At 43.7% G+C, this 288358-nt stretch overlaps 6 protein-coding genes and 2 pseudogenes across 23 annotated transcripts; 4 read left to right on the top strand and 4 right to left on the bottom strand.

Moving 5' to 3' along the window:
• Window positions 1–1088: 1088 nt before the first annotated feature.
• On the bottom strand, window positions 1089–31504 carry GCSAML (germinal center associated signaling and motility like). Its single transcript, XM_081135794.1, has 4 exons — window positions 31003–31504; window positions 13872–13921; window positions 2836–2864; window positions 1089–1910 (listed from the first exon to the last, which is right to left on the bottom strand). Exons 1-4 carry the CDS (start codon window positions 31029–31031, stop codon window positions 1668–1670), a joined length of 351 nt encoding a protein of 116 aa, XP_080991920.1. The 5' UTR covers window positions 31032–31504; the 3' UTR covers window positions 1089–1667.
• A 15588-nt stretch (window positions 31505–47092) lies between these two features.
• On the top strand, window positions 47093–105737 carry RUFY1 (RUN and FYVE domain containing 1). 2 transcript variants are annotated; one of them, XM_081137116.1, is made up of 18 exons: window positions 47093–47399; window positions 57122–57295; window positions 58572–58689; window positions 61014–61115; window positions 62404–62527; window positions 67399–67460; window positions 70112–70177; window positions 72255–72324; window positions 75193–75294; window positions 76008–76124; window positions 77121–77288; window positions 84451–84548; window positions 86700–86819; window positions 87484–87613; window positions 90027–90121; window positions 92677–92725; window positions 93513–93590; window positions 105624–105737. In XM_081137116.1, the coding sequence occupies exons 1-18, from the start codon at window positions 47120–47122 to the stop codon at window positions 105645–105647; spliced, it is 1977 nt and encodes a 658-aa protein (XP_080993242.1). In that variant the 5' UTR covers window positions 47093–47119; the 3' UTR covers window positions 105648–105737. The 2 variants fall into 2 exon arrangements, with proteins under 2 accessions (XP_080993242.1, XP_080993241.1); XM_081137115.1 differs by lacking the exon at window positions 105624–105737 and adding an exon at window positions 94763–95312.
• On the bottom strand, window positions 98681–107909 carry HNRNPH1 (heterogeneous nuclear ribonucleoprotein H1). 12 transcript variants are annotated; one of them, XM_081137117.1, is made up of 14 exons: window positions 107825–107909; window positions 107199–107327; window positions 105581–105736; window positions 105227–105370; window positions 103625–103763; window positions 102505–102683; window positions 102354–102425; window positions 102164–102297; window positions 101885–102020; window positions 101464–101523; window positions 101282–101371; window positions 100522–100614; window positions 100015–100064; window positions 98681–99423 (listed from the first exon to the last, which is right to left on the bottom strand). In XM_081137117.1, exons 2-13 carry the CDS (start codon window positions 107293–107295, stop codon window positions 100015–100017), a joined length of 1350 nt encoding a protein of 449 aa, XP_080993243.1. In that variant the 5' UTR covers window positions 107296–107327; window positions 107825–107909; the 3' UTR covers window positions 98681–99423. The 12 variants fall into 12 exon arrangements, with proteins under 12 accessions (XP_080993243.1, XP_080993250.1, XP_080993248.1 ...); XM_081137124.1 differs by having other exon boundaries at window positions 101312–101371; XM_081137122.1 differs by having other exon boundaries at window positions 102520–102683.
• Window positions 107910–150649: 42740 nt separating this feature from the next.
• On the bottom strand, window positions 150650–152615 carry CBY3 (chibby family member 3; the record flags this gene model as incomplete). Its single annotated transcript, XM_081134020.1, has 2 exons — window positions 150650–151358; window positions 152566–152615. The coding sequence occupies 2 exons, from the start codon at window positions 152613–152615 to the stop codon at window positions 150650–150652; spliced, it is 759 nt and encodes a 252-aa protein (XP_080990146.1).
• CANX (calnexin) lies at window positions 150748–209386 on the top strand. Of its 4 annotated transcripts, none has more exons than XM_081136868.1 (15): window positions 150748–150826; window positions 190851–191027; window positions 191304–191377; window positions 192086–192144; window positions 192609–192750; window positions 193211–193292; window positions 194127–194319; window positions 196432–196621; window positions 199444–199557; window positions 200903–201059; window positions 202526–202741; window positions 203392–203511; window positions 204613–204736; window positions 204914–204993; window positions 207062–209386. In XM_081136868.1, the coding sequence occupies exons 2-15, from the start codon at window positions 190854–190856 to the stop codon at window positions 207113–207115; spliced, it is 1779 nt and encodes a 592-aa protein (XP_080992994.1). In that variant the 5' UTR covers window positions 150748–150826; window positions 190851–190853; the 3' UTR covers window positions 207116–209386. The 4 variants fall into 4 exon arrangements, with proteins under 4 accessions (XP_080992994.1, XP_080992993.1, XP_080992995.1 ...); XM_081136867.1 differs by lacking the exon at window positions 150748–150826 and adding an exon at window positions 175362–175536; XM_081136869.1 differs by lacking the exon at window positions 150748–150826 and adding an exon at window positions 175364–175536 and having other exon boundaries at window positions 190911–191027.
• On the top strand, window positions 169839–171222 carry LOC308556999 (large ribosomal subunit protein uL30-like; annotated as a pseudogene). The gene is made up of 2 exons (XR_014000616.1): window positions 169839–169915; window positions 170548–171222. The product of XR_014000616.1 is annotated as a large ribosomal subunit protein uL30-like (transcript).
• Window positions 199864–200317, bottom strand: LOC308557000 (large ribosomal subunit protein P1 pseudogene; annotated as a pseudogene). The gene has a single exon. The product of its transcript is annotated as a large ribosomal subunit protein P1 pseudogene (transcript).
• A 2074-nt stretch (window positions 209387–211460) lies between the features above and the next one.
• MAML1 (mastermind like transcriptional coactivator 1) lies at window positions 211461–255507 on the top strand. Its single transcript, XM_081136242.1, has 5 exons — window positions 211461–212016; window positions 243799–245211; window positions 247833–248069; window positions 249785–249881; window positions 252012–255507. The coding sequence occupies exons 1-5, from the start codon at window positions 211702–211704 to the stop codon at window positions 252989–252991; spliced, it is 3042 nt and encodes a 1013-aa protein (XP_080992368.1). The 5' UTR covers window positions 211461–211701; the 3' UTR covers window positions 252992–255507.
• Window positions 255508–288358: the final 32851 nt, after the last annotated feature.

Below are 288358 nucleotides of genomic sequence, written 5' to 3'. Positions count from 1 at the left end.
AACATTTTGTTGTATGTAATAATACTTGAGTAAAATTGATTAAAATATACATAATTTTAAAATTCCAAATATATACATACATTAAAAAGTTAACCTTTAGAAAACAGTTTACAGGTTAAAAAGCAGTTTTACAATCATTTTATTGCTTTTTAAAACCACATAAGATATTTAATTTGAAAAATCCTTTTTCACTGAAAAACTGAGTCTCAGAAAGATTAGTTGGTCTATCTATGCTTTTGTGGTTAACAATGAGGTCGCATCTGTGCCTTTGGATTTCAATATTTCTTCTATTAAACAATACTATTCATTAATCTACTGCTGCTCCTTCTCCTACAATTCCAGATTGTTATACAATATATTAAAAATAAGGCATACAGAAAGTAAATAATTTTGTCATTTCCTAAATTTAGCTGATTTCTACAAGACTGGAATATTCTGACAGGGTGACTTATCCAGAATTATAAGATTTCTAATATGTTCCCCTTTGTGAAATCACCACAAAGGAGCCCAAGAACTAGTCAGGAGAGTCAAAACGTGTATAAAACAAATGAGTAGCCAGTGTCCATCTATTGATTGATGCATGTCGGTGACCAAAGTATCATTACACAGAAAAATGAATCACTGGTGTTTTGTCAATTAAAGCCTTTGTGCCCTTACGAGGAAGTTGGCATCTCATTTAAAAATTCCTTGGGGCCTGGCCGGTGTGGCTCAGTGGTTGAGCATCGACCTATGACCTAGGAGATAGGGGTTCGATTCCCAGCAGGGGGTGTGCAGGAGGCAGCCGATCAATGACTCTCTCATCACTGATGTTTCTCTCTCTCTCTTCCTCTCTCTGAAATCAAAAAAGATATATTTTTTAAAAAATTTCTTTAGGAATGAAAATAAAAATGGATGGATTATTTATCAGTTTGCCTAAAATTTAAAATCAGAGCCTATTGACTCTTCTTTAGTAGAGGCAGCTAATCACAGGGCGATCACCTAGTATGTTGTGAACAGAGCTACAGGCACAAGTTCGCTTTTGTGTTTTGCTAATATTTGAACGAAGTCATTCTATTTACTATTAGAAAGAAAGACAACGGGTAACTAAGCCTGATGCATTTCTTCTTTAATAATTAATGGCATACTCAGCTTCTTCTCTCAGAAAATCCAATATTAATAACTATTGATTCTTGAAATATTATCACAAGCAAAATTTCCAATACATGAAAAAGACAAAATTGAAGTAAATACCAGATTAGTAATGGGTCTCATCACTGGTCTTATATTTTAAAAGTTTATTGAGTAGTTTATACTTCAAAAATAAAATACATAATTAGGAATGAAAATATTGGCATTTGAAATTTGGAAAGTGCGGGTGGAACTGAATGTTTTAGGTCATATATTTGTGGATGCTTATTGCCTAGGAAGGTTTCCCCACCACGTCCATGCCTTCAAACCTTATAAACAAAGAGATGTAGGATACTTTATATCATGATGTCAATGTATATGGCTTCGCACAAACCACAGCAATACCATGCTTAAGAGTTTCCCAAGGCAATATAGTAAAAGGACATCATTTCTAAACTCTGGCCAGAAATGAATGTTTTCTGAGCTGCCGAGAGAGACTGCCCCAGAGGGCAGTGCTCTGCGCCGTCTTTGTTTCTGAAAGGTGAGGGGGAATGAGGTGTCTAGTGGGGAAGCACAAGTTCATAATCATGGTCAGGGGCGCAGGGAGAAGGCCTGGGGGTGCCAGTCGTCCTGAGGAGGGCATATTCTGTTTCTGACCCTTCTTTCAACGATTTCACTCTCTTTGTGACAGAGTTAATGTTCTCATAACCACTGTCATTGGAGCTCAAGGAGGGCCTATGATAGGAGCTGGGACTAATGACCGTGTAGCAAACGTCTTCGGGGCCACTGCCACTGTCATTTTCCTGCCAAGCACAAAGAAGAAAGACATCAAAGATCCAGAATCACCTGCCAAATTTTAACTCAGTCCCCCACCCCTCCTCTTTTCTTCTCTGACGCTGATCTTACACTGCAGGAGTCCAAAGCCCTTTCTTCAGGCCCTGATGCCTTAGAGACCTCGTTTTAGCAACGTGTATTATGCTCTAAGCTACCACGCGCTCTGCTCTCATTTCACCTCATATAATAAAAGAGAAAAGAAATACACTGCTATCCCTCTGAATATCTACAGAAAAGCAGTTGTACACTTTAGGTCACACATGTCGAGATAGAATATATGCAACAGTTGACACTCACTAGGTAACTAATCAAATTACATAACTATAAATATTTATAAAATAAAATACAATTAATAAAATCTAGAGTTTAAATACATTTTCAATTGCATAGACCATGAAAGAAAAATTTTTAAATTAAGATACTACCTAATAATTAAGTTAATAAAATGCTTGTGATGTAGTATTAAAAGGAATAAACTTCTGTATGTGTTTGTTGATATCCACCATGCTGGTAAATATAAATGTTAATTCATGGACATAAGGATTGGAAATAAAGGTGGAAAGTTAAAAAGAACTGATGTTTTATGGTGGTCAGATTATGCATGTGTATTTATTTGATTTAATTTATTTTTGTTATAAATTTTTTGAAAATTAAAATAACACTTTAGTAGAATTAGAATAACAAGAAGAACTTTCCAATCATCTAAATCAAAGCATTTTTTAAAATTTTTATTTATTTTTGTTTCTACATTAAAATGACCAAGAATATCACTTAAAATGTGAAAGACATTGATCGATGCATTTAGAAATGGCAAGGAAAGGAAGGCCTACAGTTATGCTTATATAAAGTCATCTGGATTTTGACACTTATCGACACATGCAATGTTTTTATTACCTGATTAGAAGTGGATAAAGCTTCATTACCTGGAGAATAAAAATAAAAGGAAACCAATTTGAGAATTTCGGACCATCCCAGCTTGGGGGGGGTGAGGTTGAAAGGGCAGAATGCAGCGATAAGACTGCACGAGGCCCGCTGGCCTTGGGCCTTCTCATTCGAGAGCGTGTCAAGGCTGCAGGACAGGATCGTGGAAGAACCTATGTTCTGAGGCAGCACCAACGCTACGTTTCTGTGTAAATGGTACACAAGCTGCCGAAGGACAGCGGACTTTGGAAATTGGGTAACACAATCTTGTCCACAAACATGCTATGAAAACAGAGTATGGCAAGTATGAAGGCAGAATGATTATAGCTGTACATTTAAGATAGAGCTTCTATAAAAGTGTGACAGGAAAAATCACATTTTTAAAGATGAATAGTCATTATAGAGATAGGTACTGAAATAACAAGAGTAAGTTCTTCAGATTAAATGCAAGTATACAGACTGAGGCTAATTACATGTATGGATACTGAAGCAATTTACACGCTAATCTGATATCCACTACTAATATTTTTCATAAACAAGCTGGAATTCAGGAGGGCACAGAATACTAAATATGGCAAAATTCTCAATTTATAAGAGGAACATTGACTGATTCCAAAATCCACAAGCTAATAAGCTTGATAGTGATTCTTAGCAAAATCTTAGAATATATTAAACAAATTAAACAGATTATGTAAGACATCAGTATGTTAATAATTTCTAATAACCCATTCTTCACAAATAAAAAGTCATTCAATGCAGTGCTTTCAAATATAAAATGCTATATATATCCATAAAATCACATATCTTCACAAATGCAATAATTTAAACAAATATGTTTTAATTTTAATATTGTTTTATAATCATAAATTTAGGAAATTATGTAGCCTAGAAATATAATTCAGTTGTAGCATTAGGGACAGCAATTTGGAAAATCAAGTGTCAGTGTGATGGGCATCGGGAACCCAAAGGCCAGTGGTCCCACTGTTGGTGCTGAAGATGTCAAAAGGTTTAGAAACAAACATAGTTAGTCTCAGATTAAAAACATGGAACATGCCATTATGAAGCTAAAGGTCAGTTGCATTAACCTTCGCTGTAGACTTCTTACTTGAAATTAGGGTATTGATTGGGGAAAAAAGAAATGACCCTTAGAATCAGAATAAGAACAACTGAGAGAAGTTCTGATGACTGCAATTAAGCTGCATGCCAACCTCCAACAGGTATCTCTTGTCAGATGAAGTGACCCCTCTGGTCTTGGATAATGAGGTTCTTCCTTCCTTAACTGAAAAGGGGAGACTCCCTTTCCTCCCTCCCTCCCTCCCTCCCTCCCTCCCTCCCTCCCTCCCTCCCTCCCTCCCTCCCTCCCTCCCTCCCTCCCTCCCTTCCTTCCTTCCTTCCTTTTTCCTTTTCTTTCTTTTCTTTTTTTTCTTCTTTCTTTCTCTTTCTTTCTTTCTTTCTTTCTTTCTTTCTTTCTTTCTTTCTTTCTTTCTTTCTTTCTTTCTTTCTTTCTTTCTTTCTAAAATATATTTTTATTGATTTCAGAGAGAGAAAGGGAGAGGGAGAAAGAGACAGAAACATCAATGATGAGAAAAAGTCACTGATCGGCTGCCTCCTGCATACCCCCTGCTGGGGATCGAGCCCGCAACCCGGGCATGTGCCCTGACCCAGAATAGAACTGCAACTTCCTGGTCATAGGTCGATGGTCAGCCTCTGAGCCACTCCGGCTGGGCAAGACTCAGTTTCTTTGTCTTTTCCAGCTTCTAGAGTTTGCACTCATTCTGTGGGTCATGACCTTTCTATGACAGCAATGTAAGACCAGCAATGGCAGTTCAGATTCTTCTCCCACCACCCAGTACAGCACAGTCTCTTCTGCTTCTGTCTTCCACCTTGTAAGGACTTTTGCGCTTACCCTGTGCTCACCTGGATAATCCAGGATACTCTACCCACCTTAATATCCTTAATGTAATCATATCTGCAATGTCCCCTTTGTCATATTTTAAAAAAGCAGATTCAAACTTGCACATCTTTGGGGGCTTTTATTCTGCCTAACACAGATATATTTTTTGTTATTTAAAAAACATGAAAATATCTAAAGACTTAAGAGTATAAGAATATTAAAGTGGATATATTAATGTAACCTTATCTTTCTGACAATATCCCATAAAATGGCAAAGAAAACCTTCCTTTCCTCAAGTCCATAAGATAATCCATTAGTGAGCACCATGTTGTTTTCTGAAATGCTAATTTAACTTGCTGTTTGTCTTTTGATAAATCTGGTAGCGCCTATTATGATTTGTAAGGCCTTAGTACACTACAATGTGTTCTCTGTAATTCAATTCAATAATTGTGATTGACTTCAACAGTTGGTATTAGGAATTGTTAAAAGCAACACACTCCCCAAAGAATGAGAACCTGGTTTTAGTTATATCACCTGGTTTGGTTTAGAGGCAGAAAGAATGCCATCAGTGTTAAAATATGGACACAAGTGGTCCACAACATGCATGGCAAAAGGTTTATTAAAGTTTACCTGTGGTCACCCTAATGGAAGAGGTCAGCCTAAATGGCTGCTCAAACAGACCGTTACAGAAAGAATGAGGAATGCAGACACTGACCTGTGACCCAGTTGCTTCCAGAGGACATAAACAGAGCACATGATACAATCATTCCTTTAAATTTGTGATTCAATAAATAAGGCATAGTTTAGGTTTTTTTTCATCCTTCCCCAAGGGCAACCTCCCATTGCTTTTCAGAGAGTGGAAGAGAGAGAGAGAGTGAGAGAGAGAAACACCAATGTGAGAGAGACATATTGATTGGTCACCTCCTACACGTGCCTGGACCAGCACTGGGGACCGAGCACGTGCCCCTGGCTGGAACTGAACCCAGGACCCTTTAGTTCTCGAGCCAACGCTCTAACCACAGCCAAACTGGCTAGGGCAATAAGGCATAGTTATAATAAGTAGACATTGATTTTTTAAATGTTATTTTCACAACTGGAACCTAAAATTGTAGTATTTTTGAATTTTAGGACTATTTTCCATATGAAGAAACCAAAATTTAAAGACTGTAAGTAACTTGCCTCAAAGTTGATACATATGACAAAGAACTTTGATAAAATCCTCAGAGCAGAAATAACAGACACTGAGGTTTTCAAGGTGGCAGTGGAGTAGGTGGATCTTGCTCTTATCTCCTCCCAGAACCAAACTGGAAATACAGCTAAGTGGGGAACAATCACCCTGAATTACTAACTGAAGACTATCTGAAGAGGGGACTTTTAACCAAGGACTTGCAGAAGAAGCCACCTCAAGCCTGGTAGGAAGGGTGGAGATGTGAAAGGGGCTGGCCCTGCTCCCACTGGCAGTAGCCAAAGTTATTGAGGGATATCTCAGCAGCAAGAGATTCCCCTGAGATGCATTAAGGTTAAACACCAAGCCAGGCTACCCAGCCCAGAATGCCAGAACTGGGAACAGGCACCCACATAGCATCCGGCTGTGAAAGGTGGTGGAGTTTCTGTATGCTAAGGAGAGGCTCAGCCCACTGGAGACAAAGGCACCCTCTTAAAGGGACAACTCACAAAATTTTGTTTGCAGCCACTCAATCTGGGCCCTGGCGGACAGAGGGCAGGGCAGACATGATTCACCTGAGGAGCGTCTGGGGTTTATGGCTTTGGGGAGAGATGTGAGGGAACAGAAGCTAGGATCCCTGTACTGAGTCATCCTCCAATACCACAAGGCCATCTTTCTTGGGCAGAGCAATCCTCTCTGAACAGTATCAGCCTGGAGAAAAGCAATTAACCCACCTTCTGGAATCCTGCTCACCCCACCATGCAAATCTTATCCTCTGCTGAGAAGTCAGTGGCATAGGCTGGGGCATAGAAGTCTGGGGAAACTCAGGATGTGTTAGAAACTGGCTGTAGGACTAGAACATTCCCGCCAGTTTCCCATGAACCTGACTGGTGCTTCCCCCTCATGGGAGATCCAATAGAAACACCCTCCCAACTTTTGGCAGACCCAAACTTTGGGCTCCAGAGGCCTCACCCACCTGACTACTAGGGGCCCTGCCCTGCCAAGGTCAGAGAAAAATCTGGGACAGACTCAGACATGTGTCTCTGGGGCAAGGGATCACACCACCATCTTCCCTGAAGTCTGAATAGCACCTCCTTCTCATGGGGAGATCCAATAGCCCCATCCTCCTGATTCGACCAGAGGATATTTCAGTGACTGAGACTTTTTAGTGACTAAACTTAACAGCCAGAGGCAGGTGGAGGCAGGTGAAGGCAGATTTTGGGGTGCCTTGGGATATTTGCTGATCTGCCCCTAGGCCCTGTGCTAGTGAAAGCTGGCCTTGGAGCTCAGCTTGGTCCCTCCCATGCACAGCCAAGCCCAGCAGAGGCAGCCACAAACTGTGGACTGCTTGTAGCTTCAAACAGGTTAATGAAGGCCAGGCATGGACAGCGTCTGACATTGGCTTACAAGAGAGTCCTTCTGAAGAGGCCGAGAACCAGCACACCAAGTGGCCAGCTTCGGACAACATCAGAGCAGGATCCAACAAGCTTCAAAAACACCACATCCAAAAGGACAATACAGCCGGCACTACACTCCGCTGAAGCAAACTCAACTTTTTCTTTTTTATTCTTTCCCTTATTTTTCTTTTCTTTTCCTTTATATATATATTTTTTTTCCTTTTCTTAGCTCGATTTTATCTTTTCTTATTCTTTAAAACTTTTTTCTTTTCTTATTCTTTATATTTTCTTCTTTCATATTCCTTTTCTTTTCTTATTTGTTTCTGTTTTCATATTCTTTTTGTTTTGTTTTGTTTCTTTTTGTTTTGTAAGCAACTGTACAGCAGCTTGCATGACATGGTTGAGGTTGAGCCTCGCAGTCAACCAGCCTGTGAGTCGATTCCACCTATGAATGGGCCAACAATAATCAAGACTCAATCACAACAGAAGGGCCCACATAACACATAAAAAGGGCATTCCTAGAGAACTCAGCTCGGAAGGTCAGGAGACTACAACAGTGGGTCTCACAGAATACCTACTGCATAAGGTCACCCCACGAAAGCTGGGAGGCACAGCAATTCTATCTGATACATAAAAACAAACACTAAGTTATAGCCAAAATGGGGAGACAAAGAAACAAGCTGCAAATGAAGGAATGGGAGGAATCTCCAGAAAAAGAGCTAAATAAAATGGAGTTAAGCAATTTATCAGATATAGAAATCAAAGTAATGGTTATAAGGGTGCTCAAGAAACTTAGAACTAGAGAAGCATAAAAAAAATACATAGAAACCATGAAAAAGAACCAGTCAAAAATAAAGAATACCATTTCTGACATCGAGAATACAATGGGAGGAATGAAAAGTAGGTTGCATCAATAGGTTGAATCAGTGATTTGGAAGATAAGAGAAAAAACCCAATCAGAGCAGCACAAAGAAAAAAGAATTAAAAAGAATGAGAATAGTTTAAGGGAACTTTGGGACAACATGGCACATAACAACAATTACATCATAGGGGTACCAGAAGGAGGAGAGAGAGAGCAAGGGATCAAGAACCTATTTGAAGAAATAATTACTGAAAACTCCCCTAACCTGATGAAGGAAAAAGACATACAAGTCCAGGAAGTGCAGAGAGTCCCTAACAAGATGAACCCAAAGAGGCCCTCACCAAGACACATCATAATTAAAATGGCAAAGGTTAAGGACAAAGAGAAAATCTTAAAAGCAGCAAGAGAAAAGCAATTAGTTACCTACAAGGGAGCTCTCATAAGACTGTCAGTGGATTTCTCAACAGAAACATTTCAGTCCGGAAGGGAGTGGCAAGAAATATTCAAAGTGATGAAAATCAAGCATCTACAACCAAGATTACCCAGCAAGGCTATAATTTAAAATTGAAGGAGAAATAAAGGGCTTTCCAGACAAGGAAAAGCTAAAAGAGTTTGTTACCATGAAACCAGTATTACAAGAAATGTTAATGGGCTTGCTAGAAGGAGGAGGAGGGGGAGGAGCAAAAAGAAATGAAGTTCAAAGAATAAAACAGCAATAAATACATACCTATCAATTATCACTTCAAATGTAAATGGCTTGAATGCTCCAATCAAAAGACACAGGGTAGCTGAATGGATATGAAAGCAAGACCCATCTATATGCTGTCTACAAGAGACCCACCTCAGAAAGAAAGATACACACAGACTAAAAGTAAAGGAATGGAAAAAGATATTTCTTCCAAATAAAAAAAAGCTGGGGTTGCAATACTTATATCTTACAAAATAGACTTTAAAATAAAGCCTATAGTAAGAGACAAAGAAGGACACTACATAATGATAAATGCAGCAATCCAACAAAAGAATATATCTCTGGAAAATACTTATGCTCCCAACATAGGAGCACCTAAATATATAAAGCAAATTTTGATGGACAAAAAGGGAGAGATTGACAGTAACAAGTCACAGTAGGAGATTTTAATACCCCATTGATATCAATGGATAGATCTTTGAGACAGAAAATCAACAAGGAAACAGTGGCCTTAAAGACACATGAGATCAGATATATTTAATTGATATCTTCAGAGTGTTTCACCCCAAAGCAGCAGAATATACATTCTTTCCAAGTGCACATGAATTATTTTCTAAAATAGACCACATGTTAGGACACAAAACAAGTCTCAATAAATCTAAAAGGATTGAAATCATATCAGGCATCTTCTCTGACCATAATGGTATGAAATTAGAATTCAACCACCAGAAGAAAACTGAAAAAACACACAAAGTCATGGAGGCTAAATAACATGTTCCTAAACAATAAATGAGTTAACAATGAGATTGAGGAAGAAATAAAAACTTACCTTGAAAGAAATGAAAATGAGAACACAACAATGCAAAATCTATGAGACACAGTGAAAGCAGTCCTAAGAGGGAAATTCATAGCATTATAGGCTACCTCAGGAAACAGAAAAAACTTCAAGTAAACAATCTAACTTTACATTTAAAGGAAAAAATGACAAACAAAGCCCAAAGTGAGTAGAAGGAAGAAAATTATAAAGATCACAGCAGAAATAAACAAAATAGAGCCTAAAAACACAATACAAAAAAATCAATTAAAAAAGAACTGATTATTTGAAAAGATAAACAAGATCGACAAACCTTTAACCAGACACATCAAGAAAAAAAGAGAGAGGACCCAAATAAATAAAATCAGAAATGGAAGAGGAGAAGTAACAACTGACATCACAGAAATACAAAGGACTGTAAGAAAACATTACAAACAACTATATGCCAAAGAATTGGACAATCTCAACAAAATGGATAAATTCTTAGAAAAATACAATTTTCTAAAACTGAATCAGGAAGAATCAGAGAATCTGAATAGACAGATTACAACTAGTGTAATTGAAGCAGTAATAAAAAAAAACTCCCAGCACATAAAAGTTCTGGACCAGATGGCTGCACAGGTGAATTTTACCAAACATTCAAAGAAGAACTAACACCAATCCTTCTCAAACTATTTCAAAAAATTTAAGAGGAGGGAAAACTCCAAAGCTCATTTTACAAGACCAGCATTATCCTAATTCCAAAACCAGATAAAGACACTACCAAAAAAGAAAATTATAGTCCAGTATCCCTGATGAACATAAATGCTAAACTCCTCAGCAAAATATTAGCAAACTGGATCCAGCAATACATTAAAAATATCATTAGAGGGGATTAATGGGGGGGGGGGACATCTGCAATACTTTCAACAATAAAGATAAATAAATTTTAAAAAGATCATAGACCATAATCAAGTAGGATTTATTCCAGGGATGCAAGGTTGGTACAATATTCACAAATCAATAACTGTGCTACACCACATAAACAAAATGAAGAATAAAAACCACTTGATCATATAAGTAGATGCAGAAAAAGCATATGATAAAATCCAGCACCTATTTATGATAAGAACTCTCAGGAAAGTGGAAATAGATGGAACAAACCTCAACATAATAAAGGCCATTTATGACAAATCCACAACCAACATCATACTCAATGGTCAAAAACTAAAAGTGTTTCCCTTAAGATCAGGAACAAGAGGGGGATGCCTGCTTTCACTACTTATTCAACATAGTACTGGATTTCCCAGAAACAGCAATTAGACAAGAAGAGGAAATAAAAGGCATCCAAATTGGGGAAAAAAGAAGTAAAACTGTCATTATTCGCAGATGACATGATATTGCACACAGAAAACCCTAAAGACTCCACTGAAAAGCTGCTAGGACTAATAAATGAATTTGACAAAGTAGCAGGATACAAAATTAGCACCCAGAAATTGGTGGCATTCTCTACACCAACAATGATCTATCAGAAAGAGAAACTAAGAAAGCAATACAGGTCAAGGTGGTGGCATAGGTAAACATAGTACTCGCCTCCTCCCACAGCCGCATCAACATTACAGCTAAATTATAGAACAACCATCATTCAGAACCACCTGAAATTTGGCTAAACAGGAGTCCTACAACTAAAGAATTAAAGAAGAAGCCCCATTGAGACTGGAAGGAGGGGCAGAGGGGCTGAATGGGTTGGTCCAACACCCATGAGTGGCATTTTATTTAATGTCTTGGCTATGGAGGTCTCCCTTGAGGAGCAAGGGGTCCCAGCCCCACACCAGACCCCTCATCCCAGGGTTCCAGTGCCAGGAAAAGAAGTCCTGATAACTTCAGGATGTAAAAACCAGCAGGGCCTTGGCTGGTTTGGCTCAGTGGTTAGAGCGTCGGCCTGAGGACTGAAGGGTCCCAGGTTCAGTTCCGAACAAGGGCATGTACCCCAGTTGCGGGCTTAATCCCTGGCCCTGGTTGGGGTGGGTGCAGGAGGCAACCAATCCATGTGTCTCTCTCACATCGATGTCTGTCTCTCTGTCTCTCTCTCTCTCCCTTCCACTCTCTTGGAAAGCAATGAAAAAAATATTAATAATAAAATAATAATTTAAAAAGGTATGAAAGCAACTTAAGTGTCCACTGATCAACAATCGGATAAAGAAGTGGTGCATATATATGCAGTGGAATATTACTCAACCATAAAAAAGAAAACCTTACCATTTGTGACAACATGGATGGACTTACAGGGTATCGTACTAAGTGAAATAAGTCAGACATAGAAAAATACCGTATGGTTTCACTTATATGTGTGGCATCTAAAAAACAAAATAAATGAAATAAAACAGAAACAATCTCATAAATCCAGAGAACAATTTGATGTTTGCCAGGTGGGAGGCGTCTCAGGGGGCTGGGTAAAAAAGGTGAAGGGATTAAGAAGTACAAATTGCCTGTTACAAAAACAGTCAAGGGAATGCAAAGTACAGCATGGGGAATATAGTCAATAGTATTGTAATAACTATGTATGGTGCCAGGTGGTACTATACTTATGGGGGCGATCACTTTGTAGGGAATATAAATATCTAATCATTACATTGTACACCTGAAAACTAATATGGTATTATATGTCAACTGTAATTTAAATTTTTTAAAATTATAATAAGATTCATATAAGCATATGATGACCAATTTTAAGCTTAGGACTTCGAAATTTGATGAGAAAAATGTGTTACAAAGCTGACAAAATTAAACAGGAAATGTGAATACTCTATAGCTGCAAAAGCATTTGCACACATATGTAAAAAATTCTTTACAACATCACCTCAACCCCCATAGCTTCACCAGAAAACTCCACCAAGTATTAGTAGAAATAAGATCAACCATACACAAACTCTTCAAGAGAGTAATGAAAGTCCCAAGGCTGGGTCACTGAGGAGCGCTGGCATTTTAGGTGTGCCCAAGAAAGGGTCCTGTTAGATGGTGGAGAAGTGGCTGTGACCCAGGATGCAAACAGCAGAGTGTGGCGTCAGAAGGAGGAAGGAGCGATTTCAGGAGGGGGATGCTGAGCGGTATTTGCGAGCGCTGGAGATACAGCGATTGAGATTAAGACTGAACATTGTCTGTAGTGGTTGCCTTTGGGGAGAGGCATTCAACAACTTTTTAACATGACCCATGGATAGAAATATATTTCATACCATGGTTTAGTACAAACATATACAATCAAATAACTGTTTCATCGGGAAGGACAAGAGCCTTATGATTTCACTCATATGTGGGATATAAAACAAAAAAAGCAACAAACAATCAACTGACAGACACAGACGAAATAATGGTGCTCATCAGCACAGAGGGGGATGAAGCTGGTAAAGGGGGTCAAATGTATGGTGACGAAGGGACACTAGGTTTTGGGTGGTGAGCACACAGTGTAGTATACAGATGAATTATAGAACTGCAAACTTGAAACATATAATGTTATTAACCAAGTTACCTCAACAAATTTAATTACGAGAATTGTTTCACATGACAATTTTAGGTGCCATGCACTATGATGCTTTTTAAGTATGTTATTCTGTTATGGTCATGATGATATTGGAAAAAATACATTTATTTCTTGCCCATCAGGTACACCCAGTGGAGCTGAGAGGCTGGGAAATGCAAATTTCCAAATTACATGGCTAGGCAATTCTTTGAAGAAGTCTGACTGTCAGGTGAGACGACGGTTGAAGCAAAGCAATGAGAAAAGTGAGTTTCCTTCAGCTGTCCCTGTCCCAAAGGACTAAACATTGTTATTTATAGTTGCCCACTTTAAAGTAATCACCTGACCTAGATACTAAGTCAAACAGAGTAAATGCATGAGCAAAAAAGATACACTTAACACTGGCTAATATTAAAAATAGCTCTATTTAAAAATAACAATATAGAAATTAAAATCAGTAGAATTTTAATTAATTGTTTCCTATAGAAGAGTACAAAGTGTTGCTTGAAAGAAATTATACATAGATACTGTTATAACACAAAGAATAATAAATTCAGTTTTGTGAGACAAAAAATGAAGCACTAAGACATCTGTATGAAGACTCCAATCCTGATGGAGTATCAAAATCTCAGCTAATTTGGATATTTAAGTTTATAACTTCCCTCGTCTAACAAATATTGTGAAGCAATGACTTACTTTTCTGACTTTGACCTTGATTTTCTTTCTCTAATGTAGTCATTTCCTTCCTGCAAGGAAAAGAGATAACATGAGACACTCCAGTTTCCTGAAGCTGAAATTGCACTTGAAAGAAATGTTTCATTGCTCTTAACCTAAAGTCATCACTAGATTGACAATTTAAAAGTTAAATAAAATTAAAAGCCTGCTTACCCTGTGGTGTTTTTAAAAAAATATATGTTTTTATTGATTTTTTTAGAGAGAGAGAGAGAGAGAGGAAGGCAGAGGGAGAGAGAGAGAAAAACATCAATGAGAGAGAAACATGCTTGGCTGCCTCCTGCACGCCCCCTACTGGGGGTGGGGCCGAAACACGGGCCTGTGCCTGGACCGGGAATTGAACCTCTTGGCGTTTGGGACGGTGCTCAACCAACTGAGCCGCACCAGAGGGACACGCTTACCCTGTTTTTTTCCCCATTCTGAAAAAAACCATGAAATATAGCTGATGACACTGTATTGTATAATATAAATTGGCTGAGAGTAGAACTTAAATGCTCTCGACAAAACAAACAAAAAACCAAAAAAGGTAAATATGTGAGGTAATGAACGTGTTATTTAACTCAGTGGAGGGGATCTTTCCCAGGGTATACACATATCAAATCACAATGTACACTTTAAATATCTTTTTCCTTTCTTTTTTTTTTTTTTGGTAGTGTAACCATTTGTAGTTCTATGATCTGTCACAGTGCTTTATATATATTTTTTTTATTAAAAAATGTTTATGTTGACATTATAGCAGGTGTCCCCCCTTTGCACCCCTTTGCCCACCTCCACCCACACCGCCTGCCCCTCCCTTGGCCTTCACCACACTGTCGTCCGTGTCCCTGGGGTCATGCGTGTATGTTCTTTAGCTGATCCCGTCACCACCCCCTCCCCTCGGGCACCGGCCGCTCTGTTCCATGTGTCCATGTGTCTGGGCCATTTTGTTCATCAGTTTATTTTGTTCATTGGATTCCACATATTTGGAACAATTCAAGGAGACTACAGAAAGTCAGTTTATTTCTCTGCTGCTCTTCGTCGCGGATTATATATCTTTAAAGGTAACTGAGGAGGTCCTAGAGATTCTCAGGCAAATTCACAGGGGCGGGTACTAATCAGTGTGGCCTGGTGGTGGCAGAAATAGAGATTTTTCTCTACAGACATGACTCCCCACCACAGCAAAGAGGGGCCAGAGGGGGTGGGGTTGCCAACACCACCTTTTGTTCCTCTCTCCCAGGCTCCTAAATTTGGTGGTAACATGGAGGTGACAAAGGACACCGCCTTAATGACCTGCTGTGCCCAGGGCAGGGGGAAGAGCATGTCTGGTGAGGAAGCCATTTGAGACAACACCAAAATCCAGATAAAATCCTGCATCCTAGCGTTTTCTCCTCTGCACTCTCTCCAAACAAGTGCACCGAAGCTCACACACGCCATCTCATCTCCCAAATGACCTGCTTCCACTTAAAGTCCTCAGGACAAAGCTGCAAACGTGAGCTGGAGAGCAGAAGTAACTTTGTGAAGGGCGAAGAAGCAGTGGTTCTCTGTCAATTAGTTCCTAAGACTGCCTGGAAGTGGGCCAGCACGAGCCAGGCAGGCAAGGAAAGAAATGGTCAACCCGTCAGAGGGATTAAAACAGCAGTAAGACCATCAAACATTTAAATCCGTTCTTCTAAACGCAAAGCAACAGCGTGTTCGAAATGAAAATTAAGAGGTAGAAACCGAGGAGGAGGAGTGGTTAGAGAAGGAATTTGATGGAAAAGAGGCCTAATATACACAGAATTGTCTTTCCTGCGGAAGAGATGCAAAAAATGAAATAAAGCGTCCAATGATATAATAAGGAAAACTCCTGAAATAAAGTCTTGTGTCCGAAAAATTGATTTTACAGAAAAAAAATCACATGAAGCAATGAGAGACATAGTAGCTTCTGAACTTCGAGAATAAATAATGAACCCTAGAACATCCACTGGGAAAACATATATGAAAAACCAAGTCATCAAAAAGGTGAGCTTGGCCCTGGTCAGTTTAGCTCAGTGGTTAGAGCGTCAGCCCGCAGGCTGAAAGGTCCCGGGTTCGATTCTGCCAAGGACACGTACCTTGGTTGCAGGCTCGATCCCCGGCCCAGGATGAGGTGCATGCGGGAGGCAACCAGTCAATCTCTCTCTCTCTCACATCGATGTATCTCTCTCTCCCTCCCCCCTTCCACTCTTTCTGAAAAGCAATGGAAAAAATATCCTCGAGTGAGAATTAAAAAAAAAAAAGGTGAGCTTAAGGTGGCCCAGCCTCCAAGTCGTGAGAAAACAGAAACGATCCCATAGCTGTAATCCCCTCCAAGCAAAGAAAACGTATTGTCAGACACCTTAGTACTCACAGGATGTAAAAACTATTAGTTCTTTAGGGGGGGAAAGATGAACGCAGAGCCACACTTGAACTTTCTAAAACGCAAAGTCCCTTTACAGAGGAGGTGGTGAAGGGTGAAGCCAGCCGGCTGGGCCAGAGGTCCCGGCCCCGAGGGTCCGGCTGTGAAATCCAATCCTGCCTAAGTCTAGGCTGAGTCTCCCCACCTACTGCTCACTGCCTGCTCTGACTTAAATGCGGTGGGACAGTTCCCGGGCCCGCGCCTCGCCGTAACCTCCTGGCGGTGAAAATCTCTCTGATATGCTTTAAGTTTTATTTTAATTGACCTACGTGATAGACAAAATTTTGTCCGCCCCCCCCCCAAAAAAAACCACATATCATATGCCAAAGTCCTAATCCCCAGGGCCTTAAAATGAGACCGTCTTCGGAGACAGGGTCTTTACAGAGGTAATGAAGTTGAAGTGCGGTCGCTGGGGTGGCCCTAATCCAGTTCCAGCAGTGTCCTTACAGGAGAGGCGGTTTGGAGGCGGACAGGCACAGGGGGAGGCGACGTGGAGACTGGGAGAGGACAGGCGTCTGCGAGCCAGAGACGACGCCTCGGAAGGAACCCAGGGCGCCCGCACTTGATCTTGGACTCAGGGCCCCCAGGGCTGTGAGGAAAGGAACTGACGTTGTTCAAGCCCCCGGTTTGCGGTGCTTCGCTACGGCAGCCTGAGCGCGGTAACGCAGCTCCACACTAAGTGTTAGTCCTACTGTGCCCTCAGGCCCTTGTCTCCCCACGGGGCCGCCCCGCGCCCCAGCAGGTGAAGACTTACTAGCTCCCCCCTCTCAGGTGGGAGCCCCCCAGCTGCCCTGAAGTGTTTCGCACCAACGGGAACCGGTTAGGATCCGTGTAAAGCAAAGAAAAAGGAAAGGTTGATATTAACTCAAACAAAAGAGTGGTAATTTCTCGCAGCCAATAACAGAAAGTAAGAGAACTAGCATGCAGAATATCTGAAAGACATAACTGACCACTTCCTTAATACATAAATTTCAAAATTATGAACCTTAAGCAAAAAAGTATACAGTAAGTTTCAAAACCTATGGGGCGCGATGAACGCAAGGCTTAGCTCATATTTACCGAGGGCTGGTTCCAGCCGGCATTGTGCTGATGAATAGACATGGACTTTTCCAGATGTTGTTTCACAACCGCAATCTTAAGTTATAGGATTAAAAATTTTTAAGTAACTTGTCTCAAAGTTGATGCATAATATACGATAAAGAACTGTGATAGCCCGGCCGGCGTGGCTCAGTGGTTGAGCTTCAACCTGGGATCCAGGTGATCAGGGTTCGATTCCCGGTCAGGGCACATGCCCGGGTTGCGGGGTCGATCAGTGACTCTCTCATCATTGATGTTTCTGTCTCCCTCTCTCCCTCTCCTTTCTTTTCTCTAAAATCAATAAAGATATATTAAAAAAAACACACAACTGTGATAAAATCCACAAAAAAGAAATAACAGATATTGCTAATAAGGCAATAAAATTATAACTTACTACTAAAAATATAAAACAATGCTTGAAATTAAAAACTCAGATCCAAGAAGAAATAAAAAACAAAGTAATAAAATATTGGGTAATAATAGCATTTCCTTTAACAAAATGTGGGGTACAGAAAAAGGAAAGGTGGTAGTCTTACACTCCCCCATTACCAAACAAGAAAAACTGAAAACATAAAAATTAAGTTTGAATTCAAGACAATTAAAATAGCAACAATTTCAAAAACGAAGGTAAGCAAAAATAAGAATCCATTAAGGATAAAAGCAACAATGTGTGACATCCTGGAAAACAGCAGGACGGAAACCAGCTCAGTGGACTAAGGTGGTGTTGGTGAGGGGAGAGGTAATGAAAATATTCTACCTCTAGACTGAGGTGGTGGATACATGACTATGTTTTTCTAAACTTACCAAAGGATTTACCTAAAAGGGGTGAATTTTACCGTATTATCCTTCTGTAAACCTAAACTTTACACCTTAGGCACACGCAATTCTGCATTTAGTTATTGTCTGTTTGCAGTAAAGACTTGCTTGTATTTGAAAAGGCTGACACTTCAGTTCCTTAGGGGGAAGGATGAGGGAGCTGGTGCGGATCTCACTTTAGGTGAGAGGAAGGGGAGCCTCGGTCAAGCTACTAGATCTATACAGACCTGACCGGTGGCAGCCTGAGGGAGAGCCCTGGTTCAGTGACATTACCAGGTATTTTATCTCCTCGCCAGCTACAAGCTGTAGCCCAGGCACAGCCACTCCGCCCTCTATCTTTCCCTTTGCACAGAGACAGTGTAGGTGAAACACTTAGGAAAAGGCCCATTCCCACAAACATCACATCACATCATCACATCACATCACCAACTAACGCCTGGCCTTCCCCTTGACCCCCATCTCTTCTCACTCTGTAAAAGAAGAAAGGACCATCTCAGGAGCAGAAACCCAGACCTTGAGATGAGATGAAGAAAGAGGCTGAGTGCCAAGATACGAAAGCCCGTGGTCAACCACAAGGCAGGGTGTTCCTGTCCATCTAAGCTGAGCAAGATATCAGTGTCCAGATATCTGTTGTTTTTCCACTCTGCCCCCCCCCCCCCTTTTTTCCATTGAGTGTCTTGTAAAGATTGGTCAACAGATAGGCACTAACAAGTCAGGTAGTAAGTAGTTAGTGCCTTGCAAAGCCTACGATCTATAGAGGGAGATAGACAAAGGAAAAAGTAAGGAAGCAAATACAGGGTTACAAGTGGAGGGAAAGGAATGGCAAGTTCAAGGAGAGGGCAGGGCAGGAAATCCAGGGGGTGTGGAAGGGAAGCGCCTCCAGGGGGCGGTCGGGGAGGTCTTTCAGAGGAGAGTGTGAGGCCGGCGTCTCCAGGAAGAGATGCCACCCAGCACACGTACAGAAAATGAGAACTGTGTGCGCTCAGAGAGCACCATGTTCCCAGGCCCCAAAGTGAGGCTGGTTTAGTGGCCTGAAGGCCGTGGAATGAGAGCAAAATGCCTGGGCGATTGCGTGTGAGCGCGGAGGGTAGGGAAAGGGACTGGAGGGGACACGGGGCTTGGTCCTTATAGGACTGAGTTCCCTGGTAAAGAGTTTGGACTTTATTCTGGATGCAGTACATCATAGGGTCTTAGGGAAAGGCGTGATTACACTTACATTTTCCAAATGTTGTCCTGGCTAAGCATAAAGGACAGTTTGGAAGTGTGGCCATTGCAAATAGCCAACCAAAGACCAACTTCCTTTATTTCAGCTGTGCATCTGTATATTTGCTTTATATAACCATTAAGAGACAAAGCATGGGCACTAATCCCCCATCTCTCTTAGTCAGACAGAGTCATCGTCTAACCTCTGCCAAATCTTAGAGGAAATCACCAAAGAACTCTATCACTATGGCTCTAGGAGGCCAAGATGTTCACTCTCACGGGACAGAAATTGTGGAGGTAGATTCCAGAGACGTCACTCTACTGTGCTTTTCTACTGTTTCCTTTCCATGTCTTGGTTTACCTTCCTGAGCTTCTTTGGTTGCCTCTTCGGCAACTAAATGGAAATGCATAGGGAAAAGACATTGTTACCTCTCTCCAAATGCTTTTGCCACCTTCCGTAGTTTTCCCTAGCACTAAAAAAATGCCTGCCAGTTTTTCCAAGCTTATCTCTCCTTCAGATTTGACAGGCAATCACAGATATAAAATGTAATTCAGAAATTATCCACAGACGCCAGACTTACAGTGGAACGAAATGCCTATAGTCTGAGCTTTGATTTTCCCAGTCTTGTATTTAACTATCAGAAAAGCCCCAGACCTGACATTTGTCATGGTCAGGCACACACATTTCCTGAGTCTCCAGAAGAGGTGGAAGGGCCAAGAGAGTAGAAAGGGCCTAACAACCGAACAGCGGGAAAGCGTGGCTTCTCCAGCAAGCCCAGGCGGGGTCAGCAGCTCACCCGCACCCAGCCTGTGCAGCACTAGGGCTATGAGCCTTGGCTCTCAGAGCCCGAGCAGGCTCCTCAGACCCGCTGTTTGCCATCCGTGTAAATACAGGGCGCTGTGACCCTCACCTGCACTTAGGGAAGCCTGTGTTGTGCATAGTACCCTTGGTGTTGTCCCATCAGTTATGACCACCCTGGGAGAATCCAGCCAGCCCTAAACGCTGGGTGGCGGCCGAGCCCTGAGTGCTCCCACACTTACACCGCAGTGAGCTTCCTGCACCACCTGGTCGGTCCCAGCATTTCCCTAAGCGCCCCTTTCCTCTCACTATCCCACCCTCCCTCGCTTCTGTGGAAGGGAGCATGGAAAATATCACAGGCTATGAGCCCCACGCCTGCTTACTGCCAATATTCAGAGAAGGAATTTCCTCAGTGTTGATGTTAAAAAGCAAACATGCCCCGGCCAGTTTGGCTCAGTAGGTAGAGCATCGACCTGCTGACTAAAGGGTCCCGGGTTTGATTCTGGCCAAGGGCTTGTACCTTGGTTGCCAGCTCTGGCCCTGGAAGAGGCTCATGCAGTAGGCAACCAATAGGTATTTCTCTTTCTCTCTTCCCCCCCTTTCACTATCTATGAAAAAGCAATGGAAAAAATATCCTCAGGTGAGGATTTTAAAAAAAAAGTACAGAAACATTGTTAGATATTAAAATGGGGGGGTCACTAAGCGAATAATAGAATTCATTAAATAGAAAGTAAATCAAATTTTCAGAGTAAGGGGTCCTTTTCTTTTATAGGATGAGATCGGATGTAAATATTTCTGGATAATATGCACAAGCACTCAGATTTGAATGTAATAATTACTTAAGAGTGTAGATAGTACATCTGGCAAGTTTTAATTTCACTGTCTCCTATCTTCTTATAGTTTTCTGTTTCTCTAGAGTCCAATGATTCATTGATTTACCATTCTAAAGAAGACTTGTATTTTAAAGTTAAAAACAGGAGCATAAAACCCTAACATTAGTCAGAATCTAATTGGAATTTCATGTCCTTAATCTTAACGACCATACATGAATACTAATCGCTTCTTGGCCTTTTGGCTAACAGCAAGTATATAAGTGAACACTAAATTCTTCCATACATGAAGTAAAAGTTTGGTAGTTTTTTAAATTGGAGGAATTCAGATAATGTTAGGCCATAGGTAATATACAAAGATTTGTTGACTGAATTAATAAATCAACCAATACTCTATCATTTAAAAGCCTAGGGATTAAATTAAGCATAAAAATGTATCTTGGCCAAAGTATTGAGATCCTGGGTGATTTTTTCCATACTTTTGGGGGTTTTCTTTCTTTTTTTTAACTTTCTAAATGTTTGACATTAGCTTAAGACAATATAACTCCAAAAAAGAAATCTAAATAAATATTCAAAATATCTACAATGTGCACACTATTTCTTCATAAGCAATAAAGTTTAAAATAATAATGAAATAATAACTAAAAATACACACGTCTAGACATTAGGTAAATATAATAAGTAATCTTAATTTTAAAGAGTAAGTTACAAAGTAACTTTCTGAAAACACAAAATAATAGTAAAAGCTATACAAGACTATCTGAAAAATATAAAGAAGAATGTGAAGAATATGAGTTGCTAAAATGCATTCATAAGAAAACACTAATAAAGTAAGTAGTTATCTCAAAAAGCTGGGAACAGAAAGAGAAAACAAGAGAAGTTATGGGCCGTGCTAAATGTAATACAGAACCAAATATTAGAAAATAATGATATTAGTAAGATGGGCAAAAGTCTGGTGAAATCAATTAAGTAAAAAGAGAAGGGACCGCCCTGGCCAGGTGACTCAGTTGGCTGGAGTGTCACCCAGTCACCAAAAGGTTGCTGGTTTGATCCCTGATCAGGGCACATATGGGAGGCAGCTGCTCAATGTTTCTCTCTCTCTCTCTCTCTCTCTCCCTTCCTCTCTCTCTCTCAAATCAATAAAAACATATCCTTGGGTGAGAATGAGAGAGAGAAAAAAAAGGCTAGACAAAAAAATCATTAAAAAAAGAGAGAAGGGGCCAAAACTAACACATAAACAAATTTCAGAATAAGTACTACAGAAATAAAACAAATATTACGAACAATTTTATAGAATAAACATAATGACTTTAAATGGATACATTTTTTAAAAATGCAAAAAGTGGTCCTTGAATACCTTTCATACCCCAAGAATTTTAGCCTACATAGTTCCATGTACATGTTACCAAACTCCATGTGACAAATGTAACTTCTCTTAACAACATGTTCCAGAAATAGAAAAATAAAGAACGATGCCAAACCCATTTAATGAGATTAGAATATTCTTCATTCCAAAGTTAAATAAAGAGGAGAAAAATAGGCCCAGTTCACTCATGAAAATGAAGCAGTTGTCAATAAAATGTGGGTTAGCTAAACCTAAAATTTGCAATAAAAATAACACACATGGCAATTAAGCAGGTTTTATCCCAGAAATTCCAGGATAGGTCATCAACCCAAGATCTATTAATATAATTTACCATATTAGAAGTCTAAAGGAAAGTTAAAAGGATATCGCAACAATTTGCAAAAATTGCATTTGGTAATACCTAACTCCATTAACAATAAAAAAAGTCATACAACTGATTTTAAGATAAGCCAATGTACCAAAAACATGTCGCAAACTTAATGAAAACAATTTAGAAAAAAAAAAAAATCTAAGGTCAGTTATAAGACAAGAACACCAAGAACACTGATATTGTATACATAATAATGTTATGTATACATAACAAGATAAAGGTACAAGTTGTAAGAAATAAAAAAGAAAAGAAAATATTTAATATATAAATATACATTATATCAATAAAAAATACATGAAGATATATATTAACTTGTACAAAGCCCAGCCAAATTAACAAACCATTAAAAGAAGTGAGAATATCAGCAAATCTGGTAGATGGAGAATAATCTTACAGAACTCGGTAGCATTTCAACAGGAGCAGGCTAGAAAATAATGTACTTCATAAATTTACTGTTGTGAATGGTATCTAACAAAGGATGCAAGAAGCAAAAATTACAACTGTACTAAAATCTATTAAAATACCCGAATAAATGCATTATAAATAATTGTTTTGATTGGAAGAGTGCATTCGCATAAATGTAGCATTTTGCCCTCAAATTAGTCTATATAGTCAGTGTATCCCAAATAAAAGTCAAGCTGGCTCTTCTGACAAAATCAACAAGTTCAGTTATAAATAAGTAAGGAAAGATCAAGTCCTCACAGAGACCAATCAATCCTGAAACAAAGAGCAAAGATGACATTGCCGACCACTGTTAACAATGTCCGTGCCATGTCCATTCCACCTCCCTCAGACTCTTTTACTGCTAATATTCAGGCTGCAAATTACGTGCTGCCAAAGTGACAAAAGGCCTGTGTGGCTCTTCCTCCACAAGCAGACTCAGGGGCAGAACGGTTTTCCCACATCAGTGCGCTAGTGTCCACTCCGCATCCTCTCAGACAGCACTGGAGGGGATTCTTGAAGGTGACATCACTCCAGAAGCCTCCTGGGCAGCAGCAGCTCCTGCTCAGTTCCAGAGGCGGAGGGTAACTTTACAAGAGGCCTGGCCTCAAGCCCACAACCTCAGCCACTCCAATGATTTTCCAAACACCCAAGTATTTATATTGAAACCCATCTGACTGGAGCAAAAGATCTCCATGGTTTATATTCCCCGTGAAAAGCCTCTATGGCGTCATTACAAATGATGCCAAGTCATATAACAAAGTCATAACAACAAAAATAGTACGCCACTAGTAAAGGAATGCAAGAAATAGGCCAATATAAGGAAACCGAGCGCAGAGAAACAGGTCCACCTTTGAGTAGAAACTTGATATTTAATGAAGAAGGAACCATAACTCCCCTGGCCGGCGTGGCTCAGCGGTTGAGCACCGACCTAGGATCCAGGAGATCAAGGTTCGATTCCCGGTCAGGGCACATGCCCGGGTTTCGGGCTCGATCCCCAGTGGGGGGCCTGCAGGAGGCAGCCGATCCATGACTCTCTCATCATTGATGTTTCTCTCTCTCTCTCTCTCCCTCTCTTTCTTCCCTCTGAAATCAATAAAAATACATATTTCAAAAAAAGGAACCACAACTCAGTGGAAAAAGAATGGATCTTAGAATAGACGAAGTTGCAAAATCTGGCTCACTATTTGGAGAGGAGAAAAAAAGCAAAGCCCCTACTTTATACCATGTACTAATAAGGATTAAAGAGCTAAGTTAGAAAGTCAGCTGAAGGAAATTCAGAAAAATGAGTTTGTCACATAAGAGTGGGGAAAACTTCATGAAGACAAAGAAGAATAAACCAGCAATTCCGCTCCTAGGAAATTACCTAAAAGAAAAGAAAACATTGATTCGAGACTATTTACAGTAGCTTTGCTCATGAGAGCCTCAAACTGGAAGCAATTCAAATGCCATCATTAAAAAAATGCACATGTAATTTGCACATAAACAGACTCAGCAATAGAAAGGAATGAGCTATATTGGCGCCCACGGCACTGTAGCGGAATCTCCCCACGTAAATGTTGAGTAAAGCAAGACAAGCGCAAAACAGCACCTGTTGGGCCCATTTATAAAAGAAAACATAGGAATAGAAATCAGAACATTGTTTGGAGGTGATTGAGAAGAGGCATGAGGGAACTTTCTGAGGCGATGGAAAAGTTACGCATCACAATTGGGGTGCTGCTTATGTGGGTGTACATTTGTAAAACTCTACAAGTGTTACATAGTGAAGTGAGCACACTGAACAAGTGTGCTCATTTCACTGTGTGCAAAATTTACTTTATTGTAGAAATACGTTAAAGGAAATGTAATTACTTTTTAAAAACAAAAGAGCACTAGCCATAAAGCAAAAACATGACAAATTTGAATGCATCAACATTTAGGTATTCCAGTCAATAAAAAAATGAAGCACGTAGATGCCTGGTAAGGTCATCTTTGAAAGGCTGGGCCATATGGAGATCATAAGATACCCAACATTCTTGTTCCCCTATTTTTAGTTGATTAGGACCCGTTTGTGTGGTGTGTGCCTATCTGCACGCACACTGCAGATGGATAGGCAGGCAGATTAGCTGAGAGAGGACTTCGTGCACGATAGATGTAATGTGTGTGCCGGGTGCGGTTTCCAGAAGAAAAACGCGCTCCCTGCTGGCCATTTAATGTTGAACCCAGTGGGGGAGCAACAGGCAGAAGGCTGCAGTGCACCCCCGGCTGCCCTCGGAGACACCGCCGGCTCCGTACCTCCTGTGGTCCAGGCCCTGGGCACAGCATGGACTCCCCACCCCACGGCAAGGAGTCCTGCAGGAGGCCCCTCTGAAGTCGGCAGCGAAGGGACACAGGATTTGGAGTCTCTAGGCTCATGTCTAGTGACTTAAACCGTCTCTTCCACCTGTGAGACTGACATCCTTGTGTCCTAAATTTCAAAACGTGTAAAAATGAAGAGAGCAATGCCTCCTTAATATTCCCTTTCCCATCAGTGCCGTAGGACTAGTGACTGAGAGCAAACTCTGAAGAGTCCTTGGTACAAGTCTTGTGCCTCCTTCGTTAGATGAATGACCCCCACGGAGACACAGGGTAACAGTTAGGTCAGGAGAGAGTGAAACATGTTATTATAAAGAAAGGTGACTCATGGGTCGGGCGGAGTCTGTTGGTTATCATGTTTGTTTCCTCCATCCGGTAGATCTGATGATCTGGCAGCTGCAGGAGGAAGCGGGGGTTCCCAGGACCACCTCCTGTGACCCACCCCCGCCCTCCCAGCTCCTGCGCCCCCTTCATCTCCAGGTTAGAGCACACCCCGAGATTCTCCAGGGATGAAGAGGGCCCCGAGACAGGCCGGGAGTAAACTTAACTACATTTGGGGAAATCCTTTGAGGCTTCTCTCAACACATCTGTGATCTAAACGACTGACAAACCCCAAAATGAATCCTTGGAAGCGCACTTACTTTCAAGGAACCTCTTTTTTTTCCATTTTGATTGTTCCTGCGAGTTTCAGCTCTTCACCATCTCTTGCTTGTTGTATGTTAACTTTCTTAACTTTGTCCGTTTTTCTCTGTCATTCCATGACAGCATCTTTACACACTGAGGACAGACATTTCCCCCTAAAATATAAGCCATATCACATCTCCCTCCAACTCCCAAATGTCCACATACCCCTGTGGGCCTTTGCAGACTCTCCAGCATCAAACACCAACTGCATTTTCTGCTTCTCCTGTTGGACTTACCCTTGAACAGTACGCTCCCATTATCGACAACTTCATTGCCATCCCTGAGCCAGCATATACTTCAAACTCAGATATTTTCCCGTGTCCCTTCGCCTTGGAAAGGCTGCCCTCCTCCTTAGGCCTGCCCGCCACGCGTCACAGTGCAAAGAGCCGCTCCTCACACGCGTCCTTCCCTCCGCCGCTCCACACCAGGACTCCCTGCATTTCTTCCTCTGGTTTCTACAGCACGTTGTTTGTGCATCTACCCAGAACACGTTAACCTCTGCCCCATCCGCAAAAGACGCTGTCAGGGTGCAGTGGGAACAACATAGACCTGACATCAGAAATTAGACCCGAGGAATCACTTCATAATGTCTGCATGTATTCAGTCATCACCTTGTACACTGAGGTTTCGTGGCTTAATAGCAAAAGTGACCTTGGCACGTTTATGTCCTCTCAGCTATATAATTTCAAATTTTTTAAATGCTATAGCACGGTGATTAATTACAGTGTTTCTTAAAGGGGCTTCTCAATTTTTAACTTTAGCATCCACTGGAGTTTCTCCTCTATGGTTAATGTTTTTCTTGAGGCCAAAATGCTGTTTTATATAAGTTTTCCAAAAATATTGATTAACCTTAAAGAGGGGGAAACATTTTTATCAGAGCACATATTTGAACTCAACTCTTTGAGCACAATTGTGTCATCTGCACTCCCTCTCCCAAGAAGACATACAAATGCCTAATAGCCATATGAAAAGATGCTCAGCATCACTAACCATCAAGGAAATGCCAATCAAAACCACAAGACAGCATCTCGCACCTTGTAGGGTGGCTAATATAAAAAAGACAAATAATAACCAGTGTGGGCAAGGGTGTGGAGAAACTGGAAAGTTTGTTCATAGGAATGCAAATGGTGCAGGCCCTGTGAAAAAACCTATGAAGTATCCTTAAGAAATTAAAAATAAAACTACCGTATGATCCAGCAACCCCACTTCCTGGTATTTATCCAAAGAAATCATTATCGGGATCTCAAAGATTGTTCAGCAATAACCAAAATATGGAAACAATCCATATGTTCATTGACAATAAATAAAGAAAATGTGGTATAGATACATAAATTATAATGCAGCCTTAAAAAGGAAGGAAATTCTGACACGTGCTACAACATGGATGAACCTTGACGTTACTGTGCTAAGTGAAGTAAGCCAGCCACAGGTGGGTGATTACTGTGTGATCTCACATGATAAATTGAAAGTAGGCAAATTCACAGAAGCAGAGAGTGGAGTGGTGGCTGTCAGGGTTGGAGAAAGAGGAAAATGGGAAGTTGTTGCTCAATAGATATAAAATTTCAGTTATGCTACATGAATAGGCTGGGGGGATCTGCCACACAACTTAGTATCTATAGTTAAGAGTATAATATTGTACACTTTATTTTATTTTTTTTTAATATATCTTTATTGATTTCAGAGAGAGGAAAGGAGGTGGAGAGGGAGAGAGATAGAAACATCAATGATGAGAGAGTCATTGATCGGCTGCAGCCCGCAACCCGGGCATGTGCCCTGACAGGGAATCGAACCCTAATCGCCTGGATCCTAGGTCGATGCTCAACCGCTGAGCCATGCCCGGCCGGGCAACTTTAAAATATGTTAAGAGGATAGATCTCATGTTAAGTGTTTTATGTTAGCAAAACCCACAAAAGAACATGAGAAAACTTTTGGAGGTGAAGGGTATATTTAGTGTCTTGGTTACAGTGATGGGATCATGAGAGTTTGCTTATGTTTAAACTCAAAATAATGTATACATTAAATATGTGCAATTTTGGCATACCAAATATGCCTCAAAAACACTTCAAAAACAATTAGGACAACCAGCTGTGGGTGTGGAGTGGTCATGTAGTGACCCAGTTCATGTCATCAACCTCATGTTTGCCTCACCCTCACCATCCCGCAACACACCTGCCCAGATCCTCCTCGGACCGGCACCTAAGGTCTCTCCGTCTGAAGCGGATCCCACAGATCTTTGCCTAACCTGTTCATTCTCAGTGACCCAGGTCTCTCCTCAGAGGGTCAGGCCTCCATGACATCACACCCCTCCCTCAGCTGCATTTCATTCGTAGTACTTATTTCTATCCAAATTGCCTGATTTATGTAAGTGCCCGTTGCCCCTTGCCCCTGCCAGAACACACTCCATGAGGCGGATTTCTTCTGTCTCCTTTTCAATTGTGTCGGAAGTGCTTTGAATGAGATGCCTCATGAGCTACATAGTTCTGGAGGAATTCACAGAAACGCAACGCACTGTAACTCAAGAACCTGAAAACATGATCAGCTTTTAGAGCCTTGAACTAGTCAGACAGTAGCCATCACTGATTAATCATCTTTGTTCCTGCATTGTGTCCTCTTATCTTCACATCCAAACCTAGGATGTGGCAACATTCTTACCCCACTTCGGACATGAAGACACTGTGTCAGGAAGAACAAGGAACTTGTTCAGGATTGCAGGAAAAGCAGGACCGAGCTTCACCCAGCTTCCTGCCTTCCTGGGTGGGCTATGCATCAGAAACCACGCATTTCCCCTTCTCTGCTTGTATGATCTCCGAGTGACGCTGCTAACCTGCCTTCCCAAGTTCACTAATGCACGAAGTGCTCTAAACAGAAATCACCCATATTTTACTTACTGGGCGTAAAACACCTCTCATCACCAATTAATCCATGTATCCAACTCTGAGACCCATTTTAATACTTAATATTGCATTTTCCAAGCTCATACAGCACTTACGGAAAAGTAACCAGATAACCCTGTGAACTTCCTGGGCCTGTGCTGAGCAGAAAGTACACCTGAGATAATCATCACTCATCATTATCAGTACAAGTTAATCACTTTGCTTAGCCTTGTCAGTGCCTGAATGCTGTTGGATCGGCTACCTTGAGGTCTGTGGGAGTGAAGGACTAAGAAAAGGCCAGGACTGGGGAGGCCTCATTCATAGAAGCAACTGTGAGACCTCCTGAGGCAAAGTCCTCCTCTTCTCACATCTGCCTGGATTTCAAAGCAGAACTGAAATCCAGCAAACAGGCTTCTCCAGAAAGTGAGGCACAGGACCCTAAGCAGGTTTTGAAGAAACTGCTTCTCGACCAGGCTTCCGGAATGAATTAAGTTTGAGAACCAAGGTTCCACTGTACAGCCAAAAAAAAATGAAAACAGGATCTCAAAGAGAGATCTGCACCCCTGTGTTCGTTACAGCATTAGTCACAATAGTGAAGACGTAGAAACAACCGAAGCGTCCGTCAACAGATGAATAGATAGAGATGTGACTCATCTCTATCTCATCTAGATCTATGTAATGAAATATTACTCAGCCAAGAGAAAGAAGGAAATCCTGCCACTTGTGACAACATGAGTGGACCTTGAGGAAATTAGGCAAAGTGAGATAAGTCAGAGAGAGACAAATACTGTTTGATCTCATCTATATTTGGAATTTAAAGCAGGTGAACTTGTAGAAACAGAGAGAGAATGGTGGTTAACTGGAGCTGGGCATGGGGAAAATGGGGAGATGTTGTTAAAAGTATAAAGCTGCAACTAAAAGATAAGTCCCAGAGATCTCATGTACAACGAAGCGATTATAGAAAACAGTGCTGCATCGTAAACTTCAAAGTTGCTAAGAGACTAGATCTTAATTGTTTCCACCAAACCAAAAAAATTATAGTTATGTGATGTGTTACAGGTCTTTGCTAACGCTATGGTGGTAATCATATTACAATATATAAATGTATCAAATTGACATACTCTATACCTTAAACTTATAAAGTGCTGTAATATGTCAGTTTAAAAAATAGTCTTGTTAAATGACATAACAAGACTGTCTGGAAGGATCAGGGAAAGTGGGTAGGGAGTGTGAAGATAACAGAGATTGAGAAAGATGTAAAAAGAATAGCAGATTGAGAAAGATGTAAAAAGAATAGTGCAGGTTACCTTTATCTGTTCTAAAACGTCCAAAGCATTTGCAAAGGACAGAGGTAAAAGGCGCCAATCAAAGGCACTACTTAAGCCAAAGCAATTGAGTGCATTACTTTGCATCCATAATTTCAGCAACCTGACTGGCTGTTCTAATGCCACCCCCTTAAAGCCGGGGCATGGGAAGATTATCGCTATAGCCAAATGAGGACACAGAAATGCAGAGAGATTCAAGTGACCGTAGTCTAGGGGTGCTACATAGCATACAGGACGCACAGTTCAATTTGAACTTCAGATAAACAATGATTTTTTTTAGTATAAGTATGACCCATGCAATAATGCTCTAAATATTGCCTGTGGCATGCTTATACAAAAAAAATGTTTATTTATCTGAAATTCAAATCTGCTATGGCACCTCGTATTTTTATTTTCTAAATCTGGCAACCTACCGTGGTTCCAAAGCAAGGCAAGAGAAGGAGCTGTGTGTTCGCAGAGGATGCTGTCTTCAGGTTCGGCTTCTTAAGCACAAGTGCCCCCACCCCCTTCCGAGTGTGTGGGCCCAGCCGCCTCCCTGCTCTCTTTCCCCCAAGGGGTGCAGTGCCCGGCGTCAGGACTCACCTGAGTTCTCTCAGGAGACAGTTTCCCATCCTCTCAACCAGACTCGGCTCCTCAGCTGCTGAGTTTCATTCCACTTTGGTTCGTTTTGACCAAAGCAACAAAGGGCACCACATGGGGCAGGATGTGACATCTGACCACTGGCCTGTGCTCCCACCAACCACCAGCTGCCAGGGGATGGGCATGTTAGAGAAGGAAGGAACCTGTTGGAGGAGGAAGGAGCCGTTGTGAAGGGGAGGGCGGGAGAAAGGCCAGCTTTTTCCATTGTGTGTGTGAACATCAGGCAGAAGCACGTGAGAAAAGATCTAACACGCTAGAGTCGCTTGGCTTTCGAGGAAATCCCAGGACTGCAGGATCATACAGGTCAGGGAATTTCCTATTCCTGAGAAATCTGCTGTCAAGGCTCCCAATATTCTCTTCTCTTCCAAACACCCAAGAAGAAAGCCTCTTGTAAGAAAAAGAAAATCTCTGTTCCTCCAGCCATAAAAGTCAAATTCTATGTAATGTCTTTCCTCAGAGGTAGGACACTTCAGAAGGCTAGACTGCAAAGAAAGAGACGAATATGGCAATGGGAGGGTCTTGCTGCTGTCCGAGGTAGGCCACAGAGCAATTATTCTTCCTGTTTTTCCAAGGTTAAGGTCGCAAGGGGAAGGACAGGGCTGGCAGGCCCATCGGCCCCATCTGGTCCCCACTTCCTCCCCTGCGCCCATCAGGGCGGCAGAGCGCAAGCTGGCGGTGGCGATAAGGCCGGTGAGGAGCCGCCTGCTCACTCGGCCCCTTCTCCTGGGGAAGTCAAGCACCCTGTTCATTACCTTATCTTGCGCCCAGCTTCGTGCAGAACAGGTGCCTGGTTTTCTTCCGTTTTCATCCTAAATTTATTCATAAATATCCATATGGGCCCATGATGTATTTTCCTTAAGACAAAAGCCAAACAAATGAAACTTATTTCCTAGCTTTGAAAAGGCCTAGAAGCAGTGACTAACCCTGTAGCAATAAGCACCAGGACTATGGTCTCTAAGTACAAATTTCCCCAACGAGGAACCAGGGTTCCTTTAACAAAATAAGGCAGGAGTAGCGATACGTATATTGACTGGTGTGCTCAGGGCCGCACCTGGAAGCCCATCTGGACTTGTCTAAGCCCCGCTCTTCTGGCAGTGCTCTTCCCAGTATGTTTGGACATTAGTTCTTTGCATTTATATCAGTTGCTAAAAACTACCAGTCGACTAAATATTTAGACTCACTATCATGAGAACCATCAGAGGAGGCAGCCACTATAGCAACAGGCACCCCAGTATCAGGACAGGCAACTGGAACCCCACTATCGCAACAGGCACCCAAGTATCACAACAGGGGTCTCAACATCATGATGGGGACCCCAATATCACTATAAGCATCCCAGTATCACAACATGCACCCCAACATCATGATGGGCTGGCGCTATTGTGGTGGTGCCCCAGTATCATGACAGGGACCCCTTATCGTGACAGGAACCTCACTATCATGACATGCACCCCGGTATCACAACAGGGACCTCAACATCATGACAGGGACCCTCATATCATGATGCCCCACATTATAATAGGAACCCCCATATTGTGACAAGGACCCCATATTGCAACAGGGACTTCTTATTTTGACAGACACCCTAACATCACAACAGGGACCCCAACATTGTGACAGGGAATCCCTATCATGATAGGCACTCCACTAGCAAAACAGGGAGCCACTATCCTAGCAGGAGGCCCCCATATCATAACAGAGACTGCTATCAGGACAGAGGACCCTGCTATTATGACAGGGACCCCAATATCATGACAGGCACCACTCTATCATGACAGGCACCCATTATTGAGAGAGGCACCTATTATTGGGAGAGGCATTTACTATCACAAGAGGCAACTATTATACTATTATTGTGAGAGGCGGCTACAGGGCCCAACTTCGTCCAACAAGCCATCTACACGGCCATTTCTGTTATAGGTAATAATAATAATAAGGAGGGAAATATAATATGGAAAGAGCTGTTTTTTCTTCGTTCTTTTTGTTGGTTTTGTTCATTGGATTCCACATGTGAGTGGAGTCATGGGGTGCTTGTCTCTCTCCGGCTTATTTCACTGGCATGGTGCCCTCCAGGTCCATCCATGGTGCTGTGGGGAGGGATTTCCTTCCTTTTTATAGCCAAGTGGTGTTCCATTGTGTAAATGTGCCTAATTGGGGTTTAACCCAACATTTATTTATTTGTTATATTTATGTATAGCAAAAAGTTTGTAAGAAAACGCAGAAGGGGCAAGAAGGTTTCCAACGGGTGGGGTAATTTCTCCCTCCCTGGCAAAAGCTGCATGGCTGGGAAAGTTCTGCCTGAGAAAGATGGTTTCTGCCTTATGGGGGAAAGACTCAGCACATGGATCCCGAAGGTGTCCCCTCTGCTGTCTCCCCAAGGAGCTCACGCAACTCTAGTCCACTCTGCCCTCCCAATTCTGGAGCCCAAGGAGCATGGCTGCAAGTTAAATTTAGTGTGTTGGCCCTTGAAGGGGGTTCCCGCATATCTAGTCATCTGTCCCTGCCAGACAGAACGTCCTGTGCCAGATGCTATGTGGGCAGCTTTCTCAGCTCTGGTGCTCTGGGCTGGGGAGCCCGGTTTGAGGTTTAGAAACTCAGACTTCTCTGGGGTACCACCCCCCACCCCCAGCTGAGATATCAATCTGGACCTTCAGCTGCGGCCTGTGGGAGCCTGGCCAGCCCTCTTGGGCCTCCTGACTTGCTACTGTTGTAGGTGGTGAGAATGGCACCAAGTGTTAGACTGATGGGGTCACACTGGACCTGGGCTCAGCAACCTTGGTACTTGAGTTCTGGCTAAGAAAGAATTCAGAGCCAAGACCCAAACTATAAGAGAACATTTATTTATAAGATCACAGAGGTAGAAATAATTCGTAGAGGAAATGGGCTGTGGAAATTAGTTATAAGAGGCAGAGGCCCTTGGAGCTTGGGAGTGAGGAAGGTAATGGTAATGGGCCTTGGCTGGGGAGAGGGAGAGGGGGAGGGGAAGGCGAAAGGAAAGGGAAAGGCAGGGAGGGAGGCTTCCTGGGAGGGAGAGCGAACTGGGTCCTCCGTCCTAAGGGTTTTAAGGGTGGAGATTTTGGGGGAGGTCCCAGGGGAAGATCTTCATAGAATATTTAGCAGTTTTCCAGGTGTGTCCTTTCGGGGTCTAGGTCTCCACTGATTAACTAGTGGGTGAAAACTTTCCAAATTTGGTGTAAGACATAAATCTACTGATTCAAGAACCTCAGTGAACCCCAAGTAGAATAAACCCAAAGAAATCCACGCCCAGAAACATCATAATCAAATTGCTTAAAGTCAAAGATTAAAAAAAACTTTTTAAACAGCCACAAAAAAGACTCATTACGTAAAGGGAAACAATGATGTAAATGACTGGAATTTCTCACAGCAGAATTATCTGCCAAAATGAAACAAGTGTCCATCAAAAGGGTAAATGGATAAACAAATTTTGGTGTATCCAGACAACAGAAACTGCTCAGCAATAACAAGGAACTATTGACACACCCGGCAACACAGATGGACCTCAGATAATTATGCTGACTGAAAAGAGACAAACATGAAAGAAAATACGATCTATAGTGACAGGTAACAGGTCAGATATTGCCTGGGGATGGAAGGAGGTGCAGGAGGCACTGGAGGGAAGCATTGTAATGAGGCATGGGGGAACTTTGGGGGATGCTGGATGTGTTCACTATCTTGATCACGGCGATAGTTTCACAGGGACTTGCATATGTGAAAACTTATGTTGTACAATTTAAATATGGGCAATTTATTATATGTCAATTATATCTCAATAGAGCTGTGCTTTTAAAAAGTAACGCTTGATATGGGCCACACATGGGTGAATCTCCAAAATAACATGCTGAGTGAAAGAAGGCAGACACAAAGGAGTACACGCTTTATGATTCCATTTACATAACATTCTAGAACAGAAAAGAATGAATCTATGCAAAGAAGGAGAGGAGGAGGGGAGGAAGAAAGAGGGAGGAGAGGGGGAGGAGAGGAGGGGGAGGGGAGGGGGAGGGGAAGGGGAGGGGAAGAGGGGGGAGGGGAGGAGACGAGGGGAGGGGGAGGGGAGGGGAGAGGGGAGGGGCAGAGGGGAGGAGGAGAGGGGAGGGGGAGAGGGGAGGGGAGAGGGGAGGGGGAGAGGGGAGGAGGAGATGGGGAGGGGAGAATGGTGGCCTGCCCCTGCTGTGTGAAGACAAGGATTGACAGGCAGGGGCATGAACTAAAAACAATGTTCTTGATAAGGGTTTGAATTACATGAGTATATTCATTTGTGAAAATCTAGATAATGGAAATTGTAGGTTGGTGCAATCCACTGTATGCTAAAGTGTTTAGGATGAAATGTCCTCATGTCAACAACTTACTTTAAAATACACTTTTTTAGTCCGGCTGGGCATAGCTTAATGGTTGAGCATCGACCTAGGATCCAGGTGATTGGGGTTCGATTCCCGGTCAGGGGTGTGCAAGAGGCAGCCGATCAATGACTCTCATCATTGATGTTTCTCTCTCTCTCTCTCCTTCTCCCTTCCTCTCTTTGAAATCAATAAAGATATATTTTTTAAAATACACTTTTTAAAAAAAGATAAATTGATGGATGAATGGAAGAAAACCTGGGTAAATGGATCAGCATGTGGTAAAGCAATACAACAAAATGTGAATTCTAGAATCCCATTGGATATAGGTGGTTTGTTCTATAATTATTTCTTCTATATGTTTGAAGTTTTTCATAATAAGATGTTGGGGGAAACAAAAAACTATTTGTGTGTCTCAGTCCACATATATATAAGTAAATGCAAAAGAAACCATTTCCATGGACACCCCAAAAGGTTTTAGCAGTGATTTGCCGCTGGGGAAGGGAAGGATTTGAGGGACAAAAGGTGGAACTTTTGCTTCCCCATGTGTTCACTTTTTTATGGAAGTCTGTGCATGGAACCGAGTGTAATTCCTTCAAGAATAAATTCACCACGTGCGCCTCCCACACATTTACAGTGCAGACATCATTCTTGCCCAGAAGAGCAAATTGAGGGCCAGAGGGATGCGACCGTGCATCCGAGGCCGCCCAGAGGCAATGGGAGACCAGGAACAAAACCCAGTCCCGTGCTCCTGCGGGTAAAGAGGCCTTGGCAGAAAGGCCTCGGTGGGTTCATCTCATGGCCCCTGGCCCAGCTCCTTCATGGTCACTCGAGTGAGCGTTTCTAATACCAGCATGCCTTCACTATATTCACGAAGCAGGAGGTGCTCGGCCAGGCTCCCCGCCCCACCCCTTCCCGGACCATTCCACCTGGATGCCCACCCGAGCACGCCCTCCGCTTGCTGTCCGCCGCACACCCGCTGTCCAGGACAGAAAGCCAGCGTGGCCTCCACTCATCTTCCCCTGGCCCTCACCCCTCACCACCTCCTCTGACTCTCCTGCTGCAACAGCTCTGGCACTAGTCCCATTTTAGTAGCCTCCCTGTTTCTGCCTCAGTGCAGGCCTCCCACCTAGGTGGCCATGACTGGTTTCCCAAGCGGCCCACCTCTCTTTGACCTCATATGCCCTTGAGCCATGCCACCTACCACCACATTTTCATTTCTAGAGCACATTTATGAACATGTCACTTCCCTACTCACAAGCACCCTTGCTCCTGCTGCTTACAGGATGAAGTCCAGACTCCTTAGAGTCTCACTTGGCGCCTCTAAGGCCTGCACTCGGACTACTTTTGTAGACTCACTGTTACCCATTCAACCACCCTAAGCCCGTGGCCTATTCTACACAAGGTGCAGATGTCACAACCATCTCAGGCTCTGTGCTTTGCTCTGGGTGCTCCCCCCTCCCCGACCCCCCCAGCTCCCAGCACAGGCGAGAAGCTGCTCACCTTCCCAGGCTCAGGCCACGTGATTCTCTACAAACACTGTTCAGCACCTCCGACCACCACACTGGAGGAGGACCACTGACTCCTTTTTGCATTATGAGGTGCTGTGCTCTGCCACCCCTTTCAGCCTAGCCCCCCCGTGAATTCCTCGCTTGCATCTGCCTCACCAAGGTGGAAGCCATCAGGCGTGATCCCCTCCAATCTGGTTCTTCTCCTGGGCACACGGTGGGGTTGCACTTCCCACCCCCTTGCCCCTTGAAGTCAGGCAGGACCACGTGTTCACTCCAGCCAGTGAAATGTGAGCACAAGTACAAGGTCACTCTTCTGCAGCAGCCCTTAGGCGCAGGTCACTTTTCTCTCTGTTCCCTCCCCATGAGGTGATCAAGGAAGCTCCAGAGGCTAGGGCTCAGCAGGCAGGGTCTCTGAACGGGAAGAATGGGGCCAAATCTGCCAACCAAGGTGGCTGTGGAGCCGCTAAAGCACGGGGTAGTCTGTTCTGAGCGCTGGGGATCCCGCAGTGAACAAGGGAGAGGCAGCTCTATTCCGGTGAGGGGAGGCAGACAGTGCCAAATAAAGCTCCAGCAGGCAGAGACAAGCCCCGCGCCACTTCACCCAGCCAGAGAGGGGCTGAAGCCCAGGACGGCGCGTACTTTCGAGGGGTTAAGGAAGGTCTCTCTGAAGAGCTGAGTTGCGCTGGAATGAGAGGGTGATGACCAAAGCCGGTCAGGCTAAAACTGGGGGGTCGGGGCGTGGGCGATCGCTCCAAGTAGAGGGGGAAACATGCAATGAATAAGCTTGGAGTGTTTCAGGAACAGGAAGAAACCGCGTGGGGCCTAACAAATCCACGTATAATGATATGAAGTGGGGTCAGAAAGACTGGCGGTGGTCGGGCCCCATAGGGCCTCAAGGTCTGTGATGGCCACATGGATGTGAAATGAACACGCGTGGACTGAAGGGTGGATGGGGCCATGGGTGCATGGAAGCTGTCAAATCCTGGGCGGCCAGAAACCCAAATCCGTTTTAGACCATTAGGTGGAGCCAGACATCTGCTCCATAGCTGTGGCTTCCTTTGGGCGTCAGTTTTAAAGCATATGTGATACTCCTCGCTGGGAAGTAGACAAGCCGTCCACTCTCTTTGGAGGAGAGCAGAGCTTCTCCACTAGCACAGCTACTGGACCACTGGCTCTGCGGAGACACTGATGCCCTTGTCCAGGGGTGAGCAAGCAAAGTCTGGTGAAGCCAGGCTCCGAAGCATTGCCTCTGCAGTAAGCGGCCTCCGTCTATCTACAGTGCTGTCTCATACATCAAACACTGCCGTGTTCTAGGTTGGTCCTGATGTAAAAAGGCTTAGGAGGAACAGTTTTAGAGAATGAGATTCTCTGGTTCTGATAAAGAAGAGACCAAAAAGCCTCAGAATACCAGGTCAGGAAATGACCTAGATGAGCCACCTAGCCTGGAAAGAAAATAGCCATCCTGGACTCTCCATTTTAAAAATAATTTGCTTATGGAATTAAATTATATCACTCATGCCTTCAAAACACACTTAAAGAGCGCCTAGTCTGAGTCTGCTCTGACATACAGAAGTGGGTGTTATTGGGAGGAGGCCCTTTTTCTTAAGGAGCTCCCACTCTAGAGAGGAGACAGGCAGGCAAGCCAACTGTTACGCAGCAGGATGCCCGTCGTGGTCAACCAGCACACAAAATGAAGTTCAGCTTCCCTGGGCACACCATTTAGGAATACTTGCAAGGAAGAGGTTTACTATGGCTTCAACAGAGTTATTTATCTAGGCCATTTCCTCGGGCTGGTCACAGTATGGTAGCAAAGTGGCTGTCCTAGCTCCAGGCGTCATGTCTACATTCACAGTAGGAAGGCAAAAGAACATGAATCATTAGCTATACTTTTTCATTTATCAGAAAAACAAAAAGACTTTCTAGAAACCCCAACACTCTCTAGTTGCAACTTATTAATCAGAACTAGGCCACATGACAGTCCCGGGTGCCAGGGAGGTTGTCAACATCAGTATCTCACGTTGGGCTGACCCTATTAACAAAATCAGGATTCAATTAGCAAAACAGAACAGGGAATTGATACTGGACATACAATTATCAGTGTGCCTCATATAGTAATAATCAAAGAAATGCAAATTAAAATGAGAGATCTTTGTCACTCAGCAAATTGGGCAAATTTTAAAAGGTGGACAACATCTACTGTTGAGAAGATGGAGAAAAGTGAACATTTCACAGACTGCTGGAAGAAGTGTACAATTCTCATTTGGCAATATACTGAAAGTTAACATTTTTTTCAATGTTAATATTTTGACCCAACAATTCCACTCCTAGATAGTTAAGTGCACAAAGATACAGTGTTGTTTAGGTATTTAAAATTAGGAAACTATCTATACATCCAACAATGGGAAATTAGTAAAATAAATGATGATGCCTCCATATGATCTTCAATCATTTTTTTAAATTAGAAATTTATGCAAATGCAAGATAAGATTAAAACATGAGGCTTACGTAAAACATAGTTGTAACAGTCTATCTTTAGGTGATAATAACTTAACCTTAATCGGATACAAAAACTGTACACCTTTTTGTCCCCACCACATTTTATGTTTTTGATGCCACAATTTATATCTTTTTATATTGTGTATCCATTAACAAATTATTGTACCTATAGTTATTTTTAGTACTTTATACTAAAGTTAAAATGATTTATACCCCACCATTACAAGAGCAGAGTATTCAGAATTTGACTATATAGTTACCTTTACCAGTGAGAGATACTTTCATACGTTTTCATGTTACTAATTAATGTTCTTTCATTTCAACTTCAAGAACCTTCTTTAGCATCTCTTGTAAGGCAGGCCTAGATCAAAAGTATCTTATTAAAAGTATGTTCCAATGTGAAACATACTAAAGCTGATAACTTTACCATGGTTATGGAAGAGAATGTTTCAATTCTCAAGAAATATAGCTTGAAAAATGTAAGGATAAAGGGTCATATTTTACTGCCAAAGGCCCAGGGGGAAATGCACATATGTAAACACAGATATAGAGAGAGCACAATTAAATGACAAAGCAAATAGAGGAAATGTTACCTACAGGGGGACCCAGGTTAAGGCTATACAATTTACTTTGTGTCATCTTTATTCTTGCTTTGTGTGTGTGAAATTAAAATTATTTCTAAATAAAAAGTTTATTAAAGTATTAGTAAATTTTCTTTGAAATACATAAAAACATAAGATGGATTAATGGATGGGCACAGCGTTGAATACATAGATAAGACATGCTAAATGCTACACTCTATATTTGAAATTTTTCATAATAAAATGTTGTGGGGTAGGGGGTAGTGTCAGGAACCAGCCTGAAAAAACTAACAAACCTGAGTTCCAGTGGGAATGAAAGAGACAGTTATGGGATCAGGAGGACTGCCCTCCAATGAGGTGCAGCCCCGAATGGCTTCAGCGCCTTTATTATATAGCAAGTGGCAAACAATAGACAATGAAGGGAGCGTGTTACAAAGTATTCCTTCAAGGCGGTTTCTGCTGCATAAACACCCTTTCAGAGTAAACACCCTGCCTCCTTCGTAAGCCCAGACCTTGGTAATTTCTTTATTTCGACTCCTCAAGGGAACTTGTGGGGAGGGCCCAGTCCTTGACTCCAGGCCCTCAGGTGACGTGGACCATGTCAGACACGTCACCGGCTCCCAACAGGGGAGCACTAGGCAAATTTATGTGACCTGTTATGAAAAATGTTACCAAATCAGAAAATCCATTGTTAGGAGCCACTGAGGAGGGGGGAGAGGGCTTTAAAGGCCACCTTCTTGGCCCTGCTGTCGCTTGGTATTTTCTCCAAAAGTGTGAGTTGGGTTGAACTCAAGATTCTCTCTGCCGCCATGGCCACTGTGAGGTGCCAAGCAGAAAAGGACAGGTCACCCAGCTGACATAATGAGGGTTCTATTAGCGACACATCATGCAAATTCATTTTGCAAGTTTTCAGGTTAACATTTTTGCACATATATTTTTGAGTTAATATTATTTTCATAAAATAACTCATCAGATTTATCTTATGAAATAAAAGATTTTAAAGGAAATCTTTCCTGAAACCACAAAAGACAAAACAGAATTAAAAATGTTTGTATTTAGGTAAGGAAGGGTTGGGGAGGATGGGCCTGGAGCCTACTTTGAAAACCACACTCTTAGAATGTTTTATTCTTAGAAAAACATTTTCATCTAAACTTTGTATTTTCCTTTGAGTCACCTGGCTTCCTAAACACTTGTTGGGTTCTGAAGGAGTTAATACTTTCTCAGTGTTTCACTTTCTCTCCCTAAGTTGTATGTACTTTAAAATAAAACCCTTTTTTTAAATGACTAATCTGATTTCTCAAGATGAAGTGCCCAGGTGAGGACCCTCCCAACTGCAGCTAGCATGGGGGTGTATTACTTTAGGGCGATGTCACTCCGGGGAGCTGAATTGTCAGTGCTTGTTTTTTGACACCAGCAAGTGTTCATGGACACTTTGCTCCATTTGTACTGGTTGAACTTCCTGTGGTTTTCTACATCACCCCTTCTCTGGCTATACCACCCCCTTCTTAATGTATTGTCTCTTCTACTGAGCGGGTTATTATTAAAGGCGTGGAAAACACACCCCAGTCTTCTTGCAGTGGTTGCACCCTAGTGGCCAGTTGTACCTTTTTGCTTTTCTAATCCTCACCAGAGGATATTTTTTCCCACTGGTTTCCAGAGAGAGTGGATATGAGGAGGAGGGGAGAGAAACATTGCTGTGAGAGAAACACATCGATTGGTAGCCTCCCGCATGTGCCCCGACCAGGGCCGGGATGGAGCCCGCAAGCAGGGTATTTGCCCTTGGTGGGGATGGAGCCTGGGACCCTTCAGTCCTGGGCCAGCGTTCTAACCACTGTACCACACCGGCCAGGGCGCTCTATCTTTTTATTAGGACACCTGTCAAAGTTGTTTCTGCTCCTTCAGACTCCTTGAGTTTCCACGGTATTTATATTAATTTGTTCAACTAATACAACCAAGTGCCTGCTCATTTATTCAGTTATTTATTCAACAAACATGAATTGAGTGCCTACAGTAGGCTGGTCCTTGAGAGTGAAGAGATCTATTAAATAAAATCCTTGTTCTCAAGGAGCTCACGGTCTAGTGGTGAAGTCAAAAGGTCCCAAGTCTGTGACATTTATGGGATACAAAGTCTCTAAAAATAATAGTAAAAACAATTATTAATATTTAATAGTAAAAACAATTATTAATATTTTTCAATGTGCAATGTATCTTTTTATTGTCACCTGACGATATGTTTATTGATTTTAGAGAAAGAGAGAAAAAACACACACATTGATAGGACAGAGAAACATTGATGAGTTGCCTCCTGTTCATGCTCTGACCGGGAATCAAACCCAAAACCTAGGTGTGTGCTCTGACTGGGAATCGAACCCGAAACCCTGCACCGCAAAGGATACAACGCTGATGATCCAATAGGAATTTCAGAACAATGGTTGAAAAAAAATAATGAATTTACAAGTTGCATTTAAAGTAAAGAGTAAATAAACTTAGACAGGCTCAAAGCATAGAGTGAGTGCTAACACCTAAAAGAGCTTGTTTCTCCCTATGAGACATCCTACGAAAGTGCGCAGAAGGACGAACAGCGTGGTGGGTGAGACGATTACATCTCCACTGGTGGCCAATTAGCTCGAGTACTAGCTACACCCAGAGCGATACAATGAAAGTGGAAATACAGCTACGGGGAAAAATGGTATGATCTGTCTATCAAAGGACCGAAGAGGCCTTGAGAAAAAAGATGAAGCCGCGCAGGCTGGTGTGGCGCCGTTGGGTGGAGTGTCGTCCTGTACTCAAAGGCTGCAGGTTCAACTCCCCGTCTCGGCACATACCCAGGTTGCGGGTTTGATCCCTGGTCGGGGTGCTTAGCTCCCCACTCAGGGGATGTGTAAAACCGATCGATGTTTCTCTCTCTCTCTCTCCCTTTCCTCTCTCTCTAAAATCAATAAAAATATATCCTCAGGTTAGGATTTTAAAAAAATTTTTAAGAAATAAGATGAAGCCTAAATAGTCTGAATCTTCTTTCTGACTCTAACATACATCATATGTGACATGAATGATGCTATATCTTAATATCACGTTTTTTTTCAGAAAAATTGTGCAAAGTACCATTTATTCATTCTTTATTCATTCTAAATAAAATAAATTTATTTTCTTAATTTTTGTTTTCATTTTTCCAAAAAAATCTCAATCAAATCATTTGTGGGGATTTTTCTTTCTTTATGAAACATTGACTCCTGTTGTATATGGATTCACTTCTTAATGTATTTTCGCTTTTTCTTACGAAAATGCGGGCATTCAGAAAAGTCGAGGGAGTATGTCATAACTCTCTGATACTTGTTACCTAGATTTCAAAGCTGTCAAGCTCTGGCCACATTTGCATCACCTCTTTTCTTTTGCTGAAGTTTTTAAAGTAAATCATAGACATTGTGACATGTTAGCACTAGATACTTGAATGCAGCTCTAAAAAATAAAGGCCTTTTCCTACACGCCCACACTCCATTATCAGATGTAACAAAATAAATAATAATCCCATAATATCGAATATCCAGTCCATATTCAAATTTCCCCAAAAGGCAAAAGCCAGTCTTTCCCAGCAGGTAATTCTGGTCTCATTGGGGTTGCCTCTTCAGCAAGGTCAGGGGATGCTGCCCCTCTGGAACAGGGGCTGCTTCACTCCTTCCTTTCTCCCCTATGTTCCCTGTAATCTCAAAGTTAGAGCTACATTGGTCACATAGAGCTATTTTAATTTAATTTAATTAAACATTCCACTTATCAGTCTCATTGGCCACACTGCAGCAAGTGCTCCGTGGCCACCTGTGGCTGGTGGCCCCATACAGTCCAGCACAAACCTAGAACACTCCATCACCTCAGACAATGCTCATAGCCAACAGCTTGTGCTACATTTTGCACTGTTCGGGAAAATGATTTAACTTTAATTGGCTGTTCCTGGCACCAGGATACCAGCTATATCCAGATAGTAAAGATCTCCTAGATTACAAAATGCCAACCAAAATGTATACTTTGTACATGTGAAATAAAATTAGTAAAGCCCCAGGCCCTCTCAGCTGATGAGCCAACCCATGGAACCAATAAGGCCAGGAGGATCCATCTCTTTGGGAATTCTTTGGGCTCAGGCAAATCAACAAACCACCCCAGGGTGCTGCGTAACTCCATTTCTAGTCCACAAATAGGACATAGTGAACAATCTGTACCTGCAGCACACAGACAAGACAAAGCCTCCCGCAAAGGGAGAGCAAGCAATGGGAGATTTATAAGCAGGAAGGTAAAAGGATCGGCCTGAGCCTTAGGAAGTCTAAGGGCTGAGGTGTCAAGAATAAAACAGAGGAAGTAATGCCCAAGACACAGGGAGACATCCAGGAGTGTGACTGCAAAGCCCAGGTGAGAATCCCTGTGGGCAGTGGCACTGGGATTAGAAGGGCAGGGTCAGATTTTACTGACAGGATCTAAATGTGGTGAGAATGCACCAAAAGATTAGAAAGAAAAACGAGTAGCAATGGGCTGAGGGTGGAATCACACTCAGGAGAACGCAGCAGACAGATGAAACCCAAGGCCTAAGAAACAGGGCCCAAGAAGTGGGGAGAAAAGAGCTAGGGACAAACCACGCAGAGGGCAATGGTATTAAAAAAAGTGGGGAGTGGGGGTAGGGAAGGAGGATTGGGCCACATGTTTTGGGGGAGGGACCTTTATTATAGAACATTTCGAACATATGGAAAATTATAGAAAATAACAAGTACGTTAGGGTGTCTTCTAAATTTTACTGTTTTGACCTAAAGTAATCACACGTATCCTCTTCATCAAAACCCCTTTTACCAAGTTTTCTCTAGAGTTGATCTCAAGTAAAGTAAAAATTAAAAGCATTTAGAATTGCCATGTTTGTTGCTAGGAGAATTAAGAACATTACCAGCACACTCAATTGCCTACCCTATTAGGAATACATATTTTATAATGTCCCATTTACAATTCTGAAATAAAATTCATAGATAATAAACCTAACAATTAAAATTTCAAAAATTAATGTCCTAACTGTAACATAAGAGAAGTCTATAATATGTATTTAAATATGTAAATGAGGTACAACTACCACTAAAAGAAATACTGTAACCAGACATTTGCACCTTTATATAAAATCCCCAAGATTGTGACATCACAGGCATTGTCTTAACACGTCAAATATCAAAAGCAACAGTGTGGGTGATGTGATGTGATGCTCTGAAATGGTTAATAACTCTTAGTTCCTGAACAAATCAATTTAGCTGCATTCTGGGAAAATTTAGGGTTACATTTATGGTAGTCATTATACTGTTCACCAATATTCAAAATTCTCCTTTTCTCCCAGGCACTAGTAGGATCTGACTTTCTAACTCCCTTGAAGTTAGAGTGGCATGTGACTTGCTTTGGCCAATGAAACGTGTGTAAGTAAAGCCTGTCACTTCAGGGCTGGGCATTTCATGTTGATGCAAAACTCTGCTCCAAGTGATAGAACCTCCAAAAGCCAGGTACTCCAGTTAAGTGTGATGTGAAACAAACTTCTCTTATGTTAAGCCACTAAGATTTGGGGTTGTTACTACAGCACAGCCTGATACAATATTAAAACTGCTCCCCCTCAAAAAAGCTTATGTTTTTATGCAAAATGGAATTAGTCTCCAGGCTCTGATCATCATAAACAAGCTTTTTGCTTACGTGACTGTCCAGGGGCCCTGGAGTCCTGAAGGATCCTGGACAACTGTTTGTCATTCCAGACTACTTAACACCTCTGTCTATCCCGCTCCACTGTGACAACTCAAACGCTATCCCTACCAACTCTGCACTCACTCCCCACCCCACTGAAAACTGGCCTTCAGGAACCAGCCAGATCATGAAAACTAGTGAAAGGGGCTAGACCGAGATGCCTGGAGAACCTGGGCTTCTAAAGGGGCAGCCACTCCAGCAGTGCACTGCCATCAGGAAATATACTTGGAGTTGCCAAATCTTCCCATGTTTCAAGAGAAGTCCAAAATTCAGAGTTTTGGGGGTGGGGAAGGGAGGTGGAAGAGGGTATAGGGGAGATAAATGGTGATGGAGAAAAAAATAATTAAACGTAAAAAAGAAAAAAAATCAATTAAAAAAAGTCCAGATTTTTCCTCAAGATTTTTTATTCCTAAATATCTGCAACAACTTAAAAATTTCGAATTTAAGGCCCTGGCCGGATAACTCTGTTGGTTAGCGCCTCGTTCCAACACGCCAAGGTTGTGGGATCCATCCCGGGTCAGGACACATACAAGAATCAACCAGTGAACGCATAAATAGGCGGAAAACAAATCAATGTTTCTCTCGCTCTTAAAAAATAAATAAAAAATGTTAAATTTAAAATTTCAGCGCTGGGAGTCACACCAAAGTTCTGGTTTGATGAGGCCCACGTGCAGCACTTTGGGAACAAAATGTGAAATGCTAGTGAAATCTGGGTTCCTGCTTTGTCAAATGTTCTTCTCCAAGGGCGAAAATAGACTGTCACCCTGAGCGCTCGCCCACGCCTTACAGGTGGGGAACAGTCACCGCACTCGCTAAGGTCTGCCCTGTGCTCCTCACTGCAAAACCTGATTTAATAACGAGGTCGGTTCTGTTATTGTCCCACTTAACTAATCAATAGCGGAATGGGAACCTTTTGCTTTTCAATCACCGCCGTGCGTTCTTTCCTGCCAAGCTGCTCTATTTAATTTTTTAAAAAATCCTGTCCCATTTTCCTTTCCCGCCCTTTTTAGGACTTGTCCTGAACACTGCTGCAGAAAAAGGGTGAAGTAGTAAAAGTAAAATACGAACTGAAAAATTAAAAAGAGGAACTACTGGGACAAAGAAAACGGAGGTCACGGGGGCTGCGCTCCAGGCCAGCGCGCGCCCCGGTCGGGGGAGGAGGCCCAGGGTCGCCTCCCGCAACAGGCCCCCTGCGCCGCCCGGGCTGGGACCGGGCCTCCCGCAACCTGCCTGAAGCGGAAGCCAGGGAAGGAGAGCGGCGAGCGGCGAGCGGGGACGGAGACGGGCCCGCGGGACGGTGAGACGGCGACGGCGCGAGAGCCAACGCCCGCCCGCGGGAGTCGCACCCGCCGGGGCCACGTGACCGGCCAAGATGGCCGCCAGCAGCGCAGCCTGCGGCTCGGCGGAGCGGGGGCCGGGGCCGGACCCGGAGCCGGGAGAGGAGTTCGAGGTCGTGGACCGGAGCCAGCTGCCTGGCCCAGGGGACCTGCAGAGCGCGGCGAGGCGGCGGGCGGCGGCGGAGGGCTGGTCCGCGCCCATCCTGACCCTGGCGCGCAAGGCCACTGGCAACCTGTCCGCGAGCTTCGGGAGCGCGCTGCGCGCGGCCGAGGGGCTGGGCGGCTCCGACGGCGCGGAAGGCGGGGCGCGCGCAGGTAGGTCGGGCGGGGGCGCTCCCGGGGCCCCGGTGGCCCGTCGCGGGCTGCGGGAGCCCGGCGGGCAGGGCCGTGAGAGAGGAGGTGTCAAAAGCCGACGCGTTCCCCCGGCGGACTGGCCCTATTTTCCCTGCGCCGCGAGGTCGCGCCCAGCTGAGCGCGTGGGCTGGGGGCGGAGGGGTGCTGTCGAGCGCCACTGGCGTCCCCTGGATAACATCCTGGTTCTCCTTGGGGAACTTAAGGGAAATGTACAAGTTTGAGCTTAGGTTATCTCTATGAATTTTAAAAGAACTTAAGACGTGAATTCAGGACTGTTCTCCGCCGTAAATCTCAAAATGCCAGCGGGGCGCGCACCTGCAGGTGCGACGGCGCCTCTACAGCCCCTGGGGCCTCCCCGCCCGCGGGAGGCGTGGGCGGGCCGGGGCCGGAGCGGCTCCTCCAGCGCGCGGCGTGTGTGACGGACCCAGCGCCACACGGCCCAGCCTGAAAATGGGGATTTTTTTTTTTTTTTTTTTTAATTCACCCGATGAGCTCTTACAGCCCTTGTTGTCTGGGAAGAGCTGGAGCACACTGTGAAAAGAATGTAAATATTAATCGTGTGACTTGCTAGCCCCTGCGGCTAGCGGCTGCCTGTTGCATAGCGCGGTGAGAGCATTTCCTAATTCATAGAAAGTGCTGTGGGAGCGCTGACTGAAGACTGGAGTGCTCCCTAAGAAGTGTTAGTGCGCCCCGGAGGTTTCTTGATTCTGGCCCATCCACCGGTAAATGTGATGTAGAAGTCAGCACCGACGCCAGAATAGTGAATTGTGAACGTTTCGGTGGTTAAGAAAGCTTGAGTCAAGGTTGAAGTCTGACTTTAGGTTCTGGCAATGAAAAGTAGTCCTAGAAGGTCATGAGAAAGGCTGTTCAACCCAGATTTCTGGTTCCCACAAGCTTGCCGCCTTTGTACACGTCACTGGGGGTGTTTGATACCCCCACCCAGTGGCAGTCAGTCCTGAGAGTCAAGGCCTGGGGTCTGCTGGAGGCCTCTTAGATAGTTCATGGCACGTAGTAAGCAAATAAAATGTGTCAGTGCCTAGTACACAAATGCATACAGGATGGGGGAAGAATAGGTTTACAGCTGTTTATATGGAAAATAATACAGTAATTAATAAAAATACAAGAATAAACAGTTTCCTGTACTCACATCTGTAAGCCTACTTTTGCCCCACACTGTATTTGAAAAATACTTGTTTTCCATTTATGGTAGTGCTATGAGTAATAGCCAACACTTATATAGTGCTTCCTAAGTGGCAGATATTAGTCTTAGATCTCTAATACATTAATTCATTTATCCTCACATGGGTTACTACATAATAGGACTGGCTTCATGGTATATAATCAATGCTGGCTTTGGTTAGTGCGGTCACCCAGGACCAGGCACTAGGAAGTGCCCAACGCTTGAAATTCTTAGTAATTATATCTCTGAATTTGTGTTTTGTAAGTGAAGTCCAGTGGAACAAAGGAGTGTGTGGGGAAGTGGGGGCCTTGGAGCTGGGCTCATGTGTGGTTCCTCCTTCCACTGCCTTGGGACAGGTTCTCAGCCTGCCTGGCCCACTAAGGACTACCCTGGGGCTTCTCTCCATCCCTCCCTGACCCTACTGCATGACCACTGCTGGCCCAGAGGGGTTGGGGGTTCACACCTTCTGAATCTCAGGGCAGGGCAATCAGGCTGGCAGCACCACAGTGCAGTAGGCAGGCAGCTAGGCAGAGGCCTCACACCCACCCCAACCAGATACAACTATCCCTGCCAGAAGTTGTAATGCCTTAGGACCTATGAAGGGGAGATTGTCTTCCTCGCCTCTGCCCATGTAGCCAGCCCCATGTAATAGGTGTCATTATTATCTCCTTTTTATAGAGAGAAACTGAATTAAAGAGAAGTGACTTGATCCAGTTACTTAGTCATGGAAGAAGCAGTACTGGAACCAAGACATCTGCCTCTTGAGACCATGCTCTTAGTCACAACACCTTGATACCTCGAAACCTCTAATTTTATAAGTAAAATGCAGTAATGTATACATATGGATTTTTTAATTACACAACTTATGAAAAAAAATATATTTTAAATATATCTTTATTGATCTCAGAGAGAGGAAAGGAGAGGGAGAGAGAGAGATAGAAACATCAATGATGAGAGAGTCATTGATCGGCTAGCCCGCAACCCAGGCATGTGCCCTCACTGGGAATCAAACCCTGATCGCCTGGATCCTAGGTCGATGCTCAACCGCTGAGCCACGCCCAGCTGGGCTATAGAAAATATTAAGTAAATAACTGCCACTCAGGTCTGGTAAAAATTGTGAACATAGGTTACCAAGGGCTGAAATGTAGAGAACACCTGAGATGAGCTATGTAGCTAGCCCCGAAGGTGACCTAGATTTGAAGCTCTCCAGTGGACAAGAATGGGATTAGGGAAAGGAAGTGGACCCATTGACCCTGGGCATCACACTCGGCAGAGGCCTTAGAAAAGCAGGTCCAGAGAAGACAGTATGCCACCCCCCGCTTCAGCCAGGGCACTCTCATTCCTCTCTTTCCCATGATCTGCTTCCACAAGCAGTAAGGACACAGCTTTTCCAAAGGAAGTAGTGAAGGAACAGAGATCCAACGTGAGCAGTACTCTTGCCAGATAAAATTTTTTTGTAATAGAGGTTAAAGGGAAATGATGTAGAATGTTGTGGAATGCTCTGAATATTTGTAATATAGTGCCATCCCACGTGGGGTCTGGAAGCACAGCATGCCATAGTGATCATAACATTTCCATAGTTGTCTTGGTGTTTTTTAAATGTTTTTCTTTGTTGTTGAAAGAACTAACAGATGTCCCCTTTTTTCCCACCCTGTACTCCCCCTCCAGGCCTTCACCACACTATTGTCTGTGTCCATGGGTTATACATATATGCATATAAGTTCTTAAGTTAATCTCTACCCATCCACCCACCTCTCCTTCCCTCTGAAATTCGTCATTCTGTTCCATGCTTCTGTGTCTCTGGACCTATTTTGTTTGTCAGTTTACCTTGTTCATTAGATTCCACATATGAGTAAGATCATGTGATACTTGTCTTTCTCTGAGTGGCTTATTTCTCTTAGCATAATACTCTCCAGGTCCCACTGTGCTGTCTCAAAGGGTAAGGGATCCTTCTTTTTTTACAGCTGCGTGGTATTCCATGACCTAAGTATCCGAGAAGATGCTTGATATGATTTCACATTTCTTGTACGTGTAGAGACTTGTTTTGTGTCCTAACATGTGGCCTATCTTTGAGAATATCCCATATGCACTTGAGAAGAACGTATATTCTGCAGCTTTGGGGTGAAATGTTCTGTAAATATCAATTAAATCCATCTCATCTAGTGTGCCATTTAGAGTCACCGTTTCTGTTGACTTTTTGTCTGGAAGATCTGTCCAGTGAAGTCAGTGGGATGTTAAAGTCCACGACTATGACTGTATTGCTGTTGATCTCTCCCTTAAAGTCCTTAAGGTTATTATTAATAGGTCCTTATTTATTGCCATTTTAATTCTTTATGCCTATGTTTCTCTATTTCTTCTTATTATTACAGCAGTCTCTTTAACATTTCTTGCAATGCTTCTATTTCTGCTTCTAAGTACAGCAGTTCCTTTAACATTTCCTGCAATGCTGGTTTGGTGGTGATAAACTCCTTTAGCCTTTTTTTGTCTGGGAAGCTCTTTATTTCACCATCTGTTTTGAATGGTAGCCTTGCTGGATGGAGTATTCTTGGTTTCAGATCCTTGCTTTGCATTACCTTGAATGCTTCATGCCATTCCCTTCTGGCCTGTAGAGTTTCTGATGAGAAATCAACTGACAGCCTTATGGGAGCTCCTTTGTAGGTAATAGATTGCTTTTCTCTTGCTGCCTTTAAGATTCTCTCTCTGTCTTGAATTTTTGGCATTTTAATTATGCTATGTCTGGGCATGGGCCTCTTTGGATTCTTCTTGCTTAGGACTCTCTGTGCCTCCTGAACTTGTGTGACTTTTTCCTTGACCAGGTTAGGGAAGTTTTCTGCCAGCATTTCTTCAAACAGGTTCTCTAACCCTTGCTTACTTTCTACCTCTTCTGTCACTCCTATGATGCGAATATTGTTGTTTCATGTTGTCCCACAGATCCCTTAAACTGTCCTGTGTTTTTGTTTTGTTTTGGTTTTTGACTTTTAATATATCTTTATTGATTTCAGAAAGAGGAAGGGAGAGGGAGAGAGAGATAGAAACATCAGTGATGAGAGAGTCATTGATTGGCTGCCTCCCGCACGCCCCCCACCAGGGATGGAACCCGCAACCCGGGCATGTGCCTTGAGTGGGAATCGAACTGTGATCTCCTGGATCATAGGTTGAGGCTCAACTGCTGAGCCATGCTGGCCGGCTGTCCTCTGGTTTTTTAATTGTTTTTTCTTTTTTGGTCTCTGATTTTTTTCTACCCTGTCTTCTAATTTGCTGATCTGTTCCTCAGCTTTCTCTATTCTGTTGTTTATTCTTTCCAATGTATTTTTTATTTCTACTGTGTGATTCTTAATTTCCCTTATAGCTTCTATATCTTTTCTCATGCTGTTGAGCATCCTCATGATCAGTATTCTGAACTCTATATCTGATAGATTGCTTATCTCCATTTCATTTAGCTCTTCTTCTAGAGAATTCTCTTGTTCTTTCAATTGGGGCTTGTTTTTTGTTTCCCCATTTTGGCTGCCTGTTTGAGTTTGTTTCTATGTATTAGGTAGATCTGCTAAGACTCCTGGTCTTTTGGATGGTCTCTGGTGTAGGCTAATGTCAGACACTGTGACTGGCCTTGAGAACACTGTTTGAAACTTTCTGCAGTCCACAGCTTGTGGCTCCCTCTGCTGGGGCTGGGTGCATCTGGAAAGGACCGAGAAGGGCACCAAAGTCTGCTTTTCCAAGCCCTGAGTTAAGAAGCAGATCAGGCAAAGACTCAGAGCACCCAGAGATCTGCCTTTGCCTGCAGGCTGATTGTTATTCTCAGTCTCTTAATGAGCCTCAGGCTGCAGAGCACAGCAAGGTGTAAACTCCACAAGGTGGGGCAAGAGGTTTCCAAAAGGGTGGGGCAGTTGCTCCCCCCCAGGCAAAAGCTGCCTGGATAGTAAATGTCTGCCCGAGAAAGATATCCTCTATTGTATGGGGGAATGATGGGTGCCCTCCAAGCTCTATCTTCAGGGCCCGCAACCCTGGATTCTCCACACACTACTCTAGTCCACTCTGCCTTCCCTCTGCCAGAGCCCACGGTGAGTGGCTGCACAGAAAACTTTGTGTGATGGCCCTTTAGGAGGGTGTCTGCATTTCCAGCTGTGGGAATTGTGTGTTTTTAAAATAAAAAATGTGCATGGTTAAACAACAACAACAAAACATACAAAGAAGACTCAGTGTAGAGGAAGTCCTCCATCCCAGAAACAAACCACAGGACGTACACACAAGGTTCCACACCTTGCATTTTGGAGTGATGCCTCCTGCTAAAGGCTGTTTGTGGAATTAACATGCCCAGGACAATGTCCTACACTTGGGCAACTCAGTGAAGAGGGCATTCTTTGATTTTAAAATATATTTACCACTGGGTAGGTGGTAAGTGTGCCTTTCTCTGTTCTCTTCCATGGAAAATTTTATTTATTTTGTGGAGCTGCTTTTTCCAAATGGAAGCATGATAACTTTTTCCACTTCATGTTGCTAAAATCCTTAAGTTAGCCATTGGCATAAGTGAAAATTAGGAAAGTGTAAAAATGGTTTTCTTCCTTGTCAGTATCAGATGACACCATATGTATGATAAAATCTTTCAAGAAACCAACGGGCTACTCAACTGAAACTTAAATCTATCTCTGAGAATCTAGTCACTTCTCTATAATTCAGAAGCCAACCAAAAAAACCCCATACAGCCCACTCCCCCTCCCAATTACTTATTCCCTCTACCAAATGTTACAACAAACTGGCAGCCCTTTGAGCTGTGTGTGGCTGGTAGTTGCATTTTTTTTCTATTGTGAAGGTATAAAGGCATTTTTAAAAAATGGTTTTTAGGCAATTAGCAGGTTTTACATAAAAATTAAGGTCCCCGGTTTCTGAAAACTCTATTGACATCATTCCTCCAGCAAGAGGGTGGCGGGCTTCTTGTTCTCTGAAGCTGAGCCTCTCTGCCACCCCATTTAGGTTACAGGCCCCACCCCTCTAAAAGGGTCATCTCTGGTCAGACCATTTATTTGGCAATTCCACAAGTGTAGAATTTTGTGACATTCTGTGTGTCATGTTGAACTATTATTAATGAAGCTTAGAGATGTGAATAGCTTGGCCATAGTAACAAAGTTGATAAAATTGAGAGACCAGTTTAGAGATCCTCCCAGCTTGAATATTCCCTAATTCTAAATTGAGCTTGAAGGGGAATAGGTGACTTACCAACCAGGGGGGTGGATGAGATGGCTCCAAGGCACTGCCCCATTCCCAGGAACTGTGGTAAGAGACACTGCCACCCCCAGCTCTGAGCACCTAAAACACTAGTCTTCACTTTTTTTGTTCACATGACCCCCTAAAGGAACTTCATCTTTTTTTTGGTTTGTTTAGAGAGAGAGAGGAAGGGGACACACATATAGAGAGAAACATTGATTTGTTGTTCCACTTACTTATGCATTTATCAGTTTTTCTTGTACATGCCCTGACCTGGGATCAAACCTGAAACCTTGGCGTATCAGGTTGGGGCTTGTGTAGAGGCAACCAGTCAATGTGTCTCTCTCACATCGATGTTTCTCCCTCTCTCTTTCTCTCTAACCCCTTCCACTCTCTCTGAAAAGCAATGGAAAAAATATCCTCAGGTGAGGATTTTAAAAAAATTTTTTAAGTTTAAAATACATTTTCTGGCTCATGGTAAATACTGACTTTTTGAAATAAAACTTGCATCACTTTTAAGTGTATCAAGTGGTATGTAAATACCTTAATGGTTTGATAAGCACTACCATTCATTTTAAAAATAAGTTTTTTAATATTTGAAAGTTTTACACTTTTCCTTTCTTTTAGTCCTTGAACTTGAATTTCCATTCCAATTCCATTATGTTTTTATAATTTTTTATTGGTCATCCTATCATATGCCAAAAGTATGTAAATAAAAATTTAATAAACTTTCCTTGTGACTAAACCTCTAAGTGTATAAAAAATTTTTCTTCTGGAATGAATTACCATTAAAATGATTAGTCATGTTAAGTTGATAAAAGGAATTTAAATATACTTTTATAAATAATTATACATAAATTTGTCGTGGAATTGCTTCTCTTAAGATGAGCTAAATTGTATTTTTTTCATTAGCATGTATCTATATGAATATATATGATTTACTGATAAGATGTGATAGGACTCAGCATCAGTTTTCTTCGTTTTTTGTTTTTTTATAGATGTGATCCCTTAGAAACCTAGTACATAGAAATAAGAAATACAAATGGACAGTTTTGCTAGAGCAATGTTGCTCAAGTCTTTGAACTCCTTCTAAGTTATATGCCCCAAATCATATTGATCTACTGTCAGTAAATTTTTGTTTGTTTGTTTGGTGTGTTTTTTTGTTCAAAGTAAATGAAAATTGTCTGACTTGCAAGAAAGGATGCAACTTGGTCGTATTAAAGAAATATCTCAACCTCTGGGAAGTTTCCCAACAAAGGCTTTACCAAGACTTATCAAATGATAATTATGCTTGTAATTCTTTTATGTATTTAGTTACCTTGTTTCACCCAGACCATCAGAATGGTTGGGGACATCTAAATATTGATTATTTCATTACACCTTTGCCAATAGAAGATTTTTTAATTTTTTTTTTTACCAAAAAACCTAGTTTATGTGTACTTCAAAGCCATTTTTATAAACAACTTGGAGCTATAATTTGGTTCATTTAATTTATGGAACACGCCCATCGAGTTAATGGCGCATCGTAGAGTATTGAGACTGGCTGAAAATAATTACACATAATTTGGGGGGTCAATTTTTTAACTTTCTAAATTCAGGACACCCAGCAGAGGACTAGAAGTGACCCCCCCCTCCCACTAGACCAGGTTTCCTTAACTAAGTGCAAGAAAGCAATGAGGGATTGGAAGCTCTTCATGTTGTTCCTGACTTGATTAATCATCAAAGGAGGCTTCACCACCATGTGGTGTGTGGGACTGTGTGGAACTTTCTGCACCCAGGCCGAGGCATCAAGAGGACAGGGAGTGGATTGACAGGCTTCTGTGGGATGGGAGAAGAAAAAGTGCCTGAGAAACAGGAAGGTCTGTTAATTTCCTTAAAACATCTGGGCCTCCTAGCCCTCTGCAAGACTTCCTAGATATGTATTGCGATTGGAAGGCCACTAGTTTATACAGCTGGGCCCACTGTCTTCTGTAAAGTTAAATCTTTACAAATTGCTTCTATGGTTTTAGGGTTACTCCTTCCTCTTGATGAGGTTTTATAATTTTTATTTCCTTTGCCCATCATCCATTTCATTAAAGTTTTCAAATTTGTAAATGTAATAAATAGGATGTTCTCAAAATTTAAAAATAATTAAACCACCCCTGACCCAAACGCTTTACTTTTTTTCTCTCTGCACAACCAAGATGAAATGTTTAGGCGGATTTTCCTTTCCCAGAGCTAGTCTTAGGTTTTGCTGAGAGAACGGAGACTGGTCCCACGCAGGCAGTCTCAAGTTTCAGATTCAGCATAACATCGTTATTTTCAATTTTAACTATGTGTCCATATTAATAAATACTCATAAAAGAAAATCAGGAAACAAAGGATTAACATCCGGAGTATACCGATCAATCCAAGTTAAGATTTAACAAGCCATTCACAGGCTAGGAGAGCGTGAACCTGACGATGATCTCAGTGGTGATCAGCCCGCTGCAAACGGGAACAGCGCGATCCCGGCAAAGGTTGGAAAGGCGGAGGGCCGGTGCAGGACCCGCGCGGTGCGGGGAGAGGGTGGCGGTGCGGAGAGGGCGCACCCCTCCCCCCCCCCCCCGGGCCCTTCCTTCCTGGGGGTGTTTTCAGGCCAGGACTGTTGCTGCGATAAGTTTTCTGGGTTTGAGGGGACACTTGGCGAGCATCCGTCCTAGATATCTAATACTGATTGAACACAAAGTTTTTAAACCTCAATATAAATCGACACAGTTAATGGCGTTGAAATGGAAAGACAGCTGAGTTTTATTCTAACGGTTTTACTTACAAAAGTGTAAAACTCATAACTGTCCCCTAATTGTGGACAAAAGGTAGGCGACAATTTGAGGGTGCGTCCCTGAAGGAACTCGGGACGGCAGCACCGAACCAAAGGGCAGGTTCCACAGTCCCCCCTAGCGAATCGGGCACCACCACCCATGACGTCAGCGCGGCCTGCGGGCGTGGCCTCGCTGGGTTCGTCCAATAGAAATGCCGGGGGGCGGAGCACGCTCTCCAGCGGGGGCGGGGCTTCCTGCAGTTGCGTCCTGCGGCGGGCGGAAAATAGAACGCTGGGTGCGGGCGAGGCCTCTGGAGTCTGACCCAGGCCCGGCGGTCAGCGTGCGCCTGTGACCGCGGGGGATCGGCCGGGTGACTGCAGACCCCTGGTGTCCGCACGTTTGCGCTCCACGCCCACCGCCTGCCTCCCACCTGGCTGCCTCGCCTGTGTTGCCCCACGTCCAGCCGCCTTGCCCCAGAGCACATTGAGCCCACTGACAGAGCTGTCCCTGCTTCTGCCCCACAGCTTCCAAGTGCCAAATGATGGAGGAGCGTGCCAACCTGATGCACATGATGAAACTCAGCATTAAGGTCTTGCTCCAGTCCGCCCTGAGCCTGGGCCGGAGCCTGGATGCGGACCACGCCCCCTTGCAGCAGTTCTTCGTGGTGATGGAGCACTGCCTCAAACACGGGCTGAAAGGTGAGCCTGGGGCGTGCGGGGCTCTCATCGGTGCCGAGCCTTGTTCTGGGTTCTAGGACAACAGCAATGCACAAAATACACAAGGTCCTGCCTGCAAGGTGTGGCATTTTTGAGGCGCTGTCTAATAGAGATAGTCATGCAAGCCACGTGCAATTTTTTATTTTCTAGTGGCCACATTTTAAAAAAAGAAATGAAAAGAAACAAGTGAAATTAGTCTTAATGATATACTTTATTGAGCTGAATATATCTAAAATATTATTTTGATAATCAGTATTAAAAATTCTTATTAATGAGATATTTTGCATTCTTTTTTATACTAAGGCTTAAAAATACGCTGTTTTGCATTTACAGCATGTCTCTATTGCACTAGCTACATTTCAGCTGCTCAATAGCACATGTGGCTAATGACAACCTTGGACAGCACAGTTCTAGTTGAGGCAGACGATAAATACAGAAACAAGCCAACATAATTATCAAATGCTGCAAATTCAAGGAAGCAAAATGGGTCAAATGAGAGAGAATCAAAGGAAAAACCTTTCAACTCGGGTAAAAGGGGAAAGTTTTTCTGGGGAGGTGAAATGTCAGCTGAGACATACCAGCAGAAGGGTCAATCATGCAGAGATTTGGGGAAAGCAAAAATCAAAAACAAAACACAGGTTCAAAGGTCCTGAGTGGGACCATCCTTAGTTTGAGGAAGACATCAGGTAACTGAGGGGTGCTGAGAGGAGGGAGGACGGAAGGGCTGGAACATGTAGGCCTCTATAGGTCAGGTGAAGAATTGGATTTTATTCTAAGAGTATTTAGAAAATTAAGGGTAAAACATGACCTAACTTCCATTTTTAAAAAATGTGGAATACCGATTGTAGGGGTGAGGAGATGATGATATTAAGAGCAAGGAGACTTATTAGAAGATTATCGAAGCAGTTCAGATAAGGGATGGTGGTGATGTCCATTTGAAATCAAGTATTGATTTTGTCATCAGGTAGGTAGGAAGGAGAAAGGGGAAGGATTTCACAAGTGATCATATGAGGTACTTGATTTATTTCATGGGCAGTAAATACTTAGAGAAAGAGCATAGTAGGTACATCAGAGAATCCTTGTTTCCAGAAGAAGGGAGAGCTCATTTGTTACTTGGCCTCTCCCAGTCTCCAAGACTAAATCTGAAGAACTAAGTGGAAGGATTAAATCTGAAATATTTATTTGGCTTTTGGAAACAGACTCCTGAAGACATTTTGCAACCTATTCTTATGACTAACACTTTTGTTTTCCCTTTTAGTTAAGAAGAGTTTTATTGGCCAAAATAAATCTTTCTTTGGTCCTTTGGAGCTGGTGGAGAAACTTTGTCCGGAAGCATCAGATATAGCCACTAGTGTCAGAAATCTGCCCGAATTAAAGTAAGAAGTCATTACCCTGATTTGATGTTTAATAAAACTCCCTCATATTTACCCATTTTTCAATTCCTTGCTGATAAAACCTTTTCTAATTTAAAACATTGTGCATGAGCCACCCTCTGCTTAGACTTTAGTCCCAGCTCTGCTGCCCATTATCCATATGACCTTGAACAAGATTTACCCCTTTCTGAGCCTCAGTTTACTTCTCTTTAAAATGGGGACAGTGATTCCTGCTTGTCACACGAAGTCACGTAGGGTGAAAAGGAATTGTTGTGTGAGGAGCAGTTATAGGAGGAAAAGGAGTCATTGCTACACTTCTGGAAACACTGCTTCAGACATATCTGGGCAATTTTCTGAATAATACAGTCCGGGCCAGATTTTAGATTCCAGAACAAGGGGCATTTGTGAAGAGGCTGGGACTAACAAATCATTTGCCATGTCTGGGTTTACCCTTGGGATCCCTATCATTGGCTCAAAATCAAAAACTGACAGAACACAAACAGGGTGTCATCATGGAATCTCATTTAGACGAGGCCCTAGACACCCTTGGGCTGATACAAAGGAGTCCCCTGGGACTGTCCAGCCTCTGTTTGACTCCCTTCCTGTGGAGCCAGCCTGCTCCAGTTTCAGACAATAATAATGGCCAGCATTTACTAAGGGTGTGCCATGTACCAGGCATTATGCTAAGGACATTTCATTGCCTCATTTAATTCTCCACAAAAGCCTCTAGGAAAGCTGTTGGTATCCCCAGTGACAGGCATGGAAAGTGAAACTCAGAGCTGGCGAGTAACTTGCCCCAGGTCCCTTGACAAGAAGTGAGTGGTAGCCAGGAAGAGAACACAGGTCTGTTGGACTGAAACCCTCTAAACCCCACCAAGCCCTGTTGCTGCAGAGCCCTGTGAAATAAGCAAGTTGCAGGACAGCATGTGTAACATGTTAATTTTTTTAAGGGGAGGAAAAAATAAGAATTTATATTTGTTTTCATGTGCATAAAAATGTTCTGGAAATAAACCTAAACTAAAAACAGTATATTAATGTATGGGGAAGGAGAGCAGGAGAAAAAGTTAAGTATTAAACTGTACATACTGTTCTTTTCCACTTCATATTAGATCTTAGACCACTTTCCCTATCAAATACTCACCCACATCATTTTTGAAATGGGCGCATAGCCTTCGCTGTCTGCTCATTTGTTTAACGCCCCTTTGGGCTTCGTAGTTGTCTTCCAGTGCCCATTCTGGACGACATCCCTCCTATACATCCTAATCATTTCCTTAGGATGTGTCACTAGATGGAGGATTTTTATCACCAGCCATCACCAAGCTGCCTGCTGGGAGAGTTGTGCTGGTTTACGCCCCCACTGAGCAGCCTGTGTCAGTGTCCATTTTCCACATTGTGCCGACATTAAATACCTTTTTCCCTACTTTATTTCCTTTCCTTTTTACTCTAGTTCTTTTTTTTCTCATCATTTATTTGTGAGGTGGTGGTGGTGGTGGTGGAGTTAGCCTCTTGTATTGATGAAGTTAGATGAACCCTGAGGGCCTGGCTCCTGAGGTCACTGGGGTGCACAGCCAGGCTGTGGCCCTAAGAGCGCCCCTGGGTGCAGATTCTGATTACAGCAGTGCCTCTGTATTCTTGGGTGTGTCACAAGTGCACTTACTCTGCTTAGAACAGAATCTTGTTCTCCTTAAACAGTATGAGGTCTATAGTTGGGAGGCTTTTTTCCTCTTCTGATGTTTAAAGCAGGCCTTGTCAAGTTTGCACCTTTGAGGTTGGCTGCACAACACTATGAATGCACTTAACACTACCAACCGATATACTTAAAAAGGTAAAGTTTATGTTACATGTTTTCTACCACAGTTTTTTTTAAATTGCATCTTTGAGTTAATGCCTCAGAAACCATGTGAGACTTCAACACTTTAACAAGTACTAACAATGTTGTGTATTAATCTTGGAAAGAATATTTATCTATTATACAAAGCTAATCTAATATTTCCTGGCTCCTGTGAAATTTTATTAATATAAGCAAAGTTTTATCTGATTGTATTTGTTCCAGAAATCAGATTTTTGTGAGTTAAGATTTTTTCCTCTTGTTGAAATGAAAAACCACACACATGCCCATGATACAAAATTCAAACAGTACCCAGAGGTGTATAGTGAGGTGACTGCCTTCCCTGACAGTGTGCTCCCCCAGCCCTCCAAAGCAGCTATCTTATAATGTTCTCTGCATTCGCAAGTGTGAATGTATGTATGTCTTGGCCTAACTTGTCTTTCTGTTTTGTTTTTTGTTGTTATTTTTGTGCCATAACAGTTCTCTGTTTGAATTCTAGGACAGCTGTGGGAAGAGGCAGAGCTTGGCTTTATCTGGCACTCATGCAAAAGAAACTGGCAGATTATCTGAAAGTGCTGATAGACAATAAACATCTCTTAAGGTATTTAATCACCTATCTTTGCTTGTTTTTTACTTTGAATTAAGTAAGGGTCTATAAGATATAGAGCTTTTATTCAAATTGTATTAATCATAAATATTCTCTGGCTTAGTTTTAAAATAGTTCTATTTCATTTTTTGAGCACTGATATCTGAAAGTTGGTATGAATGACTGAAGATTTATATTTTCATTTTTAAAAGTCATTTTGAAGATAATTCTTCCAAAATACCTAAGATTAGGTAGTTGACAACGTACTCCATTAAATTTCAACAAAATTGTATTTATTAGATTGTATAATCACAGGAAAAAATGACTTTAGAACTAGATGCTTTTTTTACCTGTTTTAGGATTCCATATCCAGTTTGTAAAATTTTATATCTCTTAGCATCAGTAAAGATTGTCTATCTCTGAAATTTATGACTGGTTCATATTTGATACTTATAACTGTAAGCAAAAATAATCATTCTGAAAGGAATTTTCTCTAGAATGTAAGAATTCGTAAGGGAAGAGTCTCAAGTTAATTCTCTTATCTAATTGAGATAAAACTTTTTACAATATGACCTGCCACCCCAGATTTTTCATTATTTTCAAGTCATGGCTTATCATTGAATAAATCTGTACATGATAAATACTGATTTCAAATATGTCATGTCCTCTGTATTTTGAGCACAGTTATACTGAGTAACTTTGAGGTACAGATTTTGTCTAAAAAACTGGTTCTTAAGACAGTAAGTTCTCACATGTGCAGGTGTGCGCGCACACACACACACGCACACACAAACACGGTGGTAAATTGGCAGATGAGTGGTGACCAGAGGCCGTCAGAGAGGGATGAAGGCCCACTGCGTACAGCGCGATGAGGGCCGTAAGGGAATGAGAGCGGCCGCTCTTGCTCCATGGGACACGCGAAGAGGGAGGCTTTTACTCCCGGGTGTGGGAGTTGTTCCGAGCAATGTGGAAGGAGGAGCCTGGGGACAGGAGGGGAGAGTGATGGCCAGGAACGCAGGAGCCAAGAGGAGATGGCAAGGGCTGGGTTCCAGGCTCCAAATGGCAGAGTTCACCGTAGGCCAGGGGCAGGAAGAGCCCTCTCTCGGCCACAGGAAAGGAGGGGAGGCCAGAAAAGAAACAGCAGCACTTGCAGCAAGAGAGGGAAATGAAAGGCAGAAGGAAGTTCACACAAAGGAGCCTCTGGCAGCCAGGCCATGAGCTGAGAGGTGGAAAGGCGGGCTGGGGTGGGGATAAGGGACGGTGACATTCCTGAATGGCTCCCCTGGCCACCAATCTCTTGCAGTGAGTTTTATGAGCCAGAGGCCTTAATGATGGAGGAAGAGGGGATGGTGATCGTCGGCCTGCTGGTGGGACTCAATGTTCTTGATGCCAATCTCTGCCTAAAAGGAGAAGACTTGGATTCTCAGGTAAAGGGGGATTTGGATCCCGATGGAATGACTTCTCTAGGCCAGGGATTTCATGTAGGATGTGTGGACAGTGCTCAGTCTCAGGCAGGGACAAAGGGCTGTGCTGGGGTAGAAAGGGAGGCAGGGCGGGAAGGAGAAAGAGCGAGCTTGGGCAGAGGCACACAGAAGGCACCCGGGCTTGTCAACAGGCAGCAGCTGTCCGTGGCTGGAACACAGGATGCTCCGCGGGAGGTGAAGGTGGAGGCTGGGCTCAGATGTTGGGCCACGGTGCCATGCCAAAGGCTTTACCATTGTCCCTTGAGCTTTGAGATGTTCTCGGAGATTTTTAAGCCGTACAATGAAGTGATCAGGTCGGAGTTTGAGAATGATCTGTCTAGCAACGTCCAGGCCATGAGACAGAAGTGGCCAAGGACAGACACAGCAAAAACTGAGCTGCCAAGTCTCCAAGCCCCAGGAGGCTGGATGGGGAGTGGGGAGATAGTCAGGAGAGATTTGGGAAATCAAGTTAGTAAAACAGGGCACAAAAAGTAGTAAGGTACAGAGGGGCGGGGCAACCCTCTTTGGATGGGAGCAGGTGACCAGGGCTGAGGCCTAAACTCCTGGTGTCTGAGCGGGACAGACACCCTGACCCCTCCCTACCTTGACCCCTCAGGCAAGGAGGGCACCTGTATCTGTGGCTGGGCCACTGCCTGGCTTTCTGCCCACCACATGTTTGGACCTGAAGACTCTAAAGCTTCCCTAAGCCCTCCATGCCCAGGTCAGTTTTGGGTTTTTTTTTTGGTAACCTCTTCTCCCTCTTTTTTTTCCCCCAATCATTTTGTTGTTCTTGTATATTGAAATTTTTTTTTAGATACAGAGGTGTATTTTTGAAAAGAAACTAAATAATCCCATTACTCAGAGACAACTAATTCAAGTGTTACGTTTTGATATATATCCTTCCAGCACATTAATAAGCAGAGGGCGTGTGTGTGTGTGTGTGTGTGTGTGTGTGTGTGTGTGTATTTTAGAGAGAGATGTTTGGAGTTTTTTGTGTTTTTTTAAACCAAAATATGATTATTTAAAGTAGACTATTGTAATTTTTTTAAAGAACATGTCCCACAGAGCCCTTGGTGTCACTGAGGATGTAAGCCATTTAAGTGGCTGCATGGTAGTCCATTTTATGAATGTCCATGTTTATTTATGTACCAGTGCTTATTAACTTAGGTTGTTTCCCTTTTTTAACGAAGTATGCACGTTGTGGTGTCACGATGAGTGTCCTTGGTCTTTTTCAATCTGATAGACAAAACAACTGTTTTTTATTTTTTGTAATGTATTAATTTTAGAGAGAGAGGGGAAGGGAGAGAGAAACATCGATTTGTTGTTCCACATATTTATCCATTCATTGGTTGATTCTTGTGTGTGCGCTGGCTGGGGGTCGAACCCGCAGCCTTGGCCTATGAGGGACGATGCTCTAACCGGCTGAGCTGCCCGGCCAGGTCAAGTATTTCTCATGCTGTGTTTGCCATTGGTGGTTCAGCTTGTGATCACCTGTTTATACCCTTCACCCATTTTTTTGAGTGTTTCATCTCTTTCCACTCCTCTAAGGATATTAACTGTCGACATTTTTTGTTATCTTTTTTTCTGGTTTCTCAGGGTGGATTTTCTCGGTAGAAATTTTTGGGGGACAATAAAACTTAATGGACTTTTCCTTTATACTGTTTAAGATATTGTGCTTAGAAGGTCTTTCCCCATCTAAAAATTATTCTTTAAATCAACTGTGTATTTTTTACACTTAAATAACCTGCCCGTCATTTGTTTTGACATAGTGTGCAGTGTGAGCCTAGACTTCTTTACTAGTGGTAAACCAGCTTTCCGACTGTCATGTATGATACATTGTTTTTCTACTCACTTGAAATTCCACCCTTATCATGTGTGAAATATCTAAAATACATCGAGGTTTGTTTCTGGACTCTCTGTTTAGTCCCTGGATCTCTTTATTCCTATGCCAGGAGCGCAGCCGTTTAATTTCTAGAACCACCTGGTTTGTTTTATACCCTGGTAGTTCACCTCTTGCCCACTTTGTTATACGTCTTTTTCCATTATAGTTCAGGCTGCCCATTCTGCCAGCTCGACTGAACATCATTTTGTTAAATTCCAAAAGAAAGATTGGGAACTTTATTAAATAATAGATGTGATTGAGCCCCTGCTCCGCTCTTTAACTCAGTGCCTCTCACCTGTCACCATAAAGTGTCAGTGTTTGCTGTTGATGTCTGAGGAGTCCTCCGTCTCATGTTTAGAAAGTACTGTTTTATTCTAACTTACTTTGCGTTTTTATGAAAAATGAACGTTAAATGCTGTCAAAGACATTTTTTGGCATATATTGAAATGTCATATTTGTTTTTTATTCATAAGTACAATTGAATTAATTCATAGGTTTCCTGTTGTGATATTATGCCTGCATTCCTAAAGTAAGCATTATTCTTTGAGTTTGCTTCTAGATTTATTGTGTCTCTCGTTATTTGGAATTTTTGTGTTTTCACTTACTAGTGACACTGTTCTGAATTTTCCTTTTCTGTACTGTCTTTGTCACTTTTCAGTGTCAGGATTGTATTAACCTCATAAAATAAGCTGGATAGTATCCTTTTCTTGTTTTCTACCACAGTTTATTAGAGAGGGAATTATTTTTTCTTTGAAGGTTTGTTAGAAATTGCGGTTATGACCATTTCCAATAATGCCTTTATTGGTCCTAGTTCTTTTACCACATTAAGTTTTTCCATAGACTTTGGTTAATGTATTGGTTTCCTAAGTCTTCGGATGATTCTTTAGTCACTTATATTTTTCCAGAAGTCATTTGTCTCATTCGGATTTATTAGTTATGTGAGCATGTTCTCTTACAGCATCTTGAAAACTCACCCTTCTCGTTTGTAATCTTGTGCACTTGCTAAATACTGATCATACTTGGTAGAGGTTAATCTACTTTATTGAACTCGAAGAAGCAGCTATTGTTTGTATTAATTCTGCTTTGGGAGAAGGGCTTTATTTGCTTTCTAATCCATTCATTTCAACTTCGGGTATTAATTCTCATTCTTTCTATTGTTTTTTTCAGTTGAATATATATTTCTTCTCTATTAATTTTATTTCAAAAGAAATGCATGGTTCTTGAAAAAAACACATTAATTAATACAAAAGCATGAAAAGTGAAATTCAAACTGCCCTTCTCCCCTCCCCTCTCAATCCTACTCTTACCCCCACAGTTAATGGTAAAAATTGGGAGAGAGAGGTGTCTTTCTCAAACTCTTTCTACTTTCTTATGCATTTATGTACACATAGGTTTTGTTTCAAATCCATTCTTTTTTGGCTTTCTGTTTCTGTGTAACAAACCAACAGGCACATAAACAGTAAAACCACTGTGTCTCATGGTTGGGGTTGTCTGAGCTCAGCAAGGTGCTCCTTCCTTCAGAGCTCCTGGTGACTGCAGTTGTTTACTGGCTGGGGCAGGAATCATGAACGCTTCGCTCTTGTGTGGCTGGTTTCTAGGCTCAGAAGGCTCCATGAGCTGGGGACTGGAACAGCAGGGCCTTCTTGGCCTCTCTGTCCACATGTGGTCTCTCCACTTGGTGCCCAGCATGGTGGCTTCAGGGTAGTCAGACTTCTTCCATGGCAGCTCAGAATTTCAAAGGTCTATGCCCTAAGAGAAAGCACTAGGAAGAAGCTTGTATTGCCCTCGTTAACCTGGCTGCAGAAGTCGTAGCATCATTTCTGCTGCTTTCTGAAGCACATCATTTTTTTATTTTTTAATCCATGTGTTTTATTGATTCTTAGAGAAATTAGAAGGGAGGGAGAGAGAGAGAGAATGGTCGATCTTCTGCCTTCCACATGCGCTCCAACCAGGGATCAAACCTGCAACCTGGGTATGTGCCCTGACCTAGAATCAAACCCGTCACCTTTTGGTTTACGGGATACTGCTCCAACCAACTGAGCCACCCGGCCAGGGCTTATTTCCACTGCTTTCAAACTCACCAAGACTGGCACTAAGGCAGCCCAGGATCTAGGGTCAGGAATATAGATTAGTGGCAGGTGCTACAGAGAAGTTGCAGAAACCATCCCCCCTAGCTGTGGCTTTGACACAGGTGGATCCCAACAAGGAGTTAATGCTGTACATACTACTCTTTGACTTAAAATTTAATCCTGGAACTTTGTGTTATTACATACCTGTCGGCTGCATTCTTTGGTATGTTGCCTAGGGTTCTGTGATATGGCTGGTAAATTATTTTAAACATTTCTCTATCGATGGACCCAATTTTCTTATATTTCAAATAGGAATTGCTTCATTTACGCTGCAGTGGAGAGTGGCAGACTAGGACTCTCACTCTCTCTCAGGTGCTTTATTTCTGCACAAAGCCCTTGACTCTCAGGTGTGAGGGGTCTTCACCCTCCCTAGATTCCCGCAGAGAGCTTTTCCTGGAATACCAATCGCACGGTTTCACCAATCCGGGGAACGAAGGAGTCAGTGTTAGTGAAGGTCACTACTTTAGCCTAAAGGTCCAGGTCTCCTCCCCTTTTTTTATTACTTTGTACCCAAAGAACTTGGTTGATCTTTTGTCAACAATTTGATTATTGAATAAATACACCAAACTAATCTTAACTAGGTGGTAAACTTTCAGAATATTACTTTAAAGTCCTAGGTTTAGTAAGTTTTTCTTCTAGAAGGTGGTGGTGTGGTTTTTTTTTTCTCAGCTTGTTTAACTGATTGCTCTTTTATAAAGCTGCTTAACCTGTTTGCGGGGAAAAGGCAGGAATGTAAAAACCCAGAATTTTAAAGATTGTAAGGTTTGTGTGGAAAGCAGAGAAGTGATTTTTTAATTTAAACTTGTGTGTTTTCTTTTGATCAGGTCGGAGTGATCGACTTTTCCCTCTACCTTAAGGATATGCAGGATCTTGACGGTGGCAAAGAGTAAGTACTGGATCGTGCGCTGTGGTTCACATTTTTAATGAAAATTCTGGCAAGGAATGCTACATTTGTTTCAGTTTTTTTTGAAATTCTAGTTTTTATTGATCTATTTTCAGAAATATTTTTATTGATTTTTAGAGCGAGCAGAAGGGAGAGGGAAAAGCACCAGTGCTCTGCCCCTTCCACGCCCCCCCGGGCAGTGAGCGCACAGCCTAGGCCTGTGCCTCGAGCTGGCGCCTCTCGGCGCACGGGGCGAAGCCCAACCACCCTGGCCAGGGCTGTTTATCTGATTTTAATTACAGAGGTGATACCTTAACTTTCCCGTTGTTTGAGGAACTGTGCTCTACAGAATACAAGTGAAATTTCTCCGTTCATTCGTCCACTCACCTCCGTCCCACTGCCACTCCCACGGCTCCCTCAGAGGAAGCTGTTCCTGGCTCCTTCCGAGCCTTTTATATTTTCATTATTATTATTATTTTTTTCTCACCGGATGATATTTTTCCATTGATTTTTAAAGAGTTGAAGGAAGGAAGGGAGGGGAAGGGAGAGAGAGAGAGAGAGAGAAACATCGATGTGAGAGAGACACGTCAATTGGTTGCCTCCTGCATGCGCCTGACCAGGGCGGGGACCTAGCCTGCAACTGGGAATCGAACCCAAGACCCTTTGGTGTGAGGGCCGACGCTCTAACCACTGAGAACACCGACTAGGGCCAAGCCTTTTCTTAATGCCCCTCAGATACATCTTTGTTAGTCGTGATTTTTTTGATTTTTTTAAAAAAGGTTTTTTTAATTGGTATTTAGAGAGAGAGGAAGGGAGAGGGAGAGAGAGGGAAATACCGATATGAGAGCGAGACATCTATCGGCTGCCTCCTGCACGCCCCCTACCAGGGATCGAGCCCGTGGCCCAGGCACGCGCCCTGACTGGGAATGGAACCAGCAGCCTTTCAGTCTACAGGACAGTGCCCAACCAACTGAGCCACACTGGCCTGGGCTTTTTTTTTTTTTATTTGAGAGAGAGAGGAAAAGGGAGAGAGAAAAAAACACCAATTTGCTGTTTCACTTATTTATGCATCATTGGTTGATTCTTGTATGCACCCTGAGCAGGGATCAAACCTGCAACCTTGGTGTATCGGGAGGACGCTCTAACCAACGGAGCTACCTGGTCAGGGCCGTTGATCACGCATTTTGCTGTGCAGTTTGTTTGAATGTAAATGGGATGATATTATTGTATATATAAGTTGCCTGTGGACTTGATCTTTGATCCTAGCGTATCTTCCCCATCCTTGTTAACAAAAGCATTCTTTTAACAAAAGTTATTCTGGACAAAAAGAAAAAAAAGCAAACAATATGTAAAGCCTGCTACCATCTATGTTACGATAAAAAAAGAACATGCGCCCCTATTTATATGTTGTACTTCCATGCCCATGGCCTGCTTCCATGGCACGTAGACTTGATAACAGTGCTGCGGAGGGAAGAGGCAGCCGCACTGGAGGCGCTCGGGTCATGCTTGATGGTTTTACTGTGTGTACCTGCTACCTGTTACTCAGTCACCTTTCCAAGGGCCCCCGGCCTCCGTGCCTTGGCAGCACACCTTACCAAGGAAGGGACCGGAGGCGCCCCATTAACGCTTCAGGCACCCTAAGTAAAAGATTCGCCTACTTTAAACTTAAACAAAATATATTCTTTATATTTTAAAAAAATGGAAATAAATGGATTATCCATCAATAAGGGGATAATTGAATGAATTATGGAGCATCCATAATATTCTTTGCTGATATATCATGAAGACCTAAAAAAGAAAAGATTTGAGCTACTGGTAAAGTCGCCTTAGAGGGATTTCCACAAGGTATTATTAAGTGAGAAAAGTATGATACTGAGAAGTATATATATATATATATATATATATATATATATATATATATACCGTTTTTTAAACAAACCCAAAAAGTCCCTAGTCTGTATTTTATATTTTAATTGCATAGTATACACAGATAGATAAATAGATATGATGATTATATGCACATAATATATACTCAGCAGGGTTACCTGGGAGAGTTTAATGTAAAGGGAAGGACAGGTAACAAAGAAAAAAGTGACTGCACTAAAAAACAAATGCAGTACCTGTGGCATGAACCTGTGTAGAATGATCCTATTTATGTACATATGGACATATGAATGTAAAGAAATATAGGGGGCTAACTTTAAAACATTAAAGTCTTTTTTTTTAATGCAGACTCATCAGCTTTGTGTTTTGAAAAGTCTCGTGGTCTCCTTTTCTAAGCCAACCTCCTTTCCTTCAACATAGCAAGGGCACTTCATCTGCCACCTTGGGAGCCACCTGCATGTGGCTATTGGTGTTTCCCCCTTGCGTGACCATGGCTTTCATCTTCCCAAATACCCGGCCAGTTGCAGGGGTGGGAGGGCGTCTGCAGGGAGCCTGCTCTCCAGGCGGCATGTTTCATATCTCCCAAGGCCCCGGCTGCTGTTCCCCCACCAGCCTTGCTCCCTGTTCACTCAGGACCATGTAGACATCAGGCTCTATACCTTGGTTTCCTGGTAGCATTGGTACTCCACACGGTGAGTGGGAGGTTGGGGGACAGTTACAACGTGTTAACCTGTAGTAAAAGGAATTTCTTTTTATGCTCTTTTTAAAAGGCACGAAAGAATTACTGATGTCCTTGATCAAAAAAATTATGTGGAAGAGCTGAACCGGCACTTAAGGTAGGGCTTACCCGTTTTGCCATGTTATGGTTTGTTCCCAGTACCCGATAATTGCTTCATGGGACTTTTTTGAGTGTCCGTGTATTTATAATTAACTTTTTTTCCAACCCAGGAAGAAAGATTATCGTGCCATGCTCACATGTACAGACTGGAGAAGTATGATTTCTTGATAAAGAGCTTTTGGGACTTATTCATTTCTTTGTTTTGTGCAGTTATATATTTTAGGGAGTTAATAAGTAAACCTTGAATCTCCACCCCTCACCCCCCAGCCACTTAGTTGGAAATCGCTGCCATGGGAAGCCTGTTGCTGCCAGGAATCAGCACACATCCCTCTGGCATGTTGGGGCAGGGAAAAAAGGGTTGAAAACCGCTGGGCTAGACCTTTGCGAGCATTCAGTAGCCATAGCCAGCATCTATATGTTGAGTTTTCACGTTAACTGGAAAGCCACTGCTGCTGTAGCTCATGAAACACCAGTCGCTGGAGGTGCTGACGGGAGTGGTGGAGGTTCTCCGACTCCTGTGTCTGGGGGGCGTTCTCTGTGGTCCCCCTGCAGAGGGTGCGCAGTGCCATGAGCAGCTGCTGAGACAGGCGAAGGATCTCGAGGAGTGCTGCTCTGAGCTCTCCTTAAGTGTGATGTTGGCTATTCTTTTGAAGGAGATTCTTGATCAATTCCTAGTTTCCTGAGAGTTTTTATAAGGAGTGGGTGTTGAATTTTATCAAAGGCCTATTAGCATCCAGTAAGGTAATGGTGACTTTTCTCCCTTACTCTGTTGGTATGATCTGTTTTATTAATGGATTTGTTCATACTGAGCCATTCCTGCTCGATCCTAGTTTTAACCATTTAACTGCTCTCTTAACAGGGAGCTCGACCTCACTGTCCTGCGGTTCTCTCCCTAGCTTGTTGGCGGGGTTATGTGGCTTCACAGAATGAGCGGGATGCTCGCCTTGTTTCTGTGCCTGGGAGCGCGGGCACCTCTGGTTCATGAGCGTTGCTTGCTCCCCGAATGTGTGAAGTCACAGCCTGCTGGAGGCAGTACTTTGCCAGCATATCAGTTTTTCCTTAGTTGTTAGTTCATCTAGGTTTACTTCTCTGGAAGATCTGTCTTTTTTGGTAATTTATGTTTTCTAAGAAAATATAAATTTTATTATTTCCTAAGCTATGTAGTTGGTACAGAATTGAGTTGTAGACTCTTAAACCTTTAGTTCCCTTCATATTGTCTGTTTTGTTCCCTTTTTCATTTTGTGTCCTCATATTTTTCTTTTTCTTCCACCTGCTTCTTTCTGGGGTGGGGATGAATCAAACCCTTTTACCGAGGGGACTCAGGGCTGGAAGGACAGGTCTGCTGTGCTCAGCCCAGCCCAGCCGGGTCTCTGAAGCTTCCCTGTTGTTGAGCCTCAGCTCTCTGGCCTTGCCAGGAGTGCACCTGTGTCCACCTCGCAGGCACAAGGCACCAGTTTGGGACAGACTGCCTGTGTCCGGTCATGGTGCCCCTTCATCAGGGTAGGAACTTGAGTGAGTTTTTCAATATAAAGTTATGGTTTTCTTGTCTGTAAAACAGGTTCGTAAAATTCACCTCACAGACTGTGGGGAGGATTGCATGCATTTAAAGTGCTTAGAACACACAGGACCTGGCACATTGGCCAAAGAGAAAGGAACTACTATTCTTTCTGTGGTTATCATTTGTATTGTTTATTAAGTCTTTAGCATTTTACATATTTTTCAGTAGAAAAGTAGTACACATTACTTAAAGAATATTTGGAAAATGGGACAAAGTATCAAAAGATTTATAAATCACCTTTGATCCCACTACTCAAAAGTACCAGCATCTTGTTATGAATATTACTTAAGGTATATGACTGCCGACACATTTTGGTCCCCATTTATTGTGTTGGGGAAAAAACATTGAAACTTTTCAATAAACGTATGTATCTAGAATTGTCATCTGAGTTCATTGGAGACCCTCTGACTCTCCATTTCCTACAGGAGATCTAGGAATCACTATTCTCACTGTTGCAGGTTGGGAAGGCAGTCAGCCTTTGTAAGTTCAAATTTACTTAATATTGTATTTTCTACAGTTGCACAGTTGGGGATCTCCAAACCAAGATAGATGCCTTGGAAAAGACCAATTCAAAGCTTCAAGAAGAGGTTTGTAATTTATCGAAATTCTTAAAATAGGATGGCCCGAGGTTAAGAGAAATGGTGTAGTTGGTGTACCTGACCAGAGCTGCTTGCTGGTAGGACTGAATTGCTGGCCTTGGGTTGAGCTGCATGTGAGACAGGCATTCTCAGATTTCGCATCCTCAGAATGTCTGTGTTCTGCCCTCCCGTGAGCCAGTGCAGCTGATCCTGAGCCAGTTCTAGGGAACTTCTGTTTCATCACCTCACAGTAATCGTCACTGGAAAAGCCCAGCTCCTATGTGAGCGTGCTCTTCTCTCGCTCTCCCCACCTTTCCTATGGCATAGTGCATCTCCCTGCTGCCCAGACGCACAGACTCTATTCCGAGATCCACAGTACCCCACCCACTCCTGTGTTTCGGCCTCAGAAGCATGCAACCAGTCTCCCCACAGTGTGGTCTTTCTCTGCTTTCTCACTAGGAAGAGAGAGAATGAGAGGACAGGAAGAAGGAGGGCCGAGGCCGAGGAGGACAGCTTGCTACCAACTGCCCGGCAGTCTCCTTGGTGAACACATCTTGTCTCCTGTTAGCAGGAGGGGGGTCTCTCAGCCTTTCTGAGGCTTTCCACAGGGAGCAGTCCCTTGCTGCTCCGATGTCCCCACCAAGTCTCATTGAGGAGGAAGAGGGCTGTAAGGGGGAGCCAGAGCATGGACCCCCCCACACACACATGCACACGGTGGAGGCAAGTTACAGTCACAGCGAGTCGCAGAGCTCGCCCTTACGTGGAGGACCCAGGTCAAGGCTCTCTGGAAAGTGACTGCGCCCTCCCCAGGGGCCAGCCTGAAAAGCTTTCAGGAGAGGAGCTCAGTGTGTGAGGACGACAGTCCAGGGCAGCATTCACAGATAGGCGTCCCAGGAGGGGCCTGGCCCCCCACCCGGAGGACTCACCCTCACCTTGGGTGGCTGGGCCCCAGCTTAGGTGGCAGGTGTTTGAGTTCTCACCTCCAAATTGGGTGAGAACCATGAAGATTACACTGGATCAATGTCACCTAAATGCCTAGCACAACAGTTGGCATGCGGAGGGCACTCAGGATGTTGGTGGATATTAGAACAGGCAGGTTCACTCTTTGCTCTCCCAGACAAGGTGGCCTGCTTTGAAGAAAGGTCTCATTTCGCTTTTGAAACTAAGCGACTGGGTTATTTTTTCTTCAAAGACTAACAATTGTATTAGAAAATGTTCTTTAGAAAAAAGTATATCTCTTTTCACCGCGTGTTCTCTATATCTTCAGAGAGTGGAATAGGAATTAGCTCCTGGTTTTTGCCTGTGCCTTCCCTTGTAGCAGCTTGCACCTCCTTTCAAGCCTTCGCGTTTCTTCTCGGGCAGAGCTGTTGTGTTTAGAAACCCCAGTTCTGGATTCCGAGTCTGAGTGAACTTAGACGCTCTTGACTGAGAAGGTGAAGAGCCCAGGGCTTCAAGGCCCCCGCTGGCGACTGATGCAGAGAGCACAGCCGAGTACCAAGGGCAGATGTCTTGCTTCCTCCCCAGCCTCCCCGTCTCTCTCCAGGCCGTGTTCAGAAGTTGGATAAGGAGGGCTTGGCTGGTGTATTTACTCCTGTGCCTTGCCTCTCCGGATACCCTCAGCAGGTCCCCGAATGCCTCTCTAAACTAAGATACGTCGTTCAAGGAGAGGAAGGTGGCTTCCGCAGACACATCTTTAATGGTGTGGTTGTGATTCCTACCCCAGAATGCTGTAATTTCCCTCTTGTGATAAAATATCCTTTTGCTCATTGCCTAGAAAGACTGGAAAGATCAAAGAATCAGAAAAAAACCCATAATCCCTTGTCTAAGGGACAGCTGTTTTTATCATGTGGAATATATATTTCTGAAATATTTTTAACATAGTAGATTATTTTTTATTTTTTAAATACGATTTTATTGATTTTAGAGAGAGAGGAAGGGAGAGGGATAGAGAGAGAGAAATATTGATGAGAGAGAATCATCAATTGGCTGCCTCCTGCACACCCCTTCCTGGGGATCGAGTCCGCAACCCGGGCATGTGTTCTGACCAGGAATCGAACCAGTGACCTCTTCCTTCATGGTTCGACGCTCAGCACTGAGGCATACCAGCTGGGCAGAAGATCTTTTTTAACTAAGGGGTGAGAAAATACCACATAACCTATTTTATTTCCATATTGATTTTATAAGTATGTTCTCAAATTATTAACAGCTTTTGTAAACATTTCAATATTACATATTTCTACTTCATGCTTCCATAGTAATTTATTAAACCATTTCTCTAATATTAGACAGCCAGGCTGTTTTTAATGTCTTGAATCATAAGTCTTTGCCCACGTTATGCTGTCACTTTTTTAAAAGGAGAAAATTTGGGGAGGGCAGAGATGGCTAGAAGCAGGGGCGGGAGAGATTTTATTATATATATTTTTATATCTTTGGAATTTTGTACCATATGAATATATTACCTATTCAAAACAAGGAAATAAAAAATAAAATGTCAGCCATGACCAGTGTTGCTCAGTGGTTAGAGTGTCAGCCCTCGCACCGAAGGGTCAGAGGTTCGATTCCTGGGCAAGGGCACATACCTGGGTTGCAGGTTCCATTCTTGGCCCCAGTCGGGGTGCATGCAGGAGGCAACCCATCAATGTGTCTCTCTCGCATGATGTTTTTCTCTCTTTCTCCCTCTGCCCCCTCCCTCCCTTCCACTCTCTCTAAAAATCAATGGAAGAAATATCATCACATAGGGATTAACAAAAATAAATAAATAAAATATCAAATATGTGAAAATAAATTGTCAATTGTGAAGATGCCAAATGTTAGATTTTAATTTGAACAGTAAGATTCATTTTGATGTTAAGAAATATAAAAATTTTTCTTAATCAGCTTTCAGCTGCAACAGACCGGATTTTTTCACTTCAAGAAGAACAGCAACAGTTAAGAGAACAAAATGAATTAATTCGTGAAAGAAGTGAGAAGCATGTGGAGGTGAGAACTCGACCTCACAGTTGGTTGGCATGTTTCTCACTCGGATGTGTCCATCACAAATCTCAGGCTCTTAGTTTAATTACGACCCAGTCTTCAGAAAGTGCCTCCTGCTGCTGTGCCTCTTTTGTCGCTTTCAAGCCAGTTGGAGCACTTGGGGTTTCCCAGGCACCCTGCGCCCCGCGCCTGGGCCTTTGCACACGGAGGTTCCTGTTCACTCTTCAGCCTCCGCTCCTGAGCTGGGTCCTCTGGGATGCCGTCCCTAGTGCCCCTCGGTGGGCCGGGGCCCCCCTCCCGTGTCCCCACAGCTCTGCTCCTCCCTCCCTTATAGAGTCTGTGGCTGTTTTATAGACTTGATGGTGTGAAGGTAGAGGTCATGTCTGATTCATCTCAGAATGCATCCAGTGCTAAAACCACGCTCAGTGAATACTGGGTGGTGGATCCAATGAGGCCTTTCCCACTGGACGACTGTTGTGTTTTAAAGAAAAGTGAAGTTGTTTTCTGAACCTAAAATTTCCTTTTAAAAATATCTATTGGCTTGTTCTCATCCTCGAGTTCAAAGATATTTCAAAATAGCTTTAACATTTCAACCTATCTGTATACACTTAAGAAATAGAAATTATGCTACATTTTTTAAAATTCTGGTATGTTTTTAAATACTTTGTAGTTGGCTTGCTTCCTATAAAACCTCCTCTCTGTGATCTTGTTGGATACAGATAACAAAACAGGACACAAGAGTTGAGCTGGAGACTTACAAGCAGACTCGGCAGGGCCTGGACGAGATGTACAGCGACGTGTGGAAGCAGCTGAAGGAGGAGAAGAAGGTCCACCTGGTGAGTGCAAGCGGGGGCTTCAGAGCGGGCTCCCCAGCGGCCCCGAGGTGAGCCCCCCAGCACCGCTGCATGCTCCTGCTCACCCCACAGACAGCCCAGAATCGGCCCTTCAAAAAAACAGCAGGTTACGTTTACCGCTCGGCTCTGCATTGTCACATTTTTCCAATTTTGTAAACCTTTTCCAGGGATTGCTGTGAAATCAGATGCATGGTCTCTTTGAAAACACATTTCCCTCAGCCAGAGCCTCTGGTCTGTTTATTTCCACCCCATCTGTGAGTCAGTGGCCGGTGTTTTTTATTTGTTTTTGTGGGTTTTTTGTTGATTGATTTTCGAGCGGGAGAGAGAGAGAGAGAGAGAGAGAGAGAGAGAGACATCAGTTTGTTTTTCCAATTATTTATGCAATGGTTGGTTGATTCTTGTGTGTGCCCTGACCAGGGACTGGACCCACAACCTTGGCTTATGGGGACGACGCTCTCACCTGCTGAGCTAGCTGGTCGGGGTCTGGTGTTTTTATTGAACACAGCCCCTGCACCCGCTTCATTTCTTTGCCTCTTTGTGTGGATGCAGAGAACACGTGTCCTGAGTTAGCCAGGACAGAACCATTTCAAAGTGGTTTCACCTTTGTTGCCATGAACCAGCAACTCATTCCGGAAGTTCTAACATTGCAGCATCAGGTCGCTTTAGTGCCAAAATACAAGACACGTTCTTTCAGACAGTATGTTCTGATCTTGGGGTTTGAAGAACATGGTCGTAAGAGCCCTGGGCTCGTACCGCCACCCACGGCTTGCCCTCGACTTGACGCAGAGCCAGCTTTCATTGTAAAATAAGGAAAGGGCACAAATGTGATCTAGTTACGCTCTAGACACACTTTTTATAAATCTCCCTAACCTATTCTGACTTTCCGTTTACCTTTCACATATTGCCCGGGAAAGCCTCGGTTAAGTTTATTTCTGTATGCTACTTTAGTAACACTGTCCTGGTTACTATCCTTTTAAGGAACTAGAAAAGGAACTGGAGTTACAAATTGGGATGAAAACCGAAATGGAAATTGCAATGAAGTTGTTAGAAAAGGACACCCACGAGAAACAGGACACCCTTGTCGCCCTCCGCCAGCAGCTGGAAGAAGTGAAAGCGATCAATTTGCAAATGTTCCACAAAGTTCAGGTGGGAGCTGGCTTTGTGTCCACATCACAGCCTGGATTTCTGCTGCTATATATATTAGCAAAAATATTGCTACAAGAAAATTCTGAGATTTTACTGCCTATGTTTTCTTTTAGGATTTTTATGGTTTCATGACTTACATTTAAGTATTTACTCCATTTTGAGTTTATTCTTGTGTATGGTGTAAGAAGGTTGTCTAGTTTTATTTTTTTGCACTTATATGTCCAATTTTCCCAACTCCATTTAATTGAATAGACTATATTTACCCCATTGTATGTTCTTGCCTCCTTTGTCAAATATTAATTGACCATAAAGGCGTGGGTTTATTTCTGGGCTCCCTATTCTGATCTTTATGTCTGTTTTTATGCTAGTACCATGCTGTTTTGATTACCATGGCCTTGTAGTATAATTTGATATCAGGTAGAGAGTCTTTTGTGGTTCCATATGAATTTATGGAATAATTGTTCTACTTCTGTGAAATCCGCTATTGGTATCTGATAGGAATTGAGTTGAATCTGTAGATTGCTTTGGGTCATATGGACATTTTAGTGATGTTAATTCTTCCAGTGCTTCCAATGCTTCTACTGATTTATATCTTCTTCAGTTTCTTTCTTCAGTGTCATAATTTTCCAAGTATAGGTTTTTTACATCCTTGGTTAAATTTATTCCTAGTTATTTTCTTTTTTATGCAATTATAAATAGGATTGTTTTCTTAGTTTTCCTCTCTGATAGTTCATTATTGGTGTATAGGAATACTACTGATTTCCGGATATTTATTTTGTATCCTGCTACTTTGCTAAATTCATTTATCAGTTCTAGTAGTTTGTTGGTGGAATCTTTAGGGTTCTCTCTATATAGTATCATGTCATTTGCAAATAATGACAGTTTTACTTCTTCCTTTCCAATTTTTTTGGATGTTTTTATTTCTTCTTCCTGTCTGATCACTGTGGCTGGGACTTCCAGTCCAGTACTATGTTGAATAAGAGTGGTGAAAATGGACATCCCTGTCTTGTTCTTGAACTTAAGGGAAACGCTTTTAGTTTTTGCCTGTTGAGTATGATGTTGGCTGTGGGTTTGTCATATATGGCCTTTATTATGTTGAGGTATGTTCCCTCTATTCTTACTTTGCTGAGACTTTTTATCATAAATGGGTGCTGGATTTTATCAAATGCTTTTTCTGTACCTATTGATATGATCGTGTGATTTTTATCTTTTTTTAATGTCATGTACCACATTTTTTTATTTGGTAATACTGAACCAACCTTGCATCCCAGGAATATTATCCCACTTGATCATGGTGTATGATATTTTTAATGTATTGCTGGATCTAGTTTTTTAATAGTTTGTTGAAGATTTCAGCCTATGTTCATTAGGGATATTGGCCTATAATTTTCTTTCCTGGTAGTATCTTTATCAGGTTTTGTAATTAGTATAATGCTGGCCTCAGAAAATGAGTTTGGGAGTCTTTCCTCCTCTTGAATTTTTTAGAATAGTTTGAGAAGGATAGGTGTTAGCTCTTCTTTGAATGTTTGATAAAATTCTTCTGTAAAGCCATTAGGTCTAGGACTTTTGTTTGTTGGGAGTATTTTGATTACTGCTTTCAATTTCATTAGTTGTAATCAGTCTATTCAGATTTTCTGATTTTTCCTGATTCAGTTTTGGAAAATTGTATGTTTCTAGGAATTTATTCATATCTTCCAGGCATATAGTTGTTCATAGTATTCTCTTACAATCCTTTGTATTTCTGTAGTGTCAGTTGTTACTGCTCCTCTTTCATTTCTGGTTTTATTTATTTGGGTCCTTTCTCATTTATTCTTGATGGGTCTGGTTAAATGTTTGTCAATCTTGTCTAACTTTTCAAAGAACTAGCTCTTGGTTTAATTGATCTTTTGTATTGTATTTTTAGACTCTTTCATTTATTTCTGCTCTGATTCTTTCTTTTGTTCATTTTGGGCTTTGTTTGTTGTTCTTTTTCTAGTTCCTTTAGTTGTATGGTTAGTTTGTTTATTTGAGATTATTCTTGTTTCTTGAGGTAGACCTGTAATGCTATGAATTTCCCTTTTAGGATTTCTTTCGCTTTGTCCCATACGTTTTAGGTTGTTGTGTTCTCATTGTTATTTGGCTCAAAGTATCTTGATTTCTTCCTTGATCTCATTGTTAATGCATCTTTAATATTTCATATAATACTTGTTTGGTGGTGGTGAACTCCTTTAGCTTTTTTTTTTGTCTGAGAAGCTCTTTATCTTTTCTTTGATTCTAAATAATAGCCTTGCTGGGTAGAGTAATCTTGGTTGTAGATCCTTGCTTTTCATTACTTTGTGTGTTTCGTGCCAATCTCTCCTGGCTGAAAAGTTTGTTGTGAAATCAACTGACAGTCTTAGAGGATCCCCCTTGTACATAATTAACTGCTTTTTGCTGCTGCTTTTAAGATTCTCTCTTTGTCTTTAACCTTTGTTATTTTAATTATGATATGTTTTGGTGTCAGCCTTTTTGGGTTCATCTTGTTTCAGACTCTGTGCCTCCTGGATTTGTATGTCTAATTTCTTCACCAGGTTAGGGAAAGCTTCAAATAGGTTTACAATCCTTTGCTCTCTCTCTTCTCCTTCCAGTACCCATATGATGCCAATGTTGGTACACCTAATGTTATGCCAGATGTCCCTTAAACTATCTCCATTATTTTAAGGTTTTTTTCCTGTTCTTACTGGATATTTTCTATTACCTTGTCTTCCGAATCACTGATGTGATCCTCTGCTTCATCTGATCTGCTGTTGATTTCATCTTATGGCTTCTTCATTTCAGGTATTGTATTCTTCATTTATGACTGGTTCTTTTTTATGGCTTTTATTTCTTTGTGTAAGTTCTCACTGAGTTAAGCTATTCTACCCTTAAGTTCATTGAGCATTTTTTAACCAGTGTTTTGAACATTTTATCTGGCAGATTGCTTGCCTCTATTTTATTCTTTTTCTGGACTTCTGTCCTGTTCTTCCATTTGGGACCTGTTTTTGTGTCCTTATTTTGGCTGCCTCCCTGTATTTGTTCCTGTGTATTAGGTAGATATGTTATGTCTCCCAATCTTGGTAGAGTGGCCTTATGTAGTAGGTGTCCTGTGGGGCCCAGTGATGCAGTCTCCTTGGTCACCTGAGCTGAGTGATCCAAGTGTGTCCCTTGTGTGGGTTGTATGTGTCCTCCTGTTGTAGTTGAGTTGTGGGATTTTTTTATCCTCACCTGAGGATATGGGTTGGTTTTTTATTTTAGAGAGAGAGAAAGACAGAGAAACATCGATGTGAGAGAGAAACATCAATCAATTGCCTCTTGTATGCACCCCAACAGGGGATCAAACCTGTAACCTAGGAATTGAACCCACAACCTTGGTGTACAGGATGATGCTCCAACCAACTGAGCCACCTGGCCAGGGTTGTAGTTGTTTTGATTGCTGTTGGCATGTCAGTGGGTAGGATTGACCTTCAGGCCAGCTGACTTTGAGAGCTGGCTGTGACTACAGTGAAGAAGCTCTGGTGTGGGAGCTGACTCCCCAGAGTGGGATTCGGTGCTCTGGTGCCTGCTGAGTCTATTCTTTGGGTGTGTTGTTTGTGGAGCTTATTGTGTGGTGCTCTGGTGTGGTCTGAATCCAGCCATGGTGTGTTGGTTCTGGGGCCTCTTGGGAAAGTCTTCTGTGCAGACCCAGGTCAGCTGCTGCTGGACCCCAGGTCAGGTTAGCTGATAGGAACTACAAAGTCATCTGGAATTGGTAGTTGTTTGTGCTAGGCTCTGAGGCACTTAATGTTGGTTGTGCTCCAAACCAAGGTCAGCTGCTACTAGTGCCCAGGGCCACTTAGCAAGAGGTACAGGGCATGGCAAGGCCATCCACTGCTTGTTTGGGGTTTGTGGACCTTTCAGAAATTTTAAGGAGGTTCACAGCATGGGACCAAGCTGGCCACTTGTGAGGAATAGCCATTGAAATTGGTTCTGGCTGGTGCGCTAGTTGGGTGGGGTGTGATTTCAGGAAGTCACTTAGGTGGGGTGAATGATGTTATCTAGTTTGATGGAGACTCAGATTTGGCAACCTCCTCGGCATGCAGGCTACACTTCTGTCCCTACCAGAGCTGTCCCTCCATTCCTCACCCTGAAGCCAGACAATTCAGTTCCTCCTCATATGTACCTGGCACTTTTTGAGCTCATGTACCTTCCCTGGAGTATACAGTGAGTATCTGTGAGTGATTCTCTGTGAGGGCCAATTGAAGAGGAACACCTGAGATTCCAACTGCCCTCTGTCTTACCCAGACAGAATCCTCGCTGATACTCACAGGCAGATGTTGTGGGAGCTCCTCTTCCCAGCACTGGTGGTCTGGGCTGGGGTGCCTGGTGTGGGACTGGGACCCCTCGCTCCCTCAGGTGGGACCTCTGCAGCTGCGAGATAGCCCTCTCAATTCTTGACCACCACACGTGGGTATGGGACTAGTGCATTCTGGTCTTCTCTCCTCCTACTGGGCTTCACATGGCTTCTTTTTATCATTAGTTATAGGAGTTCTGTTCAGCTAGTCTTCAGAGGTTTCTCAAGGGTGGTTCAATAATTTAGTTGTCGAGTAGATGAATTTTAATTCACATAAGTGGTACAATGCTGTGGATCTCATGCTGTTCCTTACTTCCCTCCCCCCCCAGCCAGCACTGTATTCATCTATGTGTATATCTGGTTTGGGCTTCTAAATGCAGTTGAGTATCCTCACATGTGTAGCCACTGCATCTTCTTGCCACTCCAGCGATGGACAAATGGTTTTCCTCCTACACCACTGACATAAGCAACTCCCTGGCAGCTAGTGTATACATCTCCTCCCGGGGACCTGGGGGAAGCTCTCTGGTAGACCTAAGCTGGAGTGTCCTACTGATCAGACACTTCCTTTGTGTCCTTGGTTTGTATAAACCCAGCCATGGTGCTTTCCAGAAGGGCTACACTAACACAGGCTCCCTCCAGCTGTGTCCTATGATGCCCGTATTGTGAGTGTACAGTTTTTTCACATTCATTTCTCAGTCTGAGTTTGTTTGTTAGTCACTCATGTTTCCTCTTTGTGACTTGCCTGTTCCTTTTCTTCCCCCCCCCCCCCATATTTTCTGTGTTGATTAGCAGTAATTCCATGTATGGCCTAAATATTAGTCTCTTACTGGTTTACATATTGTAAATATCTCCTCCCAATCTGTCATCTAGTATCCTTAAGTCCTGAATTTATTTTTTGAATTTTTTTTTTCAATTTTAGTTTATATTCAATATTATTTTGTATTAGTTTCAGGTGTACAGCATAGTGGTTAAGCAATCATATTTTACAGAGTGTTCCCCCAGTATTTCAAGTACCCACTTGGCACCATACATACTTATTATAATATTATTGACTATATTCCTATGCTGTATTCCCCCACCTTAAGTCCTTATTTTTGATGTAGTTAGATGTACTGACTTTTCACATTCTGGTTTGTAGTTTGAGGGTTTTGTTTAAGAAGCCTTTTCTCAAGCCCAGGTGTCAAAGATATTCCACAGTAGTTCTGTAAATCTTTCACATTTAGGTTTTTAGTGTATCTAGAGTTAACCTTTGTATATGGCCTTATGTAGGAATCCAATTTTATTTTTCTCCTTATAGGAAACCTCTTAAAAGCTAATCCACTCTTTTTTCATTGATATGTGGTACCACCTTTATCATATATCAAGTTCCTATATAGAATAGAACTACTATCTCTGAGGTCTGTATTCTGTTTTATGGTCTATTTATCTGTTTTAATTACTGTATCTTTGTAGTATGTTTTAATGCCTGGTTAGCTGTGTTAGTTTGCTGGGGCTGCTATAACAAAGTACCACAAACTGAGTGGCTTAACAGAAATTTAGCCTCACAGTCCTGGAGGTCAGAAACCTAAGATTAAGGTGTTGACAGGGTTGGTTTCTTCTGAGTCTGTGTAGAAGAATCTGTCCTGTCCTCTCCTCACTTCTGGTGGTTGCTGACAGTCTGTGGAGAACCCACCTGCAGAAGTTTTTGCTGCCATCTCCGCCTTCACTTTCACACAGCCTTCTTCCCATGTGCCTGGCTGTGTCCAGATTCCCCTTTTTGTAAGGAAACCAGCCATGTTGGATTAGGGGCCCACCTTACTCCAGTAAGACCTCATCTTTACTAATTATGTCTGCAATGGCCCGTTTCCCAAGTAAGGTCACATTGTGTGGTGCTGGGGTTAGGACTTAACGTACAGGTTTCGGAGGGACTCAGCCCATTACAGGCAAGCCTGCCCCTTTGCCTCCTTGTTCTCTCTCTTTTTTAAGATTGACTTATCTATTTGTAAATCTTTATTCTTAATGCCAATTTTAGAATAAGGTTATAAATTTCCTTTTACAAATCCAGCTGAATTTTGTAAATGAGGATTACATTGAATTTACAGATTTGAGAAGAAAAATTGACCTCAGTAGTATATGAAGTCATCCATCCAAGAGCATGGGATAACTCTCGATTTATTCAGATTTTCTCTTTTCTCTTTTTGTGTCCTTTTTACTCCAGAAGGGTCTTGCACTTTCTCTGGTGAAGTCCTGGGTTCTGTATAGTTGCTTCTATGACTGGTGCTTTCTTTTGACTGTGTTCTCCACGTAGGTCTTGCTGGTGTGGAGAAGCAGCACTATTGTCCTTGCAGGCTGACTTTGTGCTTGACAGCTTTGCTTACCACCTGGTTCTGATAGTTTGTCTATTGATCCTGTTGGTTTTAGATGTAACTGATCATATCATAAGCAAATAAAGACAGTTTAATCTCTTCACACTCAATTTTTGTGCTCATTTCTTTTTTGTTTCTTATGACATTGGCCACGCCTCCAAGGCTACATTAAACAGTAGTAGAAACAATGAGCAAATTTGTGGTCCTGATCTTAAAAAGAATGCATCTAAAGGTTCTCTATTAGGTGTGATGCTTGCTAGATGCAGGGTGGATGATCTTTGTGAGGAAACAAAAGGCTCATTGCCTGGCCTTTCTTCCTATTGGTCACACTGGGAGCCTTGGCCCAGTTTGCCTTCCAGGGCTCCGGGGAAGAGCAGCAATGAATGAAAAGCTCTTGAGAGTATTATGAAAGTACCAAGTGAACAGTCAAACCCTGCTGAACTGGGGCGAGGGAGAGGCAGAGTCTGACCCCCTGGCCTTGCTTTTGTAGGATACAGAGAGCAGCTTACAGCAAAAGAATGAAGTCATCACATCTTTTGAAGAAAAAATCAATCAAGTTATGTCCAACATGAAACAGATGGAAGAAAGGTAATCACCTCCCCAGCAAGCTAGTCCCTGGAAGGTGCTGGGCATTCTCTGGGCCGGGGACTTACTCAGAGTCTCTCTCAGAAGTACAGATGGGCTGGGATGGCTGTCCTTTGGGTCCATAGTCTTGCCCAACAAGGGGTCACGTATTCTCTCAGTCAGCCTTTGGGCTGCTGAGTCACACACTGTCCTCTCAGGGGATCAGGGCTTTTGGGGAGCTCGTTGTTACTATCACATTTAAACATCAGGTCAGTAATGGATCAGAACAGAGTCTAAAAAGAGATCCACACAAATATGGGCAACTGATTTTTTTACAAAAATGCAAAGGCAGTTCAATAGCAGAAGGTAGTCTTTTCATTAAATGGTGTTGGAACAATTAGACATCAATAAACCAAAAAAAATAACCTCAGTATATACCTCACATCTTTATATAAAAATTAACTCCAAGTGGATCATAAGTCTTGCCTGGCTGGCGTGGCTCAGTGGTCGAGTGTCGACCCATGAACCTGGAGATCGCGGTTCGATCCTCAGTCAGGGCACATGCCTGGGTTGTGGGCTCGATCCCCAGTGCGGGGCGTGCAGGAGGCAGTCGGCCAATGACTTTTTCATCACTGATGTTTCTCTCTCTCCCTCTTCCTTCCTTTCTCTGAAATCAATAAAAACATATTTTAAAAAGTGGATCATAAGTCTAAGTATAAAACTATAAAACTTTTAGAAGAATACTTATAAAGACTTTGTAACCTTGGGTTGTACAAAGATCTTAGACATGACATAAAAGCATGATCCATGAGAGAAAAACTTGATAAACTGTACTTTATCAAAATTTTATAATTTTATTCTGTGAAAGACATGGTTAAGAGAATAAAAAGCAGTTATAGATTGGGAGAAAATTTGTAAATCACATACAGGGTGGGGCAAAAGGAGGTTTACAGTTGTGAGGGCATGAAACAATTTATTCTTAGATTTTACAATTATTGTATTATTTTCCATATCAACAACTCTAAACCTACTTTTGCCCCACCCTGTATCTGTCAAAAGACTTGTATCCAATATATGTAAAGATTTTTCAAAACTCAACAAACAATCCCACTTAAAAATGGACAGAAGACTTGAATAACCAAAGAGGGCGTATGGATGGCAAAGGAGCAGTGAGGGAAGTGCCTGCTAAAACCATGCCGAGGTGGCCTCGGCCGTTTCCTCAGTGGTTAGAGCGTCGGCCCGTGGACTGCAGGGTCCCGGGTTTGATTCTGGCCAAAGGCACGCACCTCGGATGCAGGCTCGGCCCTGGTCAGGGCGCTTGCGGGAGGCGACCAATTGATGTGTCTCTCTCACATCGATGTTTCTCTCTCTCCCTCCCACTCTCTCTGAAAAGCAATGGAAAAAATATATATATATCCTCAGATGACGATTAAAAAAAAATCATGCTGAGATGCCTCACAGCTAAATATTTTATTAATAATGACACCCAGTGTTTGGTGAGGCTATGGAGCTACTGGAATGCTCGTATTTTACTGGTGGGAGTGCAGAATGGTGCAGCCACTTTGGAAAAGTTTCTTACAATAAGGCTGAACATACTCTTAACACATGACCCAAAAGCCCCACTCCTGGCTATTTGCCAAAGAGGAATACAAACTTATGTTCATACAAAAGCCTGTACACAAATGTATAGCAGCTCTATTCATAATTGCTGTAAACCAGAAGCAACCCAGATCTCTGTCATGGGGGGATGGATAAGCAAACTGGCGCTCTACACTGAAACCCTACTCAGCCCGAGCTTGGACTCATCTCCAAGATACTACGCTGAGAGAAAGAAGCCAGCATCAGGAGGTTATATGAATAATACTTCCATTTCTGTGACTGTCAAAAAGACAAAGCCATGGTGTCAGAGTCACCAGGGGTCAGGGATGGGAAGGGGTGTGGCTACAGGGGGCAGCACTAGAGTTTCCTGGGGCAGTGGAACTGTTCTGTTTCCTGGTGGCTGGGTGGTTATATGTATTGACTTGCTAAAACACAGAACTAAACACACAAGTCAGTTTTATTGTATATTAATTAAAAATGGAAGAAAAAACTCAAGCTAGCAAGAATATGAAAAATTCCTACGTCGAATCGGAGCTTTGATCCTTTCCTTACAAGGCTGTGGTTCATTTGGTCCAGGTTACAGCACTCAGAGAGAGCACGGCAGGGCGCCGAGGAGCGGAGCCACCAGCTGCAGCAGGAGCTGGGCTGCAGGACCCGTGGGCTGCAGGAGCAGCTCTCCCAGCTGCACAGCCAGTGGTAGGTGCCCCAGCGGGCGAGCCAGTGGCGGGGGCAGCCGGCTCCCATTGGGGCAGAGAGTGTCTTGTTTTATACCCTGCAAGGCTGGAATTGGGATGAGAGCAGGTGTACTGAGGAAAAGTACAAAGGCCAGTGGTGAGAGATGTCTGTGTACCTCATTTCACAAGTGAAAAAAATGGCCTAATGGGGCTCAGTACGGTCATGGGCCACGCACTGCTGACCCTCTGTAGCCTTCTCCCCAGACCCCCAGCGTCCTCCATCATTAGCTGGCTTTGGATAGAAAAGGCAGAGTCCATGTTGCACCTTCCTCTCTTCCCCCAACTCAGTAGAGGATTCTGCTGTGCGCTCCTGAGCGTGTCAGCTCCTCCCTCTCTCCACTTGTGGGCTGTCAGGTGTGCGCCCTGGGCTGTCAGGTGTGCACCCTGGGCTGTCAGGTGTGCGCCTACACCCTTTTCCCCTGGGGGATCCTGGTCGGTGCTGGGAGGTGCTGGCTGCCCTCGGGGAGAGGGAGCCTTGTTGCTATGCTTTCTTGAAGGGTAGAGGCTCATGAGGCAATTTCGTTTTCTGTGAATTCCATTGCCTGTGTGGTGTCTTGGGTTGGATTGTGAATTTTCCATGAAAATCTCCCACTGAGACTAACTCACATTCATTTTGGGGAAAACAGCTCAAGTCTAGAGAAAGAGTTGAAGTCAGAAAAAGAGCAAAGGCAAGCTCTTCAACGAGAGTTGCAGTGTGAAAAGGATACCTCCTCTCTCCTCCGAGCAGAGCTACAGCAAGTAGAAGGATTAACAAAGGTAAGTTGGACTGTCCTCGGGAGGAATAGAGCTTTTAGCATCTTGAGAAACTCCTGCTGAAGCGGCTGCCACGACCCTCACCACCCCAGGCCCCAGCCCCCTGCGTGCCAGTGGCCCAGGGTCTGGGAGGCACTATCCCTGCACCCTCAGAGCCTCTGCTCTAGGAGGAAGGGGCAGAGCTGATCAAAAGCCGGTGAGCAAACCAGAAACTCAGTGATGAGTGCTGTGGAGAGAATCAAACAGGAAACTGTCCCCACAGTGCTGCGGCGCAGTCTGGGAAAAGAGGGACAGTTAACTGGAGACTTGAAGGACGAGCAAAGGACAGTCAGGCAGAGATTTGGTCAGAGACACTGGGAGTGTGAGGGTGTGTCCTAGTGAAGCGCGGGAAGGCCATGGGGCCGAGGTGCGGTGAGCAGAGGGAGGAGGCGTTGGGAGCTCAGGCCTCCCGTGGAAATGCATTTGGGCTTTATTCTGAGCTTGGTAAGCAGCTGTTAGAGGGCATAATCCATTTCACTTTAGGACCATCACCACCTACTGTGTGGAGAATAGGTACTAAGTCTGCAAGAAAGAAAACAGAGTAACCAGTAAACATCAGCAAATGCGAGTCCACACCTTCCCCCAGAGGTGGGTGGCCACTCTGCCCAGGGCCAGGTATCCTGCCTCCCGAGAACCACCTGGTCCTTGGTCCTTCCCAGGAAGCTGACTGAACCAGGGCCCTAAATCTTCCCTAGACTAGACCTGAGTCTAGTTGTCCCTGGAGTCACCTACCTCTGGAGGCCTCACCTCACCTGAAGGGGTGGCCTGGATCCTGCATTGAAGCTCCAGAGAGCGGGGAAGTGGGGGTGCCAGCGCTGCACTGTCATCTGATTGTGGACGGGACCTCCTGGAAACGCAGGTGGTCTAGTCTTCCCCTACTGTAAAATTCCCATATGTCTCCCCAGAAAACAGGGGGGGCCTGGCAATTCTGGTCAGAGCTGACTGCTGTCTGGGGAACTGGGGTGCATCTCTGGCCTTCATGGCTTCTCTGGGTGGGGCTGGTGGGAAGCTCAGGGCACTGTCCAGCCACAGGTGGCCTTCCCACACCTCCCCTCTGGAGGGTTCTGGGGGCTGAGGCAGCCTTCGGACGTGGATTTTGTTGTGTTTAACATAGTAATGGTACTGCTGCGCAATCCGAAGGAAAGGCCCTTTCGATTTCTGACGGGAAGTGCCTGCAGCCTCTGTGAGAGAGCCACCAGGCCAGGGGCGGGAATCACCAGGCAGGGGAGAGGTTCCTCCTTAGCCACTCAGGCTCGGACCGGGGAGGAGGCAACAGAGGGTAGAAGAGGACTTCTAGAAAGCTCTGCTGTGTCATGGAGCATACCCCTCTACTTCAAAATACTTCGGTGTAAGCTTTGAATTTCACACCCTCCCACACACACTACACACAAAGAAACAAAACAACCTGCCTTATGTCACCGGTAAGCCTGTGTCAACAGGCTCTGGGGCAGAAGGCCCAGGGATGGCTGTGGGGGAATGCCCACCACTCAGGCATAGGCCCCACGGCTGCCCATGTGAGTCCTGGACCCCGTTCCTTTTCTGAGTCCTTGGCCCCCATCAGCAGTGTCCTCCAGGTGCGCTGACCCCAGATTTCACACATGGTCAAGGATGTGCCCGCACGAGCCTCATCCCCCTCGCACGGCTCCCACGCTGGGTTTCGGGGCCTCCGGATGTGGCTGCGTCCAGCCATGAGACCCCAAATCTTAGTGTCCATCGGTCCCATTCATTCGCAGGACACGACCAGCCCCTCCAGAGTTCGTTCAAATGAGCCTTCGCTGCTGTAAGCGTCATACAATTTTGTATAAGGTTCATCTGTGTATTTTTTGAGGTAGTTGTAGATTTTTAAAAATCTTTCCATAGAAGCCCTGCCCAGTGTGGCTCGGTTGGTTGGAGCATCGCCATGTACACTGAAAGGTCTCGGGTTCGACTCCCAGTCAGGACACACACCCAGGCTGCAGGTTCGGTCCCCAGTTGGGGTGTGTCAGGGAGGCAGCCGATCGGTTTCTCTCTCACATCGATGTTTCTCTCTCTCCCTCTCCCTTCCTCTCTCTCTAAAATCAATAAGAACATTTTTAAAAATATTTTAATAGAAACTCTGATAGGCAAAGCCTTATTTGCCCTGTGAGGGCGACTGTTTTGAGGTACCTTCCTGACCCTGTCGCTGTCCCCGCTGCAGAGCTACTCACCTTCATTCGCCCGCTCTGGAGAAGGCAGCTAGAGAGAAGTGACCCATGAAATGACCCTCTCTGAAATGACATTTACCACAAATCTGCCTCTTACTCCTGAAAAACATTCTGACCTGCTTGTCGCTGTGACTACTAAACCTTATAAAAAGGACTTTGAGTTCTGTGTCACGAGTCCGGTTTGTTCATTTCAGGAGCTGCGAGAGCTCCAGAACGAGAAGGCAGAGCTACAGAAGGTTTGCGATGAGCAAGAACAAGCCCTCCAGGAAATGGGACTGCACCTCAGCCAGTAAGAACCTGCTCCCTCCCTCCACACGGCGAGTCCCCACCTCGACTCAGGTCCCAAAGCAGTCAGGGAGGCTTACCTACTACTCGGGTGACCCCCACCCCAGGAAGTCAGGCCTCAGGGGCACAGAACCCTCATGGTCACTCAGTATCTAGGTCCCAAGGGAACCAGAGGGGTGCTGAGAGGGCTGCTTGGCCGGCCTACAGCCAGACCACAGGGAGCACTGGAGCTGAGAAGTCCAGCCTCCGTGCTGCATCCGCCTTTCCCAGGGTGACTCCGCACAGCCGCTGGAGTCCGTCTGTCTCTGCTGGGTGGTGCTGAAGGAGTGCAGGCCCTGGGAGTTGTCTCCCTTTTGACTTGACAGCTCTCCCTGGTGGTCCTGTCCTAGGACAACCTGATGGATCACACTGCAGATGGTGGGACTTGTCCATTTGCGTGATCATTGCATTTCCAAACTGAGTGGACAGCTTTGTCCCCTTAATGTTCCAGGGCTCTTGGTTGCAAATAACAGAAATCCAACTCAAACTGGCTTAAGCAAAAAAAGCCACCAGGAATCAGCCCCTACCTCCCACCTCTGCCATCCTGTCGCTTACCTCACCGGTAGGTCTGACCCCCACTGGGGCAGAATGAGCTCAGCAGGTTCTGTGAGAGGAACCAAAGCTCCTCTTTCTCCAGCACTCCCACAGGGACCCCAGGCTGACTCTCTGCTCCCACCTGAGTCCTCACGCCAGCGTAGTGACAGCCTGGGCTCAGGCCCTGGGCTGAGTACAGTGTGACCAGAGGGGTCCAGAGGTAGGGACCAGCGTAAGAATAAACTATAAACACACTAAAGCAGGGCACAGATCTGCATAATCAGGATTTTTATGTCTAGAAAACTGGAAAGTAGGTAAAGCAGTTCTCTAGGCTGGCCCACAGAAGTGTTAAGAAAAATTAATGTTATGGCCCAGGTGGGAATGTGAGGTGAAGATCCTGTCCCACTCACATCTTTTTAGACCAGCTGAGGGCTACTGATCCACCCCTTCCACCCTGAGGCCTGCCTGTCACCTCTCCCGCTGAGTGCCCTGCACTGCTCTCTTCTGGCTGGTACTTGCCTCATCCCCACGCTGAGGGGGCTCCTGGACAGTGGGCAAGGCTGGGTGCCCGCCCCACGTCTGGAGCACAGGGAGTCTGAGGGTGTCCAGGAGCCTAACAAGCACCAGGCGTGGAGTTGGCCTGCCCCTGGCTCCTTGGGTTTGCAGCGCTCTTCAGAGGGGAGGGAGGGACACCGTGGGCATGGTCAGCTGTGCACGGGGCACCCCCCTTCTCGGGTGGCGAGCACCGTTTTCTCTCCTGTAAGCAGTCAGAGCACATTCCTGTCCTAGGGGCTGCTCCGGGCCTCAGAAACAGATGGGCTCTGATCTGGAAAACAAAGCCCTGCACTCGGCAGCCTCTCACTGCTGCTACCTGACCAGCAGCAAAACGTGCCTCGCAGGCGGGCTGCGCGGTCACCCCTCCTCCCGCAAGCCCGCACCGGGTGGTGAAAGGAAAGCCTGCAGACCCTCCACGTGTTGCACACAGGGCTGCGTGGCTATAGCAGGGACACCTGGGTTCCTCCCAAGCTGCATTTCCCAGGGAACCCCCCGTGTGCTCAGACTGCCATCTTGACCTGGCTTCCCAGGTCTGTGTGTCCTGGCAGCCTCTGGGCGCGTCAGGCTGCTGGCCTATTTCCGTAGGGAAGTTCCCAATGTTTCCTGAAGGCCACAGGGTTTTCCAAAGGCCCTGACGCTCGGTTTCCTGAGCCCTCTCCAGAAGTCGGGCCTGTGTCTGACAGCACTGACAGTTTGACCCTTAGATCAGACAGCTGGGGAGAGTGTGGGGGGGAGTTAGCGGGGGGGGGGGGGTGAGCAAAAAATTTAAAAAAGAGAACTGATGGACATGGAAAACAGTGTGGCGATTACAGGGTGGAGGGGGTGGGTGGAGGTAAAAGGGGATAAATGGTGGTGGGGAAAAAAGTAAAAATAAAGGGTTCAGATCACTCCCCAAATTATAGTGTTTTGTTTCTAGCTGAGTGCTGCCAGTTTAGAGCACGTTCAGGCCTTTTATGTGACATCTAGGAATTCTTACACTAATAGAGCAAGAACAAGGGGCCATGCCCTCTGAGCCTGAGGTCAGCAGGAAGGAGGCCTGGGAGAGCACTGCAGACGCAGCTCCTGCCATGGGGCTGGAGGGGGCCCCCACGCACACCAAGCACATCATGTGCAGGAATGTTTGCCCAGAGAAGCCAGAAACCTGGGCTTCTGTGAGATAATTCTCAATTTTTAAATGATTGTGATTATCTCAAAGTCATTTCAACCCTTGCAGGCTAAGTGGCCTGTTCTGGGGCCAGATTCAGTCCACTCCTTAGCCTCAGACCTTGACATGTTAGCCAGTGGATGAGGTGACTCTGGGATTATAAACAAGTGGAAAACATTTTAGAACTACTCATATTATACTCCTAAATTGTTACTCTCCAAAGCCAGACCCTGTGGGTTTGCTTTGTTTAAGAGCCTTTCTCATGCTATGAATGATCTCTTTTAAAGGTCAAAGCTGAAGATGGAAGACATCAAAGAAGTAAATAAGGCACTGAAGGTACTGAATTATTCATGTTATTAGCGTAAGAACCACTCCTGTGACTGTTGGTCAGCTTGTGCTAACTAATATCCTGCATGCTCCTGGGTTTTCTCCCAAAAGCCAGGTTTTGAGAAATGAAGTTTGAGGTGTGGTCCTTATTTATCTATAGATAAAATGCTGCTCAGAGCCGTGTCACTGCTGAGATGGCAGTGGTCTGATCTCTGTTCCTCTGCCACCAGCGTAGTGTGACAGCAGGCCTAGATAACAGGTGTCCTAATGAAGGAAGAGAAAGGTAGCAGAAGAGGTCCAGGGATTTTTTTAAAATAGAGACCTTTTCCTTCAAGTGAGAGGCCAGAGGTCCCCCTGCCCCTCTTCAGTGCCTATGCCATTCCTGGGGACCACTGAAACCCTGAGCAGAGCAAGTGTCCGTGGCAGGGACCACTGGCAGATTGCTTTTGTCTGGCTACCGGGGTTGGCCCTCCTCCCTCCTGCCAGTTCAGGAGGCACTCTGGAGTGCCTCAGCCAGGATTGGGGTGCAAGCACCAGATCCTGACTCTCAGTCCCCAGCCAGAGGGTGTATATTGAAAGGACCTTAACAGGAGGCTGGAGAACCTGGCTTGAGGCCCAGGGGCAGTGTGCAGAGGCTGGAAAACCAGAGCCACAGGGCAGGCCAGGTCTGAGTGGAGAAAAGGCAGCCCCTGGAAGGGAATGTAGGTAGGCTACTGGGAAGGCACAGCGGATACTGGGCACCAGAACACAGCTCCACATCCATCAGGAGCCAGCCATCAATGTTCTTTTCTCCTAGGGCCACACTTGGCTGAAAGATGATGAAGCTACTCACTGTAAGCAGTGTGAGAAGGAGTTCTCCATCTCCCGGAGAAAGGTATGTGGGCTGGCCACCTCTGTGAGCCCAGGGGCCGGGTTGGTGCCCCGCTTGGGCTCCCCTTCCTCTGGTTCTGGGAAAAGCCCTTGGGACTTGGCCTACCTCACTGTGGTCATGCACTGGTGTTCCGGCCCATCCAGACTGTCCCTTCCTGGGGGTACCCTGACCAGTCATAGGCCTTGTCCCAGCACAGTCCTTTCAATGACTGGCAGATTTGGGAGTTGGGCTGGTTGTGTACAAGACTGGTCTAGGCGAATGTATCATTGAAAATTCTTTGTAAACAACAGGACCAAAATCTGTCAGAAAAAAGATCTGTGGAGAACCTATGAGCAGCAGGTCTTGGGACAGGCATCTAAGTAGCACCAAAAGTTCACAGGCCATCTGGGCAGGGCACCTGGTCCTGGTGAACCTGTTTCTCTGCCTGCCTTCAGGCCCAGCCTTTGGTCCAGGATCAGCAGGACCATGATTGACCAGTTGGGTGGGACAGCTGCAGGGTATAGATGCTCAGGCAGTATTGGGAGCCCTCACTAAATGGGGGCATGCCTGCCACACTGGCACCACCTCCCCACCTGCTGCCCTGTGGATGCAGTCTCATCTGCCCCCATTAGAACCCTCAGTGGCAGAGGAAGCGAGACTCCCACATTCTAGTGAGAACAAGCAGCAGCCTCCTGAGGCTGCCTTTGAGATCACACTTGTTCACAAGGCCTGCTACACGTTGGGCCTCCACAGGCCTGGCTCTTCCTACACCAGCTCAAGGTCCATCTTCTGGCCAGTTGGCAGAAGTGATGTATAGAGCCAGAAGGAGCAGGGGCCACACAGGTCCTGGTCTTGGCATCTGCCCTATTCCCAAGGTTTGTGGCAGCCCTTCTTAAAAAGCAAGACACTCCCCTCCCTCCCCCAAGAGGGACCAGGAAAGTAGCCTTGGGTCAGCACCAGGAACGCAGTAGTCACGGGACCAGTAAAACACATTTTAAAGAAAAAGAACCTTACTCCTGCAAGTGCACACCCCAACACTCCATGGATTTTACAGGAACATAAATGTAGAAACAAAGGTCTGGAGGAACCCCTTCCAAATTGGTACATCTCGGAGGGCGGGCTCTGGTAGTAAGTGAACTCTGAAAGCCGAAAGGGAGCACAGCGTGTCCCGTGACTGCCTCTTTCCTGTCTGCTAGCACCACTGCCGAAACTGTGGCCACATCTTCTGCAACACGTGCTCCAGTAACGAGCTGGCCCTGCCCTCCTACCCCAAGCCGGTGCGAGTGTGCGACAGCTGCCACACCCTGCTCCTGCAGCGCTGCTCCTCCACCGTCTCCTAAGAACAGTGCCAACTGCAGGGGTTCGGGGGCTCTGGAAGCTCGTTTCCCAAGAGAATCTAAGAGCATAAGCTCCTGGGCCGGCCAGGCAGGCCGCTGGCGCTCTGCAATACAGGACGCCTGCTGGAAGCTGTGGGCAGCGGACTCTGGACTGAAACTTCCCTCTCACTTGGCTGCAGCACTGGTTTAGGGTCAAAAGTAACTTCATGGTTTTGCTATTGTCATTTTTCACTTTTCCAAGACTTCACCTGTTTTGCAGCAGTTGCACTAGTGTAGTGAGCAACCAGTTCCTCCCCCCACCGCCCTGTGTGCCTTCTGCTTGAGTCAAGAAGTGGGCCGTGTCAGACCCTGGCGCATCCGTCATTGGCCCTGCAATAAAACCCTTTTCCACTCTAGTGCAGAGAACGGAGGAGCTGTGTCAGCTTGAGTTGGCCTCTGGAGGACACCTCAGAGCAAGCTCCATTTCAGGACAGTAGGCTCTTTGGGGGCTGTTTAGAGTGAAGCCTGCTGGGTTCTGGGGTACAGGTTGTGCTTGGCCCAGATAAGCCAAGGACAAGGTAGGCCATGAAGTCCATCAATGGGCACAGGAAGCGACCTTAAGCCTGTTGCAAAAGCTCATGACAGATGGAGACACCCCTGGGAAAGCGCCGGTGGGGTCTGGATTTCAGCAGTGCTAGGACAGGTGTTGGCTCTGGGCTCTGGAAACCAGCTCAGAGCCTTCCTCCTCGGGGCACATGCTCACCTCCCCCCCAGACAGTAGACAGTGGCCTCAAATGTTAGAAAACGGTTAACTGTCAGGACTAGTCAGTCCACTCGTGGACTGGGCTCCAGCCTTCACCCTCAGTGCACTCACCTGGACTCACCTTACCCTTTGGATTCACCTTTCTTTTTGCCAGGCTGTACCTCACACCAGTCCCTCGGGACTGCTCCCAGCTGGCCAGCCCCTGGCTCTTCCTTCTCAGGAGGGCTCTTCCTGCAGCAGGCTCATCCAGCCTGGCTCAAGGTTCCACAATGTGCTGCTCCCTTAAACACATCTTTGTTATGGGGGACAGGCTCCGCGAGGTTAGGTCCCAGGATCTGTGCAGCCAGCCTCCAAAACCGTGCCTAGCTCCAAAGCCACGTTTCATCTGAGCTGCAGGTTTTCAAAACCTATCAGGGACTAACCCTCCTGAGCTTTTTAAATATTCATGGCCCAACTTTTCCCCAAACATTTACATACTGCCACACACCCCAAACTGGTCTGGCCTTAGATATATGTACCTTGTCCAGTGCACCAAATTTGTACTCCAGCTTGCTGGGGACCCGTAGGCAAGCCGCTTCACGCCTGAGCCTTGGCTCTCATCTGCACACACTAAAGGAAGCAGGGTAACACCTCCCTACTTCTGTGCGGTTCTGAAGGCTCGATAAGAACATGGCATGCCCACCACTGTGCCGCTAGTGCTCTTCCCTTTATCACACCTATTTTTCTCCCCCAACCACATTCCTCCCAACTACCCCCCAAGCAACAAATGTCCAAGCATTATTCACAAAGAACCCTTGTGCCACACAATTACCAATATTTAGCTGCAGAGAATAACTTTACTCAGACATCAGATGTGCCCCTGAAATTTGGTACCCTCTGGCCTGGCAACCTTATCCTGACCTGGGCAGTGACGGCTGTTCTAAGACAGTGCTTCTCAAGCTTAAGTGCACAGGCTGATTACCGGGGGGCCTAAAGGGAGATTTGTGTTAAATGCAGACAATAATTGGAGGTTCTGGTCATTCCTAACAAGGTTCCTAAGAACCAGAAATGTTCTGGGTTCGCTTACTCATTAGCTTTACTCCGTTTCTAGTTCTAGTCCCTTTTCCTTCATGTTTTTCAGTGAAAATGTCCCTTAAGTAAAACAAATTAAGGACTAGGGAAGGAGCCCTTTTTGAGCCTTCTCAACACCTGGTGTCTCCAATCCAGAGACATTTAATAACTCAGCCAAGACCTTAAAGGCAATACTAGGTTTAGATCGTAGCTGAACACCAGTGCTCACACTGAAAATTGTTAATCTCTAAACCTGCTGGACAAGCGACATGGTACATTCCAAGCGCAACACCTGTGTACCCACAGCCCTCCCCACACCGGAGCAGCACCAGTAGCCAGCAGAGCATGCAGCAGGCCTCATGCACACCGCGCAGTGCTGCCCCCTAGCCGTGGAATTGAGTGTACCCACCAAACTAACCTCGCCTAGGAGAGAAAACTCTCGGCACTTGTCACAGCAAGAGGTGCACACTCCAGGCTCCAACAGCACTAATGAGTCTAGGGCAAGCAGCACCTTTCAACTGGTATGCTGCAAGAGTTTTTAAAACATGCAAACCTGACTACTTAGGAGCACTGACCTCTCTTCCCTTAGATTGTCAAAAAATGACAACAGCCAACACAATAGCTGCCTTGTGTGAACGCTGTCTGAACTAGAATATATAGGTCATTGTAACAGAACTGCAGCTTACTGATCATGTCTCAAAATAAGGTTGAATCTAGTTGGTTAATTCTTGGTACCAGAAATTCATATTTATAAGTATCGGCACCTGATTTTTTTAAAGTCACTTTGGAACAAAAATGGTAGGCAATTACTCATTTTAAGTCAATCAAAATTATACCTATTTTGTCAGATTAGCAAAAAAAAAGTTTTTGGTGTGCCGCAGAATTTTAAGTTTGTGTGTGCCATTAGGTGAAAATGGTTGAAAACTGGTCTAGAGGGACGGTTAATGAGTGGCAGTTTCCAAACTGCAGTCTAAGTACCTACTGAAAGGGTTCCTGGAACACTTTTAAACTTCCGGATGCTGGAGTATTTCCTAGCAAATGTCAAATTCGAGTCCTTATCTCCCAAACAGATTTTAATGACTTAAACTAGCCATTTTTACTTCCAGAAATATGTGGTATTCTACCTCAACTTTAAAATAAATTTTGCTCTTAAGTGGTCTTGGATCTTTAGGAATGAGGCAAAAATATAAAGGTTAAAACCTCAATTTGAAAAACACTCCTTCAGTTCTCCTTCCAGGAGCATACTTGCACCTCCCCCCACCCCCAGGCACTTCACCCATTGCCTTCCTCACTCCTGAGCTCCAAGGGCCCGCCCTTCTTTTGCTGCTGTAACTTGTTTCATAAACCCATTTTCTTCTACCACCCACTTTCTTCCACCTCTGTAATTTTCTAACCAAACACTGTTACAGTTTGAAAAAAAAAACAAAACACCTTGAATCTGAAAGCGGCCTATGAGGTAGCTTCTAGAAGACACTTCATACAAAAACTCAGAAGAACCCTGGCCAGGTAGCTTAAAGTTTTGTCCTGATACCCCAAGGTTGCAGGTTCAATCCCTGGTCAGGACACATACAAGAATCAACCAATATGTGCATAGATGTGAAACAAATGGATGTTTTTCTCCCTTCCTCAAAAATCAATAAATATAAAAAGCCATCCAACAGGACAGCTCCTGCCACCCTTTGCCTGTAGCACTTCCTTCTCAGCCATGCCTGAAGGCCTCGGTGGACATGCAGCATGCAGTGAGGACACTTCCCCCTCTGCTTTGTGCAAGTGCTTAGCAAGTCAAAGGCAGGACACAAACATACAGCTGTCCACAATTACCTTCATTTGTACTGGAGGGAAGTCTGAAGACATCTACACAACAGCCTCAAATGTCGAGCCTCTCTGCCACAGCCAGAGACACGGGCCACTGTCACCTACGCCCCAGGCAGGAATAGAGCACCAAGAAACAGTCCACATGACACTGAAGCACAGACAAGACAAAGTGCAGTTTTTAAAAGGTTTATTTGACAAGTTTCACTTAGCGCAATACACCTAAAAGGAAATCACAATACAATGAAAGATTTAAATCAAGGCCTTGGAATTTCATACAAACACCAAGACCAAAATCCTAAAGTATTGGTATTGCGTCTCAAAACTTCCCCATTAACTTAAAAAAAAAGCTTAAACTTACATGCCTTAGAAGTTATTAAATGAAACTAGAAGTAACAAACATGCCAAATGTTTCACTTTTAATTGTAGACACAGCTCCTATATTGTTTTACAAAAAAAGCATGTCCTTCAACATGCTTCCAAAATGTTCAATGTGGTGTAAGAGCAACATTTAACATAATTCAACTGCTTTAACCTAAATATACTTACTGCTTAAGTACATCCTACAAGAGAACTAACTTGAGAAAAGCTAAAAATTGTTTAACAGTTATAGTTTACTCAACTTAGTTGTTACATCCTAGATGAATATTTGTGTTCAAAAATACTGAACCTTAAGTCTTTAATTCAATCCTGATTTCCACTTAGATTAAGCATAAATCACAAGCTGGTATTGCAAAACTGTTAAGTTTTGTTTTTCTCTAAAATAATGATGACCAAGAGTCAGTGATAAGGATCAGTTATATTCCCCATCCACCACTCATACTAGACATGCTAGACATCCCTCCCATTCCGTTCACTCCCACAGATGCACGGCTTCCACTACTGTAGTAGCTGCTGTTCACTGCTCCTTGGCTGCCTGCAAAGAGATCAATTTGACAAGTCAGGAGAAGTATCACATCATCAGTCAAGTAAAATATAGCATTCCAGGAAAAAGTTTAAAAAGTATACGAGTACAAATGGCTGCTGTCCAAGTGGCGAGAAGCATGTTTAGGAAAGGGGACTCCCGACTCCAAACAAGTCTCAATTAACCCCTTTTCTCTGCAGTACCAAAATCTTGCCAGACTCTCGTGCTACCATTTAAGCAGATGCTTCAGAATCAACATGGAAAATTAAGTTTAAAGGAAAACTAGTGTTTTTCAAAAATTGCAAAATTACTTCGTTTCTAAACCTAAACAAGGCATTTTTAAAAAATTTTACCATCAACATTCACAGTGTGTCCACTGAATGGCAGGTATGAATAGGGAGCACAGGGGCAGTCACTTGCTTTTCCTATTCATGGTGGGCAGGAAGTGAGACCAAGCGGGACTAAAGGCAGCTCACTGTGCCCAAAATGGCAGCCTCCATGGAGTTAACTCAGAGCCATTGACTGCTATAGAAATAGTATTAGCACAACATATCAGTATTTGCTATTGGGAATTTAAATTATATTTTTTGAGAAAATATTTACCTAGGCAATGTTTGATTGAAAATCACTGGAGTTTTCCTGTAAAACTTGGTCTGCAAAAGGATTTTGTAGGGTAAGACTATAACACCAAAATCACCATTCTTTAGACCAATTGAAAAAAATAAAACCAATCCTAGGTTAACTGACTAGTAAATACGGTCCTGAACCCAACCACCATTTTACTATTTTAAGTTCTCCCTCCATCTAAAATGGATTTAATAGGCTAACGGAAAGACAGAAAAAGTGAACTATTTATTTAATGTTTTAATATAAGTGGAGGCAGATGTTTTCTGGCTCTACAGTATTCCAAGTTGCACATTCAATTTACAGAAAACACTCCCCGCCCCCAAATGATTGGTTCTGCAAATTAAGCTATTAAAAAGTTATAACAGGATCAAAAGCATATATTTATTTAATAACCCAATTTCACCAAAAAAGGAGCCTGCATATTCCCCCAACTAAAGAAACCTACCTAAAACTTACTGTAAGTATATTAAAAAGCACACTTACCATATCCACTCATGCTGCTCTGGCCACCATAGCCGCCTCCATAACCACCACTCAGCTGCTGGCTGGTTGGGCCACCATAACTGGACTGGTTTGCTGTTAAGTTAAGAGACCGTTAGGACCTTTGTTCCCTATGTAATGTGGTACCTGGTGGTACCGGGCTTGTAATTCTAAATCTATGATTTCAATTCTTCATCTTACATTATTATAAACCTTTGTCTACATTCTATGAACAGACTACCACTCTATCTATCATCTGAGCTAGTCAAACATTTATAAACCAACTGGCCCAAAGTACATACATTGGCAGGACTAAATCCACATGATTCCATAGAGGCATTCTGAGAAAACCTTATGAAACTGTTTAACTGAATTTAGTGGGGTTGTTCCCCATAATTTGATATATTAAGGCTATGTTAATACACAGGTATCACTGAACACCTGTTTATGCCAAACAAATTATGTCCAGAAATTTAAGTTATTTTGATCCTGTGCTTTTTGCTAAGTCATTAATTTTAGATTTATACTTTAGACAATTCAACTAGTTATTTAATGCCCTTCCCCCACCCAAATACTTAAAATTAGTTATCTACTCTAAGTAGTTTTACATAAATCAAGGATTTAAGTCAGACCCAAATTTCAAATCAAAACTTTTTCCTTTGCCTAACTTAATATGCTAAACTCATAAAATATAACTTAACTTACATAATCGACTTATACAGATATAAATGTTTTGGTTTTTAAAAAAACTAACGATATTTACACAAGCCCATGCCTCCCATCATTTGGCTACCATAAGCACCACCGCTTGCTCCTGCTGTAGAATTCAAGAAGAGTTCTACATATCTGTGTTCTGAAATGAGAGAAAAGGCATACAAGGTTAGCTTAAAAAAAAGACACTAAAGTGATATTTACACAAACCCATGCCTCCTAGCATTTGGCTACCGTAAGCACCACCGCTTGCTCCTGCTGTAGAATTCAAGAAGAGTTCTACATATCTGTGTTCTGAAATGAGAAAAAAAAAAGTTTGAAAATGTTTGTTGGTGAAAGAACACTAAATTCTTAAGAACTGAACTTCAAATATTTTGGTAAAGAAAAAAATTCTAGCTGCTTCTCTCAGGTGATTTACTTTAACTACGCAGCTTTCCAAAACTAGCCTTAAGTTTATTAAGGATATACTTCAAGTCAATATTTGAATCATAAATCCGTTTCAGTCACACTAATTTTAAAGACCCACAAAATTTTTTTAACACATCCAAAGAGCATCAGCAAACGAATTTCTCCTACATCCTCACTATTCTATTCCTATTATGTTCCTCACACAACCGCCTGTAAAGACTCCCTACAACACTTAAATCACACTTACGCATATTTGCTTTGTCTTTTGACATAGCTGCCACAGCATCTTCATGTGTTGCAAACTCGACATCTGCTTCACCAGTTACTCTGCCATCAGGACCAATTTCAATATGTACTCTCACAGGGTTGAGCGGTGAAAAAAACTAAATACAAGGTATGTCAGAGAATCCAGTCAACTTTCTAAAGTTACAAAAAATTTATAGCATGCTGTTTCACTTAAGCAGAAGACGCCAGGTTTTTACTGCTATACTGAAATAGCAGGCTTGCGAGTTCCTCTTACACTTACATTATAAATGTCATTCTCAGTAGCTCTGTAAGGTAATCCCCGCATGTGTACACAGTGTCCAGTTGTGCTCTGGAAAGTAGAGCCACCATCCCCGTATCTGTGGTCAGACATTCCTGAAAAACAGTAATTGAGGTCTAGATGGACAAGAGTGTAAGTAGCCTTCGGTTGAGAAATTCAATTCTTACTTTACCTCTTCCAAATCTGTCTGACCCAAAACCATAGCCATCATTATAGCCATTATAATCATCATAGCCTCCATAACCTGCAAGACAAAAAGTACAATCAATCAAATGACAACACACGAAGAACCACCCTCCTCACGCCTGCATATTCTCACATACCTCCACCATACGCACCACGCCTCATCCTTTCAAAGCCGGCTCCCCTGCCAATGCTGTTATACCCTCTGCCAGCCCCAGGTCTGTCATAGGGACCTGGCCGCTGCATGGCCATGAGCTTTCGAGGTGGATCATAATGAGTTCTAACTTCAGCTCGACTGCTCTTAAAGATTTCGATATACCTAAAGCATTGTTCATGAAGGAAGGGAATGGGGAGGGGAGAGAAAACATTAGTTCATGTCGTACAAGTATTTAGTTACACAAGAAAACAATGTAGTCATAGCCATGAAACTGACTAATATTTAAAGCCAGATTTCTTATATTTGCATAGGCAATGACCAGAAATTCACTCAATTGTAAGATTACTTCATGTAAACTTTACAGAAAACTCACTCCTCTAAGGCAGAGAGCCCACCCTTAGGGATGGAGAGGAGTACTGAAAATAAATGTTTTAGGAGGGAAAGGATTCCACTCAACTTTCAACATTTCATGTCTTAAATCCTTTGGCAGTATGTATAGCAAGTGGGCTAAAAAGCTAGCCTCCACCAACAGTCTAGCCCACACTACACACTTCCTTTCGCCAATAAATACCCCAGCCTATGCTTTTAGTAGGAATCAGCATAGGTAAGCGCATGCTTCAATGAAAAATAGTCACAAGCGAAGAGAATAAAACCTTTTGTGACAATTTCTTGAAAGCTATGCTTATTAATACATATGCAGAATATTTATACAGCAAGAAAGTTTGTTGCATTTCAACTTTAAAAACAAGATCAGAAAGTATCACATTTTCTTATGGTAATATTAATTTACTATGTGGGTGTTATTACAGCTAAAGCCAGGTTTGCATTACATTTTTTTAAAGCCATAGTCTCTCAACTCAATTGACTGGGGTTAGGTAGATAGCTTACAAAATTGCAAAGTAGACCAAATTAACTGAGAACAATTTTAAGGCCTAAAATTTAATCTGAATGCATTATGGGACTCTGACATAAAGTTTGAAAACTGTGGCCAAACATCAATTAATTGGGACTAGGAAATATTTACTCCTTCTAAGCAGAGAGAATATGGATTTAACATTTTACCATAAGAAAAGTGACAAATCCAACCAACCATCCATCCCCACCTGTGCCCTATTCTTTCCTTGTGTTTCTTTAGAGCCTTTTCAGCTATTTCCTGTGAAGCAAACTGCACGAAGGCCTCCCCCGTACTCCTCCCCTGGAAGTCCACCGGCAATGTTATCCCATTTGGCACGATTTCCAACCCTTCAACCCAAGGACAAATAACCCCAGTAGGGGGGCAATATTAACATCACAAGCCCAGAAATGATTCTTCTTATAGCTTTAAATAAACCAGAATTTTAACTTTAGGTGAACGGTATGCTTTCAACAAGTACTCTTTAAATATGCATTGCAGTAATATGAAGTTCCATTATTACTAAGTATAACAATTCTTAACACATCCCAGGGCACAGTATTTAAGAAAGAACTTGAACACAGGATGAATTAAGAATTCAACAATTACAAACACTCTTATCTACTCAATGTTGAAAATTACACAAGAATTTAATAAAGTTTCAAACATTAAACACAACAGTTTTACTAAATTCAAGACACACTTTTACCTCATTCGTATAGTTCAATGTTTTAAGTTAGTGGAACTTCAAGTTTAAAAAATTTACACATTTAAACATTTTATATAAAAATTGAAACATTGCTTAAGTATATCATTGACAAACATACAATCTAAACTTTCAACAAACAACTGATCTAGACAGCACAATCATGCACTCTTAATGCTCTAACAGCAGTATGATTCACTTCTGGAAATTCCGTCTATGAAAAATCCTTTCCGTGGATACATTCCCAAGCTTACAAAAAGGGCTTAAAGCACTTTCCTAGAAGATATGAAATTATGTTCATATTTAACGTTGACAGCATTAAATTCTCACGAATTTAGATAAAACAAAAACAGACTTGATTTCAAAAATTCTGGCAAAGTATTAGGACTTGATACATATGTAACAGTCAGGATTTTAATACATACTACCCTAAACCATGGAAGGACTTCTTGTTCTTAGCTCGTTTATGACATCATGAATATCAAATAATAGTATTTTAGATATATAATTGAACAGTCTACTGAACATGCAATTTTATCGGCTCTTCAGCATAAAAACATTCAAGTACCTTAGGACCAGAACAACTTTAAAACACTCTGTATTTTAGATATTAAGACTATACATTCTACCTATTCTTTGACTTTCAGTAAGTTTAGAATTCCCTGGCTAAGCCAGTTTTTCTGCATAGAGAATTAGACTGCTAAGAGACATTTCTGGTCTCAGGACCCAACGTGTCTTACAATATAGACACCTGCCATAAATTACAACCACCTCACTCATACTAATCTAATGTTAAGGGATCTTACCTTTAACTTGATGTACTTTTTCTGCTGAACAGCATTGTGAGGAAAGTAGTTAAAGCTGTTGAGGACAATCCTCAAAGATCTACTCTGAACTACAATACTAAATATAGGCAAAGTTAGCATTTTCGAAGTACTTAATTTCCACCATTAAGATGGGCGTAAATTATATGAAGGTCTCCAGGAAGAAGAAAACATTAATTCATCTGCATATACTCACAACCTGTTTAAATATCTAAGGTCTATTAAATCATGTTGCCAGAAGCTAGCCGAAACTCACTGCTCAGCAACAAACACGACTACATACCTGAGAAGAACTGAACAATTTCTTCCTTGCTACATCCAAAGGGGAGTCCTCTAAGCCGTACAAAGCCATCATTGGCCGTGTCAGGACTATTTGGACCAGTATGCTTCAACACCCAATCCATTTCAACGTTGTTTGACTTGAATACTGAAAGAGGTGCTTAGAATTAGTCAATTTTGGAAAGTTAGAGAACAAAGTTCAGACTTCCTAGGTCTTTAGATAATCTAGGAAGAGCTGCCACAAACTCCCTTAGGTGACCATTTCCATGCGGTCAAATACCTAAAATTCAGAAGGGATAAAATAGATCTCTCCGAGTTTAATGTTTATTTACTGTTACTAGGGCAACATAAATCAAACCTTCAACATATCTGTGTCCCATAGTTTCTCTGTCTTTTTTCAGGGCCAATTTGACTTCATCTTCTGATTCAAGTTCAACAAAAGCCTCGCCACTCGGTCTGCCTTCTCTGGTGTAGATGAAACGAATACCTTGAGCCCCATTTTGAATTTTGCAGTCTGGAAAGAAAACAACCGTTAATACAGAATTTAAAATTTAAAACCACCTCTGGGTGATACAGATGAAATGCCTATTCATTCCCCTACTACAAAGTAGATCACATGCAAAGCCTAAAATGACCAAGATATTACTAACTCCTAGAGTCTCTTCACGGTAATTAAGCAGTTATCCCCTCCAGATCAAACTTTATTCCCTAGATGATATCCTCTCAATGCATCAATAAAACCCAATATTCAAAGAAGTTCCTTAACAAAAATCTCCAAGTTCTCACTACCCAAGTGTCTCCATTAACAGCATTTGTAACTTCTCAGTAAGTTAAGTTTGGACCTTATTTTAATGCATTTTCTGAATATATTTGTTTCATCTTTTGGTCTGGGACCTTGATCGTTTCACCTTTCTAGCAGCAACATTACAATCCAAATTGCAGGGCCAATACTCACCTGAAAGGGGATCAATGTTACAAAGCTAAAATGCTCCAAGTTGAACAGCTGAAGCCAAACCCAGTCTTGCCCACTGCAAGGTGGCTTCCAGTGTACTTGGTTCTTGTTTTACAGGTCGTTTTCCGTTACCAACACTAAATTCAGATAGTCAGTCAATACTACAAGTGTCCTTCCAAAACCTGTAGATTTCTTCCAAATCAAGCTTTATCAGTCTAGTCTTATACTAATGGAAACAATGATATGTTGGCAGGAATTATTCAGGAAACCTACATACTTGGGAAAAAGCTCGTTAGGCGCGTGAACTTGCCTGGGCTTCAGTGTAAAGAACTCCACGAACAAGAACTCAACTACCAAATCCTGGTTAGGAAAACTGTCTAAAATTAGGAAGTGACCGTTTAACTCTAGGAACCAAAATGCCCCCTTTTCAAGGACATGCAAAAATTGTAAAGTTGTTATATTACTATTTACCCAGCCACTAGACAATTTTCTTAAAGTTGAGGGGGAAATCCAATTTGTCCTTTTGAAAACATCCATAGAAAAGCTAGTGCTTGAAGGTAGGTAAAGACAAAAAAATCCCGCCCTGGCCGGTGTGTCTCAAAAGTTAAGAGCGTCGCTCGTGCACCAAGGGGCGAGGGTTCATTCTGGGGCAGGTGTGGGAAGCAATGAATCGATCACATCGATGCTTCTTTCTCTCCCACCCTCCCTCCCACTCTCTCTAAAAAAAAAATAAGTGGAAAAATAGCTTCGGGTGAGGATTAACAACAAAAAAGTGGAAACAAAAAATCCGCCAGAAAGGCAGCAGTCCTCCAAGAGGGCCTGGAAGGCGGGAGGGCGGGGCTTTCGCACTTTCCATTGCGTAACAGTGGACGCCAGGGCGCGAGCAACCCAGCAGGAACGGCTGCCGCCCGCGCCCCGCCAGGGGGCGCCCCTAGCCCGGCCCGGCCGGGCCCTCCCCGGCGGGCCGCCCGCCCGCCCGCACCGCGGCCCTGCCTGCGAACTCCCGCCTCCGCTTCAAACTCACCAGAAAAAAAACGCTGCACCTCGTCCGCCGAGCAAGACCAAGGCAAGCCCCGGACCTTCACCACGAATCCCTCTCCGCTTTCGGTGCCCAACATCATCGTCTCTTAGTGGGTCCTGGCGTCGAAACAGACTGCAAAGGCGGAATGAGGATCAGAGCTGGGAATTGTCCAAATTAAACTGCCCTCCCCCGCGAGGCACCCCGCGAAACCGCGGCGCCTCAGTAAGAACCAAGCCCGTAGTGCGCAAACCCCATCCCCGGTGACTCCAACACCAAACAGCCCCTTGGGCCAGCGGGCGGGCACCCAACGATGCCCTGGGCACTAGTTACCGGAGCACCAAGCCGCAGGGGGCCCGGCCTGGCGCCAGCGTGGAGGCAAGGAAATGGCGGCCGCGCTTCCGCTCCGCCTCCTCCGACATCTCACACAATAGAGTCGGCGCGGCCTGCAGGCCCCAGCAGCCCCGCCACCGCTCGGCGAGCCATTCTTGGCTCCCGGAGGCAGCCCGTACCTTGCGAAGGTTCCCTACCACCCCGCCCCAGGCTCTACGGAGAGCTGGGGGCACGCAATCCTCGCAAAAACGGCAACCTCGGGGCCACTGGGCGGCACACATCGAGCAACAAACACTAACCTGATCGCACGACTTCTGCGTGGCTGAGCGAAATGGCCAGCAGGCGCCTGCGCAACCTAAATAAGGCCCTTTGAACAAGCTCTGCGCAAGCGCAGCCAGGTGGCCGCCCCGCCCCTTGCGTCACAGAGCTCAGACGCCGGCGTACTTTCAGGAGCCGGCCCACCGCCAGCCAGCCAGTTATTCTGCCCGAGCATCTGTGGTTCGCCCCTCCCACCTTCATAAAGCCTTCGGGCTTGTTTTGCGCTTGCGTTTTGTCGCGATTATTGAACACCGAGCTTTGGCGATTTATTATTCAGTTTCCTGCGCATGCGTCTTCCTTCAAACCGTTCTCGCCTTACCCGCCAGAGCGGGGGAGGGGAATGGCGGCAGTCGGTTCCCTATAGGGACCGTGAGGTAGTCTCCGGCCCGTGCTAAGGTGGCCGCCTTCCTATCTCTACCCCCAGCTTACTGATCGCGCTCCTGGCCGACCAGAAGTGAAAGGAACTCCCCGCCCTCCCCACCCTTTTTCTCCCCGGGGCCGCGGGGCGACCACCGGGGCCTCTCCCAGGCCTGCGGGGCTGCGCACTCCCCACGCCCGGGGCCGCCCCGCGGTCCTGGCGGCTGTCCTAGCCAGTGTGCCTCCATCCCCTTACCTGCCGCCGACGGGCCTGGAGCCCCGGCCCGCGCGGGGTGCCCGCGCCTCAGCCCGTGCCCCGCCTTGGTCCTAACGAACTCGCACCCCGCGACCCCCTCGCCCTGCCCTAGGGTGGGCGGGCGCCGGGCGCGCCGCGGGCCGCTCCCACGAGGTGCGGGGTGCCGCGCCACGCGAGCAGGGGCCGAGCCGCACGGGCGCCCCGGGCTCTGTTTCCCCGAGTGGGTCCCCGCTTAATGCTCTCGAGGCTGCGGATGTGGTCACGTCAGTTTGCCCGGTGGACGCCCTGATTTCCGCGGGGCCCAGGGTCGCCCCGTGCGCGCCTGTGGCATGACGGTGTTCATGATCTCCAGCAGCGCCGCGACAAGGGGGATGCCCTCGCCCCCAGGCCTCCCGGGTCTGGCCGGCACCCGCCCACCTCAGGCATGGTAGACACAGCCAGTAAACGACGCCGGCCGCTGCCGCGGGGCTGCCGCAGCCGGGCGGGGGGAAGCGGCGAGGCTTGCGCGCTCCCGCCCAGCGCGTGGTCTGGAGGGCAAATCGTTTGACATGTTTGAGAAAACCGGAGAGGACCTCCACGGAATAAATGGGGGGGGGGCAGTCCAAGAAAGGGTCCCGGCCCTAGCCGGTCTGGCCCAGAGGCGAGAGTGCGGCCCGAGGACTGCCCCCGGCTGGGGCTGGGTGCCCATCAGGGGCACCACCTCGCTCGCAGGCCGACCCCGCCCCACTGGGGCACGTGAGGGAGGCAGCCAGTCGCTGTGTCTCTCAGATCATATCGATGTTTCTCTCTCGCTCTCTCCCCCCCCCCCAAAAAAATCATCGAAAAAAATATCCTCAGGTGAGTGAGGATTAACAACAACAAAAAAGATAGGATCCCCGAGGACCTTCAGAGGCAATCGGCCCTGGGCAAGGACGTTGGCTCCCGCAGGCGAGCCCAGGGGAAGGCCCTGGGCCTGCAAACCGCGCGTCAGGAACACCGAGGGGCACCCAGGGAACCGGCAAGGCGAGCGATGCTGCCTGCCCTCGGCCGCGAACAGACCTAGAGGGAATGAGAGGCATGTTTGCGGAAGTCACCAAGATGCGGGACCCCCAAGTCCCAGCAAGGAGGCCTCTCTGGGTGATTCGAAAGCGAGAACACTTTTCGTTCTTAGGTTCTCTCTCTCCGGGACATCACAAAGACACGTCTGGAGGTGTGTTCTTAATAGGCCACAGCATTTGAGCACTCTGGTCCCAATTAATGAGCTAAGAACACTGGTTTCTGATTAGATGAGGGGAAAACCCTGGTCCCCTTGGTAGTGCATTAGAAACAAAAATCATGTTTCTACCTTTTAATAACATGGCCACACTTGGGGGGGGGGGGGTTCCTAATTTTTTTCTACTGTTTTCTATAATAAAAGTAAATGTATGATCATCAGAAAAATTAGACCTTTTCCTAAGCTTAGATTTCTAGAAGTAAAATGATTTGATGAAAGGATCTGAACCCTGTCCGTGGGTGGTACCGTGTCTTGCCCTGGCTGGGTTGCTCAGTTGGTTAGAGCATCCTCCGGATATGCCAAGGTTTCAGGTTGGATCCCCGGTCCAGTCGAGGCACACACAAGAATCAACCAATCAATACATAAATAAGTGGAACAACAAATTGATGTTCCTTTATCTCTAAAAAAAAAAAAAAAGCTTGTGTTTATTTTCTAACTTCCTAAAATGCAAGGGTATACTTGTGTAATCATTTAAAAAAAGGGATCTGAGTATTTTTAGGGCTTCTAATAAGAAAAGGCTATAGTATTAACAACCTTCTCTGGTGTGTGAGGGTTTCATGTTTTGCTGGAAATAAAAATTCCCTTTCCTCTAATCTGCTAATTTCATACTGAGAGAGGAAATATCTCTAATTTACATTTGTTTGATTACCAGTGAGGTAGAATAAATAAATTGGCTATACAATTATAGCCAATTCCCTCATATAAATTGTCAGTTTGATTTCCTTTTCCAGTGATCTTTTGGTCTTTACTAAGGCTATTTACCCACGGCCATAACTGCCATAAACATTTTTCTGTTTACTTACCTTTTAATTGTTGTCATTGTTATTGATTTTTTTAACAACCAAAGTTTTTAATTTTGTAAAATATGTTTTTATTGATTTCAGAGAAAGGGAGAGAGAGATAGAAACATCAATGATGGGAGAGAGTCATTGATTGGCTGTCACTGGGAATTGAGCTCGTAACCCAAGCATGTGCCCTAACTGGAAATCCAACCATGGCCTCCAGGTTCACGGGTGGACACTCAACCACTAAGCGACACCAGCTAGGCTGAAGTTTTTCTTTTTAATGAAGTCACTTTCCTTTTAGATTATTGGCCTTTATTTTTGAAAACCCTTTCCCACACAGAGATAAAGCACATATTTATTCATTTATCTTTTTCATCGATTCTAAAACACATTTTTTCCCACAGTTTAACCTCTCTAAAATAGAGATGTATCTTGAAGACAAAAGGCAGATCATAGTTTAATAGGGAGCATCTTTTTTCTTACTAGTACCAAAAATAATGGTGTATCTTTTTTTTTTTTTTTTTTAATATATCTTTATTGATTTCAGAGAGGAAAGGAGGGGGAGAAAGATAGTAACATCAATGATGAGAAAGTCATTGATCGGCTGCCTCCTGCACGCCCCCGACTGGGGATCGAGCCTGCAACCCAGGAATCGAACCCCGATTGCCTAGATACTAGGTCGACGCTCAACCGCTGAGCCATGCCTGGCTGGGCAATAATGGTGTATCTTAAAATTGACATCTTCGACTTGGAAACTGGTATATTCTACTTTTTTCTTTATTTTTTGTGATGACACATCACAGCTATTAAAATTGAATTTTCATAGATTTTTAATGTGAAGAAATATTTGTAATATAATGGTATGTGGGAATGTGGGAAAATGGTATGTGGAAAAACAGCAGAATACAAAATTAACAAGTGGTGTATCAAACATAAAACTATGTTACTCTACTATCTGTCTCTAGGAATTTGCCTATTCTAGGTACCTGTTATAAATGGAATTGTACAATATTTGAACTTTTGCATATGGTTCATTTTACTTAACACAATGTGTGTGTTTTTAAAAAAATATATATGTCTTTATTGACTTCAGAGAGAGAAAAGAGAGAGAGAGATAGAAACATCAATGATGAGAGAGAGTCATTGATCGGCTGCCTCCTGCACGCGCCTCATTGGGGATTGAGCCCAAAACCCAGGCAGGTGCCCTGACCTGGAATCAAACCATGATCTCCTGGTTCATAGGTCAGTGCTCAACCACTGAGTCATCCTGGCCAGGCTTAACACAATGCTTTTAAGGTCTATCCATGTTGTAGCATGTATCAGAATTTCATCATTTTATTATTTTTTTTTTAGAATTTCATTATTTTTAAAACTGACTAATATTCTGTTGTTTGCATATACCTCATTTTGTTTATCCATCTATTGATGGACATTTGGGTTGGTTCTACCTTTTTGCTGTTGTGAATAGTGCTGCTATGAACTTTGGTATACAAGCATCTGTTTGACTCCCTGCTTTCCATTCCTTTGGGTATATAGCTAGGAGCGGAATGGCTGGTTCATATGGTAATTTTATACTTAACTTTTTTTTTAATACATCTTTATTGATTTCAGAGAGAGGAAGGGAAAGGGAGAGAGATAAAAACATCAATGATGAGAGAGTTGTCATTGATCAGCTGCCTCCTGCACGCCGACTGGGGATCAAGCCCACAACCCGAGCATGTGGCCTGACCAGAAATCAAACCATGACCTCCTGGGTCCTAGGTCAACGCTCAACTGCTAAGCAGTTGATAAATAAAAACACTGTGGTACCAGCACAGAAGGAGGGCACTGAATGTGACAAAATCTAGAAATAGGTCCAATGTGTATTTGGGAACCCAACATACAATAAGGTGACATTTCATATCAGAATGGGAAGATTTTCAATATATGGTGTTAAAACCAATGACTAGCAATTTGGGGGAAAAATAGCATTAGAGCTTTATCTCATGCCATACATCAAAATAAACTAAATAAAGACATTTTTAAAAAGAAATAACAAAAACAAAATAAACTAAATAGATTAGAAAGATTTACTCTACTTAGTTTAAAATTATGCAAAGCTATAATAAAATGTTATGTATGTATTTATAAGTATTTGAGGTGAGGAAGGCATTTCAAAGCATGAAATCAAAGACATAACCACAAAGGGAAAGACTGGTGCATTTGACTACATAAAAATAAGTTTATTTTTTAAATTTTGAGGCCATGCCCCACCCAACTTTCAGGCCCACCCATGCTGTTTCCAGTGACTTTTTCATATGAATGGCTTGTCTTGGCTCATGCTTCAGATTATCCTAAAATCTCTCAAACAAGCAGCATCTGGCCTCAGCATGCCCCATACCTCAGGACCTGCACTAGAAGCAGCCAGCCTTGATTCACAGCTTGGCCTTGCCTGGACACCTTCAACCACAGCACAAGTAGCTGATAGCCTTGTAGCTCATGCTGGGTGGCCTCAGGCAGAACACAGGCAGCGGATGACCATGGCCTGCTCCTCCAGGGAGACCCCAGAGCCAGCACACCCAGTGGACAGCTTCAGACCATGGCGAAGCATTACCACCCAACCACCTCCACACGCAATACAGTCAAGGGGTGGATTCAGCAGTCACCAGAGTCTAGCTAAAGTAAGTTTTGCTCTGCTGGGTGGGGCTCTGCACAGCTGATTCTTCATGGTGACTGGTCACAGTCAGTCCTTGCAATTGATAGGCCTGGGGGTAAATTCCTCCCATTGATAGGCCAACAACAATCAAGGCTTAACTACAACAGGAGGGTGTACACAGTCTGGGGGTTGGGGGAAGGCTGTGCCGCTGGACCATACAGAACACCTACTACATTAGGCCAATCTACCAAGCCTAGAATATATAGCAAGTCTACCTAATACATAGAAACAAACAGAGGGAGGCTGCCCAAAGGAAGAGACAAAGAAACATTGTCCAAATAAAAAAATAGAACAAAACTTCAGAAAAAGAACTAAACAAAATGGAGACAAGAAATCTACTAGATGCAGAAGTCAAAACATTGGTTATAAGAATGCTCAATGAACTTAGTGAGAACTTCAAAAGCATAAAAAAAGACCATTTAGAAATGAAGGATACACTCACTGAAATGAAAAATAATTTACAGGGAATCAACAGTAAAGTAGATGAAGGCTAAATCAAATCAGCAATTTGGAATATAAGGAAGCAAAAAAACCCAATCAGAACAGGGAAAACAAAACAAAAAAGAATAATAATAAAAGAATAGTGTAAGGAGCCTCTGGGACAACTTCAAGCATACTAACATTCACATCATGGGGGTAAAAGAAGAAGAAGAGAGAGCAACAAATTGAAAACCTATTTGAAAAAATAATGACCAATAACTTCTCTAACTTGGTGAAGGAAATAGACACACAGTCCAGGAAGCACAAGGAGTCCCAAACAAGATGAACCCAAAGAGGCCCACACCAAGACACATCATAATTAAAATGCCAAAGGTTAAAGACAAAGAGAGAATCTTAAAGGCAGCAAGAGAAAAGCAGTTAGTTACCTACAAGGGAGCTCCCATAAGGCTGTCAGCTGATTCTCAATAGAAACTTTGCAGGCATGAGGAATTGGCAAGAAATATTCAAAATGATGAAAAGCAAGGACCTACAACCAAGACTACCCGGCAAAGCTATCATTTAGAATTCAAAGACAGATAAAGAGCTTTCCAGACAAGAAAAAGCTAAAGGAGTTCATCACCACCAATCCAGTATTGTATGAAATGTTAAAGAATCTTCTCTAAGAAGATCAAAAATGACAATAAATGCATATCTATCAACAATTGAGTCTAAAAATCAAAATAAATGAACAAGCAGAACAGAAACAGACTCATAGATACAGAGAACGTTTTGATGGTTGCCAGAAGGGAGGGGGGTTAGGGGGGAATGGACAAAAAAGGTGAAGGGATTAAGTAAAAATTGGTTGTTACAGAATAGTCATGGGGATGTAAAGTACAGCATAGGGAATATAGTCAATAAGATTCTAATAACTATGTATGATGTCAAATGAGTGCAAGATTTATTGGGATGATCACTTAGTGAGTTATGTAATGTCTAATCACTGGGGTATACACCTGAAACTAATATAATAATGTATGTCAACTAATTGAAAAGTAAAATGATTTAAAAATGGAAAAAAATTAATTACAAGAATGTTCATTGAAGCATGGAATAGGGAAATTTTAGAAAACAGAATGTCTAATGTTGTTTTGAATAAATTGTGATACATCTTTATCATGCATCCTCACCTGAGACAATATTACCCCCCAAGGGACAAAAACTAGTTCTTGAGGGAGGGAAGAGGGTATGAATACATCTTAGCTACTACAATGGTCTGTGGCTCCTCAAAAGGCACAGTACATAAAAAGATACACGGTATGTCTATGCTATTAAAATTTTGGGGGGGGTAAGAATTAGGGGGAAATTGTGTAAAAAGACTTCTTTTCGTGGCAATCTTGAAAAACAGTTGAGAAAATCTGATCTGTATAATGAAATACTCTGCAGTTATTAAAAATGGTGACAGAAATATATTTTTCACTGGAAAGACGTTTACAATTCCTTGCGTAAAAAAATGCAATTTATTGCCCTGGCCAGTGTGGCACAGTGGTTAAACCATTGGCCCATGCACCAAAGGGTCACAGGTTCAATTCCTGGTCAAGGACATGTACCTGGGTTGCAGGTTCAATCCCCAGCCCTAGTCCTGGTGCTGCAGGAGGCAACCAATCAATGTGAGAGAGACACATTAATGTCTCTCTCTTTCCCTCTCTCTTCCCCTCCCTCCCTCCCTTCCACTCTCTCTAAAAATCATTTGAAAAAAAAATCCTTAGGTGAGGATTAACAAAAAAATGCAATTTATGAAACAATACAACATAACTCAGTTTTCTGAAATACACGATGTCCCCAAAAATGCATACACATTTTGAATAATTATTAATTCCAATGGGTTAAATCTGAAAAGAAAGAAGCATCAAGTGAGCTATCAGCTGTTGAGTGTGTATATATTTTTGGGGACACCTGTATGTGCACACATGCATATATACATATACATATACATATACATATACATATACATATACATATACATATACATATACATATACATATACATATACATATACATATACATATACATATACATATACATATACATATACATATACATATACATATACATATACATACAGTTGTGAGTATGAAACAGACTTTATTCTTGCATTAGTATTTATTAATTATTGTATTATTTTCCATATGGACAACTGTAAACCTACTTTTACCCTACCCTGTGTGTATGTGTGTGTGTGTACATATATAGATGCATATATATATAAAAGATATAATCAAAATGTTTACAGGGGTTTTATCTTTGTGGTGGGAGCGTGGGTGATTTTTATTTTTTACTTTTTTTGCTTCTCAGTATTTTCAATTGTTTTAGTGCTAAACACTAAACATTAATTGCAGATACAAAGCTTTGCAATTCTGAGTGGTGGGTTGGAGAACGTCATGCTATGAGTTTCCTCTCATCTTCCTGGCACTATGGCAGCAGCATATTTTAAAGCGGGAGGCTGCAAAGATAGCCATGGTGGACCAGTGGTTAGAGTACAGGTTAGGGTCCTAAGTCCACCCCAGCTACCTGCAGCATGGCTCTGCCCTTCCAGCCCTGTGATCATGGTTGTGTTAAATAAGATAGCTCTTCCCACCCCTCATGAGTGCTTGGTAACCATTTAAACAACTCAATGTGAATTCAGATATTGAGCTTTGGAAACAGAACCCACAGCCCTCAGGCCCACAGGCAGAGCATCCTGGCTGAGGAGTAGGCAGGCCCTTCCAAAGAGGATGGTGCCTGCAGCTGACAGTGACTTGGAAAGGGGTCCTAACACACCCCTTTCAGTCCACTTTGGGCATCTGCGCATCTTCTCCTTTTTTAAATTTATTGAGTTTGGGGTTTTTTGAGAGAGAGAAAGAGAGAGACATCAATTTATTGCTCTACTTATTTATGCATTCACTGGTTGCTTCTTGTATGTGCCCCCATTGGGGATCAAACTCACAACCTTGGTGTATGGGGACTAAGCTCTAACCAACTGAGCTCCATGAACTGAGCTACCCAGCTGCATGCATCTTCTTTAGGCAGAGTGTGACAACCACTGGTTTTCAGTCTTCTAGGTATTGGCTCTGGCTTCCCAAAGCTTCAGCCAGGTCCCTCACTGTGACATGAGTTCACTATCATTTAAATTTTTTTTATTATGGTAAAACATACCTAGCATAAAAGTTACCATTTTAACTATTTTTAAGCACTATACAATTCAGTGGTATTAAGTTCATTCACAGTGTTGCGGATAGCACCACTATCCATCTCCAGAAGTTTTTCATCTCCAACTGAAAATCTCTACCAATTAAGCATGAACTCCCCAGCCTCTATTCTACTGTCTGTCTCTAGGAATTGTCCTATTCTGGGTACCTTATATAAGTGAATTTCTACAATATTTGAACTTTTGTGTATGATTTATTTATTTAAAAAATTTTAAATTTATTGATTTAGAGAGAGAGAGAGGAAGGGAGAGAAAAAGAAACACTGATTTGTTGTTCCACTTATTCATGCATTCATTGGTTGATATTTGTATGTGCCCTGACTGGGATCAAACCCACAACCTTGGCATATTGGGCCGGCCAGGTCTGTGTATTTTACTTAACACAATGTTTTATTTTATTTTATTTTTTTAAATATATCTTTATTGATTTCAGAGAGAGGAAGGGAGAGGGAAAGAGGGAGAGAGAAACATCAATGATGAGAGTTGTCGTTGATCAGCTACCTCCTGCCGCCCCCAACTGGGGATGGAGCCCACAACCCGGGTAGGTGCCCTGACTGGGAATCGAACCACAATCTCCTGGATTCTAGGTCAATGCTCAACAGCTGAGCCATGCCCGGCTGGCAACACAATGTTTTCTAGGTCTATTCTTGTTGAATAATGTATCAGAATTTCATTATCGTTAAAGCTGACTAATATTCTGTTGTTTGAGTATACCCCATTTTGTTTATCCACCTATTGATGGACATTTGGGTCGGTTCCACCTTTTAGCTGTTGTGAATAGTGCTGCTGTGAACTTTGGTATACAAGCATCTGTTTGACTCACTGCTTTCAGGTATATAGCTAGGAGCAGAATTGCTAGTTGATATGTTAATCCTGTGTTTAATTTTTTGAAGAACTGCCAACATTTTCCACAGAAACTGTACCACTTTATATTCCCATCAGCAATGCACAAAGCTTCCAACTTCTTGCCCTGGCTGGGTATCTCGGTTTGTTAGAGCCATGTCCTGATATGTCCAGGTTGTAGGTTTGATCCCTGGTCAGGGCATATACAAGAATCAACCAATGATGCATAAATAAGTGGAACAGCAAATTGATGATTCTCTTTCACACTCTCAAATCAATAAGTAAAAATTTTTAAGCTTTCAATTTCTTCACATGCTTTCCAACACTTGCTATTTTCTTTTTTTTTATTTTATTTATTGATTTTAGAGAGAGAGGAAGGGCGAGAGAGAGAAAAAACATTGATTTATTGCTCCACTTATTCATGCATTCACTGGTTGCTTCTTGTATGTGCCCTGACTGGGGACTGAGCCTGCAGCCTTGGCGTATCAGGATGATGCTATAACCAACTGAGCTACCCAGCCAGGGCCTGTTTGTTTGTTTTTAATAGTAGCTGTCTTAATGAGGGTGAAATGGTATTTCATTGTACTTTTGACTTGTATTGCCCTAATCATTAGTGATGTTGACCATTTTTCCATATGTGTATTGGCCATTTATATATATCCTTTGAAGAAATGTCCAGTCAAGTCCTTTGTCCATTTTTCAGTTGGGTTGTATGTTTTTTGTTGTTGAATTATAAGAGTTCTTTATATATTCTGGGCAGTAATCCCTTTTCAGATATATGATTTGCAAATATTTTCTCTCATCCTGTGGGGTTTTGCTTACATTTTTGAATCTTTGTAATTTCATTCTCAGTTTGGAAAGTTCCTTGCCCCACTGCATACTAGCTTCTCACATACACATTCATTTCATGCATTCATTCATCCAGTAAATGTTCCAGTGCATTCTGTTTGCCATGCTCTTGGCTGAGCACCGGAGGCCTGATCACAGGAGAAAAGATCCCTGCCCTGGAGGAGCTTGCAATCAGGTGGAGGAAGTGAACAAAAAAATGAAGAATTATTCAATTTAGTTCTTTTTTTTTTTTTAATATATCTTTATTGATTTCAGAGAGAGGAAAGGAGAGGGAGAGAGAGAGATAGAAACATCAATGATGAGAGAGTCAGTGATTGAGCCCACAACCTGGGCATGTGCCCTGGCCGGGAATCGAACCCCGATCACCTGGATCCTAGGTCGATGCTCAACTCCCGAGCCACGCCCGGCTGGGCTCAATTTAGTTCTTGACTACAGATTTTGGCATGTGCTGTGTCAGATAGGAAGAGGCCCTATTGTAATTTGGGGGTTGGAGAAAATTGCTTAAAAAGTGATATTTAAACTGGGATTTCACAGGTGATAAAGCCTTGTTAGGGTAGAGAGAACCTGGATTTTTTTAAATTGATTGACTTGAGAGAGAGAGAAATTTGTTGTTCCACTTATTTATGCATTCATTGGTCGACTCTTATATGTGCCCTGACTGGGGATCAAACCCACAATCTTGACATATCAGGATGACACTCTAACCGACTGAGCTACCCAGGTAGGGCCCAGAACCTGACTTTGAGGCTGGAAGGCCAAGGGCAGGAATGGAGCCCCCTCGAGGCTGGAAGGGCAGGGAGGGGTTGTTTCCACTTGCAATGGGAAACCACTGAAGGGTCAAGCAGTACAGTGGCATGATTCAATTTATATCCTTCAAAAGTTATTCTACCTGCCGTGCTGAGAACAGTTTGATAAGGAGTCATCTTTCCTCTCCTTATCCTCATTTGACATCACCACATCCTACCTAGTACCCTTAGGTACCACTCTGGCACAGACTCCATGCTCCCTCTGTCACCTGATAAATGCAGGTGATCTCCCTGGCTATATGCTTGTCATTTGCCTGATCATTCTCTCCACAGTCAGAGTGATTTTTTTCCCCTGCTAACAATTTTACTGAGATATAATTTACATACCATACAATTCTTTTTAAGAAAACTTTTAAAAATTGATCTTAGAGAGAGGAATGGGGTGGGGGGGAGAAAGAGAGACATCCATGTGAGAGAGAAACATTGATCAGCTGCCTCCTGCACACGCCCAGACAGGGGATTGAACCCACAACCTGGGCATATGCCCTGACTGGGAATCAAACCTGACACCCTGTCTTGCACGGGAAGACGCTCCAACTGATGCTCCAACTGAGCCACACCTGCCAGGGTACATACAATTATTTTTAATATATTCACAGAGTTGTGCAACTGTTACCAGAGAGCTTCCCAAGTTGAACTGGGCCTCCCCTCCTTGGCTCTTGTCACACTCATGAGAAAGAATTCAGACGAATGAAAAAGCAGTGTTGAAGCAAAGCAAGTGAATTTATTAAGGAAGCAAAGCAAGCAAATTTATTAACAAAGCAAAGCAAACAAATTTGTTAAGAATACACTTGGCATAAAGCACAAGTGGGCAACTCAGCTAGTCTCAGTGCCCCACCTGGTGGGGGTTCAAGGGTTTTATACTTTCCTCCCTATAGGTTTTAAGGTTTCCCTGCCAGATAGATTAGATTTCAAGGTACCCCTTTTACACTGTTGCAGCTTTCCCCAGAATTAATGAGAGCATCTGGTGATTTTATCTTGTCAGGTCCCAAGACTGCTGACTTCTTTGTTCAGTGAGTAAGATAAACCCCTTTTTCCCCCCTTCCCTCCTCCTGCCCTAGCAGCTATCTTTCCTGCCTAACATTCCCCTCTCAAGTGATACCATACAAATGCTTTGGGAGTTTTTGTTATTTGTTCCCCAAATTTCATCTGTCCTTGGGCTTAGCTGGCACAAATGGCATTAATTGGGTCTTTGTTCTCTATTTTCCCAGGCCAGGGTGATTTAAGCTATGTATTCTCTGGTTAGGGGGGAGGGTATAAACCGTTTGCTCTCAAATGTCTTTGGTTGGGGAAGATAAGGTCTTGTGATTCATAAACTGGCTGTAAGCTGCCCAAACTGCTTGGCCTTGTTTAAATTTCTTGTCTCAGTTTCCCCATTCCACTTGCCCAGGGATTTTCCTAGCTTCTTATTATCTTGCCACACAACCATCACCACATTATAAGTTTAGAACATTTTCATCTCCCACGAAAAGCCCCTTACTCATTATTAATTCAGAATGATCTTCCAAAACTGCAAATTAGATCACAGAATTCTGCTAAGTCCTTCCGTGGCTCTTACCACACTTCAAATTAAGTCATGTCTTTATCATAGCCTCCAAGGTCCTGCATGATGTGAATACTATGTACCTCCCCATCTCCTCATTTCTTCTCTACCCACTTCTCTCCTCTCTTGCCACATTGACCTCCTTTCTGCTCTTTTCCACTCCCTAGCCTTTGCAAATGGTGTTTTCTCTGCCTAGAGAGCTTTTCCCCAAATGCCGGTCAGGTCTCTCTCTATCAAATTCCTCTATTTCCTTCACACTGTTATTACACTCTATGATTATCTTGTTTATTTATGGGTTTATACTTTTTTTATTTTTCAATTGTAGTTGACATACAATATTTCAGGTGTACATTATAGTGGTTAGACATATATATACTTTATAAAGTGATCACCCTAATAAGTCTAGTACCTAGATGGCATCATACATAGTTATTACTGTGGATAAAAAAGGCCCACATACCTAACCTGACAAGCTCAGGGGAAGATTGTGTGGTGGCCTTACAAACTCAGAGACCTAAAGTAACCACATAGAATGGTCTGAAATGAAAACTTTTCAACTAACAGTGGTTCATGGCAGGTAGTCATGTCCTAAGACAACATTTTTCCGTAACAAAGATCAATCATCACCTTAACTAAAGCTGTCTGTTGCATTTTTGCATCTAGGATAACATACCTAATAAACATGCCTTTGCAATAACAAAGTAATTTCCCTTTTTCTGGACCTCTCAAAGCAGAGACACTGCACCAGAGCAAAGACCAAAAATCCCCTCATTGTTGTCGTTATCATGTTAATTGTTGACTGTTAACTATTCTGTACCCACCTATATAAAAAAATGTGTCTATCATTTTACTTTTTATCCAGTTCCAGAGGTATTCCCCTTTACTTTCTCCTGCCTCCCTAATCTATCACCAATGGATTTCATGTATTGTCTTTTTTTTTCCTTTTTTAAAAATATATTTTTATTGACGTTTTAGAGAGAGAGGAAGAGAGAGATAGAAACCTCAGTGATAAGAGAGTCATTGATAGGCTGCAGCCCACAATCCAGGCATGTGCCCTGCCCAGGAATCGAACCCCGATCTCCTGGATCCTAGGTTGATGCTCAACTGCTGAGCCACGCCCGGCTGGGCTCATGTATTGTCTTTTGATTGTAATGTATAAAATAAGGTGCAGAACTGCCATTTTCCAGAGCATTTTCTCAATCCCTTGAGATTTTGCTTTCCAACAATTGTCAGTTTGACGTAAATAAACTTATAAAAAATTCTTACAGGTTTGGATGGTTTTTACTTTGACAAATGAATGGGGACAAACAGCAAAGGAGGCTGATCAGGACTGGCCAGAGAAAAGGGCAAAGCCTGGGAAGTGTTACAGTGACACAGGAAACGAAAGGACAGGGTTTCAGGTGAAAGAGTGTGATGAACATGATCAAATTCTGGTGAGAGGACTCAGAGGATGGAGAACCGAGGCCCTGGAATTTGGCAACATGGGGGTCTCTGTTGCCTTTTTAAAAAGTGGAAGGGGTAGAAGTCAGACTAGTGTGGACAAAAAGGGGGCCACATATTAAACCTGACAGGCTCAGGGGAGGCCTGCATGACGGCCTTACAAACTCAGAGACCTAAAATAACCACAAAGGATGGTCTGAAATTAAATTTTTTTAACCTAAAATCAGTTTATGGTGGGTAGTCATGTCCTAGGCCAGTATCTTCCCTGACAACAGTCAATCTTTACCTTAACTGAGCCTGTCTATTGTCTTTTTGCATCTATGATCACATATTCTTGGAATGTCAAAGAAATTGTGTGGTAGGCAGTTAGACAGACATGAGCAAAGCAAGGACGATGGGCCAGGTATAGAAGGTCACAGGGCAAAAAGCCCTGGGTGCCGAGCAAAGGACAACTGTAGGGTGGGACCTCTCCCCCATGGTGACCTTTCCTCCCCTAGCATATTGCTGGTCATTCGGTTTGGACCCACTGACCTTTCCTCCCTAGAGAGAATATTTAGGCCTCTGTTCTATTTCAGCTCCAGGCCCAGATAAGCAGCAAAACCAGACCAACCATCCAACAGCTGACCTCGGGAGCAGCTGCCTTGAATAATGACCCCCTGTCCTGGTGCCGACCAATCAGTCAGTGGAAACCTAGACCCTGAAAGGACACACCTGGAAAACTGCTGAATATTCTATTAAGATCTTGCCCTGGGGCTGGCCAGGCGTGGCTCAGCGCTTGAGCGTTGACCTAGAATCCAGGAGATTGTGGCTTGATTCCTGGTCGGGGCACAGTCAGGGCGCATGCCCGGGTTGCGGGCCTGATCCCCAGTTGGGGGCGTGCAGGAGACAGCCGATCAATGACTCTCTCATTGATGTTTCAGCTCTCTCTCTCTCTCCCTCTCCCTTCTTCTCTCTGAAATCAATAAAGATATATATATATTTAAAAAATCTTCTGGAACTTCCCCTAAAATCTCCACCCTTAAAACCCTTAGGACAGAGGGCCCAGTGCGCTCTCCCTCCTGGGAGTACACCCGCCTTTCCCCTTCCCTTCCCCTGCCCCCCCCCCCCCCCCCCCGCTCCTCCCCCCAGGCCAAGTTACCATTACCTTCCTCACTCCCAAGCTCCAACGGCCTCTGCCTCTATAACTTGTTTCCTCAGCCCATTTCTCATATGAATTATTTCTACCTCTGTGATCTTATAAATAAATGTTCTCTTATAGTTTGGGCCTTGGCTCTGAATTCTTTCCCAGCCAGAACTCGAGTCCCGAGGTTGCTGAGCCCAGGCCTGCCTGACCCCCCTGGTCCAACACCTGGTGCCACTCCCGCTGCCTAGGATAATTCCCTTCTTCTGGGCCCCTCAAGGCACAGGCACTGCCCTGTGAAGGCCACAGATCCTCTCATTGTTATTGAGTTAGTTGTTGACTGTTAACTATCCTGTGCCCACCTATATGAAAGAAGTACGTATCTATCACTTTACTTTTTATTTCATTCCAGAGGTTCCCCCCCAACCTTTTCTTCCTTCCGCCTCCCTAATCTATCACCAGTGGATTTCCATGTAACCCACTGATGTCTCCTTTTTTGATGGTAATGTGTTAAATAAGGGGCAAAACTGCCATTATCTGGAGCATTATCTCAATCCACTGAGATTTTTCTTCCTGGCAATTGTCGGTAGTTTGGCTCAAATGAATTCACAGAAATTTCTTACAGGTTTGAATGTTTCTTACGTTGACACAAGAGAGCAGAGAGGCCTCAGAGAGGGCCAATGCAATACCGCGCACCCTTCTCAGAATGTAAGATAATGAATTTGTTTGGTCTAGCCACTAAATCTGTGGGAGTTTGTTACAGCAGTAACAGTAAACTAACACAGGGTTAAGTCCAAGAAATAAAAATAATAGCTAATTTTCTCATAAATTAAGAAAATTTGGGGGATTATATCCATGGATACTCAAAAAGTCACTCGATAGAATTCTCTATTTCTAATAAAATCATAAATTAAATAGAAATGATGGGGAACTCAAGAAGTTAAATTTTTTTAGCTTTAGTTACAGAGTTAACAGGCTTGCTAAATAATGCACGTAGTAAGCGATTAAGGAGCAGAGATGTATGATGGACCCACCCTGACCCCAGGAGACCCACAAGCAATTTGACCTCTGTGCCCCAGGAGGACTGCAAGCGACCAAGATGGTATCTGAGCCACTGTACTCCGGGGAGAGAACGTTCACTGCCCAGGACCCAGATAAAGAATCACAGCAGATGAAGGGATGCTAGGAAGTCCCCTGACTGCAGCTTTTATCTGATGAACCTTTCCCTGAATTCCAAACCCTTTACCTACTTTTTCCTGAATTCCAAACCCTTTACCTACACTTCTCTTCTCCTTATAAAAAAGGTCGACTTGAGATGTAAGATGGCCTTTAGGGTACATGACCCACCATCTTCTCAGATCACCAGCCATCTGAATAAAGTGCCCAGAAGATTAGATCCTTGCCCTGGCTGGTGTGGCTCAGTAGGTTGAGCATGGTCCCATGCACCAAAATGTCAATGATTTGATTCCCGGTCAGGGCACATACCCAGGCTGTGGGCTGGATCCCCAGGAGGGGGTGTGCAGGAAGCAGCCGATCCATGTTTCTCCTACTCCTTCCTCTCTCTCTAAAATCAATAAAAACATATGTATTTTTTAAAAAAAGATTCAATCCTTGTCTCTACTTATTAGTTCTGGTAGTAACAGGTAGCACGAACGCTGATTTTCCTGGTTTCAGAAACAGAAGGAAAATACTTAAATATGATAAAGACTATTTACCAAAACCCAAAAGAATAAAGCAAACTAAATGGAAACATCAATGTTGTATCCACTAAAATCAGGACCAAGACAGGGATGCCCACTTATGTTTACGATTGTGCTGGAGGGTCTAGCCAGACGGTGCAATTAGAACTGATTTAAATGACTTTAAAGTTCAATTGGAAGGATAAGTGCTGTAGTAGGTCCCAGAATGTTGTGAATAAAAGAACCCTGGCGGAGTGGGACTGGCCAAGAAATAGACAAGAATTCAGAAATACCTGCAGATATATGTGGGAAATTAATATGTGGCTCAGATGGCTTTTTTTTTCTAACAGCAGAAACTTTTTTTTTTAACCCTCACCCAAGGATATTTTTTCCTTTGCTTCTCAGACAGAGTGGGAGAGAGAGAGAGATTGATGTGAGAGAGACACATTGACTGGTTGCCTCCCGCACACCAGGGCCGGGGATCAAGCCTGCAACTGAGGTACATGCCCTTGGCTGGAATTGAACCCCTGACCCTCCAGTCTGAGGGTGGATGCTCTAACCACTGAGCCAAACCTGCCAAGTCTCAGATGGCATTTTTGATGACTGGAAAATGAGATGACTTATTTGATGGATGGTGCTGACATTTTGAGCCATGCTTATAGGGAAAAAAACAAAAGCTGGATTCTAACCCAATGGATCTCAACTAGGGGGAATTTGCCCCCAGCAGGCAATTGGCAGTATCTGGTGACATTTTGGTTGTCACAACAGGGGGATGCTACTGGCATCTAGTTGGTAGAGACCAGGGATGCTGCTAAACATCCTGCAATGCACAGGTCAGCCCCACAACAAAAAATTATCTGGCCCCAAATGTCAATAGTGTGGTGATTGAGAAACCCTGCTCTAAAATAACACAAAGCACTCTCTAATGTGTTAAAGATTTCATAATAAATGGTTTTTTAAAAGACTTTTTTTAAAAAGTTTTTATTGATTTTTAAAGAGAGAGTAAGGGAGAGGGATAGAGAGATGGAAACATCAATGAGAGAGAAACATTGATGGGCTGCCCCCTGCACGGCCGCCTACTGGGGATCCATCTGGAAACCTGGGCATGTGCCCTGACCGGGAATCAAACCCTGACCTCCTGATTCATGGGTCTACGTTCGCTCAACCACTCAACCACGCCAGCTGGGCTCAATATTTATTTTAGAGTTTCGGTATTACTGAGTCAAATGAGTCTGAGAAACGTAAGACTTCCCCAAGACCCAGGGCTAGTATAACAGATAAAGCAAAGCTCATTGTCAAGCCCAAGGGCAGGGCAAAGTCACTGGAAGCGGTGTGGGAGGGAGTAGGTTGAGGGTACCTTCCAGCTGAGCAAAAAGAAACAGTCACAAGTCACAAGGAGGGACAGTCACAAGCTGGGGAGCCAGGCTGGGAGGAGAGGAGGGTGGGTATGCAAGTTCAGATAGTTGGGTCAATGACTATTTCAGGGCCAAACCTCAATGCTGGGTGCTTCCCATCTCTTTCTCACTGGGGCCTCTCAGCAATCCCAAATCTCCAAGAAATAAGCTCAGAGATGTGCACAGAGATCCAGAGAGGGGGCAGAGCAGAACTAGACTCCAGGCCATTCCAAATCCAGTGCCCCTTGCACTACTCCAGCCAGTTAGATGTCCAAGGGCACCTGGCAAAAAGAACACTAGAGGAGCTGCAATCTGGGGGAGAAGCTCTGGGCTCCTGACCGGTGAGGTACCCAAGGGAGAAGAGTCACCCAGAATCTCAAAGCAGCCTCAGGAGCCCATACAAACAAACAAATGCAGTCCCCAGCCCTCCCAACTGAAGGAAGGTGCTGCCCCTGCGGGAGGCGCAATGCGTTCTAGGCTCCGCATAACCAGCAGGGGGCGCTCTGTCCCTGTGCTCCTTTCCCAACCCTGGACTAGGTTTTGAGGGGGCTGGGCCTAGGGAGGTGATTGAGTCCCCTGAGGTCCTTTCCTTGTTTGTGCAGTGAAAGTGGTTGAAAACTTACTGCTGATTCCCACGTGGAATCGAATTGGGGCAGGGTAAGGGCTTTCGCTTTTCGTTTTAAACTGCTCTTTAAATACTAAACATACTGATTGACAAATCTGTAAGCTTGTATTAATTTGATCGAGTGCACTGTTCTGTATGGCCTGGGTTCTCCTGAAAGCAGAGCCTATGGAGAGCTGGTGTAGGAAGTGACCATAAGGAGTGCAAGTGACCAGGAGAGGAGAGAGGCCCCAAACAAGCCCATGTTGCCAAGGTGATCTCCCATGCAGCCCCCCTGGCCACTCTGGGGCACTTTATGAAATGTGTCTCAGAGCCGCCCTCCCGGTGGAATAGGGGGGATTTACCCACTGGCCCCTGACAGCCCCTCCAGCACAGGTCTGAAGGGGGCTTCTGTCCAGTGCACCTGTGCAAAGCCTGCCCAGGATGGCCTCCCAGTGGGGCTGGAAATGAGAAAAGGTCCACTGACCTCAGAACTCCACCCCAGAAAGGGACCTAAAGGAAACAAGGGGAACCTAGGGAACCCACTCGTAATTGAGACAGAGCTCTTCACTTCAGGGCCCTTCATACTAGGATGTGGTTTTGGGAGGGCCTCTGGGAAGTGGGTGAGAGGGAGAAGGCTGCATGGTGTCAAATCTTCATAAACAGCAGGTTGTACCATTTTGCATTTCCCCCATCAACTTATGTGAATGCCGGCTTCCCCACAGCCTTGCCAGCAGACTATAAACCCTTAGATTTGAAATGAGAAATGACATCTTAGTGGACTTTTAGGTTGCATTTCTGTTATTATAAGCAAAATTGAGCATCCCATCTTATGCACAAGGTTTTTCATTGCAATATTAATTGTACTAGCAAATTACAGGAAACACAAAACCACAATGAGATACCCCCTCATACCTGTTAGGATAGCTACTATTAAAAAGAACAAGTGTTTATAAGGATATGGAGAAATTAGAACCCTTAGGCATTGCTGGTGGGAACGTAAAATGATGCGGCCACTATGGAAAACAGTATGGAGCTTCCTAAAAATTTTTAATACCGAATTCCCATATGATCCAGCGATTCTGCTTCTGGGTATATACGCTAAAGAACTGGAAGCAGGGTCTCAAAGAAATATTTGCACAGTCATGTTCATATCAGCACTATATACAACAGCCGAAAGGTGAAAGCAACCCCCGTGCCCACCAGCAGGCGAATGGTTAAACAAAATGTGGGATAGCCATACGATGGAATATTATTCATTCTTAAAAGCAAGGAAATGCTGACACGTGCTACGACATGAATGAAGCTTGAGGACATCACGCTAAGTGAAATAAGCCAGACACAAAAAGACAAATACTGTGTGATTCCATTCACGTAAGGTACTTAGTCAAATTCCTGGAGACAGAAAATAGAGTGGTGGTTACCAGGAGGGGGAGGAGGAGAAACGAGAAGTTGTTGTTTAATGGGCGCGGAATTTCAGTTTTGCAGGATGAGTTCTGGGGATGAATGGTGATGATGGCTGCACCACAGCGCAGACAGGCTTCATGCTATTGAACTGTATGCTTAAGAATGGCTAAGATGGTAAATTTATTTTATGCATATTTCACTATAATTTTTTTTTTTTAAATCTTTATTGATTTCAGAGAGAGGAAGCGAGAGGGAGAGAGAGAGATAGAAACATCAATGATGAGAGTCATTGATCGGCTGCCTCCTGCACGCCTCGGACTGGGGATCGAGCCCGCAACCCGGGCATGTGCCCTGACCGGGAATCGAACCCTGATCTCCTGGATCCTAGGTCGACGCTCAACCGCTGAGCCACGCCCAGCTGGGCATTCACCATAATTTTTTAAAAAGACAAGAAATAATCCAAACATTGAGTAAATAGTGGGATACATTATGTTACACTCACGCAGATTACAATACAGCTATGAAAAAGACTGAGGAGCATCTGTACATTTTCCTGAAATCTGATGAAGTGAAACAGCAAGGGGCTTTCCAGTTTTCACAGCATGCTACAGTATCTGAGAGAGGGAGTAAATACAAATATATATGCTCATATTTTCAAATAGAAACAATGGAAGGATAAATAAAAAATTAATATAGACATTTACCCAGAGCAGCGATTTTCAATCGTTTTTATCTCACGGCACATAAACTAATTACTAAAATTCTGCAGCACACCAAAAAATAGATTGCATTTTTTCGCTGATCTGACAAAAAATAGGTATAATTTTTATTTATTCACACCGGGCAGCTATTGTGTTGGCTGTTGTCATTTTTTATTTGACTATCTAAAGGAAAAGAGGTCAGTGCCCCTAACTAAACGGTCAGGTATTGTATGTTTTAAATATTCTTGGGGCTCAGTGGTTGAAATCGCTGACCTAGAGGGAGAAGATCAGGGTAGAAGGGACAGGACTGCAATTGGACCTCTCCGTATATACTTGCTTTATAATTTTGTCTTACATGTAAATGTGCACACAATCTTTGAAAAATTCAGTCAATATAGGGTTGGATTGATTGCAATCTCCATAAGCATAGCCTGGGGGGGCATGGATGGTGATTGGTGAGGGTGTTGGTGAGAGTGTGGAAAAAAGGAGCCAGAGGTCAAATGCCTTTAATTGAGATTGAGGGGGATTTTTCCCCCAGGGGAGGGGTTTTTCTGTCAAGGGGGGGGCGTGGTGATTGCCCCAGTTGCCAGTATATGGAGAGATGCCACAGGGGCTGGCTACTCCAGGGAAAGAATTTTTTTCTCAGGAGGGAATTTTCACAGCTCTCACACTTGTAAGGAGGGGTGGTGGTGTGTGTGTGGGGGGTGTTAAGCATCTTGCAGGGGGTTTCCTGATGGATCAGTGCTCATTTAATTGTGCTCCTCTGCTCCTTTGCTTGTCTGTGTTATGTTGTTTGTCAGAAGAAAGAGATTTCATAAGGAGAGGAATCCAAACCTCTGGAACAATGGAATGCATTCTTTGATTAATATGCAGAAGTTTCTAAAAGACAAAATAACTTCTTTAAATGAAACTTTGCCCATCTGAGCAGGTGCTTTAAAATTTCTTACTGTTTGTCCTGCCTGAAACCTGACAAGATGTTTCAAATAATTTAATAGCTCTATGATCAGAAATTTGGCAAAATTAGAAGTCTAATAGGATTTTTAAAAAAAGTTTCCTCAGTATCCCTAGCCAGTTTTGCTCAGTGGTTAGAGCGTCGGCCCTTGGACTGAAGGGTCCTGGGTTCGATTCTGGTCAAGGGCATGCTCCGTGGTTGCAGGCTGGGCCCCTGAAGGGGCACGTGCAGGAGGCAACCAAAAAAAAGGTCTCCTCAGGAGCTTCCACGGTCTTCCTACCGATAATCAGAAATACAAACAAAACTCATAACTGTCTGGGAATAAAATAACCAAAGGGGAAAAAGGGAGAAGCTTTTTAAAAACCTAAGTGTCTGAAAAGTTTCCCTTGTCTAAGCAGCCCCCACTCCCAGTCTCCATTTAAAAATAAGTGGGGTTTTCCTTCTTTCACAGAATTTATTTTACACCTATTATACAAAACAGCATTTTAAACACTGACATGTAAACTCCCTAATAAGACAAAGCAAAGACAAAAACATTTATCTTATGAGAAAAAGATACGCCATCACTTACAGTCTTCAAACATTATTGCACTTTAACTTCCATAATTTGACAATGCATTCATGAAGTAATCTGCAGACAACTAGTTTTAATAGTCAAAATTAAAGAACACTTTGAAGCAGACATGACTGTCCTAAATTGTTTATTAGGTAAGAATTTTTTATTGTTATTGTTAATCCTCACGTGAGGATATTTTTTCTATTTCTTTTTAGAGAAAGTGGAAGGGAGAGAGAGAAACATTGATGTGAGAGGGACACATCGATAGGTTGCACACATGGATTGGCTGCCTCCCACATGGAGGGAACCCACAACCTGGACATGTACTCTTGACTGGGAATTGAACCCGAGACTCTTTGGTGCTCAGGCTGGTGCTCTAACCACTAAGCAACCCCGCCAGGGCAAGGCCTTTTAAAAATACAGACTGCTGCTGGTGTGGCTCAGATGTTCGGGCGTCTTCCCATGCACGGAAAGGCTGCCGGTTCAATTCCCAGTCAGCGAGAGTGCAGGGCTTGGTCCCCAGTGGGGGGTGCGCAGGAGGCCACTGATCCATGTCCCATCTCACATCAGTGTTTCTCTCTCCCTTCCTCTCTCTCTAAAAATCAATTTTAAAAAATCTTTAAAGCAAATGCAGACTGCTGTATAAGTTCCCCTGCCAAAATTAATTTGTAAAAGAGCTATGGTTATTCATAAAGCTACTAGAAAATAGTAAGGATGAAATGAAATGACTGTATATGGAAAATAGGACATATGTTTTCAGCAGAAGAAGGCGTGAAGCATGGAGGTGCACTTTTGTTGCGGGAAAGGAAAATAGAATGTTTTTTTTGTTTTTTTTTAATAAGGAGAGATATAAAGGACATGGGTGGTTTGCTTTTGTTTTGGTTTTTGTTTTTGTATAAGAAGAAAAAGGAAAGTAATTTTGTCCTAAAGTAAAATTATTGTATCAAAATAAGACAGGAAAAGATATGACAAAAACTGAAGTTACATGTAAGTTGCAGAAGTTTTGTGGAAGTTGCAGGAGGTTCATGGAGGAGAGGTCTTGAGAAAAGAATTTTATATATGGTCAAAGTAACTAAAGTTGGAATAGATAACTACGACAATTGCATTCGTATGTATGTGAACTAACCAACTCTTCAACCCTGGCCATTTTTAAGTCTTTTATCATTTACAGAGAATTGTTTGATGCTTTGGCAAAACAAAAAAATGTTCCTACAAATATATTTCTGACAACTTTATTTTTCATTTTTTAAAATATGTATCTTTATTGATTTCAGAGAGAGGGCAGCAGAGGGAGAGAGAGAGAGAAACATCAATGATGAGAGAGTCATTGGGGATCGAGCCACAACCCGGGCATGTGCCCTGACCAAGAATCGAACCTCGATCTCCTGGATCCTAGGTCAATGCTCAACCGCTGAGCCACACCCAGCCGGACCTGACAACTTTAAAAACATAACTAGGTAAAGATTTACAGAATTCTAAGGAAAACCCAGAGTCATAAAACTGCTAACAAGAAGATCAAGATCAATAAGAATTAATAACATGGGGCCCTGGTCTGGTAGCTAGAGTGGTTAGAGCATCGTCCTGATACACCAAGGTTGTAGGTTTGATCCCGTCAGGGTACATAAAAGAATCAGCCAATGAATGCATAAATAAGTGGAATAATAAATCGATGTTTCTCGTTCTCTCCCTCCCTCTCTCTCTCTAAAATCAATTTAAAAAAACAATAACATGAGGCTGCCCGGCAGGCCGTGGCTCAGGGGCTGAGCATCAACCTAGGATCCAGGCGATGGAGGTTCGATTCCTGGTCAGGGCACATGCCCAGGTTGCAGGCTCGATCCCCAGCAGGGAGCGTGCAGGAGGCAGCCGATCAATGATTCTCTTATCATTGATGTTTCAATCTCCCTCTCCCTCTCTCCCTTCCTCTCTCTGAAATCAATAAAGATATATTTTAAAAAAAACAAAACAAAACAAAAGACACCTGACCATCATGACTAGAAAATTGCTTAAAAAATAATAACAACATGGGACTAAACAAACTGATAAGATAATTATAATTTTTATAACTCTTTATGTGAAATGTTACTCTTTTTTTCTTTTTTTATTGTTGACAGTATTACAGATGTTCCCCATTCCCCCCCCCTTTTCCTCCCCCCACACCCAGCCTCCACCCACCCCAGGCCTTCCCTACTCTATTGTCTGTGTCCATGGCCTATGTATATATGCATATAAATTCTTTGATTAACCTCTTCCTGTCTTCCCAACCTTCTCACCTCTGAGATCTGCCAGTCTGTTCCCATGTATCCATGCCTCTGGACCTATTTTGTTTGCCAGTTTATTTTGTTCATTAGATTCCACATATAAGTAAGAACATGGGATATTTGTCTTTCTCTGACTGGCTTATTTCGCTTAGCATAATACTCTCCAAGTCCATCCTTGCTGTCCCAAAGGGTAAGGGATCCTTCCCTTTTACAGCTGCGTAGTATTCCATTGTGTAAATGTCCCACAGCTTTTCTATCTACTCATCTACTAATGGGCACTTGGACTGTTTCCAGATCTTAGCTATTGTAAATAATGCTGCTATGAACATAGAGGTGCATATGCTCTAATTGGGCAAAAGGTAGTTCCATTTTAAATATTTTTGAGGACACTCCATACTGTTTTCTATAGTGGCTGAACCAGTGTGCATTCCCACCAGCAGTGCACTAGGGTGCCCTTTTCTCCACATCCTTGCCAACACTTTTTGTTTGTCTATTTATTGATGGTAGCCATTCTGGCAGGTATGAGGTTATATACCTCATTGTAGTTTTAATTTGCATCTCTCTGATGATTAGTGACGTTCAACATTTTTTCATATGTCTATTGGCCATCTGTATGTCCTCTAAGGAGAAGTGTCTATTCAGGTCCTTTGCCAATTTTTTAGTTGGATTGTTTGTCTTACTGGTGTTGAGTTGTATGAATTCTTCATATATATTGTGGAAATTAACCCCTTATCAGATGTATCATTGGCAAATATGTTCTTCCATACAGTGGGTTCCCTTATTGTTTTGTTGATGGTTTCTCTTGCTATGCAGAAGCTTTTTAGTATGATGTAGCCCCATCTGTTTATTTTTTTCTTTGTTTCTCTTGCCGTAGGAGATAAATTGGCAAAAATACTACTGCGCTCAATGTCTGAGATTTTACTGCCTATATTTTCTTTTAGGATTTTTATGGTTTTGTGACTTACATTTAAGTCTTTTATCCATCTTGAATTTATTCTTGTGTATGGTGTAAGTTGGTGATATAGTTTCTTTTTCTTTCTTTTTTTTTTTTGTACCTATGCAATTTTCCCAATACTCTTTATTGAAGAGACTATCTTTACTCTTGCCTCCTTTGTCAAATATTAATTAATTCCAAAATATTCCAAGCTCTTTTTACAAGGTCAACCATATAAAGACACACTACAAAGAAAAAATTATAAGCTGATAAACATAGATGCTAAAATCCTCAACAAAATATTAGCATGGGTCGATTTCCTAGGTCTCTGTTCTGTTCCATTGGTCTGTATGCCTATGCTTGCGCCAGTACCAGGCTGTTTCGATTACACTGGTTTTCTAGTATAGTTTGATATCTGGTATTGTGATCCAGCTTTGTTCTTCTTTCTCAAGATTGCTTAGGCTATTTGGTGTCTTTTTTGGTTCCATATAAGTTTTTGGAATACGTGTTCTAGATCTGTGAAATATGCCATTGCTTGGTTGTTTTTTAAATCCTCACCCGAGGATATTTTTCCATTGCTTTTCAGAGAAAGCAGAAGGGAAAGAGAGAGAGAAACATCGATGTGAGAGAGACACATCAATTGGTTGCCACCTGCACATGCCCAGACCAGAGCTGGGGATGCACCCTGCAACTGAGGTATGTGCTCTTGACCAGAATCGAATCAGGGACCCTTTAGTCTGAAGGCCAATGCTCTAACCACTGAGCAAAACTAGCTAGGGTGCTGTTGGTGTTTTAATAGGGATTACATTGAAATTGTAGATTGCTTTGGGTAGTATGGCCATTTTAATGATGTTAATTCTTCCAATTCATGAACATGGTATGTGCTCCCATTTGTTTGTATCTTCCTGTATTTCTTTTTGCAGTGTCCTAAAGTTTTCCAGGTACAGGTCTTTACTTCCTTGGTTAAGTTTATTCCTAGGTATCTTACATTTTTTTGGTTGCAATGATAAGTGGAATTTTTTTTTCAGTTTCTCTTTCTGAGAGTTCATAATTGGTGTATAAAAATGCTACTGATTTCTGAATGTTAATTTTGTATCCTGCAACTTTGCCAAATTCATTAAATCTAACAGTTTTTTGATGGAGTCTTTAGGGTTTTCTATGTACAATATCATGTCATCTGCAAATAATGACAGTTTTATTTCCCCCTTTCCTATTTGAATGCCTATTATTTTTTCATCTTGTCTGATCACTATGGCCAGGACTTCCAGGACAATGTTGAATAAGAATGGTGAAAGCAGCCTGGCCGGGCGTGGCTCAGTGGTTAAGCATCGACCTAGGATCCAGGTGATCGGGGTTTGATTCCCGGTCAGGGCACATGCCCGGTTTGTGGGCTGCGGCCGATCAATGACTCTCTCATCATTGATGTTTCTATCTCTCTCTCTCCCTCTCCTCTCTCCTCTCTCTGAAATCAATAAAGATATATTTAAAAAAAAAAAGAATGGTGAAAGCAGACATTCTGTCTTGTTCCTGATCTTAAGGGAAACACTTTTAGCTTTAGTGTTGTTGTGTTTTTTATTGATTTCAGAGAGAGGAAGGGAGAGGGAGAGAGAGATAGAAACATCAATGATGAGAGACAGTCATTGATCAACTGCCTCCTGCATGCCCTTACTGGGGATCGAGCCTGAAACCCGGGCATGTGCCCTGACCAGGAATGGAACCGTGACCTTCTGGTTCATGGGTCAATGCTGAACCACTGAGCCACACTGGCCAAACTGCTTTTAGTTTTTGCCCATTGAGTATGATATTGGTTGTAGGTTTTGCATATATAGCCTTTATTATGTTGAGGTATGCTCCCTCTATTTCCATTTTGCTGAGAGGTTGTTGTTGTTTTTAATCATAAATCGGTGCTGGATTTTGTTGAATGTTTTTTCTGCATCTATTGATATGATCATGTGATTTTTATTCATTTTATTTCCATGATGTATCACATTTATTGATTTGTAGATATTGTACCAACCTTGCATCCCGGGAATAAATCCCACTTGGTCCTGGTGGATGATCTTTTAAATGTATTGCTGGATCCAATTTGCTAATATTTTGTTGAGGATTTTAGCATCTATGTTTATCAGCTTATAATTTTTTTCTTTGTAGTGTGTCTTTATATGGTTGACCTTGTAAAAAGAGCTTGGAATATTTTGGAATAGTTTGAGGATAGGTGTTAGTTCTTCTTTGAAAGCTAGGTAAAACTTGCCTGTGAATCCATCCAGTCAAGGACTTTTGTTTGTTGGGAGGTTTTTTAATTAATTGATTGATTGATTAATTAATTAATTAATTATTACTGCTTCCATTTTATTCATTGTTATTGGCATATTCAGGTTTTCTGATTCTTCCTGATGGAGTTTTGGAAGATTGTATGTTTCTAGGAATTTGTCCATTTCACCTAGGTTGTCCAATTTTTTGGCATATAGTTGTTTATAATATTTTCTTACAATCCTTTGTATTTCTTTAATGTCAGTTGTTACTTCTCTTTCATTTCTGATTTTATTTAGGTCCTCTCTCTTTTTGAAATATTACTGTTTTAAATCTCTGTCTTCTAGATATAAGATATTTTTCTACTGAGCTACTATAACCACAGCAATTTGGTAAGTTATACCTTTGTAAGCAAAATCAAACATTCAACTTTTTCTTTCTATCTGATCCCTCCAAAATTCAGGTACTCTTAACTAATCCACATATTACTGAATTTAAGGATGTTGACTCTTAGATTCATGTTTCTCAATTTAAAGAAAGCTCTTGCACCTAACTGGACTGCTAAACCAACTGTGGATCTGAAAATTAAAATGACTAGAAAATGAAGTAGACAACATGTGTTGTGGACAGCTACCCTGAGGTTCTGGGCCAGGCCTGTATTACCTACACCTAGATTTTTCTTTTTTCCTTATTTATTTCCTTACTATATCACAAATTACGTATGAGGCCAAGCACTCACCATAATAGTTATCGTTTCCTTTTATTCCTTCATTTCTGAAGTCGGAGAGAAACAAGATGGCGGTGTAGGTAGCAGCTGCACCCGCCGCCTCCCGCAACTACATCAGAATTACAACTAAAATACAGAACAACCATCACTCAGAGCCTCCTGAAATCCAGGTGAACAGAAGCCCCACAACCAGGGAGCTGAAGGAGCACCGAGAGCGGTAGGAAGGGCGGAGACGCGGGCGGATCGGGGCTGAATCCCGGAGACGCGGCCGCAGGGTAAGCCCGGGAGGGAATCTCGGCGGTGGGGGTTTCCCGAAGGAGTGAGGGGTCCCAGCCCCACAGCAGGCCCCAACCCAGGGTCCCAGGGCCGGGCAGAGAAATCCCACCAACTTCAGGCTGTAAAACCAGCGGGGACTGTCCCTGAGGGTCTCGGAGGCTGCGGGAGCCCCAGATTTTACTCTTAAAGGGCCCGGCACGGACTCACTCGGACGCTCCCTCTGAGCCCAGTGCCGGGCAGCAGCTGCAAAGGACCCGGGACACTCGGGGAGGAACTAACCTGCCTGAGATCCGGGCGAGAGGCGGAGGGTGGCTTCCTCCCAGGCAGAAGGGCTGGCGGAGGCCATGGCTCCTTTGGCGAGTCCTCCTCGCACACAGCCGGCAGGCAGGCGCCATATTTGAGTCGCCAGCACCTGACTCACCTTTGGCCCCGCCCCGTGATTCCCGGAGGCCCCGCCCCTCCCCACCTGCAGCTCATCCAGGCCGTTTCCAGGGGCTTTTCTATGTAAGTGGCCTCTCGAGCCTCATGCTTAGGAATTTTCTAAAATCTCTCAAGCAGCAGCATGCCACATAGGGCTTGATAAGTGGCCCCAGGCCTGGCACTAGCCGCAGCCTGCATTGGCTCATAGCTTGGCCTCTCCTGGACACCTCCAAGCCCAGCACAAGGAGCAGCCAACTACGGTTTGCTGTGTAGCTCATGCTGGGTGGCCCTGGGCAAGGCACTGGCAGAGGCTGACTTTGCACCTCCCGGGAGGCCCAGAGACAGTGCACCTGGTGGTCAGACTCCACCATGCTGGATTACAACCCTACCACAGCCACGAGTGACACACTCAAGGGGCACACTTGGTGAACACCAAAGCTCCACTGAAGTAAATCCTGCTTTATAGGGGTGTCTCCAGCACAGCAGCTCTTTGGCTGTAGTTCCAGCTGATCTTCACAGCTGATTGGCTTGGGCATCAATTCCTCCTAGTGACCCCAACAGCAACCAAGGCTCAACTACAACAGGGCAGTGCACAGAACCCACACAGGGGAGCACCTAGAAGGCCCAGCTCAGGTGACTGGGGAGGCTGAGCCACTGGGCCCTATAGGACACCTACTACACAAAGCCACTCTACAAATTCCAGGAGACATAGCAGCTCTACCTAATACATAGAAACAAACACCTGGAAGCAGCCAAAATGTGGAGGCAAAGAAACATGTCACAAAGGAAAAAATAGAAATCTCTAGAAGAGGAACTAAATGAAATAGATCCAAGCAAGCTAACAGATACAGAGCTCAGAATTATGGTTATAAGGATGCTCAAGTATATTAGTAAGACTATTACGAAAACAAGTGAGGTCATCGATGACCTAATAAAATAGCTATCAGAAATGAAGGCTACACGAACTGAAATGAAGTATAATTTACAGGGAATCAACAGTAGAGTAAAGGACGCTGAGAATCAAGTCAGCAATTTGGAACATGAGGAAACAAAAAGCACCCAACCAGAAGAGCAAAAAGAAAAAAGAATCCAGAAATATGAAGATAGTGTAAGGTGTCTCTGGGACAATTTCAAGCAGCCCAACATTCGTATTATTGGGGTACAAGAGGGGAATAAAGAGCAAGAAATTGAAAACCTATTTCAAAAAATAATTACAGAAAACTTCCCTTATTGGGGAAAGAAATAGACTTACAAGTCCAGGAAGCTCAGAGAGCCCCAAACAAGAGGAACCCAAAGAGGCCCACACCAAGACCCATCATAATGAAAATGCCAAAGGTTAAAGACAAAGAGAGAATCTTAAAAGCAGCAAGAGAAAAGCAGTTAGTTACCTACAAGGGACTGTCAGCTGATTTCTCAACAAAAACCTTGCAAGCCAGAAGGGAGTGGCAAGAAATATTCAAAGTGATGAAAAGCAAGAACCTACAACCAAGATTACTCTACCCAGCAAAGCTATCATTTAGAACTGAAGGTGAGATAAAGACCTTCACAGACAAGGAAAAGCTAAAGGAGTTCATCACCACCAGATCAGTGCTACGTGAAATGCTGAAGGATCTTCTTTAAGAAGAAGCTAATGAGCAAAAGAATCTGACAAACTAAGTGGATCCAGAGACATTGACGCATACAACAGACGATCATATTTCAGAGGGAAGAGGAAAGGAGGATAGAGGGTGGGAGGAGATTGACCAAAGAAGCTGTATGCATATGTGCATAACCCATGGACACGGACAATGATGGGGTGAAGGCCTGGGGAGGGGGTGGGAGTGAGGTGGAGGGGGTCAATTGGGGAGGGAAATGGGACACCTGTAGTGCTTTCAACAATAAAGATAAATTTTAAGAAAATAAGCCAACATCGAACATCATCTTTGAACCTACCTCACAGGTCAAAACATGCAACTGGTCATACACATAGTCAAAGATGTTCAATGCTGGGTGATGTCAGCCCTAGGGAAGGTACCAGATTTGGAAAAACACTTTTTCTTTGGGCAACTATTGCAGTAACCACCACAGTAATAGTCAACAACAAAAAATTTTAATTCCTTTGCATGAGTTATGTTAGACAATAAAATTGCTCTTGATCAAATCCTAACTGAACAAGGTGGGTTTAGTTCTGTTGTTAATACCTCTTGTTGTACTTGGATAAAACACCTCTGGTAAAATAGAGATAAAATGAGATAAAATCTGGGCACAAAGCAAATGATTAAATACAGTGCCTACTGACACCTCATGGCTCTTTAATATCTCAGCTGATTAACCTCAGGTATTAACTCCTAGTTTAGGTCCATTCTTCAAGTTGGACTTAGCATTGTTTGTTATTATAGAAAATTTTGTGGCCCGGCTGGGCATGGCTCAGCAATTGAGCGTCGACCTGGGATCCAGGAGATCGGGGTTCTATTCCTGGTCAGGCCACATGCCCAGGTTGCGGGCTAGGCAGCCGACCAGTGACTCTCTCATCATTGATGTTTCTGTCTCTCTCTCTCCCTCTCCCTTCCTCTCTCTGAAATCAATAAAGATACATTTTTAAAAAAAAGAAAGAAAATTTTGCTGTTATACAATTTTGTTTTGCTGAGCTCAGTGCTATAAAGATATACTTGATAATTGTTGCTCAGTGTTTTGAGATGATCACTAAGGTCTATGAGACTTAAAGTGAGAAACCTCCAGACACTACAGAAGGTGTTTGCCTTTAAAGAAACATGATGGTAAAGCCTTCCTCCGTTTCAGTGCTCTTGTTGCTCAAATGTGACCTAAGGCTCCTAAAGAGAAAGAAAATCATTTTCTCTTCTATGTGGAACATGACACACCGGGAATGAGGCTTCCTGGTGACAAGGGATCAACAACGGCATGACATATGGAAAATGAGCCATCCTACCCTAGCCAGTTTGGCTCAGTGGTTAGAGCACTGGCCCATGGACTCAAGGGTCCCAGGGTTGATTCTGGCCAAGGACACGTACCTTGGTTGCAGGCTTGATCCCTGACTGGGCGTGTGTGGGAGGCAACCAATCAATGTGTCCCTCTCTTATCGATGTTTCTCTCTCCCCCTTCCACTCTCTCTGAAAAGCAATGGAAAAAATACCCTCAGCTGAGGATTAAAAAAAAAAAGAAAGAAATGAGCCATCCTGACAATGGAGGACCAATGATGCTTCTAATAAGTGATCAGTAATTCTTTCCGATAATTGATCTGTGATGCTTTCAAGGAAAGATATTTATCAAAAGGGAAGAGTATTAAGAAATAATAAATGGAGCCACTTTGAAATGAAGCTGAAGCTGCTACCCCACAGGAACTGCCTTGCACATCTTATGCCTCAGATTTGGGGGATGTTAAAACAGAGCAAACAACCTTTGGACTGGGGCTAAGCATCACTGTTCCCCAAAAAACTGGTTGCAAAGGTAATGAGAAAATTATTTTGATGAAAATTTAAAAATTTTTTAGAATAAACATCACTATTATGTTACCTGCACTATCCTTTTACAGATGCAATTGTTCCCTTTCCCTTTCTCATGAATACCTATTGCTTTTGTCTCCTAATCTAAACACTATTTGGGTTTCTGCTTGAACTGGGAATAGCTATGCTTTGATCTCGGATAAATGCTTTCTGTCTCTCACTTTGAGAGGACTTTTTTTTTTTTAATTTTAATTTATTGATTTTTTTTTATTAGAGAGAGAGAAGAGATAAAAGAGGGGGAGAGAGAAATATTTATGTGTTGTTTCATTATTTATGCATTCATTGGTTGATTCTTGTCTGTGCCCCTGACTGGGGATTGAACCCACAACCTTGGCTATCAGGACAACTTTCTAACCAACTCAGCTTCCCAGACAGGGCTGGCCTTTTATTTTTAGATTAACAGAACCCCTCATACATTGCTGGTAGAAATGTAAAATGGTGTGGCTGCTTTGGAAATTAGTCCTATTTCCTCAAAAATGTAAAGTTAGAGTTAGCATACCCAAGAGAAAGGCAAACACATGTTCACACAAAGGCTTGTATATGAACGTTCATAGCAGTTTTATTTATAATAGCCAAAACCTGGGAACAACCCATATTTCTACCAGCAGGTGGTAGATAAACAAATAGTGGTATTTCTATAAAACGGAATATCCTCGGTAATAGAAAGGATGCTGGCCCTAGGTGGTTTGGCTCAGTGGTTAGGGTCCCAGGTTCAATTCCGGCCAAGGGCATGTACCTCGGTTGCAGGTTCGAGTCCTAGCCCTGGTTGGGGCATGTGCGGGAGGCAACCAATCTATGTGTCTCTCTCACATCGATGTGTCTCTCTCTCTCTCTGTCTCCCTTCTACTCTCTCTGAAAAGCCATGGGGAAAAAAAACTCGGGTGATTTACAATTTTTTTTTTAATTTGAGAAAGAGGAAATGAGAGAGAGTGAGATCCCCGACTGGGGATCCGCGCCACCTTTTGGTGTACGGGATGACGCTCCAGCCGAGCCACACAAACCAGGGCGGAAACTAGGTTTTTAAAAAAATACGTGCTGTGTTATTTTGTTTGTAGAAAACTCTGGAAAATGAAAACTCATCTATAATAACAAAAAGCAGATCGGCGGTGCCCTGGAGTAGGGGCCCGGAGGAAGCTCTGGGCAGTGGAGAGTAGGTCCATCATCCTGGTCCTGGTGATGGTGCCAAGGGTATACACAGAACTCATTTAATTACACGCTTTATTGTTACCTTGGCAGTTTTATGACTTTACTCGACAATTAGCGGTTAGTTTTCATCTACATTAACTGTTTGTAGGTTCTTGAAAGTGATGGCAGGTTCTTAAGTGGTTACCTAGCCAAGCACAGAGCTTGTTTGGTGAATCTTCACCCTCATTAGGTTTTCTGGACAACTGCACCTGGATGGGTCGGTACGGGACAGTCATTCCTCTGGCCAGGCAGCTTTGCCGAGCCTGGTGTCAACGCGCACATCTGGAGTTCCCGTCTCCTCCTGGCAGATTTCGGGGTCTCTCTGAGTGCCTGAGGAGCAGGCTGCTGGAAACGCACTCAGTGGACGCGCCTGTGAACGCTGAGGGTGCGTTCTCTGGTCACCACCTCGGTGACGGCAGATGGCCCTTCTTCTGGCCACCCTTCTTTGCGGGAGCTCTTATGCCAGGCCCGAGCTGGAAAGCAATTACACACTTTAAATATGACAGTTAATGGTCCCCAAAAAAGGATGAGATAATAAGTGATACTAACAAATTTTAAAACAATGAATAAGTTTTTGAAGGATATCGTCTATCTAATTGGAAATAAACTTCTATTTTTAGTTTTTAGTAAATTTTTTTCTTCCAGGCAAAGTATTTATCCAATGCTTTTCTGGCATCTATTGAGATTATTATATGGTTTTTCTCATTTAATATGTTTCTATGGTATATTACATTTGTAGATTTTCTAACAATTTTCCTTTGTATTCCTGACACATTGCCATTTTTAATGCACTGTTGGATTTCATTTGCTAATAATTTGTAGGGGTTTTACATTAATCTTTGTATTACTAATTTAATTGCTTCTCTCTCTCTGGTAAAAATGGCCTGCGGTTTTCTTCTTCACGCAGTCCTTGCCTGGCTTTGCTCTCAAGGTTATGCTGGCCATGGACTGAGGCCTCTCCTCTCCCTTTCTGTTCTCTGAAGAGTTCGTTCCTATATGGTTTGAACGATCTGGTCCTTGAAGTTTGGTGTAGCCTGTCTATGAAGCCATCTGGGTTCGTATTTTCTTTCTGGAGAGATTTCTAATTACAAATTAAATCTCTTTAATGGTTACAAGGAAAATTTAGGCTTCATTTTTTTCCCCTCTCCTTTTGAAAAATTTTATGAAAAATATCAACCATAATTGAAATTAGAAAGAAAAGTATAATAAACCCTCATGTACCCATCACCCAGCCTCTACAATCAACAATTTATGACCAAATGTTTTTCATCTGTACTCCTGCCCACCACCCCTATCCACATCCTAGACTATTTGGAAACAAATTCCAGACATCTTATCATTTTATCAGTAAACATTCCAGTAAGTCTCTCTAAAAGATAAGGATTTTAAAAACACAAAACATAACCCTTCTATATTACATCTACACAAATTTAACAATTTTAGAATATTATCAAATATTCAGTCCATTTTCAGCGGTCCCTGATTGCCTTGTGGGTTGTTTTTGTTGTTATATTTTTATTTTTAGTTTCTTTATAATGTCCATACATTGTGACTAGTTGATATGTCTTTTAAGTCTCTTCACTGGCCTGCTTAACGCTTGAGCATCCACGCCCCACACCCCCATCTGCCTTTCACTTCTCAGGCCACACACAGACCCTCCTCAGTGGTCACCTGCACCCCAAGCCATTAACTGGCCTTGCACTTCCTCCCTGTAGAGGTGTGAGACTGCCAGTGTAGCCCCAGGACATGGATCTCAACAGTCTCCCACCCCTGCTGGGGTGCAGGGGCCAAGGCTTCCGCTCTGTGGTTCCAGGGGCAGCTGGTGCCGGTCCCAGCTATCGGCCACTCCTGCTTCTAGGATCCCACTCCAGGCCCCCTACCTCCCTAACAGCACTGTTCCCGGTGACTAAGCAGGCTCTGTGGGCCTTTAGGCCCTGCCCAGTCCCTCTGGTCGCCACAGGCTTGTGCAGTCATCCTGTCCCCTACACGTGTAGATGCCCATGGAACACCATGGCAGGCTTCTGAGTGATTTCATCTCTGTGCCTGATATAGCTGAGAATTGACAGCAGGCAGGGCAGTGGCCGGCCAGCATCCCAGACTTCCTGGGCCAGTGGGTTCCTGGTGGGAGTTGTCCCAGGAACACAGACCCATGTCGGAACTGACAGGTGAAACAGGAGCGAGACTAAGTGAAGCTGTTCAGAGCTCAGCTAGATGGGAGCAGGAAAAGTAGGCAGATGGGGCAAAGCTTCGAGCACTTTGTTCCTGTCTGGACACAGGGCAAGCAGGTGGGTTTCTGGAAATACTGCAGACTAGCTATGATCCGACAGCCAGGTTCCTTACCAAAGACAGGAGAGCACAGCCTCATCCTGGCCAATGCAAGGCCAATGCGATGGTCCTCCCAGACATATGACCATCACCTACGCCTGCTAGGCGGTCACATTTGATCCTGTCCTCTTTTATCCTATAGGGTTCTCTTAAGCAGTTCTGTCCTGGGATTGGCGGCTGTTTTTCCAGATACTGCAGATATTTCTCTCTATTTTTTAATCCTCACCTGAGGATATTTTTTCCATTGCTTTTCAGAGAGTGGAAGGGAGAAAGAGAAAAACATCAATGTGAGAGACACACATTAATTGGTTGCCTCCCGCACCTGCCCAACTAGGGCCAGGAATTGAGCCTGCAACCCAGGTATGTGCCCTTGGCTAGAATCGAGCCAAGGGCCCTTCAGTCTGAGGGCCAATGCTCTAACCACTAAGCAAACCCGCTAAGTCTGTTTTTCCTCTTAATAGCTGTACTGCTTTGTGTGTTCCTCTGGCTAATATTCCATTCCGGAACCCCACCTCTACATGGTCACCACTAACCATTTTTTCATTGTGGTAAAATACACATGGCATAAAATTTACTGTCTTAACCATTTTTAAGTGTACAATTCAGTGGTATTAAATACATTCACACTGTTATGCAATTACCCCCACACCTCTTTTCATCTTGTCAAACTGTTACAGTCCCAGCTGCCATCCATCACCTGTGCTGGCAGGGTGGGTTGAGATGCAGTGTGAGGTGGCTGCAGGTAGGGGTTCTGATCTCATCACTGCTGCCCACTGAGCAGTGATGATTCCAGGTTTTTGATTCTGGGTTTTGCCTCCTGGGTCCCCCAACAATTCATATGTCAAAACCCTATCCTCCACCCTGACTGGGTAGCTCAGTTGGTTAGAGCATCATCCCAATGTGCCAAGGTTGTGGGTTCCATCCCTGGTCAGGGCACACACAAGAATCAACCCATGAATGCATAGATAGGTGGAACAATGACTTGGTGTTTCTCCCTCTCTCTCTCCATTTCTCTCTCAAATCAATAAATAAAATTTTAAAAAACCCTACCCTCAAATGGGATGGTATTAGGAGCTGGGGCCTTTGGGGAGGTGACTATGATTAGATGAGGTCTTGAGGTGGAGTCCTCATGATGGTATCAGAATCCTTATAGGAGTCAGAAGATAACTTGCTTCCCCTCTCCACTGCCGCGGACCAGCCGCTAAGTGGAGTAAGCTGACGACGCTGGAAGTGAAAGAAACAAAGAGAGAGAGACAGCAGGGGCTGGGGGGGCCTCCAAGTCCAGTGATTCTGGAGCAAGGCAGGCAACTTTATTTCTGCCATCAAGCACTTATATACTATTCTACACAATAGCTAGGTTACATAAGTTAGCGAAAAAGGTCAATGATCAAGATTGACCCTTATCTTCCAATAACTGACACACAGGTATGCATGAGAACTTCCTAGGGGGCACACGTTAGGACAGTAAAACAATTACTGATTACAGGTTACAAGTTATTTCCCGCTTCTCCCCTACAGCTGCCTCCCGCTCAAGCCACCACCCCAGGGCAGGCACACAATCACTTGGCATAGGGATGTGGGATTGCAGGCGCCACCATTCTTCGGGGCTATTTGACCGTTTAGCTGGTCTTTCTCACAGCACTCCTAGGCAGGTCTCTTTCAAGAACACCCATTGTGTGCCGTTGCCCCTACTCACAGCAGCCCTGGTCTCCCACACTCCACCACGGAGGACACCATGGGATGTTGGCCATCTGCAAGAGTCCTCACCTGCCTATGCTGGCACCCTGATCTTGGACTTACAGCTCCCAGAACTGTGAGTAACAATTTCTGTTGTTTATATCCATGATATTTTGTTATAGCAGCATAAACAAGGATACCCCAAAAGGTCTGAATTTGGTTAGTTACTGTTAAATTCATTTCTCTGCATGCCAGACCTCAGCATTTCATGCTGCAAACTTAACTTCAGTCAATTTGGAGTTTTCCCTACCTACCTTTCCCTAGGATGTGTCTAAATACTGATCCAGTACTAAGGCATTTAAACAGCAAGACTGTCATCTCTCTGCTGGCCTGTCTCTCATCGTTGTTCCCCAACCCTTTCTCTCTGCCTCCCTGGGTGCCCATTTATTTTGCCCCTAATGAACACTATGGCCTACTGTTGTCATTGTCACGGATCTCTAAGAAACAAGTTTTCCCTAGTTGCCATTCCAGTCTTGCTGCAAAGTATGGTAAGAATGCCTTCCTGGCTTCTGATGGGTAAACACCACCATCCAGAATGGTTAAGTGCTATTCCAGAATCCCACTGTTACTGGAAATGGGACCTGGCCCTTGGAGAGTCTGCCTAGGGCCAGCCAGTAGTGTGTGGATTCTTGTCTTCATGCAGGAACGTTTTCACGAGTCCAGGAGTCTATGAGAAAGCATTTATTAAAGCTGGGGACAGTGAAACAAGAAAGGGTTTAGCACAGAAGCAGCAACAGGAGAGCCCAGGCTAGGCTGCCTTAGCTCTCTGGGAAGTCAGAGAAAAGGGGGCCTTAGGAACAGGTTCAGGGGTAAGTTTGGGACAAGCCACCACTGCCCATTGCTTCCCTGGTTGGAAGTCTTGTTGGGTCCCTTAGTGTTTAGGCCATGCATGCCTGTAGGGGAAGAGGTGGGGGAGGAAGAGGGGAAAGAGAATGGTGGGGGCTGCTCCCCAGAGGGAGCGCGTGTGCTGGGTCCTTTGTTCTGAGGCTTTCTCTCTCTTTTGCAGGTGGGAATCTTATGGAAGATGTCAGGGGAGAGTTTTAGCAGAATTTCCTAGGTGTGTTCCTTCAGGGTCATGGTCTCCACTGATTGGTCAGTGTCAGGGCAGGGGGTCCTTAGTCATTGCAGCTGGTCCTGGTGTTGTCCACCTGGTTTTGTTGCCTTTCTGGGCCTGGAACTTTTTTTTTTTTTTTTAAATATATATATTTTTATTTGAGAGAGGAAGGGAGAGGGAGAGAGAGAAACATCAATGATGAGAATCACTGAACGGCTGCCTCCTGCAGGCCCCCTACTGGGGATTGAGCCTGAAACACCGGCTTGTGCCCTGACTGGGAATGGAACTGGTGGCCTCTTGGTTCATAGGTCGATGCTCAACCATGAGACACACCAGCCAAGCTCTACAGCCTTTTTGATCTCCCTTCTCAAGCCCAAATATATTTTTGCAAATCTTGTTCCCCAAAGGGTTCTGAGCTATAGTCAGTGAAGGCGACAGAGTCCTTTGTTCCTGTTTTTTGCTCTGTCACATCCTTCTCCAGGGCAATGAGCTTGGCCAACCCAGTTAGGGGGTGAAATTCCAGAGCAGAAAGGACAAAGATATCTCAAAATATCCTCCTGCCCCATTTTATTGGGACCCTTTATCGACTTGGATGCCTTTTCCTAAACATGGGGCTCCCTGCCTGCCTGCTGCTGGTGTGGCAAGCACTGGCCAAAACAATAGTCCTAAACTTCAGTCATTCTTGGATCACCTTTTAGATTCCTGCTATTTCCCCATATCACATATAGTTTTGACTTCATGTTTATATGTAAAGCACTTTCCTCCTTTAAAACATTTTCTGTGGTGCCAGGCCAGTGTGGCTCAGCGGTTGAACATTGACCTATGATCCAGAAGATCGTGGATCATGTTTGATTCCCTGTCAGGTCCCATGCCTGGGTTTCAGGGCTTGATCCCCAGCAGGGGGCATGCAGGAGGCAGCCAACCAATAATTCTCTCTCATCATTGATATTTCTCCCTCTCCTTTCCTCTCTCTGAAATCAATAAAAACATATTAAAAAACAAACATTTTCTGTGGTAAAATTCACGTAACATAAAACTCCCTATTTTAAAGTGTATGATTCAGTGTCTTTTAGAACATCTACAATGTTGTGACACCATTATCACTATAGTTCCAAATTTTTTTGTTCAATCCAAAAGGAACTCCTGCACCTGTTAAGCTGTCATTCCCTTCTACTTCCCCCAGCTCTTGGTAACCACCAATCTGCTGTCTCTATGGATTTTCCTATTCTGGATATTTTATATAAACAGAATCATACTATATGTTGTCTTTAGTGTCTGCTTTCTTTCCCTTAACATAATTTCTCCCTTAGTGCCTTCTTTTGTGCTTCATTTTTTTCTAGTGTATCATTTTGATTCCCTTCTCATTTTCTTTTCGGTATATTTTTAAATTTCTTAGTTATTTCACAATTATAAGACATTTAAATACTTTTATATAATCTATATTAATATAAAGAATTATTAAAATACAAGAGCACTATTCAAAGGTGTTTTTAAGCTTAGTCTAATGACGTTTTGTGTTGCTTTACTAATTTAAGAAATAAAGCCATTTTCATACTGTGGAGAATGATGTGCCTTTTAAAAATATATTGGTTTTTAGAGAGGAAGAGAGAGGGACAGAGACAGAAACATGGATGAGACAGAACACATCATTGATTGGCTGCCTCCTGCACGCCCTCTACTGGGGATCCAGCCTGCAGCCTGGGCATGTGCCCACCTGTGTGGCTGTGAACAGTCAGTGGTTGAGAACTGACCTAGGAACCAAGAGGTCACAGTTCCATTCCCTTTTAAGATGAACTTCTGGTGGCTAACTGGATTGAAATTTATGGAGCCTAATGGGCATTGCTAAACAGGGGCCTCTTGTGCTCTCTGCATTTCATGGAACAGCTGCACTGAGCAGTCTGCCTCCTATCCTGCTTTCCTGCCATCTGAGCCCACCTTTATAAAGGAGCTCCTCGGCTGTAAGTCAACCAGTGCGCTGCAACACCAGAGGCCAGCGGAAACACCCCGGCCTCCTCGCCCTGTGTCACAACCATGCTGTTCCTGAAGTAGTGCTGCTTCAGGGCTGAGCTGTTTTCACCGAATACAGTGTCTCCCTTCACTGCACCCTAGACTGGGGACTCCTGTTGGCTGTTCACTTGGCGCCAAAGACCTCTGACCTTCGGTTGACAGTACAGGGTTTAGTAATCCTTAGTCTTCTCCTGAAAGCAGGTTAGGCTGAGGCAGAACACACATCCCTTACAGGTTTCACATGGCCTTAGGGAAACTGGTCAGAGTCCTATCAACTCAAGCTTCCGGTGGAAGCTAAAACGGCCTCTGTTCCAGGGGAAAGGCTGCAGATTGCAAGGACCAGTGTCATCACCTTTGTTGTGCAACCACATCGCTCACAAGCACAACACACTGAACGCTGCCCCTTATATAATAATACCTTATGTGTGTGTGTGTGTCAGGGGAGTAGACTCCCCCATGTCCTGGGAGAGAACTTGATCTAAAATGGCTCTAGAGCGAGATCCAAACCAGACACACATGAAGGAAAGGGGAGGGAAGCCGGCCAGAAGGTGACGGCCACAATTCACCTCAACTTAACTGCTGCCCGATAGAATGAAGGTCTAGGGAGGCCAAGTCTTCTGGTTTTTCTGGAGAACACAGGAAATCTGGATTTTGAGGGTGAAACACTCCAAATTCTTAAATGTTGGCAACTAACACAAAATTTAAAAATACCGTGGGTTGGGCAAACCCTATCTGTGCACAGGACTGTCCCTGGAGAGAGCTTGTATTCCGAGGAGGCGGCTGGCAACGGAGAAGCGACTCGCCGGAACCCAAACAGCCAGTTGGGGGCGGCAGAGCCCAAGGTTTCCAGAAAGCTGCTTCCCGGGGACAGCTTCCTGGTCGCAAAATGCACTTACCCCGGACTCAGGCTGACACCCTCCCGCGCTCGAGGCCCGGCTCCCCCCGCCCCTCACGGCGCCCTGCAGGCCTGAGCGCCCAAGGTTCCCGCACTTTGCCCTGAGTGCCCAGCGCGGAGAGTGTCAGCGAAGGCCGGGCCCGCAAGCCAGGCTCCCACTCCGAGTTCCCAGCGGGCGCCGTCGCCCCCCCTCCCGAGGCCGGCAGCCGGCCGAGTCACCCGTCCGCACAGGGCTCCGGGAGGCCGGCCCTGCGGGGGCTCGGCGCTCGCGGCCCCACAGACGCGCCAGGGCGGCCGGGAACAGGGAGGCGAGGGTGCGCGCGCAGGCTTTATTGCGTCACCGCGGCTCCGGCGCCAGGTCCCCGCCCACGCCCTCGCGCCTGCGCGGCTTCCCCGGCCAGGCGCGCGCTTTGGCCGCGGAGCCCGCCTCGCAGTCCCGCGGCTTCTCCAGCAGGTGCATGCGCGCTGTGGCCTCGGTCAGCATGTCCATGAGCACCTCCTGCTGCAGCTTCAGGTAGTTGTTCTCCTCCAGCAGCACCTGGCTGTTGCCCGGCTCGGGCGCCTTCCAGCCCGAGGTGGGGGGCGGGGGCGGGGGCTGCGGCCGCGCCCGCGCCCGCGCCCACCCGGGCCCCGACCCCGGCCCCGGCCCCGGCGGGCCCTCCGCCGTCCAGCGGCCGCCGCGGAACACGAACGCCTCGTCGCTGAGGCGCGTGCGCGGCGCGCCGTAGCTGAGGCCCAGCTCGGCGTGGCGCGTGCGGTGGTCCAGCAGGTAGAAGGTGGACAAGGAGGAGATGCGGCGCAGCGGCGGGCGCCGCGGCGAGAAGCGTCGCGAGAAGCGGTCAGCCCAGAGCTGCCGCAGCTGCGCCCACATGCCGCTGGCGGGGTCCAAGGCCGCGCGCTCAAAGGCCTCCCGGTCGAGGGCTGGGTGGGCCCCGGCAGGCGTGTGGGTGCCCAGAGTGGAGACTCGAGGACGCTGGTGACCGGGGCTGTGCCCTTGCCTTGGGACCCCCGGGGTTCTGAATGATGAAAGCAAGCCAGGGGCACTGCTAGGGCGCCAGGGTCTGGGTGGGCAGCCTGCCTGGTGACGGTTGCCCCCTCACACCGGGAGGCCTGGCGGACAGGTCTTGGCCACTGAGAAGCCCATCCCTGCACAGTCGCACTAGCAGCAGTCTCCCGAAACCACCTTCCCCAAAGACCACCCTGGGTCAGGCCCTGGGGGCAGAACCAATGAAGAATCAGACACCTTCTCTTCCAAGCACCGGGTGGCTGCTGGGAGGGGTGATGGGTGAGGGAGGAGGGAAGGACAGCAGAGGCAGGTACTTCAAAGAGGTGTGGGACTTTGCCAGGTGGATTGGGGATGGATAAGGGGGACCCTCTAGGCTGAGTGAAGAGCCAGGCAAGGCTCGCAAGTTCCCGAGGCTAAGAAGAACTTGGGGCGGGGCTGATGTCCAGTACTCAGCTGGGACTAGCATAAGAGGGAGCTGGACAGGGGGACGACGGCACAGACATCCTTCTGTGGGTAAGAGGGGTTACACTGCTGAAGGATGACAAAGCCAGGACTGTATCTGGATCTGCAGAGTATTTGGTAGGATGTCTGGCATAACCAACAGCATAACGGCCCTCATTCAGTTATTCTGCAACCTCGACCTAGCACCTGCTCCTTCCCAGGCCCTGGTCTGGGTGAGGGGTCCCAGCCTGTGCCTGCCCTCAAGATGCTTCTGGTCCAGCTTGGGAGCCAGGTGTGTTTATAGATAGTTCACAGTCCAGTGTGCTCAGGACATCTTGGGGGCATGTGCCACGGGCTAGGACCTATGCTTAGGGCTCCAGGTAACAGGAGTTGTGCAGACTACACCTGACTTTATTCCCAAGCAGACCACATACTCGAGGAAGCTGAAGTCCAAATAACAGACAGGTCCCATTTTCCCTCTCTGCTGTCCTGGCCCCCCATCCCTCTGTAAGTGCTGATTTTGTCGTTTGTGAGAAGAGGACATATGCTGCATTTTAAATTTCTCTTCTCCCCATGAAGTGTGAAAAGCAAAAGAACTCTGAGGCAGGGGTCCTTCTGTCATGCCTTCAGTAATTCCACACACATAGCTGGGTAGAGGCTGGGTGGTGCTACCCCTTAGATGTGGCTCAGGAACACACATTTGGAAGCCTTCAGAGGACCCAAGAGATACAACCAGGCTCACCCTTGAGGTTGCATCTTTCCAGAGGACCCTTCCCTGAGAATCCTCACTGCATGTTGGCCCTTACCTGGAGGATGTGTTGGAGATGCTGAGCTGCTGTCCCAGGCCTGACACCATCTCCGAACCACTCAGCTGATGTCCATCTTCTATGACTCACAATGCCTCAAGGCCAGATCAGCCCAGAACATAAGGGTTGTTGTCAAGCCATTAAACAGACCCTGGGCTCTCCTGTATTTATTCAGCACATTTATTGAGTGCCTACTGTGTTCGAGGCGCTGTTCTAGGGACGAGTTGGAGGTGTTCCCTCACGAAGCTCTCATTCTTGGGAGGGGGTCAGCACAGCCTGATGGAGGAATTTGTTATAGGGGAAGGAAGAAGACGAAGCTGATGTAGGGTGTCATGGGTCAGGTTCCCTAGAAGCAGAGCCTGAGGTAAGAATCATTTGATGTCTTGGAGAAGTGCTCTTGGAAGAAGAGAGTGAGGGAAGCAGGGTAGGGTAGGGAGAAAAGCTGAAGGGAAGCAAAAGTGTGAAGCTCGAGGGGAAAAGGGACATCTGTAATACTTTCAACGATAAAGATTTTTTAAAAAAGTGTGAAGCACAAGTGAGGATGAGATTCAGCCCAATCCCACAGGGAAATGCTGAAATTGCACCACAGAGTTAGGCCTCCTTCCCAGGGGTGAGACCCAGCTCCAGGGGAGCTCATACTCTGGGACAGAGCCAGGTGGTTTTCTAGAACACTTATCAAGGTACAGTTGACAATAAACTGCATATATTTATAATGTATAATTTGATCTGATAATGTTTAGAATCATCACTAAAATCAAGATAATGAAGGTATCTTTTATCTTCAGAAGTTTCCTCTGCTCCCACCACTATAGATTCATTTGCATTTTCTAGAATTGTATATAAATGCAATTTAGTATGTGCTTTTTTTTTTTGCACTAGCTTCTTACAGCATAATTATTTTGAGATTCATTCATGTTGCATTTATAAACAGTTTATTCCTTTTGTTGATGAGTAGTAGTCCATTGTATGGAAATACCCCAATTTGTTTTTCTATCCACTTGTTGATGGAAATTTGGGTTGTTTCCAGTTTGGGAGCTATTACAAGTACAGCTGCTATGAACACCTGTGTACAAATCTTTGTGTGTCCACCTGCTCTCATTTCTCTTGAATGACTACTCAGGAGTGGAATGGTTGGGTTATATGGTAGGCATATGTTTACCTCTCTTTGAAGTTACCAAACTTTTCCCAGAGTGGTTGTGCCACATCTCCACCACCAGTGAAAGTTTCTGTTCCTCCACATACCTGATAACACTTTGTATAGTAAACCTTTTTAATTTTAGTCATTTTAGTGGTGTGTCTTAATTGTGGTTTTAATTTCATTTCTCACAGCTATTGATGTTGGACATCTTTTCATGTGCTATTTGTTACCCTCCCTGGTGATGTTCAAGTCTTGTTCATTTATTTTAATTTTTTTAAAAAATATATTTTTATTGATTTTTAGAGAGAGCAGAAGGGAGAGGGATAGAGAGAGAGAAACATCAATCATGAGAGAGAAACATTAGTTGGCTGCCTCCTGCACGCCCACTACTGGGAATTGAGCCCAAACCCGGGCATGTGCCCTGACCAGGAATTGAACTGTGACCTCTTGGTTCCTGGGTCAACACTCAACCTCTGAGCCACACTGGCTGGGCTTGTCCATTTATTTTTTACTGGATTGTTTGTCTTATTGAGTATATGGAGTTCTTTAATGCTATATATTTGTCAGATGTATTTTGCAAATCTTTTCTCCCAGTCTGTGACTGGTCTGCCCTTCCTTCCTCCCTTCCTCCCTTCCTCCCTTCCTCCCTTCCTTCTTCGTTTTCTTCTTTCCTTTTTTTTTTTTTTTTTAATTTTACAAGCATGTATTTGAGTCAAACTGATGACATATGCCAGGAAGCCAGATCTCAAATGTTCCATAGAATAACAGTTTTGCAGCTTTTTTATTGTGTATTAGAAATTAAACAGGGAAAGTAAGGAAGATTGCATAGAGGTGGGAGAAAGCAAGGTGGGGATTGAATTACAGGGTAGTTAACGAGATTATGTGCTCTCTATAGGGTGGTCACCTTTAGAAGGAGGGGTCTGAAAAGAGGCATTTCAAAGGTGTGTTAACCTACATGTACAGAAACAATGGACAGGCTTGCTTAAAGTAATGATAAGCCTTTTACTAAAATATTATATCCCTGGGGTGTGACTACCCGTCACAACCTTCCCTGTTAGGAATTTATGATCACCCTGTGAGGTTACTTTCCATGGAACCCCTTTTTTGCCCACATTACCCCCTTTTGGTTGGCTAGTGTGGTCTTACAGTGCTAGGAAGGCTTACTCCTGGGAAGTCTCAGTATCAACATCATCTTGCTGACCATTACGGATGGCATAATACCATAACCATGGGATCTGAGTTGAGGTCAAATTTTTTCCAAAATGGTTGAGGTGGTGAACACAAAATACAGTATACAACTGATGTATTATAAAATTGTACACCTGAAACATGTAATTTTGTTAACCAGTGTCACCCCAATAAATAAATAATTTTTTTTTCCAAAATGGGAAGGGCAGATAAATAGAAGGCAGTCAGGTCATATGGTCTTCCTTGCAAAGAAAACCACCATGCATCGTTTCCGTCCCGTGAACTATCATGATCTGAGTTTTGCATTCTGTCTCATTTCTCTGTATTTGACATCTAACATAACATTTACATAAGCCAAAAAAAGAGTCGTAACAGTTATCTTATACATGTTTGGTAATCAAAACAGCTGGACTATATAGCAAAACCCAAAGAACAAGTATAACTTATTATGACTAATATCATTAGCAGACAGGTAAAGACAGTAGATTCTAAGCTCAATATTAGTCCATAGGTATACAGGCCTTGTTGATGTCTTGGGATAGCTGTCTACCTCTGATGTCAGTGGCTTCTCATTCTAGAGGAGCCTTTATAACCATTGATGGAGCCTTTATAACCATTTGTGATTAGGCACCTAATAAGGTCCCTTCTAATAAGGTTGGAGAGTGTCTTTTATTTGATGTCCTTTCCAATAAGCAAAGTCTTCAGGTGGTGGTGAATGATTTTAAAGTCTTTGTCTCCTGTGCTCTCCCTGTGTAAGGAAGTGGTTACCAACTTGGCATTTTTCTTGAAGTGACTCTACCAAACCTTGGCAATAGTGTAAGATGTTGCCTTTCGATAATGTCAGCTCATAAATTCCTTCATCTAACCCCACATTAAATGATCAGTGATGCATGGAGAAATGCAAAAACCCAAAAATAGGCAGCCAGGGAGCAGTGAAGAACCAAATGGCCATCCTGGGTTTCTCATAGCCCCAACTATTGGTTTAATTTACAACCATTATTTACCCATAGATATACCCTAGATATTTTCTTGCATATATTGAGATTTTAACCCTTAAAACCTCAATGTCTAGTAAAAACTAAGAAATAATCAATTAATATTCTTTGGCTTGAATATCTTATAACCTCTAGAAGCATTTTTCACAAACATAAAAGTCAGTTATTAACATGGACTTATTTTTGTAAAGCCCAGGTAAAATAAGACATGTCTGTTTTACTTAAATCAACAAGCTTAAGTTAGCTTTTATTTACTAAGGATTAATCTCAGATCACTTGAACTTGAAAAGCATTTGAGTTAGTTTCTGTATTTCTGAGAATTTTAGAATACCTAATTCTTACAAGCTCTCACCTTCAAATCAATTTCAAAAATACCATCCTGAGGTAGAAAATTATTTCACATTTACAACATACAAATATGGACTCAGACACAAACAAAACAGTTGGATCCAAATTTTGTTTTGGAGGCCTTTTACAATTTATATCTGTCCTTGACAAGTCAAGTTCCAAATGACCTTCTCCCTTTAAAAATAAGGACAGCCATTTCCAATACCTCAAAGAATTGGGCTGACACCTAAATGACATCGTAGATTGATCCATTTATCTAAATATTTTAGTTTTGGGGAGGCCTTTTTAAGTTCTGAGACAGTCTTAAATAGTTTTTCTGCATACATTCTGCCTCATAGCCAGATTTTTCTAATTGCATTACAGAAAAGTTAATTTAGAAGTATTGAAGGATCCTCATCTTGGCCATCTTAGTGTTAATAGGAGGCTGACTGTTGTGGGGCTTGCTAGCCTGGGAGGCACAGTTTCCCATGTTTATTTTGAGACCTGTGGAATCTGAACAAACTTCTACGGAAAGCTGGCCTTTACATGCACGTCTCCAGATGAGCCAGTTCAGTGGATCTCCCTATAGGATAACTTCATGCCCTAGAGGAAACTTTTCTTCGGGCAACTCCACAAAGATTCTCAGTCACCTAAGAATGCCCAAGCAAGGGCCAACAAGAACCATCAGATGCCCCTGGAACCACAATGCCTCCCAAGGCACGGGCCCCTCTCTTGGCCCCTCTCTTGGGGTGAACCCATGCCAGGCCCCCCTGCCCTTCTCCCTGGGACTCCCACCGACTTCTCTAGGATGAGCTGCATTACCACACTGGGTGACTCCTGGCACTCATCTCTGCCACTCCAGATTGGTAGATCTGAAAAACTGTTGTCACCCCATTGGCTACTCGGGTTGGGGAAGCAAGTGTCCTTTCTCTTTAGGAGCTAAAGAGAGATCAATCTCTCATTTACCCAACAAAGATTTTCAGATTCGCAGTAAGCAATCCACTTAAAAAGCTGAAGGAGCAACCCATTTTTCCCCCCTTTCCCTGGGTTATCTCAACCCTGTCTACCTTGAGGAGTTTCTAAGAACAGTGCAAATAAAGTCATGGCCCAGAATTTCTAAAGAAGAAGCATCCAAGTGGGGAGCACATGGGGCACAATGGGCCCTTGCTTGTACCTAGCACTAGGTCCGGGTCCACAGGGTGACCCTGGATAGGCTTCTTTGGAATCCTGCCGCACTATGCCGAGTAATTGTCAATGCAAGAAACATTCCAACCTGTAGAGAATTTTTATGACTTTATTTGAGCCAAATTGACAGCATAGCCAGGGATCAAGATCTCAAATGCTCCCTGTGGCCCACCTTTCAAAGTAGAAGTTTTTAATTTTGATAAAGTCCAATTTATCAGTTTTTTCTTTTGTAGTTTATGCTTTTTGTGTCATGTTTAAGAACTCTTTGCCACACCTAAAATCACTAAGGTTTTCTCCTCTGTTTTCTTCTTCTGGAAGTTTTATGGTTTTAGCTTTAGGTCTCTGCTCCATTTTTAGTTAATTATTGGTTATTGTGTGAGGTAACAGTTAACCTTTTTTATATAGCTGTCAAGTTGAGCCAGTGCCCATTTATAGAAAAGACTAGCCTTGCCCTGCCAGGCGTGGCTCAGTGGCTGAGCGTCAACCTAGGTTCGATTCCCGGTCAGGGCACATGCCCGGGTTGCAGGCTTGATACCCAGTTGGGGGCATGCAGGAGGCAGCTGATCAATGACTCTCTCATCATTGGTGTTTCTCTCTCTCTCTCTCCCTCTCCCTCTCCCTTCCTCTCTCTGAAATCAATAAAGATATATTAAAAAAAAAAAAAGACTAGCCTTCCCCCCTAGTTATGGTCTTGTCTTTGTTGTTCATCATGTGACTGTGACTATTCCTCAGCCCTCCATTTTCTTCCATCAGTCTATTTTTTCTTAATCATTTTTATTTTTAAATTATAATTTCATACAATATATTAGTTTCAGGTGTACACTCCAGTGATTATACATTATAAAACATAATAAGTGATCATCCCCCCAAAAATCTCATACCCGTCTGACACCATACCTAGTTGTTAGAATATTATTGACTATATTCCTTATGCTGTACTTTATTCCTTCATGACTATACTATAACTACTAATTTGTACTTCTAAATCCCTTCACCTTTTTCATCCATTCCCCCAACCCCCATCCAATCTGGCAACTGTCAAAACATTCTCTGTATCTATGAGTTTCTGTTCTGCTTGTTCCTTTATTTTGATTTTTAGATTCAGTTGTCGATAGATATGTATTTATCGCCATTTTATTGTTCATATTTTTTTCTTTTTTTCCTTAAAGAAGACCCTTTAACATTTCATGTACTACTGGTTTGGTGGTGGTGAACTCCTTTAGCTTTTTCTTTTCTAGGAAGATCTTTTTCTGACCTTCAATTCCAAATGATGGTTTTGCTGGGTAGAATAATCTTAGCTGTAGGTCTTTGCTTTTCATCACTTTGAATATTTCTGGCCACTCCCTCTGGCCTACAAAGTTTCTGTTGAGAAATCAGCTACAGTCTTATGGGAGCTCCCTTGTAGGTAACTAACTGCTTTTCTCTTGCTGCTTTTAAGATTCTCTCTTTGTCTTTAACCTTTGGCATTGTCATTATGACGTGTCTTGGTGTGGGCCTCTTTGGGTTCATCTTGTTTGGGAGACTCTGCGCTTCCTGGACTTGTATGTCTGTTTATTTCACCAGATAAGGGAAGTTTTCTTTCATTTTTTTTCAAGTAGGATTTCAATTTATTGCTTTCTTTCTCTCTTCATCTGGCAACCCTGTGATGCAAATGTTGATATGCTTGAACTTGTCCCAGAGGCTTCTTACACTGTTTTCATATTTTTAGTGTCTTTTTTCTTTTTGCTGTTCTGATTAGATGGTTGTTTTTTGTGGTTTTTTTTGTGGTTTTTTTTTTTTTTGCTTCCTCATTTTCCAAATTGCTGATTTAATTCTCAGCATCTTCTACTGTTGATTTCCTGCAAATTATTTTTCATTTCAGTTAGTGTAGCCTTCATTTCTGACTGGTTCTTCTTTATGGTTCCTAAGTCCTTTTTCATGCTGTTGAAGTTCTTGCTAAGTTTCTTGAACATCCTTATAACCATTGTTTTGAACTCCGTATCTGGTGGTTTGCTTGCTCTCATTCATTTAGTTCTTTTTCTGGAGATTTCTTCTTTTCTTCCATTTGTGACATGTTTCTTTGTCTGCATTTTGGCTGCTTCCCTGTGTTTGTTTCTATGTATTTAGGTAGAGCTGCTATGTCTTCTGGCCTTGGTAGAGTTGCCTTGTGCAATAGGTGTCCTTTAGGGCCCAGTGGCACAGCCTCCCCAGTCACCTGAGTTGGGAGTTCCAGTTGTGTCTCTGTGTGTACTGTGTGCACTGTCCTGTTGTAGTTGAGCCTTGATTGCTGTTGGCATCACTGGGGAGGATTGATCCCCAGGCCAGACGGCTGTGAGGACCATCTGAGCCTACAGTGAAAGAGCTGCTGTTCAGAGGCTGACCCCATGGAGCAGGACTTGCTTCAGTGGGGTTTTGGTGCTCACCGAGTGCACCCCTTGAGTGTGTCACTTGTGAAGGTGGTAGGGTTTTAATCTGGAGTGGTTTGAAGCTGTCCACTGGTTCCACTGGCTCTGGGACCTCCTGGGAGGTGCAAAGTCAGCCACTTCCTGTGCCCTACTTGGGGCCACCTAACATGAGCTACTGAGTGGCCTGCAGATGACTGCTACTTGTGATGGACTTGGAGGTGCCCAGGAGCGGCCAAGCTGTGAACAAAGGAAGACTGCTGCTAGTGCTGGGCCTCGGACCACTTAGAGATATGGAGCATGCTGAGGCCAGCTGCTGATTGTGTGAGAGATTTTAGCAGTTTCCAAAGCATGGGGCAAGAGAGGCCAGTTGTATGGAAAAGCCACTAGAAATGGCTTGGATGAGCCCACAAGTTGGGTTGGCAGGGCTTCAGGGAATCATCAGGGTGGGGCGAACAGTGTGAGCCACGTTGATAGAGACTCAGATATGGTGCCTGCCTGTCAGCACTGTGGTGGGGTGGGCTCAGCAAAGGAACAATGGACTCTGCCAGCACATCTGTGAGAGAAAGCTGCTCTGCAAGCTCTTGCCCCAATGCCAGATAATTTAGTTCCTTCACGTATGTCCCTGGTTCCTTTCAAGCTGCTTCCCCAACATTGGAGCTTAGAGGGAGTGAGTCCGAGTAAGTCTGTGCACAGGCCCTACAAAAGGAACTGCCTGGGACTCCCAACAGCCTCTGTCTTTCTCAGCCTCAAGCCCCACTGATTTTAACAGCCCAAAGTTTTGAGGACTTCTCTTCCCAGCATTAGAACTCTGGGCTCAGGGGTCTGGTGTGGGGTCGGGACCCTTCACTTCTCAGTGGGGACCTCTACAGCGAAGGTATCCCTCCCAATTAAAAAAGGCCACATATGGGTGTAGGACCATCCTGTTCCGTGCCTCTGCCCCTCCTACCAGTCTCAGTGTGGCTTCTTTAATTCCGTAGCTGTAGGACTTCTGTTCAGCTAGATTTCAGGCTGTTCTGAATGATGATTGTTCTGAAGATTAGTTGTATTTTTGATATGGTTGTGAGAGGATTCTAGTACCGCATTTACCTATGCTGCTATCTTGAACAGAAGCTTCTATCTATTCTTGCACCAATACCATATTTTCTTAATTATTGTAGCTTGCAGTAAGTCTTCATAGCTGGTAGTACAAATATTTCAACAAAATGTTTTTAAAGATTGCTTTGGTTCTGAGTCCTTTGGATTTCCATTATAATTTAAATTATAATTTCCATCCTAATTTTAGAATTAGAATGTCAGTTTCCACAAATAAACCCTCATGCTCACTGTTCAAAGGTCTCTTTTCCCATCATCCGGACACCACAAATCAGCCCTCAGAAGGTTGTCTGATGGATATGAAATTAGAGCCCAGGAATATTTTAACCAAGCCAGTGATCCAGCAATTCACTGATTCATTCTCATTCTCATTCATCTCCCTCTCCCTCCCCCTTCCCCCTCCTCCCTCCCCCTTTTCCCTTTTCTCCCTCTGTCCAAATTGTGTCTGTGTTATTAAAGCTAATTTTCATTAGCAATCACATTATTTCAGGCAGGTCATGGGTAACTATGGTATATAACAACTTTCAAATACAAGAAAGGAAAATCTACAAAATCCAAGAAAGTCTTTATTTGATGATTTGAACAGAAAAAGTTTAGAAAGTTAGAGAACAGTTTCTATTTAACTTGTTAACTCCTTTTACAAGCAGACCCTGATTTTGAGGAAATTTAATTATTAAAACTGCAGAATTAAAATACACACATACACCACACAAATAGTTCCTGGCCCCTTTGAGGGACTCCATCTCAATGATGAAACTGAAAAGACCAGATTTGAAACCTGTGAGAAAGGGAGTTCCAGGTCTCCTGAGGTCTGGGTTTAAGGACATGAACTCATTGTGATGACACAGAGGACAGGAGAAGACCTAAATGTAATTTCCTCACACCACAGGCAAAGGCCATAGTCGCTGCCGGATGTCAGTGAATCCCTTCTCTTGGCAACCAAGAATACTTCTAAAACCAGGGAAGCAAAATTATGTGACTTCAGTCCAGCTTCTAAGATACTCTGTTAGTGAATTTGCCTTTCTCTGAAACAATAGTAAAGCATTCTCTGTGCTGATATAGCTTTAAAAATTTTCTCCTCCTGTATAAAACTGGATCAAAACAACAAACAGTACAGAACACAAGAACAGTTATGAAGAATACACATGCTTCACCCAGCACCTCTATTTTCTGTAGAGTTGGTTATACACTCCCTTTTCTGCAAGGTGCCTTTATAGGAAGAGGCGATTTAGCAGGAAAGGATGTCTACGCCTCTGTGGTTCATCCCTGCCCCCCCCACCCCCCACCCCTGGACTTTTTCTTCTTTAGCTTCTCCTTGGGCTGGGTGGTGCCACTTCTTATTTTCATGCTACTTTCTACCCATTATGTCTTAAAATTAGTTCCATGCAGTTCTTGGGAATCAGCAATACTCTGAAAAAATATTTAAATATTTTGTTTTAATAAAAACTGAAAAAATTTTAATCTGTTCTAGACAACTACCTTCAGGAAGTACGGCAGAACCTGAGACTGCACCTGGGTTTGAGTGGCAGAGACTGAGGCGAGAGGAAGGCAACAGGCAGGCATGGGAGTGCTGAACTCCCCTACGAATGGAAGATTCGAAAGTCATCTGAAGAGCCCTGGCTGGCATGGCTCCGTTGATTGGGTCTTGTCCTGTGCACTGAAAGGTTGCCGGGTTCGATTCCGAGTCAGGACATGTGCCCAGATTCTGGGCTCCATCCCCAGTAGGGGTGGGTAGGAGGCAGCCTGTTGATGTGATGTTTCTCCATCTCCCTCCTTCCTCTCTCTATAAAAATCAATAATTTTTTTTTTGAAAGCCATCTGAAGAGTGAAAAGGGGATGGAAAACGTGTCTCATGGGACAGCACGTAATGTGTGCCAGATGAACTTTGAAACATATGCCTCAGGACACTGGGATCAGAATACAAGTCAAACCCCTTATTTTCAGTAGAAAAACACTTTTCGTTGTCTTATTTAAATGTTAATTTAATTAAGAAATGTTAATTTTAAAACGTTTAATTAAACAAATGTTATTTCTGTTTTTATAGGTAATTTATAAATTTATTATGACTTTATATTTGTATGAGAGCTGTAAATAAATGAATGTATGGTGGGTTTATGTTACAGGCATCTAAACAAGAGTGTGTGATGGTTAATATTGTGATTGGCTCATGTATAGTTTGTCCCAAATAATTGCTTTCTGCACAGGGCCTGTTATCATTTAAATGAAAGTCTGAGGCTTTCTGCAGAAAACAGAATCATTTTTTGGTCTTTTAACTTCTAAAATAGGCTCTAAACAAGTGTCTTTTTTTTTTTTAATGAGTTCTCATCATTGACCTAAATAATTGTCTTAAACTATGAGAGCGTGGCTTTTCCTTTTAAGTTGTAAATTTAAAATTTTGCAAGGAACACCTGTATACCCTTTATCCAGATCCCCCTGCAGTCAACATTTTACCCATTTCCTTTATCATTTTGAGCCATCTACATATATCAAGCCCCTTTGCCCCTAAATAACTCAGTGTGTATTCTATTATATAAACACAGTAGTTATCAACCTTATGAATTTATATTGATACAATATTTTTATTTTTTTAAAAAATTTATTGATTTTTAGAGAGAGGAAGGGAGAGGGAGAGAGAGAAACATCGATGTGAGAGCAAAACAATTGATCGGCTGCCTTCTGCATGCCCTCTACCTGGGATGGAGCCTGAAACCCAGGCATGTGCCCTGACCTGGGACCTTTTGGAGCATGGGACAATGCCCAACTATCTGAGCCACACCCCGCCAGGGTATTGATACAGTACTTTAAATGACTATCCATTTTGTTGGTTAACTAATAAAGTCCTTTATAGCATTTTTGTCCCTACAGCACAGGATCCTATCTAGGGACAGGTGTGTGTTTACGTATTGCAAATGAGTCTTTTCTAGTGTAGGCGGACACTGTAAGACCGTGTAAATATCCTGTTCCTCATCAAAATGTCCCTCCAAGTTTAGCACCTATTGATGATTCTTACCTGATCCAATCTTTACCATTATAGTTACCAAAACTAGCACTCACTTCATATTTATCATTTGGCTTACAGCATTCTACTATAAGCAAGAGATCTTCTTTCACTTCTTTTGGTACTGTCAGATAATAGAAATTATATATATAATTATGTGTGTGTGTGTGTGTGTGTGTGTGTGTGTAAAATCTGCCTCACGTTCCTGGCACAGAGCTCCTAAAACCCTTGGAATTTCCTAGCAGCATCTTTTGTTCTAATATTTGGTTTTTGACCTCTGTTGCTTACAGAGTTGTTAAATCCCTTAGAATTTCCTGGGTGATAGAAATGGTGTTTGTTCTAATGAGGTGACTCTTGGTAGGCTCCTGAATGGAGGTTGGTCACCAGAAAAACCAAGCCATGATTTGAAGCTTGAAACTTTCAGTCCCACCCCCACTCCCCATTCTCTGGAGAAGAGAGAGGGGCTGGAAGTCGAGTTAATGATTGATTAAGCCTCCCTAAAAATCCTCAAAGTAATGGGTTCATAAAGCTCCCATGCTTTGGATGTTTTGGTGAACACGTCCGTGTACTGGGAGGGTGATGCACCCCAACTCCACAGGGATGGAAGCTCCTGTGCTTGGGAACCTCCCAGACTTTGCCCTATGTATCTCTGCATCTGGCTGTTTATCTGCATACTTTATCACATCTTTTACTAAACTGGTAAACGTGTTACATAAAGTTTCCCAGGGCCAAGAGGCCATAGGAAGAAGCTGATAACTCCATCATTATATCTAGTTTATTAAGAGAACTGATATACTAGGCTCGCCTCGGGTGGCAGCAAGATGACACTGATATCCTCCACGCCATGTGGCAGATGCTAAGGGGTTATATAGGACAGGACAGGATGGATAGGGGTACTGGAGTGTGACCCATCCCAGATAAAGGAAAAACGCTATACCTGCTTGCCTGGGGCAGGGCAACAATTTGTTCCAGGAACCAGCATGATATAGGACAACGGGAGGGATCAATCAATCTGTTCTAAACCTAGCTAGCAGGTCCAGCAGCGATCAGGCAGTAAGTGTTTCCCTGATTTCTGTGAGCTGTTCTAGCAAATGATTGAATCCAAGGGAGAGGGAGTCATGGGAACCTCCGATTTGTAGTCAAGTGGGATAGAAGTAACCTGGGGAACCTACTACTTGGCACCTGAAGTGGGGGCCAGTATCATGGGACTGAGCCCTTAACCTGTGGGATCTGACACTGTCTCCAGGTAGATTGTGTCAGGATTGAGTTAAATTGTAGGCCACCCAACTGGTGTCACAGAGAATTGCTTGGGGGGGGGGGTATGTGGGGGGGAAAATCCCACATGTAGGAAGTGTTGTGAAAGTGGTAGTTGTGTGAGAGAGTACAGGAGATACATGGGCACAGTGTAGGTTCTCTTTTTATAGGTATAAACATTAATTTCTACTTTTCTTTTTAAAAATTTGTTGACAGTTCTGCTTTTCAATGGTTTATAATTCATTTAATTATTTGGATTCTCAAATGGCCGCCCCTCCCCTCCAAGATTCCGATATAGGGTATATAGCTTGAGCCCTGGGATTTTAAGAACTTTTCCAGGTGATTCTAATGTGCAGCCATGATGAAATACCACTACACACCCACTAGAGTGGCTCTAATAAAAAAGACAGACAACAGCAAGTGCTGGTTATGATGTGGAGAAACTGAAAAACCCTCCATGGAAATGTAAAATAGAACAGCCACTTGGGGAAATAATTTGGTAGTTTCTTAAAAGTTAAAGTTAAACATAAACTTATCATACATGTTAGCAATTCTACTTCTATGTATTACCCAAAAGAAATGGAAACATGTCCATATAAAGACTTGTGGACAAATGTTCACAGCATCATTACCTATTATAGCTGAAAGCTGAAAACAATCTAAATGTCCATCCACTGTTCAATGAATAAACAATGTGTTCTATACAATGGGATATTAGCAATAAAAGGGAATGAATTCCTGATACATGCTACAACACGGATGAACCCCAAAAACATTATGCTAAGAGAAAGAAAATAAACAGACCACATTTTATGTGACTCCATTTATATGAAACGTCTAGAAAGGGGAGAACAATAGAGAAAGCAGTTCCATAGTTGCCTGGGGTTGGCTAAGAGCTGACTGCAAATGTATACACAGGAACTTTTTGGTGGTGGAGATATTCTAAAATTGGATTGTGGTAATAGTTGCACAATTTTATACATTTACCAAAAATCATTGAATCTTTTACTTATAGTGGGCAGACTTTATGATGTATAAATTATATTTCAATAATGTTTAAAAAACTATATGAGGTGTTAAACAAAAAATTTGCATGGCTGAAAGCTTTTTGGAAAGAAAGGGCATATTGAGCCAAAATTTTAGCCAGGAAAAGACCAGGTTCTGGAACTGCAGTGTGAACCACCAGCAGCAGGGCCAGATGGAGAAGGCAAGATGTCTGCAGTCCTTGTGTTGATGGGTTCTTTTATGGAAACAGTTTGGGGAAGAAAGATGTAAGTGGTTTTGAAAGAATTTACATTGGCTACAGCTAAAAAGGGTGGGAGAAGGTGAAGCAGGGCTAGTTCGTGGATAGGTGCACAATCCTCTGGATGAAACGGGCCACATAACTAAACCCTTCAAGCTCAGAGGAGGCCTGTATGGTAGGCCTTATAAACCCAGAGACTGAAAGTAACCACATAGGAGGGTTTGAACATAAGAATTTCTAACTAAAAGTGAGTTGTGGCGGGTAGTCACATCCCAGGCCTATAGCTTCCTTGACAAAGGTCAATCTTTATGTTAAGTAAGCGATTTTCAACCGGTGTGCCATAGCAGGCACACTAGTGCGCTACAATAATTTTTAAGACATGCAATACCTGACTATTGAGCCAGGGGCACTGACCTCTTCCCTTACATTGTCAAATTAAAAAATGACAACAGCTAGCACAACAATAGCTATGAGGTGTGAATGAATCAAAATTATACCTACTTTTTTTGTCAGATCGGCAAAAAATATATATTTTTTGGTGTGCCTCAAAATTTTAGTAATTAGTTTATGTGCACCATGAGGTGAAAAAGGTTGAAAATCACTGCCTTAAGTGAACCTATTGTCTTTTTGCATCTAAGTGTCAACATAAGAAACATTCAAACCTGTAGAGAATTTTTGTAAGTTTATTTGAGCCAAACTGACAGCAATTGCCAGGAAACAGAATCTCAATGGATTGATAAAATACTCTGGAGAATGGTAGGTTTGCACCTTATTTTATGCATTACAATCAAGAGAAGACGTAAGTGGGTTACATGCAACCTGTTGATGATGGATTAGGGAGGCGGGAGAAAGCAAAGCCGTGAAACCTCCAGGACTGGATAAAAAGTAAAATGATGGGCACATCTTTTACATAGGTGGGTACAGGATAGTTAACAGTCATCAATTAACTCAGTAACAATGAGGGAACTGTGGTCTCTGCGCTGGTGTAGTACTTGTGCTTAGGGAGGTCCAGAAAAAGGAAATTACTTTGACATTCCAGAGGTATGTTATCATAGATGCAAGAAGCAATAGACAGGCTCAATTAAAGACTGACTTTTGTCAGGGAAGATTCTAGCCTAGGACATGACTACCTGCCCTAAACTGCTTTTAGTTAAAAAGCTTTCATTTCAGACCATCCTTTGTGGTTATTTTAGGTCTCTGCATGTAAGGCCGCCACTCAGGCCTCCCCTGAGCTTGTCAGGTTTAGTACATGGCCCCTTTTCTTCCACCAAGATAACATACCTTAGAAAAGTCAGAGTAATGTTCTTTCCAGACCTTAAGGGCACAGCCTCCCACCAGAGCAGGAAACCATAAAACTCCTCCTTGTTATTTGTTCCCACAAGCCATTTCTTTGTGCTGAGTGTTAACTATCCTGTACCCACCAATGTAAAAGATGTGTCTTTTTTTTACTTTTATCCAATCCTACAGATTCCTCCCACTTTGCTTTCTCCCACCCCCTTTATTTGCCACCAGTGGATTTCATGTAACCCTTCTTACATCTCCTCTTTAATTCTAATCTACAAAATAAGCTGTAAAACTGCCATTCTCCAAAGCATTCCATTTAGCAACTTAAAGGGCACTCCAATTATGTAGTAATTACATGCTTATGTACTATGCATTACCAAAATCATGGAACTGTACAATAAAGTTGAATTTTTAAAATGTGGGGCTTAGGGGTTGAGGAAACAGATCTATATCCAGAACATTTACAGGGAGGTCCTGTGCTAGTGGCTGAGGAAACAGTCCAGGAAAGCAGACTAGAAACAGAGGGTGAGGCTCTGGGGGGATCTCAACCAGAAAACAGAATGGATAGACTGCCAACCGTGTTCCAACAGTTAGGAAGAGGTTCCACAGCTGAAGGGGTTTGGGGATATATTAGTCTGATGTACTGTATGGAGGCCTGCAATTGAGCATGGAGCTATGGGGCCGGTGTGTAAGGAGAGCTGGCAGGCATGCTACACCTTATAGAAGGGTAGTGAGTGGAAGTGCCTGATGAGGGAGGGGGGAGGTGGCTCTGAAAGCCAGCACAAGCAATCTTCATGCCAATTCCCATGGCACAAGGCACAAGGCCAGGAAGTATTCTTTTTCTCTCCCCAGGTTCTTTGACATCCCTTTGTACTTTCCTTGAGTTTGTTTCAGTATATTTGTTTCTTATAACCAAAAAGGGCCACCAAATTAAACGTTCTTAAGCTGGGGAAAAAATAATTATAGAAGCCTAGCTGGTGTGGCTCAGTAGTTGAGTGTAGACCCATGAACCAAGAGGTCACTGGTTCAATTCTTAGCTGAGGCACATGCCTGGTTTCAGGCGCCATCCCCAGTAGGGGGCGTGCAGGAGGCAGCCAATCGATATTTCTATCTCTCTATCCGTCTCCCTCTCTCTCTAAAAATCAATAAAAACATTTAAAAAATAATTATAGTAAATAATCCTAATACATAAACTTTTCTCACAATGTGAAAAAGACAAAACCTTTAATACAAAAATAAATGTCATGAATAGACAATTCACAAGGGAAGAAATATATATAGTTTATGAATGTAAAAAATAACTTCATTGTAATAAAAGAAACTCTAGCTAATATAATTACATACTTTTTTTCCCCTCTATCAATTTGATTTGACAAAGCCAGATGAACGTGTGTACAGGGAAACAACCATTACTGGCTTAATAAGACTGGATGGGAGTACAAGGTGCTCCCTCGGGCTCTGTGCCCTCTTTCCCTGTCAACCAAAGGAGGGTGGGGATGAGCAAGGATGAGGGCAGCTTTGTGGGTGGGGGTGGAAGCAAGTTAAGTTATAAGAAGCGGCTGGATAGGAAGGACGAATTGGTCAAAATTTTTTACAGTGGGTTTTAAACATGCAGGAGCAGACAAAAGTAAGTTTACAGTTGTATGTATGCAAAACAGAGCTAATAAAGCTATTGTAATAATCATAACTTGCATGTCTTTTTCCATATAAACTGTAAACCTACTTTTGCCCACCCCTGTATATGCTATCTTTTTTTAAAAACTAAGCAGAAAATGGATTCTACTTCCAAAGCCTCAGCTCCTTCTTCAACATCAACCACTCTTGGTAGTTTCTCATGCATCTTTCCAAGAAGCTCATTTGTCCAAGTTTCTATTTATGAGAATATATTTCCCTTTGCAACATTAAAGGAAACATACTTTTTTCACATAACACTAAATCTTGGCAATTGTTTTATGTCAGCACAGATAGGTGCTTACCACATGCTTTCCAATGGAGCAGAACCATTACATGGATGACCCATATTTTATTTTGACGGTTCTCTGTAGTGTAGGTAGTGTAGCTTACCTAGCTGGTAAAGAAGGGTTAAGAAGTAGGAAAAAGCCTATTCAATTACCTAAATATTTGCTAAGCTTGTTCAGTTGATTGATTACTAGCAATGCTTGCCCAGTGCTTCCTTTTAGGGCCAGAAGATGAAGATAAGAAAACTGCTAGAAAACCTTCCCAGACCATTTGAAACTGACCAGAGGACACTTTGATGCCTCGGTATGAACTTTTCTCACTATAATACTAAAATCTCCACCCAAGGCAGGGCTTATTTGCCATTTTTTTGTACATGAAATGTATATTTAGCCATGCCTGCTTACCCCAAACATAGCACAACATGCTATGAGGTAACCAACTAGCCCTAAAATACCATGTGATCTTTTGTTCTCAGGGAGGCACTGCTCAGGGAACCATCCCCAGTGTACTCCTTGCTTGCTGCCTTGCAATACAGTTCCTACTAATAAAATCAACCTGAAGTGTTCTGTTTGGGGTAAGAGCAGGTTAGGTTGTTTCTAGGATTTGGGTACTACGCACAATGCTGCAATCCACACCATTATGTGTATTTTTAAACACAAGTACAGTATGTGGACATATTCCATTTATATATATATCTACCTAGATATAGATACAAATATATTCTCGGGGTATAATTGCTGGGCCAAAGAATAGGTACATTTTTAAATAGATAAAAATTATTTTGAAAACCATCTTGTAGATTATAAGGTCCAAATACATTACATGAAATCTCCTATGCCTACATCTAATGAAATGACTAGTACTTTTAATGAAATACTCTAGTATTTCACAGTACCTTTTGAATTATCAAGAAAAGATCTCATGTGTTTTTCAAGCTGGAACCATGGAAGGTGTAGAAGAAAAAGGCAAACCATTACGAAAAAGTGGAGGAATTTCACAGAGCTGAAGATCAAGTGCCTGAGAAAGAAGTTTGCTTAAAAGATTCTTTGAAAGGCAAGGAGGAAGCTTGTCTATAAGAAAGCTAAGCATCGTCACAAGGAATATAGGCAGATGGACAGAACTGAGATTAGGACCGTGAGAATGGCAAGAAATGTGGGCATCTATTCAGGACCCAAAAGGGGATTCCTCATCAGGATCACAGGTTTCGACCGTGTGAGCCAAAAAGGCCTGAAAGATGTTTCAGCCTCCTTGCCTTCACTGGATCTTCAATAGCACCTTTGTTAAGCTCAACAAAGCTTCAGTTAACATGCTGGGGATTGTGGAACCACACACTACATGGGAGTACCCAAACCTGAAGTCAGAAATGGAGGATCTATAAGTGTGGTTACGGCAAAATCAACAAGAAGAAATTGCCCTGACAGATAACACTTGGATTGTTCCATCCTGTGGTAAATATGGCATCATCTGCATGGAGGATCTGGTTCATGAGATCCATCCTGTTGGAAACCCTTCACTTTCTTACGGCTTGCAAATTATCTTCTCCAGGAGGGCCAAGATCGACAGGCTTATTAGAAGGATGAACTGAGGAGTCTACCGTTATTATTTTTGTAATTTGGTCAGTAATACACAGTGACTGCTTTCGTATTGTTAAAAAGGAAAAAGAAAGGAAATCTTAGTCTTGTCCTCGGGTTTGTCTTCGGCTTCCTCCTTTGAAGAACATTATGCTTTAGCTGGAAAATCCCTAGCAGGATCTTTAGCAGGTTCTACAGTCCTGCTCTGTCTTGGGCTCAGACCCAGGATCCCCCAAACTGGAAGTCTCTCTTTTGGGGGGCTCTACACTTCACCTCCAGTCACCCAGGCTTACACTCTCAGTGCTGGCTTTGGTTCCTCTTTCCTTCCTCTGAGTCCAACAGACAATTCTTCAGAGTCGACATTTAATGCTTTTGTTTCCATATACCTGGCATTTCCTAAACCTGTCCTTTAATCAACTGCAAAAAGTGGCTTCTTAACCAGCCTTATAACTGCTAGTCTCTCCCTCTTTCAGACTGCTCTGGAATAATATTAAAATAATGCCTCATAAACATCTAAATCATGACCCCTGTCTAAAATAGAAACTACCTCCCTACAGGCCCTGGCCAGAGAGCTCAGTTGATTAGAGCATTGCCTTAATATACCAAGATTGTGGTTTTAATCCCTGGTCAGGGCACATACAAGAATCAACCAATGTCTTGCTGGTGGAAACCATGTTCTTTCAGGGAGTCGCAAGGAAAGCATTCCAGGGATCCACATACAGGAAGTTGTGGCATGGTAAAATTTATTTGGGTGGAAATGGAACGCTGCCCCCAGGTTCCCAATGTCTCCTCTACATCGGTCCTGCCTTGGAAAAAGCCTAGCCTTGTCTTCATCAAGCCCAGAACAAAGACCAATGTTCAGAGAATCTGTGCCACATTAAAGCTTAGTCCTTTGGGGCCCTCATGATCTGCAGGAGGCCCCAGGCAGCTGCTAGACCTGCAGGGCCGCTATGAAATGCATGAACGCATGGGTGGGCCAGCATGTGTTAGAGACGGGGTGGGGGGAGGGGCAGGAAGGGGGAGGGGAGGGGGAGGGAAGGAGAGGGAGGGAAAGAGAGGAAGAGAGCTTCTTTATTAAATTGGGATTATATTATTTTGGGTTTGGGAAGCACGAGGCTCTTCTTCAAACCAACCAATCAACTTCCCAGTCATTCCTGGGTTGGATCCTCCTCCTAACCAATCCATTTCCTAGATCTTTGGGGTTCTGCGTTTCCCAGGCTAGACACTCCCCCTTACGGCGGCCATTTTCGTTCCTACCCTGCACGCCTCAAATTGCAAGTACCTCCCCTTGCACCATCTTGGCTTCTACTGGGCAAGTGCCCAGCAGAGGAATTTCCCCTTCTATTTAGTCTGTCCCTCCATAGTCTGGGGCAGGATGGACCAGTTGTATTCCGGGGAGACTGAGAAGCCGGTCCTTCCTCCAAACAGGGGGCACGAATCCCTTTGGTGGGACAATCCTGTTATCCCCTGGAGAGCCCATGAACGCTGCAACTTCCCAGCAAAGCAGGCCCAGTGTCTGATTGAGCTTCCCAGCAAAGCAGGCCCAGTGTCTGATTCAGCTTCCCAGCCCATCAGGATCCTTCTTTTATTCATATGTAGGTACCTATGCTAACAAATGAATGCATAATAAGTGGAACAACAAATTGGTGTTTTCTCTCTCCTCTCAAGTCAGTAATAAAAAATAAACGATCTCCCTACAAACACCTTCACTAAACCTGCAAGACCTGCTCCTAACCCAACTCTGGAGCTGACCATCACTTTCATGAACACCTTTCTCCAGCCCAAACACTCCCATACATGGTGTCCCTAAACACACTGATACCCATTCTCCTGCCTTTGCATATACTGTCCCTCATCTAAAGAAGCCTCCCTCCAACTCTTCATCTATAGAAATACTGCATCTCCTACCAGGTACAGCTCAAGTTTTACCTCTTTCTCTGTCCATTCTAGATGAAAGCTGTTCCTCCCAATTCAAAATCCCATTAAATTCTGTTGAGTACTACCGTATTTTAGCATATACATTTTGCTCACATACACAGTTCCTGTAACTACATTTTAAGCTCATGGTTTGGAACGTGTGGCATCCAGAATATTATTGTGCCTTGAATATTCACTTCCCCAGGAAACAGGAAAGCAAAATTCCCTTACACAATTTGTAGGGCCGAGAGTTGGAAGATACTGAACTCACACAAACAACAGACTCCTTTAGGTGGCAGAAGGGAATAAAGCTCATCCTGGGATAGGTGATCCATCTATTGACTCCAGTTTTTTCCATCCTAGTATTGTTGGAGAAATTAGGGCGTCCAATTTCCCTGACACCAGTGGGCGTGGGGTGGCTCTTGCAGTATCTTCAGAAAAACAATTTTCTAAGATTCACATGGGTGAATGAATGTTTTTTATTGGTGTGGAGCACCATTCCTCAGGTCCCAAAGTCCTATGCCCCTTAACCAGTGCTGAAAGAAGGGGAACTGTGGTTTCAGCAAAGCCAAAAAGAGGGCAGTGTCCACAGCTTCCTTTCCGTGTCCCAGCTGGGTCAGTCAGTATCAGTTAAGTAAAGTCCATTGTGTGGATCCCACATGGCTGTTGGCCATGAGGTGCAGGGGAGCTTGCCCCCTGCAACAGAAGTCCCAAGAGGACCAGAGGCAAAAAGTAAAAACCAAGACAGCGCTGCTGCTCCTTTGTTTAAAAGTTTAAATATCCAGGTTTCCAGCCCTTGCAGTGGCCACGCCTATTCTGGCCACTAGTTTGTCTCTGGGTGTGACCAGCAGACAGGAAGGCACCTTCCCACTCACCCATACCGTACTGTGCATGCCTCTAAACTGCCTTTGTCCAGTCCCTTCCCCCATCGATCAGCAGGGAACAGACTTGGAGAGTGTTAAATTAGCAAAGTTGTATAAATGGCATTTCTATATTATCTAGTCTTCCCTTCATTCCTTTCCAATAATAATCAGATTATTACAATGGTATCACTAGGACTCACCTTTTGGGTATACAAACAAATGGAAGACAGAGCAGGACCTATAAAGGTCTAGGAAAACCTTAGGCTACTTCCATTTTCCGAGATTCTCAGCATACTGAAAACTAAAGACGTGCTAAAAGTGGGTTTAAAAATAGTGGTGTGTTTCTTTTCCCATTGCACCACCCTTTTCTCTCAATCCTGTCCTCTGTGTGTGTCTGTGACCTCATGTCTAATCTTACTTCAGTATACATCACAAATTGAAAGTTGAAGAAACCTTGGATTATAGTATTTCTTTTTAATTGAATTTATTGGGCGTGATATTGGTTAATAAAACCACATAGGTTTCAGGGGTACAATTCTATAATGCATCATCTGTATACGTATTGTGTTCTGATTACAGTATTTTGTTGTTTTGTGACTCTCACCCAAGGATATTTTTTCCCCTTTGCTTTTCAGCGAGTGGAAGAGAGAAAAAGAGAGAAATATCTGTGTGAAAAAGACACATGGGGGGGGGCGGGGATTGAGCCTGAAAGCAAGGTACCTGCCCTTGGCCCAAACCCAACCTGGGACCCCCCAGTCTGAGGGCCAACGCTCTAACCGGCTAGGGCAGGATTATAGTATTTTGGACTCTAGTTTACTGGCAGCTGCAGGCTGCTAGGCCCAACAGGAACAGTGTCGCGTGGTTACACAGGGCTGTGCAGGCGACTCCAGGCCTGGTGCCCTTACCGGTTCCGCCAGCACGCCGTCGGGGTCTTGCACACGCCGCAAGGGGAACTGGCCCTTCCCGATGGCACGCCTGCCCTCCCACCGCGTCTACCGCCTGCCATTTGCCCTCTCAGCGAAGAAAACTGGGGCTAGGGCCGGAGTCCAAAAATCGACGGGTAGACGCCACAGGGGTTGAGAGGAAACGCCACACAGCCTGCCCATTAAAATACCAGGGCTTCGGGGCGCGGTACCGCCTGCAGGCGGGCCCGCCCCAGAGCGCGCGCCCACGGTCCCCAATCAGCTGTGGCCCGCCCCCTCCCCTCCCACCCAACCAACAGCTACTTCCTGCCGCACTCCCAGCCAATCCTCACACTCCACGAAGAATAGCCCTAGGGGGCGTATGGGAAGGTGATTAGAGCGACGGCCATACTGACCAACCGCATTTCGGAGCTGGCGCTGGGGGACGGGACTTTGCTCTGACTCCGGCTACTCAGGAGCGAGGGGCGGATGCAGGGCCGGACATCGTGCGACTGGGCTGGCTCGCGCGGTCGCAGCGGCAACCTAGGCCTCTTGGTTCTGTGGCACGTGACAGTCGGGCCTCCTCTGCCGCTCTCTCCACTGCAGCGCAGGGTCAGGTGTGCGGGCGGGAGGAGGCGCGGGCGCCGCCGGCGGTCGCTGGGAGGCTTGAGGTGAGACGAGAGGCCTGCGTGTGTCTTCGGGCCGATGAGGACCCCAGGGGCCTGGGTGCGTAGCGCGGGGGCCGAGGTGCCGAGCGGAGCTGACGGGTCGGGCTGGGTTTCGAGGGCCCAGGCCCCTGCCCACGCGCGGGTCGTCAGGGGCGAGGCCTGAACCTGGGCCGGCTCCGTTGGGAGAACCCAGCCCAGGTAGCGCCATTGGGGTCGGGAGGCGTGCCGGGTGCTCTAGAGCCTCCCTTAACCTCAGGGAAAGCCAGTTTCTGTCTGTGGCTTTGCTTCTAGAGCTTTCTCAGGCCTTTTGCTGGCTGCTTGGGAAGCCGAGAGGTGGCCTGGAGTAACCGGGTAAAGGTCTGCAGTGGAATCGGGCCTGGTCGCTACCTCTAGTAGTGGGGAAAGGTGATAATCATACTAAAAGAATGTTTAGGATTAGTGTTACAGGTTCAGGATTTGAAAATAGAACCGCAAAGCAGAGACTGGAACCTAGCACTCTAAAGAGGATGGAGAATGTGCTAGAACATGCAGTGATTGAAAAACTTCAGTCTTAACATTTTCACCTATTCGGAGGTGGGGAGTAATCCAGTCGGAAATTCACCAGACATTAAAAGCAGGAAAGCACTCAGAAGCTCACTGTGGGCAGGTCGTTTTACAGTGGAGGAACAGGCCCAAAGCTATAAAATGACTGACCCAAGGTCATGCAGTTAATTTTATGATCACGTTGGGATTGTAGTGGAAGGCTAGGCAGTTTTGGTATTAAGGTTAAGTTTTGGTTAAGGCCCCGGTTCAAGTCCTTCATCGGTCATTTGTTGCTGTATGAATGTGGGCAATTTACTTAAGTTTTATACTCCAATTCTCCCCAAATAAGGGGTATAATAATACCTGATGGAGTTGTTAGAATTAAATTGTATATAAAATAGGACAGTAGCCCGGCTGGGCGTGGCTCAGCGGTTGAGCGTTGACCTAGGATCCAGGAGATCGGGCTTGGATTCCTGGTCAGGGCACATGCCCGGGTTACGGGCTGCAGCCGATCAGTGACTCTCATCATTGATGTTTCTATCTATCTCTCTCCCTCTCTCTCTGAAATCAATAAAGATATATTTAACAAAAAAACTCCCCAAACCTATAAAATAGGACAGCAGAGTCTGATACATATTAATTGCACAATAAATAGTGATTGCAATAAATTATAGTCTGAATGCTGTTGGTCCACTACACTGACTGTCAGCCTACTCTTAGAGTTGGTTAAGTCTTGTTTCCCAGGACCTGGTGAATTGAACTGCTGGGCATGACACAAGTGTATGCTGGTTGAGGGAAGTTAAACTGAGCTGAATATTAAAAGGTTGGGAGGACAAAGGTGACTCACAGCTAAGTCACTTTATGTCTGATTTAGGAAACGGAACATTTTGCTTGATTTTTTTAATAAGAGTTTTTTTCTTAGAGGGAAAATTGTATTATCTTTAAAATCATTCTGTATCTTAGTCTTTTTTTCAGCAGTGTTTGAGGATCATGAATAGAATCACTGCCATGTTGTACATTTGCTATAATTATACTTAGAGCAGAGGTAAAGAACTATGTGGGAGCTCTGTGCACCAGCCAGGGTGCAGAAGCAGACAAGCCAGGTAACTAGATCATGAGAAGTGTAGGGTGAACTGTATTGGAGTGAATGTGTCCTGCAACAAACAGATTCTCTGATCTATCTGAAAGTGGGTGTCAGTATCTCTCCACACCATACTGTCTTAACTCAGCAGTTTCAACTAGCATATTATCTTGCAAGGGCCATGAGGGGTAAACGTTTTCACTGAAGTCGTTACTGCAGTTTTGGCAATCAGGCTATTGCATCCTTTTAGTTACAGAGTTCACTTTGCCCTGTAAATAGCTTAAGGGGATGAAGTGACAATTGGTAAGCATCAGTGCAGGCTCGAGAGACTTGAATTTCAGGCTGAGCGTGGGGAACTAGCTTATGAACCACCTTGGTTTCCCCATCTTTAAAATGGAAATAAGAAGTTGCTTGTATACCTTACCTAGCGGGCTGTTAGAAGGGACAAATAGGATGGTGAACTACTTTGAATAGTGTAATGAACTGTGCAAACAGAATTGGTAGCTCATAACAGCTAGGAAATAATAAAAGTGCATGAACATAGTTGTAACCTATATAGTTTACTGTAGAACTTTGTCAGAAAGGTGCTGGTTGAATGCTTTGCTAACTGCAATGCTTTGTTAACTGCAACATATGTACTCTTTTTAATCCTCACTCGAGGATGTTTATTGATTTTTGGGGGGAGTGACAAGCATGGTTGCCTCTCCTACATACCTCAACCAGGAACCTGAATAGAGCCCACAACTTTTGGTGTACTGGATGATGTTCCAACCAACTGAGCCACACTGGCCAGGGTGCAACATATGTACTTTCATTTCTTATCTATTTTTTTATTAATAATATATATTAATATATTGTTGATTTCAGAGAGGGAGATAGAAACATCAGTAATGAGAGCTGCTTCCTGCACATGCACCCCCCCTCCCCCCCTCAGGCTTGAGCCTGCAACTCAGGCATGTGCCTGACTGGGAATCTAACTGAGATCTCCTGGATCATAGGTCGATGCTCAGCTTCTGAGCCACGCCTGCTAGGCCAACATAAGTACTTTTAAATTAGGCTTAACTGTGAGCTGTGAAAATTATTTGGAAGGGTTTTTTTTTTCTTTAAAGAATTTAGACAATCCTCAGCAATATATTTTGAGTATTCATAATATAAACCTATGTTTATAGCAAAAAAGAATGTGCTATGAAAAAATAGACTCTAATGTTTTAGTCAATGAAAAACAATTCAAAACTGTAAAGGCAATATGGATCTATTTTTAAATGAGTAAGCATTTACAATAAAGACCACTGTGAATTTTATACCTTTTTTCCACCTTTAAGTGCTTTTTTTAACTAGATGAACATGTAGTAAAATAAGAAGGTACAAAAAGTATTCATAAAAGCAAAATGGTTTATCTGTGACTACTTCCTTTCCAATTTGAGACGTTTCTGATTTGCTTTAAAACTCCAGAGTTTTAGAACCACTAAACCTTGAATGGCGGCACTGGGCGACAGCTAGTAATAGAACTCACTGCTGATGTTGAGCACATACTGTAAGCCAGGCACAGTCATAAACACTTAGCATGTGTTTTGTACAACAGCCCTAAGAAGTAGATCATGATGTTATTCTCATTTTAGAGATGAAACAGGCCCTGAGCTAGGTAATTCACCCAGTATGCCAAGTTATTAAATAGCTGATGAAGGATTATGGTGTCTCTTTGAGTTCCTGCTCATAACACTACCGTATATGTCTAACTGTGACCTTGGACAAGTTCGTGTAACTTCTCTTAGTCTTAAATTCCTTCTGTGTCAAATGGGAATAATAGAGCATCCTGGGGTTCCTTGTGATGATTAAGTTAAACAACCTAATGTATCAAAGCCCAATAAGACTTAAAATTAAAAAAGATGAATGGGTAGCTTCCATGAAAGACTGCCTTAACTTTTATTGCACACTGCCTTTTTAAAAATCAACTTTTTTTAAAAAAACAACCAATAACATTAGCTAGGTAATTTCTTCTATTCCTCTTTTTTAATTTCTCATAGATTAAAAGAATTAGAGTTGGAGTTTACTATCTTTTTTTTTTAATAGATCTTTATTGATTTCAGACAGAGGAATGGAGAGGGAGAGAGAGAGAGAAACATCAATGATGAGAGAGTCATTGATTGGCTGCCTCAAGCCCGCAATCCAGGCATGTGCCCTGACTGGGAATCGAACCCCGATCGCCTCAATCCTAGGTCGATGCTCAACCGCTGAGCCACGCCTGGCCAGACACTAACTACTTTTAAGAGACTTAAGTCCCATAAAGAAAAGCCTAGAACCAAATGGCTTCACTGGTGAATTTCACTAAATATTAACAGAAGAATTAACACCAATACTTCACAAACTCTTCCAAACAAATAGGAGAGAACACTTTTCAACTCATTTTATGAAGCCCTAATTACCGAAACCAGACAAATAGTATACAAGAAAAGAAAAACATAGACCCATGTATCTTATGAAAGCAGATGCAAAAATACTCAATGCTAGCCAACAGAATCCAGCAACATACAAAAAGGATTTATTCACCATGACCAACTGGGATTTTTCCCATGAATTCAAGGTTGGTTCAACATACAATAATTAATGTCATATACCACATTAATAAAGGGCAGAAACCACGTGATCGTCTCAATAGACACAGTTAAACAAAATTGAAAACCCTTTCATGATAGAAACACTCAACAACCAGGCATAGAAAGGAACTTTCTCAAACTGGTTAAGAGACAATAAAATAATCCCTGGGATTTCTGATCCTCTTTTTTTAACTTGTTGATTAAAGGAATTAGAGTTGATATTTCCTAATTTATTTTAAGAAACAAAGTTTCACGAAGAAAAGCCCAGAACCAAATGGCTTCACTTGTGATTCTACCAAATACTTAGGGAAGAAAACACGAATTCTTCCCAAAAATAGAAAAGGGGAGAGCACTTCCCCATTTTATGAGGCAAAGTATTACCCTAATACCAAAGCCAGACAGATACTTTACAAGAAAAGAAAACCATAGACCAACATCTCAAAAAAATAGATATAGAAGTAGACAACTTGAAAAGATAAAGTATAAAAATTTAAATTTAATAAACTTAAAAATAATTTGAGCCTCCATTTTTTTTTTAAAGATCTTTCTTTAATAGAATTATGATTTTTCAAATAGGTCGCTTCAGTAAGGGACCCTTATTGAGGATAAAGCTTCTGCCTTTGTCTGCCTTTGAAGGGTTGCAAATTTAATATTTCTTTAGTGTTTGCCCATTCCTAAAGTTGATCTAAATTGTTGTCTGAAATTGTTTGCTAAAATTTGATGTGGAATGTATTTGTTTCTGTTAAATAGAATATTTTGTGTTCAAAGTCTCATGCACATCAATCATTAAATGTGTATAGTAAAATAATATGGATTTTTTTAGAAAGTATGCTGAGAACAGAATTATCATTAACCAAAAATAAATTAAATTTTGGAGAATTCATAAAGTAATTGGTGATAGCAGAGAAAAAAAAAATCATGGATAAACATGGACATTTCCATATCCAAATGTTAAAATTGTATATGCAAAATTGCAAGGAACAGTTAACGAAGAAATCATATAAAGTTTATCTTGTTATGTAAAATCATTCGCCTTTATTGAAATACTTTGTAGGAGTAGGCAGGCATATTAGACCTTTTGGTCCCATATGAGAATTGAAAATATATTCACTGTGGTTGTACTTTGTGGTTGCACTTTGTGTATTTGGGTATACCTATAAAGTACTGGACTCTGATGAACTTTGTATTATCTTTTTATATTTTCACAGCAAGCCTTTGAGTTAGACATCTATAACATGGGGACAAAAGACTCCTAGAAGTTTAGTAAACTGAGCAAGGCTAGAAAGGAGCAAGAGAGTCTGGAACCCTGGTTTCTCTGATGGGACAGGTTATACCACCACACACACTGTATTGCCATGTGTATGAAGAATTAATTTTCTGAATCACTAGTTTTAAAATAGGAAACTTCCATCTCTCATATTCAAGGTAAATTCACTCTTTTAAGAGTTAAGAGTGGATTGAAATATTAAAAGTGAGTAGATGAGATGCTCTTGAAGAATCCTCCTGACCCTGAGATTTTGAGAGCTGGGCTTTTTGCTCTGTCCTTGGGAAATTGGGAAGCAAGTCAGAAAGTGTTTATATAATGTATTTTATAAATGTGCGTGTATTTGGCTCCTGTTTTCTTGGTTTTGTGTATATATTTGTCCATGTGATCCCAGAGGGTAGAGATTCTCTGATTTGGATATAGGTAGATAATTATATTTGATTACTAAAAACAAAGCCATAAATAACTGAAAGAAGAGGAGAAAGACTTTACCTCATCAAATTCAAATTTATAATCCGTTTATATTTCTGAGTTTTACTTTGTAGTTTTGTGCTTTAATCCTCACCTGAGGATATTTTTTCCATTGTTGTTTTTTTTTTTAGAGAGAGAGAAAAACATCGATGTGAGAGACATCGATTGGTTGCCTCTTGCATGTACCCGACTGGGATGGAGCCTGCAACCTAGGTACATGCCCTTGACAGGGAATCCAACCCCATGGGCTGACTCTCTAACCACTGAGCCACACCGGCCAGGGCTGTAGTTTTGTGCTTTAGAGGACCAGGTCAGTTTAAAGCTGGTGTCTAGACAACTTTGAGCAAGTTTAAAGAACTATCTTCAGTGATTCAGTAATACTTTTTTAAGCTGTTAATTTTGAAATAATCACAGACCCGCAAGAAGTTGCAAAAATATTACAGAGACGTCCCTGTAACCATCACCCAGCTTCCCCCAAAGGTAGCATCTTACATAACTATAGTACAGTAGCAAAAGCGGAAACTTGATATTGGTACAATCTGCAGATCTTAACTCAGATTTTACCAGGTCTCACATGCCCTTGTGTGTACATAGTTCTGTGCAGCTTTATCTATGTTAGTAATTCATTTCTCAAATTTTTACTTTTTTGGCATTGTTTTTTATAGAAGGAAGTTACTAGCAAGTCTTAGGTACTACCAAACCTACATGCATTGTTTTGCAAGTTGATAAAAGATAGGTTATAATGTGAGTTTATTTTTATATTGGTGAAAAAACTCAAAAAAACCTTGATTTATAGAACCTTGATTTATAGTATATTCATAAAGTTTGAAAACATGGGCAAATATGCACACTGTCATCACGGTCACCTTTAATCTATAAAAAAAAAAGTTTTTGTTTCTGGACTTTATGTATATGCTATGTAGATTGAGCTCATGAAGGTTAGAAACCAATTTTTAAGAAAATGATATCTAGTTGGCATTCATGACATTGAATTGAACTGTCAGCAAACATTAATTTAGTGTCTAAAACATGCCAGGCTCTCTGATGAGGCATCAGATGCTTTTTCTCCTTTGTTTTTGTTTTGATTTGTTTAAATATGTTTTTATTGATTTTAGAGGGAGAGGTAGGGAGAGGGAGAAAAAGAGAGAAACATTGATCTGCTACCTTCTTTGCCCCCCAACTGGAGATCGAGCCTGAAATCTGGGCATGTGCCCTGATCAGGAATCAAACCTGTGACCTGTTGGCACATGGTATGACACTCAACCAGTTGATCCACACTGGCCAGGCTCTCCTTTTACTCCTTTGTAACACAGAATTCTCACAGTTCAAACTTGTGACTACCAGAAAACAGTCTTGAACTCTGACACTCAGCTTTTATCAAAAGCCCAGTTGAGAGATTTATGGATGAGTATTTGAAGGATACGCAGACTGTTCATTTCTCTAGAACTTAGATAGTGTAAGTTTTATTTTTAGGGCAAGTTCTAGATCAGTTGCAATAGGAACTTGGACCATCTAGTGTTGACCCCATAGAATTGGTTTTATTAACTTAGTCTTTGCTTACATCAGGGATATCATAAGGCAGTCACAGAAAACACATTTGCATATAACTTAAGGGTGTTTTTGAGAAAAGTTGCCCACATCAGTAGACTCATAGATGTTAAAAGATTTTCATGTTTGTGGTGTGTTTTTTTAAACATGTTACAAAGGTTTGTTTTTTTAATTTTAGAAGAGTTTTAAATTTACAGAAAAATTGTGAAGATAATACACAGAATTCCCCTATACTCCCTTAACATTCAGTTTCTCCTGTTAACATCTCACATCATGATCCATTTCTTACAATTAATGAACCAATATTGAAACATTATTATTAACTAATGTCCATGTTTCATTAAAATATAATTAATTTTTAAAATTAAATTTATTGGGATAACATTGGTTAATAACATCATTTTCAGGTGTACAAGATTATAATTTGACATCTGTGTAACTCTGTTGCATACTTGGTTTTGATTTTTAATTGCTGGCTCTCCTAGAGGCCCATGCCTGTAGTACAGTAATTTGTGATTTTACCAAGACAGAAATTTAGTGAGACAGTTATATAGCATTGGGTCACCTAGTTATGAGTTATACATCCACCCAGCATTTGCAACTTAGCTCAAAGGGACTCTGCTGTAGAGTTTAAAGTAATAATCTTGCAATGATAAAAATTAGAGAAAGAGAAAATGAAGTGCTTAAAGAAAATAATAAAGATAAAATAATAAAATAAATAAAAGTAAGGGGGAAACTGTGCTATAGCATTCAGAATGCAAGAAACCTTACCCTTAGAGGAGCTAATATATTTTAGTTAGCATGAACTGTGAAGTAGAAGACATAGGAAATGTGGCAAATGTTTCTTACTGCAGGAAAGTGCTGTTCAGTTTAAAGGTATATTTCCTATTGATAATTTTAGAAACTGGGTGACAACAGAGAAGTATGCTCTCTGCTTATGATTCTATAAATGTAAAGACAAATGAAGACTTAAAAATGGACAAACTTATGAAATCCTCTTAAAACATAAACTAATTTTAGAGCAGTTTTAAATGTATAGAAAAATTATAAAGATAGTACAGAGGATTCCCATATAATCCACAACCAGTTTCCCCTATTATTAACTTATTAGTATAGTACATTTATTACAATTAGTGAACCAATATTGATACATAATTATTAACTAACGTCCATATTTAATTCAGATTTCCTTTGTTTTTACCCACTGTCCTTTTTCTGTTCCAAGGATCCACATTACATTTAGTCATGTCTCCTTAGGCTCCTCTTGGCTGCAACAGGTTTTTAGGCTTTCCTTGTTTTTGATGACTGACATTTTTGAGGACGACTGGTCAGGTTATTTTGTAGAATATTCCTCTGTTGGGACTTGCTGATGTTTTTCTCATGATTAGACTGGGGATATAGATTTTTGGGAGGAAGACCACAGAGGTCAAAGTACTGTTTTCATCACATCAAGGGCACATACTATCAACATGACCTATCACTGTTGATGTTCACCTTGATCCTGGCTGGGGTGTGTTTGCCAGGTTTCTCTACTATAAAGTTTCTGGGTTTTTTCTCCTTTCCACGCTGTCTGTCCTGTTTGGAAGGAAGTCACTATGTGTAGTTCACATAGTGACAAATGAAGGAGAGGGGAGTTATGCTTCCTGAGATAGAGTATTTACATACATTACTTGTAATATTTCTGCATGGGAAGTTTGTCTCTCCTCTCCCCTTTATTTATTCTGTCATCATTTGTATCAGTATAGATTCATGGGAATTTATTTTATACTTTGGGGCATAATCTAATACCACTTATTTTGTTGCTTCTGTTCCAGCTTTGGCCTTTGGGAGATCTTTCTTGTGTTCCTTTCAGACAACCCCATTATTGTGGGGTTTTTTCGTTTTGTTTTTTTGTTATCTTTTTTTTAACACTTCTTTCCTTTCTCATACTACAAAGTGCTCTGGGCTCGTTTTGTGTATTTTCTGCTCTAATACTAGCATCAGTCATTTCTTCAAAGAGCTGTTTCTTTTTGTTGGAAATGATACTAGAAACCAAGATTTGGTACTAGGTGTATTTATTGCTACTGGGGTGTAGTTTCTTCTAGGCCCTCTCAGCTGACAGAACAAGGAAATATATGTGTGTAGATTAAGTGGTATTTATGCACATGTCTGTAAATGTTTCTGTATGTGATCTCTATATTAAGCTAAACATAAGATCATGCTGATGTCTCCCAACTCCTACCCATTACCATGTGGATTATTCTGACCTCTTTTACAGTGGCTCCCACCATCCACCATTCCTTTACTTCATTATTCAGCTCCAATATACATGTGTAGCGGCATCCAAATTGTTAATCTGCACACCTGTGAGAAACAATTTACCAACTAAGAAAAGTGCTTTTTGTACAGGCTAGTTTTATAGACTGCACTCACTTCCAGAGTGACTTTGCTCAGTCTCTTTTCCCTTCACCTTCTTGATCGAAGTTGTTTCACATATATATATAATACATTAGATTGTTTCGTTACGCCCTGCATGCTATCCTTGGATCACTCGACCTAGATGATTTGTAAAATTTTTCATACATTAAGATTTGCTCTTTGTGCTGTAAAGTTTTATGCGTTTTAACAAATGCATAGTGTCATGTATCCATAATTACATACAGCATACAGAATAGTTTCACTGTTTACCTATTCAACAACCCCCCAAACCTTTAGCAACCACTAATTTTCTTTACTTTATGTAGAGTTTGCCTTTTTCAGAATGTCATATAATTGGAATTATACAGCATGTTGCCTTTTCAGATGGGCTTTTTTCACTTAGCAATATGCATTTAAGATTCATCTCGGTCTTTTTATGGCTTGATAGCTCATTTCTTTTCATTGCTGAACAATATTCCATTGTGTGAGTGTTCTAGTTTATTTATTGGCCTATTGAAGAATGTTGGGTTTCTTCAAGTTTTGGGTATGGGTAAAGCTGCTGTAAACATTTGCACACAGGATTTTGTGCATTTGTAAGCTTTCTTATCAGGTGGGTAAGTGCCTAGGATTGCGATTGCCAAATCATATGATATAAATCATAAACATAAATTGCCAACTTTATCTTCCAAAGTTGCTGTACTATTTTGCATTTTCACCAGCAATGAAATGAGAATTTGTCTTGCTTTATATCCTTGCTGGTTTTGTTTGTTTGTTTTTAGCCATGTAACAGGTGTGTGGTGGTATATTGTTTTAATTTGCGATTATGTAATGGCAGGTAGTGTTGAGTATCTTATTCCGTGCTCATTTGCCGTCTGAGTATCTTCTTTGGTGAGGTATCTGTTCATATCTTTTGCCCATTTTTTAATTGAGTGGTTTGTTTTTTTATTGTTGAGTATGAGTTCTTTGTGTAAACCAGTCTGTTATCAGATATGTATTTTATTTTGCAAATGTTTTCTCCTGGTCTGATTTGTCTTGTTTTTTCTTTTTCTTTTTTAATCCTCACCGGAGGATATTTTTTCCATTGCTTTTCAGAGAGAGTGGAGGGCGGGGAAGAGAGAGAGAAACATTGATGTGAGAGAGACACATCAATTGGTTGCCTGAACAGGGCCAAGCCTGCAACCCAGGTACACGCCCTTGGCCAGAATCGAACCCGGGACCCTTCAGTCTGCAGGCCAACACTAACCACTGGGCAAAACTGGCCAGGGCTGATTTGTCTTTTAATTCTTATGTGTCTTTCACAGCATTGAGATTTTTAATTTTAATAAAATCTAAGCCCGGCCAGGTGTGCCTCAGCGGTTGAGCGTCGACCTGGGATCCAGGCGATCGGGGTTCGATTCCCAGTCAGGGCATATGCCCAGGTTGTGGGCTCGATCAATGACTCATCATTGATGTTTCTATCTCTCTCTCTCCCTCTCCTTTCCTCTCTCTGAAATCAGTAAAGATATGTTTAAAATAATAATAATAATAATAAAATCTAATACTTTTATGTATCTAGCTTTTGATGTTGTATTAAAAGCTCATTGTCAAACCCAAGATCAGCTAAATGTTGTGTTTTCTTCTAGTAAGCATAGTAGTGCAGTATCCTTTTTATATTCCTGCTCAATAAATGCTACCTTTTAAAAGGACTCTACTTGATATAAGGAGTGTGGGTAGGAGGACTGAAGTGAGGGGAGATTTTGTTTCTTGATAATGTCACATTTTCAGTAACAAAGCAGAGAATCAGGTCATCTCAAAATACAGTCTTCAACTGTAAGTGTGGACAGGTCTCTAACAACACTTAGGACATTTAAGATGGTTTAATAGTGGCTCTTGGAACTAGACCTATTTACTGCAGGATTTTCTTGGGAGTTTTGGCAAATTCCAGTTACTAAAACAGCATAGTAAAGCCAGTAGTGGCTAAGGCTTACAAGTGCACATCTATGAGAACCAATTTGTCATGGTTTGGCAAAGATTCCTCATAGCTTAAACAACCCTCAGAATAATGTGAAAGTAACAGATGAGTATTTGCACACAGAAGTGTATTTCCTGAAGTTTGCTGGAGTCTTCCTATGTGTTCCTGACAGGGCCACCTGAATACTGTTTCCTTTCAAATGAGGCCATTCTGACTCCCCCAAGTGGATGTCTTCCCCCAGGTTCCTTGGTCCATCGACCTGCGCTAGGTTTTGTGCAGTTGCACCCTCCCTCACTAAACCCTGCCTGAAGCCCCTATTCCAGATCACTGTGGTTAGGGCTCTTCCTGACTAGTCTTCCTGCCCTTTGTCTCTGGCACACCTCCTCAGTATTCAGCTACATAGTAACATTCAGTCTAGTGTGATAGTAATACAGGATTTGGAGTCTGACTCGCAGGTATTAGTTGTGATAATGAGTAAGGTATTTTAATTTCACTAAGTTCCTAGTATGGAAAATAAAATGAGAGTAATACCTCATGAGAGGCTTACATGAAACATGTGAAAGTGCTTTATAAACTGGAAAATAAAACACAAATGGGTTATTATAAATCCTAAGCAGTAGTTCTCAAAGTGTGATTCCTGAGCCAGCAGCCTCAGCATCCATCCCTGGAATTTGTTAGGAAGGTGAAACCCAGCCCAAACCCACCTGGGATGAGGCCCAGCATACTACTTTCCCATTTTTTGTGATACACTGCCCTACAACATTATACTTGAAAACCTAAGGACAATTGTATTAATCTGCTCATGCTGCCGTAACAGAATACCAGATGTAACCATTGAGATTTAAACACTTGAGATTTATTTTCTCACAGTTCTGGAGGCTGGAAGTACAAGGTCAAGGTGTTGGCAGGGTGATTTTCTGGTGAGGATTTTGTCCGTGATTAGCAGAGAGCTGCCATCTCACTGTAGCCTCAGGTGGACTTGCTTCTGTGCACAAGCACTCCTCTTATGTGGACACCAGTCTTCCTGGATTAGGGCCCCACCTTTATGATCTCTTTTAAACTTAAAAATCCTACCTTCCTTGAAAATGCTACCTTCAAATATATAGTAACATTGAATTTTAGGGAAACAAGATTCAGTCCATAATAACAATACATCAACAAATTAAGAATTATTGAGAAAATAATCAGTCCTACTTTTATTAAAGGTAAGTAGTTAGCCTACTAGACCATCTCTCTGATTAGCTTTTCTTTGAGCAACAGTGTTCCAGCTGCAGTACTTAGTCCTAATTAATCCATTAGTTTTGTGTTTTATTGAGTTACTACTGGTCTTACCACATTTTGTCTTACTTAAAAAGTTGTAACCATATATTGTTTTAGGCTAATTTAGTTTTGTAGCTTATCCCTGGGAATTCAACCACCATTTAAAAAAATTATTTTTTAAATTATTGTTACTTTTAATCCTCACCAGAGGATATGTTTTATTGATTTTCTGAGAGAGAGAGAGAGAAATATATCTTTATTGATTTCAGAGAGAGTAAGGGAGAGAGAGATAGAAACACCAATGATGAGAGAGTTATTGGCTGCAGCCCGCAACCCGGGCATGTGCCCTGACCCGGAATTGAACCCTGATCTCCTGGATCCTAGGTCAATGCTCAACCTCTGAGCCACGCCCGGATGGGCGAGAGAGAGAAATAGTGATGTGAGAGAGAACCATCGATTGATTTGCCTCCTGTAGATGCCTCGACCAGGAACTAAACCCACAACCTTTTGGTGTATGGGTCAGCACTCCAACCTACTGAGGCACCTGGCCAGGGCTCCAACCACCGTTTATAGCACTGTTCCTCTGAGAGAACCTGAAAGTTGTGTAGAGTTGATTTAGATAAAAGTGTTGACTGTCTGTGTAGTTTTAGAGAACCCGTTGTAGTTGTAAATAAACAAAGCCATATTGCTATGCAGTGTGTATCATTTTGACAGCAGAGATTAGAGGTTTTTCCAGTGAAGAAAAGATTACTGATATTTTTTTAAGTATATAAGAAACCATAGCAGAATGTTGACATTGAAAGTTTCTTCTAAAAACTAATACCAGTCCTAGGAAAGGTTATGGATGACTTTATTTAGCACTTTTATTTTCTGCACTGCTAAATGCTAAGTGTTTAGGAATCCAGTGAACTTTACCTTTTTCATTTTGTGAACATAGTCCCAAGATACGTTAAATAAAAGAAATGCCACCAAATGATATATGAAAGTCTAGTCTAGTTTACTCACTTCAAAGGGTTAGTGTTTATAAGGAATTTGGCATTAAATTCAGCACTAGAATAATTTGATTTACTTTTTTTTCCTGGATACTTATTTGGTCAAATGGCAGCCATGATTGTTAATTGGGGCCATTGGAGTTTATGAAAGAGCCCTTTATTTCAGTTCTTTCTTTGTTTTTGTTTTGGATTTTACCTGAGAAATAAAGGCCTCCATTGTAAACAGGAGACCAAAAGAATTAAGCTCAGTTTTTTTTCTTTTTTAAAAAATTATTGATTAGGTTGATTGATTGGTTAATTTTATGGGGGGAGGGGATTTGTTGTTCTACTTATTTATGCATTCATTGGTTGATTCTTGTATTTGCCCTGACCTGGGATCAAACCCACAACTTTGGCATATCAGGACAACACTCTGACCAACCGAGCTACCCAACAAGGGCAGTTTTCTTATTTGCCATCTTAACCATTATGAAGTGTACAATTCGGTGGCTTTAGGTACATTCACATTATTGTGCACCCATTACCTCCATCTAGTTATAGAACTTTTTTATCTTGCAGAATTGAAACTCTATACTACATACTGCCACATCTTTTTGTGCATCCATGTGGCTCACCTTTTTATGTCTGGATCTGTGGTCCTTGGAAAGAGGACCACTGACAGTCTAATACAATACACAAGGCATGTACGTGTTTAGAAAATAAGAGATAAAAGTCGCTGGTCCTTGGTTCAATATTTTTTTGTTGTCTTCAAACACTAATTTAAAACTATATTTATATACACTTGATGATCTTTGAAGAACAGCAGCAGTGTCTATATTAAGTATTTAATGGGTGGCTAGTTAGTTCCTTTGTTACCATTTCATTATAATGTTTTAATAGTACTAGTAAAATAATACAGGAAAGGGGCTTTTATCATTTGTCAGGCTTTTTACAGATGCAAGAGGTTAATTTGAAATTGTATTTGAACATTCTAGCTCTGTGAAGCCAACATGATTGACAATTGATTTTTTTGTTTGGTTTTTGTTTTTTAGGTCAATTGTTTATCTTTGAGTTTTATTTTGAAATTTTCTTGAAATTGAATCTTTTAAACTAACTAATTTTAGGACAACCCCTGACTCTCTCTGGGCTTACTTTATCTGTAAAATGAAATATTCATTATAAAGTTCCTTTTAGTTGTGTTTTGGAAGTGTTAAAAGGAGGCAATACATTTAACTTACTTTACTCTTGTTATATGTAGATCATGGGAGAGAAGTGGTTGCTGTGTGTGTTACTAGTCCTTGGAATTGCTGTCATTCAGGCTCATGAGGGCCATGACGATGATGTGATTGATATTGAGGATGACCTCGATGATGTCATTGAAGAGGTAGAAGACTCAAAAACGAAACCAGAGACCAGCACTCCTCAGTCTCCAAAGGTTTGAAGTGATCTTTGAATCTTTGTTTTACCTCTTTGAGATAATCAAATGGCTAAGGTAAATTTGGATACTTTTCAAAGGGAAAGCTAATCTGCTAAAATACTGATCTCTCTGGCAGCCTTTGTTATACCTTGCCAAAGATAAATTACATGAATTGAATTCAAGGGCCAGCTAGCAGAGTTTTGCTGTAATTGAAAGCAAACCAAGACAATAAATCCTACTAAGAAAGGAATGTTGAAAATTTCAATTCTTAATTTATTTTTATATTTGACGCAGGTCACCTACAAAGCTCCAGTTCCAACAGGGGAAGTGTATTTTGCTGATTCCTTTGACAGAGGAACTCTGTCTGGGTAAGTGTTTCTTAGGGGAAAGAATCTGAGGTAAACATGTAAATAGGGGAATAGTGAATTCCTACTTATTTATTTTCTTTTCCTTAACCGAGTATATGCTTTTAATTGACTTTAGAGAGAGAAAGGGGGAGAGAGAGACAGAGAGACATCTATGTGAGAGAAAAACATCAATCGGTTGCCTCTCCGGTGCACACCCTGGCCTAGGATCAACTCCCAGCTGGGGTATGTGTCCTGATTGGGAATTGAACCCACCATCTTGGGACAATGCTCCAACCAACTGAGCTACCAGGCTAGGGCTAGTGGATTCCTTTTAGAATAGCATCTTACATATAGTGAAATGGCAATAGCTATTTTATATCCCTATTGTTCATGCCCATTTAGGAAAATAGTCTCTTAGAACTGTGGTTCTCCCTTCCCTTTCTCTCTCCTCTTCCGCTCTATATTTTGTTCTTTGATTGAGGAAATTTTTTTTCTCTTGAGTTTTAAAGAAAGTGGAATTATTTCATGGATTTGGTACTTTTTCTTACAGGTTTGTGAATTGAGTACAATATATTATCACTACTTACGTGACAGATTTAAAAGTAGAATGGTTAAGTGGGCTAGATAGAAAGAGCTGGATAGATCCTGCTTTTATTAGTATTTACATTGTTTCTTTTCACAGGTCAACTATCATTTGGACCTTAATTTTGGGGTTTGTCTTAATTACAGGTGGATTTTATCCAAAGCCAAGAAAGATGATACTGATGATGAAATTGCCAAATATGATGGTGAGAGTGCATTTGATTTAAGTATAATAGCAGATTAAGGTTTGAAGTGTTTCCATGCTATCTCTTAAGACTAGTTTAAAAGGGGTATGTATGCATTTAAAAAATTTTTTTCCTCAGAGGTTTTGCTATCTTTGTGTGTTCCATTATATGTTAGAACTGTTTGTTTCACACCATAAAATGGAAAGGTAATTTGATAATTTATCACCTGTGGTGTCGCATGTTGGAAATGAAAGGCCTTTTTTAAGCATTGATAAAATTAATATGCTACAGGTTTTTAAAAAACATTCTAATATGTTCATATATGTATGTATAATTTTAATAGGCCAGCTTTTATAGGTAAATGAAATGTGTTAAAATATGTTGGTATGATAGACATACTTGCACAACTTGGAGTTTTGTTTGCTACTATTTAAAGGACCTTCAAAGGTAAGTTAAGGAGTGGAACTTTTTTATGTGTCTTATAGGAAAATGGGAGGTAGATGAAATGAAGGAAACAAAGCTTCCAGGCGACAAAGGACTCGTATTGATGTCTCGGGCCAAGCATCATGCCATCTCTGCTAAACTGAACAAGCCCTTCCTGTTTGATACCAAGCCTCTCATTGTTCAGTAAGTGAGACACTTTTTTGATAGACGCTTTCTAGGAAGGGTGATCTCAGAAGACATGATATTCTAAAACTATTACTCTACAAAAAAAAATTAAGAGAATTACTATATGTTACAATAGGGATTTTTGAGTGTATTTAAGCATCCTGTAATGTAATGTTATTTTCCTGCCCAATAAATTATTTTGAAAGAAACTGGCGATTCTTCCTCCTAATCACAAATCAACTTCTGGATTTTGCAAAAAGTATCTACTGGGAATCTGCATTAAGCTTTTATTTTATTTTACTTATTTATTTTGAGGGAATTGGGAAGCCATTCAAAGCAATACAAGATGAAATCTTTCCTAAGGATAAACATATGACCTATGATAAAACATGAGACCAAGATGGGGAAAGGGGTAATAAATAGGAAATTTGATATTTCAGAATGCCATATGGTTTTCTGCTTTTCTCTCTTATATTAGGTATGAAGTTAATTTCCAAAATGGAATAGAATGTGGTGGTGCCTATGTGAAACTGCTTTCCAAAAGCCCAGATCTCAACTTGGTAGGTACTTCCTGTTTCTTTATGTGACCACCCATAATTATCTTTCAAGATTTGAAATGTTAATTTCAAAACTGTTCCGTCTTATCCCTGGTTTGTGTTCTGTGTAATTTTTAGTTTTAACAAATGTGTTTGTTTTATGAAAGAAGCAGTAACTATCTAGGTACATGCATTGCTTTGTTGTCCTTAAGCACTTCCATAATATTTTCATGTAAAATTTCCTGATAATTTCTGTTTATTCCATTCACTGGTATATATATGAACCTCATAAGTGAATCAACTTTTTTCTTTCTTTAATTTTTTTATTTTAGTTGATATTCATTATTATTTATTAGTTTCAGGTGCACTGCATAGTGGTTAGACATTTATAGAATTTTCAAATTGAATCCCTCCCAATAAGTCTAGTACTCACCTGATACCATACAAAGTTATTACAGTATTATTGCCTATGTTCCCAGTGCTATACTTTACATCCCTGTGACTGTTTTGTAACTACCAATTTGTACTTAATCCCTTTACCTTTTTCACCCAACTCCCTAAACCGCCTTCCGTCTGGCAACCATTAGTTTGTTCTCTGTATCAATGAGTCTGTTTTTGTTTTGTTTGTTTTTGTTCTTTAGATTCCACATGTAAGTGGAATCATGATAAGTGTTTCTCTGTCTGACTTAATTTCACTTAGCATAATACCCTCTAGGTCCTTCCATGCTGTCACATATTCAGCTTTTCTTTTAATGTGACACTAATTTATTTGGGATTTTATAAGAAGAAATATCACACTTTTGAAAAGTTGCTTTAACACTTTGATTTACTTAAAATAATCCATTTTTGTTTCTGAAGGACCAGTTCCATGACAAGACCCCTTATACAATCATGTTTGGTCCCGATAAATGTGGAGAAGACTATAAATTGCACTTCATCTTCCGTCACAAAAACCCCAAAACGGGTGTATACGAAGAAAAGCACGCTAAGAGGCCAGATGCAGATCTGAAGACCTATTTTACTGATAAGAAAACACACCTTTATACATTAAGTAAGAAAGACCATTAATTTGGGGGTTTTATGGCACTACAGATTTGTCATTCATTATATAACTAGAGAAGACCTAAGCCTGCAGGCAAGAGTCTCTATTGACTTAGTTACTTAGAAGTGAAATGAACTTAATATTTCAGCACAGTAAGAAGCTTCTTTTCCATAGTTTGAATTGACAATTAGGGTTTTTTTAAATTAATATGTTTTTACCAATTTCAGAGAGAGGGAGGGAGAGGGAGAGAGAGAGAGAGAAACATAAATGAGGGTCATTGATCAGCTGCCTCCTGCACGCCCCCCACTGGGGATCAAGCCTGTAACCTGGGCATGTGCCCTGATTGAGAATCGAACTGCGATCTCCTGAATCATAGGTTGGTGCTCAACCACTGACGCACGCCAGCTGGGCAGGGTTGAGAATAAGCTTTTATGTCCCATAAGGAACTCCTTTGCTAATGCCCTCACTTCCACCCTTTTGTTTATTTTCTTGTTGATAAAATGTTAAGTAATAGAACATATAATAGAAATATATGTATGCTCAGTGTTTTCAAATTATCTTTTAGTTGAAATTTGCTTGGATGCTCCAACACCTGAACAATTGAATTTAATCATTTGGATATTAGAATGGGATGTTTATTTTAATGAAGCTTTCCCCCTCATTTGAGATCACATATACACATGCCTCTTTTCTTAAAGAATATAATAACCTTTTCTCTTTATTTCAAAAGTAATACATATTCAGATATATAGAAATTCAGAAGAAATAAAGAAGACATTTAGAATTATCTGAAATAACAAGATTGTGATATGTATTGACCATTTGTGAATAAACACATGTATGTGTATAATAAGCACAGATAAAAAATTTTTATTGAAAGTAACCTATGTTGCACTTGCTCTCTTAACTTCACAAAAGTGCAGGAATCTTTCCATGAGACTACATATCATTGATAACATTGTTAACTTAGTTATCTTTGGGAACAGGAGCATAGTACACCATTGTCTTCCATAGTATTCTGGATGTGCTGTGACCCGGTCAGTTGCCAATTAGACATGCAGGTGTGAGATGCAGGCTTGAAGTGTAATGACACTTAAGAAACCTTTATGATCCTGCTTGTTTTGGCTCAGTGGTTAGAGTGTTGGCCCGCAGACTGAAGATACTGGGTTTGATTCCAACCAAGGATGCATACCTCAGTTGCAGGCTTGATCCCTGGCCCTGGTTAGGGCGCATGTGGGAGGCAACCAGCTGATGTGTCTCTCTCACATTGATGTTTCTATCTTCCCCCACGCGGAAAAGCAATGGAAAAAATATCCTTGGGTGAAGATTTTTTTAAAAAAGAAAGATTTATCGATTTAAAATTGTGGGGTTTTTTAAATTCTCCATTGGACTCCAAAAGTACAGTCACGAGTAGATATATGGCTTAATAAATAAAAGGTTTGGGTAACCTTGATGGTGGTGATACCAAGTCAAGTGAGGCAATGGACCTTTACTGGGGGTGGTTATAATAAACTCATTTGCCTATTGACTGGTGTGTAGCCATTTGTGTCAGACCAATATTGTGTTAATTTATCTACCTTTTTTTTGTTGTTGTTGTTTTTTAATGTTTTAATGTCCATAAATGAAGTCTTTTGGTGTTTTAAATTATTTTTTAATCCTCATTCAAGAGTATTTTTCCCATTGCTTTTCAGAGAGAGTGGAAGGGAGAGAGAGAGAAACATCAGTGTGAGAGAGACATTGATTGGTCGCCTCCTGCACTCGCCCCGACCAGGGCCGGGAATGGAACCTGCAGCTGAAGTACGTGCCCTTGGCTGGAATTGAACCCAGGACCCTTCATTCGATGGGCCAATGCTCTATCCACTCAGCCAAACCAGCCATGGTGGTGTTTTCAATTGTATATATCATCTGTTTTAATTACAAAAAATCTGAGGAACTAGCTTTTCTGATTTACAAAAGGATTAACTTGCCCAGGGCCCCAAGATCATGTTCTGACTTTGTTGCCTGAGGTCTTTACTTCATGCTTCTGCTTTCTGTTATGTGATCTTTTCAGTTGTGGTAAAGAGAGCTTGAGAATAATGAGTGGTTAGTTAACTTTTTAAAATTGCATTTAATTTTTTTTAGTCTTGAATCCAGATAATAGTTTTGAAATATTAGTGGACCAATCTCTTGTGAACAGTGGAAATCTCCTAAATGACATGACTCCTCCTGTAAATCCTTCACGTGAAATTGAGGACCCAGAAGACCGGAAACCTGAGGATTGGGATGAAAGGCCGAAAATACCAGATCCTGATGCTGTCAAACCAGATGACTGGTGAGTCTTTGAGTGCAGTGGAGCATTTTGTATATTCCACGTGGCTTGAACAAATGAATGTTAGTTTAGATCTGATAATTTTAATAATCTATGATACAATTAAAATGATAAGGAAAACATAGACTACTGTAGCTGAAAGGGGGCCTTATACCATTTTACAAACCACAAAACTCTGAAATGGATGAGTTTTTTTTTGTGCTGACAAGGTTACTTTTTGTCAAAACCTCAGTTCTCTTGGCTTGGCCTATCAAATGCTTCTGGGAATTCACAATGAAAGCTTGAGTCCTCCGATTTTAAATTTTAATTTGAAAAATAATCTTTTTTCTATTTAAATAAAACAAAAGAGATCTGTGCTTTGTGCTGGGCAGTGGAATACAAAGCCACAAGGACATGAGCTGCCCACACAGCTCCCAGTTCAGCAGGTAAATGAAATTGGGATGCATATGGTGAGTGGTCTAATAGTAGGTGTTACTTGGTGACCCAGAACACCAGGTATACCTAATTCAGGGTGGTTCCTTGGAGCAGTGCCAATCAAATTGAGACTTGAAAGAGGAGTAAGAATTAACTAAGTGGTAAAGATAGGAAATGATATTCCTGGTTAAAGAAGCACATCATGGGTAGAAGTAGAGCAGGAGTGAGCTCAACACGTATGAGGGAAGTTGAGTATATATGGCCTTTTGTGTAGGGTACAAACTAGAGAGTGATGAGAAATGAAAACTGGCTTTTGGAAATGTCAGAAAGGGAACAAAGAGAAATAATAAAGCTGATCTTCCATTTGTAAAAGTCTCCCCTTAAGCTTAGCTGTGAAATTACAGTTGGTGTTTTTCCTCCCTTAAATTAAGGTATGGGTTCCTGGACTTTTGCTGCACTGGTGTAAATTCCAAGTTTTCTTATGTATTTGGTAAACATTAGATTTGGACTCAGCCTTGTTGTTAATATTATATTCCTTATCTGTTTTATTTTGGAGAAGAGGGTGTGAGTGTTCTGCTTATAAGTGTCAGCTGAATGTTGTACAAATTCAGGTTCTCTCACAATTCATTTAAAACTAAGCATAGTTCAAAAATATGATCAAGGATGGATGATGTCTTTGCTTACCAACTAAAGTGACACCATCTTTCAGCAACTGCATGAAACTGAAAGTTGGTACTTCTCGGCGAACTTTTATTTTAGAAGTAACTGAGGTATAATTAACACACTAAAATCAACCCTTTTATTTATTCACTTTTATTTTTTAATCCTCACCCAAGGACATGCTCAGAGAGAGAGAGGGAGAGAGAGAAAGAAAAACATCGATCATTTGCCTCCCATACACGCTTGACCCAGAATCGAACCAGCAAACCTTTCAGTGCACAGGATGATGCTCTAGGCCTGGCTTTAAAAAAAAAATTTACTATTTTTTTAATCCTCATCCAAGGATATGTTTTTTACTGATTTTAGAAATAGAGGAGGGAAGAGGGAGAAAGAAAGAGACACATCCATGTGAGAGAGAAACATTGGTTGCCTCCTGTACGTACCCTGACTGGAGATTGAACCTGCAACCTGGGTATGTGCCCTGACCGGGAATTAAACCCGAGACCTTTTCGTTTGTGGGACGACGCTCCAACCGAGTCACACTGGCCAGGACAAATCTACCCTTTTAAATTGTACAGTTTAGCTGTTTAGTATGTGCCACCATCACCACTATCTAATTCCAGAAGCATTTTATCATCCCGAAGAAATCCATCCCCAATAAGCAGTTACTCCCTATTTCTACATTCCCTACTTTATTATTATTTTTAAATATGTCTTTATTGATTTCAGGGAGAGAGAGAGAGAGAGAGAGAGAAACATCAATGATGAGAGAATCATTGATAGGCTCCCTCCTGCATGCCCCCCACTGGGAATCGAGCCCACAACCCAGGCATGTGCCCCAACCGGGAATCAAACCGTGATCTCCTGGATCATAATCGATACTCAGCTGCTGAGCCACGCCGGCCAGACAACATTCCCTACTGTCTCTATGGCTTTGCCCATTCTGGCCATAGAATAATAAAATACGTGACCTTTTGTGCTGGCTTCTTTAACTTACCATAATGTTGTCAAGGGTCATCCATTTTGGAGCATGTATCAGTGCTTCATTTCTTTTTATTACTGAATAATGTTCCATAGTATAGATAATACCAATTTTATTTATCCATATCTTAGTTGATTGAGATTTAGGTTGTTTTCCCTTTTTGGCTATGGATTATGACTAATGCATCTATGGACATCCTTGTATAGGTTTTTGGGTGGATATACATTTTTATTTCTCTTTAATATATACTTAGGAGAGGAATTGCTAGGTCATATGGTAACTCTTTTTTGAGGAATTGTCAAACTATTTTCCAAAGCACTGCACCATTTTGCTTTTTCACCAGCAATGTATGTGGGTTTTACTTTCTCCACAGTCTCACCAACACTTGTTTTTGTCAGTCTTTTTTATTATAGCCATCCTTGTGGCTGTGAAGTGGTATCTTATTATGGGTTTTGTTTGCATTTCCCTGATGGCTAATGATGTTGAACATCTTTATTGTGTGCTTATTGGCCATTTGTATATGTTTAAAATTTTTGCCATTTTTTTAATGGGGTTGTCTTTTCATTACTGTAAGAGTTCTTGATATATTCTGGAGACTAGGCCCTTATCAGATATGTGATTTGCAAATAATTTCTAGAAAAATTTTAAGTTTTGAGATTAAATAAGACCTAAATATTTTTAGATTGCCCTGCTTCAGATTCACAAAGGGGACCACATTGTGATTCTCTGGCCATTGTTGTCATAATTGGCTTTTGCTTTTGTGTTTAAGGGATGAAGATGCCCCTGCTAAAATTCCCGATGAAGAAGCCACAAAGCCTGAAGGCTGGTTAGATGATGAGCCCGAATATGTAGCTGATCCAGATGCGGAAAAGCCAGAGGATTGGTAAAAGCTTCAGTTAATTTTTAATTACCTTCTTTTTAAAAAAAATTTTTTAAATATGTCTTTATTAATTTCAGAGGAAGGGAGAGGGAGAGATAGAATGATGAGAGTGTCATTGATCCGCTGCCTCCCACACGCCCCCTACTGGGGACCGAGCCCGAAATTCAGGCCTGTGCCCTGACCGGGAATCAAACCATGATCTCCTGGATCATAGGTTGATGCTCAACCGCTGAGCCACGCTGGCTGAGCTTAATTACCTGTGTTTTCGTTTTGTTTTGTTTTGTTTTGTTTTGTTTGTTTTGTTTTAACAGAGATTAGCCTTTTATTGAATGTGTTACAAAAGGTTTAGTCAAAAAGACCAAAGCCCATGTCATCATCAGACTCCTCAGATTCTTCTTTCTTTGCTTCCACTTTCTTCTCCTCAGCTGGTGCAGCAGCGGTGGAGGGGGCAGGACCTCCTGCTGGTGCAGCAGTAGCTGCTGGGGCAGGTCCACCAGCCCCTACATTGCAGATGAGGCTCCCAATGTGACATTGGCCAGAGCCTTTGCAAACAAGCCTGGCCAGAAAGGTTCAACATTTACACCAGCTGCTTTAATGAGGGCATTGATCTTATCCTCCGTCACCGTCACCTCATCGTTGTGCAGGATAAGGGCCAAGTAGATACAGGCGAGCTCTGAGACCCAAGCCATGGTGTGGGCGAGTGGTGGGCGGGTGCTGCCGGGAGTGGTGCTAGTCGCCAGATGAAGTGAGGGCCTCACCCCAACACGGCCTTAGCTTCCTCGGAAGAACCGAGCACCTTACCGGCAGCTGGGGAAAAGGGCAATTACCTGTTTTTTTTATCGAAGTAGAAGTTTATACTTAAAGACAGCTGAGTGCCCAAACTTAAGTGTAGAGCTCAATAGGTTTAATTATTATTTTATTTTATTTTTTGTTAATCCTCACCGGAGAATATTTTTTCCATTGCTTTTCAAAGAGTGGAGGGGAGGGGAGGAGAGAGAAACATTGATGTGAAACACATCAACTGATTACCTCCCACACAATCCCTGACCAGGGGGCGGGGAGCAAACCTGCAACACAAGTACATGCCTTGATCGGGAATCGGACCCTTCGGTGTGGGGGCCAAAGCTCTAACCACTGAGCAACACTGGCCAGGGCGATTTAATTATTTTTTTATATCTTTTACACACCCCTCATGAGAAACCGTGGTTACTAGAAATGTTGAAACAGCATGGTGCTCTATAGTGTGACACTGTGAAAGCATTCCTATGGGATTTCAGGGGAGCCCTGGGGTGGCAGTTCATAGTCCTGCTTCACAGTCCCCATTTGTAATTGGTTTATTTCTCCACAGGGATGAAGATATGGATGGAGAATGGGAGGCTCCTCAGATTGCCAACCCTAAGTGTGAGTCGGCCCCTGGGTGTGGCGTCTGGCAGCGACCTATGATTGATAACCCTAATTATAAGGGCAAATGGAAGCCCCCCATGATTGACAACCCTAACTACCAGGTCTGTGTTTCTCTCTCTTTTTTAATCCTCACCTGAGGATATGTTTTACTGATTTTAGGGGTGGGGGGAGTAGAGAGAAACATCAATCGGGTACCTCCCTGCCGGGGATTGAGCCGGCAACCTTGGTGCATGGGATGATGCCCTAATCAACTGAGCCAGACCAGCCAGGGAAAGGTGTGTGCCTCTTAATGTGCTTCATTGATCTGGTTGTGTTCAGATACAAGTTTTGTCTGTAGCGAGGCTGCCAGGTTGATCACTATTTTCAAGCAATAGAAGTACAAAGTTAACTTCATAAATTGAGAGAGAACTTAATGTGTTCAATGTTGAAAAGATAAAGCTAGAAACTGAAAAGAAGAGCTTTCATAATTGCTTTGTAACTTATGTTTAAAAACAAAGAAAAGACAAATGGAAAACTTGCTATTTGGGTACCCTTCTATCATGTGGCAGGGGGTGCTGCAGCAGTAGATACAGATTGGTAGTCTGTGGTGGGGTGGAGAGAGGACTGGGATAGGAGTTATTCCCAACCACAAGTCAGCTCCTTGCTTGAGCTCAGTATTATCAACTGGAAAAAGACTGAAATTCAAATGAGATGATAAGAATCGGATAGTGACATTATTAAAGCTTCACGTTTACTGTGGGCATGTAATCACTCAGACCCTGGTCTCACTTGTGTTTCTATTCTAGTCAAATTATTTGTAATCATTAATTTTCACTTTGTCACACTTTAAAATGTAAGATGTAGGTATTTTTGATTGTGCAGGCAATAAGATTAGTTAAAAATTTCCCTTTAAAAAAATACACTTTGGCTGTTCTGTTGATGGCCATTTAGGTGGATTGCCTTTTTTTTTTTGAATCCTTGATGCTGTAATCATCCTTATGCATGTCTTAGTGTACGTAGTAACTATTTCTCTAGGTAGTTACTTAGAAGTGAAATTGCTGGTTGAAGATCATTTACATTTTAAATCACCACTAAAGAAGTCTGTACCAACATAGGCTCCCACTCCTGCTAGCAAACTAGTTGATGAGAGTGGAGGCTTTTGGAATGTGCCAGGCACAGTGAGGTGTTGGTTTAGATGAATGTTGTGTATAATAGAAATTAAAAGTAGTTGGGGGGGAGGGGAGAAAGAGGTGAAGGGGTCAATTCTATGGTGAGGGGTTGTAATTAGGCCTTTCGGGGTGACTGCTTGGTAGTGAATACATTTGTCAAATTATGTTGTACACCTAAAACTTATATAATAATAATAATAAAAATAAAAGAAATTGAAAGTAGTTGAAGTTCAGATGTCTTAGAGGCAGAGTGTAAAACATCAGTATCATTTATTTTCTTTCTGTTACTCAGTTAAGTTTCACAAAGTCAGCACTTAGCTCCATTTATCATGCAGAATTCATCTTAATTCTTATTTAGAGTCACCGTAAATTTGAGTTGATCATTATCTGAAATGATTTTTTAAAATATTTTTCTCTAGGGAATCTGGAAACCCAGGAAAATACCAAATCCAGATTTCTTTGAAGATCTAGAACCTTTCAAAATGACTCCTTTTAGTGCTATTGGTTTGGAACTGTGGTCCATGACCTCAGACATTTTCTTTGACAACTTTATCATTTGTGGTGATCGAAGAGTAGTTGATGATTGGGCCAGTGATGGATGGGGTCTGAAGAAAGCTGCTGATGGAGCTGCTGAGGTTTGTGCTTGCTTGTTTCTTGTGCATTTATATCTGCAATTGCTACTTTTGCACAAACCTATCATCTATGGTTTGCCTTTTCCCTTGTTTGGAAATATTGGCATAAAAAGTGATCTTATGCCTACTAAAGACAAAATATGGTGTTTTTGGACATGATTGCTTTAGTCTAATGCAGTGACTTTATAATCTATTTGTGTTATGTGTAGGATTTTTTTATTGTGTTAAAATATATTTAACAGAATTGCCATTCAGGGTGTATTTTAATGCACTCTTTTAAATGTTGAGTGTTGGTTTACCCAATATGTGGAATTTTCAAAGAATTCGTCATATGGCTGAGCTGTGAATTAGAGAGCCAGGGGCATTAAGATCAAGAAATTCTTCATTCACTGGTTCCTGAAATTAAGTCTTTAGCTGGTGATTAAGAAGCCAGCTTTCATACCTGTGAAAGGGAAATCACCTTGATATAGAGAACAAGAAAATTGAGGATTTTCTCCTATTTCCTTTTTTTTGCTGTATGAACATCTTGGCTTGAACCCTTTGGAAAAGGTGGAGCCTGAGTAGTACCATGTAGTCATTGAACAGTGGAACATTGCTGCCTATATTTGGCATCAGAAGCCAGAACTTGAAATCAGTCGTGTCTTGTTTTTCAGCCAGGTGTAGTGGGGCAGATGCTGGAGGCCGCTGAGGAGCGCCCATGGCTCTGGGTGGTCTACGTCTTGACTGTAGCGCTGCCTGTGTTTCTCGTAATCCTCTTCTGCTGTTCTGGAAAGGTATGAGGATTGGTTTGGTTTGGTTTTCAGTCACTTTTAGATAGAACTCTTATGATATTAAAAAATAAGATATATTGCCTGAGGTTTTCTTTGTAGCAGCTTAGTAGTAACTGGACCACATTTGATGTTGACTTCTGAAACCTCTTTCACTACTCTTAGTGGCCAAGTATTGTACCCAGATGGGAGTGGCATTTGTAGCCCCTTCATTTCTAGTAGTATTTATAAGCCACTGTCCTTAATATTTGGCAGCAACTTTGGGGCGAGGAGGGAAACAAAAAACTTAGATATAAATCTGGCCATCTGGGCATAAACCTATTCCTCTTGGCACAGCTGTTTCTATTGATACACTTTATAATTTGATCATTGATTTGTCATTACCAGTTCCTCCCTACCCCCATTCCCCCACAAATACATGTGGGGTAAAACAGCCTTTTTTAGTTTTTCTTGTTCAGCCTTTGTTACATGCAATGGAAAATAAAATAAAATTTTGTCTAGGCTCTACTTATACTAAATAAGAATTATGCTTTACCTTGCATTCAAGATGTTCTGTAATCTGATCCCCAGAGTGCCTTTTCCAGCCCTATCCCCACCACTATTCTGCCAGTGGGCCTCAGTCACCATGACTATTTAAACCTGCATGGTTCTGCCTGACCCTTTTGTACTTATCCTTTTTTTTTTTTTTAAATGTATGTTTATTGATTTCAGAGAGAGGAAGGGAGAGGGAGAGAGAGAGAGAAAAACATCAATGGTGAGAGAGTCATTGATTGGTTGCCTCCTGCACATGCCCTGCTGGGGACTGAGCCCGCAACCCGGGCATGTACCCTGACCGGGAATCTAACCTCGATTTCCTGGATCCTAGGTTGATGCTCAACCCCTGAGCCACACCTGGCCGGGCTATACTGTTCCTTTTATCTTGAAACCCCACACACTCTCACCCAAGAAAAGATTCCTCAGGGCATGGAGTACATCTTACTCATTTCCATATACCTACCCTAGTACACAGCCTGGTACAGAACTTTGCTCGTAGGCATTCAATAATTATATAATAACGTACTATATAAAATGTGAACAAAATGGTTGTACTGTGGGGAAATCTTTCAGAAACAGCCCAGCCCTGTGGAGTACAAGAAGACGGATGCTCCTCAGCCCGATGTGAAGGAGGAGGAAGAAGAGAAGGAGGAAGAAAGGGACAAGGCGGATGAGGAGGACAGCGAAGAGAAACTGGGTAAGAGGTGGATCCCAGAATCCCTGCTTTCCGCTGAGACCCTGAGATGGGCAACCCTTCAGCGAGTTACTGTAAAGATTGTTTTAGACTCTCGAGTTATATTCTAATGCTAATTGTCTACTTACCCCAAACAAGTGTAAGGTTTGCTGAGTTGTTTTACTTTGACTTCTGTCTTAGAAGAGAAGCAAAAAAGTGATGCTGAAGAAGATGGTGACGCTGTCAGTCAAGAGGTTGAAGATAGGAAACCTAAAGCAGAGGTAACAGGAAGGGGGAGTGTGTTTTTTGCTTTTTTAATCTTCGTCTGAGGATATTTTTTCCATTGCTTTTCAGAGAGTTGGCAGGTGGTGGGGGGGTGGAGGAGAGAAATGTCGACTTGAGAGACACATCAATTGGTTGCCTCCCGCACGCACTCCGGGCTGGGTCGGGCCTGTAACTGAGGTACGTGCCCTTGACCACAATCAAACCTGAGACCCTTCAGTCCACAGGCTGACGCTCTAACCACTGAGCAAAACCAGCAAGGGCTGTTTTGTATTTTAAGCATCTAAGTTGAAGGTACATTTAAGTAGAAGGAATATTTTCATAGAGTAATTTTCAATGGCCATGGCTGTAAAAAAATCTGTTAAAGTCCATTTTATAAAAGTGAAATTCTTAGAAATACAGGTCAGCATGTTAAAACTTCAAATGATATCTGAATCATTTATTTTTTCAATAAATATTTGTGGAGTGTCCATTATATGTCAGGCCTTGTCAGTGAACAAGATAGACAAAGGTAACCCGCCTTTGGGGAGCTTAATTTCTAGTGGGAGGAAACAGAATTAGCAGTAGACATTTTAAGGAAGTAAATGAACAAATGTTAAAAAAGTTGGCCATGAAAAATAAAAGCAGGATAGGAAAGGATATCAGAAGTGCTGGAGGTGGAGTGGGTTGCAGTGTTAAAGATGGTAGGCCTGTTTGGCTTAGTGGTTAGAGGTTCAGCTTGTGGACCGAACGGTTATGGGTTCGATTCCAGTCAAGGGCATGTACCTCGGTTGCAGACTTGATCCCTGGCCTCGGTTAGGGCATGTCTCTCACATTGATATTTCTCTCCTCTGTCTCACCCCCTCCGTACCATTCTCTGGAAAAAACCAATGGAAAAATATCCTTGGGTGAGGATTAACAATGACAAAAAGACAGTACGCCTCATTGGAGAGGTGGCATTTGAGCGAATACTTGAAAGCAATAAAGATTTTTCCATGGGGATGTCCATGGGAAGAGCATTCCCACAGAGGAAACAGCCAGCACAAGGGCCTAATGTGGTAGCCTGTAAGGCCACCATGGTCAGTAGAATGAGCAAGTGGAGAACAGGAGGATGGGGAGGGTCCAGATTAGGTGGTATCTCCTAGGCTGTTGTATGGGGTTGGCTTCTCCTAGTGAAATGGGCAGCCATTCAGGCTTTGGGGCTAAGTAGTGACCCAGTCCGATTATTCCAGCTGTCGTGTTTTCTACAAACCAGGAAAAATCAAGGAGACATGTTAGGAGATTGCTGTGCTAATCCGGGTGAGATAAGGTGGTCCTGAGCAGGACAATAGGAAAGAAAGATGTGGGCTTCTGGATCTGGATCTCTTGGTGGGTTGGATATGAGGTTTGAGGGAAGAATAGTCCACACCTTTCCTACCAAGGTCCCTTCCCAAACACTTCTCTATTTCATTACCTTTTTTTCTGGAAACATTGTACCCAGTGTCCATTTCCAGCTCCCTCTCTTCTGCCCTCCTATTGATAAAGGTCAATGCTGTTTATGTTTTAAGTGGATATATTCTGTCTTAACTAAAATGTAGAGTTCTTTCAGGTAGGGTCAGTCTCACATATTTTTTATAATCCCCAAGCTTCCTCACACAGTAAGAAGTCCCTGTGTAGAATAGGAAGAGTACCAGGCTTATCGTCTTAAGTGTCACATGGGACTTGGCTTGGGTAGTCGTCAGTCCCCCCAAAATCTAGTTTTTTCAGCCTCAAAGTGGGACTAATGTGTCCACAGGCCAGTAGATTATTTAGGATTAATCAAGATGACATGTGAATGCATGGTGTCTGGTCCTTTTAAAAGAAAACATTTATGGGTTAAATTGAGAAAAGTGCATTTTTACAGAAAGAAGACAAAAAAAGACTGTATTAAAACACATAATCCCACTACTTCCAAGACAGTTTTTGGCACATTTTCTTCTAATCATTTTTTTTCTCTTGTTTTTCCCTCAGATGGGTTACCCTCAGCCTGGTAAATCTTGAAAACTTGGGGAAGTTTTACTTTTCTTAATATGCTAATTATAATGAATTTCTTGTCTTTTCAACCAATAGGAGGATGAAATTTTGAACAGATCACCAAGAAACAGAAAGCCGAGAAGAGAGTGAACTATCTTAAGAACTTGATCTGTGATTTCCTCTCCCTCCCCTTCCCCTGCAAATGTGGTCCTAGGAGAGAACCTGGCACACCTTAGGTTGAAACTCAAAACCTCCAGATGTCACCTTCAGCAAGTTTCCGTCGAACACTAGCCCGTGTAATTTTAAATATCTAGCAGTAAATAATTGCAGTTGTGACAAACAGGACCCTGTTTTTGTAGAAAGAAAGCATTTAACAATGGTTGTAAAATGTAACATGAAGCAACTAACTTGTATTTTTTTTTAAACATCTTTGTTTTTTTAAAATAGATAGAACTTGCCAGTCTTTAAAATCTTGGCTTAATTTAATATATTAATGTGTCCATGCAGGAATAACACCAACTTTTGGAAATGCTAGGGGGGCGAATTCCAGTTTTTATAACCCATTTTGTTTGAGTTTGGTATTACAAAACATTCAAGTGTCTCTGTCCCTTAAAATTGATGATCATGTTTAAAGTGTGTTGTTTGTGGTTATAATCTTGTATTGCTTACTTCCATTACTCAATTTCTACTAAGGAAATTGAGGAGAGTGATTGGATGGAAGCCCAAATTTATATAAAGGTTCTGTTTAAATTGTATTAAAAATGGACATATAAAAAGAAAAAAACTTTTCACTTGATGTTGGTTAGACCATAAAGTGTGTGTGTGTTCTGTTGTCCTTGGAACAGCTCAGTTCACAGACAGCTTTGCAGTTAGCGGAGGAGGTGGCATTCGGGCCTTTGTACTCTACAGACCAGGCATGTCTGGGTTGCAGCCTTCTTGAGCAGGTGGCTTTTTAAGGACCGCTACCAAGACATATGAGCTCCAGAGTAGATGCAGGTGTTTTCATCCCATCTTCCACTCTGTTGACACTGTTTTCCCTTCCTGTTTCCCCAGATTCCTAGCTTTCTCCTCTGCTATGCATTTTCTTCACAGTGCAGCTTGCTGTCCGTTGCTGAAAATGATTGTAAGCTCTGCATAGTGTTAAGCTTTATTGTGATTGTCTATGTTTCTTCCTTTTTTAAGCAGACCTGCACCTTTCCAGGGTCAGAGTACAGAATAGATTGCTATCTTTTTTTTTTTTTTTTTAATCCATTTCTTTCACTCGGTGTAAAGACTAGAAGTCTAATCCAGATGTGAGCCAATTCAGAATTGACTGTAATTGAACACAGGCTAAAAAGTATTGATGGGAGGAGTGACATAGAGCATGAGTTATCCAGTTTTTGTAGCTGCTAAACCTTTTAAGTTTTCATTTGCAGTTCACGTAACAGTTCTGTCTTAAATAACATGATAAAGCAGTCCTGTTAAAAATAATTTTTTTTTTTTAGTATGTGGATTGTAGAATATTTTAATAAGTGATGTTAGGTTTGTTTTTCATATGGAATGCAGATGGGTGCTATCAGAGTCTCTCCTCCATCACAGTATAATAATCTCACTATTACACCACACTGAAGTGTATTCAAAATTAGATGTTCTTTTAGCTTTATTCTTTCTTCAGAGGTGTTTCAAATATACCGATGATACTGTTCCTTGCACTGAATATATAAACGCTCCAGAGTGTTTATATTGGGGAGATATTGGGGAGGAAGTATATTTGTAAAAGATGAAGGCTGTGTCTGTTTATTTTGTTTATCTTCAATTTTTTACCAGCTCACTTAAGTTCTTAGGAGGGTGGGATGCATTTTTCTTGCTGTCCAGTGCTTTATTCTTTTCATCTGTTGTTCTGTGGTCACAGTGACCTTAGCTATGTAGCACACTTTCCCAAATGTATTGAGTGCAAATAAACAGTTACTTAGCAAGACCTGAAAATATGTCTGCAGGTTTCTCCTTTGAAGCAAATGCGTGGGGTCATTGCGTTTCCAGAAATCTGCCTTCACTCTCTGTTGATATTTCATGCCTCACAGTTTCTTCTCGCTGAGCTGTGGAATAACAAGTGTAAGTTGGTAGAGTGTTCATTTGCCTTTCCAGGGTTATGTAGCAAAGTTTGTTCAGAAGAAAACAAGTCTTTTCTTGGTTCTCTTTTTCACTTTTTGTTAAAGTTGCAACCTCCTGATTAAATGTCTGGCGCATTAATGAATGACCAGCTGCAGTTTTTAGCTCTTTAAAAGGCACTTGCATTGTGATTTTACATGCTGGTTATCTGTCCCATTGTAAAATGCCCACTCCATCAGAAGTGTTCCTCAGTTTCTCTTGTCCACAATACTTTACACTTTTCTCCAGTGTCACATTACTAAATCGTATTACATTAAAGCCCTGTGTTAAGCATCTGCTTTTGACTGAACTTCTTCATAGTAACCTTTAATTCGTGTGTTTTACAGTTTCAAAATGGGTTAATCTTCCTCTAATTGGCCACTACATGAGAGTTTGTTAATATGTAGAAACTCCTAAGAACAATGGGATAATTATAGTTATCCCCTGGTATCCACGGGGATTGGTTGCAGGACCCCCCACAAATAGCAAAGTTAGAGGATACTCAAGCCCCTTATATAAAATTGTACATAGTATTTGCATATAACCTACACACATCTTCCCTTATACTTTAGATTACTTAGACATATTACAATGTAAATGCTATTACGTTTTATGTTTTGTTAATCCTCAACATATTTTTTCCCATTGCTTTTCAGAGAAAGTTAAGAGAGGGAGGGAAAGGGAAATTAGAGAGACACTGACTGGTTGTTTCCCGAAGGCACCCTGACCTTGGGTGGGGAGTGAACATGCAACCCAGGTACCTGCCCTTGACCAGCACTTGAACCCATGACCCTTTGGTGCAAGGGGTCCACACTCTCACCACTGAGCCACACCTGCCAGGGTTGTAAATACTATTTAAATAGCTGTTAAACTGTGTAGTTCAGTACAGATGCAACCTGCAGCCATCATAGGCTTAACTACATAGCACCCATCAGCAACAGTGAAACTTTTTTCCTGATATTTTCCATCCTTGGTGGTTGGTTGAATTTGAGGATGGGGAACCCTCTGATACTGAAAGCCAACTGTACTTTGTCACCATGAGGATTTGGTCCAATCAATTCAATGGAGATTTTTGCCTCCTTTTCTGCTGGATTGGGGTTTAATAGTTTCTGTTGTGTCATAGGAATAACAGCTCAAAGAGGGATAAGATTTATGGGGTAAGATTTATGGGGTAAGAGGTAAGATTTATGGGGCCCTCCCTAGCCGGTTTGCTTAATGGTTAGAGCTTTGGCCCCACAGACGGAAGGGTCCTGGGTTTGATTATGGCCAAGGGCCCATACCTCCGTTGCAGGCTCCAGGGAGGCAACCAATCCATGTGTGTCTCACATTGATGTTTCTCCCTTCCACTCTGAAAAGCAATGGGGAAAAAATCCCCAGGGTAAGGATTTAAAAAAACATAACTATTTGAATAAGTAAAAAGTTACTATAACAGCTGTTGGAGCTGCTGTTGATGCTGCTCCTCAACATGCAGCCTCCTGGCCACTATTTTTTAGCAATTAAGGTTCCCAGTGTCTCAGTCCAACACCAGACTAGTTTTATTGCTGACTCATTGATCCCGTATTTTTTCCTAGTCTCCCTTTCCGTTTGACTGCTAGTTATACTAGAGTGTAATTGCCTTTGGTTGGATATTGAGTGACTCAGTTTTACCTGACACCATCTTTTAAATGTAAGGCTTGCAGGCCATACTCCCGGTTTTGACTGAAACGTCATCCTCCCCACTAATGAAGCTAGGCTCCCTGCACCTCTTCCTCACGTGTGCTGGGGCTTTTTTTTTTTTTGTAAGTAACAACTTGAAACGTGTTCAAATTTTTATATAAATGTGGAAATTGACAGTCCCAATGATTCTGAATGGTGCGAGAGGAAACCTTTTCCAGCTCACTCGTGAAATTCTCACCAATTAAGAGGCTGGATGTAAGGAATGAGGTCGAAGAAAAACAGCTGACGTTGAAAAAGCGTGGCTACTCTTGAGTTTATCTGAGCCAGCTTCAGAAAGGTTGCCAGAGAAGAAAATGGTGAAGTGCACTGATGCCGGGCGGCGTCCAGGTCGGGCCAGTTGCGCCGCGCCTACTGCCCGGCTCTCCTCCGCGGACCCGGAAGGGCCTGCCCGCGGGGGGCGGTGCTCCGTGCGGCCCCGTCCGTCACACTTGGCTGGGTGCCCCAGGACCGAGGCCCGCCCCTTACTTGAGAGTTCCTTTAAACTCCGCACCGGAGCCCCTCTGCGCCTCCGGCGTGCTTGCCCCGCCCCTCGGGCGGCCCTCTCACCCAATTCTGATTGGTCGCAGTCCCTGCTCATCAGCCGTGACGCCAGGGTCGCCTGCCGGGGACCCGCCCTCTTCCGAGAGCCCTGAAAACAATTTTAAGATGGCGGCTACGGCGGCACGGAAAACAATGGGCTCGGGGTGGCGGGGCCAGGCCGAGGCCTGAGGTGGGCAGCGAGCGCCGGCCGGGGTCGGGCCGAGCGGAGCCGCAGGAAGACCCGCCGCCGTCTACGGAACTCGCGGGGCCATGGCGCGGCCGTGAAGCGGCCGGCCGCCGGCGAGGAGCGGAGCCCGCAGTTCCAGCCGGCCCGAGAGGCCCTCCCCGGGCCCGGCCCGTGCAGTCCTCGGCCCATGGTGCTGCCCACCTGCCCCATGGCGGAGTTCGCGCTGCCGCGGCACAGTGCGGTCATGGAGCGCCTCCGCCGACGCATCGAGCTGTGCCGGCGCCACCACAGCACCTGCGAGGCTCGCTACGAGGCCGTGTCGCCCGAGCGCCTGGAGCTCGAGCGCCAGCACACCTTCGCCCTGCACCAGCGCTGTATCCAGGCCAAGGCCAAGCGCGCCGGCAAGCACCGGCAGCCGCCCGCCCCGGCCGCGGCCCCGCCGCCGGCCCCGGCCCCGCGCCTGGACGCCGCCGACGGCCCGGAGCACGGCCGCCCCGTCGCGGTGAGTAGGGCGCGGGGAGCGGCCCCTTGCGCGGAGACGCTCCTCGGGCCTCGCTCTGGGCAGGCGAACCTGGCAGGGAACTGAGCGGTTGTCACCTGCGGCAAATGGCACAGTGGCATTAATTTGGGAAAACATGACCGTAAAGACCTTACATTAAGGCTCAGGCTGGGAAGGCTGGTGAACGGCAGCTGAAAGGTTTTCCTCCCAGACGTGATTCTGAAGTTTTGAGAACTTTCTTTAAACACACAGTGGCCTGTAATAGTGGTCTCATTTATTCTGCAAATGTTTATTGGGTCCTTGCTGTTTGCTGGTTCACGGCTTCCATATGGAAATCAGTCAGCCTTCAGTTAATCAAACTCTTCTGAGTGGAAACATCCAGAAATTCTTGGAAACCTTAGTAAAAGTATTTCTTGTTTAGGCACTCCAGAAATTTGTGAACTTGTGAATCCAGCAATGTTGTGGACAACTTCAGTTTTCATTGATAAGCCTATTTATAAATTCTGATTATGTTAGAGAGTTTGTTGGTAAATTATTATGCCCTTTGAGTTCTCAGTAGCTATTCAAAAGGGACAGAACTGCCCTGGCCTGTGTGGCCCCATTGGTTGAGTATCGTCTTGTGCACCAAAAGGTCGTCGGTTCGATTCCTAGTCAGGGCACATACTCAGGTTTGGGGTTCCAGGTCAGGGTGCATACGGGAGGCAACAGACCGATGTTTCTCTCCCTCTCCCTTTCTCTGTCTCCAAAAATAATCAATAAAAGCATGTTTTTTTAAAGAGAGAGAAAGTTTTTTTGTTTTGTTTTCTTGGTAATTTAAAGTTTAAAACAAATGTTAGCAATCTAATTTGTTCTATGTATTTTTTAATTCATGCCTTTATTACCTTTCACCTGGGCTGTTGCAGTGCCCATCCCTAACTAGTCATCAAGCATTTGGTCTCTTTTCCTCTCTAAATTCTTTGTCCCCCACAGGTCCTATTCTCTGGTTGAATTATTTTCCATATTCTCTCCCACATTAGTGTGGGCTGCTGGACATTTCGTTGATGATTGCTTATTGGCTAGTCAGGTCTCTGGTTCTCACTTTCCTCATCTGTAAACTGCAGGTATGTTTAGCTTATTATCCTCCAGGAGGGTCCTTTCGTCCTCCCAGTCTTTCAGAATCCTGCCATCCTTCAGATCTAGCTCATATTCCTCTTCTTACATTCCTCCTCTTTTTTAAAATTTATTTTTTATTATTTTACTTTGTTGATTTGAGAAAGAGAGGAAGGGAGAGAGAGAAACATCGATTTGTTGTTCCACTTAATTATGCATTCATTGGTTGATTCTTTTATGTACCCTGACCAGGATCGAACCTGCAACCTTGGAGTATCCCGACAAGCGCTTAAACTACTGAGCTACCCAGCTTGAGCCATCTTCCTCTTCTTGAAAGTTAGTTTCTGACCACACTAGCCGAAAGCAATCAGAATCAACTTTGTCAAAAACATTTAGGAAACTTATTGTCTATGCTGTTTATTTTTAGCACATAGTCACATACTACTTTGGCCATGTCTTTCCTTTCCAACTAGACTGTAAACCCTGGGAGGCAGGGGTGTTTGGCTCAGAGTTTCTTACACATTGTAGGCTCTCAGCATGTGTTTATTGAGTGATATTAAACTTGGTAGTACTTAGTGATGTATCTCCTCCTTTGTGCTAACCTCAAAAAGCATAATGGCTTAACTTCATGATGCCTTTACTACCAATTATTGTTTTAAGAAAGGACTAACAGTAGTGGGTGGTCATGCCAATTTAAGTAAGTAATGAAAGCTCATAAAAATCTTAGTTTACACGCAAATAGTTGCCTTGAACACCACCTAAGAAAGTATATTAGTGATGATTCAGTGTGTTTAAAGAGAATGAGAGTTTAAACCGTACATGATATTTTTAGTCCTGAGTTACTGGAGAGAAATTTCTCATGTTTGAAGATAGATTAATTCTGAGTGTGTTAGAACTTGAATCTGGCTTGTCAGTTATTCCTTTGAGTGTCAGAGCCTCATCAGATGTGCCGTTCTCTGTTGATGTCTTATCACATTAAACCTTGAGCCATGGATTTCATGAATTTAAACTTTAAAGAGGAAGTGCTCTTCTGTTGTCTCCCTACTAGGAAGAGAGCCCCTTTTTACTTCAGTCTCCAAGTGATTCTGGCTGAGCTCTTTAGCCTTGAAGTGGGTTGGAATGGGATCTTAGGAATGAGAAGATTAATGTCACTAAGAAAATAGTGGCATTTTCTGTGTTAGTGGCTCCTTCAGTTCAGAGGGGGAGAGATTCCTTGCCGGGTAGGATTTGGGCTTGGAGAGAGAAGATGCCTCTTAGTTATTATTTTTGACAACTGAAAAATGTATTTAATTAATATTCTTTACATAAAGAATACTTATTATTTTTTGCCAGTTGTACTATAGTACTGTTAGGCAGCTGTTTTGTAGCTTGTTACCATCCAACAACCATTTGTAAGCTAAAAAGGGATCACATTTACTCATAGTGCTCACCTTTAGGCTTTTCCTTCTCTTAAGATGTCACACCACAGCAAGTCTTAACCACTTTCTGCTTACTGTTAAAGATGGGTCAGAAACAGTGCTTCAGCCTATCTAGTTGTTAAGGAATGACCTTGTTAGATTTTCTTTATGCTGTGTGTGCTCTTTCAAAACCAAATAGTAGTTTTCTAATGACAGTTGGAGTTGACTTCTTTTTGTAGGAAAGTTAGATTATAGAGAATTATCCACCCATTTTACATAAATATTCATTCTGTAATGGAAGTAGTCTTTTACAATAGCTTGGACATTTCATTTAATAAAGGTTTATGCCTCCTCCCTTTATCCCCACAGCTGTTATTCTTTTGCTGCTTACTCCTTAAGTGGTTGTGATAGTCTAAGTAGAAATTTGACAGTTGCATGCCAAATTTTCAGTTTCGTGGAAGGTGCCTTCCCTGCTTAGGGGCACAAAATTTCTCTCTAACTTTCTATTGCAAATTTAAAACTTAGAGAAAAGCTTCACAAATACTACAAAGAACATCTGCATACCCTTCACTTACATTGTACCCACTGCCCAATTTGCTTTTCATTTACATGCATACTGTCATTCTTTCCTCTCTACATTTTCTCCCTTCCTCCTTCCCTCCCCCCCTCCCCCACGCTTGCTTCCTGAACCTCCTGAGAGGGCACCACACACCTCATGGCTCTCTACCCCAAAACACCCCAGTGTGTACCTGTACCTTCTAAGAGTTAAGAAAAATGTGCAGGTTTTTAATAATTTTATAGACTAAAATTATGTAAGAATTATGCAAATAACAAATTATTTCCAGCAAGTAGGTATTTCTGATCATAAAACAGACATTGTACTGTAATCATGTGGGATAGTTTTAGAGAAAAGATGACTAATGTGGCTTTAGGAACCCATCTCTCCCTATAACATCTGGGGCCTCATCCTAGCCCCCTCTTTCCTTTTTTATCTTCAGTATCCCTTTTCCCACTACATCCTTCCCTTCAGCTTGAAAGCACAAGCAAATATTCTTTCGTCTCTTCTCACCCTCAAAATAGTGTTCCATCTTCTTCCTTCCCCTTGCCCTTTCCACTGAACTTCCCACTTACATTAGTCCATTGTGATCTGCCTTCTACCTCTTCTACTTTTCCAAAGTTACCCCCTTACAGGACCAAAGATGGAATTGCCAAATTTACTGGCTTCTTAGTCATCATTCTTTTTGACTTTCTCCTCCTTACGACTTTTCTTTTAGCTTCTACTCTCTTCTGATTTTCTTTCCAGCTCTCTGACTGGATTTTCTCAGTCTCCTTCCTGCTTTCCCTTATTAATTCATGCAACAAATATTTCAGTGTCTGCTGTGGGCCAGAGCATATTTTAGGCACTAGAAATACAGCAGTGAACTGGACAAATTAAAACTCTGCTCACGTAAAGAAAGAGATCAATAATTTAAAAATTAAGTTTTAGTTGTAATAAATGCTAAGAAAAGTTAAAAGAGTAGTGTGATACTGAGTGATTTGCAGTAGCAGCTTTAGATAAGATGCTTTGTCTTTTTTTTTTTTTTAATCCTCACTTGAGGACATGCTTGCATTGATTTTAGAGAGAGAGGAATGGAGTAAGAGAAACATTGGTGTGAGGTGAGAGAGAAACACCAATCAGTTGCCTCTTATATGTGCCAAACACGCAGTATGCTCTCCCACTGGGGATCGAACCTGCAACCAGACATGTGCCCTGACCAGGAATTGAACCCATGACCTCTTGGTCCTGGGGATGGTGCCCAACCAACTGAGCCACACCAACCAGGGCTTGATGCTTTATCTTAATTTGGGCCTGAATGACATGAGGTTATTAGTCAGCTGAAAGTCTCAGAACATTCCAGTTAGAACCACCAACACAGTCTTTGAGGCAGGAACTGAGCTTTGTGAAGAACAGAAAGGAGGTTAGTGTAGCCAGTAGGCAACCGGTGTGAGAGGTGGTTATATTATGGTAGTTATATTATCATGGGCTATATTAAAAGAGTTCCAAAGTTGAGCAAATTTAGGAGACACTGGGATAAACAAACTTAAATAAGCAAGGATCAGGCCAATTGCAGTGGGAAGCAATAGCAGGATTTAAGCAAAAACATGGTGTGATGTGATTTAGTTTTGAAAGGTCATTCTGGTACTCAATGGAGTTGGCATGGGCAAGAGTGGATGCAGTTATGTTTTTACAGAAATGTAGGCTGGGGCTGGTGGTGGTAATGGAGATAAAGAGGAGCTGATTCTGGACAGGTCCTGAAGGCAAGAGGTACCAGAGCTTGGTCATGGATCGGATGAGGGCAAGAAGGGGGAAAGTTGAGGGGAATTCCAAGTTTTTTGGCTTGAAAAACTTTCTTTACACACTTTTTAAATATTAATGTTCCCTAGGCAACTACATCTCTACTTTTTTCACTCAATCATCTTTTCTTGGGTAATGTCATTGACCCTTCCATGGCCTCATCTATCATCTGTAATAGTAAGATTCCCCAGAACTCTCTTCCAAGGTTCAAATCCATACTTCCAGCTGTCTACTGGACAGTTCCACTTTGATTTTCCACATGTCCAAAATGGGCTATCCCTTTTTCTTGCCAATCCTATATTCCCTTGGAGTAATTTCTCTAGCACAGTCATCCAAAGTAGAAATCTGGGAATTGCGTACTCCTTTCCTGCACTTCCAGGTTTCAATTGGTCATGTGTTTAACCACCATTGAGCTCCTGCAGGGAGCCAGGAATTACGGTGGTACAGGAACTAATTCAGCAGCCTAATGGAAAGTAGGTAGTAAGTGGGTCATTGCAAAGCCACGTTGAGGGCTTCAAAGCCTGTGAGAATATCAGGTAGGGGATGCCGCTTTGGGTGAAGTTTGGAAAGTTTTAAAGATTTGGCTTTTAAAATGGGTCTTAATATTTTGCCAGATGCTTTTCCCAAAGGGTGTTCCATGGAACACTTAATTTCATGGGCTATATGAAAAGAGTTCTAGAGTTAAGCAAATTTAGGAGACACTGGGATAAACAAACTTATACAGCTTCCTTTATTTAGGACTTTCCAAACCTTTAATATGCTAATATGCATGGGGATCTGAGTGCTTGTCAAGAGGCATGTAGGACTTTGATCCCTTTGGGAAACTAAGCAAAATCACAAAATTGTGACAGTGAATAGTTCTTTTAATTTGGGGCTTAAAGTACCAGAGGCGGGAAGATAAAGGTGGAAAGGTAGGAGTCAAATCAGGAAAAGCCATACATTTGTTTTTGGGTGTTTGGACTAAATAATTTTGAAACATTGTGAACCCCCTCACACATTTTATATTGACATCTAAAGCTTTCATCCTAAGTTTTTAAGCTTATCAAAAATTATGATACATTTATTGTGTTGTTCAATTGTGTACTAATTGTGTACCATAATACAATTTATTAAATGAAATATATTAAATAAGAAATTTATGTAACAGAGCCTTATAAAGTGCCACATATATTTAATATGAATCAACTATTTTTAAAAGAGAAAAGAAAAAGGAAAAATGCGCCCTGGCTGGTGTGGCTCAGCCATTAGCACGTGGGCCCAAGCACCGAAGGATCTCGGGATCAATTCCCAGTCAAGGGCACGCACCTGGGTTGCAGGTAGATCCCAGGTCTGGGTGGGTCATGTACGGGAGGCAACCGATTCATGTGTCTCTCTCGCATTAATGTTTCTCTCGCTCTCGCCCCCCCCTTCCACTCTTTCTAAAATCAATGGAAAAAATATCCTCAGGCAAGGATTAACAAAAACAAAAGAGGGGGAAGCTATTTATAGTTGCAGGGGATGTAACTTTCAAAGAATTATAAATATTAACATTTAAAAATAAAATGGTTACATCACTTTTTAAAATGTAGCCAATGGAATTTGAACACCTTAACAATACACTTTCATCAGTCACTTAAAGAATGCTTTTCAACAGAAATTTCAAATCATTCTTGTTTCTCCTGGACCTTTCATTTCTTTTACACTTGCCCTGCATAGTTTTATTCTAACATAATGAATGCTTGCAAGTTTTATTTGATAACGCTAGCATATTTTTTCTAAACAGAAAAGGTATAAAAATTGAAATTAAAAACTTCAATTTACTTTGAGCATAAAGCTCTATGCATATATACATTTTTAAATTCTCACCCAAGGATGTGTTTTTATTAGAGAGGAAGGGGGAGAGAGAAAAAGAGAAACATCCATCTGTTGCCTCCCACATGCCCCAGCTGGGGATGGAACCTGCAACCTGGGTATATGCCTTGACCAGAATCGCACCCTCAGCCTTTTGGTGTATAGGATGATGCTCCAACCAACTGAGCCACACCGCCCAGGGCTATGTGTATACTTTTATTGTTTTTAAAGTTAACTTATACAAAAGAAGAATACATGTAGCATTTATAAGGTTATGTGTGTTAACGAATGTTTATTTCAGTAAGTTTAGTTATATTAGTGCACAGTAAAACAAATACATTATGAATTTTTATAAATCATATATTAAGTAAAAAAGCACAAGCTGTTTAGAAATGTCTTCCTTAATGAGATGGATGAAGCTTCCCCTTCTTCAATTTGTTCACATAAGCATGGATGAATATTACTTGTTGACAAAATGACAGTTCTCGATTCTATTTCTATTTTTTGTTTTTATAAATTTAAGCCCCATAAATTCTTGTTTACATAAATAAATATAAAAGAAAGGAAGAAATTTAGTTATAGCAATGTTATTTAATTTTTTTTTTTAATCCTCACCCAAGGATATTTTTTCCACTGATTTTAGAGAGAGTGGAAGAGAGGGAGGAGGGGAGGGGAGGGGGGAGAGAGAGAGGGAGGGAGAAAGAGAAAAAGAAACATTGATGTGAGAGACTCGGGGATCAAACTACGACAGAGGTACGTGCCCTTTACCGGGAATCAAACTCGAGACCCTTCAGTCCGCAGGCCAGCGCTCTAACCACTGAGCAAAACCAGCCAGGGCATTGTATAATTTTTTAAAACTTGAGTTGCATCCCAAAAATCAGTGATAGATCACCAAAAATTAATTTACCAATTAGCTGACAACTTGGTTAGGTACACCTTTAATTTTATTGAAAGCAAAGGATTAGAAGCCATCTGACTTATAAAAGGATTAAGCTAGTCATTAGTCATTCACTTTTCTCAGTTATTGAGAAATATAACACAAAGGCTTTAACAAATCTTATCAATTGATTATTGATTATACTTACTATTCTTTCACATAGAGGTACCTTGTTTAACCTAATATATTCAAAATTGGTTGGGAAAATCAAAATACTCTTCATTTCCATATATCTTTGCCAATACAGTAGTTTTTGTTAAAATACTTTTATCTGCTTTAGATATATTTCATCAAAACCTTAGAGCTGTGCCCGGCCAGCATGGCTGAGTGCTTGAGTGTCAACCTATGAACTAGGAGGTTATAGTTGGATTCCCCATTAGGGCACATGCCCAGGTTGCAGGCTTGATGCGTGCTCAATGATTCATCATTGATGTTTCTCTCTCTCTCCCTCTCTCTGAAGTCAATTAAAAAAAAAAGAAAAACTACCTTAGAGCTGTTACTATAGCATGTTTAATGTGGAAAATGTCTACCATATAACCTAATTGGCAAAACCAGTCTTGTCTTCATTGTCAAATTAATCAATGAAATCAGACTCAGCTTTCCGTAAGGAGAAGTTTGAACTTCATTTTTCAACTACACATAATATTATGCATACCTGTGACAGCCACCTCACTCCTGAATTCTAAGGGAGAGTGTTCAAGAGCATGGAGTCTTGCCCTAGCTGGCTCAGTGGTTAGACCAGTGGCCCGCAACTGAAGGATCCCTGGTTTGATTCCATACAAGGGTACGTACCTTGGTTGCAGGCTTGATCCCTGGCTCTGGTCTTGCAAGTGCTGGAGGAAACCAATCAGTCTGTCTCACATTGATGTTCCTCTCTCTTTCTGTCTCTCCCTTTTACTCTCTGAAAAGCAATGGAAAAAAATATCCTCAGGTGAGGATTAAAAAAAAAAAAAGAGCATGGAGCCTTGTCATGAGTTTTGTTGCCTATTGGATAGGGTGCATTGCCTTCGTATTTCTTACCCATGTTCTCTGCTCTCTCATGGAGTGTTCCTTCAAAGACCTGTATGTTATTTGATTAGTTGAGGGTGGAAAAGAGATATATTTAATTGAAAAATATCATCACTCCTGCTGTCTGCTCTATGATATGTCTGAATTCAAAGCATCCTAACTCACAGACCAAACTTAGGCAACCTAAGTGCTCAGAGCTTTTAAAGTCAGTGGACAACTACCCTAGCAGGTTTTCTCAGTGGTTAGAGCATTGACCCATGGACTGAAGGGTCCCAGGTTTGATTCCAGCCAAGGACACGTACCTCAGTTGTAGGCTCCATCCCTAGCCATGGTAGGGGCTCATGCAGGAGGCAACCAATTGATGTGTCTCTCTCTCACATCAGTGTTTCACTATCTTCCCCCCCCCCCCCCCCGTCTGAAAAAGCAATGGACAAAATATCCTTGGGTGAGAATTAAAATAAATAAATAATGTCAGTGGAGAACTGTTCTGCCTAGCAGAACAGAGCAGCAGGAGAGACTAGTACAGGGTGAACATTTGAAGGAGCATCAGTTTATACTAGGCCTGGTGGAGCAGCATGTCATTGGGGGTATCTGGCACTATGTGAATGAAGCCCATGTACAATACACTCGAGATCCCCAGAGTACTTTAAATTCGGTTCTTTGAAAATGGCCTAATTTCTCTTAGTGTCTTTACATGTATGCCCTTCCCCAACCTCAAAATGTCCAACACCTCCTCACCATTCTGAGCTCTGCTCATTTGTCATCATCTCCTCCAGGATCTCTTCCCTAAGTCCCTCCTCATGCTGGACTAGGTGCTCTAACCCTGTCAAAACAATCACACTGAGCTTTAATTAGTGTGTTTGCCTGCTCTCCATTAGACTGTGAGCAACCTAAGAGCAAAACCAAGAGTCTAGCACCATACCTGCCACATATTTGGCAGTCAGCAAGCATATGTTGAGTGAATGTTAATTATGTTGTGGAAGGAGCTCTGAATTGGGAAGTCAGAAGCTGTAAGTTTTTAGGCCAGGATCATTTCAAAAATTGTTTTGGTAGAGGTAGGCCCAGATTTGTACTCCCATGTTCATTGCAGCCTTGTTCACAGTTGCCAAGAGGTGGATGTGGTCTTAAGTTTCCATCAACAGATAAATGAAGAAAATTTGGTTTATACATATAATGGAGTATTATTCACCCTTAAAAAGGAAGGCATCATGTTATATGCTAATGCATAGATAAACCTTGAGGGTGTTATGCTAAATAAAATAATCCAGTTGCATAAAGACAAATATTGCATGATTCCACTTACTTGAGATTTCTAAAATAGTCCAACTCTTAGAAGAATGCTAGTGGTCAGGGACTGGAAGGAAGGGGGAATTGTTTAATAGGTTTAGAGTTTCAGTTTTATAAGATGAAAAACTTGTAGATATTTGTTCCACAAATATATATAGTTTACACTATTGTACTGTGTACCCTTAAGAAAGGTTAATAGCAACTGGACAGTTCCTTGCCTCAAACAGTCAATCCCCCCTGCTCATTCAACCACAAAGACAAGGAAAAAGAGGAGGAGGAGTCCTCCCCAGGATAAACACAGGACAAGACCTATATTTTAATAATTTTTTAAAAAAAGAAAGGTTAAGTCTGGCTGGCGTGGCTCAGTGGTTGAACATCCATAGGAGATCATGGTTCTATTCCCGGTCAGGGCACATGCCCTGGTTTTGGGCTCTATCCCCAGTAGGGGGCATGCAGGAGGCAGCCGATAATGAGTTTCATCATTGATGTTTCTGTCTCTCTCCGTCTCTCTCCCTTCCTCTCTCTGAAATCAATAAAGACATATTTAAAAAGGGGGGGGGGAGGAAGGAAGGAAGGAAGGAAGGAAGGAAGGAAGGAAGGAAGGAAGGAAGGAAGGAAGGAAGGAAGGAAGGAAGGAAGGAAGGAAGGTTAAGATAGTAAATTTTATTATATGGGTTTTGACTATAATTTTCAAAAATTAGTTATAAGACAAAAACTTTGGTTTTACAAACCATATATCCTGAAAATTTTCTAACAATTATAAGGACCTCGTTTTTTAGAATATTTTTTTATTTTTCAATTACACTTAACAATATTATATTAGTTTCAGGTGTACAACATAGTGATTACACATTTATATAACTTATAAAGTGATCACCCTGAAAAATCTAGTACCCATCTGACACTATATATAGTTATTACAATGCTATTGACTATATTCCCTATGCTGTACTTTATGTCCCCGTGACTATTTTGTAACTACCAATTTATATATCTTATCCCTTCCTCTTTCCACCCATCTCCCACCCCCACCCCCACATCTCTCAACCATCAATTTGTTCTCTGGGTCTGTGAGTTTGTTTCTATTTTGTTTGTTTATTTGTATTTTTTTAATATCCCACATATAAGTGAAATCATATGGTATTTGTCTTTCTTTGTCTGACTTTACTTAGCATAATACCCTCTAGGTCCATCCATGTTATCACATGGCAAGATTTCTTTTTTATAGCTGAATAATATTCCATTGTATATGTACCACATCTTCTTTATCCATTCATCTATCAATAGACATATAGGTTGCTTCTATATATTGGCAGTTGTAAATAATGCTTCAGTGAACACAGTTATGCATATGTTTTTTGAATCAGTGTTTAGGGTTTCTTTGGATAAATATCTAGAAGTGGAATTGCTGGGTCTTTTTTTATTTCTTGTTTATAGCCTTTGGTGTTTGTTTGTTTTGTTTTATGTTTTAATCTGTCTTTATTGTTGAAAGTATTACAGATGTTCCTTTTTTCCCCATTGATCCCCTCCACCCTGCACCCCACCCCGGGGCCTTCACCACACTATATTATCTGTGTCCATGGGTTATGCATATATGCATATAAATTCTTAGGTTAATCTGTCCTCACCCACCCACCCACCCCTGCCTTCCCTCTGAGAGTCATCTATCTGTTCCATGCTTCTATGTCTCTGGATCTATTTTGTTCATTGGTTTATTTTATTCATTAGATTCCACATATGAATACGATCATGTGATACTTGTCTTTCTCTGACTGGTTTATTTCACTTAGCATAATAATCTCCAGGTCCCACCATGCTGATCCCAAAGGGTAAGGGATCCTTCTTTTTTACAGCTGCATAGTATTCCGTGGTGTAACTGTGCGAGAAGAATCTTGATATGATGGCAATCTTCTTGAACTTGCAGAGACTTGTTTTGTGTCCTAATGTGTGATCTGTCATTGAGGATATCCTATGTGCACTTGAGAAGAATTTATATTCTGCAGCTTTGGGGTGAAATATTCTGTAAATGTCAATTAAATCCATCTGAGCTAGTGTGTCATTTAGAGTCACTGTTTCCTTGTTGATTTTTTTTGTCTGGAAGATCCAGTAAAGTCAGTGGGGTATTAAAGTCCCCTACTATGACTGTATTGCTGTTGATCTCTTCCTTAAAGTCCTCCAGAAATGTGTTTTTTCCATCCTGTGTGGGTCTTTTGTTCTGAGGTGGGTCTCTTGTAGACAACATATATTTGGGTCTTGTTTTCTTATCCATTCAGCTACCCTATGTCTTTTGATTGGGACATTTAATCCATTTATATTTAAGGTTATTATTGATAGGTGCTTATCTATTGCCATTTTATTTCTTTATGCCTATGTTTCTCATTCTGTTTCAACTTATTACAGCATTCCCTTTAGCATTTCTTGCAATGCTGGTTGGGTGGTGATTAACTCCTTCAGCCTTTTTTGTCTGGGAAGCTCTTTATTTCACCATCTATTTTGAATGATAGCCTTGCTGGATAGAGTAGTTTTGGTTTCAGATCCTTGCTTTTCATTACCTTGAATACTTCATCCCATTCCCTTCTGGCCTGTAGAGTTTCTGATGAGAGAAATCAGCTGACAGCCTTATGGGAGCTCCTTTGTAGATAACAGATTGCTTTTCTCTAGCTGCCTTTAAGATTCTCTCTTTGTCTTGAATTCTTGCATTTTACTTATTATGTGTCTGGGCGTGGGCCTTTTTGGGTTCTTCTTGCTTGGGACTCTCTGTGCCTCCTGAACTTGTGTGACTTTTTCCTTGACCAGGTTAGGGAAATTTTCTGCCATTATTTCTTCAAACAGGTTCTCTAACCCTTGCTTACTTTCTTCATCTTCTGGCATTCCTGTGATATGAATATTGTTGCATTTCATGTCTCATGGCTCCCTTAAACTGTTCTCCTGTGTTTTAATTGTTTTTTATTTTTGGTTCTCTGAGTGATTTTTTTCTACCCTGTCTTTTAATTCGCTGATCCGATCCTCAGCTTCCCTTAAGCTGCTTTTATTCCTTCCAATATATTTTTTATTTCTGCTATGCCATTCTTAATTTCCTTCATAGTTTCCATTTCTTTTCTCATGCTATTGAGCATCCTTATGATCAGTATTCTGAACTGTATATCTGATAGGTTGCTTATCTCCATTTCAATTTAGTTCTTCTGGAGAATTGGTCTCATTTGGGGCTTGTTTTTTGTCTCCCCATTTTGGCTTCCTGTTTGGGTTTGTTTCTATGTATTAGGTAGATCTGCTAGGATTCTCAGTCTTTTGGATGGTCTCTGGTGCAGGCCAATGATCAGATGCTGTTTATGACTGGCCTTGAGAACCCTGTTTGAAGCTTTCTGCAATCCAGCTTCTGGCTTCCTCTGCTGGGGCTGGGTTCTTTTGGAAGGGACCAAGATGGGCACTAAGGTCTGCTTTTCCAAGCCCTGGGTCCAGAAGCAAATCAGGCAAAGACTCAAAGCACCCAGAGGCTGATTATTATTCTCACCCTCTTAATGAGCCTCAGGTTGTAGAAACTTCACAGGGTAGAGTGAAAGATTTTCCAACAGGGAATACAATTGTGTCCCCCCCCCCCCCCCCGGCAAAAACTGCCTGGAGAGTAAATCTGCCTGAGAAAGGTCCTCTGCTCTATGGGAAAATTACTCAGCACAGGGTTCCAGACAGGTGCCACCTGAGCTCTATGTCCATAGCCCACAACCCTAGATTCTCCTCACACAGCTCTGTTCCACTCTGCCCTCTCTCTACCAGAGCCAAAAGTGAGTGGCTACACACAAAACTTTGTGCATTGGCCTTTTAAGGGTGTGAGTGTGCCTGCCTTTCCAGCCATCTTTCCCTGGCAGATGGAAACTCCACGGCTTTTCACAGCCAGATGTTCTGTGGACACCTTTCTCAGTTCTGTACTTTGCACTAGGGAGCCCAGCTTGGGGTTTAGACACAGAATTCTGGGAACCCCCCCACAGCTGAGATATCCCTCTGGACCTTCAGCTGCTGCCTATGAGAGCCCAGCCAGCTCTCTTCCACCTCCACACTTTCTACCAGTCTCTGTGTGGTCTCCACTTTACATTCTTGGTTATAAGGGTTCTCTCCAGCTAGTCTTCAGTTGATTACTCACATTGTGTTTTCTGTATTTCAGCTGTAATTCCAGTTTGGTCCTGGGAGAGTGTCAGTGTAGCTTCCACTTAATCCTCCACTCTCTTATAGCCTTTGTTTTAAAGTCTATTTTTTTCTGATATAAGTATTGCTACCCCAGTTTTTTGGGTGTTTGGGTGGTGTTTTTTTTTTCATATCTATTTGCATGAAATGTCTTTTTCTGTCCCTTTACTTTCGGTGTATGGATGTCTTTCAGTCTGAAGTGCGTCTCTTTTAGACAGTGTATGGGTCTTATTCTCTTATCCATTCAGCCACCCTAAGGGCTTCTCAATAAAGGCAATGAAATTAGACAGACTAGAGTCATTTTAAGGTTAATCAGAGAAAGGTGATAGATTCTGTGATTCTTTGCCTAAATATAGAACAAGGGAAACATTTATATGTGTGTACCTCCATTGCTATATAGTACCTTTATTGTTATATAGTTATGAATAAAGTCTGTTAACCTATAAACAGAAAACAAAAAGACAGTAGGCCCTGTGTCTCAGGGAAGGACGTGCTCCTAATGAGCAAAAGGAAGATAGTTCAGTATTCTCATGCAGACGGGATGAAGCTAATTATGGGCCAGGAGTCAGAAAACCTAAATGCATTGACAGTTTGGGCCTAAAGTAATTGTATTTTTAGGCATAACCCTTACTGTCTCTGCTCCAGCTTCCTCATCTTTAAAAAGTGTTAAGGGGAGGAAAAATCTAAGAGACCAAAGATTGTGAACTAAGTGGAAAAATTTTACCTCCAAGCAGGTAGCCCAATCTAGTACAGTCTCTAGTCTCTGAGACTTGTGGTTTAGGGGAGGAAAAATAGGATGGTTTTTCTAAAGCCGGAAGACCACAAACCATCTCTTTCCTTACTAGGAAAGCAGAGCCTCTGAGTGTTGCTGATTGGCTAATGATATCAGGACCTTTCTATTAAGGAAGCTCTGAGGCAATGTGCTGTGTAGTGGGGCAGCCATCTTGGGATTCTGCTTTCAGCTGCCTTTGCTACTTAAATAGCAGTTCCCCCTTATCCACATTTCAGTTCCTGTGGTTTTGCTTTCCATGGTTTCAGTTGCTGGCAGTCAACTGTGGTCCGAAACAATTAAATGGAAAATTCCAGAAATAAACAATCCATAAGTTTTAAATTAAAATTCAGCCATTGAAATCATCATAGCTTGATGATCCAGAATCACCCAAAACAGATGGTCCTTCTGATGTATCCTCAGAATGTAAATAGTAGCCTAACACCTACTTCATTTATCTCACTTCATCTTATCACATAGGCATTGTGTTATCTCACATCATCACAAGAAGAGTGAGTGCAGTACAATAAGGTATTTAGAGAGACAACATTCTTGTAACTTTTATTATAGTGTATTGTTATAATTGTTCTATTTTATTTTAGTTATTAATCACTTATTGTACCTAATTTATAAGTTAAACTTTACCATAGGTGTGTATCTGTAGGGAAGAAAACAGGATTTGGCACTATCCGCAGTTTCAGACATCCACTGGGGGTTTTGGAATGTAGGGGACCTGCTGTATGTGATGTGCCTGTCTTAGAATCATGGCATCCACTCAGGTCTGCTTTGATATAAGTAACCTAACTGGTCAGGTCAAAAGGAAAATTTTAAAGGACCAGACTCTTTAAATTTAAATATATTGTCATTTAGTCCTCACAGCAGTCTCATATTGTAGATATTATGTCCAATTTTACATGTAAGGAAACTAAGACTCATATATTAACTTGCCAAGGTTGACAGTTCAGTGCTAGGACCAAAATTCAAACCAAAGTCCAATACTAAAGCTCTTTATTTTTCAAATGTGACATTCAGCTTCTGTAGATGAGATCATACATGGGGGAGAACTTTATAAAAATTGGAAGTTTTTTTAGAAACAAGTTGCTGGTTAATATATTATTGTCACTGAAAGATACTCTCTATGCAGAGGGGCATATGTATCAGAATTACTTGGAGCACTTTTTAACCATGCATCTCCTTTTCTCTTTCCTCTTCGCCTCTCCCCTGACTTTTATTCCTTATCACTGCTAAACTAAATCACTGTTACTGATTGGAATATGTCATATCTCTTAGTTGTGTGGAGGTAAGTTAAATCTTTGCTTTCAGTTCTTCATTTTCTAGGTCATATTGTAAACCCACACCCTTGCCTTCATAGCAGGCAGAGTATACTTTCCCATCCTTTGATTTGGGGCTTGGACTTATGACTTGCTTTAACAAATTAGATATTAATGAGAGAGATTAGAGGATATATTGTATATATGGAACAAAAGTTTTTTAAAATTCAGAGAGCAAAATCTTGAAGAAGAAAAAAATATTTATTTATTTATTTATTTATTTATTTATTTATTTATTTATTATTTATTTATTTATTTATTTATTTTTAATCCTCACCAGAGAATATTTTTTTCATTTCTTTTCAGAGCGAGTGGAAGGGGTAGAGAGAGGGAGAGGAGAGAGAAACGTCAATGTAAAAGTGACATATCGATTGGTTGCCTCCTGCACATACTCTGACCGGGGCCAGGGATCAAGCCTGCAACCGAGGTACATGCTCTTGGCCAGAATCAAACCCGGGACCCTTCAGTCCACAGGCCAACGCTCTAACCACTGAGAAAAACTGGCTAGGGCTTGGAGATATTTTTAAAATAAGAGATATAGGCCCTGGCCGGTTGGCTGGATTGTCATCCCCATATGCCAGGGTTACAGATTTGATCCCCAGTCATACAGGAGTCAGCAGATGAGTGCATGGATGGGTGGAACGACAGGTCAGTGCCTCATTTCCTCTCTCTCTCCTCCCTCCCCCTTTCCTCTCTAAAAATCAATAAATAAAAATAAGAAATATGTGTGAACTATGCATATGAAATATAATTTTCCCAGAAAGTAAAGAAAAAAGACAAAACAGATGAAAAATAGAGAAGAAAACTAGAGGACCAATGTAGGAGGTCCAACATCTGAATGATAGAAATTGCAGGAAGAAAGAAGACGGAAGAAACGACTAAAAAAAGTAATTTGAGAACTGAAGGGCATGAATTGTCAGATTTAAAAGGACATGCTGTGCCTATCACTGGGGAATAAAATAGACCCACACCAGTCATAAAATTCTTTACATTAGGTTTAAAAGATTCTATAAGCTTCCCGGGTAGGGAGAATACTAGGACACATATCAAGAATCAGAATTTTTTTGGACTTCACAGCACCAACATAGGAAGCAAGAAGATGGTAGTACAATGCCTTAAAAATTCTGAAGGAAAATTATTACAAACCTAGAATTCTAGCCAAAATATATAAGAATGAGTATAGAATAAAGCCATTTTCTGAGATTAAAGACTTAAAAAAGTTATAACTGCCACATACCCTTTCTCAACAAGCTATTGCAAGAAGTACTGCACCAAATAGAACAAATCAAGAAAGAGTAAGACATGAGATGCAGGAAGCAAGAGACCCAGCACGAGATGACAGGGGTCCTTTGGTGGGTGGTGAAAGGTGATTTCAGGATGATAGCCTTGCACCAGATGTGAGGGCAACTGAGCCACACTGCAGCAGTGTCACCCCTGAGACAGAGCGTCACCACCAAGTTCCCACTTTTGGGCCATCTTCTTAACCTGAAGACTGAACACCCAAGAGAACTTGGCCCAGATTCTCCTGAGGACACAAAGAAGTCCTCGGTTTTCCCTGACAGCTGGAGGTAGGCCACGGTGGGCTCAGGAGCTGGTAATACAGAGCTGCCACTCCCTCTGACCCCCCTTCTCCTGCATGTCCAACATCTGGTTCACATCATAGTCTTGTCCGGTGCTCAAAGGTGGAGAACCCTGCTTCCTAATACTTGCTCGTGACCTTGCTCATAACTTCTCCAGAAAAGGTCATCATTTCCCAGAGAAGTGGAAGTCAAACCACGACCCTAAGACTGTTCCATTTACCTCCCCCTAGAGCCTCTGTTCAGCGGGCACAGTGTTATTGACTCCTTGCGTGGCTGGTGTGCATTTGCCCTCCATCTTCAAGACTAGGCATTTTAGCCCAGCTGGTGTGGCTTGTTGGTTGAGCGTCATCCCATGTACCAAGAGGTGACTGGTTTGATTCCTGGTCAGGGCACATGCCCAGGTTTCTGGCTCGATCCCCAGTAGGGGACATGCAGGAGGCAGTGGATTGATGTTTCTCATCTATGTTTCTCTCTCTCTCTCTCCCCTTCCTCTCTCAAAAATCAACAAACACATATTTTAAAAAGGCTAGGCAGTTTATTGTTTAGGGATAGATGCCGTGAAGATGGTAGAATAAGTAAAAGCAATTAACACAAAACCGGGATATTAGTTGTATCTGCTGTGGCAAAGAGAGGGGATGCAGGGGCTTCTAAGGAGAGCTCAGAGTTAATGTGTATATGAATCACCTGGAGATCTTGTTAAAATGCAGATTGTGAGGCAGAAGTGGGGGAGGCTGATATTCAGCATTTTTAACTGTTATGCAAAGTGCCGAGGTCCCAGAAAACCTCAGTGTATTGTTTGTGGATTCCAAAGAAACAGGGAGGACTGGCTGTGACAGACATGGGTTTATTAGGACAAGCTTAACCTTCCTTCCCTGTGAAATGGTGATTATACCGGCTTTGCAGTTGCTCTGCCTAACATTGAATAGGTGCCTAATAAATGGTAGCTCTTATTGATTTAGGAGATTTCTTTTTAAATGTTTATTTTATTGTTGTTTTTGATCTCCTGATTACCTCTGCTAATGAGGCATAAGCCTTTGTCAGAGACCTGGCCAACCATGGCCTGTTCATGTTTGGCAAACTAGCCAGTCCCAGCTAACAGGCAGAATTTAGGGGTTAATTTTTACTGAACAGTGATGATGAGTCAAGTCCTAGTGTGATGCTGAACAGAGGTGAATGAGGGAGCAACCCTGCCCTAGGAGATGACAGACAGATAAGGAGACTGACCGCTACTGTGTTATTACACGTGTTGCACCAGAGGATGGCACCAAAAGCCAGTGGCAAACTCTGCAGTCATCTCTGGGAATTGAGAAGACTTTAGTTGGGCACTACATGCTCTCTGCCACTGAATGCAGGGGTATGCCCACAGAGCTCCCTGTGCTCCTGGCAAAACTGCTTTTCTGCCCACCTTCATCCCTAACCCACACACAGCCTCTCCTCTTGGCTTCTCTGCTGTCACCTGCCATCACTCAACTGCACTCTACCCACACACCAGCCTGCTAGGGACATTATTCTCAGACACCCTTGGGCCAAACCCCATCAGCGAACCTCAGCGATTCCACCTTCAACAAACATCCAGAATTGGCCACTTTTTACCACTTGTGCCAATACTGCTCTGTTCTAAATTGTTTCTTTTACCTGGATTATTGCTTCTTAATGCATCTCCCTGTTTGCCCATGCTCTCCTGCAGCCTGCTTTCTACCCACCAGCCAGAACTACCTTGTTCCCCTGCTTCAACCCCACCACAGGTTTTCCATCTCACATGGGGGGAAAGCCTACAGGCCCTATACAGTCTGGCACTCCTGCCCCTATGGTACCCTCTGTTCATGCTCCCACTTGGTCTCTGCACTGCTCTTCCCTCCGCCTGGACCCTCTTCCAGAAATGTTGGCACAGTTCACTCTAATGTCCTGCAGACTTTGGCTCATACTTTTCACACTCCATGAGGCGTTTCCTGAGCACCTTATTGCAAATCATAAGCCCACAAACTCCCTTTCTTTCCATGCTTTATTTTCTTGGGAGCAAAAGCCAACTAAAATGTGGGCTCCAGAGAAGCGAGGGGTTGGTTTTGTTCTCTGCTTTATGTCCAGGCCCAGACAGGGGCTGGCTCATTGAGCTCTTGGTAGATTATTGTTGAATACACTGAACAAGATTATGAGAAGAGTTTGGAAAAGAGAGAGAGGAGGGGCAAGGTTGATTACTTTAGGGGAGGAAGGTCCTGTGCAGAGGGGCCTGGTGTGTTCAAGTTCAGCTTTTCTGATGCAGGAGACGGTCACTCACGCTGCAAGGAGGAGCCTTGTGCAGTAAGGCGCCTGCTGCCTACACCAGGAGGCCTGTGCAGGGGCACTGTCCTGAAAACTTAAGTCCAAAGCTAGTTTCTAGAGCTGTGCTGTCCAGTATGGTAGCCACCAACTGTGGAGGGCTGTTAAGCACTTGAAATATGCCTAGTCTGAATTGAACTGTACTAAAAGTGTAAACTACACATTGGATTTTAAAAAGAAAATCCACAATAAAAGAATCCACAATAAAATACCTCAGGAAAGAATCCGCAATAAAATACCTCTTTTTTTATATCAGTTACATTTGAAATGATAATATGTCAGGTTGAATAAAATATATACTAAATTAGTTTCAGCTGTTTCTTTACTTTTAATGTGACTACACCTGGAGGGCTTGTTAAAACTGTATCCTGGATCCATGTTCCTGACTCAGTGGGCTGTGGTAGTACCTGAGAATTTGCATTTCTAGTAGGTTCCTGGGTGATGCTTGTACTATTGGTCTGGGACCACCCTTTAAGAACCACTGCTCTAGAACAGAACAGATTGAAGTTGTTTTTGAGGTGGGGAGGGAAGAATTTGAGGGGAAGTCTCGGATGAGGCAGGTCCCCAGGGAATAAAATGGTGCAGCCGAAGGGAGTTAATATCCGCAAAGAGAGGTGGCTCCCTCTCAGAGAAGAGGGAAAGAGCTGGCAAGTAAGCACGCAGGAGATTTTGGGGTGAGAGAGGCACATTTTGGAAGAGTCACAAAACTTGGACTTTGAGAAATGACTTTGAATGAAATAGATGTGCATTCAAATTCTGGTTCATGCTAACTTCCTAAGTTGTTTGACTTCTCTCAGCCTCAGCGCCTTCATGTTGAAATTGGAGGGAATGCCCGGCCGGCCGTTGCTCAGCGGTTGAGCCTCGGACCCAGGATCCAGGGGATCGGGGTTCGATTCCCGGTCAGGCCACATGCCTGGCTTGTGGGCTCGATCCCCAGTTGGGGGCGTGCAGGAGGCAGCCGATCAATGACTCTCTCATTATTGATGTTTCTATCTCTCTATCCCTCTCCTTTCCTCTCTATGAAATCAACAAAGATTTTTTTTTTTTAAAAAAAAAAAAGAAAGAAAATGGGGGGAATAGTACCGCACTGATTCTGTAGGTTGTCCCGAAGACAGCCTTCATTATAGGGCAGACAGAGAGCCTGAGAAACTGAATGACAGTATCCATGAGGTTAAAGAACATTAGAGTGGCTGGGAAGGGAGCAACGACAAAGGTGAGAGGGTTAATTCTGGAAATGGTCTCTGGGTACCTGTAACTTGCTGAGCATTGGACTTGGTGGTGGGGATGAAAAGGGCAAGACTGTTGTCTTCCATGGAAGGGGGAGATGCAGAGAAACAGGCCTGTGAATATTTACAGTGTGACTCCAATGCTTTACTATGAATGTGAAACATAAGTACTATGTACAAAGATTTGTTAGAGCGCTAGGGATGGAATAAGGAACTTGACTGGGTGTGGGTTAAGTGGTCAGGGGAAAATGTTACAGAGGAGTTGATGTTTGAGCTGAACTGAATCTTAAAGGACTATTCAAAGGTTGCCAGGCTAGAAGTATATTCTCAATCCTGAAAGGAGTTCCATTTAATTCGGGGCCTGAAGGGAACAACAAGGGATTAAGTAGAGAAGTTGACTGGGATCAGATTAAATGTCCCTTCTGTGCCAGGTTAAGGAATTTGAACTTCACCAGTAGGTGATGGGGAAATAAGGGATTTTAAATGGTTCAAATATATATTTCATAGAGATCACACTGATAACATCATAACTGGTGGGTTAGAACAGAGAGTAGAAACAGACCAGCATGAAGTTATATCAGTAACCTAGGTAAAAAAAAAGAAAAAGAAAAGTTGAACTAAGATAGAAGTGGCTTGGAGGGAGATGTAGAAGGTAGAATCAGCAAAATTCAATGTCTGGTCACCTAAGAGGACAAGGATTGAGCCATGCACCTAGTAAGAGAGCAGGAGAAGAAGGGAGGAAGGCAAAGAGCCAAGTTTGGAGGATATCCTGTCTGGTATCTGTGTGGAGATTCCCAGTTTACAGTTGTATATACAAGTGTGGAACACAGGAGAGAGATCTGGGCACAAAGAAGATGATCTGGGAAATGTTCACTCAGTAAATATTTGACTGCCTGCTCTGTGCCAGGTTATCAGGCTGTGGCTCAGGCCCTGAGTGTGGACAGCAGTGAAAAGGGTGAAGGCCCTGCCTTGACTGGTGTTGCTCAGTATTTAGAGCATTAGCCCACACACCAAAGGGTCTTGGTTCAATTCCCCGTCAAGGGCATGTACTTGGGTTGCAGGTTTGATCCCCAGTGCAGTCAAGGTACATCGGTGGACAACCAATCAATGTCTTTCTCTCAAATTGATGTTTCTCTCCCTCTCCCCTCTCCCCCCTCCCCCTCTCCTCCTCTCCTTTGCCCCTCTCCTCTCCCCCTCTCTTCCTCTCCCTCCCTCCCTCCCTCCTTCCCTTTCACTCTCTGAAAATTGGTGGAAAAAATGTCCTTGGTTGAGGATTAAAAGAAAAAAAAGGGTGGAGGCCCTGCAGCAGCATCGCTGAAGGAATAGGCATGAGAAAGGGCAGCTTGCAGGGAGTGGCCTTGGAGGCAGGAGCAGGTGCCCAGAGTGGTTGAGGGAGCCTTGAGGAAGACGACACTGATTACGAGAAGAGAGGAGTGGTCATTAGAGCTCAGTGCCTCAGAAAGGTCAAGTAGTTACAGTCTGATACATGTCCTTTGGATTTAAGAACCAGGTCACCTTGGTGAGCATGACAAAGTAGAGACCTGTTTTTTGATGAGGCTCTGAAGCGAGGGACGAGGATTAGCTGAGCAGTAAGGATGCCTTCAGAGGTGCCTCAGCCCCAGGAAGTGGCTCTGCTCCCTCTCCCTCTTCTTTTTGAGATGAGGAACCAAGCTTCTCAAGATGTTGAGTCATTTGCCTGTGAGCACACAGCAGTTAAGCAACAGAAGCCAGATTCAAACCTGGTCTAGCTGTGCTCTTAACACTGTGCTAAATGCTATGTAGAGTAGGATGGAAGTTAAAAGATGGGAGGCACGAGGCATTTGTCAGTGCTGAGGGGAGGAAAGAACTAGTAAAGAGAGGGATGAATGGAAAATAGAGAAAAGGTGGTAATTGAATGAACAAGGACTTTGAAAAGGCTGGATGGCATGAGGTGGGGTGGAGAATCTGGGTGAAGGGCTTGGCTTAGGAAGGGAAGTCCCTCAGGTGAGAATTTCCCTCTAAATGGAAAGATCACGGTTGTAAGCTTGCAGTAGACTTTCATGATACATCTTTTTCATATTTTTGTATGAATCCCTGACTAGACTTATAGAATAACAGTCCCAGAGGATTTCAGAGAGAATTAGGCTGATCTGTTCTTTAAGTGAGCTCAAGTTTTACTCCAGAATAACCCTTCTTTGACCTTCTTTGGCTACCAACCAGTCTCCCCCTACACACACACACACACTTTTTTTTTTAGGGATAAGAAGAAGGGGCAGGCTTTTATTTTTAGATTGAGGTCCAAAATACATATGTCTGCAAAGTACACTGCTTTTGAGACAACCAAGCACATGAGATCACCCATTTCACTATAGCTTGGGTTGGGGAAAGTCATTCCATTCTCTCTTGTAAGGAATTTTTGCTGAGTTTTAGCCCCATCCCATTTGCACAGGCTGTATATGTATTATGTGTGTGTATATATTTTTTACTGCTGTATATCTCTAAATAAATTCAAATTCAAACTGGTTGCTGGAATGATGCTAATCTGGTGATCAGAGCTAAAAAGTGAATGAAAACCTGACCTCTTAATCTCTCTCCCTCCTGTACGGTGTGTTCATCACAAGACTATCAATCAAGACAAGGCATGAAGTCTTCTGTAATGACCAGCACTTCGGAGATTAGTAAAGGAAAAAACTCTAAGATCCTTTTTACTCTTATCTTGATTTTTAACTCCCAAGTCTTTGATCCCTTATTTGCTTTCTTCTCACCTAAGCTGGGACCAAGGAGAGATATTGGAGGGAGTTGTGTTGTCAAGTTACACATTGAAGGGTTGTGTCTGGCTTTATTTTGCTCTGAAACATTTCCCATCCTACCAATTTGGGAAGCCATGTGAGGCTCAGAAGGTTAAGGATACCCATGAAAACAAAGTAGGCTATCAATAACTGGTTGTGGCCTAAGACATGTTCCTTGCTTCTTGACCTGCATGATGAAGATGCTGAGTAAGAGGATCTAAAGTTCCACTCAGCTTTAAAGGTTCAGGACACCATCCTGCTAATATCAGTGATGGCCCTATACAGGGAGTTGCCCTAGGCTTCATGCAGTACTCACTGAGATTGTACTATGTGCCAAACACTGCCTTATAGAGACTGTCAAAATAATGGTAAGTTTCGCTGTGCACTAGGTTTTTACCATGTGCCAGGCAGGGCACAAGTCTTGGAGGGTAAAAGATAAGAAAGTTCTGCTCTCACCACATTGGGATCATGTTTCCTTTGGAGGGAACCAGGGCCACGTGATGGCTCAACCCCCTCAGGCCCATCGTTCTGCTTTTTTCCTCCTTTTACATAGAAGTTAACAAAAACATTTGTGTTCTAAGTGCACAAACCCTGTACAAAGTACTTGGAATTGGAGAAAAAAGTATAAGGTGGTTTCTACCTCAAGGAACATACAGTGGAGTTCATGGCCTCTTCGCCCTTAGCTTCCTCTCCCTCGCTGTCATTCCTTCAACAAGCATTTATTCTTAGGTACCAACCATGTACCTGGAAATTTTTATTTCTCTTGCCTTTTTCTACCCCTAATTCCTCTATCTCAGATTCTTTCCATTTCTGCTTCCATTTCTTTCTTTAAAAAAAGAAAAAAGGCAACAAAGACAAATTTGGGGGATTAGAAAGAAGAAGGAGACTTTAAGGGAAAATGTATGCTTAGTTGGCATACCTGAGTTTATTTTGAGACCCCCCCCCCAGATGCTCTGCATCCATTTCTGTAGCAAAGAGAATATACAAACTGTCTGCAAAGTACAAGAAGCGACCTATTTAGCAATTTCATTTCTCAGTATAAAATATAAATTTGTACTTTGCTTTATAATCATAAAGGAAGAGATTACATTGTGTAAAACATATGACCAAACTTTTTATCAAAAAAGATGATAGTCACATGCTCCAGTGACACAAATTGATTGATTTGTGCTGTAATTATGTAAAATACAACCATTGGAAGAAACTGGGTGAAGAGTAACAGGACCTCTCTGTAATCTCTTTGCAACTTCCTATGAATCTATAATTTTTTTTTTCCTCACCGAAGGATATGTTCCATTGATTTTAGTGAGAGAGAGGAAGGGGCGGGGGGAAACATACAAGAGATGTGCGAACCCTCAACCTAGGTATGTGCCCTGACTTTGAATTGAACCTGCATGCAACCAACCTTCCTTTCTTCCTTCCTTTCTTCCTTCCTTCCTTCCTTCCTTCCTTCATTCATTCATTCATTCATTCTTATTTGTTGCACAGGACGACACTCCAACCAATTGGGCCACCCAGCCAGGGCATGAATATATAATTCTTTAAAAACAAAAAGTTTTAAAAGGTGACAGTAAAATGTCTAGGCACCAAACTAAAGTTTTCTGGAAAATGCTTTTCTCAGATCCGCTATTTTCGGTGTATCCTTGTAGGCAATTCACTGGCAAGGAATGGTAGTTACAGATCTCTCTAGTGCTCTCTGTGCTCCTAAATCAGTGAGATGCCAAACTAGTAAGATAAATAATGTCTTAAAAATGGGACTCTGTAGTAGCAGATTATAGACAGTTCTGTGATAGTTTTTCTTTAAATAGTTTACAAAGAAACACATGTGACATTGGTATAGGGGGTTTCCTCATAGCACAGCCTGTTTTTCTGGTAAGGACACGATGGGGCTCTGTGTGCCTGTCCTAGGGGAGGTGCTTTTTTTCTTACAGTTTTAAACTCTGACTCACTCCCTGCTGCTCCCAAACTCCTCTTTCAGTTTCCTAGGTGGAAGTGGGAGTAAATAGAGCCTCACCTCAGTTTGACCAGGGGAGGACAGGGCCATGGGCATTAGCAGCAGATCCTTCCAAGTCCTCTTGAGTGCTCAGCCCTCAGGAAATCTCGTGGAGTTCATGACTTCCATCTGCTATAACACGAGCATTGGCACCTATCCTTAGGATAGGGTACCTTTGAAGGTGGACTAAGTTTCTGAAACACAATGGGGAACAGCAAGTGCAGGTGCCAAGTGCTCAGCAGGGCACACTGGGAAGTCATGACTTGTCCCTGTCACACTTGGCTCAGATCTGTGCCTTATCAAAGTTGCTACTTGACTTGGATTTTTAGGATTTTTCCTTAAATCATTGAAACCTTGAATGTTACATGAAAATAAATCCCCTTTGCCTAAAGAGGATCTTTTCCTACACAGGGTTCCTGAGGATCCTGAGTGTATGTGCAGAGTGCTAGAGGAGCTCAGGAGAAAAGGAAAAGCCAACATGGTATTAGGTTGAAATTGCCAATATTTAACCATTGCTACCTTAAAAAGTTATGATTTTATATATTTCGTCCAGTACTTTTGAGGCGTTCCAGTGATCCGCATCACTGGTGTACAGCATGGGTGCAGTTGGAGAGTTGGTGTGGAGCTACAGTAGTGCCAGAGCCAGAAGGACCGCAGAGCTAAGCTCAGAATTACAAAGGCCTGAGGGCAACGAGGTGCCGTGGAAGAGCTTTAGGGAAAACAGTGAGAGGCTCAGATTTGCCCTTCAGCACAATCACTCTGACCATAGTGTGGAATGTAGATTAGGAGGGGATTGTGACAAACTAGCTTTGGACAAGGTTAGAATAATCCAAGCCAATAAATTGGTACCAGTAAAAGGAGAGAAGCATGTGCATTCAAGAAATGCTAAGGAGGTGGACCAGTAGAGGTAGCTTACTGACTGGGTGCAGGGACTAGAGGAGGAGGGGCTAAAGTGGCTCCCTGGTTTTTAGTTTGACTGGGTGGATAGTCATGACATTCTTTGAGGCTGGAACAGAGGAAAGGCAAATAGGGCTAGGGAGACACTGCTTCAGGTTTATGCAGATTTAGTCTCAGGTATCTGTGTACGCCCTAGTAGAGCACACCAGGTAGGTAGTCGGACAGACAGGAGTCTGGAGCTCTTAGACGTGGGTAGGTTAGAGATAGCACATTCATTCACAAATATTTGTGGAGTGCTAGGCACTCTTCTAGGTACTGGGGTCTCTGCTTTTCATTCTAATTGAGAAGAGCTATGCCCATTCAAATGAGTGCCTCCAGTGGGGGAATTAACAAGAAAATAGGGTAGAGTGGCTGTGGAGGAGTAGGTGATCAGAGAATAACTTTGAGGAGAGGAGCCACCCCTGGGAAGATAAGGGGGAAAAGTATTCTGGCTGGGGCCGATGTTCTCAGTGGTTAGAGCACTGGCCCACGCACCTAAGGGTCATGGGTTTGATTCCCAGTCAAGGGCATGTACCTGGCTTGCAGGTTTAATCCCAAGCCCCAGTCGAGGTGCAGGCAGGAGGCAATCAATGTGTCTCTCACACATCAGTGTTTCCCTCCCTCCCTCCCTCCCTCCCTCCCTCCCTCCCTCCCTCCCTCCCTCCCTCCCTCCCTCTCTCTCTCCCTCCCTCCCTCTCTCCCTCCCTCCCAAAATAAAATCAATGGAAAAAATATCCTTCGGTGAAGAGTAACAAAACAAAATCCAGGGCAGAGAAAACAAGTGCAAAAGCCCTGAGGCAGAATGAGCAGGCACATTTGAGGAACTGAAAGAAGACCAGTGTGACTCAAGCATGTTGCACAATACAGAGGGCTCATGAAAGGTGCGCATAGGGGACCAAGGGCTGGTAGGTCAGCACTTAGTCCCTGGGAAGCTGGATTTATTCTAGTGTGATGTTCAGTCATAGGTATTTGAAGACTTGGGAATGGATGAGATCACTGGGAGTGTGTGCATAGTGAAAAGAGGAGAGGACTCTGATATTTATTTGAAGGAGAGACATACCTCAAAGGAGACTGAGAAGAAACAACCTGAAAAGTAGAAGAGAAAGAAAGATAATGTGGTAAAGAAATACAAGAAAAGAGCTTTAAAGATGGAGGGAATTATTAAGTGGCAGGTGATTAAAGGGAGAGGGCAAGACTAAAAATGTGGGCTGCGTTTAGCAGCATGAAGATCGTGCTGGCCTTGGAGAAAGCAGTCCTCCTAAATTCTCCCTTTCTTTTACCCCCCACATCCAACATCCAGTCAGTTCCCAGAGGGCAGGAGCCAGAGGATTGTTTTGGACCAACATGCTAGCTCTCCGGGTGGGGGTGGGTGGTGTTTGGCTGATAGGAGGATGACAGAAGAGGAAGGAGGAGGGAAAGTGAATGCCCAGTGAGAAGGGGCAGGAAGCACTGTTGGCTCCCCCAGGTGGCCAACTGAGTGTAAGGAGCATTGATAAGAGAGCCACCCGTTTCTTAACCAGCTGCCTCTGTTTGTTAACTCAGAGTGGAAGAGTATAGGCGTTATAATTTGGGGGAGTTTGACTACAAAGCACACTGGAATTTCAGTGGTGGGTGGAGGAAGAGGGAGGAAGTAGCGGGACTGTTATGTAAGCCTAGTGGGTCAGACAGGTATCAGGATGCTGATTTGGTGTCCACGAGGTGTGGCAACTCCAGCTTGACTGGTAGCAGCATTGATATCCTGGGGCCCCTCTTTCAGAACAGAAGATGGTGGGTGGCACAGGCTAGGGTGGGAGTCAGGCCTACAGGGTACATTGGTGCAAGACTGACTGGGTGAGCATGTGGAGCCCCCAGTTTACCATCAGGCATGCAGTATTCTACAGCAAAACCCCTTTGTGAAGGAAACAAGATTGTTTTATCCCAGAACTGGATCCTCCTGAAATTCTGTGCACCATGAGACCATTCGATAGTTAAGACAGGAACCTCTGAGCTGAGCACCCAGAAGTACTACATTGTGCTGAAAGCAAGCATGTGCATTTATACATGGCAGCCAGTCTTGTATGCTTACAAGTGACTACTGTGTTTGTTCTCATCTTTTCTCATCTCTTCTGTGAATTCCTGGAGATTAGGCTTTGTGGTTTACTCACCTTGCCTCTCTCTAGTGCCGTGCACATATCAGGCACTCCTGCAGATGTGCAAGGCTTAAAAATCTGCCAGGGCCACCACATTTCACATTCCCACCCCCACCTACATTATTCCAGTGAAATTTTGAGAGGGATTGAGAAAATGGCCTGGTGTTTCCTTTGGGTAAATATGCAGTTGGCATTTCAAAATTAAGTTGCTACTTGGGAACTTGTCTGCATCTGTTTGCATGTGGATATTGAAAGAGGGAGTGATAGCTTTTATAATTGTTAGGGCAAAGAAGGATTCTGTTTCTAATCTGGGACAACCAGCTGACTCATCAGGTTCCTTGACCTTTTAGGTTTCCATCTTCCTCCTCAGGAAAATGGAAAACTGAGCAGGTTTACAGATAGCCCAAACAGGACACTGAGGAAAAAATGATTTTCCAAAAATAAAACAATAGAATAAAAATCCAAGAAGAATTAACAACTCATTTTTGTTTCCTTCTGATAGATTAAATGGGTATGAATTTACCATCCCCAAAGGAAACTTCAAACAGTGAATCCTATTAAGGGTCCATTTTAGGAGCATGTTTTCTTTCCCCCTCTCATCTCTAGGTGGCAGCAGGAAGCAGAGGAACCTACCAAAAGGAAAGTAAAAAGGAAAAAAAATGAGGGGCCACATTCTTGGGCTTTGGTCCTAGGATCATGTTTTGCTTATACCTCTGCCCTACAGTTTCATTCATCAAACATCCCCCAGTTTTTCTGAGCTAATTTGGGTACCTAGATATTGACTTAAAGAAATGTTAACTCAGCCAGGATTTCAGAGCACTGTACAGTTGGCTCTAACAGTTAAGAAATAAGGAAAATCTTGAAGTGGCGGTAGGAATGGAAGCACTAGAGTGGGGACTCTGAGATTTAGAAAACATCCCTCCTTGTTTTCTTACATGTTGTGCATTAGTCCTGGTGAGTAGTTTGCTGCTAAGAGCTGGTGCCCACAGAGATGCCTTGGGCAGGCACCTCAGGTCAGGATTCTCCTGCACTCACTCTCCTGGGCGGGTGTGGTATGTCACTGTGGTCCTTCTCTGCAGCTGGGGAACAACACAGTGCTGCATGCTACTGTCTGACTACTCTGAAATCTGCTTAAAGATAATAATGAAAGCTGTTATTTGGAACTTTGTAAATAGCTTAGTATAGATGCTTAGGGTCAGTGGGAAGGAGGGATGAAACTAGGTAGGGGTGGAGGGTGAAGGACAGAAATGTAACAAGAATGAACATAGGAAAGGAGCAGCCAATGTTTAGAGGCTGAGTGTAGGCACCTCTGTTAGTGGAGGAATCCTGTCCTAACAGCTGAAAATGAGGCTGGGGAAATAGGAAGATACTACCTTCTCTCCTCCTCATCCCACCTCCTGAAACTCCTGCCCCTGCATTCTCAGGGTGCTTGCCGCTCTATGTTTGCATAAGCCATTCATCTTATTCTGTAGCCATGTCCCTATATGTCTTATATCCTAGAAGACTGGGAGCCCATGGGGAGAGGGGACCACCTTATTTGTCTTGATAATCCACAGCACTTGTCCCCGGCACAAGGCAGACTATTTATAAACAAACAGTTGAACAAATCTAGTCGAGAACATGGGGAAGCAAAAATATCAGTGCAGACCTAGCCAATTTTGCTCAATAGTTAGAGTGTGAGCCTGTGGACTGAAGGGTTCTGGGTTCGATTCCACCTAAGGGCATGTACCTCAGTTGCAGGCTCGATCCACAGCCCTGGTCGGGACTTGTGCAGGAGGCAACCAATCAGTGTGTCGCTCTCACATAGATGTTCTCACTCTCTCTCCCTTCCACTCTCTCTGAAAAGCAATGGAAAAAATATCCTTGGGTGAGGATTTAAAAAAAAAAAATCAATGCAGACAGACCCAACTGTGGTCATGGTCTTGATAAGAAGTGGAGTTTGTGAAGCAAGTAACTGGGCTTAGGGGATTAGAAGGTGCTCATGGTTGGCAGAGAGGAGAGTGGGACAAAAAGTGGGAGAAAAGAGATAGGCCTGGGCAAGGCTCTAGAAAGGCTGGGAAGTGCGTTAACACTAGCTCATGCAACAAGATGGAGCCCGGTGCTGGTGGCCAGCCCCCACAGGCTTGAGAAAGAGCCTGTACTGCTTGGACTCTTTCAGCTGAAAACAGCAGCTATCCTAGTTAAACCAGCTTAAACACAAGAAGGGATATGTTCGTCCCCATAGGTGAAAAGGCCGGGGTGGGGATGAGGAATGGCTTGTCTCTGGTACAACTAGATCCAGGACTCACATGATGCCCTTAGAATGTATGTGTATCCTCTGGCTCTTTCTCCTCAGCTCCACTCTTGGGCACACTCTCACACTAAATGACCGAGCAGCACCAGGCTTGTATCCTGCAAAAGTCCAGGGACTGACTAACCCATCGACTGTAACTGGGTTGCTTTCCCACAGCTGAGCTAGTGGTCCTGACTTAGGCAAGGCAACAGGACTTGGGGGAGGGTGTGGCAATCCTGGAGGGGAAATTTGAGGAGGGTCCCAGAGTGGGGAGTGTAAATTAGATAGGCAAAATCATCAGTAAAGCACTACAGGGTTACAAGCCCCTGGTTTAAGTCACCATAAGAAGTAGAGGGCCTCTTATTATGTGCTGTGCACATAACTCACTCTTTTCCATGTTTTTTAGCATCTCCATGACACGGTGAAGAGGAGTCTTGATAGCACCACCTCTCCTCAGAATGGTGATCAGCAGAATGGCTATGGAGACCTGTTTTCTGGGCACAAGAAGACCCGCCGGGAGGTTCCCCTGGGAGTAGGCGTCTCTTCCAATGGCCTGCCTCCAGCCTCCCCCCTCAGTCAGTCTGATGAGCCTGGTGCAGAGGCCCTGCAGGGCAGCGGGAAGCACTCACTGGGGCTGGACTCCATGAACAAGAAGTGTATGGCAGACTCGAGCCTCCACCTGAATGGAGGCAGCAACCCTGGGGAGTCATTTCCTCTGAGCCTAAATAAAGAGCTGAAGCAGGAGCCTGTCGATGACCTGCCTTGCATGATCGCAGGGGCTGGAGGCTCCATATCCCAAAGCAACCTCATGCCTGACCTCAACCTTAATGAGCAGGAGTGGAAGGAGCTCATTGAGGAGCTGAACAGGTCAGTGCCCGATGAAGACATGAAGGATCTGTTTACTGAGGACTTTGAAGAGAAGAAGGACCCAGAGTCATCTGGTTCTGCTACACAGCCCCCCTTGGCACAGGACATTAATATTAAGACAGAATTCTCTCCAGCAGCCTTTGAACAGGAACAGTTAGGCTCTCCACAAGTGAGGGCTGGGTCTGTAGGACAAACCTTTATGGGGCCTTCATCCGGGCCTGTGAGCACAGATTCACCCAGCCTAGGAGGCTCCCAGCCTCTTTTCCACACCTCTGGTCAGCCTAGGGCAGAAAATCCCAGTCCTAACCTGATGCCGGCATCCGCCCAGGCCCAAAATGCGCAAAGAGCCATCTCCAGTGTGGTGTTGCCTAGCCAGGGCCCAGGAGGGGCCTCAGAGCTGTCCTCTGCCCACCAGCTCCAGCAGATTGCTGCCAAGCAGAAACGAGAGCAGATGATCCAGAATTCACAGCAGGCTACCCCAGCACCAGCTCCAGGTCAGATGCCCACCTGGCAGCAGACAGGCCCCTCTCACAGTCCCTTAAATGTTTCTTATACCATGGAGAAGCCTGCCAGCCCTCCCAGCTACAAGCAAGAGTTCACCAACTCCAAACTGCTCATGATGCCCAGTGTGAACAAGAGCTCCCCTCGTCCTGGAGGCCCCTACCTCCAGCCCAGCCATGTAAACCTGCTGAGTCACCAGCCGTCAAGTAACTTGAGCCAGAATGCCATGACTAACCAAGGTTCGATGCTGGACTATGGCAACACCAAGCCCCTTTCTCATTACAAAGCGGACTGTGGGCAAGGTGGCCCTGGGGCTGGTCAGAGCAAAACAGCCCTGATGGCTTATCTTCCTCAGCAGCTGCCTCATCTGAACAGTGAGCAGAACTCCTTGTTTCTGATGAAACCAAAGCCAGGAAATATTCCTTTCCGATCTCTGGTTCCACCTAGCCAGGTGAGCCTGTGGCTTTGCTCTTATACTCTGCATCCATGTAGTTCCCAGGTTCCAGGTAGCTGGAGAACAAAGGGAAGGAGGGAGGGAGCAGCTGTGGTTGTCCTTTTGATACCGGACACTAAACGGGTCCAGGCCACCTGTCACTACTTGAGCCAAATTAAGCAGAGACAAGGTTGAATCATATATGAGCATTTATTCCAGTCCTGCCAGCAGTATGGAGAGAACAACAGATCATCCTGTCACTTCTGCTCTAACACCTCCTACTAGCCGGCTGATTATATAGGGATAAGAAAGAAAGCTGCGTGCAAGGGGGAGGGGAGCAGGGTAATGGCTGCAGGGCCCATGGTCCATGTGTCTCCTTCCAGGATCTTGAAGTCCGATAACAAGGTAGTTAATTTTCAGTGGCATTAAAACCCAACTCCACCAGTTCCTGGGACCTGAGAATGGTCAGTATTCCTGAGGCAAAATCCCAGAGTGGGTTCAGGGTCCAGGCACAGCAACAAAATCAAAGCTCGTCTTATCTTTTCTCTGTTCTCAAAATGTATTTTTTTTTTTCTGAGCAATGGACCCATCCAGACCCCACAGTCTCTCTTTATCTTTTTATAGCTGTTTTTCTTCTTGCAACACAGCCTCCAGTTTCCCTAGGTCTGTAAGAAAACCTCTGATCTATAGTTAGTAAGGTGAATAGTAGTCATTAAGGAACTGTGGTCCTATTCCTATTAGGTGCCCTCCCCCTACCACTTTGACTCTTTGGGAGAGAACATTGATCAAGCAAACCTGGGTTGAGTCTTAATAAACAAAAATAGGGTAAAGTCCTTTGGTTTTAATTATTCACATTTTTGAGGAATCACCTGCACTTAGTCTTGTGTTTCTTTCATGCCACACAAATTAAATAATTTGTGGCTGGATTTTGTAGGTAAAAATCAAACTTAATGTGCTTCTTAGAGGCTTTTTTTAACCACCTATCAGATCTCTATGGTCAAAATACCTTAAGTTTTAGTAAGCTTATAACCTTTTAGGTGAGTGCTGCTTCCTAACGTATCTAAGTTCCCTGGCTCTTCAGTCATGACGCACAAGCGCAGCAGAATCGCATGGCTCTGCAGGGTGGAGAATAGTCGGGTGCCAGTGCTGTCATGGTCATGATTTACGTTTCTGCTCTGCTTAGCTGTGTTCTAAGGTTCCTCCTCTCTGGGAGCCTTCCAATGGCCAGACCTCATACAGTAACAGAGTGTCCCTGGCTTCCTCCAAGACAGGGTGCAGCACACTCGCTTTACTCCACAGTATGTCCTGGACTATCTTCCACATCTGCACATGTAAGATCCATTGGGAAATTTTGACAGTTGTGTAATGTGAATTGTCTCCTTCACTACTGTAAGAGGCCTGCAGTGAATACCTCTGTGTACCTTTGTGTATTTGTAGCATGAAGAAGTTAACATACTCATCTACTGATAAGGGTGTGTAAATGGGCACAGAGCCTTTGGAAAGTAATTTTCGCATTATGTATTTTTCATAAGCCATAAAAATACTCATAAGCCTTGATACGTTATAACCCTGCAAGAAATAATCCCCCCCAAAAGAGAAAGTTATATACCAGATATTCATTGCATGGTTATATCTCATAGCTCAAAACTGGAAGCAGTTTAAGGGTTTCTCAACAGGAGCATGCATATGTAAATGTTCAAACTTCCATTTATGTCAGCCATTAAACCGCACACAGCCACTAGCAGCAACCTTAAGAAAGAGTGGCACAGTGACAGCTGCCATTTTAGTAGCACTTTGCACCTCACAAAGCACTCTTGTAGCCCATAAGCTTCGGCAGGTTGGAGTAAGGAACTTACGCTAGACTCTGTCTGCTCTAGGATTAGAATCTTGTACAGATTAAATACACAAATGAGTAAGGACTAGAAAGGAGCTCAAGAAGTTGAACTTGTCTAAATAATTGCTTTTTGCCTTTTTCCTGTTTTGAGTTAAATTTTCCCCCTTTATTTTAAAATGTAAGTAATAATGTTGGAATAACCTTTGAAATGACTCACTTTTGGTCCATATATTAATAGAAAATATTCATTAAAGTTCTCATCAATACTCAGTATTTTTTAAGCATGAGTATTTGACAAAAGCCAAGCAGTCTCTTCCCAGGAAAATGCTATATACAAGTGAACAAACAAAACAATTTCAGGAGCCTCAGCAGCAGCCCCATTACCCGTGACCCAAGGTTTGCACACTCAGAATATGGTGTGTCTCTATCGCCCAAAGTCCCTCTGAGCACTCTTCCTTGAGGCCCACCTGCACTCATGCATTCCAGTGAGTAACAGGTATATAAGCTACAATTGCTTACAGAAGCTATTGTGTGCAAATATATGAGCTTAAGCATAAAATCACACCCTTGCCACTGGCAAGTCACAGGAAGTAAAGCTAGCTAGCTGTTAGTGACTGTTCGTTATGGTGCCTGGATACTCAAGTGTTCGCTATCTTGGTCTCTGGCCCACCCCTGTAGGGTGGCTGCACTGGAGTCATCTGTAGGGAGCCAGGCTCTCATTGGGTGAGCTCATCTGCTCTGATCTGGGCTTATAAACTTCACCATGTTCCACCTGACTCAAGAACCCCCTTCTCTGTGTTGATAGGAGCAGAACCCTCCCACTGTCCCTGTGCCAGCCCAGGCCTCCAGCGTGGGGACCCAGCCGTCTACTGCATCAGTGGCCAGCACTCACAGCAGCACCCCCTATCTTAGTGGCCAGCAGCAGGCAGCTGTAATGAAGCAGCATCAGCTGCTTTTGGATCAACAGAAACAGAGGGAGCAGCAAAAGCATTTGCAGCAACAGCAGTTCTTGCAAAGGCAGCAGCACCTTCTGGCAGAGCAGGTAAAGAGAAAGGTAGAAGAACACCCTCCCCTCCCCACCCATCTCATCCCACCTCCCAAGTCACCACAGTGGCCACAAGCTCAGCTGGGCGCTATGTGCACTCATTGCATGTTTGGTATTAGAGTGCTTTGCCTTTTTAAACCCCTTCCCGTGAGTGTGGCATTTTTTAGACAGTGGTGGCCTGTGTCAGAGCGGCTTTTATGTCATTTAGTGGGGATTAATGACGGCAGAATCTGTGGCTAATATGTGTTAGGGACATTTTTCTATGTGCCATGTTGGCAGCTGCCAAAGCACTGAGCTCACCAGTCTGTTGATTCACTGTGGAACCCAGCTTGGTTGTAAGTGTACAGTTGTGATAGGTCAGAATATGAAGCAAGGAAATGAAGACCTGCCTCAGGTCCTGGGGTTGTAGAATCAGGACCAACAAGCCCCCCCCCCCCCCCCAAGTCCTACAGTTCATCCATTTGGTCACCAAGTATAGTGTAAAGGCACCAAGGTTTCAAGGGTGCTAGCGATTTTAAATTACATCTTTAAGACATAAGAAGAATTAGCCATCCAATGATTCAAGTTGATTGAGGATGACTTTAAAACCCACATCATTGCCTTGGCTCTACCGTGTTTTTGTTTATTTGTTTAAATATATATTTATTGATTTTTTTAGAGAGAGGGGAGGGAGAGGGATAGAGAGATAGAAACATTAATGAGAGAAAAACATCATCGATTGGCTGCCTCCTACACTCCCCCTACTGGAAATCGAGCCCAAAACCTGGGCATGTGCCCTGACCAGAATCGAACTGTGACCTCTTGGTTCCTGAGCCACACTGGCTGGGCTCTGCTGTTTTTTAATAACAGTTTTATACATGACATACAAGTCACCCATTTAAAGTGAATAATTCCATAGTTTTTAGTATATTCAGAGTTGTACAGCCATCACCACAATTTTAGAACATTTTATCACCTAAAAAACCCTGTACCCATTAAAAGTTATTTCCCCCATCTTCCCAGGCCTAGGCAACCACTAATCTACTTTATGTCTCTATAGATTTTCCTATGTCTGAATGTTTCATGTAAGAGGATTTAAGGTTCAACCTTGTAGTAGCATGTATCAATACTTCCCTCCTTTTTATGGCTGAATAATATCCTATTGTGTGAATATGTCACATTTTATTTCTCCATTTATCTTTTGATAGGCAGTTGGGTTGTTTCCCAAACTTTTTGTGGACATAGGTTTTCATTGATCTGAGTGAATATCTAGGGGTGGAATTGCTGGGTCACTTGGTGACTCTTGTGTTTAACCTTTTGAAGAACTGCCAGACTGTTTCACAAGGTAGCTACACCATTTTACATGCCCACAGCAGTGTATGGAGGTGCCAGTTTCTCCACATCCTCCCCACGACTTGTCTTTTTTATTCTAGCCTTCCTAGTGCATGTAAAGTGGTACAGCATTGTGGCTTTTTTTATTTGTATCTTCCTGATCTGCCCTCCATTTTTAAAAACTGATACACCACCTTTTCTGTTTTTAATTATTGCTCTTTAGCTCTGCCCCATCCTTGTGCTTCATAGTGTGTATTAAAGATCCCCAAAATGAGATTGTGAGCATATGTCCACAGGAGTCTATCTGTGGGTTACAAGCTTGGATAGTTTTATTTTCTTTGATCTAACACTGTTTTTCTTTTATGTGGGTCTCGTTTTGTTCTGTTCTTGGAATTTTCTAGGAGAAGCAGCAGTTTCAGCGCCATCTGTCCCGCCCACCACCCCAGTACCAAGACCCGACACAGAACACCTTCCCACAGCAAGTCGGACAGTTCACAGGTGAGGGGGCATCTAGAGTGATGGAGTGGGGGCGGGGGAAGGTAGGCACTGCACAGAGCAGGTGGTCTGTTCCCTCTTGCTGGGTTCCTGCTGTCTGCCTAGCTTTATGCTAGGTGCTCAGTGGGTTTACTTGTTCATACAAACTTCAGTCTACCTAAGAAGCTTGCTTTCTAGTCACGCTGTGGGCCAGAAGAGGGTCATAGAGGCAGACCACTTTGGCTGTGTCCCTGGCTATACAGTCTTTTGAAGCAAAATAATTTCTAGTTGGAAGATATCAATAGGAAATGGCTTCTGTAATTCTTTTTTCTTTTAATTTTATTAAATTTATTGGGATGACATTGGTTAATAGGGTCATATACATTTCAAGTGTACATTTCTACGATGCATGATCTGTGTATTGCATTGTGTGCCCACCACCCCAGTCAAATCATCTTCTGGCACCACTTCTGTAATTCTTAAAGTTCTTTGCTTCAGCAAAATGACCTCTCCTGTTTCCAAATAAGGAGACACTTAATGCACTTGTGTGGGATTTGCTTCTTTTTTTTCTTCCTCTCTGCTCACTTTGGTGTCACGGATGGCAGCATCAGCCGTGGACAGTTGACCAGGAAAGGGCAGGAAGCACTTTGAGAAGTCTCAGCTGTCAGGTGTCAGATATGCAAGGGAACCTGGCTACCATTGTTCAGGCTGTCACTCCAGAAATACATAGAGATGCCAGTTGATAGATGCAATAAAATGTGGTCTGCTCTTCTTGGAATATCTTTGAAACCTGTCCTTTTCTTGGTCAGTGACTCTCACTATAGAGTGTCCCAGAGAAACTGACCACATCTGTGCATTCTGGAAGAGACCAGGTGGATTATTATGTGCTTGCTGACCAAGACTGAGGAGTTGAAATCTGCAGGCATCTCAAGCTTGGGCCTTAGCGAGATTTCCTGCCTTCATCCCATCTGTTGCTGTGGGCTGTCAGTGGGAGTGAAATAGATGGTTTCTTTTCCCCTGCCCAGTTTTTAGTTAAGTGCTAGTGGAGAGACTGAGAGGAGCAACCAAGTACTCAGATAAGGCCTGCCCCCAAGCAGTTGCTCTCCTACCCACATAAACACACCCTAGTTAGTGTTGTCACCATGTATAGCCACTGCTTAAGGCAGAGCCCCAGACAGCACATTCCCTGAGGACAGAGCCTCTCTGTTCCATTCCTTGCTTTCTCCCCAGCACAGCGCCACCGCAGCTCAGGTAAATACCTGCTGACTGCAGTCTAGACAGCTCCATTCCCCAAGGGTCTGCGGTGTGAAGAAGCTGGCAGGCTGCCCCATCATCCCTGGGGGCACACTGTGTGCACCCCTCATCTAAATGACTTTAACAGCTCCTGCCCAGCAGGGCCTAAACCACAGTCATAATCCAGTTACCCTTTGGCTTTGCAGCCCTGCCCTGCACGTGGCGTCTGCATCTCTTCTGAATCTGGCTGGGGCTGTCTCTTCAGTTTTGTCTCTAATCAGCTGGATGCTTTCTCCTCACCTCAGCCAGAGTTCCCCACACAGACTGCTTTTCATGACTTTATACGTTTGCACACACTCTTCGCTGTCTACAGTACTTCTCCAAACTGTTAAATTGCTAAACTTCTGTCTACCCTTTTAAAACCGAATGTATTTGTCACCATATCTCTGAAGCCTTCCCCAGGTCTTCCCAGGCATTGAGCCTTTGTGCCCTGTGCTCCCACAGCCTGCTGCCTCATCTTTGTTGTAACCCTGGTGAAGACTCCATGTGCTTACACATGGAGTCTTCACCTCCCAAAGGCAGATCCTGAGTTGGATTCTTGGAGCTTCTAGTGCCCAGCATAGGGCCTGCACAGAGCAGAGATTGTGTCGGCCTAGGAAGGTGAACCAGTCAAGTCCACTGGCTTCCCTCCCACCAGGCTTTGCCCCTTCCTCTGCACCTGCCTTAATCTCCTGATTGCTCCAGACTGCTGATCCCTTGGCCCCCGGGCTCACTGCTTTGAGGTTCCACTGACCGTGAAATACCTGGTGTTCTGATTCTGCTGTTTGTGCCCATAGGATAGCACCTTGGGTTGTGGAGGTGTCTCCACTGTGGTGGTCCAGAAATGCCAGCTTGATTGACAGAATCTTCTCTGTCTTCTAGGGTCTTCTGCCACCGTGCCTGGCATGAACAACTTGGGTCCATCTAACTCCAGCTGTCCTCGAGGATTCCCTCAGGCCGGGAATCTGATGCCAATGGGCCCTGGGCATACTTCAGTTTCCTCTCTCTCCTCAAACTCAGGCCAGCAGGACCGGGGTGTTGTTCAGTTCACTGGCTCCCAAAGCATGCCGCAGGGCAGCCTGTATGGCATGGCCTCCGGCATAACCCAGATAGTTGCCCAGCCCCCACCACAGGCCACCAATGGACATGCCCACATTCCACGGCAGACCAGCATGGGCCAGAACACCTCAGTCTCAGCTGCCTATGGACAGAACTCTCTGGGGAGCTCTGGCCTCTCCCAACAGCACAACAAGGGGACCTTGAACTCTGCTTTAACTAAGCCACAGGTCCCAAGGGTGTCGGCGGCCATGGGAGGCCAGAATCCCTCCTGGCAACATCAGGGAATGCCAAACATGAGTGGCCAGACCCCGGGAAGCAACACCGTGAGCCCTTTCACCGCAGCCTCCAGTTTCCACATGCAGCAGGCCCACCTGAAAATGTCCAGCCCGCAGTTCTCCCAGGCGATGCCCAATAGGCCCATGGCCCCCATGAACTCAGCAGCTGCAGCAGGGCCCATGCTGCCTCCCGTGAGTGCGCAGCAGAGGACCAGTGCCCCCGCCCCAGCACCTCCCCAGGGAGCCCCACAGCAGGGCTTGCCAGGCCTGAGCCCTGGTGGGCCTGAGCTAGGGGCCTTCAGCCAGAGCCCTGCCCCACCCATGGGCGGCCGGGCAGGGCTGCACTGTGCCCAAGCCTACCCTGTTCGGACTTCGGGCCAGGAGCTGCCCTTTGCCTACAGTGGGCAGCCGGGTGGCAGTGGACTAACCAGCATGGCTGGGGACGCCGATCTGATCGACTCTCTGCTGAAGAACAGGACTTCGGAAGAGTGGATGAATGATTTGGATGACCTTTTGGGGCCTCAGTAATAGGAGGATTTGTGGTGTTTTCAGTGTTCATACATCCTGTATTTTTGTTCTCATGTTCAACAGTGAACAACTGTTTGGACCAAAAACCCACAGCCTGAGGTTCTGGGTGGGTAGAGCAGAGGCTGAGGCTGAGGCCCCACCTGGCCAGGATCTTCAAAACCCCCTGCTCCAACCCAGCAGTTGTGGTCTGTCGGGCTGGCCCCTGACCATCTGCTGGAGTCATTACCTGGTGGTGGGACAGCAGGACAGGGTTCTACAGGTGGTTTTCTATCCAAATGACCAAAAACCAACATTTTTAACAGTGAAACCCTACAACGTCAGACTTATAAAAATCTGTGCCATCATGTTGACTTAATCCAAGATTTCTCCACTTGCCCCAATGTTGGGGACAAGTTTTTGTTGAAACTTTATATAGCAGAACTATTTACAATTTATAGCATAGAAAAGATTAAATTTTTTAAAGGTTTAAAACAGAATAGGTGGTGGTTTAAGTTGATTAAGTGGCATTAGAAACCTAGGGCTTCCTTTTAAGAGCCGTTTTTATTGCTCTTTATCAGCTTTCAGGAAGTGTCACTGGAAAATCCTTTCTGTAAGTAAAGTCTGACTGCATGTGCTGAAAGGCACAGAATGCTGTGAGGTGGCAGAGCTAGTGATGGGCAGTCTTTTCAGCAGCCCTCCTTCCAGAATGCTGTTCTCCCAGGTTGGCATTTCTGAGAACCCTGGTAGAGGAATCCCTCCCATGCGCTGGTAGCAGGACCCCAGGCTAAATGCTGAAATAGGACATTTGGGATTCCTGTGTCCCCTTTGGTAACTTCCCACCTTCTGCAGTTAGTTTCTCTGACGGCGTGTATTTAACGTATTAGAAGGTGATCATTGTTGAGTTGTGCACAGATGTCTTTCTTTTACCCCACCTTCCCTTCCTGTGACCTTTTTTCTGCCTCCCCTTTTTTCTCTCTCCATCCCAACTGGAAAACCTCTTTAAGGCAAGGATTTACCAGATGGGAAGGGAAAAGAGTGAGTCATTAAAATTCCTTAGGGAGACCTAGCATTGAAGGAGGAGGGAATCCCTCCCCTGAAAGGAAAGCTTTGGGGAAGGAGCGGAAAGAGGTGTGCCCTGCTTTGCAAGGGAGGCCCAGGCGCAGGCCAGGTCGGAGAAAGGAATTCCACTTTGTTTTTCCTCTTGCCACCGCTGTGTCAGATGACTTGCACTTTTAAAGAGAATTGCTTTATAACACTAATACATCCTTTCTAAAGATTCAAGTGAATTTCTCTTTTAAGGTCTATGAACTAATGGACTTGACTAAGCTAAGAGTCCACAAAATAGAGTATTACCTGTGGGCTGTTTTTGGAAAATGAAGATGGAGAGAGCACTTTGGTATAAGGAAAGTAAAATGGTAAGCACAGGGTGAGACCCTTTCACAGTGTTGGAGAGAAAATGGTACCCTGAAAAGAGTGGATGCATGCAGAGTGGTCCCTGGAGAAACCGCAACTCCGTTTCCCTGGAGTCTCAAAATGGTTAATTCAAGGAGTGTCATATGTAAAGAATTGAGCCAAGGAAAATACTCATGCAACCAGCCTTAGTGGCGTGGATGAAGGGATAGAGGTTTGTGTACACATTGGTAATGATTTGCACCAGCAGTGCCTTCATGGGGGTACTTGGACCCTCAGATCCTCTTCTCTAATAGCCATTTGCCACCACAGATGGTGGTGTTGGGCCATTTCCCCTTTAACTGCCCTCCTTGCCTTTCCCTGATGCTGAATTTAGCTCTCAAAGAAGGGAAAGAATGAATCATAGAGCCAGTGAAGACTCCACCCTCTGAGTGCGTTCCCCCGATCTGAAGGGGAAGAGGGTGACTTCAGCAGGTTTTCTACCAAAAATAGTGGGCTGAAGGCTAATGATAGGCCCTGTTCTTCTCTGGTCTCCCTCTGGCTGCTGCTCACCTCTGTCCCCAGGGCACTCCACCTCCCCTCCTGGGGAGGGCTGCCCCAGCCTTAGTCCTGGGGCCACCTAGCGAGACAGCAGGCTTCTCACTGCTGTAGTGTCAGAGCAATAAAATGTGATGCTTGGGGTCCCCCCAGGGAGCTGCCCGTGGCTTTATTTATGAACCTGGTTGGGGGGTAGTTGGGGAGGAGAGGACTGTGCTTCAGTGCAACCCCCCTGCCCCCCAATCTTCCAGGAGCCATGACTCAAAAGGGTGCTCGAACTTTTATTATACACATTTGCTTTGTGTAAATAAATGTTTACAATTTTATATTAAAGATGGAATAAGCGTTAGAGCTTCTGACTGTATATTTTTTACTTTTATAGATTTTTAAACTATGATTCTTTATATATGTGTTCTGGGGGAGCTATGATAAGTTTTATGACAAACGGTATTAACTTTTTATTGTCATCAAAGTACATAAAAATCCTTTTAATCCCCTTATTCTTCTACTTCCCTTAACTCTGGTATACACCAAAAAGAAACCCTGACTTTCCTGTTTTATCATAAAATAATAAAAGTATTTTGCTAGTATGGAAACTGCCCGTGTATTGACTTCACATGGCAGTGCCCACAGGGTGGGAGGTGTGGGCCAAGACTGCTTTGTTTGGTAGTTGATTTTCTTTTGTGATTTAGCTGTTTTCTTATTGAGCATTGGGGGTGGGGTGTTTGGTTTGGTTTACCTCACACTAGCTTCCATCATTTGAAGATAGATACGAAATTAGAACTGACATCACTTGGGGCCACCAGTCTCTCCCCTCTCTGGGGCTCTTCCATCCCCTCATGTCTAATGTGGGGGAAGTTAGAGCAGATAATTCAGATACTTTAGGTCTTTAATAGTTCAAATATTTTACAGCCATACCTTGTAGGTATTGCAAGTTTGGTCCCAGACCACCGCAATAAAGCAAGCATCTCCATAAAATGAGTCACAAATTTTTTAGTTTCCCAGTGCATATAAAAGTTATGCTTACACTATTCTGTAGTCTAAGTGTGCAGCCACATTATGTCTTAAGAAAGTCAATGTGTATACCTTAATTTAAAAACACTTTATTGCAAAAGAAATAAAAAATTTTAAAAATATGCCTTTATTGATTTCAGAGAGAGGAAGGGAGAGGGAGGGAGAAACATCAATGATGGGAGAGTCATTGATCAGCTGCCTCCTGCACACCCCCTGCTACTGGGGATTGGGTTGCAGCCAGGGCATGTGCCCCTGACTGGGAATCGAACTGCGATCTCCTGGATCATAGGTCGATGCCCAACTGCTGAGCCATGCCTGGCCGGGCAAGAAATAACATTTTTTTAAAATACCTTGTTCCTAAAAAATACTGTCATCTGAGCTTTAGCCAGTCATAATCTTTTTGTTGATGAAGGGTTTTGCCTCACTGTTGATGGCTGCTGACTGATCAGGGTGGCAATTTCTTAAAATAAGACAACAATGAAGTTTGCTGTATCGATTGCCTTTTCTCATGAATGATTTCTCTGTAGCATCTGATGCTGTTTGACCACATTTTACTCAGAGTAGAACTTTTTTCAAAATTGGAGTCAATCCTCTCAAACCGTGCTGCTTCAAACTTTTCTTCAGCTCCCTCACCTCTCAGCCTTTGCAGAATCGAAGAGTTAGGGCCTTTCTCTGGATTAGGCTTCCGCTTAAGGGAATGTTATTACTGATTTGAGCTTCTATCAAAACCACTAAAACTTTCTCCATATCAGCAATAAGGGTTTCACTTTCTTACCACCTGTATGTTCACTGGACTTTAAATTTCCTTCAAGAACTTTCTCTTTGCCTGCACAGCTTGGCTGACTGTTCAGAGCAAGAGTTCTGAGTTCAGCCTACCTCAGCACCCGGATTGCCTTCCTCACTCAGCTTAATCATTATGTCTAAACTTTTGATTTAGACTCAAAAAGTGAGAGACTCAAGTGAGAGACTCAAACTTTTAAAGCCCATTATAGGGTTGTTAATTGGCCTAATTTCAATACTTTTGTGTCTCAGGGAAGTTTACCCTCACCAGTAATCAAACAAATGCAAATTAGAACAAAAGTGCAATTACTCTGCCTTTCAGATTAGCAAAGGCAAAGAACACTCAGTGCAGGCCGCCGTGTGCCAAGGCTGGCTGCAACACAGATTTTTGTGGAAAGAAATTTTGCAAGAGGTATCAGGTTCCTTAAAATGTTTGTGCCATCTGTCTAACCCAGCAATGCCAGTTCTGAGAAGCCATCCTTGCACATAATTACGGCTGTGGAGAAAGGTTAGAGCACAGTGGTGGTGAAGCACTGCTCTAACTGCAAACCTGGGACAGCCTCAGTGACTGTCGGGTTTGGTTAAGCAAATACAGTACTTCCACTTCATGAGATACAATACACTTATTTTAAATATTTATGAAGATTTGGAACTTGTTGGGCTTCTTATATTGCAAGCCAATAAAAATAAATCTGGCCAATAAAACCCCCAAAATTCCCTGCCCCAGGCTCATTCTTAAGGTTACCATGTAACTCCCATAATCAAAGGAGGCATTGAACAGCCAGGCCTCAGAGTGGCAAGGGCCAGGTGGTTCCAGCCTCTGAAGCTCTTGTCACCATCCTGGGTCTTTCGCACGTCACCAGCCAGGCTTTGGGGGTGATGTTGGAGGCAGGTTCGGTCAGGGACAGTTTATTGGGCACATGTTTTAGAGCAGCTGCTGTGCCCAGGCATTGCCCTAGGAGCAGAAGCAGAGCAGTAGTGTGAGGGCAAAGTCCTTTGCCCTGGACCTTGCAGTCTCTTGTGAAGGAACATCACAAGCGGGTCAACAAGATGATTTCAGAGTGGTGAGTGTTGGGAAGAAACTAAAGCCGAGTGGTTAAGACAGAGGGCGCTGGGGCCGCACGGTGAGGGGGGCCAGGGCATGTTTACCAGCGATAGTCGGGCAGGCCTCTTGAAGGAGACATTTAACTGGGCCAAGTCTGGAAAGGAGCCGCCTGAAGGAGCTCGGGGGAAGGGTGTTCAAACAGTCATTTGGATGATAGAAACTCCTCAAAGGAAGGGGTGCTGTAGAGGGAAGGAATGCTGAGAAAGGAAAGTTAGCAGCTGCTGAGGCAAGTGTTCAATTTAAAACACGACATACCGTTGCATAGATAGGGGAGCGGGCCCTCACTCTGCTCCTCCCTGAGGCCCAGTGCAGGCCTGTGCTGTGGGAGATGCCCAGGGGAAGACAGTGTCATGTCCATTCCTGCCATCATTAGCATTATCAATAAGGCAGCCTGAACACTGCTGCACACTTAAAACTAATATAAAATACTATTACATGTCAACTGCAATTGACAATTTCTTTTTGAAAGAGCGGCCTGAAAGCCAGCCAACTAGCTTGGTAAGGGCCTGGAAGTGTTACAGGCGCCTCGCACAGACACCAGAGGTGTTATCAGACTCCCCCCACCCCAGTCAGAGGGAGAGGGCTGTCCCCACCTCGATTCTTGTCATGCTTGTGGGAATGAATTCAAACAAGTGACTCCAGATAACTGCATTGTGATAAAGCCAATTTATTAAAAAATTAAGCACATTTATTAAAGAAGCAAGGCAAACAAATCTACTAAACTACATCTGAGCTGGGACTCAGATGGTCTTGGCCAGCCAGCTTGGAAAAGGGAGTCTGGTCAGGGTTCAAGGGGTTATATGCCTAAAGATTTTTAAATTCCTCTGCTAGATATCCTGGTACAGGTTAACTCTGAAGGTGTCTCTCCCTTTTACTTTGTTATGACTTCCCCAGAATTTATGAGAAGCACCTGGCAATTAAATCCCAAAACTGCTGGCTTCTCTGTTTAAACAGTGGGATGAGATAAGACTGCACTCTTCCTCCCCTCCCCCCCCCTCTGCTGCCTTTTAGTTAGTTTTCAGGGTGATTTAAGCTCTGTATTTTCTAGCTGCATTAAGATTCCTCCTCCTGCCCGGCTGGGCGTGGCTGAGGGTTTGAGCATCGACCTAGGATCCAGGAGATTCCTGGTCAGCGCACATGCCCAGGTTGCAGGCTCGATCCCCAGTGTGGGGCGTGCAGGAGGCAGCCGATCAATGACACTCTCATCATTGATGTTTCTGTCTCTTTCTCCCCCTCTCCCTCCCTCTGTCTGAAATCAATAAAGATAAATTAAAAAGCAAAAAGATTCGCCCTCCCCCACCCCTTCCTTTCCCCCTCCTCTCCTGCATTCTTTGGAGACTCCGGTTTGCTCTCAAGCTCCTTGGTTGGGGAAGATAAGGGCTTGCTATTTACAACTGGCTGCGGGCAGTTTAGCCTTGTTTAATTTTCTTGTCTCAGGTTCCCTTTTCCTCCTGCCTTGGAATTTTTCTAGCTTTTTGCTGTCCTATAACAGAAGACGCAAGGGGGCTACAAAGCTGTTGAAACATGCAAAATGATGGTTGCCTGTAAACTTGGTCCGGGCTGGTGGCTGAACTCAGCCAGAAGTTGCGGGCACTCCGGGCCAGCACCAGGAGTGGTGGAAAGTGTCTTGGAAACGGCCGCTCTTCAGCACGTGGGATGAATTTGCCCGACTAGCACCTGCTGCTTTACCAGTTGACGGTGCTCTAGTCGGTGCGTGCAGACCATTTCATGAAGGTTTGAAACAGCAACTTCATGCCCTCCCCCAATGTGGAAACCAGTGTGGCAGGAACAGAACTCACATGTCCTGAGATGCAATCTCTGAGAGGGGCAACCTGCCAAGGAAAAGGAAGTGCTATCTGCTGCAAAAACATGTGACACTAAGTACAGCAGCTGCCCCCGAGGCGGGGGCGGGACGTGCAATCCAGGATTCCCAGATGCGAAGTCCAAAGCCTTCCCTGCTGCAGGCCACCGGAAGCGTGCAGAGGAGCAGGGACAGCTGTGGGAGGACACAGGAGCTCTTCGGTCACTCATGGAGTCCATGCAGGAGGCTCGGTTCATCGTTGCACCTGGAAGGCAGAACTTGTCAAGGTTATGGAAAGTGCAGTTCTGTGTTCCCGGTAAGTGGTGAGGGCCCTGGCTGCACGACCCTCAGCCCTGACACCATGGCCATCCCTGATCTTGAAAACTAAGGGTCTAGGTTGGTTCTGTGCTTTCAGAAGTATCCAGGTTCTTGCCCTGGCTGGTGTGCCTCACTGGTTAGTGTTGCTCCAGCACCTAAGGGTCACAGGTTCAACTCCCGGTCAAGGGACATACCTGGGGTGTAGGTTTGATCCCCGGCCCTGGTTGGGGAATGTGCAGGAGGCAACTAATTGATGTGTCTCTCTCATCAATGTTCCTTTCTCTCCCCTCCTCCATCCCTCCTTTCACCCTCTCTCAAAATCAATGGAGAAAATGTCCTCGGTGAGGATTAACCAAAAAGAAAGGTACCCGGGGTCTTTTGTACACTTCAGGGCAGAGCCCTACCACACAGTCATCTTCCAAGTCAAGAGCCGCAGATATCACCATCCTACCTACCATGCCATGTTACCTCAGAAGTGGAGGCACCGGGGGTTCCTAGACCCTGAGTAGAAGGAAAATCCAAATCTTCTCTATTAGTTACATCACCCCGTGCCATTTCTTTTGGTACAAGTAAAAGATGCGTTTCTTAAACTGCAGCTGCTTGTCAGGCCTCCCTTTGAAACTATCCTATCCTATCCTGTCGGCTTCCCCTCCAGCATCCTGCTCGTTCGCCATTCAAGGCATTCTAGGGGGACTAGAGCAAGAGAAGGGCTTGTCTGAGCCATAGCCCGCTACCACAGACGCAGCGTGAGCCCAGCTGCCCCCTCGGGGCCGAGAGGCTCCTTCCCCTAACAGCTGAGAATGTTGGCTGTGCTGGCTCACGGCCGAGGCTTCCTGGGAACAGCCTTCATTGTAAGGGAGCTGCCTTGCCCACAGCTATGCCCCCTTCCTAGGGGCAGCCCACATGTGGAGACTGGTCAGTAAAGGGGTGCAAAGGCCCAGCTCCTTCCTCAATGTGGGACATCTCTAAAGGCCCCGGGGACCGTCTGAGGCCTCGGTGGAACTGCATCTCAGTTCAGCTCCCCTCTGCCCAGTCCAGCCACCCTTGTTCATTCATAGGTAGTGTTCCCAGTGTGCTGATTCCCACCCAAATCTTCTGGAGAAGCTGACCTTATACCCAGGGAGCAGGGAGCGCTCTCAGGCCCATCCCTGCACTGGGAGCTGAGAGCTGGCTCATTGCAGCCACCATGCATCAAGGGCCCAGTCACTGGTGAGCATGGGGCACGGAGAGCTGCTGGCCCACTGAAGTTAGGATACTTTCAGTCTGGTGATACCGGAATACGATACAAGGAAGGAAACCCAACACCCTAGGCCCCTAAGAAGGTTAAGGGAACAGTAATTACAAAAACTATGGAACAAAAGACAAAAAAGTGCTGGCGAGGATGTGGAGAAACAGAACCCGTGTGTACTGTTGGTGGGCATGCAAAATGGTGCAGCTATTATGGGAAACACTGTGGGGGTTCCTCAAAAAATTAACAATAGAACTGCCTTATGACCCAGCAATTCCACTTCTGGGCATTACCCAGAAGAATTGAAATCAGGAGATGCTAGCATTTCTATGTTCATTGCAGTACTGTTCACAAGAGCCAAGATGTAGAAACAATCTAAATGTCCGTCCACAGGTGAACACATAAAGGAACTGTGGTATATACATACAATGGAATATTATTCAGCCTTAAAAAAGGAAATCCCATAATATGCTACAACATGGATGAACCTTGAGAATATGCTAAGTAAAATAAGCTAGCCACAAAAGAGACAAATACTGCGTGATTCCACTTACATGAGGTATTTAAAGTAGTAAAATTAGCCAGTTTGAGTCAGTGGTTAGAGCGTTGGCCCGCAGACTGAAGGATCCCAGTTCGATTCCTGCCAAGGGCATGTGCATTGGTTGCAGGCTCAATCCCCGGCCCTGGTCGGGGCAAGTGCAGGAGGCAACCCCATCGATGTGTCTCTCTCACATCGATGTTTCTCTTTCTTTCCTTTCCACTCTCTCCCAAAAACAATGGAAAAAATATCTTAGGGTGAGGGTTAAAAAAAAAATAATTTAAAAATACAAAAATAAAGTAGTCAGATTCATAGAATCAGTGAGTGGAATGGTGGTTGTTGCCAGGGGCGGGAGGAGAGGAAACTAGGGAGTTGCTAGTCACCCAGCACAAAGTTTCAGTGACGTGAGCTGAATAAGCCCTAGAGATCTGCCATGTGATAGGCAGGGGTGCTGTGTTGTGCACTTAAAAGTGGAAGGGTAGATATATATGTTACATCTTCTTACCAGAATAAAATTGAAAAAGACCAAAAATCTGTTGCATCAGAGAGCTGTTCCTGGGAGCTGTGAGTGATGCATTTAAGAAAGACAATGAAAAGCTGAGGGTGATTAATCACCAACTAAAGACAGCTTGTGAAGCCAGAGGGCCTCCTTGGCAGCCTACCCAACGGGCACATGAAGCTGAGGGGATCAGGCCAGGATTTCCATGTGAAGGTTGAACTCTCAACCCACCAGCTCCACTACACTTCCTGGTTAGGAAGAAGAGGGACCCTGACACGGGATGGGGACATCTGATTGAAGCCTTGCAAGGCAGATCCCCCCAAACCTCTGGGCCTATAGATGGGCTGCTCCTCCCTTTTAAGGGCTGGTGCTTTCCTCTTACTTGAAAGTCACACACAGGGGTCCTGGCCCGGAGCTCAGTTGGTGAGCATCGTCCTGATATGCCAAGGTTGTGGGTTCAATCCCCAGTCAGGGCACATACAAAAATCAACCAATTGCCCTGGCTGGTTTTGCTCAGTGGTTAGAGTGTCAGCCCTTGAACTGAGGGGTCCCAGGTTTGATTCTAGCCAAGTGCACATACCTCAGTTGTAGGCTCGTCCCTGGTCCCAGCATGTGGAGGCAACCAATCAATGTGTCTCTCTCACATCAGTGTTTCTCTCTCCCTTCCACTCTCTCTCTGAAAAGCAATGGAAAAAAATATCCTCAGGTGAGGATTGAAAAAAAAAAGAGCCCGGCCTAGCGTGGCTCAGCAGTTGAGCATAAACCTATGATCCAGGAGATCGAGGTTCAATTCCTGGTCAGGGCACATGCCGGGGTTATGGGCTCAATCCCCAGTCAGGGGCGTGTGGGAGGCGGCCAGTCAATGACTCCGTCTCATCATTGATGTTTCTCTCTCTATCTCTCCCTCTCCCTTCCTCTCTCTGAAATCAATAAAGATATATTTTTTAAAAAAATCAATGAATGCATAAAATGAGTGCAACAACAAATTGATCTCTCTCGATCCTGCTCTCCTTTCCTCTCTAAAATCGTTTCTATTTTTTTATTTTAAAGAAAATCATGCACAGGTCTCTGCCCCTTCCCTTGGGATCCCACCTTTCCTCCTGGCCACTGGACCAATAACGAGGGTCATGTTGTGGTAGGTAGGACAGATAGGCATGAGCAGAGCAGAGCAGAAAAACTGGCCAGGTACTGAATGTCACCAGGGCAGAAAGTCCTGGACACCTAGCAACCAGCAGAGCTGGGACAGCAAGTGTTAGAAATAAGTATTGTTAATCAGGACCTCGCCCCTAAGGCACCCTTTCCTCTCAGGTCATTTAGGTCAGATCTTCCCCCTGATCTTTCCTCCCCTGGCATGTAGCTGGTCATGTGGTAGACACCCCCCCCACCCCCCCACCCCGCTTAGAGAATAACAAGGGAGCTGGAGAAAAGCCCTATTTGACATCCATGCAAGGACAGGAAACGATGGAACAGGGACAGGCCCAATAGGTCAGCTCAAAGAAGAAAGCAGTTAACCCCACCAAGGGGTTAAAAGGAGCCCTAGCCCACACCCCGGGCCAGCTCTTGAGCCACCTGCTGGAAACTTTTTCAAGTGTACTTTTGCTTTGCTTGCTGAATTAACTTTCCCTCGAAAGTTTGAATCTTGGCTCCGAATTCTTTCTTAGCCAGAACTCAAGTACCGAGGTCTACTTTCGCAGTTTACAATGTAATAACATAACCTGTCTGGGGAAGTGCTGGCCTGCCAAGAGAAGGACAGGATGACATGCTGAAGGCCCTGAGGACCTTGCCAAAGCGGCCAGGCAGTAATGGGAGTGTGCTGGGGACCCAGGGCAGGGCTGCGGTGGCACTGACAGGAAATTGGTTCAGGGAGGGCTTATCCACAGGGGAGCACCTGCTGTAACACAGGACTTACTATCTGGGAGAGCCTCCAGAAGACAGTGCCAACACACTGCCAACTGCCAGCTTCGCTTTGGAAGCTTTGAGAAAGCCATGGCCCAGGCTCAGGGAAGCAGAAATACAGGAGTTGTTGCCACAGACAGTGGAGGAAGGGGTCCAAGTGCTCAGTGAAGGGTATGCTAACCTGGACATACTCTACAGTTCTTTTCTTTTTTTTAATTTTCACCCAAGGAGCCAAGATACTTTTACCATTTTTTTTTTAGTTTTTTTTTAAGAGAGAGTGGGAGGGGGGGAGGGTGGCAGAGAGAGAGAGAGGAGAGAAGAGAAGCATGATGTAATGGAGACACATCGATTGGTTGCCTCCCACATGCACCCTGATGGGGGGCGGGGATCAGACCTGTAACCCAGGTACATGCCTTTGACTGGGAATTGAACCCACGACCCCCTGGTGCACAGGCCCACGCTCTAACCACTGAGCAACACCGGCCAGCATACTCTACATTTCTGATGGGCCACAAAACCCACCAGCCAATTAGATTCTGCAAAAATACCCAGAGGACATCCATTTACCAAAAGAGAGAGCTCACTGGAGAGGCACATCATTGAGAACTGGGTAGCTGTTCCTCCCAGGCCCAGGCTGACAGTAGCAGATGCTGTAACAGAATCAGGCTCCCTGAAAGCAGTGGGGTTGAGAGGATCCCATGGGCTTTCCAGAGCCAGGTGGGAGCCATTATCATAATGCAGGCCAGGCTGGAGGACCTGACCCACGGGGGGAGGGGGGGAGCTGCTGCAGCCAGTTACTCGGAGAACCATACCCCGGGGAAAAGAAATTCCTCTATTGTTTCAAGATGCTCCGATAGGAGGTCTGAGTTGACATTGGTACCTAGGGATGCCTTGTCATCTTGGCTCCCCAGTCAGGTTACAGGAGTAAAAGGGACACACAATAAATGGAGTCGTGGCCCAGGCCCAGCTCACAGTGGGACCCCTGGGTTCACAGGCCCGCCTGGCCATTTCCCTGGTCAGGATGTTTAATCAGAATGGACACACTGGATCAGGGCAGAGCCCTTCCATTGGCCAAGTGGGAGCCTCCGAAACCACTTCTCCCAGCCAAGAGTATATGGAAAACAAAGTTGTGTTCCAGAGGGAAAGCCCCATAGGATGCAGGGTGGCGGGCTCCCTCCACTAGGTCCATGTCATCCACCAGTCTGGTCCCTACGAAAAGCAGATGGTCCCTGACAGGTTACTGTGGACTACTTACTGCACATTCAACCAAGTCGAGTTCCTGTTGCAGCTGCAGTGGGCACCCACCAGCTTCAGCAGTCGGCTCCCCTGGAGCTGGAAAGGGGGCTTGCGATGGACCAGCGGTGGGGCTCCGCGTGGCCCAGCAGCAGGCGTGGCTCACAAAGCTCGGGCGCCACTGCCCAAGGCCAGCCTAGCACTGGCCATTTGGTAGCGCGTTGGTCCCTCCCCACTACAAGGGGCGGTGATTCTTCTCCCCCCGCCCCCAGCTTTTCATATGAAGTGATTTTGATAAGGGAAACTCGGTCTAAAATGGCCCACACTCCCCCCTCCCCCCTCCCGCACCCCCCACTTTCCCTGTTAGCCCGCCCTCCTGTGGCCACGTGGGCCGAGGCAGGGACAGCAAAGAACTCCCTGCCCCACTGGGCTCGGGCCTCTGACTTTGGACTTGGACTCCTCTGGGCCCACGGGCGGAAAATAAACCTCCGGAGCCCCGAGCCTGCGAGTGCCGCTTGGTCTTTCCATCAGGTGAACGTCCCCGAGTCTGCAACATTTTGGTTCCCTGACGGGGAAGCCCAACCGCGCTGGCCCCTCGCAGCCACCGGTGCGGGTGGGAGCCCCGGCAGCGGAGGGCAGGGGGAGTCGCAGAGGGGAAGGCGCCCTGCCCCGATCTGCAGATGTCTCCGATCCGGCTGCCTCCACTCGGCCCGCACTGCGGTCCCCACCGGACTGGAGGAGGCAGGCGGGACAGGACCAGGCATGGGGCACAGTAAGGCCCCGGCCCCACTGAGTCAGGCCTGCCCAATGGGCGGAAGGGGGGCCTGATCACCTCCCAAGGACCTCTAGTGGTCCCCAGGTAGGGTCAACCAGGGAGGGAATGTGATAACCTCTGAATGACTGAAAATGACTGTGGGAGTGAATGTGTCTGTGATCCCACGGTGCTGGCCCCTGGATCTGAGTGGGCCCCAGTCTGCCACCGGAGTCGGCCGTAAAGACGTAACGGTGACTCAGCTTCGGCTGACCAGGCCCGGGGATTATACGGGTGCTCCTTAGTCAAGGCTGGCCCAAGTCACCGCGAGGTGGACAGGCATCTGAAAAGTCCCTCCAGGGACCCCCAGCCTTTGTCTGTATCTGACACGGCACACGGGAACATGGGAGGATGTCAGGGAAAGCCCACCGTCCTAGACCGTATGCTGAAAAACTTTGAGAAGGACTTTTTCGGGGACTATGGCATCAAAATGACTCCCAGCACTCTTTGCACTTTGTGCAAACTTGAATGGACCTCCTTCCGGGTCAGTTGGCCCTCGGGGGGAACCTTGGATGTCCCCACATTCCACCGGGTCTGGCAAGTTGTCACCAGAAACCTGGCCACCCAGACCAGTTTCCTTATACAGATTCCTGGTTAGAAATGTACAGACTCTCCCCACTTGGGTCCGGTTCTGCACCAATAGGAAGGGAGAGGCTAAGTCTTCATTGCTCAGCCTGAAGGAAAACAGATCCCTCGAGTTTTTGCGGGAGACCAAGAAGATGAGCCTCCCATAGGGCCACCCTCCTACCCCAGAGGAGAACCTACGGCCCCTTTGGTTCCAAATGTTAATAATCTCACTCTACTTCTGCTCCTCGGGGCCCCGGTCTGGTCTGAGGCCCCCACCATGCCTCACTGTAACTGTAAAGAAAGGGTAGGAGGCAAGTGGGCGGAACATACAGCCTACACACATGCCCGCTGCCTGTTACCAGACTACCAGGCCACCCTGTGCACCTGCGACAGTAGGAAGAAAGCCTCCTGGCAGCGGCCCTCGGAGAGGAGGGATCCAGAGGGCAAAAGAAGACTCGCCCGCCAAAGAGGGGAAATCGAGGGACCCCACTGGCAGCAGACCAGTGCGCCTATTGCAAGGAGACTGGGCACTGGAAAAATGAGTGTCCCAGTAAAGGAAAATCTCGGAAACCTAGCAAATATCAAGGGGAGCCACAAGAAGGCAACCTTGTTGGGTTAGCCGGCATAGACTCTGACTGAAGGGGACCAGGCTCCATACTCCTCGGCCCCCATGAGCCCACGGTCAGGATGAATGCTGGAGGCCAACATGTGACTTTTATGGTAGAGGCTGGAGCAGAACACTCGGCAGTCACTACGCGTGTGGCCCCTCAGGGAAGAGGACAATACTTGGAGCGACCGGGGACTGGGCCGTCCAGAAATCCTTCTGCCAAGCTCGCTGTGTGAGCTCGGGGGCCATCGGGTGCGGCGTGAGTCCCTGCACATGCCCAAATGCCCCCTCCCTCTCCTCGGCCGAGACCTCCTCTCTAAGCTAGGGGCCCAGGTCACCTCTGGACCAGGAGGGGCTACCACCCGGCAGCTACACCCCAGTAGCGAAGACTCCGCACCCCTCATTATGGCGGTCGTCACCCCAGGAGAGGAAGAGTGGACGCTGTTCAGCACTCAGGAACAGAGCGAAACCCCCCCGGGGCTCCGGGCAGGATTTCCTCTCGTCGGGGCTGAAGATGACCCTCCTGGACTCGCCCTCCGCGGGGCCCCAGTGGTAGCTGAGCTAACACCCGGAGCTCGCCCGCAGAGGCAAAGGCGATATCCCATCCCCCGAGAGGCACCCTTGGGTATCCGAGGCCACCTAGTCAAGCTCAGGGACTCTGGTATCCTGGTTGAATGCCAGTCGACTTGGAACACTCCCCTGCTGCCTGTCAGGAAACCCGGGGGTGGATACCGGCCAGTGCAGGACCTCGGGGCCATCAACAAAGTAACTGTCTCCTCGCATCCAGTGGTTCCAAACCCAGACACCCTCCTCAGCCAGGTCCCTGCACCGCCGCGTGGTTCACCGGCCTAGACCTAAAGGGTGCCTTCTTCTGCCTTCGGCTCGCACCCCAGAGCCAGCCCGTATTCGCCTTTGAATGATCAGACCCAGACACGGGAAGACAGGTGCCACCGACCTGGACCCGGTTACCACAGGGTTTTAAGAACTCGGCCACCCTGTTCGGGGAGGCTCTAGCCGCCGACTTAGCCGCTTACCCGCGAGAGGCTGTCTGTCCAAAGTTCCCTTATCCAGTACGTGGACGACCTGCTCCTCGCCAGCGAAACCAAGGAAAATCACTGTCAGAAGCTGGGTATCGCGTCTCATGGAAGAAGGAAGGCCCAGATCTGCCAGCGGCGAGTCCAGTACCTCGGGTTCCTCCTTTCGCAAGGCCGCCGGGCCCTAGGACCCGAGAGAAAGAAGGTGATTACCTCGCTGCCCCGACCTCAGACAAAGAGAAGCCTTCAAGAGTTCCTAGGGGCTGCGGGGTTTGCCGGATCTGGATTCCGAGCTTCTTGGCAAAAGCGAGACCGCTTTATGCCGCCTTAGCCGGTCCCGATCGGAGTCCTTGGCGTTGGACAGAGGAGGCATCTGGGGCATCAGATCAGCCCTCGGACAAGTCCCTGCGTTGGGACTGCCTGACACTGAGAAACCATTCAACCTGTTCGTCCACGAAAAGGACAAGATAGCTCTGGGGTACTCACACAGCCTGTGGGTCTGTGGCAAAGGCCCACTGCATACCTGTCTAAGAAACTGCACTCAGTAGCTGCTGGGTGGCCCCCCTGCTCCGCGCCCCAGCAGCTACCGTCCTCCTGGTCCAGGAAGCTGACAAACTCACCCTGGGACAGGAATTGAATATCAAGGTGTCACACTCGGTTGTGTCGCTCACGAACAGCCAAGGGCACCGGTTCCTCTCAAACTCCCGCCTAGCTCAATATGAGGGGTTACTCTGCGAGAACCCCCGCCTCACCCTGGAGACTGTGGGCACGTTAAACCCGGCCACCTTCCTCCCCACAGAGGAGAGCGAACCGGATCATGACTGCGCGGAGGTAACTGATGAGGTCTATGCGAGTCGCCCGGACCTGCGGGACCAGGCCATCCAAAACCCGGAGCTAACACTGTTTTGTGATGGCGGCAGCTATCTCCAGGAAGGCGTCTGCAAGGCCCAGTATGCAGTAACCACGTCTGAACAGATCTTAGAAGCAAAGGCCTTGCCCGCCGGGTGGTCAGCACAGAGGGCTGAACTGCAGGCCCTGATCCAGGCCCTAACCCTTGGCAAGGGCAGGCGGGTTAACATCTACACTGACTCCCGCTACGCATTTGCCATGGTCCACATACATGGGGCCATCTACAAGGAAAGAGGCCTCCTCACAACAGCTGGGAAAACTATCAAGAATAAAATAGAAATCTTAAAACTACTAGAAGCTATTTGGCTCCCAAGGGAAGTAGCCATTCTGCACTGCAAAGGACACCAGAAAGGAATTGACCTCATTGCAAAGGGAAACCGCTTGGCTTCAACGCAGCGAAAGCAGCCACCCAGAAGGAACTGTCCCATCCAAACCCAACTCCAATCCTCGCCCCAGTAAAAGATTCCCGCCAGCCTGGGCACACCCCTGAGGAGACTAAATGGGCCAAGGAAGAAGGGGCTGCCCTCACGGCACAGGGCTGGTGGCGACTACCGGGTGGCCACATCATAGTCCCGGTAACCCCCGGGCCTCACCTGGTATCCTAGCACCATCAGCTCACTCATCTTGGAAAAACTGCCCTGGAGGCCCTTCTGAAAAAACAGTATTACATCCGCCAGCTGCCGGCGCTGTGCCGAGCGGAGGGGAGCGGTGCACCACCTGTGCCAGGAACACCGCGCACCCCAAGCCTCCGCCCTCTCCTGGAGCCCAGGGAACAGGAAACGCTCCTTTTGAGGACCTAGAGATAGATGTCACGGAGGTCCTGCCCATTTGCGGGCACAAGTAGCTCCTGGTTTTAGTTTTCACATACTCAGGATGGGCCAAAGCATTTCCCACCAGGACTGAAAGAAGCAGAGAAGTTGCAGAGGCCCCCCTACGGGAGGTCATCCCTAGGTTCGGCCTGCCGCTGAGCATCCACAGTGACAACGGACCGGCCTTCGTAGCTGAAATCATCCAGACCCTGTCGAAGGCCCTCGGCGTATCATGGAAACTCCACACGGCATATAGGCCTCAGAGCTCAGGGAAAGCAGAGCGCATGAACCGTAACGTACCCTTAAGGAAACAGCCAAATACAGCCAAGAAACCGGGCTCTCCTGGGTAGATCTACTGCCCTTGGCCCTGCTACGTACCCGTTGCACCCCCGGAAAGTTATACTTTTCCCCTGTTGAGTTGGTATATGGAAGGCCTCCCCGAAGTTTAGGAAGCATCCCGGGAGACCTACATCAAGTGGGGGACCGGAGCCTGGCAGAGCAACCCCAGGCCCTGGGAACTAGCCTGTCAGAACTCCAGTAGTACACAGTTGAAAGGGCCGCCGTGCCTCTAGGGACCCCGGTCCATCCATTCCGGGCTGGAGGCCTAAAACGAGACAAGGACTGGAAAAAGGAGCCCCTCGGGCCACGTTGGACCGGACCCCACGCTGTAGTTTTAACCACCCCCACGGCTCTTAAAGTTACAGGGATCGCCCCGTGGGTCCATCACTCCAGAGTCAAGAAAGCCCACGAGGAGGAGCGCTGGGACGACAGGAGAGCCAGCTCGGACCCAGGTGACCCCCCAAGATCCCGCTGAGGCGGACAGCCACCTGCTGAGCACAGGAGACCTCTGGTTCCTAGCTGCAGCCGGGCTCATCACCCTGATCCTTGGACTTGGACTTGCTGCGACAGCCCCTCCCGGCTGGACTTTAAAATTCAGTCTCCCGCCTAACGACAGCCAAGGTCCTAGCTTTGCCAGGGTATCGCCGCTAGATGGCCTTAATGATGCCCTCTGAGGCTCGCCGCCTCCGGGGCATCCAAGGGGGGAATGACAGGGGGAAACTCAGGCTAAATGGCCGACAGTTGTCCCGTGCACACCCCCCCGCCCCCCCCCCCGGCTCCCCCTATTGTCATCCTGCGATGTTCCCGCCCCACTAACCAGAAAGGGCTCTTCCCCACCCTGGGCGAGGTGTAGCTGCCACGTGGGCAGAAGCAGGGACCGTATCTAACTCCCTGCCCGGCTGTGATCGGGGCTCAGACTTTGGACTTGGACTCCTCTGGGCCCCCCGGCGTAAAATAAACCCCCTGAACCCCGAGCCTCCGAGTGCCGCTTGGTCTTCCCGTCAAGTGAACATCTCCGGGTCCACAACAACAGTACAAAGACCTCAAAAACATGACTAATTTGTGACAGACACAAACCACATGTCATGATTCCCTTTATGTTAAATGTCCAGAAAAGGCACAACAGTAGGGACAGAAAACAGATCAGTAGTGCCTGGGGATGGGCTACTGGGGTGGATGAAAATGTTCTAAAACTGGATTATGGAGACACTTGCACAAGTGAGTAAATTTACTAAGTGATTGAATTATACATTTTAAGTGGGTGAATCTTTGGTATATAAGTTATACACCTCAATAAATTTATTTTTTAAAATCGTACAAAGTGCTGGTATACCCTTCACCCAATTGTTGAAATCCTTTATAACAGTACAATTATTAAAAAGAGGAAATTAACATTGAAATAAAGACTGTTAACTAATCAACAGATCTTATTGAAATTTCAACAGTTGTCCTATAATGCCCTTTTTCTGGTCCAGAGTCCCATCCAGCATTGCATTGCATTGAGTTGTCAAGCCTCCTGTCTCCCCAAGTCCGTGACAGTTCCATATTCTTTGTTATTTATGTCCTTGGCACCAACCATTTGCACCTCCTGGAATGGGCACCTCCCAGGTGTGGCTCTGCCTGTCTTGCTGGTGAGCCTGGGCCAGCACTGCTGTCTGAGGAGTCCGTGTTTGACCTAATACTGAATGTGTCACATTGCCTTGGGCCAAGGAACTGTTACAGGACAGCGAGAAGCTGGAAAAATTCCTAGGCAGGAGGAACAGGGAAACTGAGACCAAAAAATTAAACAAGGCCAAGCAGTTTGGACAGCTGCAGCTGGCTTGTCAATAACAAGCCATATCTTCCCCAAACCAAGGACACTTGGGAGCAAAAGGTTGAAAGCCTCCCTAACGGGGGAATGCAGGAAAGGGGGGCTGGGAGGGGAAAGGAGAAAAGGGCAGTTTTATTTTTACTCAAGGCCTGAAGCCAACAGTCTCGAGGCTTAGCAAGATAAAATTGTCCGTTGTTTCTCATGAACTCTGGGAAGGCCACAGCAAAGAAAAGGGGGACCTTAAAAATTAATCTATACCAAGATATTCAGCAGAGGAATTTTAAAATTTATAGACAGAAAAGTATATAAGGCAGAGCTCCCCCCCCCCAAGTCGCTCTTTAGATTAGCTGAGAGCCCATGCGTGTGCGTCATGCTGGATGATAGATTCGCTTGCCTTGCTTCTTTAAGAAATTTGCTTTCTTTAATTGCTTTAATAAATTGGCTTTATCACAATGCAATCAGGGTCACTCCTTTGAGCTCATTCTTACCAGACTGATGTCAACATAAGAAACATTCAAACCTCTGGAGAATTCTTGTGAGTTTTTTTGAGCCAAACTATGTACAATTGCTGGGAAGCAAAATCTCAACAGATTAATATAATGCTCCAGAGAACAGCAATTTTGCATCTTATTTTGTATATTCTAATTAAAAGAGAAGACTTAACTGAGTTCTATGAAATCCATTGGTGATATAGACTAGGGAGGTGGGAGAAAGCAAAACAGAGTAACCTCTGGGATTGGATAAAAAGTAAAATGATAGTTAACCGCTAACAACATGGTAACAATAACAATGAGAGGATTTATGGTCTCTGCTCTGCCCTAAGTGGCCTGGAGAAAGGGGAATTTTCCTGACATCCCAAAGGAATGTTATTGTAGATGCAAAAGACAGACAGGCTTAGTTAAGGTGAAGACTGACTTTTGTCAGGGAAGATTTTAGCCTAGGACATGACTACCTACCATAAACTGCTTTTAGTTAAAAAGTTTTAACTAAATTTTATGGTTACTTTAGGTCTCTGAGTTGGCAAGACCACCACACAAGCCTTCCCTGAGCTTGTCAGGTTAGCATGTGGCCCCTTTACATCCGCACTGACAAGGACCGAGGTGTGGCCAGCCCCCCCCTTCTGACTTGGGGTCTGCCTGATAACACCTTGTCTGGGGCCTCCGGGCTGCCTGTAACAGAACCCTCTCCACAGTGGTGTTGCGTGGGTACAGGGCGGCAGGATTCAGTGCTGCCCTCTGGACCTCCAGAAGCTGTCAACCTGAAAAGCGATGAAAAGACCCTGAAGGTACAGCTCAGGGGCCAGCTTGGTGACAAGCCCTTACAAGGACGGGATGCTACCCTTCAGGAAAGGTGTATACTCCAGATCAGTGAAGGAGACTTAGGGCTGTGTCTCCAAGAGGCAGGAGACAGGGGTGGGAAACACCCTGGCTTGTCATCACTCCGGACCCACCAGGGGAGCTTGGGTGTCCCATCCTGCAGCTCCAGGCTCTGCTGGTCCAGAGACCCGGCTCCCAAGGAAGAACACATCCTCCAGGAGACAACAGGAGTCCCCTTCAGCTTAAAGCAGCAGCTGCCACCTGGGCCCTCAAGCTCCTCATGCCAAGAGAGCAGAGAAAGGAGCCACTGTCCCGGCAGGAGGAGTTGACCCTGACCGTCAGGGGAGGAGGGAGAACGCAGCAAGCACCCGGTGGGTCTCCTGGGGTGCCCCTTGGTGCAATTTTGGTGGTGAATGTGTTACTGGACTAAAGGGGCCTGTTTGTTTGAGCTCATCAGAGCCCAATAAGACACGGACAGGAGTTTGTAGCAAAGAAAGCAAGGGTTAATTTCAGGAGGTGGCCCAGGCCTGGAGACATGGTAGCTAAAGCTCAAAGACCTGGCTCCCCAGTGGGTTCCGGGGGATGGGTTATATAAGGGAAACATCATTAATTATGGTGACTACGAGAGTTCGGGTCATGGTCCCTACTGATTTGTTGGCACTAGGATGGCGGATATTGATCAGTGTGTCTGGTCCTGATGTCAGCCGTGGCCTTGCTTCATCTGGTTTTACCACTTTTCTGGGCCTGGAGGTGAAACACATCTGAGGCCTCGATGTTACCTCTAGCTTGACCTCAACAGCCCCAAGGCTTTGTTCCTAAGATTATTTGACGCTGGGCGAACCTCTCTGTCCTGAGGTCATAATGATTAAGGGAGCGGCCGTGCTAGCGAGGAGGCGGGTGAGGCAGGGCGCTGGGTGAGGCCAATTTGAATCAAAAGGAAAGACTGGAGAAAAGATCATAATAAAGAAATGAAGTTTCTACGCGGTTACAAATGAACCAGAGTAGCCACCCCGCACTGGCAGTACCCGGTGACCAGGAGCTCAGACCCCTCCAGGGGTATGTGTCTGGGTGGCCCTCCAGGTAAACTGATGTGAGGGCAACCTGACTGGGCACTGGACGGGGAGGCAGTGAAGCCTGAGACCAGCGCGGCGGCCAGGCTCTTGCGTGTCCCACTCACCTTCTTTTAAGGAAAAGAGATCAGAGTCCTGAGGCTCTGTGCACAGAAGAGTTGAACTTATGAGGCACGTGGGCCCAAGCGGTGCCCGATATGGACTCCCCCAGCCTCCCTGGTCACTGTGGGGTGCAGAGGCCCGACCTGCCGGCCCAGGGTGGGCTGAGGCTCGGGTGCAGCCACTTCACAGCTCAGACCCCTGCCCAGCCCTGTGCCCCTCACCTCTCTCACAGGTGGTGCCGCCAGGCCCCGTCCCCAAGAAATCCCAGCACACATTCTGAGGAGCTCACTCAATTCAAATGGAAGGTTTAAGTGTGTTTTTGTGGAGATGGTAAATTTATCAGCATTTCAAAGACTTGTGGGACTAAACATGTCAATTGAAAGCCCGCTCTCTTTCAGCCTCGGGAGGTGCCCGCAGGAACTAGAAAGGCTGTTTCCCAGCACCGTGGCTCCCCACGTGTGCAGGGGCTTCTGAAAATGAACACCTTCAGTGTCGTGGAGGTTTTCGTTCTGATTTTAAGCTTTATTAAACTCCCAGGTAGAGAATTTCAGTGAATGTCACCAGGGTCTTATTGGCTATGATGGTTCTCTCTCATCGATGTTTCTCTCTCTCCATCTCCCTTCCTCTCTCTAAAATCCATAAAAACATATTTTTTTAAAAAAAGAACTTAATGGGATAATTATAGCCAACTGCAAATGTTACCAGAGGGCCTGGCCCTGAGCAGGTTTGCATAGGGCCAGCCTGGGGTGTGTGGGTTCTTGACTTCATGCAGGAAAAATTTCACAAGTCTAGGTGACTATGAGGACATGTTTATTAAAGCTGGGGACAGTGAAACAAGGAAGGGCTTAGCACAGAGGTAGCAATAAGAGAAACCTAATCTGGCTGCTTTAGCTTACTGGGAAGTCAGAGGAAAGGGGGCCTTGGAGCAGGTTCACGGGGTAACCCAGGATGAGCTGCTGCTGCAAGTCTCTTGGCATCCCTTAGAGTTTAGGAGATGCACACCTTGGGGGGCAGGAGTGGGGGGAGAAGAGGGGAAAGGGAATGGCGGGGGCGTGCTCCAACATGCATTTGGAGGGGTTTTAAAGGCTGGGAATTTAAGGGCGGTCTTAGGGGAGGACCTCAAGAATATTCATCAGTTTTATGCTGATGTGCCAAAATGAGATTTACTCCCCTAACTTCATCTGTCCTTGGTTGTGGCAGCAAATTGCACTAATTGGATTTCTGCTATCTGCATCTCTGAGTAGGGTGAGTTAGCTGTTTACCCTCTTGGGGAGGAGAAGTGCAAACCATTTACTCCTAAGTTTCCTTGGCTTAGGGAAGATAGGATTTCCTAGATGGCTGCAAACTGCTTGTTTAACTGCCTCAGTTTCCCAGCTCCGCTTGTCCTGGCTGAGGAGCCTGTCTCACAAAGTAGAAATCAATGTGTAGTTGATCAAATAGTAGGTTCAAGCAATGGCTAAGCCTCCCTTCCGAGCCGGAGCTCTGCATAGACTCCTTTCTCCTTGACTTGCTGAAAATCAATGTTACCTTGTGGCAACCACATCTTGCTCTTGAATGGAGCCTCCCAAGTGGCGAACCCCCTTGATTGGTAACACTGGGCTCACTGAAGCTGGAAGTCAAGGTTGGTGGTGCTCAGCAGGCTAAGCAGCCATCTCGGACGGTGAATAAAGAGAAATTGAGTTTATTTAAGGAAAAGGGGCTGGGGGCTGGGGGTACCCAAAGGGAAGGGCTACGCAGCACTGAGTCGAAGGGTATTGGGGCCACGATGGCGGCAAAAATATACTTGAGACGGTGAAACAAAGAAGAGCACAGAAGAGGCAACGGGAGCCTGCTTTGTCTCACTGAGATGTCGGAGAGAGAGGGGGGCCTTGGAGACAGCGTCAGGGGGTGAGCCCCGGAGGAGTGCGGCTGCCCATTGCTCCCCTGGTTGAAAGTCTCCTGGGGTCCCCTGAAAGGGAAGAGGGGGGAAGGAGATGGTGCTGGCCTGCTCCCTGGGTGGGGAGTGCACACTGGGTCCTTCATGCAGAGCGTGTTTATCTTTCTTTAGGTGGGAATCTTAGGGGAGGTCTCAGGGGAGGGTCCCAATAGATATTCATCAGCTTTCCGGGTGGGCTCTTTCTGGGTCCTGGTCTCACTGATAGGCCGGGGCCAGGGCAGGGGGTCATGAGCCAATGTATCAGGTCCTGAGGCAGCCACACGCTACTTGTGTGGTTTTCCTGTTTTTCTGGGCCCAGAGCTGAAATACAACTGAGGCCTCGATGTTATCTTTAGGGAGGAAACACTCTGGGGGTCTAAATCCTTTGACCAGCCATATGCTGGGAGAGGATACGTGTGTGCCCCCCCCCCCCCGAAAACGTTCTTGTTTTCCCCTTGCTAGGCACCTGGGACTTTCTGCCCTGCCGAGTTCCTGTACCTGGGTTAACCTGAGTTTCTATACCTGGCCCATCGTCCTTGCTCTGCTCATGTCTGTCTAACAGAAGCTTCATCTGTAATCGCAAAATGTTGGAATGTCGCAGATGCCCGTGAAGAGGATCATCAAGTCAACTGCAGTGTCCCCCACGGTGAGGTCCTTAGCCTCAGGGGGAAGGAGGAGGGGAGCTCGCTGAGCCGCCTGGCCTATGTCCAGGATATTTCATAAAGCCAGAAAAGCCAAACGCAGAAGAGCATGTGGAATATGCTATCTTTGTGGAGGAAAGAAGAAATTTTACATGTGTCTGCTCATTTGTACAAAAAGAAACACAGGGAAGATAAATCAGAAACTGAACCATGAGTTACTAGGGGTGTGGGTGGTTTGGGGCGGAAGGACAGAAGGAATGGGATGGGGGCAAAGGCCACTCCTCTGAGCAGACATTTGGAGCCATGCTAATATTTTCCTTTCTCAAAAATAAATAAAAAAATAAAATAAATAAAATAAAATAAAATAAAATAAAAAAAGTAAACGAAATCAACACGGATGAGAGCAAATGAAGCAATGTTTCAGGTGAACAGCATTTGGACTACATGCCCTCAGGCTGGAGACAAACTGAGCTCTAAACAAATATTCCCCTCTAGCCGGTAGGTTTCTGGGGGCAAGTGGTAAAACTCTGAGACCGCCTGTGCAAATAAGTAAATAACATCGTGGACAAGGGGAGCCAGGTTTTTCACTGTTGAGCAAAGTTGGAGCTATAAATGTGAAAAGGGGAAAAGACAGCATGAACCTTGTATTTTAGATTTAGAACTAAAAATACCAGTGCAAACTTGTGGTTTTTAACATAGATAGTGATATATGTGAGTCTATGTATATATTTATACTTCTCAACATATATATTATATATAATAAAACATATATGTTATATACACAATATACATACACAAATATGTATGTATGTGTGCATGTATATACTGTTAAAGGAAAAAACCACCGTCCCCAATGGCATCCACTCGTGCGAAAGCCCATGATACCAAACCCAGATTTAATACCTGATCCAGCCCGGCCGGGCGTGGCTCAGCGGTTGAGCGTCGACCTAGGATCCAGGAGATCGGGGTTCGATTCCCGGTCAGGGCACATGCCCGGGTTGCGGGCTAGGCAGCCGATCAATGACTCTCTCATCAGTGATGTTTCTATCTCTCTCTCCCCCCGCTCCTTTCCTCTCTCTGAAATCAATAAAGATATGTTTAAAAAAAAACAACCTGAACTAACTACAGTTTCAGCCTCTTAGTCAACCAGTGTGGAATTTTCTGGTCGAGCACCAGTAAGGTAACCTGTCACTTAGGCCCTCTCCACCACCCACCCCTCGTAGATGAAGTGATACCTCACTGTGGTTTTAATGTGCATCTCCCTGATGATTAGTGACCTTGAGCATTTTTTCATGGCTCTTGGCCATCTGTGTGTCCTCTTTGGAGAAGTGTCTATTCAGGTCCTTTGCCCATTTTTTAATTGGATTGTTTGTCTTCCTTTTGTTAAGTTGTATGAGTTCTTTATATATTTTGGGTATTAGCCCTTTATCAGATGACTCATTGGCAAATATGTTCTCCCATACAGTGGGCTTGCTTTTCATTTTGTTGATGGTTTCTTTTGCTGTGCAGAAGATTTTTATTTTGATGTAGTCCTATTTGTTTATTTTCTCCTTTGTTTCTCTTGCCCTAGGAGATGTATCGGCAAATATATTTTTACAAGAGGTGTCTGAGATTTTGCTGCCTATGTTTTCTTCTAGAATTTTTATGGTTTCACATCTTACATTTAAGTCTTTTATCCATTTTGAGTTTATTCTTGTGTATGGTGTAAGTTGGTGGTCTAGTTTCATTTTTTTGCATGTACCTGTTCAATTTTCCCAACACCATTTATTGAAGAGACTGTCTTTACTCCATTGTATGTTCTTGCCTCCTTTATCAAATATTAATTGACCATAATGGCGTGGATCAGTTTCTGGGTTCTCGGTTCTGTTCCACTGATCTATATTTCTGTCCTTGTGCCAGGACCAGGCTGTTTTGATTACAGTGGCTTTGTAGTGTAACTTGATATCTGGTATTGTGATCCCTCCAACTTTGTTCTTCCTTCTTGGGATTGCCGTGGCTATTCAGGGTCTTTTTTGGTTCCATATACATTTTTGAAGTGTCTATTCTAGACCTGTGAGATACGCCATTGGTATTTTAATAGGGATTGCACTGAATTTATAGATTGCTTTGGGTAGTATGGACATTTTAATGATGTTAATTTTTCCAATCATGAACATGGATATTCTTCCACTTGTTTATATCTTCCTCTGTTTCTTTTTTCTGTGTCCTGTAGTTTTCCGAGTACAGGTCTTTTACTTCCTTGGTTAAGTTTTTTTCTAAGTATCTTATTTTTTAGTTGCAGTGGTAAATGGGATTGTTTTTTAGTTTCTGTTTCTGAGAGTTCATTATTGGTGTATAAAAATGCCATCGATTTCCGGGTGTTAATTTTGTATCCTGCTACCTTGCTGAATTCATTTATTAAATCTAGTAGTTTTTTGGTGGAGTCCTTAGAATTTTCTATGTACAGTATCTCCAAATAATGACAGTTTTACTTCCTCCTTTCCAATTTGGATGCCTTTTATGTTTTCTTCTTGTCTGATCACTGTGGCTAGGACTTCAGTAGTATGTTGAGTAAGAGTGGTGAAAGCGGACATCCTTGTCTTAGAGGAAATGCTTTTAGTTTTTGCCCATTGACTATGATACCGGCTGTGGATTTGTCATATATGGCCTCTATTATGTTGAGGTATGATCCTTCTATTGCTGAGAGTTTTTATCAAAAATGGGTGTTGGATGCCCGGCCGGGCATGGCTCAGCGGTTGAGCGTCAACCTAGGATCCAGGCGATCGGGGTTTGATTCCCGGTCAGGGCACATGCCCGGGTTGCTGGCTCGATCAATGACTCTCTCATCATTGATGTTTCTCTCCCTTCCTCACTCTCTAAAATCAATATTAAAAAAAGTTATATATGGATTTTTTTTATTGTGTAGGGGTTCAGCGCCCCTAATGCCTGAGTTGTTCAAGGGTCAATTGCATTTACTTCTGAGGGGATGTCTAACATGCCACTGAGTAGCGACTTCCCTGAGGGGACAAGGCCCTGACCCTGCGGAGGTGTGTGTCTTACCACTGCCTCTGATGTGCTCAGCACTTCCTGATTATCAGGTTAGTTCACATGATGTCATCAGTACAGTGAAACAATGTGATATTGGGGTCCAGACAGTAAAGTTTCCTCTAAACTATATATGACAGAGTGGGGCAATTAAAATAGTCCTGGGAAATACTACATTTGTAATGGTGTCCATCCCATGCGAATACAAAATTCCTCTAACCCTCTTTTCAGATAGAATAAAAAAGAACATATACCATGGTTGCGCATCTCAAGCCCATGTTATCTGCTCAAATATACCGCATCTGGTACAGCAGGAAGGGCAGGGGGAGGGGAAGGAGGAGGGGGGAGGGGGAGGCGGGGGAGGAGGGAGGAGGGGGGAGGGGGAACAGGCTGACAGAAGCAGCTCCCTGTGGAAGGAATCTGTGCCTACTGTTGCCACCCAGTACAAGTTAGAGGTTCACCCAAGAAAAGATCCATTGCCATAGTTAAGAGCATGAGCTATGGCATTCACTGGTTCTCGACTTACTCACAGAGCATGAGGTAGCTACTCAGTGCTGAGGACATGCAGCGCTGAGCATGACAGACTCTCAGGAGTAGCCAAAGAGTGGAAGTTTCTCTGCCCTGGCTTCCAGTCCGTAACCCTGGGCATAAACTTTCCACCTCGGAGTCTCAGCTACTCCTTCTGCAAAGCAGGATCCCTGGGGTGCACCCAGCGCAGCACAGCACCACTTAGCCGAAGAACTCTGTTGGCGATGTCTCCAAATAGCCTCTATAATGGAACCACATTCTGGATTTGTCTGGGCTTTCTTGTGTTCTCCGTCCCACACCTGCTTCCAGCACACAGCAAGTCTCATCCAAAAGACCTGAGAGAGGGAGGTGGGAGCTTTGGTTGCAGTGCCCCTGGAGGCAATGTAACATCTGGTTGTTCCACTATCAGAAAAGCTAAGTTTGATGAGAGGTTCAGGTGCTCAAAGCCTGTCTCCTCCCTCATAAAGTTCCCTTCCAGCTGACCACTATGGGTTTTAAGAGCTGTTAATCATTTAGATCTATGATGTCATCATAGGTTCATTCCTACTTCATATATTATCTAGAATTCATCTATAAAGAAAAAGTTTTCCCTCATCTACTATTTACTTACCCTGATATACAGTGTGAAAAAACAAACCAGGATAAGTGCTCTATTGTGCTCAGCCAGAGTGGCTCAGTGGTTGAGCATGGACCTATGAACCAGGAGGTGGAGGTTCAATTCCGGGTCAGGGGTTGTGGGCTCCATACCCAGTGGGGGCGGCCGATCGATGACTCTCATCATTGATGTTCCTATCTCTCTCTCCCTCTCCCTTCCTCTCTCTGAAATCAATAAAAACATTTTTTTTTTTAAAAAAATGCTTTATTGTATGTGTATATATATGTTTTTAAATTTTATTTATTGCTTCGAGAGAGAAATCACTTTGTTGTTCCACTTATTTCAGCATTCATTGGTGGTTTGTTGTATGTGCATTGCCTGGGAATTAAACTCACAACCTTGAAGTATTGGGTCAATGCTCTAACCAACTGAGCTACTCATCCAGGGCCTATATATAGGTATATATTTTATTTATTTATTTATTTATTTATTTATTTAGAGATTTTTAAAAAAATTTTTTTTTTACTTTTTAAATTTATCTTTATTGTTGAGAGTATTACAGGTACCCCATTTCCCCCCCCAATTGATCCCCTCCACTTCCCTCCCACCCCCTTCCCAGACCTTCACCCTGTTATTAACTGTGTCCATGGGTTATACATATAACTTCTTTGGTTAATCTCTTCCCACCCTCCACCCCTCTTCCCTCTTTCCTCTGAAATATGATCGTCTGTTGCATGCGTCAATGTCTCTGGATTTACTTAGTTCATCAGATTCTTTTGTTCATTAGCTTCTTGTTAAAGAAGACCCTTCAACTTTTCCTGTAGTGCTGGTCTGGTGGTGATGAACTCCTTTAGCTTTTCCTTGTCTGAGAAGCTCTTTATCTGACAGTCAATTCTAAATGATAGCTTTGCTGGGTAGAGCAATCTTGGTTGTAGTTCCATGTTTTTCATCACTTTGAATATTTCTTGCCACTCCTGGCCTGCAAGGTTTTTGTTGAGAAATCAGCTGACAGTCGTATGGGGGCTCCCTTGTAGGTAACTAACTGCTTTTCTCTTGCTGCTTTTAAGATTCTCTCTTTGTCTTTAACCTTTGGCATTTTCATTATGATGTGTCTTGCTGTGGGCTCTTTGGGTTCCTCTTGTTTGGGACCCTCTGTGCTTCCTGGACTTGTAAGTCTATTTCTTTCCCCAGGTAGGGGAAGTTTTCTGTAATTATTTTTTCAAATAGGTTTTCAGTTCCTTGGTCTCTTTCTTCCCCTTCTGTCACCCCAATAATACGAATGTTGGGCCTCTTGAACTTGTCCCAGAGGCTCCTTATACTATTTTCATATTTCTGGATTTTTTTTTCTTTTTGATATTCTGGTTGGGTGTTTTTTGTTTCCTCATGTTCCAAATTGCTGATTTGATTCTCAGTGTTCTCTACTCTACTGTTGATTCCCTGTAAATTATTCTTTATTTCAGTTCCTGTAACCTTCATTTCAAGTTGGTACTTTATTATGTTATCGATTTTCTCAGTTATTTCCCTATCCATCTGCTTAAACATCCTTATAACCATTATTCTGAACTCTGTATCTGTTAGCTTGCTTGGATCTATTTCATTTAGTTCCTCTTCTAGAGATTTCTTCTCTTCTTTCCTTTGAGACATGTTTCTTTGCCTCCACATTTTGGCTGCTTCCAGGTGTTTGTTTCTATGTGTTAGGTAGAGCTGCTGTGTCTCCTGGAATTTGTAGAGTGGCTTTGTGTAGTAGGTGTCCTGTAGGACCCAGTGGCTCAGCCTCCCCAGTCACCTGAGCTGAGCCTTCTAGGTGCTCCCCTGTGTGGGCTGTGTGCACTGTCCTGTTGTAGTTGAGCCTTGGTTGCTGTTGGCGTCCTTGGGAGGAACTGACCCCCAGGCCAATCAGCTGTGAGGACCAGCTGCATCTACAGCCAAAGAGTTGCTGTGCTGGAGACACCCCTATGGAGCAGGATTTACTTCAGTGGAGCTTTGGTGTTCACCAAGTGCGCCCCTTGAGTGTCATTCATGGATGTGGTAGGGCTGTAATCCAGTGTGGTCAAGTCTGACCACCAGGTGCACTGTCCCTGGGGCCTCCCGGGAGGTGCAAAGTCAGCCTGTGCCAGTGCCTTGCCCAGGGCCACCCAGCATAAGCCACACAGCAAACCGTAGTTGGCTGCTACTTGTGCTGGGCTTGGAGGTGCCCAGGAGAGGCCAAGCTATGAGCCAATGCAGGCTGCGGCTAATGCTAGACCTGGGGCCACTTATCAAGCCATATGGCGCCTGCTGATGCTTGTTTGAGAGATTTTAGGAAAGTCCTAAGCATGAGGCTCGAGAGGCCACTTGTACAGAAAAGCCCCTGGAAATGGCCCGGATGAGCTGCAGGTGGGGAGGGGCGGGGCCTCCGGGAATCACGGGGCGGGGCCAGAGGTGAGAGTCAGGTGCTGGCGACTCAAACATGGCGCCTGCCTGCCGGCTGTGTGCAGGGAGGACTCGCCAAGGAGCCATGGCCTCCGCCAGCCCTTCTGCCTGAGAGGAAGCCGCCCCTCCAGCTCTCGCCCTGACTTCAGGCAGGTTAGTTCCTCCCCGAGTGTCCCGGGTCCTTTCAGGCTGCTCCCGGCGCTGGGCTCAGAGGGAGCGTCCGAGTGAGCCCGTGCGCGGGCCCTTTAGAGCTGCTGCTGGGGCTCCCGCAGCCTCCGTGACCCTCAGCCACAGTCCCCTCTGGTTTCACAGCCTGAAGTTGTGGGGACGTCTCTTCCTGGCCCTGGAGCCCTGGGCTGGGGGCCTGCTGTGGGGCTGGGACCCCTCGCTCCTCCGGGAAACCTCCGCCACCGAGATTCCCTTCCGGGTTTCTACCGTGGCACCAGGCGAGGGCCCAGCCGAGTCTCTGATTCAGCCCCGATCCGCCCGCGTCTCCGCCCCTCCTCCCGGTCTCAGTGCTTCTTCAGCTCCCTGGTTGTGGGGCTTCTGTTCAGCCGGATCTCAGGAGGCTCTGAGTGATGGTGGTTCTGTATTTTAGTTGTAATTTTGATGTGGTTGCGGGAGGAGGTGGGTACAGTTGTTACCTATGCAGCCATCTTGCTGATACCTCGGTATATATTTTAAATTTCTTTTTATTGTGATGTTTTGACATCTTAAAAACCCTTTCTGCCTGGGGGCAGGGTGCCCCTCCCAGGGCTAGCCCATTCTGAGAGAGAGCAAGTTGAGCTGGGAGCAGGCCTTTGATAGACAAGCTAACCAATCCAGAGCCAGACCTCCTCTATCCAACCTGTACACTATAGGAAGTAGTATTCCTCTGGCCTAATCATCCCATGGCTAAGTGCCAGAAAACTAGGGATGACCCCCTACAGTTAGAGCCCACTAAAATTATTAAATTAGCAGGTCCTAAACTGCTGACCCTGTCCTGCCTTGCATTTCCACTGGAAACGCCAGCAGTGGCTCTGGCCCAGACTTTCCCTCTTATTCCTGTCTTCTGCCCCCTGCCCACCCTGGTGCTTTCTCAAGTAGCCCTGTGTCTCTAGGACTCATTAATATAATAAAGCTTGTTCCCCTGAGCCTCTCCTATGACCTCTTGTGGTTGCACATGACGGACCATTTCATAAAAGAATACAAAATAAATGCTTATTTCTTTACCTTTTTTTGTCAGTTATTAAAGGAATAAGTTAGTCCTTTAGCAACCTCCAGAGGTGTCCAGGGAAGTTTTTAACTATCATTACAAATTCATGAATGTTTAAATAAACATGTATTTGATATGTCTCAATAAATTGCAACCATTATTCTTTATTGCTGCACAAATTATCCCTTCTATTCTGTGTTTGTTTTTTGTTTTTGTTTTTAAATATGTCTTAATTGATTTCAGAAAGAAGAAGGGGTAGGGAGAGAGAGAGAGAGAGAGAGAAACATCAATGATGAGAGAGAGTCATTGATCGGCTGCCTCCTGCATGCCCCCTGCTGGGGATCGAACCTGCAACCCGGGCATGTGCCCTGACTGGGAATCGAACTGTGATATCCTGGATCCTAGGTCAGTGCTCAACCACTGAGCCACACCGGCTGGGCCTATTCTGTGTTTTTAATAATAATAATGATGAAGTGACAAAGCATGGGCTTGAAGCCCATGAGAATAAGAAAATCTGACCAGAATTCAATTACATTGTCTTGTTTTCTATTTATGAAAATAAACTTGTTACGAAAACAAGATATTGATTTTATTTTAATGGTGGTGATGTCAAGTTTATTTTAAAGATTTAAAGAAAAATATCAATAATCCTCAACACTTACTAACAAACCAAATCCAGCAACATATAAAAAGGATAATACAGCCCGGCCGGTGTGGCTCAGTTGGTTGAGTGTCATTCCATGTACCAGAAGATTGCCGGTTCGATTCCCGGTCTGGGCACGTTCTTGGGTTGCAGGCTCGATCCCCAGTGGGGGGCATGCAGGGAGCAGTCAATTGATGTTTCTCTGTCATCGATGCTTCTATCTCTCCCTCTCCCTGCCTCTCTCTGAAATCAATAAAAACATATTTATAAAGACAATAAAAATATAAAAATAAAAAGGATTATGCACCATGACCAAATGGGAATTACACCAGGAATGCATGGTTGGTTTAACATTCAAAAATTCATTGCTGTAACACACTATTAAAATAGAAAAAAGAATAGGCATATGATCATCTCAATAGGTGCACAAAAAGCATTTAACAAAATCCAGTACCCTTTCATTATAAAAACAGTTGATAAACTAGGACGAGAAGGGAACTTTCTCAATTTGATATAACACATCTATCTACAAAGCCCACAGATAATATCATGCTTAATGGTGAAAAACTGAAATGCCTTGCCCGAGATCAGAAATACCATGAGGGCTTTTGTCACATCAAGAGGGCCATGCCAGGGCCATTAACAAGAAACTGAAAAGGAAGCAAAAAGAAGAAGTAAAACTATCTGTACTTGCAGATGGCATGAACTCGTGTATAGAAAATATTGAGAAACCCATTACATATGAATAGAACTAATAAACAAGTTCAGTAAGTTTGAAGGATACAAGATCAACTCACAAAAATTTGTTGTATTTCTTTATACATCTGAGAACAAAACCCTTCCATTTAAAATAGTATTAAAAGGTATAAAATATTTAGGAATAAATGTAACAAAAGAAATGTAAAACTTATACTCTGAAAACTATAAAACATTGTTTTGATATAAATTAAAGATGATCTAATAAGTGGAAAGATGTCTCAGGTGCTCGGATTAGAATATTTAATATTGTGGAGAAGGCAATACTCCCAAAATTAATAAACAGTTTAACACAATCCTTATAAAAATCCTAGCTGGTTCTTGCTTGGCTGGTGTGGATCAGTGGTTGAGCATTGACCTATGATCCAGGAGATTGAGGTTCAATTCCCGGTCAGGGCATGTGCTCAGGTTGCAGGCTGGATCCCCAGTAGGGGGCAGGCAGGAGGCACCCAATCAATGACTCATCATTGATGTTTCTGTCTCTGTCCCTCTCCTTTCCTGTCTCTGAAGTCAATAAACACATATATATATTTTTAAAATCCTAGCTGGTTCTTTGTAAAAATTGATAAGATTATCCTAAAGTTCAGATGGAAATTCAAGAAATCCAGAATAATCCAAACAATCTTGAACATGAAGAACAAACTTGAATAACTCACAATACTGGTTTCAGAACTTTCTAAAAAGCTACACTCAAAACTTGAATGAACCTGGTAGGCGTGGCTCAGGGGTTGAGCGTCAACCTATGACCCAGGGGATCCCGGTTCAATTCTCGGTCAGGGCACATGCCCAGGTTTCGGGCTCGATCCCCAGTGGGGGGCATGTAGGAGGCAACCAATTGATCATTCTCTCTCATCATTGATGTTTCTCTCTCCCTCTCCCTTCCTCTCTCTGAAATCAGTAAAAATGTATTTTTAAAAAAAGTCTAATGAAAGAAATCTAAGAACTACATAAATGGAGAGACATTCCATGTTCGTGGATAGGAAGACTCAATATCCTCAAAATGTTAGTTCTTCCCAACTTAATCTATAGATTCAATGGAATTTCAGTTAAAAATAATCCCAGCAAATTATTTTGTGGATATAAACAAACTGATTCTAAAGCTTATATGGAGAAGCAAAAGACCCAGAATAGCCAACTCAATACAATATTGAAAGAGAAGAACCAAGTTGGAAGACTGATGATAGCTGACTTTAAGACTTACTATTAAGCTGCAGGAATTAATAGTGTGGTTTGGCAAAAGAATAGACAATTTAATAGAACAGAATAGGGTACCCCAAAATAGACCCACATAAACATAGGCAACTGATTTCTGACAAAGGAGAAAAGGCAATACAATGGAGAAAAGATAGTCTTTTTCTTTTTTTCTCTTTTTTGTTAAACCTCACCGAAGATATTTTTTTCCATTGCTTTTCAGAGAAAGTAGAAGGAGAGGGGGAGAGAGAGAGAAACACTGGTGTATCAATCAGTTGCCTCCTGCTCTGGTGCCAACGAGGCTGGGGATTGAGCATACAACTGAGGTACATGACCTTGGCTGGAATTGAACCCAGGACCCTTCAGTCCTAGGGCCACTCTAACCACTGAACCAAATGAGCTAGGGCCCGGGGATATTTTTTCCATTGACTTCTAGAGAGAGTGGAAGGGAGGGAGGGGGAAAGAGAGAGGGAAAAAAACATCTCTGTGAGGGAGACACATCGATTGGTTGTCTCCCGAATGTGCCCTCTTGGGGCATGGGGATCAAACCTGCAACCCAGGTAAGTGCCCTTGACCAGGAATCGAACCCTTGACCCTTTGGTGCACTGGCCAAAGCTCTAACCACTCAGCAACACTGGCCAGGGCAAAATAAATACTTGATAAGCTGAACATCATTAAAATTTTTTAAATGTTTCTGCTTTTTGAAAAATCTCCTCAAGAGAATGAGAAGAAAAGCCACAGAGTAAGAGAAAATA

Source organism: Miniopterus schreibersii (assembly GCF_964146895.1).
Source record: "Miniopterus schreibersii genome assembly, chromosome: 4".
Lineage (NCBI taxonomy): Eukaryota > Metazoa > Chordata > Mammalia > Chiroptera > Miniopteridae > Miniopterus > Miniopterus schreibersii.
The sequence above is the reverse complement of the archived record's forward strand: the minus strand, read 5'-3'. Positions and strand labels throughout refer to the sequence as shown.

Excerpts from the sequence above, each read along its gene's own strand:
- CANX (XM_081136866.1), top strand. The coding sequence starts at position 175,571 with ATGAGGACCCCAGGGGCCTGG. Across the intron at positions 192,145-192,608 it reads TGAAATTGCCAAATATGATG|GAAAATGGGAGGTAGATGAA; the intron begins GTGAGAGTGCAT and ends TGTGTCTTATAG. Across the intron at positions 203,512-204,612 it reads TCTTCTGCTGTTCTGGAAAG|AAACAGCCCAGCCCTGTGGA; the intron begins GTATGAGGATTG and ends GAAATCTTTCAG.
- RUFY1 (XM_081137115.1), top strand. The coding sequence starts at position 47,120 with ATGGCCGCCAGCAGCGCAGCCTGCGGCTCGGCGGAGCGGGGGCCGGGG. Across the intron at positions 72,325-75,192 it reads ATTCAAAGCTTCAAGAAGAG|CTTTCAGCTGCAACAGACCG; the intron begins GTTTGTAATTTA and ends TTTCTTAATCAG. Across the intron at positions 84,549-86,699 it reads ATGAAACAGATGGAAGAAAG|GTTACAGCACTCAGAGAGAG; the intron begins GTAATCACCTCC and ends CATTTGGTCCAG.
- MAML1 (XM_081136242.1), top strand. The coding sequence starts at position 211,702 with ATGGTGCTGCCCACCTGCCCCATGGCGGAGTTCGCGCTGCCGCGGCAC. Across the intron at positions 212,017-243,798 it reads AGCACGGCCGCCCCGTCGCG|CATCTCCATGACACGGTGAA; the intron begins GTGAGTAGGGCG and ends CATGTTTTTTAG. Across the intron at positions 245,212-247,832 it reads CTCTGGTTCCACCTAGCCAG|GAGCAGAACCCTCCCACTGT; the intron begins GTGAGCCTGTGG and ends CTGTGTTGATAG.
- GCSAML (XM_081135794.1), bottom strand. The coding sequence starts at position 31,031 with ATGGGAAACTGTCTCCTGAGAGAACTCAG. Across the intron at positions 13,922-31,002 it reads TGTCTCCTGAGAGAACTCAG|GAAGGAAATGACTACATTAG; the intron begins GTGAGTCCTGAC and ends TTTTCCTTGCAG. Across the intron at positions 2,865-13,871 it reads TCAAGGTCAAAGTCAGAAAA|GTAATGAAGCTTTATCCACT; the intron begins GTAAGTCATTGC and ends TTTATTCTCCAG.
- HNRNPH1 (XM_081137117.1), bottom strand. The coding sequence starts at position 107,295 with ATGATGTTGGGCACCGAAAGCGGAGAGGGATTCGTGGTGAAGGTCCGG. Across the intron at positions 102,298-102,353 it reads GTCAGACAGATTTGGAAGAG|ACCTCAATTACTGTTTTTCA; the intron begins GTAAAGTAAGAA and ends TTGTCCATCTAG. Across the intron at positions 100,065-100,521 it reads GAGCAGCATGAGTGGATATG|ACCAAGTTTTACAGGAAAAC; the intron begins GTAAGTGTGCTT and ends ATCCTTTTGCAG.